Source organism: Erinaceus europaeus, chromosome 2 (assembly GCF_950295315.1).
Source record: "Erinaceus europaeus chromosome 2, mEriEur2.1, whole genome shotgun sequence".
Classification (NCBI taxonomy): domain Eukaryota; kingdom Metazoa; phylum Chordata; class Mammalia; order Eulipotyphla; family Erinaceidae; genus Erinaceus; species Erinaceus europaeus.
In genome coordinates, this window is record NC_080163.1 from 99,031,088 (window position 1) to 99,319,445 (window position 288,358).

Here is a 288,358-nt window from a genome sequence, read left to right on the forward strand (position 1 = left end):
TATGGCCATAGCCTTCTAATGACACATAAGAGTTTAAATCATACGATCTCTCTGTAGGATCTGTGACTGAGTTTTTTTGTTGTTGTTGTTATTTTTTTTCTTCCAGGGTTATCTCTCCTTAGGACTATGTGTGCTTAACCAGGTGCACAGTGGCCCAGCCCCTGTTCCCATTTTTTTTATCTGGACTTTTACAGAGTTCATTTCATCAGTAACAAAAAGAAAATTAGCAAAGGATGTGAGGAAAAGCTATAGCTAACATCTATGGAAAAATTACTACCTGGAAAGCTCTCCTCTAATTGCTTTTGTATAATATAAAAGTGCTTTTTCTCTTCAAGAGACTGTATAAAGTAATGCAGGAGGCATGGTATCTTGAATTAGATCACTAGACCACATATGCCAGCCAGAATGATGCTTCATTTTGCTCACCCAATAGTGGAAGTACCTTAGCATGTGGGAGGCATTAGCTTCAAAGCCCAAGCATGGAGGGCCAGGCAGTGATGCACTTCGTTAAGTATGCACATTACAGTAGACAAGGACCCAGGTTCAAGCCCTTAGCCCCAGCTGAAGGAGGAAAGCTTCACAAGTGGTGAGGCAGGACTGCAGGTGTCTGTCTCTGTCCAATAATAAATAAAAATATTTTTTAAAAACTCTTAAAAGCACAAGCATCATTGCATAAGGAGAAATTCCATGAATGGTCTAGTGGTGCTGTGCTATCCTTCTGCCTTTCTGTGTCTCTTCCTCTGCTTGTTATTTTTCTCTATTATCTATTTGTCTATCATTTTAAAATGTAATTAATAAGTTGACCTAGGGAGTCTGGCGGTAGCTCAGTGGGTTAAGCGCATGTGGCACAAAATGCAAGGACCTGCCTAAGGATCCAGATTTGAGCCCCTCCCCTCCCCACTTGCAGGGGAGTCTCTTCACAGGGGATGTAGCAGGTCTGCGGATGTCTGTATTTCCCCCTTTCCCCTCTCTGTCTTCCCGTCCTCTCTCCATTTCTCTCTGTCCTATCCAACAGCGACGACATCAATAACTACAATGATAAAACAACAAGGGCAACAAAAGGGAATAAATAAATAAATAAATATTTAAAAAATACTCTTAAAATGTTGACCTAGAAGCAGTGATATGCACACAAGAAGCCCTGGGTCAATATATATATATATTCAGTTACCAAGGGTTCAGAGTTTCTAAGTGGCTGTGCAAGGGCTTAAATCTATACCTCTTTCTTTCTTTCTTTCTTTCTTTCTTTCTTTCTTTCTTTCTTTCTTCTTTTCTCTCTTTCTTTTTTTTTTCTTTCTTCTTTTTTTTGCCACCAGGGTTATTTCTGGGATTCATTGCCGGAACAATGAATTCTCGACCACTCTTGCTGGTCATTTTTCCCTTTCTTTTTTCCTTTTTATTTGATAGAACAAAGAGAAATTGAAAGGGAAGGGTGGGGAGAGAAAGAGAGGGAGAGAGAATGAGATACCTACAACAGTACTTCACTGGTTGTGAAGCTCTTTTCTGGGGGGGGGGGGGACTGGTACTTCAGCATGGGAACAGATAGGTGTGCCACCATCTGACCCCTTCTAGTAAATTTCTAAAGACTGTGACAGGTCTGAATGCCACTGATTTCCCAACCTGAAGACAGCTTAGAGAGATCAGTTGTGGCTCAAAGAGAATACATCATACAAGCCTCCCAGCACCTGTAGCTTCTCTATAACTTCAAAGCATTTTAGTAATATGGATTATTCTCAAATATAAGAAGTATGCAATAAGCTCATCTCATCCTGCATTTCTAAGAAAACCTCTACTCAATCACTAATAAAATATATGGTAAAGGAAAGCATAATAAAATTGCATCAACACAAATGTTTATTTGAAACTCATATAGCCCCTATGTTCTTAAGAACAATACTGTTTGATATACTTTATTTCCCCCACATGAAATCATTTAACAAATAAGCTACTGACAGGGGCCGGGTGGTGGCACACCTGGTTAAGCGTATGTATTACAACGTGCAAGGATCCGGGTTCGAGCCCCTGGTCCCCACCTGCAGTGGGAAAGCTTTATGGGTGTTTCTCTGTCTCTCTCCCTCTCTGTCACCCCCTTCCCTCTTGATTTCTGGCTGTCTCTATCCAATAAATAAATATAATAAAATTAAAAAAAAAAGCTACTGGGAGTCGGGCTGTAGCGCAGCGGGTTAAGCGCAGGTGGCGCAAAGCACAAGGACAGGCATAAGGAACCCGGTTCGAACCCCGGCTCCCCACCTGCAGGGGAGTCGCTTCACAGGCGGTGAAGCAGGTCTGCAGGTGTCTATCTTTCTCTCCTCCTCTCTGTCTTCCCCTCCTCTCTCCATTTCTCTCTGTCGTATCCAACAACAATAACAACTACAACAATAAAACAACAAGGGCAACAAAAGGGAATAAATAAATAAAATAAATATTTTTTAAAAAAGCTACTGACAATGATCCAGCAGAAAAGCATACATGAAGGGTTGTGTTTCATTTTTTCATTCCAGAGTGCCTTTTACTACTTCAATGCAGGCCATTAACTACTCAAAGTATTTCCTAAGAAAAATCCATTGTCACCACTTGGGTTGTTAAAATAAATATAACCTGGCTAAATTCTCAAGGAGTCATGAATGCCTGAAATTAATGTATTTACTCTGTGGACCGTTAAGGATTTAGAATTACCTGGCAATTTGAATTTTAGGTGGGGAGATGAGATGTTTGGAAGAATATTAAAGCAAAAATATTTAAGTAAGAGGTCTAAAATGTTTTACAAAAAAAAATTGATCATAAGAACGTAAGATTTAGTACCCTAATTAATGATGTTAAAAGGTTTAGGGAATAACTTGGAATGGGTAAACTGGAATTTTTTCACAGAAAAGTGAATAATTCTCATTCCATTTTCCTTCAAGGTAGAAAAGTTATAGGATTGGGTTGATGTAGATAGCATAATGGTTATGCAGACTCTCATGCCTAGGGCTCCAAAGTCCCAGGTTCAATCCCCCACACCACTGTCAACCAGAGCTAAGCAGTGTTCTAGTCAAACTCTCTATATCTCTCTCATTAAAATAAATGAAAATTTTTTTAAAAGAAAGAAAATAAAAGTTATAGAAATTCATTTTTATCGTTTTTCTTCCACCCCCCACGGCCAAAGCCTTTAGACAAAAGGGCTGAAAGACACCATCTTCCATAACTAGGCCAGGATCAAGTTGCAATAAAAATAAATAATGGAGCTGGGGATACTGCATAATGGTTATGCAAAGAGGCTTTCGTGCCTGAGGCTGCAAGGTCCCAGATTCCATCCCAGCACCTAGATAAATCAGAGCAGAGCAGTGCTGATGTGTCACCTCCTGCCCTTTCTCTGTATCTTTCATTAAAGTAAATAAAATATTTAAAAAATTATTAATGCTTAAAAGGGAAAACATTATAAAAATTATTAATGCTTGAAGCACTCAAGTGCTGCCTGGTGAACTGGCTAGTAACTACCAATTCAAATGGGTAAACTGCCTAAGAGGGGACAGATGAATATTAAAGGCTATTAAGAAACTATATTGTGAAGTCAGTCAAGTTTTTTCTTCTAAGGTCATCATTCTCTACTACTCTTTCTTGTGTCAAAGTCCTTGGTTTTCACCCATACCATTTGCCCATCTACATGTTACCCTAAACCCTTTTTTTCCCCTATGGAAAAAAAATGTTTCCATTACTACATTCCTTCTGGAGAATCAAAAGAACTTATTTCTTTGACTTCTCTAGCTTCTAGATGTAACCAGAATTCCCTTGCCTTCTGACTACTGTCTTACATCTTTGAAATCATATTTGAAAGACTAAATACTTACATTGCACCATTCTGACTTTTCTTTTTTTTAAAATAATTATTTATTCCCTTTTGATGCCCTTGTTGTTTCATTGTGTAGCTATTATTGTTGTTGTTGTTGTTGGATAAGACAGAGAGAAATGGAGAGAGGAAGGGAGACAGAGAGGAGGGTAGAAAGATAGACACCTGCAGACCTGCTTCACTGCGTGTGAAGCAACTCTTCTGTAGGTGGGGAGCCGGGGCCTTAAACGGGGGATCCTTACACTGGTCCTTGCGTTTTGCGCCACCTGTGCTTAACCCACTGAGCTACCGCCAGACTTCCCCATTCTGATTTTTCAAAGGATGCTTGCTATTTCAATAAAATACAGTGTTCTTCCTTTATATCCTACTAGAAAATATATCTAACTCATCAATTAGCAGAGTAGAAATGCCAGGTGACCTGGAGTAAGGCAGTTGCAAGATTAATATGTTATTCAAGGCTAAAAAATGTAAAGATTGTGTTGGACAGAATAATTCCCTCCCAACTGAAGATGTCCATATTCTAGCCCCTAGAAACTGTATATATGTTAGTTGGAAGGTAAAACAGAATTAAATTTGCAAATAAAATTAAGGTTGCTTATAAAATCAAGAGATTAGCCAAGGGTAGGTACCGTACCCATGAGATCAGTTAAATTATAAGAGACTGTTAAGTGGAAACAGGAAGCAAAAGAAGTATTTTAAAAGGAAATTTAAGTCTGGGTGGAAAATAGACTAATCTGATGTGAAAAAGACTTCACTCATTATTGCTGAGTTATAAGATATAGAAAGGAAGCCAGGAGCCAGACGATGGTGTATCCAGTTAAGTATACATTACCACATCTGAAGATCTGGATTTAAACCCTACTTCCCACCCACTGCAGGGTCACTGAAGCAGGTCTGCATATGCCTATCTTTCTCTCTCCCTCTGTCTTACCCTCCCCTCTCAATTTCTTTCTGTTTTATCAAAACAGGGGAGAGAGAGAGAGTGAGAGACTCATAAGCTAAGGAAATTGGGTGATCTCTAAAAGCTGAAAAAGGTAAGATGTATTCCCTTCTGTCATGTCCATCCATTTATCCTGCAGGGAACACTATTCATTCTTTCCAAGCAGGAATGCATGAGTAACAGAAGCTGAAAAGAGACACTGGCAGCAAGGCAGGTAGAGGCATACCTTACTTCTGACTAGGAGTCCACTCAATCTACCTCTTCTTTGCTCATACCTGATCAGCTGTTCTACATCTTAGCCCCTGCTCTACAGGTCAACACCCCTACTCAGCTCCCAGGGCAACAGCAGCAACAACTCTTTGGGTTATGAAGTAGGATGGCAGGTACAATCCCAGGAGTCAAGAAGTGGGATAACAAATACTACCCCCATGAGCCCTGGCCAGTGTGAGTCAAGGAAGGACAAACTGACAGTTTCTTCAGTCCTTGGCCATTTTGAGGACTGGCAGGACTTGAGAGTTGGTCCTGGAGAATCCAGCCCTCTCCTAATGGCAGCAGGGTTCTAGGAAGTTTCAGTAAGTGACAGTGAAAAAAACATTGCTCCCTCCAGCCTAAAGCAGATATATTTATACCAAGTCACATGAAAGGGCTAAACAGGCAACCCAGAGGTCTGGAAAGTCAAGCTGTTGCTATACAGTGATCATGTACAGGAGCAGTAAGAAAAAAACTGCTCAGTCATTTCCCAGCAGAGGTCTAAGACATCCATGTTAAATGATAGAGTCACATTATCTTTGGTTCCCCTATATCTCCAATCACCCTTCAACTTCTAGAGGGAACATGGTTCTGATAATATCTTGAATTTAGCTCACTGACCTATGTTGGACTTCTAACGTGAAGAATTGTGTGGCAGTTGATTTGTGTAGCACTAAAGTAATTAAAACTGTTATATTAACAATAATAAGAAGCATTGTATGCTGTGTCATAAAATTATAATATGGCTTCTGGACTGATAAAAAAGAAAACAAAACAACAAAGTTTGGCCAGAAAACCACTATCCTTAGAGAGAGCTTAATGCAAGAGCAAAGATTAGTTGCTAGCTGCTAGCCATTCTGGTCAAGAATATCAGTAGACAAGGTTCCATACTTGGTAAGTGAATAAGATACCCTTGAAGTCAGATTCCTTTCTGCCTCTCTTTACCAAATATAACCCAGTATCAACTGGAAGGTATAGACCAGTGAATTCTTGCCTATCAGTGGCAGTTAATTTCCCTCTTTGCCAACACCTCTCCCTTTCTCACTTTTTGAGGCAAATTTTTCTTTTCTTTTACTTTTTTGTTTTAGGGATTTTTTGTTGTTTGTTTTTACTGTCCACCTATCCCTCCTTTTGGTGAGTGTGTGTGTGTGTGTGTGTGTGTGTGTGTGTGTGTGTGTGCTAAAATTTTGCTTTGACAAAAATGGAAAATAACACTGTGCAAAGAAAGGCAGGGATCTCTTATACCAAATCTATACCTCCCCCAAAGTCCTTTATCTTCCCATTGTAAAGGCTCTTATTAAGTCTCCACTAAATGTTCTCAGGCAGGCCCATGTATGCAAATCATTTCAGTATTTTCAGCTGTAAAGGCTTCCACCAGGACTGGGAGCTCCATTTCCTTCAGCCTGAGGTCGTTTTAGTTCTTTTTGTGTTAATGTCCACTTTCAACCCTGCAGGTCCTATATTTTTTTTCTTGCAAGTGTCCATTTCTTAAGGCTATTGCGGGGCCAGTGATGGTGCACTTGAGTGAGCACACATGTTTTAATGTGCAAGGACCAGGGTTCTAGCCCCTGGTCCCTACCTGCAGGGGGAAAGCTTTGTGAGTGGTGAAGCAGTGTTGCAGTTGTCTCTCTGTCTCTCTCCCTCTCTCTCTTCCCCTTCCTTCTCAATTTCTGGCTGTTTTTATTGAATAAATAAATAAATATAATAAAAAAATATCTTAGGGCAATTGCTAGACAGGTTATTCTCAAGTGAATCACCTATTGTTTTACCTGTGTCTCAGTGGGATGGAAGGACCTTTTACTCCTGTAGGCTAGTAAATTATCTTCCATTGTTTTTACGTATGCAGGGAGGTAATGCCAGTTTCCAGACCTGAAGCCTAAGAAGAGGTGAAGGTCTTTTTAATTCTTGCTTGTATTGATTTTTACAAAATCAGCTTCTCACTAGACAGGGCAGTCTATCTCTGACCCCATTCAATACTTCCATTTTAGATCCCACTGAAAACCTGGTCTCATTAAAGGCTCCCTAGGTCTTTAGGCAGGACCAAGAAGGGCTAGTTTCCTATCACAACTGTAGCAAATCATTACAAAGGACTATTACTCCACATCTTTTTTTTTCAGTTGTTTATCCTAGTAAAGTTTTTATAATCTTTGCTGCATGCCACCTTATTCTCTTGGGTCCCCTGTACATCACTGGCCAGGAAATGTCATATACATCATCATCATATGTATCAACTGAGAGTTTTTGATATAATAAACTGAATCTTAGAAAAAGGGAGAATCAACATATTTACCCAAGTCTTAATTGGCTATTTGTGTCTGATTAGAATTCACAGATAAAATACCAGTAAGCTAGTTAAATATCACTTCAGACAGTCAATAATATTTTTATTATACTTAAGTGTACTATTTAGGGTTTAATAATTCTAAAAACATCCACTTTTTTTCATCTTCAACACTGTTTCTGTATGGCAATCGTAATCTAATCAACTGCATAATGTTTTAGGAATTACCTCTACCTAACAAAACTGTTCTCTATTAACCATTTTGGAGCTCAGTTTCTAAGCATTTTCTCCCTCCATTTGGGACTTAGCATGCAATGCCTGTCTCTCTGTGTGTTAATAGGGTTGCATAATTTTTATCTCTAGCAAATTGCAAATAAGGGTCAGTGGAGTTTTACAAAATGTGACGGTCCTATAATTTTCTGGAGCCTTCAATGCATTGTTCTCTTTGAATTTCACCCAATTTTCATGTCTCCTCTGCCAAAATACCATGTTGACTATCCCAGCACTATTTAGAGAGCAACACTCAGGCTTTGACCCTGTATTAATGTACTCCCTCTGCTTGTTTTAAATAATCTCATTTCCACAGCAGCTGTTGATTCTGTTTTGCTGAACTGTTGAGTAGATTATGCACTAATGGCATTAAATTTGAACAAATTGGCATGCCTTCTCCCACAGCTCTTTCATCTGGCTGTGAACTTAGATTTATGAAAATAGGTACATGCAGAACCATACATTTAAAAGTCTAATATTTTGCAAAAGAATTACATAATTCCTTTCAATGAGTTCTTAGAGTGCCAACCAATAGGAAAGAATCAAACACCTGGTCTCTGAGTCACAAAGCTTATCACAGTACATGCCCACTTACTTGAAATTGACAAGTTTCTATTCTCCTAGGATAGTAGCTCTTGGATAGAATAATTTGTTTCTCATTCAACAACCTATAATGAAAGACTGGGGGAGTCGGGCTGTAGCGCAGCGGGTTAAGCGCAGGTGGTGCAAAGCACAAGGACCGGCATAAGGATCCCGGTTCGAACCCCGGCTCCCCACCTACAGGGGAGTCGCTTCACAGGTGGTGAAGCAGGTCTGCAGGTGTCTATCTTTCTCTCCTCCTCTCTGTCTTCCCCTCCTCTCTCCATTTCTCTCTGTCCTGTCCAACAACGACAACAACAATAATAACTACAACAATAAAACAAGGGCAACAAAAGGGAATAAATAAATAAAATAAATACTAAAAAAAAAAAAAATGAAAGACAGGATATCAACTCCACAAATGTAGGGTGTAGTTATACATTTTAGTTAAAGTCATATCTTTCTTCTAATATATTTGGGGAGTATTGGTATCAATGTAAGGATTTGCTTTTTTCTTTTAATGTTTATATATTTATTTATTTTAATGAAAAAGATACAGAGAGAAAGACACAGAAAGTTCAGAGTACTGCTCAGCTCTGGTTTGTGGTGATGCTGGGGACTGAAACTAGGACCTCAGAGCCTTAGGCAAGATAGTCTTTTGCATAACTGTTATGCTGCCATTCCTGCCCAAAGACTTTTTTTTTTTAATGATATAAGATCTTATTATAGATTTCTGTCAGTTTTGGCATTTGTAATGAACTTTAAAAAGGTGCATGTCTCAAACCATGAATAATGTCCATGTTTGTTATTGAATTTTTGAATGAAAAGAGCTTTGTTTCCTTTCTTAGAGCTTTGAGTTATATTCAAAACAAATACAAATAGAATTTTTCACTATATTGATGATATAAGAAGTACAATAACTCAGTATAATTGTAATTCTCATCATTTCCTTCTAAACAATACTAGGTTAATGTCAGCAGTTTTTATTTCACTATAAAAGGCAAACCTCTTGGAAACATAAAACTTTCTAAGCATCTCAACTTAATGAAAGAACCTAATACCTTAAGAAGATAAAGATCATTCCTAAGAAATTATGGTGAACAATAAAGATTTAAAGTGGATGATAAAGTGAAAACAGGAGCAATTCGGTTTGTACAGTAAAAGTAGAACCATAAAAGGTTAAAAAATGAAGTTAAAAGCTTCAGTGCCATAAAAACAAGTATTTTGCCTGAAGCAGCTAACCACTTTGACTTAAATGCTTACTAAAAGCCAAATAATAAAATTAAAATTTGCCACCTAGGCATTTTAAAGAACTGAACTAGGAATAGCAGATACACAGATGGTACTGATACTAAACATGAATTTATTCTTGGATTCTTCACAAAAAATTATACAATATATAAATCTCACAAACTCCAGACAAGAGCAGGTTCAAAATCAAGATATGATTATTTTCTACTTTACTCTACAGAAATAACTGGTTTGTGATTATTCTCAGTAAGATTGTAGACTGCCGTATGCACCTCATTTCTCCTACCTTTCAATGAGAATTATAACTAAGATTTTTCCCTATGAAAATGTACAGACTCTCAGTATAACTTAGAAACTTTTTATCTTAGTTTTTACTATATGTATATTTTTAGTGTCTATCTAGGCTGAAAATTCCAAGAGAAAAAGTTCTAAATCTGTACTATAATATAGAAGACAATGATTTTTGATGAATGAAAAAAGTATGTGCTGACTTTAATATAGATGAAAGAAATCTATGCTAATGATTTGCTACAGTTTAAGAGATGCTAATCTTCGGTTTTGATCAGATAAATAGAAAAAGTTATTGTAATTAGTAAATTTACATATTAAAATTTGGTAGACATAACACTTTTAAAGCTAAGTGAGGCTCAATTGCTTAAGTAACATGCAAATTTCTGTGAACCAGCTTTCATTAACTTGCACAGACCTGCTTCAAAAGTGTCTTGTACACTGCATCAGCAACCTGATTATCAGTGTGCCCTGTCTGGAAGTTTGAGATCAATATGTAGAAAGACAAAACCAGTGAAATACCTCACTTGGATAGTATGCTGCTTTGCCATATGCATGACTCAGATTCAAGCCTGGACCCCTACTGCATGGTAGGAAAATTTGGTGCTGTCATCTCCCTCTCTCTCCTTTCTCTTTCTCTCTCTCTCTCTCTCCTTGCTTTCTCTGTCTATATCTTAAAATATATAGAAAAGCCAACCACTCAAAAATATAGCAAAAACAGTTACATATTTATAATACCTAGACAGTTTAAATGAAAAATACTTAAAAAAATTCATTTTCAGAGGGAGCAGAGACAACTTTGGATATCTGGTGCACAATGGTGGAAAAGAATCTAAGTTAATCATAATGGATGTGTTGCCAACACATCTATTATGGGGAGATGAGAAACTGTACCCATTATCGACAATTGTATTATAAAACATTATTTCCTCAATATAAATATTTGGGAGAAAATGTATTAAATTTTTATTTCATTACTGATAGTTTTCTTTGTAACTTATTATTGTTTTTTAATTGTCAATGTTTTAGGAATATAGGAACTTCAAATATATCTTTTTATTATTGATTTAATAATGATCAACAAGACCATAGGATAAGAGATTACAATTCCACACACTTCCCATCACCAAAGTTCCACATCCCATCCTTTCCACTGAAAGCTTTCCTATCCTTTATCCCTCTGGGAGTATGGAGCGAGGATATTTATGGGGTGCAGAAAGTGGAAGGTCTGGCTTCTGTAATTGCTTTTCTGCTGAACATGGGCATTGAGAGGTTGATCCATACCCCCGACCTATTTCTATGTTTCCATAGTGGCACAGGGCTCTGGAGAGGTGGGGCTCCAGGGTACACTGGTGAGGTCGTCTGCCCAGGAATGTCAGGTTGGCGTCATGGTAGCATAGCCATTACTGAGAACAACCAACAGCAACTCTTAGTCATTCATCTAAAAAATACCTCCATTTACTCTTATTTCTCCTGCACAATTATTGTGAAACAAACATTAGAAATTACGACATTCCATTGATAACTAGTTCATTGAATCTTTCTGAAAAGGAGGAACTTTTATTAAATACCTCCACAGTTTTGTTATCACTCTAAAGCATTTCACAATAATTCCTCCACCCTAGCAGACCCTAGTTCTCATACCATGATATGATCAATATGTGATTTTCACAGGTGCTTAGCTGTAAGGCTTTGTACATATATTTACTACAAGCTAGTTTGGTTCCCGGTGATAAGCTGCACATTCTGACATAAGTTATAAATTCATTACCTATGATTATTTATTGAGTGTCTAGTGCATGTCAAGCAGAACTGAGGACACTTGGAATACATTAGTAAATAATTAAGACAAATATATGCCTACTTGAAGCTCATATTGCAGGAGGATTATAAAAGAAAAAATAAAATTAACAAACACTCAACCGTGCTCATTTATTACAAAATGATAAGTAATTTTGGGAAAAGGAAGACTTTTGTGGCAGGCTAGATATTAATTGGAAATCTTGCATGGAAAAGAGAATATAGGAATTAATAGTGATTTTTGAAAGATAATCAAGGCGACCCTGGTGATCACTGGGGTGACAGATGTTGCAGCCAGATTGCCCTCACCTCTGCATACTTTGTATTCTTTAAAGCAAAGTGTTACATTTTATAGGAAGTTAAAGCTTTGAACATTTTAAGAATACACTGTTTCGGATGTGAGGGCGATCTGGCTGCGACATCTGTCACCCCATTGATCGCCAGGGTTGATTCGGCTGATCTGGCTGGCTAGGCGGGTGTCCCCTTCCTCCCTCACCGCTCCATGTGCGTCCCTCCCAAAGCTGCGCGCTCGGTTGAAGAGGACGGCCTTCCCCGAATAGAGACGGACCGGTCTTCGGTCCAGGGTATATGAGTAGCTGCGCTCCCCTGCTAGAACCTCCAAACAAGCTCAAGAATACACTGTTTGACCTACTCAATGTATCAAATCTCTAGGAATGCCCAGAATTACTTTAATAAAAATGAATGAACTCAGTTATATACTTATGTTTCCATATATATATAATATACATATATTATATATATATAACTGTAATGTATACTATCATGTTTATTCCTTCCTATATAACATTATTCTGGACAATTTTACTTACTCAAATAATTTAACCTCTTTTATTTTTATTTTCATCATCACTGAATGTCACATTTCAAGAGTGGCATTTTTAAAATTTTTTTAAATTTTTTTTATTAAGAAAGGATTAATGAACAAAAACATAAGGTAGGAGAGGTACAACTCCACACAATTCCCACCACCCAATCCCCATAACCCACCCCCTCCCATGATAGCTTTCCCATTCTCTAGCCCTCTGGGAGCATGGACCCAGGGTCGTTGAGGGTTGCAGAAGGTAGAAGGTCTGGCTTCTGTAATTGCTTCCCCGCTGAACATGGGCGTTGACTGGTTGGTCCATACTCCCGGTCTGACTCTCTCTTTCCCTAGTAAGGTGTGCCTCTGGGGAAGCTGAGCTCCAGGACACATTGGTGGGGTCTTCAATCCAGGGAAGCCTGGCCAGCATCCTGGTGGCATCTGGAACTGCAAACTCTAGTGTACTTCTGCTTTCAGGTATATATTTTGCAGTAGTTTATGGATACGTGTGCACATAAGCTCTCTCTCACAGAAACTGACTTTAATTTTTTTTTATAAAAAGGAAATACTGACAAAACTATAGCATAAGAAGTGTAGAATTCCACATGAATCCCTTCACCAGAGCTCCATATCCCATCCCCTTCCCTGATAGCTTCCCTATTCTTTATCCCTTTAGGAGTATGGACTCAGGGTCATTATGGGGTGCAGAAGATGGACGGTCTGGCTTCTGTAATTGCTTCCCTGCTGAACATGGGCATTGACAGGTTGATCCATACTACTAGCCTGTCTCTCTCTTTCTGTAGTGGGGCGGGGTTCTGGGGAAGCTGGGTTCTAGAACACATTGGCGGGGTCGTCTGTCCAGGGAAGTCCAGTTGGCATCATTTTGACGTCTGGAAACTGGTGGCTGAAAAAAGAGTTAACATATAAAGCCGAACAAATGAACCTAAAGGCTGGAATAGTGCAGATGAAGATTTGAGATCTCCATTTTGTAGATAGCTAGTAGGCCTATTTTAGTTATATTCCAAAGGGTCCGTGACTATATTAGTTTTATCCTGAGCTTGACCTCTGATATGCAGGTGGACCCAAGTTATTGTCTGGGGAGATGATGTCATGGCTGGAAAAAGGACCAGAAAGCTGGATCAGGGAAGAGAGCAGAGATAAAGAAACATCACAACACCAAAGTTTCACTAACTGTTATGGGAGCCAGGGCTTGAAACTGGGTAATTGCATGGCAAAATGAGTAAACGTCTAGGTGAACTACCTCATGGGCCCTAATCTATCTTTAATATATAATAATTAACATGTATCTATTTTGAGAACCTCAGACATCACTGTTGTGCCCTTAGTTAATGCACATAGCTGTTATCTTGAATATCCACTTCAGACATCCAAAAGACAAACCAAATTTTATACAGCCTAAACTAAGCTAATGTCCTCCTACCAAACCTCCCTTTCTTCTATGTATTTTCTTGTTTGTTTGTTTGCTGCCAATTTGTTTTTTATCTCTTTATTGATGGATTAATGGTTTAGTTGACAGTAAAATACAATAGTTTATATATTCATAGCATTTCCCAGTTTTCCACATAACAATTCAACCCACACTAGGTCCTCCTCTGCCTGTGTCCCAGGACCTGAACGCACACCCCCCCACTCCAGTGTTTTTCACTTTTGTGTAATACACCAACACTAGCTTGTTTTTTAAAATGCACAGTTAACATAGACAACTAGAGATAAAAGACTATTTTTCTTTCATGGTGACATCTCGAGGAGTGACAATATTTCCTATTTAGATACTTAATTACTGTCAGAACTAATACACTGCAATTGGTGTGAAGATATATATTAATATGTAATAGTGGACACACTCCTCCAAAACATCAGATAAACAAGTGTATTCTTCGGTAAATAGTTTCTTTATCAAAACTGTCAGGCATAAACAGTGTACATCAGTTGAAACATTTGGAAGATCTCTCCATTTCACTTATGAAATATTACCACTTATGAAATAAATTAAGGCTTCTTTCTGTTGAATTAATGCTCAAACTGCACATGATTCTATTTAGAAACACAAAGTTGATGTGAAAATGGTGGAACTCCTTAATAAGACTTCTAGTTTTGATATTTATAGTTAATGCTCTTGTATCTGGTTTATACAATTTTAAGGGGGGGAAATACTGTGTTGATGAGGAGCTTAAATTAGAACACATATGAGTAGAGAGTTAAAGATACTGAATAAAAATACTTGACTATAAGGATGTACAGGGAAAATATACCATGGTCATTTACAGTGTTACAATAAAGTACCATACATTGCCATGAGCAAGGACCCAAATTCAAACCCTTGGTCCTCACCTACAGGGGAGAAACTTCGTAAGTAGTGAAGTTGTGCATTTAGTTTCTCTGTTTCTTTCTCCCTCTCTCTCTCCCCATCATCTCTTAATTTCCTTCTGTACCATCAAGTAAAAGGGGGGAAATAGAAAAATAAATAAATAATAAATAAAATGTATAGTTCAGGAGATTCACAGAAGTGGACAACCATTGTTATACTATTAAGGGTATTTATAACATTCTAAAACAACCCTGTTTTCATTACCAGTCACTTTTCATTTATATTCCTTCTCTAAACTCTACCTCACCAACTATAGTTTCTGTATGCCTTTTCCAGACATTTCACATTAAGTTTGCTGTTGTTGTTTAAGTAATTAGAACTATTTTGTTCTTCAGAAAGTTCAAGTAATGGAATTTTAGCCAGAAGTCTCTAAAAACAAATTTGCATACTGATACAACTAAAGTTTTTAATTCAAGAAAAATATGAAATCGCATCCATATTTAGAATTTTTACATTAGTAGCTGCAATAACAAGTCAAAATTTTAATTACCTTAAGTGCAAAAGCCTAGAATAAGGCGGAGGGTAGATAGCATAATGGTTATGCAAAGAGACTCTCATGCCTGAGGCTCCAAAGTCCCAGGTTCAATCCCCTGTACCACCATAAGCCAGAGCTGAGCAGTGATCTGGTAAAAAAAAATATATATATATATATATAAAAAAATAAAAAGTCTAGAATAAAAGCAGTATTTTCTGACTCAAATTAAAACATTGAGTATATTTTTTATGGTTTGAGAAAAAATTATTATGATGATTTTTAGATAGTTCACATTATTTTTAACTGAAATATTTTATATTCATGTGGGCTTATATTACAAATATTTTGGTCAGTTTTTTTTAAATCTGGAAGAATATTAGACTTGATCTCCTTTCTTTTAACCAAGTATCCTTAATCATAAAGCAAAAATAAAATCAAAATTCTTGCATTAAAGTGAATTATATAGACATATTAATTTTAGATAGGAGATTTAAAGACTACAGAAACAAAATCTTCACAGATAAAACTAAAATATAAATACCAACTTTAATAGCTACTATATTAATATAACTGATTTTAAATATATTTTATTTACTTATTAAGTAAGACAGAGAGAACTTGAGAGAAGGGAGATAGATAGGGAGAGAGACAGAGAGACATCAGAAACTCTGCTTTACCACTCATGAAGCATTCCTACTGCATGTGGGGACCAGGGGCTTGAACCTGGGTCCTTGTGCACTGTAATATGTGCATTTAGTCAGGTGCACCACCATCTGACTCCCTATATTAATATAATTGTAGGCAAATGAATGCAAAGAATGGTGATGGTAAGACAAAATTGATTAACATGCACATATATATCATCACTCAATGGAATATTTTATTATTATTGAATGAAACTAAGCAAATAATTTATTCTGAAGCAAACAATCTGCCTAAGCACAACAATTTCATTCCAAAAATTCATTGGTAAATTTAATGTTGCCCTGAGAAAATGAGGTCTTAGCTTTTAAACAATGCTGTTAATGTAATTAACTCCTGCACAAAACTAAAAAATAATATTTTTTTAATTTATTTTTTATTTAAGAAAGGATTAGTGAACAAAAGCATAAGGTAGGAGGGGTACAACTCCACACAATTCCCAACACCCAATCCCCATAACCCACCCCCTCCCATGGTAGCTATCCCATTCTCTAGCCCTCTGGGAGCATGGACCCAGGGTCATTGAGGGTTGCAGAAGGTAGAAGGTCTGGCTTCTGTAATTGCTTCCCCGCTGAACATGGGCGTTGACTGGTCGGTCCATACTCCCAGTCTGCCTCTCTCTTTCCCTAGTAAGGTGTGTCTCTGGGGAAGCTGAGCTCCAGGACACATTGGTGGGGTCTTCAATCCAGGGAAGCCTGGCCAGCATCCTGGTGGCATCTGGAACCTGGTGATTGAAAAGAGAGTTAACGTACGAAGCCAAACAATTTGTTGAGCAATCATGGATCCCAAGCTTGGAATAGTGGAGAGGAAGTGTTAGGGAGGTAACACTGCAAACTCTAGTGTACTACTGCTTTCAGGTATATATTTTGCAGTAGTTTATGGATACGTGTGCACATAAGCTCTCTCTCACAGAAACTGGTGTATAGCTAGGTTATGGGACTTTGTTAGAAAGTGAACTACCTGAGATGAAATTAGAGTGTACTATAAAAGGAAAGGTCTCACCCGACTAATGTAGCTGAAACTGCTCTAGGTCACTGATTGTTAGAGAAATGCAAATTAAGACAACACTAAGATACCACCTCACTCCTGTAAGAATGGCATACATCAAAAAGGACAGCAGCAACAAATGCTGGAGAGGATGTGGGGACAGAGGAACCCTTTTACATTGCTGGTGGGAATGTAAATTGGTACAGCCTCTGTGGAGAGCAGTCTGGAAAACTCTCAGAAGGCTAGACATGGACCTTCCATATGATCCAGTAATTCCTCTCCTGGGGTTATACCCCAAGGACTCCATAACACCCAACCAAAAAGAGGTGTGTACTCCTATGTTCATAGCAGCACAATTCATTATAGCTAAAACCTGGAAGCAACCCAGGTGCCCAACAACAGATGAGTGGCTGAGAAAGGTGTGGTATATATACACAATGGAATACTATGCAGCTATCAAGAACAATGAACCCACCTTCTCTGACCCATCTTGGACAGAGCTAGAAGGAATTATGTTAAGTGAACTAAGTCAGAAAGATAAAGATGAGTATGGGATGATCCCACTCATCAACAGAATTTGACTAAGAAGATCTGAAAGGGAAACTAAAATCAGGACCTGATCAAATTGTAAGTAGGGCACCAAAGTAAAAATCCAGTGGTGAGGGGTAGACATGCAGCTTCCTGGGCCAGTGGGGGGTGGGAGTGGGCTGGAAGGATGGTCTTTTGGTGGTGGGAATGGTGTTTATGTACACTCCTAGCAAAATGTAGACATATAAATCAGTAATTAATTTATATGATAGGGGGAAAATCAATTGTATGTCTCAAAGTTTCTCAAAACACAAACTGAGTCTTTTTAATATATAGGCTGTCTATTTGATATGCGGACTCTCTCAAAAGCCTAGACCAAGTAGATTAGAAGCATCCAATAGCACAGCTATATACAAGATACTGGATACTGTACAGCAAACCCTAACAAAAGGACTTTTCAAAGTTAACCCAATTAACAAATAATGTGATGTTAACATTAACTATCAATTGTCTTTTTGAACCCTAAGACAGCAGGAACCTCACATCTCCACTATAGAGCCCCTACTTCGCCCAGTCCTGGAACCCTTGGATAGGGCCCACTTTCCCGTATGCATCTCCCAATCCAAACCAAATAATATTGCATCCGCCGATCACAACCTAACCAACGCAACGATTGCCACCTCAACATGCTTCACCTCAGACTGTGTCCAGAGACCTCATGTGTGGAATGACAACCCTTCAGCAAGCTATCAATTTTTTAAAAATCCAGTCTGGGGGCCCAGGTAGTGGTGCACCTGGTTAAGTGCACATATTACAGTGTACAAGGACCCGAGTTCAAGCCCCCAACCCCCATATTCAGGGAGAAAACTTCACAAGTTTTGAAGTAGTGCTGCAGCTGTCTCTCTTTCTCTCTCTCTCTCCCTTCCTCTCAATTTCTGCCTGTCTCTATCCAATAAAGAAAGATAATGAAACCTTTTTTAAAAATCCAGTCTGGAAAATCTACTTTTATTTATTTTATGCTCTGCACATCCAGTTTAATTATTGTGACTATATTTAATTTTTCTGTCTACTTTTATCTCTAGGTCATCCAAAGTTTGTTCTTTCATTTTCTTTTGTTATGTTCTTTGGATTAATATTTTCTATATTAATCTATAATCTGTATATCATTAACTTTTTATTACAGGCTTTATAATATTATTATATTACTATTATATTTATGCCTGTCTTAATGACATTTGAGTTTATATTAAATTAAAATTTGAAATTTGACTACTTTTCTTAAAAATAAAAAACTTTTCCCTTTCCCCAATTTAATTATATTTACCACTATGCCTTTTTAGTGTTGATAGATATTTGGTTATATATTTAGTTTTTTTAACGTATTATATTACACATATAGTTCTTAATATGGTAATTGTTCTTTTTTCAAGTCTTTTCCAATTATCCTTTCCAGTGTTATTCCTGCCTCTGGTTCTGTACTAACACTTGAAATAATTTTATTCCTATGTAAAATTTAATATTTCATAAGGTGCAGTTCTAAAGGAAAAAATATTTGTATATCTTGTATTTGTCCAGAAGAAAAATCATTTTCCACTTATTTTTGAAATATATTGATCACTTTTTCAAGACTAACTTGTTGACTTTTGTTGTTTTTATTCAAAGGAAATTTTATTCATACTTCAACGATATTATTATACTTCCAATTTAAATCTAGCTGAAGTTTTGAAGTTTTTATTTTCTTTATTTTTAATTTTTCTAGCTGGTTTTGAGGTTTGTCTTTTCTTGTTTATTTTTCTTATTTCTAGTAGTTTGACTAAAATGTGTCTAGAGGTATTTTCTTATTTTTAACTACATTATAAAATCTTTTTCTTCCTTGTGTTGAGTCTCTTTTCATTTTTAGGGAGAAAATTCATACCACTAATTTCTTCAGTGTTGTTTCTGTCTCATTTTTTCCCTCCTTTACTCTAATTCCAATTACAAAACAAATTTTAGACAGTAGAAACAGGACTTTACACATATTGTTTCACCATTTTAGGCCACTTTTTTTTTATTCAGATAGAAAGAGAAAGAGATAGAGAGATGCTATTGCACTAGAACTTTTCCAGTGCGCCATGCAATCTCCCATGTGGATTGTGGCAGAACTCAAACCAAAGCTGCACACATGACAAGGCACATGGCCTGCTTGATAAGTTATTTCTCTTGGTCCCACAACATTTTAAAACAAGAGAAATAGCTGCTGATGATTTTGAATCACTGTAAAAAAAGTGGCTCCTTGTCTATATTGTAATATCCTGCAATATAACACAAATTAGAAAACATTTCTATAAATTAAGAAATGTCATTTAAAAGTGTCACGTATTTCCAAACTTTCAATCTAACACTCTTTAAAGCCATAGGGAAGACTATTGCTATAAATACATTTAGCAGTATAAACTTGACACATAATTTCCTTATATACATAAACAAAATATATATTATCATTGTCTAATTTTATTATACTTAATGTAACATGCACGTAATGAAATAGTCGTTCTTAGTGTTCTGTGATATTTTCCCCCCATTCTATCCTAGAATCCCTTCCTCCTCTAAAAAATAATAATTTTACTTTCATGTTTTAATCTCACTATATGAAGCCACCAACACCTGCAGTAATTTATTGAGTGCAGTTACCTACAGTTCCAGAATCCCCATTTTTTACCCACTCCCTTCCCCAGCTGGTTAGTACCAAGTTATAGTGCCCAAAGCCTCTATTCCTCCCTTTCTCTGTGAAGGAAAGTGTTGAGAATTATAAACTCTACTCCACTATAGCAGAGATCAGTAGTTCTCAAACACTATGGTATCAGAATCTCATTGTACACTTATAAAAATTTTTGAGGACACCAAAGAGATTTTACTTGTGTGCTTTCAATATACGTATATGTTTTTTTCATAGAAAAAATAGATAGAGAGGAAATGGATAGAGAGGGAAGTGAGAGACAGAGAAAAAGAAACATCTGCAGTTCTATTTCACCATCTGTGAAGCTTCCCTTCCACAGGTGGGTACCAGGAGGCTTGGACCCTCATTCTTGTACATTGTAACATGTGTGCTCTACTCAGTGCACCACCTCCTGGCCAACTCATCTTATAAATTAAAGTTGAATTTTGGTTTAAATATTTACTAGTTGATTTAAAATAAAAATATAAACTCTACGGCATGTTAACATAAGAAACACTTTGATGAGAAGTAACATTTTTCCAAGATTAGAAAAGTGACAGAAGCAGCATTATTGCACATTTTAACAACCCTCTTTAATTAACGTTTGACTTAGTAAAAGGAAGTCCAGCTCTTAGATTTGCTTCGACTTTCAATCTCTTGTGAATTGTCATGTCTTATTAACTCTGGAAAATTCTCTTGAGAGTGGGAATGTTTTAAGACAAACAATGTCTTGCTGTTATTATAAAAATTTCTTTGTTCTTACAAAGCCCTGCTAGGATCTCATCTACATTTTGAAGGTTCCCCGAAAGACAATGGCTTAAAAACTGCTCATGTAACTATTAATATTTGCATGGCTGGGAGGTATTTAGTTAAATCCACAGTCCAATACCTTCAGTGAAATGAAGGACCTGGGGAATAAGGGTTGAGAATTTTTCTTGATTTTCTCAGCTACTTGGACACAGAAGTCAAATGAGGAAAATCCTCTGTACTTCATTACAGGAAGTAAACTGAATATTCTGGCTAATGACTATAAATATAAATTAGAGACATAAAACCCCCAGGCATCTATTGGTAGGTTAGGGGATGTTTTTAGAACAGGAACCTCCTCAGCATTTCCAAAACACAGATTGCCTATTTGACACTTTGAATTAATTAACTTCCAAAAACATTCTGCTTTAACCTTTGCAGGTGGTGATGGTGGGGGGAGAGAATGAAATTCATTCTAAAACTTTATAGGCAGTTATTGTCTGCAGGAGCCTTTTCTACAGAAATTTCCAGGTTTAAACTTTAATTTACAACATCTAATAGAAATTATATCAATTTAATAATTAGCCTCTCAATAATTTAGTTTCTACTTCTTTCATAAATATGGCCTCCCCTAGTAACATGTATAGTGAACACTTTATAAATCCCAAGTTATTGGGAGAAGTTATTTCATAAATGGGTCAAGAAGAGCAATAACCTTGGAAGATGTTGAATCACAGGTCTTTCTTTGATCATTTCCCCTTTATTTTAATGTTCAAGAAAGATAAATGTGATAGGCAGAGTTATATTTTAGTCACTGACCAAACCAATGTATGACAAACTAAAATGAAGTATATGTGTGGATGATGGTGTCAGATGATTTTTTTTTCAGACAGCTTTCCAGGAATGTTGAAAGAGCGCTTGTAAGGGATTGTCTCTGAGTTCCAGTATTGCTAAAGCAGAGTGTCGGCAGCACCAGATCTCTGGGTTCTAAAATTGAGTGAATAATAGAGAAGACTAGTAACATATAACCGATAGCAGTCCAGAATCATACAGAGACTGAGCACAGCCCTGCCATACAGTTTGTTTTTATTATTATGCACAGTAGAGCGTCTCTGGAAAAGGGCCAATACATTTAAGATACTTGTACAGAGAAATCCTTACTGGGTAAAGTGACAGAAACATGGCTAATTGTGGGGTGCTCAACTCTGGTGGCTTACCACAGGTCTCTTTATTATTATTATTAATGTGTAAAAAAAAAAAGAACAATGATTTATTCTTTAGGAAAGCTGGAATCAAACTTTGGGAATGAAATCTGAACAACATACAGACAGAGAATACTAATTTTGACTTAGAATCAATTTTATAGAAATCCTACAGAAGTTGAAACAATTGCACGGACAAAATGTACACATATTAGAAACAATTTTCTTAAAGATATAAACAAATATAATAAAAATATTTTGGTAGTGATACAATGGTAAAAAATTAGTTGAAACAGCTTCAATTTTTTTTTCCAGAAGTATGTTGTCTTTATGGAGTGCTAACACACTTAAAAACAGTGACCTAAAACTGTTAATTTATCTCCAAGATTCAGTTCAAAAATCACAATCTCTTGGTCATAACCCCAAATCAACTTCCAGTGTATGTGACTAAGTGTGGAAATTAGGGTGGGTGAGTAGACTGAATGAATTTGTAAAGGGGTTGGAGCAAGAGAGAATAGTAGATGTGAACAAGTGAGAACATAGCACTTGGAGTAGTTCTAGACTCCCTTCTCTAGTTCTCTGACAGATCCTTATGTTCATTTCTGATCTTCATGTGGACCTTTAAATCAGTCATTACAGAAGTCAAACTCTTAGTTGTCCAAAGGGGCTACATTCTGTTTTTGTATTATTGTTCCCCTTCTGTCATTTGCATGAGTTTCTGACAGTTTAATTTGACAGAAATCGTAAATAAGAATACCAGGCCAACTATTTGCATTTTTTTCTGTCAGAGAAATGTTGTTTTTGCAGTCTCTTGAAAAAAAAATAATCATAACTCTTACAAAAGAGGAAGCCTCTGCTTAAGAAGTTCTTTGTAAAAAGTTTCAAGAAAAGAATCTGTGGCTGGGGGAAAAAATCAGAAAAGTCTTCAATATAGTCCACTTTTCAGAATAATGTTTTTACTGTGTATATTGTTAAGTAGAAGGAAACGGACTTTCTTGGAGAAGTAAATTAGCCATAGGTATTGAACTAAAAGTACAAGGGTACAAAAAAGAGAGGTAAAGAGAAAAGAAGCAATGATGTGAGTGAGAAAGGAGAATGAAAGAAAATAAATGTATTTGATAGAAAACTTATATACGTTTATATACATATATCTCTCAATATTCAAGCCATACATTGATAATAGACTGTGAAATGTTAAATAGACAAAGTAAACAGTAAAGGGAACTATATATAAATTGGCCATACTATTGTATGCATAATTTTAATTAATGTGATAAAGTGGGGAAACAATGGGGGAAAATTAAGGGAAATATTTTAAAATGTCAATAGAATTTAACACATAAGGAATTTATTTCAGATTACAAAGGGTTTAAAGTCCAGAAATCACATAACTAGGTGCTTTTCCTACACCATAAGTAACATAATAAAGGAAAAAGGAGATATTTCTTCAGTGTCATGCAGTATGTATTGTATAACTGATAGCAACATGTTTGTTACCCTAGAGTTTTTTCACTCCATGTAAATATCATCAAAACACTTACATATAAAGTATCATGTGGATATGACTAAAATATATCTGTTTAAAAAGATATATCCATGTGTGGACAATTGTCTTTATAGTTGGAAGCACATCATATGTACACATAAAACTTGGATTGTTAAACATGCTCCGATACAATAGACTTTAAAAGCCACTAGATGTCAGCATCTGATAATACTCTAAAAAGGGCTTGTGTTGATTCTTCGTTTCTTCCTGCGACAGACTTTCTGTTCAGCCATTTTCTCTACTTGTAGAAAGAACAAGTGAGAAATGGTGTATCATTTAAAATAACTGTCATACATGTAAGATTATCAATTAATTTGCTGTAATTACATTTCAAATGAGAATTTTATATGTTAATCTGATGTGTTAATAATATCAGTATAGATAGATAAATATATATATATATATATAAATCTACATCATAAAACATATTACCATGTTATCAAAAGGGAGTGCCCACAACGTATCTCTTGCTTCTTCAATCACAAATAAGTGCTTTCATTCATTTTTCATGTGTCTGTATCCTCTACATCATCATGGGAGGAAAAGGAAAACATTAGATGATTTAGTTCATTTTTACTTAATTATAAATTCAATCTTTTTACCTCTTTAATTTAATTTATTTATTTATTTTGTCTCCAGGGTTATTGCTGAGGCTCGGTGCCTGCACTATGAATCCACTTCTCCTGGAAGCTATTTTATTCCCCTTTGTTGCCCTTGTTGTTTATCATTGTTATTGTTATTGCTGTCATTGTTGTTGGATAGGACAAAAAGAAATTGAGAGAGGACAGGAAGACAGAGAGAGAGAAAGAAAGATAGACACCTGCAGCATTGCTTCGCCACTTGTGAGGCGACCCCCCCTGCCTGGTGCTTGAACTAGTATCCTTGCACTGGTCCTTGTGCTACCGCCCAACCCCCTCTTTTTACCTTTTGTGTGAATGTCTTTGGATGCCTTTACATTTCTAGAGAACTGGTAATTTCTTGAGGATTTGACAGGTATAATTAGTGAGTTTGGGAATAAATCAGTGCATGTCTAATTTATCACTAGTATAAAAACTTTAAAGTCATGTCTCAAGAAAGAGTGTAAGTATTTTTTACATTTTATTTATTTATTTAGTGTAGAAGCAAAGAAACTGAGAGGAAAAGACTGATAAGAGAGCTATCTCCAGCATAGTTTCCCTGCTCATGAAGCTTTCCACCCCCAGGAGTTTGAAAGTATGTTTTTGTGCATCATAATGCATGCCTTCAACTATACGTGGTGTGTGTGTGTGTGTGTGTGTGTGTGTGTGTGTGTATGCATGTGTGTGATATTTTAATAGTGGTTTATGAAAGTAAAAGGTTTCAAATGTGTGTGTGTGTATGTGAGTGTATTTGTGTATCCACACCAACACCAAAGCTCTGAACTCCCAGGCACCTAGTAATCACCATAGTTCCAGGATATGAATTCAGAAGACATGAAGGAAGACACTTATCATCAACTTTCCCTGGGCTGTAGATATCCTTTAACTGTTATTTGTATCTTCACATAATAATCAAGAAATTGCTGTTTGTCTTTTCTCTCATTTTCTCCCAACACTTAATTTTGGAGAGATTCTGACTTTATTGCAGCTATGAAAGATCACACAAGACCCTCCAAAGTTCTCTGCCTACATCTTTCAATAGAATATTTTTTTAAACGAAGTTTATGCATGTGACAATTATAAGGAAGATGAGAACAGAAACGGAACTGGGGGATTTTTTAATTTATGAAGATCCTGAGAAAATCATTATGCAATGGTTTCCTATATGAACTGGCTACAGTTTAGGTTTATTTGTCCTTCAGTTCACTGGGAAAATTATTTAAATCCCATTTCTAAAACAAGGTCTACCCTTTCCTGTGAGATACTGTAACTACACACTGAAATTATAAAAAATTTGTTCACTTAGGAAATACCTGTTGAGGCACTATCCTAGCTTCAGTGGATATGAAGATATATTCAAAGAAGTCACTGTTGCAGACGCTTAAAATGAAACATCAGACTTAACTACAATACAGTACAGCCTTAATTTTCCATAATTTATTAGTATTTAAATTTATATAGCACAGTTAAGGAATATTGAATTATCGTAGGAAAATTCTCATTAGCCCATTTAATATAAAAGTCTAGCCAACTGACATATTTAGATAAGGAAATGGAATTGTTTTGAAGAAATTATTTGCTCCAGTCTATGGAGTAAGCTTACATAAGCGTTTTCATTACCATGCTGCTGGTAATACCTTCAAAATTCTCTCAAATCTAGATTCACACAATTTGTCAAGCAATAGATATAACAGTAAATGTGAATTCTTGAGTATGTCTACACTCAGTGTTAATATAACAACGATGTCAGATGGCTTCTGAGTATCAAATCTTTAGTGGAAGAGAATTTATTCCAGCTTATCTTGGAAGGATGTATATGATTTATTCCTCTTTTCAGGTCAAAATTAATAAAACCAAAACATTTCCCTGCCTTTAGTTATTTTTTCTTTCTTCCTAATGTGTTCACCTCTTGGTAAAGGCAGGGAAGAAATTGTGAAGAAATAGATTAGGTGTGTCCACAGGCACCTGGAAGCAGTTTATCTTGTTTGCTGCTGAATGGAGTACTGGCAGCAGTGGATCTGTCACTCAGAGTGAACAGATGGAGGGAAATCATTTCTGCATGCAGACCACCCCAAGAACTGTTCGCAGTGCATATTCAACAGCCATTTAGTTCTCAATCTGCCTTCACGTTGTATTTATGATTTTGTGAAAAATGTCATTTCTTTAACTGAAAGCTTCAAACTTTCAAGCTAATCAAACAATAGCTCTTAGTGTACTATAAGAAAAAAAATTAACAGATTCCCAGGGTTTACGCATGAAAAGCTAACATAGACTCTGTAGCTTGAACCTTAGTCTTTATTTGCACATTTTCTTAAATATGTTGAGAAAAGGTTGGATATATTTATATATTTTATTTTATTTATTTTCCCTTTTGTTGCCCTTGTTGTTTTAGTTATTATTATTGTTGTTATTGATATCTTCGTTGTTGGATAGGACAGAGAGAAATGGAGGAGGGGAAGACAGAGAGGGTGAGAGAAAGACACCTGCAGACCTGCTTCACCGCCTGTGAAGAGTCTCCCCTGCAGGTGAGGAGTGGGAGGCTCGAACCTGAATTCTTACGCAGGTCCTTGTGCTTTGTGCCACCTGGGCTTAACCTGCAGCGCTATTGGCCCAACTCCTTGTTGGACATATTTTAGTAGTACTATAATATAAAGTCTATGTGTGTATGTTCTCTACTATCTAAGAAAAGAGAGATGATAGATGGGTTAAGTTTAACTCAAAGAAAATATTTAGGGAAATAGTCAGATATTAATTTGAAAATAAATGAATAACCAATTAATTACTGAAAAGGATTAATTAATTATTGATCAAGAGAATACACTTGAAGATGATGGGTTTTGCGACACTATTAATTATACTCACGTGTTTTAAATACCCTTGGACAGTTGGTAAAAGGTATTTATAGAAAGAATGGATATTTTTATTTGTAGAGAAACGTTTTGATATATGTAATTTCTTATAGTTATTCAATGAAATAAAAACTTTTTTAAAAATCATAATACTGCTGTGCTCGGGCTTATAATGGTGCTGAAAAGTGAATTTGGGACTTAGTAACTTCAAGCATGAAAGTCTTTTGCATTACCACTAGGCTACATTCCCAGCTAAAGTAAAAATATATTATTATATATTATATATTATATAATATATATTATATAATATATATTATATAATATATATTATATAATATATATTATATATTATATATTATATATCATATATCATATATCATATATCATATATCATATATCATATATCATATATCATATATCATATATCATATATCATATATCATATATCATATATCATATATTATATACACACACACATATTCACTGATTTAACCTGCTAACTACCATCCAGTAACACAGGTCCTAGAGAGCCCTCACAGAACCATGGCATGGCGATTTCAAGAAATTATTCAGACAATCTACCAATTGTAGTGAACTGCTTTCCAAAATGTATTTCCACAGAGAGTAAAATAAACAGGCCCACCAAAAGTCACTTTTAAAGCCTCTATATTACATCTTTAAACATTGTATGTAGTGGTTAAGGTGTTATGGCTAGAGAAAATTGCAGGGATGAGAGATAGAAGGGAAAGAAGTGTGAGAAAATAAATTTATATTAATCAAAAACCTGGTCCTGTAAGGTATTTTGTTGTGGTTGCCTGAGCAGACTAACAGCCCCAAAATATATGTCTATTCAAATATCTATGAATGCAAAATTATTTGTAAATAAGAGTCACGGGAAATGCAATTAAAGATCTTCATAGAAGATTACATGGATTTAAATGCTAAATTCAATGCAGTTATCCTTAGAAAGGAAGGGTAGAACACACACATTAGGAATGGCAGAGGAAATAGTGTTGTACCTGTCAAAATAAAAAACAAGTGAACATCAAATTCTGGTGAGTTTGTTAAAACAATAAATAAATAAAACTAGAAATTCAAACTTGGAAGGAACTGGAAACTTCAGTAGACCCCAGATTACTCTATGAGAAATTCTCCAAAGATCAGATCATAGTATAGATATTTTACACATGTATATACATCAGGGAAAGTTAAAACATACATAGTAGGAATTCTCCATCCCAGCAACAGGTGGACAGTCTGTCCTCCTGCTCAGTGCTACATATACATTGACAGGAACAAACAGGGTCTTTTCCTTAATTTCTACTCTTCAGCATATCTCTGTTGGGCTAGAAATATGATATCTAAGATCATTATGTACTTGCTCTTTCACAGAGAGGAAATTTAGGGCGTGATCTTCCCAAAACCAGAATAGTTAAAAATCTCAATTCACAAATTTACAGTAAATATTATGGGGTTGTGGGACTGGATGGTGGCACACTTGGTTGAGCACACATGTTACAATGTGCAAGGACACAGGTTCGAGTCCTCTAGGCCCCACTTGAAGGCTTTGTAAGTGGTAAAGCACTTTTGAAGGTGTGTCTCTTATTTTCTCCATATTACCCCTTCCATCTCATTTTCTGGCTGTCTCTATCCAATAAATAAATATTTTTTAAAAAGTTTAAAAAAAAGATTATGAAGTTGCTTTAAGTACTTTTTCAACTTGTGATCTGGGAGGTGGCGCAGTGGACTCTTGAGCAGAAGGTCCTGATTTCAGTCTCTGGAAGCACATATACCAGAGTAATGTCTGGTTTCTTCTCTCTCTCCTCCTATCTTTCTCATAAATAAATAAATAAACAATCAAATAAATAACATCTTTAAAAACATATTTTTAACTTCACCCTCTTTCTACTGAAGGAATGTTGATTACAGAATTGTCATGGGGTTACATTTTCACATTTTCCCAAGATAGATGTCAATACATTTCCTATACCAACAAACTTTCATTCTGCTCAACCAAAGGACGTTGGTCCCCAGTGTCTCCTTATCACTTTTACCAAGATGATGAACATTAATTATTTCATTGATGCACATACATGTAAGTGTTCTTTATCACATTTATATGCTAATGAATGCCAAAGACTACCACAGTCACCGAAATGAGTGAACGTGTTTACTCCATCAGTGTCTGGAATTAATCAATTTTGTAGACATGAGTGAAATTTTGCTTAAACCTATGGTTCCCAGATAACTTAAATCAGCATACAAAAGGAACTTTTTAACTTACAAAAATGATAACAGAATGCTTTAAAGTCAGTCATTCTTAGCCCTTAACAATTTTTCCTCACTATGTATCAATAGTCTCAGGATTGTAGTCCAGAAGGTAGTTAAATGATAAAGTGCAGGCAGGCCTAGCCTGAGCACACAGGTCCTGGTTCAATTCCTGACACAGCATATTCCAGAGTGATGTTCTGCTTCATCCTCTCTTTCCATCTTTAATAAGCAAATAAATCTTTTTTAAAATCTCAAGTTTTGTTGGAACTGAAAATTTCTCATTATGAAAATTTTCCCTTGTTTATGTTATATAACTTCCCTGTTTATGTTACATAACTGACAGTGCCATCAACTGTTTTGTCCCACCATTGATGAACATTAACTAATTTTGATCTGCTTCCTTAGTTTTTCTTTTCAAAATACATTCATTCTCCAATTAGTTGATGTTTAAAACAGAGAAAAATATTTTAGATGAAACAGTTAGGTAAGCGTCTCAAATATGCATTAGTGTTCTCTGTTAAATTAAAGGAGACAACCATTTCAAAAGCTAGACTATATAGTAGTTGTGACATTATCTTAATTAAGGTAATAAAATGAACAAATATGCTTGCATAAAAGACAATGCTTGCTGCTAAATGTAATCCAGGGACAAAACTTTAATATTCACATTTAAGAGAGCTTCGAATATTAACTCTGTTGTTAAAATGCTTCATGCTTTGTCTTATTACATGTATAATCCTTGCAAAATCCAATTTCTTGAGCTAAGTTGCTGATTTATAATGTTTTAGAGCCATTTAAACTTGATACCACTGAATGTAATTCTAAAAGGAAGGCATCATCATTCATAAATGTATACTTTTAGTGAGTACACATATACTTTTCATATATTATTGTAATATTTGGTCCAGTAGTATGGACCAACAACATCTCAAACTACTCTCCATAAAACTGAAGTCATCTATATAGGACATTGCCCTCAATGTTGAACAACAATAGTAGAAACTGCCCCGTTCTTTGAAGGGAGGTTGTGTCAATACACTCTGCTACTTGAGGAAGACTGGTCCTGCAAATGAGTGCAGCCTAGAATGTTCCTTGCTATGACTATGGAAAGCAACCTCAGACTGATAGGGATGAAGAGATTACACAGGCTCCTGTGCTACATATGAATAGACATGGGCCCTAGTTCAGATCAGTGGGGTTTATAATTAACAACATTTATAAAGTTTTCCCATATTTGGGAACTACTCTCTACCCTAATTGAGCTTTCTAGTCCTATCATCAACTCTGACATCATCTTCCCAGACAAAACTTTTAGCTCACCTGCATGTTAGTTGTTGGGCTCAGGCAAAAATTACCAAAGTCTTGAGACCTTTAGAATATTTCTAAAATAAATTTCCTAGCTTCTTCCAAAATGAAGACCCTGAATCTCATCTGCTCTATTCTTACCTTTAGGTTCTGGATTACTAAAATTTTTTCTGCTTTATTTTTTAATGCTTTTCAGCTAGCAAGTTGCCTGATGCCAACCTGACTTTCCTGGGCAGAAGTCCTCACCAATGTGTACTGGAACCCCACCTTACCAGAGCTCTACCCCAGTTGGGAAAGATAGAAACAGGCTGGGAGTATGGATTGACCTGTCAACACCGATGTCCAGCAAAGAAGCAATTACAGAAGCCAGCCCTCCCACCTTCTGAACCTCATAAAGATCTTTGGGATGAATGGAGGGGAGGGTATATGCAACTCTGGTGGTGGGAATTGTATGGAATGGTACACCCACCCATAACCCACAACCTTGTTGATCATTACTGAATTACTAATAAAATTTTTAAAAAAACATTAAAAAATAAAATGGGGACAGTCTGAGACTAAGTATATCCTTGGTTGGTGTTTGGGATATATTACATGCTCTTTATGGTTATACTACATATAATTAACTTAGGGATGATCTGAGTTCTAAAAACAACTTTATGGGATTGCTTCCCTCAGATATTCCCTCTTATTTTCTGTGAAAAACTTACTACTCCCTTAGGCCTCTCTTTAATTTTTTCAGTTATTTATTTTGCATAAAAAACACACAGTAATCGAAAGAGAATAAGGAGATAGAAAGACACACACACAGAGAGAGAGAAAGAGAGAGACTTTCAGCACTGTTCCATGGCTTGTGAAGTTTCCTGCTGCACCTGAGGAATGGGAGCTAGAACCTGGGTCCTTGTGCACTGTAATGTGTGCAATCAACCACATGTGCCACTGTCCACCTTCCTATTTTATTTATTTTTATACATTTTTATTTTAATGAAGGAGAGATGCAGGAGAGAGAGAACACTGCACTGCTCAGCTTTTGGTAATACTGGCATCAACCTGAGACCTTAGAACTTCAGGCATGAGAGACATTTGCATAACAATTATGCTGTCTTCTCAACCCTATTTTTTTTTAAGATTTTATTTATTAATGAGAAAGATAGGAGGAGAGAGAGAAAAAAACAGACATCACTCTTGTACATGTGCTGCTGGGGATTGAACTCAGGACCTCATGCTTGAGAGTCTAGTGCTTCAGCCACTGTGCCACCTCCTGGACCACTCAACCCTATTTTTATATGTTTAATTAGTGATTTAATAGTGGTTTGCAATATTATTAGATTACAGGATACAGTTCCACACAATATTAACCACCACAATTCTGTGTCTCTACTCTCTCACTGATAACCACCATCATGTCACAAAGTTCTAGGCAGTTTATCCCATGACACTCCTTTTTGTTTCACCTATTAAAGAGCTTGGGAATTCGCCTCCCCTCCCACTACCCCAGATATTTCTGCTATCATAACTGTTTTTAAACTAAGAAATAGGAGAGCAGAAAATTCTGAAAATGCAATTGTGTCCACACCACCCTTTTGAGACAGTAGTTTTTACCATTTTTAAGAAGCCAGTAGCTGTTTTAATACTTTCACTGCCACCCCCCCTTATCACAGAATTGCTAGAGAGGTGGGGCATAGGAAAATATACAGGTTACTTCCTCCACTCTCTCTGAATGTTAGGTCCCTTTTGTTCTCCTCAAACCAGAACCTGAAGGTTGCTTCCGGAATTTTAACGCTATTAATGCTGAAGCTTGCTTCCAAGTGTGGGGTTGCTTTGATTCAAGGTCAAGTATATGAAATGGAAAGAAACAAAAAAGTAAAAATGATACCACTAACGAGTTCATAAGAAATTCAATTTTAGGGAGTCGGGCCGTAGCGCAGCGGGTTAAGCGCAGGTGGCGCAAAGCACAAGGACCGGAGGAAGGATCCTGGTTTGAGCCCCTGGCTCCCCACCTGCAGGGGAGTTGCTTCACAGGCAGGCGGTGAAGCAGGTCTGCAGGTGTCTGTCTTTCACTCCCCCTCTCTGTCTTCCCCTCCTCTCTCCATTTCTCTCTGTCCTATCCAACAACAATGACATCAATAATAACTACAACAATAAAACAACAAGGACAACAAAAGGGAATAAATAAATAAATATAAAAAAAAGAAATTCAATTTTGGTTAATATATTCCTAATCAGTTTAATACTACTTACTTTTTGCTTTTACATATAGTGATTTTTTTTTTCAAAATTCACACAAGCATGATACAGTCTTCCTATTCATTTTTTTTCAGTTCTAGATTTCTAGAGAGAAAGAGATTCTAAAGTACTGTCTACTATCCATGCAAGTCCACCAACTTTTGTCCTTGCTGGCTGCACTAATATGGTGTCAGGATTGAATTTGATGGTTATCATGCATGAAAAATGTGTACTCTAACCACTGGACACATTTCTTTTTAAATAGATTTTTAATAGTTTTAAAACTACAGAAATGTTTAACAAAAAGGTAAATAATTCCCCCAATATCAACATTTCTTCACTGAGTGGTACATTTATTGTTAGTAATAAATGTGGTTATTTATCAAAGGTAATAGTTTACCTTAGGGTTCACTTTTTCTGTTGTATGGTTGACAGACTTACGTTGACATGTGTCTACTATATAGTAAAAATGTGTCTACTATATAGTAAAAATTTATAATGACATGTATCCAGCACTACAGATGATGGTTATGCAAACAGACTCTCATGCCTGAGGCTCCGTAGTCCCAGGTTCAATCCCCTGCACCACTATAAGCCAGAGCTGAGCAGTGCTCTGGTGTTTCTTTCTGTGTCTTTCTCTGCATCTCTCTCAAAAAAAATAAATATTTAAAAAATATTTAATTTATTAATTTAATGAGAAAGATACAGGAAAGATCAGAGAACTGCTTAGCTTTGGTTTATGGTGGTGCTGGGGTTAGACCTGAGACCTCAGCCTCAGACATGATAGTCATTTGCATAACCATTATGCTGTCTCCTCAACCTGCACCATTGTGTTTTGCCTCTACAACTTTATTTTTATTAGAATGTCATATGGTTGACATAAAGGCCATACAGGATATGGCCTTTCCAGATTACCTTCTTTCCCTTAGCATTATGCATTTAAAACCTTACATATATATGTACAATACACGCACACAGATGTATATATTTGTTGTATTCCAGGATAGCTTATTTCTTTCAAGTGGTGACTAACGTTATATTATCTGCATAAACCACAATAAACTGCTAGAGAACATCTTCATTGCTTCTAAATTTTGGCTATAGGTAAACCTGGTATAACATACATGTACAGTCTTGTGTATGCATGTGGGTGTTTGTGTGTGTGTTTGTGTATGTATCCATAAAAAATTTTAGCTTCTTTGAGTAGATACCAAGGAATATAGCTTCTGGAGAAAGTATATTAAATTATAGAATAATGTCAAGATTCATTCCAACATCGTTGTGCCATTTTTCATCTCCAGCAGTGAAAGTTCCACTTTTTATTGTTGTAGTTATTATTATTGTTGTTACTGATTTTGTCGTTGTTAGATAGGACAGAGAGAGGAGGGGAAGACAAAGAGAAGGAGAGAAAAACACCTGAGACCTGCTTCACTACCTGTGAAACGACTCCTCTACAGGTAGGGAGCCCCAGGTTGAATCAGGGTCCTTAAGCTGGTCCTTGCGCTTTGTGCCACGTGTGCTTAACAGGCTGCACTACTGCCCTACTCTCCAAACCCTTCCCAGTTTTTAGGATAGCTTCCTTGTTCTACTTTAGAAGTACATGCTGGCTAGGCTTCCCTGGATTGAAGACCCCACCAATGTGTCCTGGAGCTCAGCTTCCCCAGAGACACACCTTACTAGGGAAAGAAAGAGGCAGACTGGGAGTATGGACCGACCAGTCAACGCCCATGTTCAGTGGGGAAGCAATTACAGAAGCCAGACCCTCTACCTTCTGCAACCCTCAACGACCCTGGGTCCATGCTCCCAGAGGGCTAGAGAATGGGAAGGCTATCATGGGAGAGGGTGGGTTATGGGGATTGGGTGGTGGGAATTGTGTGGAGTTGTACCCCTCCTACCTTATGCTTTTGTTCACTAATCCTTTCTTAAATTAAAAATTTAAATAAAAAAAAAAGTTACATATATGTTACATGTGCAAACTATCAAATAAAATGTTTTCACTTAAAAAAAAAAAAAAAAAAAGAAGTACATTAAAAATCTGGTCACTTCACATTACCTTTACTGTTATTATAATGACCAGAACCATCATCAATTTTTGTCTATGTTGATCGTGTATAATCAATGCTGGAATTTAATCAAAAAGTGCTAGTAAGTTAGTCTTTCTTTAGTGGTATTTATAAGACTTTTACAAGATGCCTGAAAAATCTTTGCCTTGGGAGTCTGCAGTAGCGCAGCAATTAAGTGCATGTGGCGCCAAGGGCAAGGACTGGAGTAAAGCTCCTAATTGGAGCCTCAGGCTCCCCACTTGCAGGGGAGAAAGCAAATCTGCAGATGTATATCTTTCTCACGCCCTCTCTGTCTTCCCCTCATCTCCATTTCTCTCTGTCCTAACAACGACGACATCAATAGCAACAACAATAATAACTACAACAATAAAACAAGGGCAACGAAAGAGAAAATAAATATTTTTTAAAAATCTTTGCCTATTCAAATGTCATAAATTATGTACTTTCTTTTGGAAACTTGCTAATTTTAGTATGTAATACTAAGTCTAAAATCCATCTCAGATGAACTTTTGTGCATGATTGTTTTTTTCATTAGGATACTTCAGATAGTTTGTCAACCATCCCTTAAACATACATGTGTGAGTTCATTGTCAGATTGCAAATTCTATCCTATGGTGATGTTTCCCAATTGTTTTATTTCAAAATAGTTTTGCTTTTATTAATATAGTGCCACAAGTCTTGAAATCAAGAAAAATAAATGACCCAATTTATACAAGTGCATTGGCAATTACAGATCCATTACATTTTCCTTATTAATTTTAGAACTAGTACTAAAATTAGGTATTTTTAACACAAAATAAAATGGGGGAAATGTGGAAATAGCATACTGTAATGCCTGAGGTAACAAAGTTCCCAGGTTCAATGCAAAGCAGTGAGCCAGAGCTAAGAAGTGTTTTGATAGAAAAAAAATAAATGAAATGTTTGAAATTTTAAATCAGTTTTGTAAATGTCAGTCTATTAAAATATTGATATGTCTCATCTCTAATAATATATTATTTATACCTTCTGCAAATTCTCCTTATATTTGTAGTTATTATTATTTTATAAGTATCACTTATATTATCAAATGTGCTTTTAAATATTTTACATTTTATAGTTAGATGTCATTTCCAATGTTTATAGTAAGTATACAAAAATATACTTGGTTACTAAAGTTTATCCCTGTATCCTGTGACCATAGTAATCTCATATATTTGTATCATTACATCCTGGAGTGAATTTGGAAAAGATAAAATGAGATGCCTTAAGAGAAGATGGCATAGAAAGGATTGGTGCTTTAAATACATAGTGTGGATTTTGCTCTTATTTCTCACTAGAGCAGACTTGGATATAAGATTAAGACATGGCTCGTCATTTAAAAAGGACTCTTTGGACTGCTGAGTGAAGAGACTGGATTTCCATTTACTAGAATAAAAGAGAATGGTATCTTGATTTGGAGAATCAATGAAAGTATTATTCTGAATACATTTTGAAAGTATACTAAAATGGTGTGTGTGTGTGTGTGTGTGTGTGTGTGTGTGTGTGTGTGTGTGTGTGTGTGTAAAAGAGAGAGAGGAAGAGAGAGAATATATACTAGAACCTGAGGAATTTGATGTTTGGATATTTTTATTCTTCAAGTGAAGAAAGCAGAAGAACATTCAGCTTACTGATATAAGATCAAATTCATGTTTGGTATGCTAAATTTCAAATATCTGTTTGATAGATAGCTAGGGAATGAGTTCATAATCTTAGAATAATAATGGCAGATTTCAGGGGAAGATGCTGGACTGAGGATTTAAAATTCCAAGTTATCAATTAATAGGAGATATTTTGAGGGATGGAATAGAATTATATCTTCCCATTTTGGTCAACAATGAGACATATATGGGCACTCCAATAAGTCATACCATATAACCTTGGCATGTAACAAGTCATATTATCTAGATTGTACAACTAAACTATATGACATTTATACAATGATAAAATCACCTGATAAACCACTTCTCATAACATATGGTCAATGTGAAACAAATTCTTTTTTTTTATTTACTTTCCCTTTTGTTCCCCTTGTTGTTTTTTATTGTTGTTGTAGTTAATATTGCTGTTGTTATTGATGTCATTGTTGTTAGATAGGACAGAGAGAAATGGAGAGGTGAGAGGAAGACAGAGAGAGGGAGAGAAAGATAGACACCTGCAGACCTGCTTCACCACCTGTGAAGTGACTCTCCTGCAGTTAGGGAGCCGGGGGTTTGAACCGGGATCCTTATGCCAGTCCTTGTGCTTTGCACCACATGCACTTAACCCGGTGCACTTAACCCGCTGCGCTACCACCCGACTCCCGTGAAACAAAATTTAGCTACATAATAAAGTGAATGGAATTTGGGCATGGAGTATACAAAATGCATATGTTTTCTAGTTATTGGAAATTATGAATTTTAAAGATTGAGTGGATAGTAGAGTATGGGAAACATTATTGGAGGAGATAAACAAGTACTGACCTTTAACATTATATGTCCTGATATTTACATTAATATCTTGTGTATTCTTGATATAGTAGAAACACTGTTATTGTCATTTCAAGTTTCAAGTGTACATTTATTATATAAACCAATAGGTATTTCATCTATAGAAATGTAGACAGTACCTTGAGAACAATGAAGTGACTCTTAGGTTATGAATTAATGGAAACAAAGAAATCAAGGGGACAATTAAAAATCATGCTGCCTTGTAAAAATCATCTAGGTGTATATTGAAATAGGATTTTATGTCATTTTTATTGATTTACTGGTATCTCCAATTTACTATGTGCACTGCATACTAAATTTAATCAAACAGCTAGAAAAACACAATTATAGGGGCCAGGTGGTGGTGCACCCAGTTGAACGCACATGTTACAATGAGTAAGGACCCAGGTTCAAGCCCTCAGTCCCCACCTGCAAGGGGAAAACCTTTTGAGTGGTGTAGCAGTGCTGCAGGTGCCTCTCTGTCTCTCTCCCTCTTTATCTCTTCTTACCCTCTTGTTTCTGGCTGTCTCTATGCAATAAATAAAGATTATAAAAATGAAAAAGAAAAGTATAATTATTATTTAACTATGAAGGTGTCAAGCAGGAATTTTATGTCTTATAAGTTTCATTCATATACCAAAAATAATTCTAATTTAAGATCTTACTTGTAGGGAGTTGGGCGGTAGCACAGCGGGTTAAGGGCACGTGGAGCACAGCTCAAGGACCTTGTAAGGATCCCGGTTCCAGCCTCAGGCTCCCCACCTTCAGGGGAGTCACTTCACAGGCAGTGAAGCAGGTCTGCAAGTGTCTTGTCTTTCTCTCCACCTCTCTGTCTTCCCCTCCTCTCTCCACTTCTCTCTGTCCTATCTAACAATGACATCAACAACAACAACAGTAACTACAACAACAATTAAAAAAAAAAAACAAGGGCAACAAAAGGGAAAAAATTTAAAAAAAGATCTCACTTGTGAGCATGTAGTTTTTTTTTAATTTTTAAAAAATATTTATTCCCTTTCGTTGCCCTTGTTTTATTGTTATAGTTATTACTATTGTTATTGATGTCGTTGTTAGGTAGGACAGAGAGAAATTGAGAGAGACAGGGAAGACAGGGGGAGAGAAGATAGACAGCTTCAGACCTGCTTCACTGCTTGTGAAATGGCTCCCCTTCAGGCAAGGAGCCGGGGATCCTTACGCCAATTCCTTGTGCTTTGTGCCACCTGCGCTTAACCCGCTGCTCTACCGTCCGACTCCCGTGAGCATGTAATCCTATCTTACTACAAAATAAACTACTAAGAAGACTGTATAGCAATCAGATACTAAATCCCATTCCATTGAAATATTTGTTAATTATTATTCCAAAATCACATTGATTTTATTAATGTAACTTTCACATTAGTCTTGAAATTAAGTGATATGGATATTCAGGGGTTTTTGTTGTTGTTTCAGAGGTGTATTGGGTAATTATAGATCATTTCATTTTATGCCACCTAGAGTGTAGTATCCCTGAAATCAGAGTGATCTCCAAGATGTAAAAAGCAAGGTTTAAATAATTTGAAGAATAGATTGCAGAAATTCCTAAAAAATGAAAAAAAAAATCCAATCTTTTAATCATAATAGCGAAGCTATGTAGGAAAGTGAAATGAGTTCCTCTACTGTCCTTCCTCTCTTTGAACAATAGCATTATTACTTGTCTTAATATAAACTTCTCTGTGTATATTTTGTGATTATAAAGAAATGGAAATAAAATCTATAACCTCAATGGTTAGGAGATACTGTGTTGCACTGTGGGTTACTCAGAGTACCTGAATGGGAAGATAAAAATAATGTACTGTCTAAATCATGGTCAAGTTCTCTCTATATTAGTCAGTGTTACCCTTAAAAGATGTTAGTGTTTCTGGAAATACATTTCGTTTTTTTTCCCATTCCCACCACCAAAGGAAATACATTTCTTGTTTCTGGGAATCTTCTCTATTTATTAAAAGGCTAGGCTGGCATTATGTCATAATTTTAGAATATTTGATTAGATAATACTATATGTATACTATATAAGATTTCAACTATATATATAGATAGATTTTGTATAAGGAGTAATATATGTCAACACTAAAAATAAGATATATGTATATATATATGAAATTTGCAAATTCCAAATGATAATTAAAAGGCATAAAAGTGTGCCATGTGCATTTTATAAGATCATAGGGGAGAACATTCACTAATGTGTTAAATAATGCACAAATCAGCTAGCTTATTTATGAAGACTTCTGTAAACTCTTTTGAGAGAAAAGTGTCAGTACCTCAAGACATATCAAACAGCCACAAAAGTTAATAAAGCAAATATGGTGCTTACAAACACAGAGTTCATAACCTAAGTGACATACACACACAGAAACACCTCTACTCCACCTTTTAGTGCATTTCTTTAAGTATTGCTCTTTTCAATCTATGCAAACCAGTTCAGAGCAGTCGACCCAGAGTTGAGGTTTTCCTTGGATACTATATTCTCATCAAAATGTTCTCCAAGAAGGATTCAGAGGACCTAGTGGGGGTTGTATTGTTATATGGGAAACTGGGAAATGTTATGCATGTACAAACTATTGTACTTACTGTCAAATGTAAAACACTAATTCCCCAATAAAAAAATAAATTAAATGTTCTCCAAAAGATAAAAGCAATGGTTTAAATAATTTGAAGTGTAAACAGATTGCAATGATTTCTAAAAGAAAAAAAACATTGATTTTCTAGTGACAAATTGACACTAGGTAGCAAGTGAGACGAGGCCAACTGCCCCTCTCTTCAGTCCCATTATTACTTGGATCACTTCTTCCTGATTTCTATTTTTAACTCCTTTGTTATTTTCATCTATATAGATTTCATAAATTATGCTAGAAGTATCATGTTCAAGATAAGATTTACTTTATTTCTAATGTCGAATTCATTTATCACTATATCTTAATCATTTAATAATGAATTATTATTCAAACTATTTAATCTTATAATTTATTTTTAATTTTTAATTCTATATAATTTAATTTTAATTGATAGCATGCTGAAAATTTATGGAAAAGTCTAAATTTTTTTTTTTAGATCTTCATACTATACTTTTTTTTTGAATTTATTTTTTATTTAAGAAAGGATAAATTAACAAAACCATAGGATAGGAGGGGTACCACTCCACACAATTCTCACCACCCGATCTCCATATCCCACCCCCTCCCTGATACCTTTCCCATTCTCTATCCCTCTGGAAGCATGGACCCAGGGTGGTTGTGGGTTGCAGAAGGTAGAAGGTCTGGCTTCTATAATTGCTTCCACGCTGAACATGGACATTGACTGGTCAATCCATACTCCCAGTCTGCCTCTCTCTTTCCCTAGTAGGGTGGGTCTCTGGGGAAGCAGAGCTCCAGGACACATTGGTGGGGTCTTCAGTCCAGGGAAGCCTGGCCGGCATCCTGATGGCATCTGAAACCTGGTAGCTGAAAAGAGAGTTAACATACAAAGCCAAACAAACTGTTGAGCAATCATGGACCCAAAGGTTGGAATAGTGGAGAGGAAGTGTTGTGGGATACTCACTGCAAACTCCAGTGTACTTCTGCTTTCAGGTATATATTTTGCATTAGTTTATGGATATGTGTGAACATAGGCTATCTCTCGTAGAACCTGGTCTATATCTAGGTTTTGGGACTTTGTTAGAAAGTGAACCACCTGGGATGGAATTAGAGAATACTATGAAAGGAAAGGTCTCACCCGAGTAATGAAGCTGAAGGGTTGTCATTCCACACCTGAAGTCTCTGGACACAGTTTGAGCTGAAGCATGTTGAGGTGGCAATCGTTGCATTGATTAGGTTGCAATCAGCAGATGCAATATTATTTGATATGGATTGGGAGAGGCATGTGGGAAAGTGGCCCTATCCTAAGGTTCCAGGACTGGGGAAAATATAGGCTCTATAGTGGAGATGTGAGGTTCCTGCTATCTTAGGGTTCAAACAGACAATCGATAGTTATTGTTATCATCACATTATTTGGTAACTTTGAAATGTCCTTTTGTTAGGGTTTGCTATATAGTACCCGGTATCTTGTATATAGCTGTGCCACCGGTTGTTTCTGATTTACTTGGTCTAGGTTTTTGAGAGAGTCTGCATATCAAATACACAGCCTATATATTAAAAAGACTCTGTGTTTTAAAAACTTCGAGACATACAATTAATTTCCCCCTCTTATATTAATTAACTAGTGATTTATATGACTACACTTTACTAGGAGTGTACATAAACACCATTCCCACCACCAAAAGACTGTTTCCCATCCCACCGACCCCCTCACCCCCCCCACCGGCCCAGGAAGCTGCATGTCTACCCATCACCACAGGGTTTTTACTTTGGTGACCTACTTTCAATTTAGTCAGATCCTGCTTTTAGTTTCCCTTTCAGATCTTCTGTCTCAACATCTGTTAATGAGTGGGATCATCCCATACTCATCTTTATCTTTCTGACTTAGCTCACTTAACATAATTCCTTCTAGCTCTGTCCAAGATGAGTCAGAGAAGGTGGGTTCATTGTTCTTGATAGCTGCATAGTATTCCATTGTGTATATATACCACAGCTTTCTCAGCCACTCATCTGTTTTTGGGCACCTGGGTTTCTTCCAGGTTTTAGCTATAATGAATTGTGCTGCTATGAGCATAGGAGTACACACCTCTTTTTGGTTGGGTGTTATGGAGTCCTTGGGGTATATCCCCAGGAGAGGAATTACTGGATCATATGGAAGGTCCATGTCTAGCCTTGTGAGAGTTCTGCAGACTGCTCTCCACAGAGGCTGTACCAATTTACATTCCCACCAGCAATGCAAAAGGGTTCCTCTGTCCCCACAGCCTCTCCAGCATTTGTTGCTGCTGTCCTTTTTGATGTATGCCATTCTTACAGAAGTGAGGTAGTATCTCAATGTTGTCTTAATTTGCATTTCTCTGACAATCAGTGACCTGGAGCAGTTTTTCATGTTTTTCAGCCTTTTGGATCTCCTCTGAGGGGAATGTTTTGTTCATATCCTCTGCCCATTAATAGATGGGGTCATTTGCTTTTTTTGGTGCTATGTTTGCTGAGCTCTTTGTATATTTTGGTGATTAGTTTCTTGTCTGATGTATGGCATGTGAAGATCTTCTCCCATTCTGTGAGGGGTCTCTTTGTTTGTTTAATAGTTTCTTTGGATGTGCAGAAGCTTTTCAATTTGATGTAGTCCCATTGGTTTGTTTCTGCTTTAGTCTTCCTTGCAATTGGGTTTATTGCATCAAAGATGTCCTTGAGGTGTAGGTGGGAAAGTGTTTTACCAATGTTTTCCTCTAAGTATTTGATAGTTTCTGGTCTAACATCCAGGTCATTGATCCATTTGGAGTTGATATTTGTTTCTGGCGAGATAAAGTGTTTCAATTTCATTCTTCTGCATGTTTCAACCCAGTTTTCCCAGCACCATTTATTGAAGAGAGCCTCCTTCTTCCATTTAATACCCTGGGCCCCCTTATCAAAAATTAGATGTCCATAGGTGTGCGGATTTATTTCTGGGCTTTCAGTTGTGTTCCATTGGTCTGTGTGCCTATTTTTATTCCAGTACCATGCTGTTTTGGTGATGATGGCTTTATAATATAGTTTGAGATCTGGGAGTGTGATGCCTCCATTTTTGTTTCTTTTCCTCAAGATGTTTTTGGCAATTCTAGGTGTTTTCAGGTTCCAGATAAATGAATGTAGTGTTTGTTCTATTCTCTTAAAGAAGCTTGGTGGAACTTTGATGGGTATTGCATTAAATTTGTATATGGCTCTGGGGAGAATATTCATTTTGATGATATTTATTCTTCCAATCAATGAGCATGGGGTATCTTTCCATTTCTTGGTATCAGTTTCTATTTCCTTGAGTAGCAACTCATAGTTTTCAGTATACAAGTCTTTCACTTCTTTGGTCAACTTTATTCCTAGGTATTTGATTGATTTTTGCTGAAGCAGTAAATGGGAGTGATTTCTGGATGTCTTCTTCTTCAGATTTAGTGTTTGCATAAAGAAATGCCACTGATTTTTGTACATTGATTTTGTAGCCTGACACCATGCTATATTGTCTAATAACTTCCAGTAGTTTTCTGCTGGATTCTTTAGGTTTTTTATGTATACTATCATATCATATGCAAATAGTGAGAGCTTGACTTCTTCCCTTCCAATCTGTATTCCTTTGACTTCTTTCTCTTGCCTGATTGCTATGGCAAGAACTTCCAATACTATGTTGAAGAGTAATGGTGACAGTGGACAGCCTTGTCTAGTCCCTGATCTGAGGGGGAATGCTTTCCACTCCTTTCCATTGAGTATGATGTTGGCTGTAGGTTTTTATATAGACTCCACTATCTTGAGGAATTTCCCATCTATCCCCATTTTTTGTAGAGTTTTGAGCATGAATGGGTGTTGGATTTTGTCAAAGGCTTTCTCTTCTTCTATTGAGATAATCATGTGGTTTTTGGCTTTGCTTTTATTGATGTGGTGAGTGACATTGATTGACTTATGGATGTTGAAACAGCCTTGCATTCCTGGGATGAATCCCACTTGGTCGTGATGAACAATCTTTTTGATGTGCTGCTGTATCCGGTTGGCCAAGATCTTGTTTAATATTTTGGCATCTGTTCATCAGAGATATTGGTCTGTAGTTTTACTTTTTTGTGGTGTCTCTTTTTTTGGTATCATGGTGATGTTGGCTTCATAGAAGGTGGAAGGGAGTATTCCTGTTTCTTCAATCTTATGGAAAAGCTTAAGAAGTATGGGTACTAACTGTTTCCTGAAAGCTTTGTAGAATTCATTTGTGAAGCCATCTGGTCCAGGACTTTTGTTGTTGGGGAGATTCTTAATAACGGTTTCAATTTCTTTTTCTGTGATTGGTACATTTAGGTTCTGTAGTTCTTCTTGGTTCAGTTTTGGAAGGGCTTATGTTTCTAGGAATTGTTCCATTTCTTCCAGATTCTGTGATTTTTAATAATTTTGTTTGTTGTTAAATGTTAGTTTTACTCCACTGTGGTCTGAAAAGATACTTGGGATGATTTCAATGGTTTTGAATTTATTGATGCTGTCTTTGTGGCCTAACATGTGTTCTATTCTTGAGTATGTGTTATGTGGATTTGAAAAGAATGTGTATTCCAGTTTTTTGGGTGAAGGACTCTGAAAATGTCCAAGAGGTCTAGTCTGTCAATCTCTTCATTAAATTCTCTTGTATTTTTGTTGATTCTCTGCGTTGTTGATCTGTCTAAGTGTGTCAGTGGGGTGTTAAAGTCTCCCACTATTATTGTATTACTATTGATGTATTTTTGAAGTTCTTTCAGTGGGTGCTTGATGTATTTAGATGGTCCCTCATTGCGTGCATAGATGTTAATAATAAATGTTTTAAAAATAAAAAATGTTTTAAAACCCAACACATAAGTTTTACTTTCGTAGAGGAAACACAAGATAGGTTGTGGGGTCAGGGGCGGTAGCACTGTGGGTGAGGCGCACATGGAGCAGAGCGCAGGGACTAGTGTAAGGATTCTGGTTCCAGCCCCCAGCTCCCCAACTGCAGGGGGGTCACTTCACAGGCTGTGAGGCAGGTCTGCAGGTGGCTATCTGTCTTCCCCTCCTCTCTCGATTTCTCTGTTCTACCCAACAGCGACATGACAACAATGATAATAATTACAACAAGGATGGATCCAGGGCAACAAAAGTTGGGGAAATGACCTACAGGAGCAGTGGATTTGTAGTACAGGTACCTAGCCCCATCAATAACCCTGGAGGCAAAAACAATACAACAACAACAACAAATTGGTTGTAGAAGTTACTAGAAAAGGGAGTCGGGCTGTAGTGCAGCGGGTTAAGCACAGGTGGCGCAAAGCACAAGGACGGGCATAAGGATCCCGGTTCGAACCCCGGCTCCCCACCTGCAGGGGAGTCGTTTCACAGGCGGTGAAGCAGGTCTTCAGGTGTCTATCTTTCTCTCCTCCTCTCTGTCTTCCCCTCCTCTCTCCATTTCTCTCTGTCCTATCCAACAACGACAACAACAATAATAACTACAACAATAAAACAACAAGGGCAACAAAAGGGAATAAATAAATAAAATAAATATTTAAAAAAATGTTTAATCTTATGATTTAAAAAAAAAAGAAGTTACTAGAATGATGTCTATATCTGAGCTAACAACATTTTATACAAACTTGCCTCCACTGACTTAACGTTATCTGCTGTTGAAAACCTATATATTATTTAATAGAACAAGTGTACCAGGTTTAATTCAGATTTTATCATGTTTTTGCATATTTCAGCTATAAGGTAATTTAAATCAGATATGCCTATTTTTTGTCATCACTGGACTTTATCACTCCACAGTGACTTTTCCAGATTAAAAAAAAAGAAGTAGAAAGAAAACATAGCACTGGAGCTTCCCTCAGTGTGGTGGGGACTGGGTTCAAGCCTGTGTTATGTGCATGGCAAAAGAGCACCCTGTCATCAGGATGCCGGATAGGCTTCCCTGGACTGAAGACCCCACCAATGTGTCCTGGAGCTCTGCTTCCCCAGAGACCCACCCTACTAGGGAAAGAGAGAGGCAGACTGGGAGTATGGACTGACCCAGTCAACGCCCATGTTCAGCGGGGAAGCAATTACAGAAGCCAGACCTTCTACCTTCTGCAACCCTCAATGACCCTGGGTCCATGCTCCCAGAGGGATAGAGAATGAGAAAGCTATCAGGGGAGGGGGTGGGTTATGGAGATTGGGTAGTGGGAATTGTGTGGAGTTGTACCCGTCCTACCCTATGGTTTTGTTAATTTATCCTTCCTTAAATAAAAAATAAATAAATAAATAAATAAATAAGATTTAAAAAATAAAAAAGCCCCCTGTCCAAGTGTGTGATGTTACCCGCCTAGTCAAATATACTTTTAAATGATATCCTTCTGTATTGTCTGCAAGATAAAAATGAAAATCTAGGGGCCAGATGGTGGTGCACCTGGTTGAGCACACATGTCGCAATGCACAAGGACCCGGGTTCAAGCCCCTGGTCCCCACATGCAAGGGGAAAGGTTTTCGATCGGTGAAGCAGAGCTGCAGGTGTCTTTCTGTCTCTCTCCTTCTCTATCACCCCTTTCCCTCTCTGTTTCTGGCTGTCTCTATCCAATAAGTAAAAAAAGATAAAGAAATTTACAAAAAAAAAAAATTAAAAATTCAGCTTGTGGCTCTTTGATTAAATAATCAAAAGCTGCTGTTTCTATTTTTTAACATGAGGAAGTAAACTTAGGATACTTCAGGTCAGAACTGGTCAACATACATTTTATCTCAATAATAGTAATAGTCAACTTTAGCTTCACAACTCTCAAAAATGTTATATTTGACTTATCTCAGATTAACTTCTTTAAATATGAATGGGTATTTATATGAAGAGCAAATAACTTTCAAGTTAAAAAGAACTATCTTATATTAAGTTCTGAAATATACTTTGTGAAATTATCATGGTTTATCACCTGAAATAGAGTTCTTTATTATCATGTTGCTGTGCCAAGAATGTCACAAACACTAGAAAAGTAAGAATTGTAACTTAGGCTGGGGAGACAGGATAGTCACTGTGCACAGATCTCGCACTGTAGTGGGCCAGGGTTCTATCCTTATTTATCCAATAGGCATTGCTTAGCAGTGCTCTATTAAAAATAATCATAATTCAATAAGATTTAGACAGGGAATAATTTTCTTGTCTAAAAAAGTGTCTTTTTAAACATGACACTGTCCAAATTTTTTTATAATTACCTATTTGTACCCTGCATACACTAGATTTCCAAATAGCCATTTATGATAACATAATTGAAGACTATTACGATTCCTTTATTAAAAATTTTTATTATCTTCTGAAAAAAATTATTTATTGGAAAGAGACAGCCAGAAATTGAGAGGGGAAAGAAGGGGCTAATAGAGAGGGAGAGACACAGACACCTGCAGCACTGCTTGACCACTCACAAAATTTTCTCCTGCAGGTGGGGACCAGGGGCTTGAACCTGGGTCCTTGCACATTGCCACAAGTGCGCTCAACCAGGTGTGCCAACACCTTGGCCCCTAAATTTTCATTTTTATCTTGCAGACAATACAGAAGGATATAATTTAAAAGTATATTTGACTAGAAGGGCAACACCACACACTTAGTTGTGTGTTTGCCATGCACATAACCAAGGTTTGAAGCCAGTCCCCACCACACTGAAGCAAGTTCCAGTGTTATGTCTCCAATCTCTCTCTATATATATACCCCTCCCTCCCTCCTTCCCTCTCTCTCTCTCTGCCTCTTTGTTTCTATTTGGAAAAGTCACTGTGGAGTGCTGACAAAAATAGGTATATCTGATTTAAATTACCTGATAGCTGAAATAATGCAAAAACATGATAAAATCTGAATTAAACCTGGTACACTTATTCTTTTAAATACTATTTAACTTGAAGTTATCTGCTATTTAAGTCAGTGGAGGCACGTTTGTGTAAAATGTTGCTAGCTCAGATGTAAACATCATTCTAGTAACTTTTACAACCAACCTTGTGTTTCCTCTCACAAAAGTCAAACTTATGTGCTAGGTTTTAAGACATTTTGCACTTTTCCATAAATTTTTATTATGCTCAACCAGGCGTGCCAGCACCTGGTCCCTAAGGCTATTATGGTTTCTTAGGCCTAACGAAGACTTAGCATTTGAATGATAATATTATTTTACAGTTTTCAGAGGCTAGGGAGTGGTGTGCCTGGATGAGTGAACATGCTACCATGTGCAAGGACCCAGGTTTTAGTCCTATCTTCCCCTGCAGGGGTAAAGCTTCATGAATGGTGAAGTAGTGCTGCTCTTTATCTCAGCCTCTCTCTGTCCCCTTTCCCTCTTGATTTTTCACTATCTCTATCCAACAAATAGATAAGTAAGTAAATAAATAATTAAAAAGTCCAGGAAAAAAATTTTTTTGCCACAAAGGATTTTTCACTGAGACTGCATGTGTCAAGTTCCATCAGCACAGGTAGACTTATTTTCCTTTTTTTTTCTTAGAAAATGAGAGACAGAGTGAAACAGAGAGAGGAGAGATGCCACAGCACCTCTCTACCACTAGTGAAGATTTTCCTTCACATAGTGCTTCCATGTGGTGACCAACGGCTTGATTCAAGATCCTCATAAATGATAAGGTCTGCAATCCCCCAATCTCTGGGGTGGCGGGGAACTTTCACCTTGATACTTTGAAGAAAATCAACATATTTATTGCTAGATTTAATTATTGTTTAATTCTTCAGTTTATAAAGCACTAAAGAAAATATGAAGTCACAAAAGTTAAAGAAATTCCATACCTTGGTAATAATTCTCATGTCGTCTCCACATGAAAATTATTCACCTCCAAAGTTGCTTACTCCTCTGCCTCTTTCCTAGTGCCCTAGATTTCCGTATTTTATATTCATGCACAAAATTTTCATTGAATTTTGAAATTTCACGTGAGCTCGACTGTGGCAAACTTCTAAAGAGGATAGTTATCTACTGCAGTTGGATGCACACACAGCAAAGAGAAACATTACAAAACAAACAAACCAACAAGCAAACAAAAGAAAAAAAACCCCAAAAGAAGGAAAAAATAAAACACTGCAGAAACTAAGAATAAGTACACAAAGTACACAAGTGTATTTATTACATTTTGCAAGCACTTTGTTCTACAGTTCAAAAACGCCACCATCAAGCTGTTGGCACATTTATGTACAAAACAGATTAATAGTAATGCCTGCTACAAAGCACTCTGTGAAAATACAAACTCTAATACCAGAAAAAAAATAGCCAAAAGCATCAACATTATTACATAAGTTTAAAGGACAGTTTTAAAAATCATCACAAACTGTTAGACACAGAACTGAAACACTATAATAGAGTATTTAAAGAAGCCCATTAATACTTTTGCTGAATATCTGTAATACTGCATATATCAGAAAAATGAACCATTAAGATAGCCTAAGTATAAAAAAAAAGCAAAACCCAGCCCCAAATTAAATAATACTACAGTATGCATAGTCATGCCACAGAAAACCCCAATAATAGCTTCCAAATGACTACAAGAACTTTTAAAGTTTACTGATGATGCATGATTAGTCATTGTACAAAGATTGTTTCACTTAATAAATTTTATTAGAAATGCACTTACACTGAGAAAGGATTTCACAATGGTCAAATCAGTGCACAATGCTACCTAAATTTTAAACACTGACAAAAATGTCTTGTCAGGCTATATCATTTTAAGAGACACTTTAACAGCATTCCTGTAGCATTAGAAATAATAAAAAAAGATTCAAGGTTAAAATAAACACCAGATTTGGTCCAATAATACTGATTGTGTTTTTTTTTATTTCCTTGATACAGGTACTTCTTATAAATGAATATGAATGAACATTTGGTTAAAATGACTTACTTGAAATAAAGACACAAAGATATCACTATATTTGGAAAGGATACATTCTACTGTGGCTTCTGACCACACTTTAAAAAACACTACAGGTAAACCAACATAGATTGGAAGGCTGCAAGCAAAGCTATTATATTAATGGAAGCCTTTTCAAATATATCATACACATTTTGGGGGATACTTTACAGAGGTGCAATCCAATCAAACTTTTAAGTAGGTAAAACAACTTCCCAGGGTTTAGTGTGCTTAATATACCACCTTCATAAAGGTAATTAATGTCCCACATTAGCATAGTCAAAGTTCCAATCCAGCCACTGCTTAATCACAAAGAAATCATTCTCCAAGAGTCCATCATAATTAAATTCTGTTAAAACGGCCTCTAGACTATAATGTAAAAGGTAAGCCTGGTATCACAACCTTAAAAAGGTAGTTAGCCATGCATTAGCATCACTGTTTCTACATGCTCACAATATAAACATGAGTCATCAGAGAGAAATACCTTTGAAGTACATCAACAACAAAAAAAAACTGTTAACAAAGATAAGAAGCACTTTTTTTTAACCTACTCTTACAAATTTAGAAATTGCACCTTAGATTGATGAAAACATTAACCAGGGCTGACAGTGATCTGGCCAATGATTTCCGGACAAGATCTCCATATTTTCAGAAGTCAGAATGATAGTATCTTGGTTGTTCATAATGTACACTGGTCCCTTTGAAGGTTACCTGTAGTTCAACTAGTTACTGAAATCAAAACTAAAAAGTATTAAAAAAAAAACCCTACTTTTCTTTCTGTTCAAAACAAACAAAAAAGGAAATAACGAAATAGATATTATGTGTGACATGTAGGAAGTCATTACAAGTCAACCAAATCTTGACTGTTACAGTGTTAGTAGTTTTGATCTTATGAACTACTAAATGGGTTTTAGAAATTAAAAGAAACAAAAAAGGCTGGATAGGAGCTTGTAGAAGAGATCTGACTATACTGATTTAACAAATTAGGAAATATGAGTGCTTAACAACAAAGAATTGTATTCAGGTGATTCTTAAGTCACCCTTTCTATCATTGATGAGAAGCACTTTCATTTGTTTTCAAAATGGTTGGATGGTTGGATGGCCCTTAATTAAACACCAATGCATTCGGATGGTAGGAAGGACTTGAAAAATGGATTTATGTGTATGCATTGAGTCGCTCTTTGGAGCGAGTAGAGTGGATGTCATGAAGTTCTTGCTCCTCCTTCGATTTGATGTCCTCATACTTCTGCATTCGGCAAGCATCTTTCACATATGCCCAGTTGGCAGACAGCACCATAAGGTAGTGAACCTAATCAAAGACAAAGATAATTTATGCTAGAAGTCTGTTTAACCATTCATCAAATTACACCTTGCATCAGGAAAGAAATATTCATATTATTCAATATATTCCCTTAAAGACTATGCTCACTAATAAAAATAAAATAGTGTATTGTGATAATAGGAACAGTGTAAATAAAATATACTTCTTCCCTGACTAGATGCATACGCTATATTTTCTGCTTCTTTTCCCTTTCTTTTCTTCCTTTTTCTCTTTCCTGCCTCCTTGCAACCCTCCCTTACTTATTTATTATTTTACCCCAGAAGTTCCCCAAAGCCAGGGCAAAAATTCACACCATATATATGTATGGCAAGGCATGTGACTTACTAGGTAAGCTATACTCCAACCCCACCCTTTCTTTCAATCTCTATTGTTCTTCTTTGTTAACTGTGAAATATTGAAGATTTATTTTTTATTTTTATTATATTTATTTGTTTATTTATTGGCTAGAGACAGCCAGAAATCAAGAGGGAAGGGGCATGATAGAGGAGAGAGACACCTGCAGCCCTGCTTCACCACTTGCAAAGATTTCCTCCTGTAAGTGAGGACCAGGGGCTTGAACTTGGGTCCTTCTGCATTGTAACATATGTGCTCAACTAGGTGTGCCATCATCCAGCCCCTCTAAGATTGATTCTTCATCTTTTCTGCCTTCATTATCCAGGATATAAGACTATATATTTTATGTTCATCACCTGTTTTGTAACCTGTAATAAGAAATAATGACATTGGCAGTTTGAGTCTAGTCAATTTGTGTTGGGGTTCATTGGGGGTGGGGGGATGAGGCAGGAGCAAGTTCACTACAAGGGGTCTTCTAGCATATCATGGCAGCAGACGATACATAAATCTCTTTTAGGGCACCTTTGTGGGGAACGGAACAACTTTATTGACGCAGTTACAAATTTATAAAGGGGTAGCTGTGCAGGGGAAGTAGCCAGCTGGCCAATGAGGTCAGTATCTCCTTATAAGGGAAAAGAGAGCAAGGCAATGAGAGGGTATGGATGGTGATGCAGGAACAGGGAAATAGAAATATAAGGAGGCGAAGCCCACCAGAAAGGGGCAAGGGGTGGGTGATGTGGCAAGACTGATAGGAAGGTTGGAATTCTCCCGTGTACTCTTGCCACATCTTGCTTGATCACAAGGCTGGCATGCCAAGGGGAGACTGACAGACGAACTTCGGGGTGGTGGGGGAGGGGGGTCAGCCATTCATGCTCAAGCACATATCAGACCCACAAATTTGAATTAGTGAATGTCCTTGTCACTGTGTAATATAAGAGATCATAGTTACTGCAATATAGAAAACCTGTGGATTTTAATTTTGGGGGAAGGTTCTTGATGGTTATTTCTTCTTCATGTTTTCTTTCTTTCTTTCTTTCTTTTTTTTTTTTTTTTTTTGCTATAACTGGCCTGTTCATGTTTTCTACAGTAAAGTAGAACTGAGAGCCCAGAAATAAGTCACACACCTATGGGCATCTAATTTTTGACAATGAATTTATGAAGCAGGGTAAGGAAATGGGAAAATTGGGTTAACATGTGCAGAAGAATGAAATTGAACCACTGCATTTCACCACACACAAAAGTAAACTCCAGGTGCATCAGGGACTTGGATCTTTGACCAGAAATATCAAATACTTAGAAGAAACTGCTGGCAGAACTCTTTTCCATCTAGGTTTTATAGGCATCTTCAATCACACAAATCCAACTGTCAGAAAGACAAAAACAAAAATAAACCAATAGGACTGTATTAAATTGAAAAGCTTTAAAAAAAAAAAAAAAAGAAAGAGACTCCAAACAAAGAGACTCCTTACAGAATGGGAGAAGGTCTTTACATGCCATATATCATACAAAAGGCTAGTAACCAAAATATATAGAGTTCACCAAATCAGTAAAAAAAAAAAAATTACCTATCCAAAAGAGGGGAAATGATATGAACAGAATATTCACCAAGGAAGAGATCCAAACGGCCAAAGGACACATGTAAAAATGCTCCAAATCATTGACTGTCAGAGAAATGCAAATAAAGACAACAATGAGATACCACATCACCCTTGTGAGAATATGATATCTCAGAAAAGACAGTAACAACAAATGCTGCAAAGGTTATGTGGACAAAAGAACCCTCCTATAGAGCTGGTGGGAATGTCAATAGGTCCAACCCCTGTGGAAAGCAATCTAGAGAATTCTCAGAAGTCTAGAAAGGAACCTACCCTATGACTTGGCAATTACTCTTTTGGGGATATATCCTAAGGAAACAAACATGCTCATCTGAAAAAAGATGTGTGTATACCTATACTTAAAGCAGTATAATTTGTAATAGCCCTAAACTGGAAGCAACCTAGGTGTCCAACAACAGATAAATGACTGAGAAAGTTGTAATATATATGCACAACGAACAACTACTCAGCTATGAAAAATGGCGAATTTGCCTTCTTCACCTCATCTTGGATGGGCTTTGAAGGAATCATGTTAAACAAGATAAACTAGAAAGAGAAGGATGAATATGGGATGATCTCACTCACAGACAGAAATTGAGAAATAAGAACAGCAATGAGAAACACAAACTAGAAGTTGGACTGAGTTTGCTGTTATTACACCAAAGTAAAGGACTCTGGGCAGGTGGTGGGCGAAGATTGGGAGGAAGATGTTTTCAGGTCCTGGTACATGAAGTTGGAGGAGGACTTCAGCTGGGGGTGAGAGTGTTTTGCAGAAAACCTAGAAATTTTACACATGTACCAACAACTGTATCTACTGTAAACCATTAATGCCCCCCAATAAAATAAAAAAAGGAAAACTGGTGGATTTGATTACTGAATAACTTTTTTATATAATTAATTTTTCAGTTTCAGTTAAATTACAAACTGGTCCATGATTCTGTGTCATATAGATTTTGTGTATGTATGTATGTATATATATATATATATATTTACAACAGATAAAATGCTATATTCAAAAAAGGAAACACCTGATTTGTGTTGAGTAAAAGGTGCATAGCAATAAGAATCTGTCATTTCAGGGGTAGATAGCATAGTGGTTATGCAAAGAGACTGTTATGCCTGAGGCTCTGAAGTCCCAGGTTCAATCCCCTGCACCACCATAAGCCAGAGCTGAGCAGTGCTTTGGTGTTTCTCTCTCTGCATCTCTCTCAAAAATAAATAAAATACTTTTTTAAAAAAGAATCTGTCATTTAAGAATATTATATTTCCTTTGAAAGTTTTCATTTTGTTAAGTGGAAACACTAAGGTGCATGCAAGCAAGATTTGTAAGTTATATTCTTGTACTCCAGGAAATTTTCATAGTGAAAGCTTAATTATTATATATAAGTGAGTTGAATAAGGCTTATTGACATTCAAATTTATGTACACTATTTTGTGGTTGATGCTGCTAAAATGTCAAGTGGTTTGGGAAGTACTTAGCAAAGACTAGGTCAACAAAATATTTGTCTAGGAGTCCGGTGGTAGCACAGCGTGTTAAGCGCACGTGGCAGAAAGCACAAGAACCGGCATAAAGATACCAGTTCGAGCCCCCGGCTCCCCACCTGTAGGGGAGTCACTTCACAAGCGGTGAAGCAGGTCTGCAGGTGTCTGTATTTCTCTCCCCCTCTGTGTCTTCCCCTCCTCTCTCCATTTCTCTCTGTCCTCTCTAACAACGACAACATCAATAACAACAACAATAATAAATACAACAACAATAAAAAAATAGCCAACTAGGGCAACAGAAGGGAAAATAGATAAATAAAATAAAATAACTAAATATTTGTCCAAAGAGTATACTACAGGTGTTTAAAGCTTTCCCTTTTACAGTCTGAGAAAACATGAATCCTACATTATTAAATATGTATGATGAAGCAGTTCAAAGCAGTTTCACTTCTTCCACTCTTAGTTCCCAACAAGTTCAGTCACTGTAGTTCAGAGACTGGACTTTCTCAGTGAGTATGCAGATACCTATCTGGTCTCAGGAGGGAACAAAGACTGCCAAGTCTGTCACTGTCCCTTACTTAGTAGATACTTAGCACTCCCTGGAACCTGATACAAAGCCAAGTTGAGAATTTGTCAGCAGACAGAAGAACTTCCTAATATCTCTAAAAATTATTTGAATAGAGCGTACACACACACACACACACACACACACGGCACACTCTTGTCTTTGCCTTAAGGCACAGATGATATGCTACAAGTTTTTAGCAGAATTAAGCTTGATATTCTCATCTGTAATATAGGGAACATGATGAACATTATATTGTGGGAGGTTCGAATAGCTCACGATGAAGTGAATGATACTGCTGTGAACATTCAATATGTTCAGGTCTATGAAACATCTGAGTGACTATGGCAATAGCCCAGCTGGTAGAGTGCAGAACTTGCATAACTGAAGTTCTTAGTAGGGTCCCAAGCACTGCATATGCCAGCGTGAGTCTATGATCTTTCACATAAAATAAATAAATATTTGAGAAAAAATGACAGTGTTTCCTACAAAGTTTTAAAGAAATACTAACTACTACTAGTACTATTGGTAGTAGTATCTTCAGGAAAAGCTATAGTAGAAATATTATTCCTGTCTCCTAAGGTCTAACTTATCATTTGAGCTAAAAAAAATTAGCAATATTGTTGTTTATCAGTATTAAGATGATATTTCTTTTAAAATGGATATTCCTATTTCTTGAGGAAATATTGTTTGACAAAAATCTTGTCTCAGAGCCACAATTGAATTACTCTCCTAAATATAAGCTAGTCCACTTTGCACAACATAATATGTCAGATGCCTCTAGAGCAGGGCATTGAGAGATCTCTACCGTATAACCCTCCTCTATCCCCTTAGTAGTCTAAGATCAGCAGACTTAGGCCAGGGACTCACATATATTTCACCATAGTTGTTCCTCTGCTGTATTTCTGTTTTTTTAAAAAAACTTTAAAAAAATTTTATTCGATAGAACAGAAAGAAATTGAAAGGGGAGAGGGAGACAGAGATAGACACCTGTAGACCTGCTTCGCCACTTATTAAGTGTCCCTGCTGCAGGTGAGGAGTGGGGGCTCTACCCAGAGTCCTTGCACATAGTACTATGTACCCTTTACCGAGTGTGCAACTGCCCAACATCTAGAGACTTACATTTTTCTAAAGAATAATCTAGACTCTATGTTTGAAATACAATTATTCATAACATATAAATTAATACATAACTTAAGAAGTGTATATAAATTTCTATCATCTTAAAAATCTTTTGAAAGTAGAATCACTTTATAGTAACAGTTTAGATACACTGAAATGACAGTTTTTAGAAAAACACTTTTCACTAGTGGATACTTGGAGGCATGCAATTTTAATACAGAATATTGTATGCACGTAATGTTGCGAATACAGCTATGTTTCTTATTATACATTTTCTTTTAAGAAGTACTTCGAGAGACTTCTTAACATGGATGTATACTTCTGGGCTATATAGATTTTCATCTCACTGGAATGTATGTGTGAACTTGTATGTGCAGATGTTCCTTTGATCTCACAGTTAGAGTGGGTGCTATTTGGTACCATAAGGATTTGAAACATCACTGCCCCAAAGATGTTTATGCTGCCCTAGGGTATGCTTTTGCTTTATTTTTAGATTAAAAGTACAAATCCTTTGCTTATTGTTCTATCAAAATCCTCCAATTAACTAAGCAACATGATCCTATTAAGCATGTCATATTCTGAAATTAAATCCCATCTGAAGTTTTATAGTCACTAAATCTGAAATGTTGAACAATGCCTAAATCAACAAAGTATTTGAAAACACATTCTACCTTTGACATAATTGTTTTTTGTTGGATAGTTTTAAAGTGAATTTTTAATAAAACAATCAGGATGTTTTAAAAAACTCCAACAAGTAATCAGATCTTAACACAGAAGTGTTTACAAAGTCACTAAAAATAACTGATCTGAAATGGTTCATTAGCATTATTTCATCATTTCTATTTTAGTCTTTGACAGGAGATTATTATTATTTTTAAGAATTTCTCTTACCAACACATTAGACAACACTTTGGCACCATAAGGAAAGGAACTAATACATCTGAATGAATTCTATATTCTTACATACTGAATTGGTTAGAAATATTATGGGGGGGGGCAGGCAGTGGTGCACCAGGTTCAGTGCACATATCACTATGTGCATGGACACAGGTTTGAAACCCCACTCCCCAACTGAAAGAGTATGCTTCCTGAGTGGTGAAGCAGATCTTCAGGTGTCTATGTTTCTCCCCTTTCCTCTCAATTTTTCTCTGTCCTGTCAAGTGAAAATAGAAAAGGGAAAAAAATGGAAAATTGGGAGTGGTGGGTTCTTAGTGTCAGCACAAAGCCCCAGCAATAACCCTGGTGGCAATTAAAAAAGAAAAAAAGAAGAAAGAATGAAAAAAACAAGAAATATTGTTAAGTTACCGGGAAACTTCTAGAATTTTATGCTACTAACTTTCTAGGATACAAAAATAAGAACTGGAGATCTTGTTTACAAAAGTTAATGCTACATCAAATACTTGTGTGGTATTGACAGTTGACTTTCCAGTAAAAAAAAAAAATGGAATTCAATGTGAGTTATAAGAAATGGACAAGAAATGGTTTGGCACATCATAGGTTCTCAAAACTTAGTAAGAACCTGATTGAATGGAACAGAACTTTAATGATATTGCAAAACGCTGTAATTGTGACTTTTATTGTTTTAGTCAAATAGCAACTACATGACAGACAAAGGGAAGTATTAAATGAAAAAAGGGGAAAGACTCTAAATAAGAACATTAAATAACAGAATGAAATTGATACCTGCCACTGTCATAAAATCTGTGACTGTATTTTGAGCTTTAGGGCTAAGTATTGAGAATAGTGCTTGAACTCATGATGGGACTTGAGCTCATGAGGAAACTGATTTGAGTGGCAATGGACACTTTCCTTGGAAAAAAAAACATTTGTAATATGTAGCAAAAAATTATTTGTAGATAAGATTAAAAATATATCACAAAAATAAAATTTAAATTCTAATCATTGTCATTGTGGCACCATTTTTTTTACCATTAGTTAATTTTGAAAGCTTTAGCTAAAGCTTTCTAAATCAGTTTACAAAAGAAAGTAATCTGGAATTACTTATGCATAATTTAATAGTATTCCAACCATGTACTTAATGTTAATATTAACTAATTTCAATATTTAAGACAGTCTTTCCTCTATATATTAAGAGAAGAGTAATCCTCTTGGAAGAATAAACATTATTAAAAATAGCCGTTCTACCAAAAGCAATTTACAATTTCAATGCAGTCCTTACCAAAATTCCAAATGCATATTTTAAGCTAATTGTCCAAAAATTTTAAGCAACTTGTCCAAAAATTTGTGTAGAACCACAAAAGGCCACAAATTGCCAAAGCACTTATGAGAAGAAGGAAAAATATGCAAGTATAATGCTCCTCAACTTCAGTTTATGCTACAAAGCAGTAGTAATCAGAATAAAATCGTACTGGAATAGTTGGATCAATGGAGCAGAATCAAAAGCTCAGAAATGAGACCATGCATCTACAACCACCTAATATATGACAAAAGAGTCCAAAACCATTCAATAGAGTAAGGAGGTCTTTTCAACAGATGGGGTTGGCAAAACTGGACAGCCATATGTAGAAAAGCGAAACAAGACTACCACCTAATACCATACCAATGTCAAATCAAAATGGATTATATATCTAAATATTAGACCAGAACCTCCAAAGTTGATAGAGAAAGTATCAGTAAAACCTTGCAAAAACTTCACATTAAAGATGTATTTGGGCAGTCGGGCGGTAGCACAGTGGCTTATGCGCAGGTGGCGCAAAGAGCAAGGACGGGCATAAGGATACTGGTTCAAGCCCCCGGCTCCCCACCTGGTTCTTGCTCTGGGCTCTCCAACTGCAGGGAAGTCACTTCACAGGCGGTGAAGTAGGTCTGCAGGTGTCTATCTTTCTCTCCCCCTCTCTGTCTTCCCCTCCTCACTCCATTTCTCTCTGTCCTATCCAACAACGATGACATCAATAACAATAATAATAACTACAACAATAAAACAACAAGGGCAACAAAATGGAATAAATAAATAACTATTAAAAAAATAAAGATTATTTGGAGACCCAATCTGCTAGGCATGGGAAATGAAAAGAAGAGGAAATAAATAGGATTGCATGAAACTAAAAACACTTCTATACAGCAAGAAAAAGCAAGGATAACTAGGCAACCCAGTAAATGGGAGAAGATACTTGCACATAACATATCAGACAAAGGACTGATACCAAACATTTACACAGTTGGTACAGATCCACAAAAGAAGGAAGAATAACCCAATAAAAAACTGGCCCAAAATACCACAGACAGTTTTCTAAACAAGAGATACATATGCCCCACATGAAGAAATACTCCATTTCACTTATTATTAGAGAAATGCAAATTAAAACGACACTGAGATACCACCTCACATCTGAGAGAATGGCTTAACTAATAAATCAGGAAATGAGATGTTGAAGTTGTAGAGAAAAGGGAACTCTACTTCATCGCTGGTGGAAATGCAAATTGGTACAGCCCCTTTGGAAGTCTGTATGGAGAGTCCTAAAACAAATATAAATGGAAGTACCTTATGATCCAGCATTACCACTTTCAGTCATTTATCCAGTGGACACTCAAACACTGATTAGAAGAGACATATGCACCCTGTGTTCACAGCTGCATTGATCACAATAACGCAAGAGTGTAAGCAGCCTAAATGCCTATCAACAGATGACTGGCTAAAGAAGTTATGGGATATAAATTCCATGGGATATTACTCTGCAATCAGAAGAGATGATATTGTCTTCTTTGGGACAAAACAGATGGAACTGGAGGTGATTGTACTTAGCAAAATCAGTAAAGAGATGAAAGACAACTACCAGATGGTTTCACTCATATGTGGAATCTATAGATGTGACTTACATGAACTTGCCAAAAAAAAAAAAAATCCAAACATCACAGCCTAACTAACGCAACGATTGCCACCTCAGCATGCTTCACTTCAGACTGTGTCCAGAGACTTCATGTGTGGAGTGACAACCCTTCAGCTTCATTGCTTGGGTGAGACCTTTCCTTTCATAGTATACTCTAATTTCATCTCAGGTGGTTCACTTTCTAACAAAGTCCCAAAACCTAGATATATACCAGTGTCTGTGAGAGAGAGCATATGTTCACACGTATCCATAAACTACTGCAAAATATATACCTGAAAGCAGAAGTACACTAGAGTTTGTAGTGAGTACCCCCCTAACAGTTCCTCTCCATTATTCCAAGCTTTGGGTCCATGATTGCTCAACAATTTGTTTGGCTTCGTATGTTAACTCTCTTTTCAGTCACCAGGTTCCAGATGCCATCAGGATGCTGGCCAGGCTTCCCTGGATTGAGGACCCCACCAATGTGTCCTGGAGCTCAGCTTCCCCAGAGACACACCCTACTGGGGAGAGAGAGAGGCAGACTGGGAGTGTGGACCGACCAGTCGATGCCCATGTTCAGCGGGGAAGCAATTGCAGAAACCAGACCTTCTACCTTCTGCAGCCCACAATGACCCTGGGTCCATGCTCCCAGAGGGATGGAGAGTGGGAAAGCTATTGGGGGAGGGGGTGGGATGTGGAGATTGGGTGGTGGGAACTGTGTGGAGTTGTACGCCTCCTGCCCTGTGGTTTTGTTGATTAATCCTTTCTTAAATAAAAATAAATAAATAAATAAATAAATAATCCAAACAAAGCAGAAGCAAGCACACTGTTTATAAGACTTGTGCGAACTATGGTGGTTATCTTTGGGAGGTTAAAAGGTGAAAATAAAGAATTTTGGTGGTGGGTGTATGTGGAACTATACATTGCAATCTTATAATCTTGTGATAAATTATTAATAACAAATAAAAATTATTAAAATAAATAGAAAATAGTGATTCTCTACATTTTAAACATTCTTTGAATAACTTTACATTAGTAGCTAATATCAAAATTAAGATAAATTTACTTATTTTTGTTAATGTCAACATTATAAATTTTAGTAATTAATTAAAACATTAATTTTATTGCAATACTTTTCTGTAGATAAGCATTTAAAATTTTTTTAAAATTTATTTTCCCTTTTGTTGCCTTTGTTGTCTTTTTTATTGTTGTAGTTATTATTACTGTTATTGATGTCATCATTGTTGGATAGGACAGAGAGAAATGGAGAGAGGAGAGGAAGACAGAGAGGGTGAGAGAAAGATAGACACCTGCAGACCTGCTTCACTGCCTGTGAAGGGTCTCCCCTGCAGGTGAGGAGCCAAGAGCTCGAACCCGGATCCTTATGCCAGTCCTTGAGCTTTGTGCCATGTGCGCTTAACTCACTGTGCTACCATCCAACTCCCAGATAAGCATTTTTTTTATGTTTACATATCACTTATCACTTTTTCTTTTTAGGATGATATTAAAATACATGTAATCTTATGAACTCTTTGCACTACCAGCTATTACCTTTACAAGCAATTTTTAATTTCTATGGAAAGAAAAAACCTTGGGGTTGGGTAGTGTTGAACCTGGTTGAGTGCACATGTTACCCGGGTTCAAATCCCAGTCCCCACCTGGAGAAAGAAAGCTTTGCTAGTGGTGAAGCAGTGCTGCAGGTGTCTCTCTGTCTCTCTCCCTCTTTATCACCCCCATCCCTCTTGATTTCTGTCTGTTTCTATCTAATAAATAAATAAAGATAATTTTAAAAATAAAGAAAGAAACCAAGCATTAGGGCTTGAGAGCTTACCATAGCAATAACTGCTGCCCCAGATCCAGCAAGTGCCACAATGAACAAATGGAAGGTCATGTTCAGCTGCAAAGTAAACCACAGAGAATCAAAGCATGTTAGGATTGTAAATAGAAAAGATTGGAAATTTGGCTCTGTTTTAAGAACTCTGTAATCTATGACAAATCACTGTCTCCACTAAAAAAAAAAATGTTATAATAACATTTTCCCTGTAAATTGTTTAAATCTTTGCAACTGATCATTTTAAGATGGCCTCATTATGAAGAGGAAATCATGATTGCCAAGGATGGCTTTACAAGCATTGTAACACTATAAGGCTATGTTACCTTTTTCTAAGTATAATTTATAGTGATGAAAAGCTGGCTCAGAGGATAGAGCACAGAACCTGTATGCATGAGTTAGTCCCCACATATTCAGTCCCAATCACTGCATCCCCTAGAAGAGTTGCCTTGGTCCCAATCTCTTTCTCTCGTATATGAAAGAAAGCAAGCAAGAAAGAACAAAAGAAAGAAGGAAGAAGAAAGGAAGGAAGGAAGAAAAGAAAGAAAGCAGAAAGGAAGAAAGAGATTGCAACAAGAGAGAGAAAGAAGCAATCCTTAAAAATTACTGAAAATATATGGCTTTACAATTTTCTTCAATTTTGATTAACCTGATCATTTCTAGAAAAATATTTACTATAATTTTATAAAAGTATATTAAGTATGTGCCACACTGATATTTATATTCTATCATTCATGAATAACATTACTACACATAAAATTGACTGAATGGAACATGATAAAAATTAACATAGATTTTATTATATACTCCTCATATTACAAAATGAATGCTAAAATTCTGCCTAAATTAAAGGCTGTTAAAACACTCACCTCAGTGGACTCACACATCCTCAGGAAATTCTCAGAGACAGTGCAAATTTTCTTTTCCTCTCCAATTGTCACAATCCCTACAACATGTAGAAAATTAGAGTTTAGCAGTCAACATGTTTTCAAAAGCACACAGAGAAAAAAAAGAGACACTTCTGCTGATGAAATCTAAGCAAGCTTTATTTAATGGTATATTATAATGAAAAAAATTCTCCTTTAGCTCTCATTGCTTGATAGTGACTATAATAGTATTGTTGAGTTGAAGATCAAAGCTATTTAGACTTCAAGCATAAAACACTGTTGATGTGATTTTAGCTGAGCTTAAGATACCAGAATCTTCAGAATCATCTGCAGCTACTTCATTGATTTGCATCATTAATGTAATAGCATTGTACCAAACTGTTTGGTAACTATATCCCAGACTGCACTGAAGTCTAGCTCTGAATTATTCTGGTGGCACAAAGCTTCTGTTGGTCTATAGAAGTGAATTGCCCAAAGGAGTAAATTTGCTCTGTTAATATTGAAAACAGTGCTATTAGGAAGACAAACTAAAAAACTGTAATTTCACTCATATTTAGGCTGCTCCAGTTCAAATTTTTCTGGGGAACAGTAGAAAATATGCATTTCTGAATTCCAACACAAAACTGTTAAATCAAAATCTATGAATATTTGCCTGGAGCATTGCGGACCTTTTAGTCTCATTTTGAGAAATTCTGAAATGTTAAAAGCTCATAATTGTACAAGAATAAAATAAGTTGTGTGTAATATCAAATCAAATTGATGGGGTTTACAGTAAAAAATATTTATACCCCTTCCCCATATTAGGGAGCTACTCTCTTCCCTGATGCAGCTTTCTGGTCCTTTTCCAGCCATGACATCATCTCCCCAGACAATAACTTGGATCCACATGCATATCAGCTTTCAGGCTCAGGGCAAAACAAACAAACAAACAAACAAAAAACTAGTACAGCCACAGACTCTTTGGAATACAACCAAATTTGCCTACTAGCTATCTACAAAATGGAGTATACCCCAACTCTTCATTTGCACTATTCCAGGCTTTATGTTCATGATTGTTCAACAATTTGTTTGGCTTTGTATGTTAACTCTCTTTTCAGCCACCAGGTTTCAGATGCTAGCATTATGCCAACCAGAATTCCCTGGACAGACAACCCCACCAATATGTCTTGGGGCTCCCATCCCCAGAGCCCCACCCAGAGAGAGACAGGCTGGGAGTATGGATCGGCCTGTCAACACCCATGTTCAGTGGGGAAGCAATTACAGAAGCCAGACCTTCCACCTTCTGCAACCCACAATGACTCTGATTCCATACTCCCAGAGGGTTAATAAAATAGGAAAGCTATTAGGGGAGGGGATGGGATATGGAGTTCTGGTGGTGGGAATTGTGTGGAGTTGTACCCCTCTTATCCTATGGTTTTGTTCTTTTTATAAATAAAAAATTAAATATAAACAAATGTTGAAACTTGCGGATTTGTATTTAGTGTTTTGTTGTTGTCATTATTTTATTTTGGTTTTTGCCATCAGGGTTATCACTGCATGATATTACTGCTACCAGGATCTAGTTTTTCCTTTTTTAATTTTATTGTTAGGACAAAGAGAAGTTAAGAGAAGAAGAAGAGATAGAGAGAGGTAGAGAAACACCCTTGCAGCACTGCTTCACTACTATAAGTGTGGACTCGGGAGTCTGAAATGCAGGTACCTGTGCATGGTAATTTGTGCACTCAGTCAGGTACATCACCTCCAGGCCCCTATTTAGTTTAAATAAATATAAATATTCACACATTTAAAAAATATTCATACATTATTAACTGAAATACCAATTCTCCTTCCTTGGAACTCTGCCCTTTGATGGGAGTTTTTAAAACATGATGTGCTTGCAGCACAACAAATGCCAAGATACTTCACAGTGATCTTTCCTTTCTGCTATGGTGATTCTAAGAGAGAGAGCAAATAATCCCTGGAGATTTGCCTCTGATTCATCATTATGAAAAAGGATTCCTTGTAAAGGATCTCATTCTTAATGCTGATCAAACACAAACTTCCTTTATGTGAAATGCCAGGACAAAGGAGCTATCTTCTTACCCACCTCCTCATTCACATTTGCAGAAACTGGAAAATGTGGTTATGTTCATTGTTTATAATTCCTCTCTGTTTTCTTCCCATTCTATCCCTTTCCAGTCAGATTTACCTCAATTATCCATAGAAACTTTTTTTTTACCTCCAGGGTTATCAATGGCACTTGGTGCCTGCACTAAGAATCCACTGATACTAGAGGCCACTTTCCCCATTTTGTTGCCCTTGTTGTAGTTGTTATTGTTATAGCTGCTGTTGTTGGATATGACAGAGAGAAATTGAGAGAGAAGGGGAAAATAGAGAGGGGAAGACAGAGATAGACACCTGCAGACCTGCTTCACCACTGTGAAGCAATCCCCCCTTTCAGGTAGGGGGATTAAGGGCTCAATCCAGAGTCTTTAAGCAGGTCCTTGCCATGTGTGCTTAACCCTCTGCACCACCGCCCGCCCCCCTGATAGAAAATTTTCTTAAAATGGTTCACTTGTGTAAAAACCAAAGATGAATTCTCAGTTTTCATTTGGTAGTTGATCACTCTTTTGTTATACTCTCTTTACTTGGTCTAGGTTTGAAGAACTAAAGTCTAGTTTTGCTTTTTTCTCACTGACTTTTCTTTCTCAGTATCTTTAATTTCTCCTGGTTTGTGTTACCTCTTTTCTTGAATTATTTGAGCATTTAGTGTAGTTTTCTTTATGTTTTGTTAATCTCATCAAGTCCCAAAGTTTTGCATTTAAGACATTATCTATATCAGTGACTTTTAAATCTAATGCTGTTCTAAAATCAAGGTTCAGGTATCCAATGTCCTGACAATCCCATTTATACTTTTTGTGATGTGGTTAATCACACTGATTGATTTACATATATTAAACCAAGCTTTCATCCCTGGGATAAATTCCACTTGGTCATGATGAACAATTTATTTTTTAATTTTATTTATAAAAAGGAAACACTGAATAAAAAAATATGATAAGAAGGGTAGAACTCCACACAATTCTCACAACCAGATATTTTTAATATACTGCTATATCCATTTGGATAGAATTCTGCTCAATATTTTAGCATCTATATTCATCAGAGATATTGGTCTGTAATTTTCTTTTTGTTGTTGTTGTTTTACCCATGTCTACTTTTGGTATCAGGGTGATGTTGACTTCATAGAATCTGGAAGGTAATATTCCTATGTCTTCAATCTTTTGGAAGAGTTTTAAAAGTAGAGGTATTAACTCTTCCTTGAAGGTTTTTTAGAATTCATTTGTAAAAGCGGCTTGTCCAGGACTTTTATTCTTGGGAACAGTTTAAATTTTTTTATTATATTTATTTTATTTATCAGATAGAGACAACTAGAAATCTTGAGGGGAAGGGTGATAGAGAGGGAGAGACAGAGAGACACCTGCAAACACTGCTTCATCACTTGCAAAGCTTTCCCCCTGCAGGTGGGGACTGGGGATGGGAAGGTTTTTGATAACTGTTCCAATTTCTTTGGCTTTGACTGGCCTGTTCATATTTTCTAGTTCCACTTTGGAAGTTCATAGGTATCTATGAACTTGTCTGTTTCTTTCAGGTTTTCTAGCTTGGTGGCATATAGTTGTTAATAGAAGACTCACATGATACGTTACTTTTCTGTGGTGTCTGTTGTGATATCTCCTCTTTCATTTACAATCCTATTTATTTCAGTTTTCTCCATTTGTATTGTGCATCTGGCTAAGAGTTTATCAATTTTGCTTACCCTTTCAAAGAACCAACATTTAGCTTTGTTGATCTTTTGTATGGCTCTCTTTTCTTTCTTTAAAAAAATTATTTTTATTATTGTATGGAGACAAAAAGAAATTGAGAGGGGAGGGAGAAATAGAGAGGGAGAGAGACAGAAAGACACCCAAAGCCCTGCTTCAACACTCGTGAAGCCCTCCCCAGGTGTTGGTACACTTAACCAGGTGCACCACCACCTGGTCCTAGTTTTCTTTCTTTCAGTGTTATTTATCTCTGCCCTAACTTTAGTTATTTCAGTCCTTCTGGTTGCTTTAGGGTTCCTTTTTTCCTCTTCTTCTAAGTCATTAAGGTGTACAGTCAGGTTGTTTATTTGAGCTTTTTCTTGTTTCCTAATATATGCTTGTATGGCTACGAATTTCCCTCTCCATACTACCTTAGCTGTGTTCCAAATATTGTGATAGCTCATGTCTTCATTTTCTCAAAACATTTTGATTTCTTCCTTAATTTTCTCTTTGACCCAGTAATTGTTAAGTAGTGCACTGTTGAGTTTCCATATTTTGGGAGTTTTACTAATTTTTTCTTTGTCGTTAAGTGTTAATTTAATTCTACTGTGGTATGAGAAGATTCTTGGGATGATTTCAATGCTTTTGAATTTGTTGACACTGTCTTTGTGGCCTAACATATGGTCTATCCTTGAGAATAGCCAATGTGGACTTGAATAAAATGTGTATTCCAGTTTCTTGGAGTGGATGACTCTGAAAATATCCAATAGTTCTATTTTATTTACCTCTTCATTTAGCTCCCTCATTTCTTTATTGATTTTATGCCTGGGTGATCTGTCAAGTTGAGAGAGTAGGGTGTTGAGAGACACATGAAGTCCCCTACTACTACTGTGTTGCTGTTAATACATTGCTGTAGCTCTTTTCAGTAGATGTTTGATGTATTTAGATGGCCTCTCATTTGGGTACACAGATGTTAATAACTGTTAGGTCCTCTTGATTTACTGATCTTCTGAGCATTAAGTAATGTCTATCCCTATCTTTTTAAATTTTATTTACTTTAAGGTATATTTTGTAAGATATGAGAATAGTTGTTCCTGCCCTTTTTTTGGGGGGGGGGAGGGTCCATTAGCTTATATGATAGTTTTCCATCCTTTCACTTTGAGTCTGTGTTTGTTTTGTTGAGTTAGGTTCCTGTAAACAACATATTGTTGGATTGTGTTTTCTGATCCATCTTCCTACTCTGTGCTTTTAATAGACTTTTAGGCCCAGTAATCTCTCCTTGAGCTCTTCTCTATGAGCCACAAGTATTTGCACTCACCCCTGCTTGGAGGGTTCCTGAAATAATCCTAGTCCTATCTTGTTGCTTTCTCAGGTAATTTTCTTTTTGTTATTCCTAGTTGACAAGGGAGAGAAAAATATAGCTGCTGCTACTCCATAGTCTTTTTTAATATCCTATTTATATTTTTAATAAGAATCTAAAAATTAACATTTTCAAAATGATATCTATTCTTTCCCTTGCCTGTGTGCGGCAACCCCAAATACTCTATTATCATACCCCTTACCATCTCAATAGTAAAAACAAAATAAAAAACTTATCTTCTCCATTGCTCTTTCAATAAACAACAGTGTTCATGAATTTCATCTTTCAACTTCACATACAATCCATCCAAAAATTCTCTCAACTTAGCTTTAAAATACATGCAGAATGAGGTAATTTCTTTATGTCTTTCTTGCTTCTACTTAGGCCTAAGTCTCCAATATTCCACAGTGAAATTACTGCGGGAAACTGCTAGCTCTATCCTTCTAGCTACAGTTTATTTTCCATACGACAGCCAGAATGAGCTTTCTGAATTATATTGTTATCCTTCTTCCCTTCTGTTCCCCTCTGCAAATATTTTCTATTTTCTTCAAAAAAAATCCATAATTATATTAATACTCTTGTGCATGCATCATGACTATATGTTCCTTGAGCTTTTCAACTTCATCTCTGTCTAATCCCTTTATTTTCTCATGCCACTTGTGTTACATTGATTTCACCATTATTTGTTGAAGATATCAATATCAGGCTTAGTAATTTTGTACAAAATCTTCCCTCTGATAAGAATATTTTCATGGCTACTCTCTTTTCTTCTCTTTCAGATAGCAATCATGCAATAAAAGATCAGAGGTCAGGCTTAGGAAAAACTAGTATAGTCATGGGCCCTTTGGAATATAACTAAAATAGTCCTACTAGCTATCTTCAAAATGGAGACTACAAATCTTCATCTATAATATTCCAGCCTTTAGGTTCATGATTAGTCAACAAATTTTTTTATAAATATTAGATTCTTGATATATTTTGTCTAATAGATATGATAAAAACTTTTAGCTGAAATAGACTCATATGTTCAGTTTCTTTAAAGCAGTTAGGATAAAAAACCTAGCAATGAGTCATGATGTAAATGAGACTCAGCAATAACACATGACAAGGAGAGAAAAAAGACATAACAGTAAAGATGTGGTACATTAGTGTTGTGGTCACAAGCTTTATACAATTTTCTTTATACAGTTTGGGCTAGTAAACCGAAGCAATACATTTATGCTTGTGCCTAAAATTCCAAAAACTTCAGAGAAAATTATGCATGTGTATGCACAATTTCTTCACTGAGCAATAAAAGAGAGCTCTGGTTTTAACTTTGGAATCATGTTCCACGTAAACACAGGAAAAGGAAACTTCCCCAGTGCAAGAGCTGTTCATACTTACTCTACCCTCTTCTTGCCAGGAACTTCCTCCTCAAAGCAGGTCAGCCTGCTTTTCATTAGGATCAGACCACAGGGGCCTGAGGAGTTTGACAATGTGGTGGGAGGACCACTGTTTTGGACATAGCTAGTTGATATCAGAATAGGTATATTATTCTCCATAATCTACCTATAGTACACCCATAGAGGCACAAAGTCTTCAGACAACATTATTGAAGTGTTTTCCACTGGCTTGAAATATCAAGAAACCTCATTAGAACACAATATTTAGAATGTTCCCAGATGTTAATAGATTCAATTTCAATAGTTCAAGTAAAAATGGAAGATGTAAGTATGCATAACATTATTCTATAATTTCATGTTTTTACAAATAGTTAAACAGAATTCCATGTAGCTGGAATCAGCCTACAATTTTCCATATTCTCAGTTCAGAACGTGTTTCAGTAGGAGAAGTAGCTGATTTAAGATTAAAAGCAGAAGCTAATGCTAGACAGCCTATGGATAACTGTCAATTTTATCTACGATCTTATACTTATGATGACATCATCTCACTGACTTTGGAAAAGTACAAAAGAATTAGGACAGGAAAATCACAATTATATTGTGTCAATATCAGGAAGTAAACCTGAAAGTCTGTCCTAATATATAGATTGACATGTGTATATTGTAAGATCAACTTCTAATTATCCTGACATTCCTACTTAATTAAATTAAAAAACAAGTGTTTAAACGTGAATGTGCTTCATTTGTCACTTTGGTAGTAGAAGCAATGGTGATTTTTAAAGCAGTTTAAAGTAATTTAGAGGCAGCTCTTTAGGTAAAACAAAATGAAGCATTGTTTCACAGTTAGAGATCCACCTACCAAACTGACGAAGATCCAAGCAGAGATTGGCTCCCTCCACTAAGGTGGTGTTTCGGCAGATGGTCCACAGATTGAAGTACATGTAAACTGGCAATGAAGTGAAAGCAGTGACTCCCAGCCAGGCCAACATGAAGAGGTATGTCAGCATAATAAACTGCAACAGAAAAAGCCGAAGAGACAACATATAACCTACTGGAAAAGAAGAATGCTGTGTTTAAATATTATGAAAAATTTTCCAAAATGTTAAAAATAGACCTGTCATATAATCCATCAACTCTTCTCCTAGGTTATTATCCATAAACCACAAAGCTTATTTGAAGAATAATGCACACTCATGTTCATTGCAGTACAACTGCAAAGACTGGGATCCAGCCCAAGTCCCACTGCAGAGGAGTGAATAAGAAAAGTATGGTATAGGCGCACAACACCTATTGTAAGAAAAGATGAGATTGGGCTTAATGAAATAAGCCAGAAGAAAGACAAATATTGGATGTTCTCACTCATATGTGCAAAGTAAACAAAACAAGAGAAATGACAGAATAAAATATTAATAAGCCCTTGGCCAATACCAGAAGATATGAGGACAATGAGAATGTTTAAAAAAATGGGGTGAGGAGGGTGGGGGTAGATAGCATAATGGTTATGCCTGAGGGTCCAAAGTACCAGGTTCAATTGACCACACCACTATAAGCCAGAGCTGAGCAGTGCTCTGGCTTAAAAAAAAAATGGCTTAAAAAATGGGGTGAAGAATAGTTGAAAGGAATTTGTGGCACTATGTCATCTAATGTAGGGAGACGGCATTATGGTGATGGATGAGGTGTGTTCACACAGATTTTAAAAAGACAACAGTCATGTAGAATAGAAGTTTTCCAATAAAAATAAAACTTAACCAAATAAAAATAATTCTGTGAACTGTAAAATAGAATATTAAACATACTAATTTTATTTTTGCTGTAGAAAATTAGTGAAATAGAACTTTAATTTTCAAAGTGTTTCTGTATTTCAGAAATATCTTAATATTTGTAAAGGACAGAAGGAGATTATATATCGTAGATATATTTTCAGTACAGGTCAAATGAATTTTTAGCTCATCATGGTATGGGTACTAGAAAAAGAAAAGGCATATATTGGTAGATGAATGAAAAGCTGATAAAATATAGGTAGCTTTTAATGACATTTGAAATTACCTATTTATCACTTAACCAGTGTTATCTACATAGAAATGATCTATATATAGATAGACCTTAATTGTCTAAGGTAACATTTGTATTAATACTTGTATTTAGGCAAACTGAAAAACAAGTTAAAGACATAGTGACCTAAGACTTATATGCAGACTCAAATCCATACATTGATACAAACTGACTATTTTTTTAGAGCAACTTATATGTAATTGCATGTATTATCAATTTCCCTATGCTTACAGGAATAATTCATTGTAAGAAGGCATTAGATGTAGGAAAAAAACAATGGAAATAGATTCATAAAAGTATCATATTATCTTGTCATATGGAATCAATTAATCAGACTTAGCTATCAGATATCAAAATCTACATTGACCTAGTCATCACTACAGTGTTCTGCCACAAAATCTACACCTCGCCTATCGACATTTCAATTCTTTGTGACTGAATTAAATATAGTCCTCTCTGTCATCACTCATGTATGTGACATTACTAGGCTGGGGTAAGGATCCCGGTTTGAGAACCCTGCTCCCCACCTGCAGAGGGTCGCTTCGAAAACAGTGAAGCAGGTCTGCAGGTATCTATCTTTCTCTCCTCCTCTCTGTCTTCCCTTCCTCTCTCGATTTCTCTCTGTCCTATCTAACAACAACAGCTATGACAATAATAACAACTACAACAAGGGCAACAAAATGGGGAAAATAGCCTCCAGGTGCAGTGGATTCATAGTGTAGGCACCGAGTCCCAGCGATATCCCTGGAGGCAAAAAAAAAAAAAAAAAAAGAGTAGCACATTAACTAATAGGAACATAGAACATGGAAAAAAAATTACACACACAATTTAAAAACTACATTTCTGGGGATTGGGTGGTAACGCAGAGGATTAAGTGCACGTGCCCAAAGCACAAGGACCAGCGTGAGGATCCTGGTTGGAGCGTCTGGCTCCCCAACTGCAAGGGGGGGGAGATGCTTCACAAGCAGGTGAGCAGGTCTGCAGGTGTCTCTCTTTCTCTCACACTCTCTGTCTTGCCCTCCTCTCTCCATTTCTCTCTGTCCTATCAACAACAATGATATCAATAACAAAAATAATGACAACAACAATAAAACAACAAGAGCAATAAAAGGGGGGAAATAGTCTACAGGAGCAGTGGACTTGTGGTGCAGGCACCTAACCCAGCAATACCCTGAAGGAAAAAGAAAACTACATTTCTGCTTATTTTCAGAGGATAAGTCACCCATGCAATTCATTCTTCAATCTGCAAACATCATGCTTGTAATAATTGTGTAGAAGTTACTATTTGATTTTGCACTTTTGTCTGTCAACAAAAGAGAAAGAATTTCTTGGATGATCCTTCTCCTTTCTCCAGTCTGAAAAATAGTGAATCAAACCAACAGTAGGAAAAGTTCACTGGTTATCTACTTAGAATTCCTTTTTCTCTCTTTAAGCTAACACATCACTAATTCCTTATACACCCAATGAAGATAAAACAAAGATCCATAAGCCCAAAACTATTGCCAAAAATCCTGTAAAGATCAGTTGCTATTCACTTGTCATGTCAGTAATCTGTATTGTTGTGACACAATATACTGGATAGTGGAGTATATATATAGCAAACCTTCAGCCAACATTATATTTAATGTGGAGAAGCTGAAAGCACTCCCCCTCAGATCAGGCACTAGACAGGGATGCCCACTATCGCTATTACTCTTCAACATAGTATTGGAAGTTCTCTCACCATAGCAATAAGGCAAAAGAAAGGAATCAAAGGAATACATACTGAAAGGGAAGAAGTCAAACTCTCCCTATTTGCAGATGACATGATAATATACATAGAAAAAACTAAAAAAAATCCAGCAGAAAACTTATGGAAATCATTAGGCAATATAGCAAAGTGTCAGGCTACAAAATCAGTGTACAAAAATCAGTGGCATTTCTTTACACAAACACTATTTCCAAAGAGGATATCCATAAATCACTCTCATTCACTGTTGCAGCAAAATCAATAAAATATCTAGGGATAAACCTAACCAAAGAAGTGAAAGACTTGCATACTGAAAATTATGAGTCACTATTCAAGGAAATAAAAAATGAATAGATAAATGGGAAATACCCGATGTTCATAGATTGGAAGAATTAATGTCATCAAAATGAATATTATATCCAGAGCCATATATAAATTTAATTTTATACCCATCAAGGTCCCACCAACATTATTTAAGAGAATAGAACAAAATTTACAATCATTTATATGGAACCAGAAAACACCTAGAATCACTAAAACATTCTTAAGAAAAAGAAACAGAAATGGAGGCATCATATTCCCAGATTTCAAACTATATTATAAGGCCATTATATTCAAGACTGCCTGATACTTGAACAAAAATAGATACACAGACCAGTGGAACACAATTGAAAGACCAGAAGTAAATCCCCCACCTATGGACATCTAATCTTTGATTAGGGGATCCATACTATTAAGTGGAGGGAAAAGGGTCGATTCAAAAAATGGTACTGTGAAAATTGGGTTGAAATATACAGAAGAATGAAACTAAACTACTTTATCTCACCAGAAGCAAAAGCCAATTCCAAATGAATCAAGGGCCTGTATGTTAGACCAGAAACTATCTATAAGTACTTAGAGGGAAACATTGGTGAAACAAATTCCCATCTAAATCTCAAGGGCATCTTTTATGATACAAACCCAATTTCAAGGAAGACTAAAACAAAAACAAATCAATGGGACTACATCACATTGAAAAGCTTCTGCATAGCAACAGAAACCACCACCCAAACAAAGAGACCCCTCACAGAATAGGAGAAGATCTTTACAAGCCATACAAGAGACTAATAACCAAAACATAAAGAACTCACCAAATTTAGCAACAAAAGAAGAAAATGGCCCAATTCAGATGTGGGGAGAGGATATAAACAAAACATTCACACAGAAGAGATCCAAAAGGTCAACAGACATATGAAAAATTACTCCAAGTCATTGTCAGAGAAATGTGAATAAAGACAAGGAGACACTACCTCACCCCTGTGAGAATGTCATACATCAAAAATGACAGCAACAAATGCTGGGGAGTCAGAGAGGACAAAGGATCCCTCCTTCACTGTTGGTGGGAATGTAAACTGGTCCAACCCCTAAGTAAAGCAGTCTGGAGAACACCTGCAAGGCTAGAAATAGACTTTACTTATGACCTAGTAATTCCTCTCCTAGGTATACACCCTGAGGAGTCGAGCACAGCCATCCAAAAAGATTTATGTGCATCTATGTTCATAGCAGCAAAATTCATAATAACCAAAACCTGGAAATGGCCCAGGTTCCCAACAACAAATGAATGGTTGAGAAAGTTGTGGTATTATCTGACTCATCTTAGATGGAGCTAGAAGAAATTATGTTAAGTGAGATAAGTCAGAAATAAAAAGATGAGTATGGGATTATCCTACTTATAAACAGAAGTTGAGAAAGAAAGGGAAACACAAATCAGAATTTGAGTGAGTTTGGAGTACTGCACCAAGTAAATATCTCTGGGTGGAGGGTGAGAGTAGATTTTCTAATATAAGGGGTGGGGGTATGGTCAGAGAATTTTGGTGGTGGGGATGGTATTAATATACACACGCCTCTCAACATATAGTCTTACAAATCACTATTTAGTCAATATGAGAATGAGAAAATAGATTGAATGTCTCAAACTTCCTGATGCACAGAACTCAATTCTGAGTATATATTTCTTCAATCTAAGCACTTAAGGTTTCAAATTGGTAACCTGACTGAATTTTAAATGTTAATGCATTTCTTTTTTTTTTTTCTCCAGGGTTATTGCTGGGCTCTGTGCCTGCACCATGAATCTACCGCTCCTGGAGGCCATTTTTCCCCCTTTTGTTGCCCTTGTTGTTGTAGCCTCGTTGTGGATATTATTATTTCCATTGCTGATGTTGTTCGTTGTTGTATAGGACAGAGAGAGATGGAGAGAGGAGAGGAAGACAGAGAGGGGGAGAGAGATGGAGAGAGGAGGGGAAGACAGAGAGGGGGAGAGAAAGATAGACACCTGCAGATCTGCTTCACCGCCTGTGAAGCGACTCCCCTGCAGGTGGGGAGCCGGGGGCTGGAACCGGGATCCTTACGCCGGTCCTTGCGCTTTGCGCCACATGCGCTTAACCCACTGCACCACCTCCCGACCCCCATGTTAATGCATTTCTAATAACTACTTTCTCTTTTCTTTTTTAATAATGACTTTTTCTTTGAAATATTAAATTACCTATAATCTTATACCAGGGAGAGTAGAAGCAACACTCTTATCAGTATATAATATACAACTATTTGTAAATAGCATTAAATGATACAAATCATGGTGAGGTATTGTATGATACAAGAAAATCCTAACCATGGGATTTTCAAAGTAAATCAAGTTCCCAAGTAACTTATTTATAACAATAACTAAATATCTTAAACTCTAAGACAAGAGGAACCTTCCCCACTTTCTATAAAACCCATATTTCTCCCAGTCCTTGAACCTCTAGGGTTGGGCTTATTTTCTTTCATGATTCTCTAGATCCATATCATTTGATACTGCATGTGCTGATTTCAACCAAATCAATGCAACCAGTACCACCTAGGCATGTTTCATTTCAAATTGTGTCCAGAAACTTCAGGTGTGGAATATCAACGCTTCAGCTCCATTACCTGCATGAGACCTTTTATTTATTTATTTTTTCTTTTTATTTATTTATTATGAAAAGGAAACACTGACAAAACCATAGGATAAGAGGGGTACAACTCCATACAATTCTCACCACCAGAACTCCATATCCCATGCCCTCCCTTGATAGCTGTCCTATTCTTTAACCCTCTGGGAGTATGGACCCAAGGTTATTGTGGGATGCAGAAGGTGGAAGGTCTGGCTTCTGTAATTACTTCCTGCTGAACATGGGCATTGACAGGTCGATCCATACTCTCATCCTGTCTCTCTATTTCCCTAGTGGGGCGAGGTTCTGAGGAATTGGAGCTCCAGGACACATTGGTGAGGTTGTCTGTCCAGTTAAGTCTGGTTGGCATCATGCTCACATCTGGAACCTCGTGGCTGAAAAGAGAGTTAACATATAAAGCCAAACAAATTGTTGACTAATCATGAATCTAAAGGCTGAAATAGTGCAGATGAAGAGTTGGGATATCTCTGTTTTGTAGATAGCTAGTAGGCATATTTTAGTTATATTCCAAAGGGCCTGTGGCTATACTAGTTTGTTTTTTTTCCCCTGAGCCTGAATATGTATGTAGATCCCAATTATTGTCTGGGGAGATGATGTCATGGCTGAAAAAGGACCAGAAAGCTGGATCAGGGAAGAGAGTAGCTCCTTAATATGGGAAAGGGTTATAAATATTGTTGATTGTAAACCCCGTCGATTTGATGTGATCTGGGGCCCATAATCAGCTTAGGAGCCTGTGTGACCTCTACATCCCTCTAAATCTGAGGTCGTGAGTAGGAACATTCCAAGCTGCCCCAATTTCAGGACCCATCTTCCTCAGGTGTAGCATAGAGTGTGTTGTCCAGTCTCACTTCGGAGGATGGAACTTTCTCTACCGTTGCTGATCCAAGTTGAGGGCAAGGTCCTATGGGGGCCCACAAAGGTGTCAATTGTATTGTTCCTGATAGAGATGGCTGGTAACAATGGAGAGAGCGATTAATTTGAGGCCTAAGCCCATGATGTCTGTTTGGGAATCTCAGGACTCCCCAACTAGGGCCCCAGCTGATGGGATGGCCTGATAGTGACTAAAGTGTCATCATTAAAGTATCCAGTCTTTTGCTCTTATTTAAGTTTTGCAGTCCTTGCTTTGATAAGGTTAGCTTTGGACTGAGCGACAGAACTGTAATAGAAAGTAGGTGAGGAGGGTATCTAAGTCTAAGTAGACACTATTTCATTATGAACTCTATACTGACTCACTGCAGACTATTGTGTACTTTTGCTTTCAGGTATATATTTTGCCCTAATTTATGGATACATGTGAACATATGCCCTATCTCATGAGACCTGGTCTATATCTAGGTTTTGGGACTTTGTTAGGAAGTGAACCACCTGAAATGGAATTAGAGCATACTATGAAAGGAAAGGTCAGGTGAGACCTTTTCTAGCTCATTAGGATTCCTTAATTCCATTTTAGGTGGTGCACTCCCTAACAAAGCCACAGAACCTAGATATAGACCAGGGCCCATGAGATAAAGCTTATGTGCACATTTATCCATAAGTTGGGGGAAAATAAATACGTTAAAGTAAAAGTTCACAGTAGTTTACAGTGACTAATTGCAAATAGAAAGACCTAAAAAAAAAGAAACTATCAAATAATAATCAAATAGTTTCTACTTAGATCTAGACATCCTGCTCACCTATATCCTATTTTAATTCCCTCAAGCACTCCAAAGCTAACCTTGTCAGACAAAGTAATAACTACAAATACTGGATAAGAGCAAGAGACCAGCATACTTTAATAATGACTGTTTTGGTCACAACCAGGCCACCCCATAACCAGGGGCCCTAGTCAGGGAATCCTGGGATTCTCACATAAGACATGATGAGTCTAGACCTCTAATAGATTCCTCTCTTAACTGTCACTGTTTACCTCCATCAGGAACAACATAGTGGATCCTCCTTTGGGTCACCACAGAACCTTGCCCTCAACATGGAACAACAATGGTAGGGACTGCCCCACTCTTCGAAGGGATTCTGGGTCAACATACCCTGCCACTTGAGGAAGACAAGTCCTGACATGAGTGCAGCCTAGAATGTTTCTTTCTATGATCATGGAATGCAAGCTCAGACCTTCAGGGGTGCAGAGGTTACACAGGCTCTTCTGCTGAATATGGGCCTAGGTCTGATTGATAGGGTTTACAGTTAACAGTAGTTATATACTTTTCCTATATTCTGGAACTACTCTCTTCCCTGATCCAGCTTTGTAGTTCTATTCCCAACTCTGACACCATCTCCCCAGACAATACCTTTACTCTACCTACATGTTAGCTAGCTGTCAGACTCAGACAGAAATTAGTAAAAGTCATGGGCTGCTTGGAATATACCTAAAATAGACCTTCTAGCTTTTTTTCCAAACAGGAGACCCCAAATCTCACCTGCTTTATTTCTGCCTTTAGGTTCCAGATTATTAAACAATTTCTTCTGCTTTATATCTTAATGCTTTTTTAGCCACCAAGTTGCAGATGCTACCATGATGCCAACCTGACTTCCCTGGGCAGAGGACCTTACCAATGTGTCCTGGAACCCCATCTCCACAGAACCCAAGCCCACTAGGGGTAGATAGAAATACAGTGGGAGTATGGATCAACCTGTCGACACCCGTGTCCTGTCCAGTGCAGAAGCAATTACAGAAGCCAGACCTTCCACCTTCTGCACCCCATAATGATTATGGACCCATAGTACCAAAGGCATTAAAGAATAGGAAAGCTTCCAGTGGAGGTAATGAGATACAGAACTCTGGCAGTGGGACTTGTGTAAAATTGTACCCCTATTATCTTATGGTCTTGTCAATCATTATTAAATCAATTAAATAAAATCAAAAGAAAAAATACTGGTTTATCACTTAATATTTATCTTACCTAAATGTCAGTTATTTAGCAGGAAAGGGAGTCTTAAAGCATACTGACTAAAAGCATAGGATTTTAAGCCATATTGAAAGAGGCTGATCTCCATACTTGGTAAAATAATAACAACTATTAAACTCATCTCACAAATTAATAGTGGGGGTAAAAAGAAATAATACATGAAAATATTTCATGTGAAAGCTGGCACATGAGAAGCACAGATAAAGTATTAGCTATTTCTATTCTAGAAAATATAGTTTTGATTATTTCTATTATTACCAAATTATATGTTTTGCTTGAATGATAGAACCATACGGGCTAAGTAAATCAGAGTTCATCTCACGTTTAGAGAAACTGAAAGAATAAGAAGTTCTTGAGTCTGGGAAAGTTATTCAAAGAAAGATCTCATTCCAGGAAAAAAAGAGTCCAGAAAATTTGGAAGCCATCCTAAAACTGCAGAAATCTCATTAATGTAAGTTCTTTGAAGAAAATAAAAAAGCCTTCCTTATTAACATTTTTGTTATTTGCAACTGTAGATTTAAAGACAAATTTATAGCTTCAACAACAATGAGCATGATATAGCAGCTTAAAACACATGGCCTTGGAGGGCTAAAAGCAACTTAAAAGTCCATGGAGAGTAATCACTCTGCTTTTGACTGCATCCTATCTTGAAGGCATTTTTTTTCTGTCCCACGAGGTTTTTTCAAAAGCTTCTTTTGAATTTCCTGTTCATTTTAGAATCAGGCATATAATTCAGTAGGATTTGACTCAAGTGTATAGGCACACTTTGAACTGTGTTGCTATTTCTATAATGAAAAGAATGACTTTTGAAATAATAATGGTTACACTGTTTTACTCTGGAAGGTACAATATTATTGAAAATTAATTAAATTGAATGTTATAGAATAAATCTTTGTTGTGATAAAATTTCTCCATTACTACATTTTATTCTCAGTAATAAAAATAAAAGGTAGTTTTACTACTTAGTATAAATCAGCAAGGTTTCAAATAGTCATAGTTTCTATTTCCTAAAGCTTTCAAATGAAACAAAGAAAAACATTAATGTTAGTCTATATCCCTATTTTGTATTTTATCATAGAATTGTATAATTTCTAAAATTGAAGAATTAATGTTTATTTTCAGCAATCCATTGCTAGAGATAAGGTACAGAGGGAGAAAGAGAAATCTGGGTACTAAGAAAATAGATAAGCTACTTTAAAAATATTTATTCATTTGTTTATGAGAAAAAGAAAAAGAGGAAGAGAACCAGAGTGGGGCTGAATGGTGGCACACCTGGGTGAGCACATATGTTACACTGTGCTTGACCTGGGCTCAAGCCCCTAGTCCCCTCCTGCAGAGGGAAAGCTTCACAAGTGGTGAAGCAGGTCTACAGGTGTCTCTCTGTCTCTCCCACTCTACCTCCCTCTTCATCTCAATTTCTGGATGTCTCTATTCAATAAATATGTAAGGAATATATATATATATATATATATATATATATGAAAAAGAAAGAGAATCAGAGCATACAACAATAAAAATCAGGAATCTGTTCCTGAAGGTACAATGTTCCATCCACTGTGCTACCTCCTGCATCAAAGATAAGCTACTTTTATTCTTAGTGGAATGATTTCTGAGAATTTAAATTTTCTTCTGATCATGAAAAAATATTTGAATTTTTTGGTGGGAGCTATTTTTAAAAGATGGAGACAGAGAGGCAGAGATAGAGAGCAAAAGAGACCATAAACTGGAAGCTTCATTCAGTGCCGAGAGGGCTGGGCTCAAGTCTGTGTCATACATGTGGCAAAATTATAGCACACTACCCAAATGAGCTGTTTCACCATTCATTGATAGATACTTAAAATTTTTTATTTTATTTATTTGTTTATTTTCCATTTTGTTGCCCTAGTTTTTTTATTGTTGTTGTAGCTATTGTTGTTGCTATTGATGTCGTTGTTATTGGATAGGCCAGAAAGAAATGGAGAGAGGAGGGGAAGACAGAGAGGGGGAGAGAAAGATAGACACCTGCAGACCTGCTTCACCGCTTGTGAAGCGACTCCCCTGCAGGTGGGGAGCCGAGGGCTCGAACCGGGATCTTTCTTGCTTCACGCCACATGCGCTTAACCCACTGTGCTACTGCCTGACTCCCAATAGCTACTTTTAAAGGAAATCCTTTTTGAATCCAATGTCATGATGCTTAAGGAATACAGTGAAAAACACCAAACAAATGAAAACTGAAAGAAATAAAAATTACTACTACACTTGAATCAGAGGACTTGGTCACGAGTTTTATGAACATGTGAGCTCCCAAAGTCACTTTCTCATTTGTGAGTTGAAAATAAGCATGTGTTTCTCGACTGTCATGAAGAAAATAAAAAGAAGCTCCTATGTGATATCATTTAACCAGAAACATGATCCATAATAAACCTTACTTTCAAAATATATAGCTGGTACAACCAACAGCCAAAGTCAGTAAAAATTATATATATTTGTAAAATTGATGATTTGTTATTTCTTAAGGCTTGATATAATCAAAAGAAATCTATGGATGCAACGGGTTAAGCACAGGTGGCACGAAGCCCAAGGACCGGTGTAAGAATCACGGTTCGAGCCTGGCTCCCCACCTGCAGGGGAGTCGCTTCACAGGCAGTGAAGCAGGTCTGGAGGTGTCTATCTTTCTCTCCTTTCTGTCTTCCCCTTCCTCTCTCCATTTCTCTCTGTCCTATCTAACAAGGATGACATCAATAACAGCAACAATAATAACTACAACAACAAGGGCAACAGAATGGGAAATAAATAAATATAAAAAAATATAAAAAAAATCTATGGTTGATGTACTTGGTGTTTCTCACATTGAACAATCATTATATTTGATTGCTAAAAAGTTTGTCCCTGCTTATATTTAAGAAGAAAAATTTGCTGTTGTGGGAAGTTAGATAAATAATATGGCCACATTGTTGTTGTTGTTTAGCCATAGTTTATTACATCATTAACATATATAAAATCTCACTTCTTCCTAATTTACAAAGAAAAAAATCAATAAAATTTCCTAGTTAGGTTTCAGTTAATTAATTTGTTGACCATGGATGGTAAAAACTGCCATAAGATGATAGGAATCAACTGCAAGCTTCATAATTAATATTTAAAACATCAAATTATCACATCATCATTTAGTACCAGTTCATGCGAACATGCAAATCACTGTTACGATAATCATCTTCTTGTTATCATCTTTTGTTTTCACTTTTATTCAAAATACATTTTTGAACTCTTAGAGGATTATTAGTAAAAAAAAGTATTAAACATAGCCATAATTATTTTTTTAAGACTTGAAATTTTAAAAATTAAATGTGATGTCAGCAAGATAGCTCAATTGGATAATGTGCCTGCATTTACATACAAACTACCCAGGTGGTTTGCGTGGTCTGTGTCTCCATTCAAGGAAGCTTTGGAGGAGCAGGTGCTCATAGTATGAAGTGCAAAGACCCTGGTTTGAGGCCCTGGCTCTCCACCTGCAAGGAGTTGCTTCACAGCAGTGAAACAGGTGGGATGCATTGGACCAACCTTCTCATGGTACATCCCGTGAGTACCCATTCATTGGGGAAACTGATGATCCTTCCTAGCCGACTGAATCCACATGGATCCCAGTCACTTTCAAAGCCAGCAACAAGCAGCTCCTGAAAGCTTTCAACCTGACCTGTTGACTGGCTATGGAAGAAGGGCAAACGCTAGAAGAAGAAAGTGAAACAGGACTGTAGCTCTTTCTCTCTCTTCCTCTCTATCTTCCCCTCTAAATTTCTCTCTGTCCTGTCAAATAAAAAGGAAAAACTGGATTCCAGGAGCAGTGGAATTGTAGTGCTGTCATGGAGCCCAAGTGATAACCCTGGAGGCAAAACGAACAAACAGAAAAAGAGATAGCTTTGGTGATATGGTACCTTACCCCACCACACTCCTCCCCTCCTCCCCCAGGGTCTCTGTCTGTCTCTATCTGAAACAGTTTTCCAGAATGAGTGAAAATCCAGCAATAACAAAAAAAACCATAATTTTCTTTTGACCTCAACCTGTATATTTAATCACTGTTACAATTCTAATGTGGGGGTTACAACATAGACATATTATTATAACTTAAGACTGAAATATATTATTGCTTTTGGATTATGTAGCTATTGAGATTACAGGGTATTTAGTCTGAAAATGACTTACAAAGGAAACTAATTTTCATTTTAACACATATTAATTTACACTGGCTATCTGAGAAAATCACATTTTATTGAGCTGCAGACTTTCTGTGGCAATGTCAGTAGATGTGTACTCAAGATAACTAACACCTCAAGAACAGCACTGATGAGAAGGAGCTGACTGATCTGATTTGACTGAGTCTGTGAACATGATAATCACTGCAGAAATGCTCCATTCAGGAGCATTTTTTCAAGGCAAAGCAGAAATGGAAAAATTGCATCTACTGATAAATACAAACTTCCCTGACAACCAAAGTTATACAATCAATTTCTTCAAAAGTTATTGTTAATGAGGTTGATTTCTTGTTAACTGTTTAGGAGCACAGGATATAAAAATATTCCAGAACCTTGCCTTTACTATAAAGTAATAGCCCCAGTCTCTGAGGGGAAGCTGGGGACATCCTGCCCTGCCACTCAAAAAAGACTGGTCCTGAGTTGAGTGCAACCTGCATTGTTCTTCAGATGTGACCATGAGCTATAAGCTCAGACCAATAGGGACTTAGAGGTTACACAGGCTCTGGTGCTAAATATATATGCCCTGGAGCAGTAGATGGAGATAGTTAATTTTAGCCACAGAATTTTTTTTTTCACTAGAATAGGAGCTATTCCCTGCCGTAATTCAACTTTCTAGCCCTTTACTCTGACACCATTCTCTCAGATAATATTCTGGTTTTTAGTTTGTTTTTTTTTACATACTTTTAAGTTTTTAATTATAAAATGAAAATAATGACAAGACCATAGGATAAGAGGGGTACAATTCCCACCACCAGAACTCTGTATCCCATCATCAGACAATATTTGTATCCAACCTCAGGCTAGCTACCAAACTAAAGCAAAACTACCATAGTTTTGTGTCCCCGGGAACATGTCTAAAATGGTTTTCCCAGTTTCCATCTACCCTAACATCCCTAATCTCACCTGCTCTAATCCTACTTTTTGGTTCCTATTCATTAACCATTTTGTCTCAATTTAGGTTGTATCACCTTCCAGACACTAAGTTACAGATGCTACCACAACTCCATCCCAGCTTCTTTGAGCAGACGACCTCACCAATGTGTCCTGGACCCTCACATCTCCAGATATGCTATGTATGTTTCCAACCAACTACATGGCATGCTGCAAAAGGAGAATCTATAGTGACAATAAAAGTTTCAGTAGTTTCCATGTCTAGGTATAGGGAAAGATGTATAGTACAGAGGATTGTTAGAGCAAGAGCAAAGTGTACAGTACTATAATAATGAGCACATATCATGATACTTTTGTCCAGATCCATAAAATAAACAACAGCAAGAGTTAGTCCTAATGTAAACTACAAACTCTGTGTGACAATTACAAATCTACTACCCTGATGAAGAATCTGGATAGTGAGAGAGGCTGTACAGAAATGGGGGCAATAGGTATACATGTATCTCTGTACATGCTGTGAACCTAAAACCTCCCTTAAAAATTCATTAAAGGGCAAAGGAGAAAGCTCACCAGTAAAGTACATACTTTACTTTGCATAGGAACCCAGACTAGAGTCACTAATACCACATAGGAGCAGGGGAAACTACACAAATGGTGGAACAGTGCTGTGGTCTCTCCTTTGGTTCTCTACTATTCTCCACCTCCCTCTACTTGAAATTAAAAGGCAAAACGTCCTCTGGAGGCATGTTAACCCCCCCTCCCCACTTACCTTTCAGCATATACAAAAACCATGAAAATATATACTACAATGCTTCCTTTTTTTAGTACTTCATGCTGGTCTCATCCATTCAACAAATTCAATCATTTCTCTATATAATTCATGTCCTATGAATTTTACATCTGTTTCATCGAAGACCTAGGTAATTATAGTAGCCTTTTAAATTAGCAAGATAATTAAAACCTCTCAGTCCAATTTCCATTTTCCAAATTACTTAAAGAATTCTTTGTATCCTCCAAACCATTTCAAAAACCAGTATTTGGAGATTTTTTCCTAGCACAAAAGGCATAAAGCTCCTGATTAAAAACAGAGGTATCCATTGGCAAATCATATAAAAACATAATTATTATTACTTAATCAAAATTTAGTGGCTTATTAAATTATACCTTTCCATGTATATATGATTTTAGCAGTTGAACCAATTTTAATATTTGTAAAATGTCATCTGATCATGTAAAACAAAAGCTACTCATGTTACCAGCAGTTATGATAAATGAATGTATTCAGGATGGTACATTAGGATCCTCAAAATTTATGAACTGAAGACATTTATTATCCTTAAGATGAACTCCTAGCTGTAATAAAATTTTATTTAAATGGGTTTGAGGTCCCACTTTACACCTGCAGGAAGGACACTTCGTGAGCAGTGAAGTAGGTCTGTAGGTGTCTTTCTCTCCTCTCCCTCTCAATTTCTCTCTATGCTATTAAACAAAATAGAAAAGCAAAGAAAAGAAAAGAAAAGAAAAGAAAAGAAAAGAAAAGAAAAGAAAAAACTGGCCGCCAGCAGAGCGGCGGCAATAACCTTGGTGGTAATTAAAAACAATTGATATTAGTCAGCATTAAAACAGACATAGTGTTCATAACAGCACAATTCATAATAGCTAAAACCTGGAAGCAACCCAGGTGCCCAACAACAGATGAGTGGCTGAGAAAGCTGTGGTATATATACACAATGGAATAGTATGCAGCTATCAAGAACAATGAACCCACCTTCTCTGACCCATCTTGGACAGAGCTAGAAGGAATTATGTTAAGTGAGCTAAGTCAGAAAGATAAAGATGAGTATGGGATGATCCCACTCATCAACAGAAGTTGAGGAAGAAGATCTGAAAGGGAAACTAAAAGCAGGACCTGACCAAATTGTAAGTAGGGCATCAAAGTAAAAACCCTGTGGTGAGGGGTAGACATGCAGCTTCCTGGGCCAGTGGGGGGTGGGAGTGGGTGGGAGGGATGGGTCACAGTCTTTTGGTGATGGGAATGGTGTTTATGTATACTCCTAGTAAAATGTAGTCATATAAATCACTAGTTAATTAATACAAGAGGGGGGAAATTAATTGTATGTCTCGAGGTTTTTCAAAACACAAACTGAATCTTTTCAATATATAGGCTGTGTAATTGATACGCAGACTCTCTCAAAAGCCTAGACCAAGTAGATCAGAAACAACCAATAGCACAGCTATATACAAGATACTGGGTACTGTACAGCAAACCCTAACAAAAGGACTTTTCAAAGTTAACCCAATTACCAAATAATGTGATGATAACATTAATTATCGATTGTCTTTTTGAACCCTAAGACAGCAGGAACCTCACATCTCCACTATAGAGCCTCTACTTCCCCCAGTCCTGGAACCCTTGGATAGGGCCCACTTTCCCGTATGTCTCTCCCAATCCATATCAAATAATATTGCATCTGCCGATCACAACCTAACCGACACAACGACTGCCACCTCAACATGCTTCACTTCAGACTGTGTCCAGAGACTTCACGTGTGGAATGACAACCCTTCAGCTTCATTACTCGGGTGAGACCTTTCCTTTCATAGTATACTCTAATTCCGTCTCAGGTGGTTCACTTTCTGACAAAGTCCCCAAACCTAGATATACATCAGTTTCTGTGAGAGAAAGCATATGTTCACACGTATTCGTAAACTACTGCAAAATATATACCTGAAAGCAGAAGTACACTAGAGTTTGCAGTGAGTACCCCCCTAACACTTCCTCTCCACTATTCCAAGCTTTGGGTCCATGATTGCTTAACAATTTGCTTGGCTTCGTATGTTAACTCTCTTTTCAGTCACCAGGTTCCAGATGTCATCAGGATGCCGGCCAGGCTTCCCTAGACTGAAGAACCCACCAATGTGTCCTGGAGCTCTGCTTCCCCAGAGACCCATCCTACTAGGGAAAGAGAGAGGCAGACTGGGAGTATGGACCGACCAGTCAACACCCATGTTCAGCGGGGAAGCAATTACAGAAGCCAGACCTTCTACCTTCTGCAACCCACAATGACCCTGGGTCCATGCTCCCAGAGGGATAGAGAATGGGAAAGCTATCAGGGGAGGGGGTGGGATATGGAGATTGGGTGGTGGGAATTGTACCCCTCCTACCCTATGGCTTTGTTAATTAATCCTTTCTTTAAAAAACAAAACAAAAACAGACATAGAGCTCATTTGGATAGTGTGATTACTTTGTCATGGGCATCACCAAGGTTTGAGTTCAGCCCCCACAAGGCACTTCCCCCAAGGGAAGCTTCAATACTGTGGTGCCTATCTCTATCTATCTCTGTCTATATCTAAAAGAAGTTTTCCTGGACAACTTAAATAAATAAACAATTAATTAAATAAATACTGGAAAAATAAAGGTAGTTACTATTTACCTTCAAAATAAAAAAACAAAGCAGAATGGAAATAGGAAAGAAGATAGTTGATACCCCTGTCTTTTCTTGTTATTACTGATTTGAAAAAGTTGTCTTACAATAAGCTTTGCCCCCCTCCCCACAAAATAAGTAAATTATTCAAGAAATTATTCTAGAGATAGTCATAAGATAGGCACACTATTTTATGAAATTATTAACAAATAATAATCACTACAAATTGATACTGGTCAACATAAAAACTGGATTTTTTTTTTTGTTTTTTTAATGAAAAAGATGCATGAAGAGAGAGAGATCAGAGCACTGCTCAGCTCTAGCTTATGGTGGTGTGGGGGATTGAACCTGGGACCTCTGAGCCTCAGTCACGAAAGCCTTCTGCATAACCATGGCTATCTCCTTGGCCAAGAACTTTTTAGAAGTTAATAATGATGTTTGGTAATTAACAGATCTTTCAAACATTTCTGTAAGATTGTAATTATTTCTATTATTCTTTACTTGAGTTATCTTAATTTGAAATATAAACTTTATATAATTAAATGCATGCTTTTTTTTTTTGACTCCAGGTTTTTGCTGTGGCTTGGTGTTAGCACTAGGAATCCACTGCTCCTGGAGGCTATTTTTCCCATTTTGTTGCCCTTGTTATGGTTGTTACTGTTGGATAGGACAGAGAAAAATCGAGAGAGGAGGGGAAGACAGAGAGGGGAGAGAAAGATAGACACCTGCAGATCTGCTTCATCGCTTTTGAAGCGATCCCCCACCTGTAGGTGTCCCCACCTGGGGGCTCAAACCGGGGTCCTTACCGCCAGTCCTTGAGCTTCGCACCATGTGCGCTTAACCCGGTGCACTACCAATCAGCCCCCTTTAATTCTTTTTTTTTTTTTTAATTTTTTTCTTTTTTCTTTATTTCCTTTTGTTGCCCTTGTTTTATTGTTGTAGTCCTTTAATTCTTTTTAGCCAGATCATCGCTCTGTTTTATTTCACTGAGGTGATGGGGACTGAATCTGAAACTCCCAAGTCACAGGCATGAAAATCTTTTGTACAACCATTAATACTATCTACTTAGTGCCAAATGAATATTCCTTTGAATTTTATGAAAGAGAGAGAAATCATGTCGATCAAGGGTGAAAGGTCCAATATTTCATTACAGGAAAACTGCTCTGTATAAAATTGCAAAAGTAATCTCAAACACATTAAATTTTCTGTATTCTTATGTACTGATAAATATACATTCACTGTTACATTGCATTATCGCTAGAATTACTATCATTTTAATTTGCGACTAACTATAACTATATCCTTACATCAATAAGGGCATAAATCTTAATGTACTATAATCCTTATGTTAGTTTAAAGTACAAATTACATTATTTAGTTTTCCCCAAATTTATAGTAAAATAGAGATATACATAAGAGGGAGTAACACTTTCATATCTATAAATTTCAAGTCTTTTTTTTTTTAGTTATTCTAAGTATTTTGAAGGAACCCCAAAAATTGTTGGGGAAAAATCATAATTCAAGCAATAATATTAATACCCCAGGAACAAAACTAATATTGCTTATGATTTGCGAATTTGAAACTGAATTTTTACATGGAGTAATCTTAATTTAGAAAATGGTGTTAAGATTTAAGAGAGCCTTCACAGAAGAAAATGTTACTGTGTTAAAGAAAAATACTTGGATTTCTGGCAGATAAATACAGGCACATGTGTGCTGTTGAAATAAATCTGTACTGAACACTGAACACAGACACATCACATACCCAGGCGCTCACACATCTTCCGCAAGTGGTGATTTTGAAGTCCCCATAAAGATCTTTGATGGCCCCAGTTGTGAAGAAACCTTCCACCATCAGCAAAATGCCATATACAAAGAATGCAGCTGCAATGCCATAGATCACATACTTAAAGATGTCAATCCTGGGGGAGAAAAGACAGTGATTTATTTTAACCTTTTCAGAGCTGATCTTCAGCAATGGACTTATCTTGCTCATGGGTCCTTCAAGTAAAAGCTATAGAAAATTCATATTCACAATGGAGGCTGAATTTTTGCCTTTTATGCTTTTTGTTTACATAGACAACTTTCTTCCGTTACTTCTAGTATCTGTTGATAAGTACTTATTGCATTTGTAAATATATTCCTTGTCCCTTCCAGCCGTCTTCCATGCCTGGTTTACACCTAATATATCTTTGGATAAAGCAGAACATTACATTTCTGATGTAGTTTATTTAATTCTACTTAATAAGTTGGAAAATTAACATGCAACTTTTGAGTTGTGGTAATATATAATGATTTATGTATATAACATTGAATTTCTAAAATTCATGTTAAAAGGGATAAAGAATAAGGAAGCTTCCAATGGATAGGGAGGGATATGGATCTCTGGTGATGGGAATTGTATGGAAATGTATCCCTCTTACCATAAAAACTTGTTAATCATTATTAAATCACTAATAAAAAGAAGAAGCTTTATGGCTAATAGTACATTTGGTTTAAAATAATAAATATTTGAAATTACAGTCCATTGTAATGTTTAAAAAATAGTTTTATTTATCTATTTTGAAAGAGAAAGAGCATACAGAGACCAGAGCACCATTCTAAAATATGTAGTACCAGATATCAAACTCAGAAGCTCAGGGGCCGAGTCATGGTGCACTCAGTTGAGCACACATGTTAACCATGTACAAAGACTGGAGTTCAAGCTCTCAACCCCACCTGCAGGGGGCTGAGGGAGGGGGCAGTTTCACAAGTGGTAAAGAGCTGTCTATCTACCTATCTATCTATCTATCTATCTATCAATCTACTCTTCCCTTCATTGTCCTATCAAAATAAAAAATAAAAAGAAGGAAAAATGGTCACCAGGAGTCCTGCAACCTTGGCACCATGCCCCAGCAATAAATCTGATGGCAATAAGAAAAATAAATAAATAATCAAAGTCAGGAATTCATATATGAGTCCTATAATCTACTTCTGAGCAATCTTCCAGACTGTTCTATTTTAATTTTGTATTTATTTCATACTTAATATAAAGTATCACTGAGAAGCCATTGAGGGATGGCACACCTCCTGATCACACTCCTCATCGAGAACATGGACCCAGCTTTAAGTCTCTGGTCTCCATCTGCAAGGGAGAAGCTACATGAATGGCAGAGTAGTGCTGCAGGTGTCTTTCTATCCTCCCTCCTCTCCTTCCTCCCCTTTGAAATTCTCTCTGAATTATCAAATAAAATAAATAATGAATAAATTTTAAAAACAAAGCATACCTGATATTTTTGCTGATCATCATGTTGGTAATAAAACACTGTGGTTGTGCAGATATACTTCAAGCAGTTAAGTATCACTTATGGATATTTTATGGTATCGGATTACAGTCTACTTACAGTAGAATCCCACAGAGGAATAATAAGTACTCTTTCTTTACAAAAAACATTTATCAATATTTTAAAAATTTGATAGGACAGAGAGAAATTGAGTGGTGTAGGGGAGATAGGAATGTGAGTGACACCTGCAGACCTGCTTCATCACTTGTGAAGCTTCCTCCCTGCAATGGGGACCTGCACAGGGGCTTGAACCTGTGTGTGAGTACACACACAACCATATGCACCACCACCTTCAAGCCCTGTAAAAACTCTTTCTTTCTCCCTTTCTTCCTTCCTTCCTTTCCTTTCTTTCTTTCTTCCTCTCTCTCTCTCTCTCTCTCTCTCTCTCTCTCTCTCTCTCTCTTTCTTTCTTTCTTTCTTTCTTTCCCTCCAGGGTTATCACTGGGGCTCAGTGCCAGCACTATGAATCCACTGTTCCTGGAAGCTGTTTTTCCCATTTTGTTGCCTTTGTTGTGGTTGTTGTTATAGCTGTTGTTGTTGGATAGGACAGAGAGAAATCAAGAGAGGAGGGAAAGACAGAGAGGAGGAGAGAAAGATATAGACACCTGCAGACCTGCTTCACCGCTTGTGAAGTGACCCCCTGCAGATGGGGAGCTGGGGGCTCGAACCAGGATCCTTATGCCTGGTCCTTGAGCTTTGAGCCATGTGTGCTTAACTTGCTGCACTACTGCCCAGCCCCCTAACTTTTTCTTTTCTCACAGTTAAATTTTCACATACTGATTTCACATTTGCCAAGCTTGGATATCACTCTCTCCTTTTATTAATTAGAAAGTGATTAGGACAGGAAGGGTGGCTGGAAATGATGAAAGTTTCTGTTGGTTTCAAAGGATGCTGAGGAGGATGGGGCTAGACAAATGGCTGAGCTGGTGGAGAAGGTGGAGTGTAGGATACAAATGTGTGGGGTCCTGGATTTGATCCTGGGCTACTTGGTTGGAGCACTATTCCTATCTAAGTAAGTAATTAAATAAATATTTTTCTAAGTAAGCTGAGAAATGAGGGACTATTAATAAACAAAGCCCCTCCCTGCTGCTGATGATCTAGAGACTATGTATGTTCTGGCAATACGTGTAAAAAAAAATACTTGTAATAAAGTAAGTGTATGTGTTGCATAATAAAGGAGGAAAAAGTTGTACTGACGTTTAATGTACCAAAGTTACTGTTCAGTGACTTGATTTTTACTGTCAGAACATCTAAATATCTCACAATTCTGTCAAGGCCAGTGATGAGAAATTTTGTAAGTCTGCCAAGCACATGAAAGAATCTGAGGAGCTTATAAATATACTACACTTAGATATTTAGCTATGTATCATTACTTTTTACTACTATTAATTCTGAAATGAATAAGTTTATGCATATGAACTTCAAAATACCCCAGAATGTATCTTTACAGTAGGGAGATTAGTTGGAAATTAGGCCTGTAGTTTTATTATAAATTACTAAGTCCCTCTTTTGTAAGGTTTGTTAATATATTTTATTCCAACCATCACTATATTAGAATATTTTCATCCACATCATGATCAATGTAATTATTGCAAATCTGATGGGTGCTAAGTAATATTTTGGCATCATTGCCTTACTTCTCTAAGTAAAGTTGAATTTTGTTTATATTATTATGAAAAATAGTTACTTTTTTGTGAATTGTCTAGTCATATTCTTTGCCCAGATGTCTCTGAGAATTGTGGTCTTGTTGTTCCTTTAGTTTTTGAAAGCTCTTGTATGTTAGAGATATTAAATTATAAGCTGTGACAAGTGATGTAAATATTTTCTCTTGGTTTGTCATATTTTTTGTCTTTTGACTTTATTTATGACATTTTCTGTACAACTTAGAGAACAAAAACTTATGTGGTCAAGTTTATCAGTCTTCTGTTGATTCTAAGACTCCATTCTTATATGTCTTTTCATATACCCATATTTCAGAGGAATTAACTCATGTTTTCTTCTAGTATGCAACATCTTATTTTATTGCATTTAGACTTCTGATAAATTTGGTGCTTCACCTTGGGTAGGTCAAGAATTTAATATATTTTACTTTCAAAATGAATATCTGGCTACCTACTGACTGATGTTGAGCTTCTTTTCATATACTTGTTTGTCACCTGTCTTCCTTGGAGAAGTTGTGCAATTTCTACTAATAATTCTGAGCTATACTTGGTACACAAGTGGTTCCCAATTTTTCATAGTTTTTTGTGACCCTCAGAAATACACACCACCATAAACCAGAGCTGAGTAGTGCTCTGGTGAAAGATGGAAAAGAGAAAGAAAGAAAGAAAGAAAGAAAGAAAGGAAGAAAGAAAGAAAGAAAGAAAGAAAGAAAGAAAGAAAGAAAGAAAGAAAGAAAGAAAGAAAGGGAGAGAGAGAGAGAGAGAGAGAAAGAGAGAGAAAGAGAGGAAGGAAGGGAGAGAAAGAAAGAGAAAGAGGGGGGTCGGGCGGTGGCGCAGTGGGTTAAGCGCATGTGGCGCAAAGCGCAGGGACCGGCGTAAGGATCCCGGTTCGAGCCCCGGCTCCCCACCTGCAGGGGAGTCGCTTCACAGGTGGTGAAGCAGGTCTACAGGTGTCTATCTTTCTCCCCTTCTCTGTCTTCCCCTCCTCTCTCCATTTCTCTCTGTCCTATCCAACAACGAATTGCGTCAACAAGGGCAATAATAATAACCACAACGAAGCTACAACAAGGGCAACAAAAGGGAAAAAAAAAAAAAATGGCCTCCAGGAGCGGTGGATTCATGGTGCAGGCACCGAGCCCAGCAATAACCCTGGAGGGGGGAAAAAAAAATAAAAACAAGAAAGAGAAAGAGAACAAGCAAAAATATTAACCATCTCTAAGTTTTTCTTATGCATGTGAGTCATAATTACAAAAATTATATATCTTATATCCTGTGAAATTTCATTTTGGTCATATTAAAAAGTATTACATGATTTTACAAAGGTAATTTTAAAGGTTACAGCTCTTTACATTATTTAAAAGTTTCTCAAGACATTTTACTAATTCCCCATTTTGTGTAGTGGAAGAAAGAATGAGTCCCTAGATGGGACTACATCCTAATCTCTACAACTTGTAAATATATTGCCTTGGTAAAATAAATGTGGCAGATGAGATTAATTTAATGATGTTGAGTTTGAGAGATTATCTCCAGTTATCTGCCATGAATGTGACAGAATCACAAGAAATTCAGGATCAGGTTAGAGAGATATGAAACTGCTACACTGCTGTCTTTGAAAATGGAAAGAGGCCATCGGCCAAGGAATGCAGGTGGTCTCTGCAAGTTAGAACCAGCCTAAATGAATTATCCCCTAGAATCTCCAGATGGATTGCAACCCTGCCAATACCTTGATTTTAGCCCAATCCTTTCAGGCTGATGACTTCCAGAAAAAAAAACTTAATAGATCTGTATTGTTTTAATTCACTCTCAATTTTGCGATCTGTTATAGTGTCAATAGTAAAATAATACATCACTACTATTAACATCATGCTGGCAATGATTATTTTAGATAAATCTGTGTGCATATGTTGTATCTCTGGGATAAATTTATAGAAAATGTTAAGGTCTGAATTAGTGAGATGGTGTCTAGAAATTCTATGTCAAAATAAAAATGCACTGATAAAACTGAGAGTGCCTATGGTCCAGGAGAGGTGGCATAAGGCTTTGGACTCTCAAGCATGAGGTCCTGAGTTCGAGTTCGATCCCCGGTTGCACATGTGCCAGAGATATGTCTGCTTCTTTCTCTCTCCTCCTATCTTTCTTATTAATAAATAAATAAAATCTTTTAAAAAAATGGAGAGTACCTACTACCTCTTTGTTTTGCAATGCCAAGTATTATGATTTCTTGTGAATTCACAGTTAAAACAGCAATGACATAATTTTAAATTAATTTTATTAGTTTACTAGCATGGATGAAATGCATTTATAAACTAAGAATGATTCCATGTCTTTATACATGTTTACATTTTGCTATTTTTTTGTGCAATTTTCTTGCAGAACTAGTTTTTCATTTGTTGAAATTAGACTTAGAAAATCTTACAGTATAAAATGTAAACATTTTTCTCAAGCACTTTGTATCTCCTAAATCTTTTGACAGTTTAATGGTCAAATTCAATTTATATTATGTCAAATCTATAAGTCTTTTCATTTTTTAAGTTTCTTTATTGGGGGAGTAATGGTTTATAGCTGACAGTAAAATACAATAGTTTGTAAGACATAACATTTTCTAGCTTTCCACATAACAATTCAGCCCCCACTAGGTCCTCCTCTGCCATCATGTTCTGTAAGTCTTTTTCATTGTGATTTCTTTTCCTTTTTATTTATTTATTTTTTATTTATTTAAAAAAGGAGACATTAACAAAACCATAGAATAAGAGGGGTACAACTCCACACAATTCCCACCACCAAATCTCTGTATCCCCTCCCCTCCCGATAGCTTTCCTATTCTTTATCCCTCTGGGAGAATGGACCCAAGGTCATTGTGAGATGCAGAAGGTGGTAGGTCTGGCTTCTGTAATTGCTGCCCCGCTGAACATGGGCATTGACTGGTGGATCCATACTCCCAGCCTGCCTCTCTCTTTCCCTTGTAGGGTGGGGCTCTGGGGAAGTGGAGCTCCAGGACACATTGGTGGGGTTGTCTGTCCAGGGAAGTCTGGTCTGCAGCATGCTAGCATCTAAAACCTGGTGGCTGAAAAGAGAGTTAACATACAAAGCCAAAAAAATTGCTGAACAATCCGTGGACCTAAAGGCTGGAATAGTGCAGATGAAGTGTTGTGGGGTCCTCCATTTTGTAGATAGCTACTAGGCATATTTTGGTTGTATTCCAAAGGGCCTGCAGCTATACCAGTTTTTTTTTTCTCATTGTGATTTCTTACATTGCATATATACTTCTTGTTCCACAACACATGTAATTCTTATATTTCTTCTAATTCTTATCTTATTCTTAAATTTTGTCTGTCAACATACCTTAGTGTTACTTGGTAAAAATGTAAAGGATGTAATTTCATATGTCCTTATAAATACTTATATGTACTTAATTCTCTGTTTGCTTTTTCTATTCAAGTCTGATATTTTGTGATTGTCCATACCATATAAGATTAGTCATTAAAGTTTCTCTATCCCTAAAAATCAATTCAAGCACTACTACTACCATTCTTTGATTCATGTCTTTAGTTTGATATGGATGGCACTTCAGCAACTAATATTTACTGTATCAGTGATTAACAAGATGTTATCCTATTCTATTTTATGTCCCTAAATATTAGCACAATATTTCACATATAACTCATTAATTCTTTTTTTTTCATTAATTCTTAATTGATTCAGCAAAAGATGAACAAGGTAAAGGATTTATCTGAAAAAAAGTTGCATTTTGAAAATAACACTGGAAACTTAGAAGAAATGCAGGTGTTTTAAATAAAATTCCATAGTTGATGTCCACAGTAACTCAATTAGTTAAATAGACACTAATACTCATACTAAATAAAGATGCTCAATGCTTAGTGAATTTTAGATTGTAAACATCTAGGAACCCTTAAGATTGATCTGATGGATAAATCAATTCCCTCTCCCTCTTTCTCCATCTCTCTCTCTCTCTCTCTCTCTCTCTCTCTCTTTCTCTCTCTCACACACACACACACAGAGACACACACACACACACACTTTTTCTTCTTAGCAGAGCATTGCTCAGCTTTAGTTTATGGTGATAGAGCTGCAGACATAAGAGTCTTTGTTTAAATAATTATTATGCTATCTTTTCCCCAAATCATTGCATTTAAAGGAAGTCCACTTAATCTGTAGAAAACTCTGACTTTCACCAAATTCTTCAGCAACAACAAAAAACTATTTTCCTACAACATGGAATCTATTGAAACTGTTGATTCAAGTTTCTGTCTTTGATTTACAAAGTACAAGGGAAATGTGTGTCTACCTGATTACTTTAAATATAATTTGAATAAAATTACAGGTACATTATTTGTATGCTTTTTAAGTTGCTGTATTCCAGGGTACTAGAAAAGAGAAAACAAGTCTCTGAAATCTAGTTCAATTTAAAACTTACTCAGGTGCTTACTTTGACTGAAATCACTATAACAGTCAAGTGTATTGTGACAGAGCTGAGGACAATATCATCATTATCATCACAGCCATTGATCACCTTCATATTCATAAACAGTGGTGTAGCAATTCTTATGCACCGTCTTATAATTGCTTTAAAATGCCAACTCATTTTATACCTATAATTACCTGAGGAAGTAGGCAGCATTATTAGTATGCTCCTCTTACTGATTAGTGCCTCAGGCAGACCTATGAGGCAACTTATCCAAAGTAAAATAGGTAGAATGGGGCAGAATGCACATAAAACTAACATGTAGTGTTACACTCATCTCTCTCTTAATTCTTTACTGTTTATTGGCTTTATCTTTATACAAGTTCATGCACATTTAATACATATTTGTGCATGTTGTTTTATATTCATGGATAGAAGTTGATAAATAAGTACAAAAAAGGGAAACACCATGTAGAAGTTGGATTGGATTTGGTGTGTTGCACCAAAGTAAAGGACTGTGGGTGCTGGTGGGGGTTCAGGTCTTGGTGTATGATGGTGAAGGGGGATTTAGGTTGTGGTTGTGCATTTTCAGAAAATATAGAAATTTTACACATGTATCATAAACTATATTTACTGTAAACTACTAGGCCCCCCGCCAAGTGCTATTGAGGATATGGAGGAAAAGAAACGGAGTTGTATTGTTGATAGTAATGCTAACTGGTGCTACCCCTTTGGAAAACAGCATGGAGAGTGCTTAGGCAAGTTAAAATGGACATATCTTATAATTCTGAATATATAATACATAAAAACACCAATTCAAAACCACTCATTCAAGGGGACATACACAATTTACAATTGTCAAGCTGTGGAAATAATCTAAATATTTACTAACGGATGACTGGATTAAGAAGTTATGAGGCATATAGTCATTGGAATGCTACTCTCAATTTTTAAAAGACAATAGTGTGTTTTTCAGGACAAAATGGATGAAATTGTATGTGACTGTGTGTAGTCAAGTAATAAGGAATTGAAATACAACTACCAGATAGTTTTGTTCATATGTGGCATATAAGGAATTGAAATGCTTGATTAAAAACAATGATCAAATTGTTTCTAAGACTTTCTGAAAGCTATGGTGGTCAGTGTTATCACTGCAGGAGGATGGAAGCACATCATTACAGAAGTTTGGTGGAGGGTCCAGTATGGAACTATATACTACTCTAGGCTTATACTCTTGCAAACAATTATTAAATCATTAATAAAAGTAGAAAAAATAAAATGCTAATTTGAGCACGACTTGCCTAAAATATTACCTAAGAAAATGTTTGCTGCTTGCTATATCAGATGAGGAATTTAATATAATCTTCTAATACAAGTTCTAGCTGGGGAACAAAATTCTTTTGATTTTCCAAGACTGACTAATAGCCTAATATCAATATTAATTTAACTGGATTTCATAATTCTTATAAGTGGAAGATTTCAGCTACCAGGGTTGATTCATTTTTATTATTTTATTTTATTTATTATTGTATAGAGACAGTCAGAAATTAAGAGGGAAGGAAGGGGGTGGTAGGGATACACCTTCAGCCCTGTTTCATCACTCGTGAAGCTTTTCCCCTGTGGGTAGGGACTTGGGACTTGAACCTGTGTTCTTGCACACTGTAATGTGAGCGCTTAACCAGGTGCACCACCGTCTGGCCCTGATATCAAGCTTGATTGTCAACACACTGGATCAGAACAGAATTTTACACTGCTGTGGTTTCTGTCAACCTGCGAAATTATGTTTGGCTCACTATCAATTCATCTTTTTTTCTCCCTACTCACTAAAACTCATTATTGAGAGATACCCATCCCTAATTAATGAACTAGGAATAAACATGAATTACAAGCTAACTTGAAGATTTACATATTTGAAGTTAGTTGAAAACAGGAGCAATCTATTTTAGTCAAGATTATTGCCTGCATTTTTAGGTAAATAAAATGAATTTATATGTGGATTAAATATTATAGGCTTTATTATCTAGTAAACACAGTTTTGATGTATTGTGGCCTGAAGACTCAGTAATAGACTGAAAATAAAATACATTCAATTTATAAATCAAGGGTATGTAATCACAGATGTTTGATATAATTTGCCAAACACAAATATAACCCCCTCATCTAAAAAATTATTAGAATGGGGCAGAGTTTGTGGTTAAGTCTTCCTTTTTCCTTACTTCAGGAGATCTATTAAGAAGGTCAAAACACTTTTTGCAAAATTAGTGATTTTAGTCTTAAAATGTTATCTAATTTGTAAATAGTTTCCAGATCATTGGCTTTCACAAATTTGCTTTGCAAAAATAAAATACAGACTCTACTTTGGATCACTCAGTCAAATGAAATTTATGTAGCATAATAATAACACGTTGCTAAAGGACTCTTAGATAAGAAAATCTGAATCATAAACTAGAAAACATATTTCCTTATCACATGGCAGAGAGTGACAGAACAGTAAGTTGTGTTCAGTGTTGAAGAAACCTAGTATTTATGCCAAACTGACAGATGCTGTGCTCGAAATCTTGGAATACCCCCTAGTAACAACAGTGGTGTATATTCTACACTTACGGTTACTATTGTTGAAATTAACAAATGACCATGGACTTGAAGGACTAAGCTGACTAATTCAGAGATATAAATACTTTTAGGGAATGAAATACATGAGGAGACACAGTGTGGTAATTAAAAATGTATTAATGGGTCATAAAATCTCAGAGAATTTGGTCTTTTTCTCTCCAAGATGGTCTCTCCATCTTGAATGGAATATGACACATTCACTGGTGGTGTCAGAGCTATTCTTCAGATTATCTTCTACTGGTGAGAGCAGGTGATATTTAGAGCTTTGTGTATAAAATATAAATTACAAAGAGACTAGTGATTAGTTTATAAACTTGTTTATAAGAAGAAAATTTGACATGCTAGACAGATGAGTCCTGTAATGGGATAATCGCATCTCAGCATGATTGTCCTGCAAATATCTCCCCACAGAGTTAGGATATTAGGCCTGGTGGTGAACCTGGTTGAGCGCACATGTTACAATGTGGAGTGATTCAAGTTTGAGCCCTTGGGTCCCCACCTGAAGAGGGAAAGCTTTGCAAGTGGTAAAGCAGGGTTGCAGGTGTCTCTCTTTCTCTATTCCTATCTCTCCTTTTCCTATGGATTTCTGGCTGTCTCTATCCAATAAATAAATATAATTTAAAATATTTTAAAAAGGGTTAGGATATTGACAGTGCTGGGATATGTGTAAATAGTTAAAAGTATGTGACAATGGTTAAGGGAGAAAGAATCTGTATGAAGTACTATGTGAAGTGAGAATTTTGCATCATGAGGACCACAGGTGGAAGATGGGGGTGAAAGGAGTAAGACGTTCCTTATTTGGCTGAATCACACATGAGAACTATGGAGAAAATAAATGGACTCTGTAAATTACTAAAGTCAGCCAACAACTCTCTTCTTCATAATCACTTCCAAATTGTTTCCCAAAGTTACCTTAGCTTATTTCCAAGCAATATGGATGACAAATATGTATATCTTTTGGCGCAGGTGCCGCCATGCAAACTGCTTGACATGGTACCAGCTTCTCAGGAAGTTCAGCACAGCTGGACTCTCCAGGCCAAACTGAAACCATCTTGCCTTTTGCCATGTATAGGGTTTGGGATTAAGCTCTGTGTGGTTTAATAATCTTTACCTATGGCCAGGCTCAGAGTCTGACCAATAACAAAAATAATGACAAAACCTGCACTGCACTCTGTAAGACTGATCATAATGCAGAATTTTTCAGGAGGCCCCAAGAGGAAAAATTGTTTTTCCCTTTGTCTCCACCAATTCCTTTAGCATTCCCCCTAAAATATAGAGAAAGATTGGTGGTTCCCACAGTGGAGGGGCTACCTTACATAGCATAATTAATTCATGGAAAGTTATGGTACCCACCTAGATACAATGGGCCTTTTAATCTACTACCCACCACTATACTCCCAATTCCTTATGCAGAAATAGTACACGAGAACCTAGGTCACACAGTGAGCAGACACAGAACATGGATTCCAGTTAGAAAGCTTAAGTTTATGGAGAAGCTGGCCAGGTCAGCACCACATTGGTGCCTTCTCAGTAAGGAACAAAACAAAACTCCCTGATCAAACAATGGATCAGATTTTATGAAAAAATGGCCTGCTCAATTTGTTTAAGGCCCCTAGAAATATAACAAGCTTGAACTTTCTATGAACCATTGGCTTCTGATGCATAGGATCAAGCGAATGGCATAAACATACAGGTAGAATATTCCTCTTAATCAACAGCCTAGCACGCAGATACAGGAATAACAAAAGTCACAGAAGTTGTGATGTGATCTCTAGGGAGAAAAGTGCTCCTGGAATGTGAATATTTCACAAAGAAGGAGGTGTTCCCTACCTGTGCTGTTCTTACTTGGTGACTTTTTTTTTAAATAATCTATACCTTGGTGATTTTTGTTTCCAGTATAGCACCTCAGAGATAAAAGTACCAAAAAAACCATATGACCACTTCAGAAATCTCACACATAGTACTTCTTACTTTTAGTAAAGTTCTATATCATAATTCAACTGTCAAATATCTTTAGAGTTGAATTGTATTACTTTATCATTTTAAAATCTTTTATTTATTTATTTATTTATTTATTATTGGATAGAGACAAAGAGAAATAAAAAGGAGAGGGGGAGTTAAAGAGATGGCAACAGACAGAAAGACACCTGCAGCACTGCTTCACCACTTGTGAAGCTTTCTCCCTGCAGGTGGGGATTAGGGGCTTGGACCTGACTCCTTGCATACTGTAATATGTGCACTTAACCAGGTGCACAACCACCTGGTCCCTGACATTTGGTTTCTAATGCATATATATAATTATCTAATATCTATTAGGTCTATGATTTCTTACAAACTTCTATAAATCTAGCAATATGTATGGGGCTTAAATAAAGAGAATCTTTAGATTTTTAAAAACATCTGTGGTAGCTTAAAATAATGCACAGTGAAAACATATTTTGTCCAGTGTAGGCTGAGCTATATCCAAAAAGAAAATGTCAGTTTTATCACATTAAAATATGCCTATGAAATCATTTTCTTAAGGCTCTTTGAAAACTTAACCTTAAATAATTCATGGATGTTCAGATGGCTTAATTATATTCATAAAGATGAATTTCATTTATAAAATTTCAAGAATTGATTCATGCAATAGAACTAATTTAGTGAAATTTATATATTTAGTCTAGAAAAAAACGTGAAAATTAAGGAGTTTTGAATTTGTTTGTAATCTAAATAAACATAGTCACACATCACCAAGAAGGCCAGAAAAAAAAAAAAAGCAAGAAGTTGTTGGTATAATAAATGCCCCAGTAGTTAATACAACAGTTTGCTATTAGCTAAAAAAAATAACATATAATAAATAAGTTATGTCCTTTTGGTGGGCATGAAGCTACTGAATGCATTATGTAAATCAATAATTTACTTAGAAATAATTTGTCCTCTAATTCAATTTTAAACTTTTGGTCTTTTTTTTTTTTAAGGATATGAAGGGACTGAAATGTGTACTGAAAACTATAATTACATCTAGCCCAGACTTGAGTTACTTTTCTGAAACATATAAACATCACCATCATTTAGAGTTTATAAGTGTATACATTTTATGGGTAAAGTATATATTTAAAACATCATTGGTGCTTGTGAAAGGGTGTTATTTCCTTTTTATCCTTTTCCAAATCACTCTGTGGAGGTGGGGGGGGGTGGTAAGTAATGATTCAGAATACTGTTCTTATCTTCCCATGATAGGGGTTCACATACCACTCCCAAAGCAAACGAAAGTCTTCCTCTACCAGTGTTCTCAGGATCTCCCATGTCTTTTCAGCCCCCTACTTCCTTCCACTTTTAGAGTCCTTGAATTTCTTGCAATAGACCACAGTTACTCTAACTTTCACCCTGCATTTTCATTTTTTTTCATTATTAAGTTGCACCTATGAGTGAGGTCATCATATTTATGTTTCTCCTTCTGGATGATCTCATATAACATGATTCCTTCAAGTTCCAACCAAGATGTAGCTAAAAGACTTCATCATTTCTTAAAACTGAGTAGTATTCCATTTTATATATACACACCACAATTTTCTTAAGCATTTATTTGCTGGACATTTGGATTGTTTCCAAAATTGGGCTATTGTAGGTATATACAGGTTTCTTTGGATAGATGTTTTTGTGTTCTTTGAATAAATTTCTAGGGAACACATTGTTAGATCGTGTGGTAGGTCTATTTCTAATCTTCTGAGGAATCTCCATATTCTTAGAAGGGCTGAAATTACTTCTTGGCCTTTTGCCTAAGATCAAGTGTAGTACCTGGTGTTATCAGTGCACACTATTTGTTTATCGTTTTACTAGGGGGTTAATGGTTTACAGTACAGTTGTTGACACATGGGTACAATTTCTCATCTCCCCGTGACAGGTGTCTACAAACCACTCTTGTACATTTTATGGGTAAAGTATGTATTTAAAATATCATTGGTGTTTGTGAAGGGTATTATTTCCTTTTTATTCTTTACTCATATGCTGAGTTTAAATCTATTGTCTAGATTGACTTACCACACCATATACTTAATCATCACCCAACTGTTTGTTCTGATTCCCACCTGAACCTACCACTTTGTATCTGGAACTCCTCATGTCTTGTAACCCTTGTTGATAATAGGGCCCTGGAACTGAAAAACGCTTTTGCTTTTTCAGGGAAAGCTTTTGCTGGGCCTTGCTAACTCCTATAGTAGTGTATGCTCAGGAAAAGACAATTTTAGGCTCTCAATTAGAGTAAGAACTCATCTTTTTTGAGTAATCTCTCAGGTGTTCTGTTTCTAGCCTTGGCAATGTGACATGACTTCATACCTGGGTTTGAGATTATGGTTTTTATTATTTTTTTGAAACCTAATTATTTTTAATTTTCTTTTATTACTTTTATTTATTGGATAGAAACAGCCAGAAATTGAGAAGGGGGTGTTAGAAAATGAAACAGAGAGACTCCTACAACACTACTCCTCTACTTGCATAGCTTTTCCCCTGTAGGTGGGGACCGGGGACTTGTACCCAGGTCCTTGTGCATTGTAACATGTGTGCTCAACCAGGTGCATCACCACCTGGCCCCCAATTTTGATTTTTTTAAAAAGGTAAGTGCTCACATAGACTTTAGGTGCCTTCCTAGCATTAACAGTGGCATCTACATTTATACTTCATTCTTTTCTCTGTTCTGCTCTATTAACAAACCTCTATTCAGACAACAAGAGTATGCTAGATGAAAATGTTCACTTCATGATAACTAGATTTATAACACAAAATACAGTAAAATTAATTTCAAACTAACTCCTTCCATATCCACAGTCAAAATCAATGTTCTTCTGATACTTGTATATGCCCTAAAAGTCTTTTTTCTTTTTTTTCCCCTTATAACATTGTCTTACTGAACTCTAGGATCCCTATATACTTGCAACACAGCCATGTGAACAGATTCTCAAAATAATAGACAATATTGTAATGACTTACATGGTAAAGACATCCAGGGTATCTCCAGCAGTTCTTGCCATTTCAAAGTAGGTTTGTAGGATGTTGACAGTTCCGGACAGTGCTTCATGGCCACAGCCACAGAACAGGGCAACTCCAGCATAGAGCAGGATGGTGGCAATCAGAGAAGCATAGGGAATGCCTCCCAGGCATTTAATGCAGCACTCAAAACACCCTGCAGAAGAACAAGAGGAAAGAAGTTAGGAATTAATATTTCTTATTCATCTAGTAATTTTTCCCAGACTTCTGTATTATGGAAATGTACTTTTGCATTTATAGACAAATGTTGGGTAACTTATGAATATCAGGCCCCAGGGTACTCTTGAGTGGATAAAAATCACATTCCTTCATTATAGACTCATCCTGCACACACAGAGAACCTTTACTTCTACTGAGGGTTTCCCCTTCTACCCAAGGTGATTAGAAGACATTCTTTATCAACAGAGATGTCCTAGAATAAACACTCTTCACTAAACATGTTTGTATATAATTCTTTCTGGATCTCACATGATTAATTATAGTGACATCTATCCTTTTGAACTTCATGCAGGTATACCTTGGAAATAGGAAATAAAAACTTAACAGTGGTTGGCTAGACAATGTATTTATGAACTGCATGTAGACTGGAATCTTCTGACCTCATATATTTATGCATGTTATGTTTGTGCAGTTCTAGTTGCAGTACAAAAAGAACTAGTGAGTATAATAATGGCATAGTAGAAAATAAAGATCATTAAAGATTAGATTTCTAACACCACCACTGTGTGTTTGGGGGCAAAATGTTCTTTCAATTACATTATTTATAAAATAATAATGGAAGGAATTTATTTCTAATGGTTCTTAGGAGCATAATTACTAACACATAAAATAACGTATGGCAGAGTATCTACTTAACAATGTTGCCTATAACATTTTTAGATGTCATATTAACTATTATTAGTAAGAACTGTTATTGCATTATAATATGATCTTCAAAATTATTTGACCTCAGTAATCACTTCTATTTTGAAGTTTCATTACTACAGTCTTTAATTTTCTTTTTTTTTTCTTTTCTCCACTTTATTAGGGGGTTGATGACTCACTGTTTACACATGGATACAACATCTCATTTCCCTGAGAGAGGCATCTACAAAAGACTCTCTCCCACAACCTAACTCCTTTTCCATCAACAATATTAGAACTTCCTAATGATGTCTGTAACACAGTCTAAGATATCAGAAAATCATGATTTATTTTCTAATATTCAAAGTAACTTGTAGAATTTTAGGTGACTTCTAGATATCCTCTCTCAAGAGAGTAACTACAAAGTCTTCAATATGTATGTTTAAGGTAAAAATATTGGTGGAATGCCATGTGTCTCAATGGTGAGAGACAAAAATGTATGGAAGACTAAGAGATATCCCAGGATGCCAAGATAATTCACCTGGGGTTGTGCATACTTTGCACTAAGTGCAGCCCAATTAAAATCTAGTTTCCATAACACTGGGGAGTAGTTTTGGTGTTGTGGCATCTTTTCCTCATCCCTTTTGTGTCTCTATTTTTGCTTCTCTCTTTCTACATGAAAACCTAAGGCTAGAGCAGTGAATCCCTGGTGGCAACAAAAGGTAAATAAGTAAAAACAAATGAACAACAACAACAAAAAACTCTAATCTAAGTTTCATCTCTCTTCATTTTTATACCTTACCCCAAGTTCATATATATTCTATTCCAAGGGTTTCCTTATACATTTCTTTGAAAAAATATTTCTAAAAATATTTATTTTGTATATTTCATGAAAGGAGAGAGAAAACCAGGAATTACTCTGATGAATGAGAATCCTGAAGTCAAATTCAGAACCTTACACTTTTAAAACAAAATAAAAAGAACCTCATGCTTGTACATCTAGAATTTTACCATTGCACCACCTCCTGGACTGTGTTTCAGAGTTTTAGACTTTATTTACTTATTTAGTTAAATATTTGTTTATTTATTCCCTTTTGTTGCCCTTGTTGTTTTATTGTTGTTGTTATTGATGTCATCACTATTGGATAGGACAGAGAAAAATGGAGAAAGGAGGGGAAGACAGAGAGAGGGAAAGAAAGACAGACACCTGCAGACCTGCTTCACCACTTGTGAAGTGACCCCCCTGCAGGTGGGGAGCAAGGGGCTCGAACTATTTATTTATTTTTAATTTAATATTATTTTAATTTATTGGGTGTTTAATGGATTACAGTACAGTTATTGGCACAGGAATTTCCCATCTGAGCATGGCAGTTTTCTGAAAAGCACATAATCGCCTTCAGGTTAGCTCTTTTTTCACTCATCATGTATGACCACCTGAAATCCCCGACTCCTCTCCTTGTTCGCTTTCTTCAGTCATTTATCTTGGTGTAATGCACTAATTCCACCCAGTTTTACTTTGTTTCCCCTTTCTGTTCATGCTTCTTTAGTTCTCTCCATGACTGAGATCATCCTGTATTCAGCCTTGTCTTTGTGGTTTATCTCACTTAACATGATTCCTTATTGCTCCATCTACTATGAGGTGAAAAGGGTGACTTCATCTTTTTTAATAGCTGAATAGTATTCCATTTCGGGCTATTAAAAATTGTGCTGCTCAGGTGTCCAACAACAGAAGAGTGGCTGAGAAAGTTGTGGTCTATATACACAATGGAATACTACTTAGCTATTAAAAATGGTTATTTTTTTTTTACCACATCTTGGATGAAGCTTGAAGAAATCATGTTAAGTGAGATAAATTATAAACAGAAGGATGGATATGAGATGATCTCATTCACAGGCAGAATTTGAAAAACAAGATCAGAAGGGAAATCACTAAGCAGAAAATGGACTGTAGTTGGTGTATTACACCAAAGTAAAAGACTCTGGGGTTGGGGGGAGGGTTGGTTTCGGGTCCTGATACATGATGGCAAAGGAGGATCTAGTGGGGAGTTAATTGTTATGTAGAAAAATGGGAAATGTCACGCATATACAAACTATTGTATTTTACTGTTAATTGTAAACCATTAATCCCCCAATAAAGAATTTTTTAAAAATTATGCTGCTATGAACACACATATAAACAAACATAAACTCCAAGTGGATCAAGGATTTGAATGTTAAACTAGAAACTATAAAATATTTAGAGGAGGGGAGTCGGGCTGTAGCACAGCGGGTTAAGCGCAGGTGGCGCAAAGCACAAGGACCGGCATAAGGATCCCGGTTCGAGCCCCGGCTCCCCACCTGCAGGGGAGTCGCTTCACAGGCTGTGAAGCAGGTCTGCAGGTGTCTATCTTTCTCTCCTCCTCTCTGTCTTCCCCTCCTCTCTCCATTTCTCTCTGTCCTATCCAACAATGACAACAACAATAATAACTACAACAATAAAACAACAAGGGCAACAAAAGGGAATAAATAAAATAAATATTAAAAAAAAAAAATATTTAGAGGAAAAAGTTAGCAGAATTCTTTTTAATCTAAGCTTTAAAGGAAAACACAAGTAAAAATAAACCAACAACATAAAATTGAAAAGCTTTTTCAAGGCAAAAGAAACCACCACTCAAATACAGAGAAGGGGGGGGGATATTTACATGAAAAACATTAGACAAAAGATTAATCACAAAAACATACAAAGAGCTCACCAAACTCAGCAGCAACAATAATAGCAACAACAAAACCAGTAACTCCATCCAAAAGCAGGGAGAGAATATGAACAGAATATTCACCAAAGAAGAGATTCGAAGGGCCAAGAGGCATATGAAAAAAATTATCACTAATTATCACAGAAATGCAAATAAAGATAACACTGAGATACCACCCTCACTCCTTGTGAGAATGAGATACTTCAGAAAGGACAGTAACAACAAAGGGCAGGAAGGACTGTGGGGACAAAGGATCCCTCCTGCATGGCTGGTGGGACTGTAAATTGGTTTGGAGAATTCTCAGAATGCTAGAAATGGATCTACCCTACCTATAACCCAGCAATTCCTCTCCTGGGGCTATACCCTAAGGAAGCAGAAACCTATCCAAAGAGGTCTCTGTATACCTATACTCAGGTTTACTTTTTAAATACGTCTATGTGGAAGTTGATTACTTATTACACAACGGTAACATACAAAAGTTCTTCTGCCTTTCTCTTCATTTATAAATTACAAAACTGTTTTGGAAAACACTGCTGATTTACATTTGCCTTCTTTTTCACTGCTCAGATCTGGCTTATGATGGTGCCTTATAATCAAGCCTGGAACTTCAAAGCCTCAAGAATGAAAGTCTTTTAGTAACCATTAAGCTACCTCCCCAGATTTCAGAAATTATCTAGCCAAAATTCTTTACTAAAAATGATACCCATCTAATACCCTCCATGTCATCAATTTTTCCAAAAAGAGAAAGGAGATGTGGATGTATTTATGTATTTACATAATTACAGAAATACCTAGGCATACATTATCTGGAATGTATGTGTGTCTAGACATTCAAGACAAGCAATTATTGCAAAGTGTGTAAAATAACTTCATTTTCTCAGGTAGGACGTGTCTGCTATTTTAATGTTTCTCACGGCGCTGAATCCTATTAGTATGATGTCTTGTTTCATCTGCCAAGGAGGCTAAAAGAATAAAATAAACAAAGTTGAATTCTTAACAACACTTCCCTTTCAGAGTTCTTGCTCATCATTTCCTCAATGTTCCTTCACAGACACAACATGCACACATACACACAAAAATGTGAGGAAGTTAAAAAGAAAAGAAAACCGTTTAGAACAGCTTGACACTTCACATGATAAGGAAAAAAAAAACAAAAAAACAAAACTCACTGGCAGATGGAGGAGACCAGGGTGTGTAGTATCTGAATGTCATTGAGCACAATTCTTGGTGGAAACTGACAGGGTAGCAGATAAATCCATCTTTGGACTCTTCCGTGTGACGACCCCATCTTACTGATTATTTAAGTTTTAGAAAATAAAATCAGTACCAGTCCAAAGGAAAGTTACCCTGATTTTAACAAGTGACCCTAGAAAACCTGATGATTAAAAGTGCCTTCCTTCCATTTGTGATTTTTGCCCCTACTAGTATCAAAGGCTTTGAAATGGGTAGATGGAGCAGTGCATGCAGGCGGGTTCTACAACAGACATTCTAAGGTGTCAACATCAGATGAACATATTCAATATATTTTTTTCAGAATTAGGTGTTCACATCTAAAGATGAGATCAGGATGCTGGGTGGTGGCGCACTGGCTAAGAGAACTAGGACCCGGTTCGAGTCCCGGGTTCCTCACCTGCAGGGGTGTCACTTCACAAGTGGTGAAGCAGGTCTGCAGGTTTTATCTTGCTCACTCCCTCTCTATCTTCCACTCCCCTCTCAATTTCGCTCTGTCCCATCCAAAAAAAAAATCAGAAAAAATATGGCCACAGGAGTACCCCAGCAATAACTCCGGAAGCAAGAGAGAGGCAGAGAGAGAGAGAGAGCGCAAACACCTTATTCATGGTGAGATACTACCTTATTTGGGTCCTAGACCTAAAGTTTATAACTGAGAAGGGAAAAAATCAGAATGACAATAGTTTAGGAAATAAAGGATAAACATGCCTATGGGTGACCAAGATGAGAGCATCTAATTAATTTTATTACTAATTGCTAGTCTGTTTCTACTTAATTCACATTTTATCAATTGTGCTTTAGATGAATTAAGAATAACTGTCAAACAAACAAGCCAGGCTATCTAGACATTGCAGATGCAAAGTGCGAGGTTAGGAGGGTCATGAGAACCTTAGTCTACAGAATTCATTCTGCTTTAATTAAGTAACACCACTTAAGTTTACAGAGATTGGCAGATAGATATTTAATTATGGGTATACGTCCAATTTAATATACCAGCGCTAGTCAGCATGTATGAATAGATATAAAATATTCAAATTAAATAGAAATATTTCTTTAATTTCTTATAACCATGCAGCTGTTTTCAACACTCAGAACTTCATTGTTGCTACTAACAAAGACAATTCCCTCTAAATTCCATTGCTGCCAGGTCAGGCTAGAAATTGAAATTCCATTGAAATTCTGAACCTTTGGCTAGTGAAATAACTCATTTGAATAATGTGTTTTGTCATGTGAATGACCAGGTTCAAGTTCAGCCCCCACCACGTGGAAGGAAGTTTCTATGCTGTGGTGTCATCTTCTCCCTTTCCCCACTCTCTCCTCTCCCTGTGTCAACAAATAAATAAATAAACAAAATAATGAATGACTGAAAAAATACATCCTCAGCCTCTGCAGCTGGAATAATAGTTCAGCTGGTAAAGCATCAATCCTGTATGCCTAAGGCTCCAGTTTTAATTCTCAAACTGCAGGTTATCAAAGTGGTGCTGCTCCAGTTTCTCTCTTTCTCTCTGTCTGCCATGAATCTCTCATAAGTAATAAATATATCTTTAAAAACAAATCCTGTGCTTCTGCAAAAGAAACTTTCTGTATCTCCTCATGCACATTTGTACTTGCAATGGGCCAAATCCTGTAAAATCATCCCCACTCTTCCTCAGGACCTGAGTTGTCAGTTGGATTGAAAAGAAAATTCTCAGAACTTCCATCTGGGAATCAGTGCATCATTTCAGTATTCTCAGCAGCTGCCAGAATCCCACGTAGTTGCTGGCAGGGGAGCTTCTTTCCACCCACAGTGAGAAACAGCCTTGGCAGAGCAGTTGAATCACCATGGCAACCATGCTCTGGGACTCAGAATCTGCTCCCAACAATCATCTTTTAAGGCTGAGGATTCTGCTGCTGCCCCTCACCTTGATCTTATTATACCTTACATGAGAAACCACTCCTTTAAATGAATATCAGTAAAAACAGAACAAGGAGCTCTGGAACCAAAGAAAAATATACATTTCTTGAGAAAATACATTCTTAAGAAAATACATTTCTTGAGAAAAATCTCTATAAAAACAGCAAAGCCTACTTTGCACAAAAAACATTTTCAACATTAGATGCTATGAAGAATAGTCATTCACCTATAAATAGAGAGGATGGTTCAATGTTGAAAACAATATTTACATGTCATAGATATTGCCTATATACACAATGAAGCATTTCTCATATCAAGCTCCTACTGTATTTTATAAAGTAAATGAACATAGACTATGCCTTCTGTTTTTATAGAATAAGAAATGTAACAAGCATCTTTTCACCATACTCTGAAACAATAGCTTTCATTCAATGTTTAGTGAGATTATGGATTGCCTTGTCTTATGTTCAAAGAAAATGGACACTCCCAAGACATTGTCTTCATTAAAAAAAAATTTTTTTTTGATAATTTTACTTCCATTCAGAATTTTACAGTAAAGGCAAGCTTCTATCTTTGGTCATTCCACAAAACACAGCTACATAAACAAAGGAAATAAATGCTAATTTTTTTGTAATTTTATTTATTTATCTTCCCTTTTGTTGCCCTTGTTGTCTTTTTTTTTTTTTATTGTTGTTGTAGTTGATGTCGTTGTTGTTGGATAGGACAGAGAGAAATGAAGAGAGGAGGGGAAGACAGAGAGGAGGAGAGAAAGACAGACACCTGCAGATCTGCTTCACCACCTGTGAAGCGACTCCCCTGCAGGTGGGGAGCCAGGGTTCGAACTGGGATTGTCATGCCGGTCCTTGCGCTTAGCGCCACCTGCGCTTAACCCGCTGTGCTACCGCCTGGCTCCCATAAATGCTAAATTTATTGAGAAAGACATGGCAGATACACAAGTGAAATGAAAGGCCTACATAATGAAGGGTCTTAGACAAGAGATTGACATGAGCATGTGACATGAAATTTGGCAATTTATTTCCTGATAAATTTTTCCTACTACCATTTATCAGTAATTTGACTTCCTCTCAACTAATCTATAGTATCACCTTTGCCATTGCCAAGACTCCCAAGTAGGTCTGTTTGTGGGTCATTCACTGTTTGATCAGTCTAGCTGTCTATTAGTGAGCCTTGCAGTGTGTTTTGATTTGTAATAGAAGAAATTCTCCCAATTTTTTCCTCTTCTTCATGTGTATCATGCTAATCAATGTCCCATTACATAACCCTAAATAACAGGAACAGTTTGACCCCACATTGTGATTTTGATTGGTAATTTTTATAACAGATCTAGTAAAATTGCAAAAAATTTTGGTGCTCCTCTGAAATTATTTTCAGCTCATTAATTATTTTGAGTTGATTAGGAGGATAATAACATGAAAATGTTGAGATTTTTTTCTTTATATTGTTTGAAATTTTCAATTTATCTTATTCTGTTAGGTAAAGTACAGCAAGAAGATTAGAGCATTGCTAAAACACATCTTTTTTATTACTTCACTGGAAGTTTAATGGTATACAGTTAAAATGTATGAATGTCCTTAAATTAAAAAAAAAGCAGATGTCATATTTTACCTCTAAGCATGATTAATAATAAGTTATAAACTGTTGATTTATTGGTTGGAGAACGTCTCTTTAATTTTGAATTCCATAATAGGTTTTTCCTAACTGTTGGAGTATTTTTCCTTTAATTGCCATTTCAATAGTTTTTTTGTAATTTAAACTAAACTTGTATTTTTCCCCAAGACCCAACTGTGTCATACTGTGTTTTTTAATATCGCTGAATTTGTTGTGCTAATAATAATAATATTTCAATACTTCTGCATTGGTGAATTCATTACAAGTATAGTTACTGAGCTTTCACAAGGTGACAGGCACTATGGTATTTTCTGGTGTTGTGTAAGTAAAAAAAAAAACAAAAATCAAAGAAAATATCAAGACCTGTGTTTTCATTCTAGAGGTGGGAGACAGATAATAAAATACCTAAGTAATCCCTATGAGTCTGTGGAAAGTGCAAATAAGAGAGACCAAAACAGGAACAAGAGAGGAAAGAAATAATGGTATAGGAATGGCAATACAGTTTACCTGGGAGGGTACTTGCTTCGGCAGCATATAACCCAAGTTCCAACCCAGTCTTTAATCTCAATGGGAAAAGTTTCAGTGCTGTGGCGTCTTTCATTTTATCCTTCTGTCTCAGTCTATCTGAAAACATTAGCCAAGATCAGTGAAGCTCCAGTAACAGGAAGGAAGTTAAGAAGGAAGGGAGGGAGAGGGGGAGGAAGGGAGGAAGGGAGGAAGGGAGGAAGGGAGGAAGGGAGGAAGGAAGAAAGGAAGGAAGGAAGGAAGGAAGGAAGGGAGGAAGGAAGAAAGGAAGGAAGGAAGGAAGGAAGGAAGGAAGGAAGGAAGGAAGGAAGGAAGGATAGTTTTGGCCAGTAGTAAAGAAATGAGGGAAGGAATAAATTAGATGATGTCAGAAAGAAAGAAAGGGAGAAAGAGAAAGAAAAGGAAAGAAAAGAAAAGAAAAGAAAAAAAAAAGCCCGAGTGGTGGCACACCTGGTTGATCACACATGTTACAATGCACAAGAACCCAGGATCAACCCCCGACCCCCCAACCTGCCAGGAGAAAGCTTCGAGAATGTTGAAGAAGGACTGCAAGTGTCTCTCTTGCTCTCTCCCTATCTCCCCTTTATCTCTTGATTTCTGACTATCTCTATCCAATAAATAAACAAGGATAGTAACAAAATTAAATACATTTTAAATCTGTATATTTTACATACACACATATTGTTTTGATAATTTCAATAGCTTTACAAAAGCTGTTTTTTATCAAAATTCATATTATTTAGTCTACCGTAATACTAAGAGTCTGTGTTTAATTACATAAGGCAACAAGTTTGAGAAAAGTCTCTAATTTGAAAGAAGGAAACCAAACTAAATAAACACAAAGATTGGAGAGAAATGAGAGACAGAGCTGGTAGATGATAGAATTTAAAAAGGAGACTAACAAATAATCTTCCCAGGGCCCGGAGGTGGCATACTTGCTTAAGTGTACACATGTTACAGTTCTCAAGAACCCAGGTTCTAGCCCTGATCCCCCACCTGCAGGGGGAAAGCTTCACGAGTGGTGAAACAGGTCTGCAGATGTACGTCTTTCTGTTTCTCTCCCTATCTTTCCTCCCCTCTTAATTTCTCTGTCTCTATCCAATAATAAATACCTGAACAAACAAATACTTAAAAAAAATTCCCGTGGACTGGGAGGTGGCACAGTGGATAAAACACTAGACTCTCAGGCATGAGGTCCTGAGTTGAACCCCTGGCAGCACATATACCAGCGTGATGTCTGGTTCTTTCTATCTATCCTCCTATCTTTCGCATTAATGAATTTAAAAAAATTATCTTCGCCTACAATATAATTAGGCACATTGCATGCTTAAGATAATAAAAGGTGATAAAACTAGGTGACTTGTGAAAATGGTTAAAAAGCTCTCATTAAGGGGTGTGTTTGTGTGTGTGTGTGTGTGTGTGTGTGTGTGTGTGTGTGTGTGTGTTTAAAGCTTACATTTGAATGAAGAGGCCAGAGGACAAAGAATAATTAATTTATGACAAAGTAAAACAAAAAGATAAAAATGAAAATTGGAGAGAAAAGAAAAGCAATTTAGGAGATCTGATGCGCACTTTGAGTGCCAAGGACTCAGTGGTAGGTTATATGACTTTTATATGTGAGGCTTTGGGTTTGATCCCCAGAACCACATACTATAGAGGGGCCCTCTCTCTTATAAATAAATAAATAAATAAACAAATGGAATGAGAGCAGATAGCATAATAATTATGCAAACTATTATGTTATGCAGACTCTCCTGCCTGAGGCTCCAAAGTACCAGGTTCAAGCCCCTGCACCACCATAAGCCAGAGCTGAACAGTGCTCTGGTAAAAAAAAAAAAAAAAAAAGTCAGAGAAAATGAGAATCATTAAAAAAATCAAGTAACACAAAATGGTTTTCTAAAATGAAGAACATTGACCTCTTAATTAATAGGATATCCTTACGGCAATGATTCCTTTCCTGCCATCCTGCTTTCCACCATTATCCCTCAATTCCTCATAGTTTCTCAGCAGCACCAATATCACAAGAAAGGAAGAGTCTTGCCTGGTATTGGAATATGTGGTCACCAGGTCTTTTCACATTACAGCGCTTGTTATCATGGATAGTAAGTGTCTTTACTATCAAATACATTGTCAGACAATGTATATACTGAATTACTAGCTAACACTTAAAACAAATTATTTCTTTCTAAGCACCACCCTATAAAACTTTTAACACTTCAATTTAGTCTCAGAATCTGTAAGTGTCCATGAGAATGTAAGTGTCTTAGAGTAAATGGTGACTTTCTCTTTACCTACTGTACAAGGAAAACAGGTCCCTTTGGTAGAAGTAGTACAGTCACAGTTAATTCAACACTTGAGTATGCTACAATGATTTCACGTGTTTTCAATACTTGTGATAGCCACAATGGATAACAAAAGTACAACCAAAATTTAATATTCAGTGAATGTATTTTTAACAACTACTAGTTCTATATTTCCTGCAGAGGAGTGGAAAGTATGTCACCTCCACACTAGTAAGTAAAAAAAAAAAAAAAAATAAATAAATAAAATAAAATATTTGCATCTTTTCCAATTTTTTTGAAAAATATTCTAAATATCAGTTTTGTTGTAATATTTTGAATATACAGTTAGATTTAAAAAGACAAAGTATTTTAAACAAATATGAGTGGCAATGGTCTTGAAGTTTAAAATTATTCAAATTAGAGTAGATAAAGTTGACTGGCATGTGAGGAATTACGTAATAGAAAACTATGTAATAGGTCAAATGTGTGCCTTTAAATAATAAGTTAAAGTCTACAAAATAACACACCTGGATAGTACACCTTCTTTATCCTGTGTGCAACATATGTTAGAGGCCAGCAACCATTGTATCAGATGTAGTTTTGATGCTACAGTGTCATTCTCTCTTTCAGTATTCCTCTCTATCTTATAAAGTCATTCCGGGGATATGAAGTCCCAGCTATGCCAAAATACTAGAGAAACAAAAACTTTACACTGCATGGTTTACAGCAAAACATACATCAAAAAGGACAGTAACAACAAAGGCTAGAGAGGTTGTGGGGACAAAGGAACCATTCTGTACTGCTGGTGGGAATGTAAATTGGTCCAACCTCTGTGAAGAGCAGTCTGGAGAACTCTCACAAGGCTAGACATGGACCTCCCATATGACCCAGTAATTCCTCGACTAGGGATATTCCCCAAGAACTCCATAACACTCAACCAAAAAGATATGTGTACATCTACGTTCATAGCAGCACAATTCGTAATAACTAAAACCTGGAAGCAACCCAGGTGCCTAACAATAGATGAATGGCTGGGAAAGTTGTGGTTTATATACACAATGGAATACTATACAGCTATTTATAACAATGAACCCACCTTCTCTGACGCATCTTGGATGGAATTGGAAGGAATTATGTTAAGTGAGATAAGTCGGAAAGACAAAGACAAGTATGGGATGATCCCACTCATAAACAGAAGTTGAGAAAGAATAACAGAAAGGGAAACTCAAAGCATGATCTAACTGAGTTTGGAGTAGGGCATCAAAATAAAAATCTCTGGGTGGAGGGTGAAGGTGAGGGTAGATGTTTGGATTCACTGGGGTGAAGGTGGGGGGATGATGGGACACAGTCTTCTGGTGGTGGGAACTGTATTTATCTACACTCCTATTAACTTGTAGTCATATAAATAACTAATTTATATGGGGGGGAGAAATTGATTGAATGTCTCAGACATTTTAATGCACAGACCATAGGTTTAGTCTTTAAAATGTTGGCTCTCCTAAAAGCTTAGACCAAGGACAACAGAAGCAAATGGCAGCATTACTCTATAAGACACAGCTATGTACAAATAATATCAAAGGATATAAATTATGGTAGTGGATATAAATTATGGCAGCAAATCATAACAAAGGGATTTTCAAAGTTAACCCAATTACCAAATAATTTGGTTACAGCAATAACTATCCATTGCCTTCTAAATGTTAAGACAGAAGGAGCTTCCCACTTTCTCTATAGAGCCTGTATTTCCCCCAGTCCTCCTGGAACCTCTAGGGTGGGGCTCATTTTCCTGCATGCTTCTCTCAATTCATACCAAATAACAGTGTATCTGCTGATCCCAACCTAATCAACGCAATGAGTACCACCACAGCATGCTTCATTTCAGACTGTGTTCAGAGACATTAGACGTGGAAGGTCAACACTTCAGTCTCACTACTCGGGTGAGCCATATCCTTTCATAGGATTCTCTAATTCCATTTCAGTTGGTTCACTTCCTAACAAAGTCCTGAAACATAGATATAGACTAGGTTCCTTGAGATAGGACATATGTTCACATGTATCCATAAATTAGGGCAAAATATATACCTGAAAGCAAAAGTACAAAATAGTCTGCAGTTTCTCAGTATATGCAGCAAGCAAGCAGAAAGACCTAAAAAGACATCATAAAGTTCCTAATGCAATAGTGTCTACTTAGACATAGATACCTTCCTCACCTACTTCCTATTATACTTCACTCACTCACTCCAAAGCTAACCTTATCAAAGCAAGGACTGCAAAAGCTGAATAAGGGCAAAAGACTGGCATACTTTAACAATGACTGTTTAGTCACTATCAGGCCACCCCATCAGCTGGGGCCCTATTCGAGGAGTCCTGAGAATCCCAAACAGACATGATGGGCCTAGGCCTTGAATAAATCCCTCTCTCCATTGTTACCAGTCTTCTCTATCAGTAACAACAAAACAGATCCCTTTGTGGGCCTTCACAGGACCTTGCACTCAACTTGGATCAACAACAGTAGAGAATGTTCCATCTTTCAAAGGGAGGATGGACAACATACTCTATGCTAAACTTGAGGAAGATAGGTCTTGAAATTGGGGCAGTTTGGAATGTTCCTACTCATGATCAAAGAATGTGAGTTCAGATCTCTAGGGATGCGGAGGTCACATAGGCTCCTAAGCTGAATATGGGCCCCAAATCAGATCAAATCGATGGGGTTTACAGTCAACAATATTTATACACTTTTCCCATATTTGGGAGCTACTCTCTTCCCTGATCCAGCTTTCTGGTCCCTTTTCCAGCCATGACATCATCTCCCCAGACAATAACTTGGATCCACCTGGATATCAGATGTCAGCCTCAGAAAAAAAAAAACCCAAAAAAACTAGTACAGTCATGGGCCCTTTGGAATATAACTAAAATAAGACTATCTACAAAACGGAGACCCCCAAATCTTCATCTGAAATTTTCTAACCTCTAGTTTCATGATTAGTCACCAGTTTGTTCTGCATTATATCTTAACACCTTTTCAGCCACCAGGTTCTAGATGCTACCATGATACTAACTGGACTTCCCTGGGCAGATACCCCACCAATGTGTCCTGGAGTTCTTGTTTTCCCAGAGCTCCACTTCACTAGGGAAAGAGAGAGACAGGCTGGGAGTATGGATCGGCCTATCAACACCCTTGTTCAGCAGGGAAGCAATTTCAGAAACCAGACCTTCCACCTTCTGCACCCCATAATGATCTTGGGTCCATACTCACAGAGGGATAAAGAATAGGAAAGCTATCAGGGGAGGGGATGGGATATGGAGTTCTGGTGGTGGGAATTGTGTGGAGTTGTACCCCTCTTATCCTACAGTTTTTGTCAGTGTTTCCTTTTTTAAATAAAATTTTTTTTAAAAACCTTCCTCATAGTTAACCCTTTAATAACATGCTAACATTCCGAATATAAGTTTAAACAACCCCAAAATTTTTTTCCACTTTACTAGCACCTTATTTAAGTATAATATTAAACTAAACAAAGTATGAAGGACAAGTATCTCAGCAGTCTCAAACCAGCAAACTCAAACGGTAAGTTTTAATGTTAAGTATGGGTTGTCTGAAAAGTTGTGCAACATCTTTGCATAGAAAAACAGAAAAATACATCATGACTTTTCCAACAACCCAATATTTGAGTTGCTGTTACAATGTTGTCGTTAAACCCATTAGTTCTTAATTTTAAAAAGAAGTGCCGAAAGAAAGAAAAGAATACTCTGCAAATTAGAACTATGAAATTTGGAGGTTGTCTATACACCCTCCTAAGTTTATGGTTGGTTATCAAAATTGCCAGGTATTTTTTGTCAAAAGTACAAATCCTATTGAAGTCATGTGTTTTAATCAAGTGCTTCAGTTTACTCTGTTGTGTAGATGTACAAGTATAGCACTCTCTAGAAACCAGGCAGCATTACATAAAATCATATTAAATTCCTAGCATTTTAAAGCTAGTTGATAAACTAGTTACACATAAAATACAAAGATTAAGAATTATTTATCTTGGGAGTCGGGCAGTAGTGCAGCAGGTTAAGCGCACATGGCGCAAAGCGCAAGGACCTGCATAAGGTATCCTGGTTCGTGCCCTGGGCACCCCACCTGTAAGGGAGTCGCTTCACAGGTGGTGAAGCAGGTCTGCAGGTGTCTGACTCTCCCCCTCTCGGTCTTCCCCTCCATTTCTCTCTGTCCTATCAATGACAACATCAATAACAATAACAATAATAACTACAAAACAATAAAAAACAAGGACAACAAAAGGGAAAAATAAATAAATATAAAAAAGAATGATTTATCTTAACAGCTTTGAACATTATGCAGAATAAATGATTTATGGCTAATGACAGCAATGAGTGTTTCAGACAGTTTCAAGACATGAGAGGCCATACCAACATTGTTAATGTATTGATTGGTGTGATCACCACATAAAGGGAGTATGATCAGATACAGGAGACTTTTCAAATGAATACTGGGAGTTTATATTAAAAAGCATGATATGGAAAAATTCATATTATGTGAGTTTCTCAGAATAAGAATTATATGTTTCATTTTGAAATGCCTTACTATGGAAACTTTTAATACTAAAATAAATTATACAGATGGTTTAAAAAAATGCATCACTAATTTTAGAACATTCTGGTCTGGTCAACATGACTTAGCAAGAATGTTTTGATTAATTAAACTTTCTTTCCTATGGCAGAGGAGTTAATTGCTTTAATAATGATGAGAGCCATACTCTTCTGACTGGGATAAATAAGCCCTTAGGGTGAGGAAACAATCAAGTGGAGACAAGTTTCTGATATCTAATCAGAGCAATTCTTGGAAGGAAAAACCATGGAGAAACATCTTGATGTTTGGAGAACACCTTAAAACCCTTATCTCTCCATGTAATGCATGAGTTAATTAACATAGAATATAAATGTTCTCCTTACTACCTCACTACATTGAAATCTTTGCTCAAATACTGCTTCTGTGTTTGTTTTTCTGGTGTTTTTTCCACCTATGCCTTACAAGAGGTGCCAAAAATGGATTAAACCAAAAATTTATAGTTTTTCACTTTCACGAGCAAATGATTTAAATGGAATCATTTTTACTTGAGGTCAGTTAAGCAGATGCAGAAAAGATGAATGGGACTAGAGTCATCTCAATGCTTGATTAAACTGGAGGTCTGTGATGGTTTCTTTTACTAAATGCCTAGTGCTGTGGATTTTCCAGGAATATCTCATCTGTCCTTTTAAATTTTTTGTTTTATTCATTCATTTATTTATTTTGTATAAAGACAGGGAGTACTTGAGAGGAAAAGGGGAAATAGAGAAACAGAGAGATATCTGCAGCACTGTTTCACTATTGTTCTTCCCCTGAACCTGGAGGTTGAACTCACTTCTTTGAGCATTGTAACCTGTATACTCTACTGAGTGTATTACCACCCAGCCCCAATCAAGTGGCCTTTTCAAATGTCTTAAGCTGTCTAACAGTAGAGTGAGATCTAATGAATAGTTTGTATAAAAGCAAGAGCTCCAAGATTGAAAAAAAAAAGTCTGAGTTTTCAATCACAAAGTCACTCCTCAATCCAGAAGTCACTCCTCCCTACCTCCCTTTTGTTGAAATTATTGGGTCCCTCAACAAAATGTAAAAGTTGTGAAATCAAAAATTGTTATTTTATTCTTCATTTTGACATGTTCACTTCCTAAAATAATATTCAACATATCATAGATGTTTAAATAACATCACTGGATAAGTGAGGTCATGGAAAAATTAATAATAACCAATTTGGATTATGACATGAAGAGATCATATTCTCAAACCTCTCACCAGATCTATACTGGATATGAATATCAGAATCATGGTAGTTTTCTACTTTCTGGATAAGAAGAAACTTGGAGAGTTGTTACTATAATACATTTTCTTCTTTTTTTAAAGTCCCATAAAATCACACAAAAATTTCCTTAATTTGTCTTTAAAAATAACTAGTAGAGAGTGTCTGGGAAGAGATTTCAAATACCTTCATACAGTGTATTATTACCTTAAGTCTGTACTCGAATAAACTAGGGTTAGGCTATCTATCATGCAATATCATGCAGTTAAACTAGTTTTTTTGGCCATCCCAGGATTGTAATAAATATATTTACCTTTTTAATTCTACTTGACTAATACATCATACAAAGAGTTACCAATAGAGATATTTACCAAATAATACATCATACAAAGAGTTACCAATATAGATATTTACCAATTTGAAATAAAAGCACATATTTTTATACCAGAGCAAAAAGGAACCTATAGAAAATTCAGTGAGCCTCAACACGAATGAATTATAAGTTAGAAAACAAGCCACAAACTGATGACATTAGCAATAAAAGTAAAAATCAGTATCCAGAAAGTAAACTAATTTAGGAAAAGAAAATATAACTTCTTTCTTTTTTAAAAAATATTTATTTATTTCCTTTTGTTGCCCTTGTTTTATTGTTGTAGTTACTGTTGTTACTGATGTCGTTGTTGTTGGATATGACAGAGAGAAATGGAGAGTGGAGGGGAAGACAGAAAGGAGAGAAAGATAGACACCTGTAGACCTGCTTCACAGGTTGTGAAGTGACTCCCCTGCAGGTGGGGAGCCGGGGGCTCGAACCAGGATCCTTACTCCGGTCCTTGCGCTTTGTGCCATGTGCACTTAACCCGCTGCACTGCTGCACTACCACCCAACTCCCATCTTTTTTTAAAGATCTTTTTTAAAAAAATATTTATTTATTTATTTATTTATTTATTTATTTATTTATTTATTTATTAACAAGGCACTGCTTAGAGCTCTAGTTTATCAATGGTGCTGACATCTGAACCTAGAACCTGGGAAATCCTTTGCATAACCATTATGCTACCTCTCCAACCAGATAATATAATTCTTCTTAAAGTAATTCATCACAAATTATTTAATAGTTTCAATATTATCTCACATGATTTTGAAGAAATTAATTTTCAAAGTATTGTTTTAAAATAATGTGCTATTTGAGATACAAAACAACTTTGACTTCCTGACATACCTATTTTTTATCTTACCTCACATATTACTAGTCCAAAAGTTGGAAGAGTTATCTTAAATATTAATGGACTATGTCACTTTCCTCTTTTAAGTCTTTCATTAACTTTCCATTATTTTTATTTACTATTATACTTTATAGGCATTCCCTACAAATCAGAATGCTGTTAGTGTCATTTCTCAACATACATGACTTGACTCACAACACATCACCACCATCAGATATCTTTCAATTCCTTGAAGACAAGCCTTCACACTCATGCAGTTTAGTTCCCTCTGTCTTGCTTGCTCATTTTATGCTCTTCCTGAGTTACTCTTGTTTGCAGTATTTCTCTTTCATGAAAATAAAAACAGTTAATTAAGTGGATTAAATTGGAGACTTTGAAGCCTCAGTCTTGAAAGTCCTTTTGTATAACCATCATGCTCTCTCACACCCTAAACCAAAATTTTAACTTAAAACAATTTTTTAATTATCTTTATTGAATAGTGACAACCAGAAATTGAAAGGGAAGGAGGAGATAGGGAGAGAGACCGAAACACCTGCAACACTGCTTCACCATTCACAAAGTTTTCCCCTTGCATGTGGGATCTGGGGGCTCAAACCCAGGTCCTTGCACATTATAACATGTACGTTCAACCAGATGCACCAGCACTCGACCCCCAATATTTTTTAAAGAATGTATTGATCATGGTTTCTTCAAAGCTTCACTCTACAAAGGTGAAAAGATGGTGTCATCTGCCGATACACAGAATTATCACATGTATATCACTTTTAATAAAACTAGAAAATATTTTAAACATAACTGAAAAATATAAAAATATCCTTAAAATTAAACAACTTTAATAACTACAAGCTATTTCTAATTATGAATAGTTGTAAAAGAAATGCCAGAAAATAAAAATGTTTTTTTATTTCATAATTAATATACAAAGTTTGGCATGAAACAAAATTTAGAATCATGTCCTGAAACATTAAGTTAAAGTGAATACATTAAAATACATTTCTTGAGGGTCGGGTGGTAGTGCAGTAGCGCATTAAGTGCACATAGCTTGAAGCACAAGGATCCTCATGGGGATCCCAGTTCCAGCCCCTGGCTCCCCACCTGGAGGGGACTCCTTTCACAAGCAGTGAAGGAGGTCTACAGGTGTCTTTCTCCCCGCCCCCCCCCCCACAATTTCTTCCTCTCCTCTCTCAATTTCTCTCTGTCCTATCCAACAACAATGACAGCAATAACAACAATGGTAAACAACAAGGACAACAAAAGGGAAAAAAATGGCTTCCAGGAGCAGTGGATTCGTAGTGCAGGAATAGGAGCCCCAGTGATAACCTTTGAGGCAAAAACAAAGCAAAACAAATACATTTCTTACATCACAGCTTCTCACTATATATGTTAGATAATGAACCAAATCTTTTCTTGATGATTATATTCTGTTTTACCACATAAAACAGGAAAATGTTCAGAATAGATTGCTAGCAGTTTATTCACAATTTGTTAGCAGGAAAATTCTTCTGTGGTCTCAAAGTACTGTTAGAAGCACCTGAATTTCATACATTTGGAGATAGGCAAAATGTTATTACTTCAAAATAACAATGTCATTTCTGTAAGGACTATCTTTTTTCAAGAAACAGGGACTTTAAAAGACTAAACTGCATATTTAAATCAACAGAATTATTTTCTCTTTACTCCCTCTCTCCACCTCTAATTCCTCTCCTCTCATCAGAAGACCTATTTTCATATGTTCGGCTCCCTAAAGCTCAGATGAGTATTTGCTCAGAACCTCTAGTAAATCCTTTTAAATAACAAGAAAATGTTGATTTTTATATGAGTAAAAAAAAAATAAGTCTGTCATTTTGTCTCTTTTATTGCAATTAGTATGAGCACCAAGATCACAAAATATAGAGCACCATTATTTTTAATTAGTGATTTTTCACTACTGACTAAATTATATCATACCCCCCAAAGCTAAATATGTTCTGGCTTCTTTTGATCATACCCGACATGAGTCCTTGGTAGTAGGGGTGAAAAATATAGGCTTGGTCCATTAAAAAGACTACAAAGAAGCCATGTTCTAACAAAATATGCCTTTTAGCTATTTTTGTATTCTGCTCACCACAGGGCACATCTTCAAGCAAGCTGAGTGTTTGTAGGAAAATCTGCACTTCATATACATCTTTTTATTTCTATTTGCTAGCCCCCAGAATTTTATGAATACACACAAAGCTCATTTAAAGTTCCTGCCTGTCATGTCTAGCGGCTGGGAAATGACAGTTAAAATGGCTCCAAAAGTAATAGAATGCCCACAGGAAACTGAAAAATAAAAATGTTCAGTAAATCGGTGGATTTTTTTATAATCAAAATATACTCTACTGATAATACTCCTGTATTACAATTTGAATGTTTTTCCAATCTGTTTATGAAATTAGTGTCTAAAGACTTGTACACCTTTGTATATCCACCATTTCACAAATTTTAGCTCATAAACACAGTATGCATGAATTACTGCCTAGGACTTATCTCCTCTCTTCTTTGATGCAGATTTGTGTTGCTTAAGTTACTGAAGAACAAAAACACTTTAAAATGTCTATCCTTCATTTTTAACATGTTGTTTAACCAGATTGTAATGGAATCATAAAGCTTAACCTGAGGAGATACTAGAAGTAAATTCTGTGATGCAAAGAAAAACAGTAATTTCTGTCTTTGGTAATGAGCAGTCATTAATGAGTTGTAATGGAAAATATCTGTCCTAAATTAGTAGAACTGTGTTATTTTATTTATTTATTTATTTATTTTTGATAGCTAGAACTTACTTGAACTTTTGTGGTATTTTCAAATCTAGTTTGGAAAAGCAAGATCTAATTTAAAAAAAGAAAAAAACACACATTTGTAGTTTCTTTAGGATACAGGCAGATTTTATTACATTTACAGCTAGCTATTTTAATAAACTCACCAGCTAATGTTTTTCTCAAATTATCAGAAAGTCCTAGGTTAGATAATCTCTAAAGATACTGCTTACTAAATAAATTCAATATTTATAATTAAAACATAGTAGAAGACTGTTTCCTATTTAGGATGAAAAACTGACGACACCTCGCACAGATTCAACAAGTATATATAATTAAATTTAAATAATTGAAAGGATTATTTTAATCTAGCACATCTGAAAATGTTCCTGTTGAAACTGAACTTGGAAGTGAGAGAAAGCAAAAAGAGTGGAGGGTGTTTTAAATTGTTTTAATTAATGACTGAAAAAAGGTATAGTAACTGATTTTCTTTCAGTACTCAAATGTGAGCAAGATACATAAATAACTTATATAACTATGTAACTCATAATGCAGAATATCTTCACTCTTAAAATATCTTCACTCTTAAAAATAACAAAATGGTTAATAAGCCTGTTACATTATGTAGTTAATATTCTGGGAGAAGAGGTTTGCTTATGAGATTCTAAATAATACCTGTAGTTGCTGCTATTTTCTTATACACAGATGATACACATGTCAAAGATTGTTTTCCAGTAACTTAAGAACCATAGTCAAACTTTTTTTTTTTTTAACAACTAAAACTAAATGAGGAAAATACAGGGGAAATATGCTTGCAAAACTGACCATGGAACTCTCATGACTGGAAAGACTCTTCCAGAAGAATTTGGACTCTATGCTCTATCCTACACAAATACATGGAAGCAAGAGTCAGTGTCAGGTTTTCTCACTTTCTCAGCATTATCTTGGTTGACTGGATCCAGATTTTCTATATTAAAAAAAAAAATTAACAAATTCCAAGAAAAAAAATCTATAACATTACTTAGAGGTTCTAACAAATTCAGCAGTACAGTCCATACATAAATACTTGTTTCTAGTTACTTCAACTAAATTAAAGTCAGAATGGTTGAGATTTCAGAGGCCAGAGCAATGATTAACAAGCACTGGAGAAATAGTTCAATTGGCACTGAACTTGTACACCCAAGGAGATTCTCCTTTGACCGCTAGTACTGTAGGTGTCAGAGTAATGATCTGACTTTTCTATTCTTCAGTCTCTTGTGGGTCATCCTTCTGCTGCCCTCCTCTTTCTCCTCTTTCTTGTACTTAATAAATAAAACATTTTTAAAAGGAAAAACAGGAAAGTGAGCAAAATATCTGAAACAAGATGGAAAAATAATACAGACACATAATCTATCCGAACCTAATAAGCCTTTCTTTCAAGGAATTTAACCTGAATATGGTAGGTGAAATTTGAGTAAAAGGAAATGGCTAAAAGGATTAATCTGGACAAAGGTCACATGATGAGTAAATACTAGCAGGAGACAGAGGTTAAAGAGTGGTAATTAGTGAGAAAATAGACTGAATTGAGAAGCATGTATGCACTTGCTGAGATGAATAACGGAGAAAAATTCAGCTGAAACTGGAAAACACATCTGTGGATAAGGAAATTTCCTAATTACCTAATAGGCACTTGGGAGTTCTAGCAAGTTGTTAGAGTGAAACAGAAAATGAAGCTAGTCGCTGTTTGTTGGTGCAAAAGTATGGGAAGGAAAAAATTGTATTAAAAAGAAGTACAAATATAAAAATGCTAAAATGTATATTGCCAGTCATAGAGAATTTTTATAAAGTGATAACAAGAGGAGAATAAATGATGCCATATGTTGAAGATGAGTTATGAACAATAAAGCTTCAGACTATAATGTCAGTTTGAAAGGTGAAGTAATTCAATTGACTCCAAGATTTCAGCTGCGGTAAAATTAACAGGACTATATTTAAAACGGGGGGGGGGGGGTTTGTATGAAAAGATAATGAGCTCTAGTTATTGTTGTCAGCCTTACTAGTTTATTTTATTAATTTTTTATCTTAAAAAATGAGTCCAGGGAATAAGAGATTACTCACTCAATAGAGCTCAAATATTAGCATGCCCAAGGACCTGGATTTGAGTCCCTCTGCCACACTTGAGGAGGGTGGGGGTGAGCAGGAGGCCTTAGAAGTAGTGGGCCAGTGCTGCAAGTGTCCTTCTGTCTCTCTTTACTTCCATGCATCCCTATTTCTCTCTGCCTATCACTATCTATTGAAAGAAATAAGGACCTATTACATTTGGAAATGGCATAAGCATGCAGGCTCTGAGCTATAGCAATAACCTTGGTAGTAAAATAAAATCAAAGTTAGGAAAAAAAGATAGTATCTGAAACCAAACTTATTGTTTTGTTCTTCTATGAATTTAATCTATTGCTTTTTTTATTTTGCCTATTTACTTTACATGCTATCAGTTTCTAATCTTTCAAATACAAACATGAAAACCACCATCATCACATTCCAATCACTATCCAAATATACCTAGTCCTGAAAACTTTTAAGATCCACAAAAAAGATCACTTTTTAAAAAAAGTTTTAATCTTTATTTATTGATTGGATAGAGACAGTCAGAAATCGAGAGGAAGGGAGAGAAACAGAGAGACATCTGCAGCCCTGCTTCACCACTTGTGAAGTGACCCCCCAGTTTACCAAAACAATCCCAGTTTCATCATTAAAAGTACCTGCTTTCATTCTTCAGCGTGACCTAGTATGGATGACAAACTTTTTTAATGAGAATGCTCATTTCTCTCTAATGGCAATCAGACAGTCCTAATGCTTACTTCATTCTGAAGTAATCTGTCAAAAGTGTTCACTAATGACAAGGGAAGTTCACATGCATACTTAAAGTCAATTTCTTTTTCTTTTTTTAACTTTGAATTTCTTTTCTAAAAATATTTAATTAATTTATTTTAATATAGGCATACAAGGGTGGTGAGAGAAAGAGAAAAAGAAAGACTGGAGCACTCAGGCTTATGGTGGTGGTATGGATTGAACCTAGGACCTTATAGACTCAGGGACGAAAGCATTTTTGCTTGATCATTATGTTATATCCCCAGCCCTAAAAATTTATTTCTTTTCTTTTCATATCTATGGATTCTTTCTTGCACATGAATATTCAATTTATCCACTGGATTTTCCCATTAGGTTCCATCTATTCTTAAATATTCCTTCTTTTAAAAGTTAATTGCTAAAAAATTCTTCCTTAGATCCTCACATTTCAGCATTTAAATGAGCTCCCCTTCACAGTCAAATCGCTTCTAGATGCTGCTCAGATATTTGTCTTGCTCTGTCATCTCCATCTCATCTCTAAGCCATCCTTCCAGTTTGACTTCACAATTCACCACTTCAATACTGTTCCCCACATTTCTCATGTTCACTGATATCCATTAGTCTTTCTTTCCCAAATTATTCAGCTGATTATCTTTCCCTTCTTCTTAATAATACTTTTATTTAGATTACAAGATGCCATTGTTGTCCATTTTCTTGAAATTCTCACTGCATCTCTTTCTCTAATTCTTTGCCTCTTTTTTTCACTAAAGAGACATTTGGACAATGTTTCTTACTATTTGCTTTCTTCATAAACACCCTCTGCTCCCCTTATCACAGTACTGTTATTTTTCCTGTTAACTTCTACATTGATTGTGATGTCTCCATGAGACAACATTTCCTGTTCTTCTTGGCAATATGATCTTCAGCATGTTTGACTTTCTAAGTATTGTTGCTCTCCATGAGGGTCACATGCAGCAGGGTTTACTCAATGTTGGATATTTAGTGTCCCTGACAAGTCCTGACACAAACCAGATGTTCAGTAAATATTTGTTGAACCGGCAGTAAAAGAATCTGAAATTTAGTCTATAAAGGGTAACAGTTAAAACTTATTTCTGTTCTCAAGAGATAAAAGTTAAAGAGTTCAGGGCGGGAGTAGGTAGCATAATAGTTATACAAAGAGACCCTCATGCCTGATGCACCAAAGTCCCAGGTTCAATCCTTGGCACCACCATAAGCCAGAGCTAAGCAGTGCTCTAGCTAAAAAAACAAACAAACAAACAAACAAACAAAAAAAAAATACTTCACATGACTCCTCTTAAAACTCATCAGTGGCTCATCAGTATACCTGAGGTACCAGCCTACATTCTAATGAAGGTCAAATGTTCTCTTTCTCATAGTTTCTACATTACTAATATTTTTGTGCCCTGAGATAATGTTCACTCTCTCACTTCCAGTTTCACAGACCTTGCTGTTCCTCACACATTGGTTTTTCTCTTGTCTGATGTTTTTTGCACTATATTTTTCTTTTGTCTATATTTTCTTCCTTCAAGTAGCAACATAGTTATTCCTTCAGCTCCTTAACTTTCTTCTCAAGGATTACTTTTACAAACATGCTGATTTTATTCATCTTGTCTATAACTCATCTACTGCCATTTTTTTCATACTTTTTTTCCTCTTGGTTATTGGTTTGTAGTATACATTTAACATACTATTTTTTTTTATTTATACCCTTCTGGAACACAAGATCCACAAGTACTTCTGATCTTCTTTATTCACTTCTCTATTTCCATTACCTAGGATAAGTGCCTGAAAATATAGTATGTATCCAATATATGCTAATCAGTCAAATAAAAATTAACATCATCAGATTAACTTCTATTCTCTAGAATCCTAAGGTGAGGATATAAATCTTAACCAAGAAATACCAAGTAAATTCAATACATACTCTCAGAAAAAATACCATTTTACACTATTATTATTCTATAATAAATAAAATCAAATGTTTATCTACCCACCATAGAAGTGATAAACAAAATAAAACAAAAATTTATATAACCAGATTAAAAACAATAAGACTTTATTTACATATGAATGGATTGTCATATGCACATAAGAGAATACAGACTGGGAAACAGACACATTTGTAGGACCATCAAAATACACTGAGAGGCAAAATGAGTGAAGTATGAAAGCTTGCCGGGATAGTCTGAGGGTACTTCTTCCTGAGCAAGTGCTCTCTGGGTTGGAGAGAACTCAACTGGAGCCAACCTAGGCTGCTGTGTGGGAGAGGCATCAGGAACTCGTGCAGAGCTAGCGTCGCAGGAGATAGACTCTGGAACTCTCGGAGCCAGAAGGCAATCACAAGTGTGTTAAAACAGAAGAGCAGCTATATATATACTCACCAAGTAGGGTGGAAACAGGATGTGACATAGAGATGGTGGAGTGAAAAGAGACCGGTGGAAATCAGGGTGACTAAAAGAGGAGGCGGAACAAAAAGACATCGTGAACCAATGGAGATTAAACCTATGCCCTGGAGGCAGGGTAGTGCTTAGTTAACAGTAATTTATGTAAATAGACTGCAGCTTTAAGTGGGATTAAACCAATGCCCTGCAGGCATGGCGGTGCTTAGTTAAACAGGATTAGAGACAGAGGCTTTAAACTGGGGGGGGGGGGGGGGGTGCTGGCATACTACCCAACAAAAGCTAAAATTTGGAGATGTTTCCACAACTTTAAATCTTAGAGCATGTATTTCAAGTTGCCTTAGTTTGTATTTCAAATATAGTAAAACTTCATATCAAAGAGTGTATGAGAGCCAACTAGGCATAAGACTTTCTAAAGAATGATTGAAGCAGAATTATAGCAGACCTGGCCTTGGGCTAACTTCTAAATAATTAAATGGATTTAAACCAACCTCTTGCCCTTTCAGAAATTTGGTTATCTTTTTTCCTTGCATGTAGCATTTGCAAATGTAAATGACAATGATGTTTGTCTTCCAAGTCAAATATTTTTGAGAATAAAAGGGGTGAGATGGTGGTCTTAATAAATAAGCCTGAACATATTAATAACTGCAGATGTTATGGAAAAACTAAAACTATTCCAGAGAAAATAGACATATGGTCACCTTATTAAGGGACAGCACAGGGGCAAAGGGAGATCTTGGAGAGCACAGATACTTTGTTGTACTGAGTTTGCACACATGGAATTGGGTACAAGGACATTGCACAAGCACATGGAAAATGGGAAGCAGAGGACACAAGAAAGGTACTTTGCACTGCACATAGTGGGGAAAGTTTTGAGCTAGGTAACCTTACCTACTGGCCAATGGGAAGCTGGCCCAGGTGTGGGTTATAATGCAGTATACAAGAAGGGGACCTGGGGCCAGGTGGTGGCACGCCTGGTTAAGCATACACATCGCAGTGCGCAAGGACCCAGGTTCAAGCCCCTGGTCCCCACCTGCAGGGGAAAAGCTTCATGAGTGGTGAAGCAGTGCTGTAGGTGTCTGTCTGTTTGCCTCTCTATCTCTCCCTTGCCTCTCAATTTCTCTCTGTCTCTATCCAATAATAAATAAATAAATAAATAAAATTTTTTTAAAAAGAGAGAGAGAAGGGGACCTTTTCACAGAAAAGCTTTTTGAAACCTTCCAGGGCCCTTGGGAAACTCTGTTCCCAAGCTTTATCTTCTCATTTCACTTTTGCACAAAACCTACCTCAGAACCTTGTGTGATTTGGAAATCACACACATCTATCATGTGCATTCTTTTGTAATTCTTTCAAGTAAAATTCACGTCTGATCCATGGAAGGGAATTTAGCTTTCCCTCCATTTCTTTCAACCTCAAATAAATGAGACAATGCAATTGGGAAATTCTACTATCAATCAAATATTCAACAAATATATGTTCATAATTACATGCTACAAAGGCTAACCCTCTATTTCTTTGTGTCTGCCAAGAAAAGTTGCTTTTTAAGCAAAATTGAGTAGCTATGTTCTTAGGTTAGACTACGAAGGATGGTGATGGATGTGAACCTAAGCTCCTGTTAGCAGTGGTGTGCAGACACCTATTATGAAAAGATGAGAAATGGTATTCTTACTCAGTTATTTAAAATGTTGTAATCATCTCCTTTTCTTCACCTTGGATGGAACTTGAAGAAATAATGTTGTGAGACCAACCAGAAGGAAAAGTATGAACACCAGAGGGACTCCGTTATAAGTGAAACTTAAGAAATAAGGAAAGAAAGGCTAAACTAAGGGTGAAACTTAAACTAGACCTGGTCTGTTGTAACCAAGGAGGATGTTTGTGTATGGACTTGTGTGTATGTGTGTGTTAGGGGTGGGGGGGTTATTGAATGATCACTAGGAACCCAATGAAAAATGGTTGAAAAAAATCTAAGTTGGCAATGGCAGTGGTATACAGAAAGATAAATTGTACCTATGTCACCACAACTATATTGTAAGTCATTATTTCCCTAATAAAACAAAAACAAACCTTAAATTATCTCAAGAATGGTATTCTAATTTCATTTTGAAATCAACTTAGAAAATTAGTCTTGTCCCTAATGATGATAGATATTTTTGATATTGTATTTATTTATTTTAAAGAGAAAATGAGAGACAGGAGCACACTGCTCAGCTGTGACTTATGGGGATTGAACCTGGGACCTCAGATCCTCTGGCATGACAGTCTTTTACGGGGCTGGGTGGTGCTGCACTCAACTGAGCGTACATGTTATCATGCACAAGGACCCAGGTGCTAGCCCCTATCCCTCATTAGTAATAGGAAGCTTCATTAGCAGTGAAGCAATACTGCAGGTACCTTTCTTTCTCTTTATCTCTCTATCTTCCACTTTCCATCTCAGTTTCTCTCTGTCTCTATTCAATAAGTGAATTAATAATAAAAGAAAACATTTTTAAAAATCTACCTTAAAAAAGAACTTCTTGGGAGTCGGGCTGTAGCGCAGCGGGTTAAGCGCAGGTGGCGCAAAGCACAAGGACCGGCATAAGGATCCCGGTTCGAACCCCGGCTCCCCACCTGCAGGGGAGTCGCTTCACAGGCGGTGAAGCAGGTCTGCAGGTGTCTATCTTTCTCTCCTCCTCTCTGTCTTCCCCTCTTCTCTCCATTTCTCTCTGTCCTATCCAACAATGACAACAATAATAACTACAACAATAAAACAACAAGGTCAACAAAAGGGAATAAATAAATAAAATAAATATTTAAAAAAAAGAACTTCTTTTTCATAACCATTATGTTATGGGCCTAGCTCCATTCATGAAGATATTATAGGCATTGCAATCTAATCTTCATTCCAAATATATTAATTTCTAGTTTGATGTGCTGTCATACACATAATTCCTAAACCTGGACTTTAATATTTCCCTAAAATCAACTTCCAATTTCCTGTGATAGAAAATTTGATGTCAGTTTTTATTAGATTAGTCCTCTTTGCTGTCTATGTAGGGGTAGATTGTTTTATCATTTTCTGTCAAATTTTCTTAACATTTCTTTGGCATTTTCAGTACTGTCATTTTAATGTATGGTTCTTTGTACTTATGACTATTCTATTTCCTTGTTTTCAGTTGTTAGCTTTTCTAATACAGATCCAAAATCTTCATGAATTAATATGGTTTACTATATATTATTGATAATATCCCTATGCAAAAAAGTACAATAGTCCTGTTTCTATAGATTATTCAATCTTCCTTCTTCAATTAATGTTACTAGTCTCAACTAATGTTAAAATTTATGTTTCAGTTATTACTATACCATTGATTACATATTCTATATGACATATGTAATACATAAATATACTTAATATATTACACATAAAAAAATAAAATGAGGGGGCCAGGTGGTGGCACACTGGGTTATGCACACATAGTAAGAAGCCAAGGACCTGGCAGTGGAAGGGGGAGCTTGGATCTGAATCTATGGTGTTCTTCATCCTTCTCTGTCAATTTCTCTCTCCCTACCTAGAAAATTTAAACTGCAACAGTGAAGACCCAGCTAGAATAACAACTCAGTAAACTATTAATAAAACTATATTTTAAAATACTGCAAAATAGCTAAAGATATTAAGTGAAAACTTTCAGTAAAACATTGTAGATTCATTTCAAACTTTCTAAAAGACAACTAGTTACTGAGGGTCAGCAAGATAACTTAGCTAGAGAGAACACTAATCATGTTAGCCTGAGGCCCCATAAGTTGCCAGTTCAACCCCCAGAACTGCCCTATGTCAGAGCTGAGCAATGCTCCGGTAATCTTTCTCTTTATTTTTTCTTTCATAATAAGTAAACAAATCTTTAAAAAATAGAAGAGAGCTATTTACTAGTGACAAAGGATTTAAAACAAATATGCAAATTATACTAACTACAATATATATTTGCTTGTCCTTTAGAAGAGATTTCTGACATAGTTTCTAGAGATTTAAAATGTTATATGTAGACACTTTATACAGAGAAAATGCCTGGGCTGACAAAATAGCTCACTTGGATAGTGTACTGTTTTTTCATGTGTATAACTTACGTTGAAGTCAGTCAGCCTCCACTACAGTGGAAAAAACTTCCACTCTATAGTCTCTCCCCACCTCAATCTCTTCCTCTCCCCTTCGCTACCTCATATCTCTCTCTCTCTCTCTCTCTTTCTCTCTTGCTCTCTAATTATCTTTATTTACTGGGCAGAGACAAAAATTGGACAAAAATCCTGAGGGAAGGGGGTGACAGAGAGGAAGAAAGACAGAGAGACACCTACAACACTGCTTCACCACTTGCAAAATGTTCCCCCTGCAGGGGGGGACTTGGGGGGCTCAAGCCTAGGTCCTCGTACATTGTAACATGTGTGCTTAATCAGGTGCACTACCACATGGCCCCAGCCCCACCCTCTATTTGAAAAATTCAAGCCCAAGTGACAACAAAAATAATAACAAAATGCCTTTACCTTAAAATAAAACTATTATCAAATGCTTTACTTTATGGCTTAACAAAAAATATTTTGATAACTGATGAACTATATTGTGTATTAAATGTTTATTATTGTAAATGCTGCTCTAAAGATTATGTAATCTTCAGACAAATAAAGAAAAACATGGGAGAGATTTTACTGCTAAATATTTAACAGTATTTACAAAGTAATGTGTACATACTGAATCCTCATCTTTGTATATGTAAAATTTTATACTATGCTTAGGTTCATTATGAACTAGTATAAACATGCATAAAACAAACCATAGTAACTTCTGGTACTGTTACACTATAACTACTGTTATCCTGTGTCTTTACTCACAAACTCACTTACCTCAAGGCAACTTGTCAACCAACGCACCAGACTCCATCCTACCTCATACCTTGTCATAGGTATTCCTCTGCCTCAAATCTAATATCCCAAATTTGACGTGACCCAAACACTCACACTCTTCAAGTCCTTTTCCAGATGTAAGCTTCTCAGTCCCTGAAAATTCTTCCCAATCACATTCCCTTTGATACTTAGAAACAATCTTTTTTCTTAATTTTTACTTTCAGCTTTACAACGATTGTGTTTTATTAAAATATTTTTTATTATCTTTATTTATTTATTGGGTAGAGACAGTCAGAAATTGAAAGGGAAGGCAGGGATAGAGAGGATGAGAGATAGAGAGACACCTGCAGCACTGCTTCACCACTTGTGAAACTTTCCCTCTGCAGGTGGGGACTGGGGTCTCGAACCTGGGTCCTTGTGCATTGTAACATGTGCGCTCAACCAGGTGCACCACCACCTGGCCCCACGACTGTGTTTTTTATTTGCCTATTTCTTTCTCACTTGTCCATCTCCAACTATAATGTAAATTCAGAAAGTAATTTTTTTTCTCTTTTACTAGTGCTTGGTATGCAAAAAAGAAACAGTAACCTCTAACAGATGATGGGGGGGGGGCAAAGAGGTTGCTGTTTTCCTGTTTGCCTGTTTGTTTTTCAAAGAAGTTGATGTTAACTGAGTCAGTGAGGCAGCTCATGTTAGGAGGTAGCCTGAGATCATGTTTTCTAGGAAAGAAATAGTAAAGAAACATTATTAAATCAAATCTACTATATTATCGCTGAGACTGCAAAGAGCAACCTAGTTAGCCCTTCTGCTAACTACCTACTATTTTTAACTTCATCAAATAAAGTAAAAAGCTATCACTAGTATTGATTCATGGAATGTTTGAATATGATATTTTGCTATAAAAGCACCCCCATCTGTGACATAATTCTAATATTTTAATACACATTATTCTGCAATTTTAATAGTTACTGATATTAGTAAATCTTCAGTAGGCATCATTGTCCTACCCATTGGAAAAAACATCAGTGGATGCATCATAAAGAGTGGAAAATAGACAATAAAAAAAAAAGAAGACATAATTTTTAAAAGTTGTAATATATTAAAATAAAAGAAATGAGGTGAATGAGAGTCAACTAAAAATGATGAAAAAATGTAGATAGGATAAAAATAGCATCTATAAGAGAGGCAAAGAGAGAGATGATCAGAGTGGAGAGTTTAACTGCAGGAGGTGTTTCTAGACTCGGTCAGGTGAGTAAGCTCCACAGTGAAGATGAGTCAGTCAGACAAAAATTTAAAGGAGGTGAAAAGTTATTCATGTGTTAAACTTGGAGGAAGAACTCCCAGGCAGAGGAGGCAGTTTCAGTAATGTCTCAAATAACTGATTCCTAGAAAACTTGTCAGGAAGAGGCCAAAGGAATAGTGAAGGGAGATTAAATGGATTTTGATGACAATGTAGGAATGGTGATATTACATTACTTAAATGGGGAGAGTGACAGGTGATTTATTCTGACTGACTGTTTCAAAGCAATGCTCTAGAATCTAGTGTCATTGCTGAAATGAAGATGTAGCAGATCAGGTTGGTTGAAATTGTGGTGGAGGGGCCAGGCATTAGTGCATTGGGTTAAGCACACATTATACAAAGTACACACTGTGCAAATGTCCTGGTTCAAGCCTCCAGTTCTCTACCTCCAAAGAGGTTGCTTCACAAGTGGTGAAGCAGGTCTGCAGGTGTATTTCTCTCTTCCTTTCTATTTCCCCTTCCTCTGTCAATTTCTCTCTGTCCTATCCAATAAAATGGAAAAATGACCGCGAGGAGCATTGGATCTACAGTTCAGGCACTGAGACCCAGTGATAACCCAGAAAGAAGGAGGGAAGGAAGGAAGGAAGGAAGGAAGGAAGGAAGGAAGGAAGGAAGGAAGGAAGGAAGGAAGGGAGGAAGGAAAGAAGGAAGGAAGGAAGGAAGGAAGGAAGGAAGGAAGGAAGGAAAGAAGGAAGGAAGGAAGGAAAGAAGGAAGGAAGGAAGGAGGAAAGGAAGGAAGGATGGAAGAAAGGAAGGAAGGAAGGAAGGAAGGAAGGAAGGAAGGAGGAAAGGAAGGAAGGACGGAAGGGAGGAAGGAAGGAAGGAAGGAAGGAAGGGAGAAAACGTGGAACTGGGTGGTGGTGTACCTGGTTGAATGCACATGTTACAACACACAAAGATCCAGGTTCAAGCCCCAGTTGCTACCTGCATGGGGAAAGATTTGCAAGTGGTGAAGTAGGTCTGCAGGTGTCACTCTGTCTCTCTCCCTCCTCCTACCCTCTCAATTTCTGGCTGTCTCTATCCAATAAATAAAGATAATACAAGTGGTCCGGGAGGTGGTGCAGTGGTAAAGCTTTGGATTCTTAAGCATGGAGTCACGAGTTCCATCCCCGGCAGCACATGTACCAGAGTGATGTCTGGTTCTTTCTCTCTCATTTCTCATGAATAAATAAATAAAAATCTTTACAAAAATAATACAAATTTAAAAAAGAAATTGTGATGGTAGGAGAGGTTCAGATGTGGATATATTTCAAAGGCAGAGTTTAAAATTTTCATGTGTTCCCAAATCTTAATACAGCTTCCTAGCCACTCAATCTTGTAATAAAGCTCTTTGTTCACCGTTCATCACTGGAAATCACAGACAATATTTTGAAAAAGTATCCATATGTAATTTTGCCAGTACTTCTACTATCTTCCTCTTATTGGCAGTATTAATTTATTAAAATTTCTATCTTTTCTTAAAATTACCTAACACAAAATACAGACAGAGCCAGCCAGCAGAGGCCTCGGTTCTATGATTCTGCACTATATTTCTTTTTGAATGTGGTAAGGTTAAGTAGATAGTAAAAAGGGAAAATGGGTGGTGGAGCTGGGAGTCTGCAGACAGTGGATGCTTCCTGAATGGTGAAGCAGCGCTATAGTGTCTCTTACCCTCTATCTAAAAAAGACAAAATAATGGTAATCAGGAATAGTAGAGTCACGGGAGCACCAAGCCCAGCACAACCACTGCTGCAAACAAACTAGCAAACATGCACACAGGTAAAAAGAAATGGGAACATAGAGAGGGCTCAGAGAGGGATGGCCAGAAGTCAGAGAATTTGTTTGACTTTTCTTTTCTACAGCAAACCAACAGCCACTATAAATAAATAAATGAAATCTAAAGATCATTTTATAAAATGCACCTTTCAAATCTATAATGTGTCCACTGAGCAGTGTGTTTATGCTGTACGTAATTTCATGTGCAGGTAATCTGACTAAGCCTAAAAATTCTATAAATTTTCATTGCAGAAGTATTCTACACTTCTACCCTCCCCACACACCATTTGCTATTTTGTTTTAGGTATACAAAGTTATAGGTAGAGTGGATATCAAACTGATTTTTAAAGATCTTAATTTAAAAAACCCACCGCTTATTTTTGAATTCTAGCAGCTTTTATTTTTATGAAGAAGGAAAAAAAAAGTCACTTAACTATAAAACTGACATAATTTGTGGAGGTGGTCATATTTTGTTCTAAGAAACCAAAGAGCATTTGGAGTGAGTCTCAAGCAAGCATTAAAGAAGACGTCAGCAGTGGCTGACAAGGTGTTGAACAGGACATATTTTATTTTACTTTTCATTTGAAGTATTAATTCCTAATTATTTTCACTAGGTTTTTTTTTCTGGCCTGGATTTAAAAATAGGTATACACATTTTCTATTTGACTTTTTTTATTTTTGCAAAATTTAATTGCATGTCATTTGATCATTTGGAATATAGAATCAATTTTGATGAATTTATTAGATGCATTTTCCAAATGCCTTTAGACCTCGTACTTAAGTCTGAGAAATAAAAATCTGCCATGTCTTCAACACACACACACACACACACACACACACACACACACACACACACACACACACACACCTCACCATCTACTCTAAAAGCAAGTATCCTATTTAAGCTTCCATAAAACAGAACAAATATATATATATATATATATACATATATATGTATAGATAGATAGTTAGTTTAATTCATGCAATTCCATGTTTGAGAACTAATGATCAAGTGCTATTGAAGGGCACTAGCTACGTACAATGAAAAAATTATCTCTGTGAAATACAAAAAACTCAGTGGGATAGCTAAGGTATTATGAAAACAAAGACTTTTTCCCTGTTTTTCTACTGCAAATTTTCATTTTATTTTTTGATCATTTTTATTGGAAGGGCTTAATGGTTTATAGTGCAGTCATTGACACATGCGCACAATTCCCCATCTCCTGTGAAAGTTCTCTGCAGAACACTCTCACCCACAACTTTCAGCCTTTTACATCATTATGTACTAGGAGCCCAGGGTTCTCCCCTCCTGTCTCCCCAAGTGTCTTTTATTTTAATGCAACACACCATATCCAGTCCATGTTTCTTATTGTGTTCTCTCTTTCTCTCCCTATTTATTCTCACCTGTAAGTGCGATCATTCAGAATCTGTCCCCTTTTTGTAGAACGGTGAATGTATATCTATTCAATAAATAATACTATAAAATCTAATTTTAAAGCAATTTCATTTATTATTCATATTTGTTACATGATTATAAGACTACAATGTGTAGTTCCACACCACACGCATCATCAAATCTCCTTATCTTCACTTCCAAGCTTGCAAAGATAACCACCATAGTTCTCATAAGTCTTAGAAACATTTTTCTAACTTCTGCTTTATTTGGAGATATATGTATTTTTTTGGCAAGTTCATGTATATCAGACCTCTGGATTCCACATATGAATGAAACTATCTGACAGTTGTTTTTCATCTCTACTTATTTCACTAAGCATAATTGTTGGGCATTAAACCAGCTCCCCCCTGCTCCATGCTGCATTGCTGATTGTGTGGTCTATTTACATAATAACTATTTTGCCTGGGACCCACCCTGCCTGCAGGGTATTGGTTAATCCCATTGGTTAGGACCTTCACAACAGCTGCTATGGAAGCTTTCTACCTTCACGCTCTTTTCTTTTCTCGACCCCCTCTCCTAGCCATTTCCTTTTCCCACTTGTCACTTCCGGTTTCTAAGATTATAAAAAAGAGTTGTCTCTGATCAATAAAGGCACTGCATTGTGTTCCCACTCTGCCATGAGTTCCTGGTCTCTCTTCCACGTCACTGAGTAAGCAACAGCCCAGCTTGGCTCCGTTTGAGTTCTCTCCAACCCAGAGAGCACGTGCCCAGGAAGAAACACATGCGAAGCTAGCCCAGCACATAATCACCTCCAGTTTCATCTATTTTGTCTCAAATAGCACAATATCATCTTTTTGACTGCAGAGTAATATTTCATGGAAAATATATCTGTTGATGGGCATTTAGGCTGCTTCTACTCTTTGGCTATTATAATAATGTAGCTATAAGTCTATTGGATAAATGCCTAAGAGTGATATTGCTGAATCATAAAGTACTTTCATTTTTTTATTTGTTACAGGATTATCCATACAGTCTTCCAATGGGACTGTACCGGTATGAATTCCCACCAGCAATGTAGAAGAGTACCCTTTTCTCCATAATCTTTCCAACACCTATTATTTCCTGGTTTGTTGATGTAAGTCTAAAATTTAATGCATTGGAAAATAGTGGTGATTAAAATGTTTTGGTGAACCATTACAAGATGATAAAATACTTTCATTGTCTGTTTTATTGAAAAATTCAGAACACTCTAAATATAAATAAAACTTAAGTGAATATGTCTCTTTACATAGTGGCATAGTTTGTGCTCCTTAAACACTTTAGAGTTAGATGTACATATCTGTGCAGGAAGGTAAGCAGCCTTTAGGGCAATGACATGTTTAACTGAATTTTACTAGAGCTGATCATATTTTTGGAAGTGTATATTCCATGTTCATTTTAAAACTGTCAAAAGGAAAAGGGCTTCCAAAATTAATAGTAAGATAGCATTTTAAGGAGTACTAAAAAAACCAGTGGAAGGCATTTTTGAAGCAGGCCTCTAAATGTCAACAGAAAATATATTCTAAGAAACTTTGAGTAGATGAAGACCTCAGTTCTAAGGTTATCATTATTTTAATACTCAGAAGCAGAATTACAAAATTATTAATTACAGAATTAAAAAAATATTACATATTGGGAGTCAGGCAGTAGCGCAGCAGTTAAGCGCAGGTGGCTCAAAGTGCAAGGACCTGAGTAAGGATCCCAGTTGGAGCACCAAGTTCCCCACCTGCAGGAGAGTCGATTCACAGGCAGTGAAGCAGGTCTGCAGGTGTCTTTCTCTCCCCCTCTCTGTCTTCCCCATCTCTCTCCATTTCTCTCTATCCTATCCAACAACAACGACATCAATAACAACAATAAAAAAACAAGGGCAACAAAAAGGGGAATAAATTAAAAAATATATATGTATTATATAATATCCATTTTCTCTACTACCTGGCATCCCCCAAATGTTCAATATATTTTTATTGAGGATGTATTTTATCAGATTGTTGTTTAAAATGATACAATTTCACACTGACTGAAAATATATGCTAGCATACCTCACCTAACACCAAAGTACCATCTCACCTCCACAACAGAGCACTGAGTCCACAATTAGCTTTCAAGGTTCCCCCACCCCCATCCCTTCTCCATCAGTGTTCTCAGACTGCTAATAAAAACCAAGTGTAGAAGACGTAGTTTAGTTTCATTCATGTTGTAGCATAGGACAACATCAAATCTTATCTCATAACTGAACACAATACAATTTGAGGTTAATTTATCATATTTATTAAAAGGGCTCTTGATGAGGCTACTTAGTTACTATTCACATTTCAGATCTATAGAAAGATTTTCAGTTCTCTTATTTGAAGTTGTCATGGTAGCTGATATCATTTCACTTTGCTTTCTTGAAAATAATCTACTTTCAATCCATTTTATTGGGGGAAATAATGATTTGTTGGACAGTTGGTGATACATGAGTACAGTTTTTTATCTCCTCAAGATAGGTGACTGAATACCATTCCCACTACCCACTCAAGTCTCTCTTCATCATCGTACTCAACTGACACCCTTATCTCCCCCTCCCACTCTCCATTTCCCCATAATTCAGTCTTTTGCATTGTTATAATATATCTCACCCAGTCCAAGTTTCTCCCTGTGCTTCGGTTTTTTCTGCCTTGTACTATTATTTCTAAATATAAAGCAAAAGGCTCTCTTATTCTTCTGTATTCAAGTTAAAAAATTCTTTATTTGTGATTTGACAGTATTAACATAAGATCACAGTAGTGCAGTTATATATCCATGTTTGATGGCTTGATGTGTGTAAATCACTACATCCCCCACCAAAATCCTGTGGGGTTTATTCTCTTCTAATCCATTTTCTACAGTGACACCAATTTTATTTATTAGTTTATTTATTTATGATTATAGGGAGTTACAAGATTATAGGATTATAGGACATAGTCCTACATCCCTTCCACCACTGAAATTCTGTATTGTACCTTTGAAATCATAAACCAAGAGGTCTGATTGCTAAATGAATATCCTTCTAACTTCAACTTCCACCAGGCTGCCATGGAACCTACAGATATATCAAGTGTAAATGTATCCTCTTATTATAAAGATTATTTTATACTACTAATATGTAGCACAGATGCTTACCTTCAATATAGAACTTACATCTCACTTATCCATTTACCTTCACTGCTTAGCATGTAAGGGTTGTTTCACATTTTAATGCTTTGGGATTTGTCTTATATTTATTGCATAATTCAAAGAAAAAAAACATGTCACTCTATTTTCCTGAAAAGTTGTTCATATATTAATGGTGGGTCCGGGAAATTAATGATAACTTAGAATTAAGGCAACACTATCCACAAAAGAACGGATAAGAGAGAAGTATAATAAGACGTTAGGGAGTCGGGCAGCGGGTTAAGCGCACGTGGCACAAAGCGCAAAGACCCCAGAACAATCCCGGTTCCAGTCCCCAGCCAGTCGCAAGCGGTGAAACAGGTCTGCAGGTGTCTATCTTTCTCTCCCCCTCTCTGTCTTCCCCTCCTCTCTCCACTTCTCTCTGTTCTATCCAATAACAACAACAACAACAATAATAACTACAACAATAAAACAACAAGGGCAACAAAAAGGGGATAAATAAATACTTAAAAAAATAAGACATTAGTTATTCCAAATTAAGTCACTGTGTGTTCATGAAAGCTATTTATGGCATATTTTATAGTTAATATTTTATTTTAGAATATCCAGGAATTTTTTTTTTGGAAATACAATGTGTGTGAACAGCACCAGGCAGTGCCACACCTGGTTAAGAGCACTTGTTAAACTGCGCAAGGATGCAGGTTCAAGCCTCTGGTCCCCACCTGCAGGGGAAAAACTTCACAAATGGCAAAGCAGTGCTGCAGGTGTCTCTCTGTCTCTTTCCCTCTATATATTCCTCCCCTCTCAATCTCTCTCTGTGTCTATCCAATAATAAGTAAATAAAAGTATTTTTTTTAAAGGAAAGACAATGTGTGGGAGAAAGTATATATAAAGCTATTTCTTCTGACTGGACTAAATTTGAAGAGTACTCAAATGGGAGTTTAAATGCTCTTAACATTCTTATATAGTACTTTATTTATTCTGTAAAATGATAAAGGCAATCAGTTCTGATCCACAATACAAAATAATTTTTCTTCTTTATTCTGACTTGTGCATATTCAGTGAATAACTGATTGGATACATTAGCACATCTTCCTTGCTTTAAATGTAAATTAGATGCCAAGAAGTATTTATAAAACTGAGTTGCAGATGTAGTGAATGCCTCAACAGTACATTTACTTATCAGTGATTTTTGAAATACTTATTTTCAAAAAGTGGATTACAATATTTTTCTCTTATTTTATTCTCTTTCTACTAAACATCAGTGTTCACAAAAAATCTATTATTCAGGAATTAATATAGACATTAAAATATAGACATTGAAAAAACATTTAAATGCATGCACATTCAAAACAGATATTGTACGTTCACTTCCAGTAACGAAAACTGTTTCTTAGAATAATATTCCTACACAAAGCAATCTGAGCTAACTAAATATGAAAACTAACATAAAAGCAGATGTTTGACAGCTCCTAATAATCATCAAAGTAGCTAGCTAGTGAGGGGGTCAAGACACTGGAGAACAAGGAATCAAGAGAAGCCATAAATTTGTTGATTTCACTACAAAACTGATGGAAGATCAAAACATGACTAATTTGTGGCAAGTGAGGTAACACAGTGGTATAGTACAGGGTTCCCAGGTTCTGATTGTGATGCTAGATATTGCATATGTCACAGTGAAGCTCTGGAGCTCTGTCCCATAAATGAATGAATAAATCAATATTCACTTTATTTGTCTTTTGTAGAGAGAGAGAAGCAGTGAGGAGAGAGAGAGGAGAGAGAGAGAGAGAGAGAGAGAGAGAGAGAAAGAGAGAGAGAGACTATAGCACTGAAGCAGTGGCTGCTTGGCTTAAACCTAGGTGACCAGAGTGGAAAAGCAACACAATATCCAAGTGAATTGCTTTGCCAGCTCAATAAATAGTTATTTAAAAAAACATAATCTGTTTAATGAATTGAAGTTCAGGGTTAGGGAGATAGCATAATGGTTATCCAAGACTTTTAAGCCTGAGGCTCTGAGGTTCCAAGCTTAATTCCCAACACCACCATAAACCAGAGCTGAGCAGTGTTCTGATCTTTCTCTCTCTGTATCTCTCTCATTAAAAAAAAGCAGCACACTTGGGAGTTGGGCGGTAGCACAGAGACTTAAGCGCAAGTGGCAAAAAGTGAAGGACTAGTGTAAGGATCTCGGTTCAAGCTCCGGCTCCCCACCTGCAGGGGAGTCGCTTCACAGGCAGTGAAGCAGGTCTACAGGTGTCTATCTTTCTCTCCCCCTCTCTGTCTTCCCCTCCTCTCTCTATTTCTCTCTGCCCTATTCAACAATGACAATAACAATAGTAACTACAACAATAAAAACAACAAGAGCAACAAAAAGGGGATAAATAAATACCTTTAAAAAGTTTTAAAAAAAAAACTTGATCATAAATCAGCTTTTGTTTTGTCTTCCTTTGGAAGATGTACAAGGTAATTTATCCTGCTGAAATTTGGGAACAAAAAGAAAAAAAAATATGCTGAAGACTTCTAATTCCAGGCTCATACTATATACTCAAAAGATGTTAGTTTTTCTCCCTTTCACTTTTGACTAGGAAATCTTAAATGGAATCTGTTTATAAACACAAATCATCCCAGAAGCATTTCTTTTCCTTGAAATTATAACATGCACCCTTCTTCTGGGCTTAGTGCTCAAGTCATGTGTTTTTCTGTTGTGTAAGGCAATGGAGAGGGAGCTAAGGAAATTGTGTGTTTGCAATGTAGATAATAACAAATTGGTCAACTTAATGAAAGGGAAAAGACAGAGAAATAAGCAATTTTTCTAGGACCTCAATTTCTCTTTCCACAGTCCTTTTCCCTGCATATAAAACTCAAACAGCTTTTCCTTTCTGTTGATCTTCTGCCCACGCTACAAAGATGCAGCTAAGAAAGATATTACCCTGAGTGTCTTTTGATGGAAAATGAAAAATGGCATGAAATGCCAGCTTTTTTAAATGCATACAGGCAGTGTTCAAGTGCTAAAGCTGTTATCTTGGCAGACAGTAAGTGTTTGCCTTTTTGACACCATGGCTTGAGACTGCAGGCAGTAAGTGCATATCAGAGAAGCGTGGTGATATTTCATCAGTGGGTTAACAGACTTCAGTGAAAAATTACACAAGTGAAGAGTACTTTTCTTGGATCACTTTCCCCATATGTAAGTCAGCTGCAGATGCCAATGTACAAAGCATGCTTAATTTACAAATTAGCCTATGAAAAAGAGCAAACTCTCGAGCTTTATTTGATTCAACACAACAAACAGGTACTGCCCACTCAATACCGAGCACTGATTTCTGTGTTTTTAGTCCCCAAATGAATAAAAACACAACCTGACTAAACAGACTTGCTGTACTTTGCAGAGGCCACAAAATCCTCCTTCTAAAATAATAAGATTATATTGTTTATGGTTATCCTCTTAAGAAGGGTATGCCGTCATTACCCTTTTTCCTATGATCCATAGTGACTAAGTAAAAGAGATGAGTTTGGAAGTGAGAACTGAATGAACAAGCTTATAATTACTCAAGAAATATCTGGGGAGAATACCCAGACTGTGAAACAAACATATTCCCAGAGTTCACAATATAAGCTTATAGGAAAGGTGAAAAATAAATATATCAGAATCAGAAGTACTTACGGCATTTTATGTTCTTAAAGACAAGTCTTTAAAATATGAAGTCTATCATAAGTAGAATCAAGCTTCTAGTGTCCTAAGTGGGCAGATCAGAAATATGGTATCTTACAGGAAATGGACACTTGATATACTTATTCACGCCCACCTCCACCCCAGAAACTCCATTTTTCAAATTCTTAAATCTATGCTAGATCAAATTTGGTCTGAAAAGAAAAGCGTTTTCTATATTAATTAGATGACACATAAGTCTAGCCTCTAAAAATCTAAACTATTAGACAAAGGGAGAATTTACACGTAACAAATTGATGAAAAACTAAAATGGATTATTACTCTAACAAACAAAAATTAAAACTTTATGCTTATTCTTATTTTGACTGATGCCATACAACTTTTTTTTTTCAAATTATAGCTCATTGAAATAGTCTAAGTAGTTTCTTATCATGGAGACACTGGAATATTCAAGTGACTTTAAAAAATGTTTTATATGCTTATTCATTTATTAGAGGCAGAGAGAAAATAATAGAGAAGGGGGAGACAGAGACAGAGAGAGACCTAAAGCATTGATTCACAACTCATGAAGCTTCCCCCCAGCCCCTGCTGGTGGGGACTACAGACTTGAACCAGATAAAATGTGCACTTAATGGGGGAGTCAGGCTGTAGTGCAGCAGGTTAAGTGCAGGTGGCACAAAGCACAAGGACCTGTGTAAGGATCCCAGTTCAAGCCCTGGCTCCCCACCTGCAGGGGAGTCGCTTCACAAGCGGTGAAGCAGGTCTGCAGGTGTCTATCTTTCTCTCCTTCTCTCTTTCTTCCCCCTCCTCTCTCCATTTCTCTGTCCTATCCAACAACAACGACAACAATAATAACTAAAACAATAAAACAACAAGGGCAACAAAGGGGAATAAATAAAAAAAAAAGAAAAAAGAAAAAAAATGTGCTCTTAATGGAGTGTTCTACCATTTGATCCCATATTCAATTACTTTTACACACCTATCATGTGCATTACACTAAAGTCAATATTAAATCACTAAATGGGGAGTCTGATGCAAAAAAATAAAGATAATTACTATAATGAAATAGCTTTAAACATAATAACATTTGCCTTAGTAGCTTTTATATAGTAACTTCAATTGACCTAAGATCTCTCTCAAAATAAATAATGTGGATAGAACTTACATCTTGGGAGATATATATATATCATAGTTATGATGCAAGGTATGAAGAATTTATTCGCAAAAAAAAGTGAGAGAGAAGAGGGGTTGGTATTTCCTAATCACTCATACCTTTTTCTTCATATATATATATATATATATACTTTTTAAAATATCTATTTCCTTTTGTTGCCCTTGGTTTGTTTTTTGTCATTGTTGCTATTTATTTTTTTATAAACAGGAAACATTGACAAAACCATAGGATAAGAGGGGTACAACGTCACACAATTCCCACTACCAGAACTCCGTATCCCATTCCCTCCCCTAATAACTTTCCTATTCTTTAACACCTGGGAGTATGGACCCAAGGTCATTGTGGGATGCAGAAGGTGGAAGGTCTGGCTTCTGTAATTGCTTCCCAGCTGAATATGAGTGTTGACAGGTCAATCCATACTCCCAGCCTGCATCTCTCTTTCCCTAGTGGGGTGGGGTTCTGGGGAACTGGAGTTCCAGGACACATAGGTGGGGTTGTCTGTCCAGGGAAGTCTGGTTGGCATCATGCTAGCCTTGAATAAATCCCTCTCTCCATTGTTACCAGTCATCTCTATCAGGAATAATGAAACAGCCCCCTTTGTGTGCCCCTATAGTACCTTGCCCTCAACTTGGGTCAACAACGGCAGAGAATGTTCCATCCTCTGAAGGGAGGATGGACAACATACTCTATGCTACACCTGAAGAAGATGGGTCCGAAAACTGGGGCAACTTGGAATGTTCCTACTCATAACCACAGAATGTGACCTCAGATCTACAGGGATGCAGAGGTCACACAGTCCCCTAAGCTAAATATGGGCCCCAGATCACATCAGCTCCATGGGGTTTACAGTCAACAATATTTATACACCTTTCTCATATTAGGGAGCTACTTTCTTCTCTGATCCAGCTTTCTGGTCCTTTTTCCAGCCATGACATCATCTCCCCAGACAATAACTTGGATCCACCTGCATATCAGATTTCAGGCCCAGGGAAACAAAACAAAACAAAACAAACAAACAAACAAAAAAACCAACTAGTATAGCCATAGGCCCTTTGGAATATAACTAAAACATATCTACTAGCTACCTATAAAAGGGAGAACCCCCAACCCCAACTCTTCATCTGCACTATTCCAGCCTTTAGGTTTATGATTAGTCAACAATTTGTTTGGCTTCGTATGTTAACTCTCTTTTCAGCCACCAGGTTGCAGTGTGAGCATGATGCCAACCAGAGAGGGGGGTTGTAATGGTTTACAGCATACTTGTTACACAAAGGTACATCCTCTCATCTCTCCATGATAGGTGTCTAGGTATATGCAAAGAGGGAAATATGAGGAGCTGTGACTTTTAGAAGTACCAGTTTTTAGTACAAAGAAACACTCTTAGATTGAAATGAAGTTCTTGAGAAATGCTAAAGATAAAATTAGCACCTAACAGACAGATTAAAAATGCCTAAGTCAAGCTTTCTTTATTTTTAAATATATATGTATGTATTATTTTAATGAGAGAGAGAGATTAAAGCACTGCTCAGCTCTCGTTTATGGTGGTGCTGGTGATGGAACCTGAGACCTCAAAAGCCTCAGTCATGAGAGTCTTCTGCATAACCATTATGCTATATCCCTCAGGCCCAGCTTTCTTTATTTAAACTTAACTCAAGCTTTAAAACATTTCCAGATAACATCTAGAAAGATACAGTTGTGAGGCTACTAGTTTTATACCAGCATGTGTATAGGCTGTAGCAGTGATCTAGTCTCTCAGTTGGTGTCTTATTTTCACTCTCAAAAAATAAATAGGACTGGAGAAATATCATAATGGTTATTCAGAAAGACTGGGTAGTTGAACCCAGATATTTCCTCATGATAATGTGTATGCTTCACCTTTCTTGGGTCTTAACAGATAAAAACTTAGAAAAATAGAGAGTTCGACGGTAGTGCAGTGGGTTAAGCGCAAGTGGCATAAAGTGCAAGGACCAGCTTAAGGATCCTGGTTAGGGCCTCAGGCTCGCCCCCCTACAGGGGAGTTGCTTCACAGGTGGTAAAGCAGGTTTAGAGGTGTCTTTCACTCCCCCTCTCTGTCTTCCCCCTCCTCTCTCTGTCCTATAGAACAATGATCACATCAATAATAACTACAACAGTAAAACAAGAAAAATATATTTTGTTGTAGCTATAGGGAAAAATAATTATATTGTACAAAAACAATGTGCTGGGAGTCCAGCGGTAGCGCAGCGGGTTAAGCACACATGGCACAAAAACGCAAGGTCTGGTGTAAAGATCCTGGTTCGAGCCCCAGCTCCCCACCTGCAGGGGAGTTGCTTCACAGGCAGTGAAGCAGGTCTGCAGGTGTCTATCTTTCTCTCCCCCTCTTTGTCTTACCCTCCTCTCTCCATTTCTCTCTGTCCTATTCAATAACAACAACAATAATAAATAATAACTACAATACAAGGGTAACCAAAGGGAATACATAAATAAACAACAAATATAAAAAAAAGAAAAACAATGTGCTATTTCTGGTTGACCCCATGATAAGCATACTAAAAGATATTTTAGTGAAAACACATATGGCACTCATAGCTTTGGCTAAATACTCATTTTCTTCTCTGTGACCACATGAATGCCATGATGAAAATTTAAGGCTACAAATTTAAGAAAGGAAGGCCAAATATAAAATTTATCTTATCGCTTAAAAAAATGAGATTTTTAAAAGTTTTTATTCTATCGTTTTCTTCTCTGGGTTGAAACTGAAACAGAGAGACAAGGAGAGAGAGATAAGGTACCAAAAAAGCGAGATACCAAAAAAATAAAAGAGGCATACCAAAGCACTAAAGCTTCTTCCAATTCAGTGGGGGTCAGGCTGTAATCTGGGTCATATCCATAATAAAACAGGCACACAATAGGGGTAAGCTTTCTTGCTATCCCATAGTGCACCAAAGTAAAAGACTGGGGGGGGGGGGGCGGGGCAGGGTTTGGGTCCTTGATCATGATGGCAGAGAAGGACCTACTGGGGGCTGAACTGTTATGTGTAAAACTGGGAAATGTTATGCATGTACAAATGATTATATTTGACTGCCAACTATAAACAATTGCCAAATAAAAAGATAAATAATAATAATACTTTCAATTACTGTGGTTCAGTGTAATTGAGGGTTTACTTATTTTCTAAACTACTGCATAGCATTCCAGAACTAAATTAAGTTTTCTTAGCTTCAATTTAGCAGTAACAGAATCATTAACCATAGCCCAGAAAGCAGTGCAGAAGGTAGCACACTTGACTTATTTTATGTGAGATCACTGTGTTCTTTTTCAACACTGTGTATGTTCGAATAATGCTGATTCTCATTGATAAATAACTTGTCTTTTCTTTTTAAAGATTTTATTTATTAATTAATGAGAAAGGCAAGAGAGAAAAGAACTAGACATCACTCTTTTACATGTGCTGCCGGGGATTGAACTTGGGACCTCATGCTTGAGAGTCCAGTGCTTTATCTACTGTGCCACCTCCTGGACCACTTAAATAATTTATTTTCAAACTTAGTAATTGCCTCTATTCCAGAGTATTCAAATTGGAGTGTCTTAATCTGATATTATGTTTTTATTTTTCTGTAAGTCTAGTGAAAATTATTTTGGAAATATTACTGACATACCCACCAAGTGTTTTGTAGGTAATTATGTCCTTTTTAGAATCAATTAGAGCCCAATAATCCATGTACTAGATCAAATGAGTGACTTTCTGCTTCCATTCATCAGTATTCTACTTGATGGTTTCTGTGAAATGAGTTCAGGAAATGTGGGAAGAGTAAGTCATAATCCTGGACAACAATAATTTTGTAGGCAACCAAGAGAGAAATCTAGAGAAAAGGAATTTAAGGAATGCTTTTTTTTTTAATTGGTGACCTTTGCACTAAGCCTTGAAAGATGAGTTGGTGTACTACAGTTGAGAGAGGAAAAGGGGAGGATCCAAGACTGATCAATCACCACAGAAACTGAGGTGCGTTTTTACGAGAACTTACTGATTCTAATGGAATATATAGAGACTACTTAATATTATAAGCAGCTACAAGCGAAATACAGTTATGGGACCAGGTGGTGATGCACCTGGTTAAGTACCCACACTACAACACATAAGGACCCAGGTGCAAGCCCCTGGTCCACACCTGACAGGGGAAAGCTTCATGAGTGGTGAAGCAGGGCTGCAGGCGTCTCTCTGTCTCTATCTCACTCCCCCCGCCACCACTCTCAATTTCTCTGTCTCTAATAATAAATAAAAATATTTAAAAGTGAGTAATACAGTAATAAGCATTTACAAGTATAATTAATATGTTTATATTTTCATCATTTGCCATATTTGATGGACTCATTCATTCACCTTCCTTTAATTCATTTAAGAACACTATGTGTCAAATCTAAAAGCCATAGGAATAAGCTCACTAAATGTAATGCCAATTTTCTAGTCTCTAGTCAATCAATATTTCTACATTTATTATGGAATGTATTTAAATTCTGATTAAAATTAATAGAGGCCTGCTAAATGACTAATGTTATAAGAAACAAATGTCCATAACAAAGCATACTGTTCTAGGCAAATAAAATGTCATTCTTGTATATTAACATACAAGACAACACAGAGCCGGGGGCTGGCATACCCAGTTAAGTGCATGAACCTGGGTTTGAGTCAACACTCCCCATCTACAGGGGGAACGCTTCATGAGTGGTGAGGAGGGTCTGCAGGTATCTTTATCTCCCTCTCTCTGTCTCCCCATTCTCTCTGAAATTCTCTCTGCCCCATTAATTTAAAAAAAAAAGGAAAAAAATGGTGCCAGATGCAGTGGATTGGGAATGCCAGCTCTGAGCCTGAGACAGGAAGCAAAGAGAAATAAATAAATAAATAAACAAACAAATAGAAAAACAATCCTGTTAACATTGTAGGAAAGAATTCCTGCTGGGGGAAAGAAGAGAACAATGATCATTGCTTCTTGGCCAGAAATAAATGTAACTATCTCAAGGACAAATGCAAATAATTGCTTTTTCCTCTTCTCCCACAGCATTCAGGGTAAGATCTTACTTCAAATACTAAGACCACAAAAAAGAAAATTAATTACCATCTTAAAGAAAAAGGAGCTGGCCATCTACAATGAGAGAATATAGATTTGATTAGTGGTTGTCTGGGCCTGGGAGAGGAGGAGGTGGAATGGGTAATAACCACTAATGGATAAGAGGTTCCTCTCTGCAGCAATGAAAAGCTTCTAAAATTAGATTGTGTATTAGATTAGGTATTAAAAGATTTGGGCTAGTAGTGACACACCTGGCTGAGCACACATGTTACAGTGCACAAGGACCCAGGTTCAAGCCCCGAGTCCCCACCTGCAGGGGGAATGCTTTGCAAACGGTGAAGCAGTATTACAGGTGTATCTCTATCTCTCCCTCTCTATCATCTCTTTCCCTTTCGATTTCTGGCTATCTCTATTCAGTAAATAAAATAAAGATAATGAAAAAAATAAAAAATAAAATAAAATTGATTGTGGTAGTGCTTTCACAACTCTACCTGTGCTGCTAAAAACCACCAAAATGCATACCTTAAAAATTGACTGTTATGTGAATTATATCTCAGTACATATTTTTTAAAGATGCTAGCTGAAAATTTAAATACACAAACCATTGCTTTCTAGTGCATTTTGTAATATTGTTTAGTTTCATTTCAAAGTTGTGTTTACTTAAAAAAAAAGACTATAAAATTTTAAAGTAATCTTTCCTTCTACTTGTCAATTGACACATATGAAATGGATTTGCTTTCCCTCGCTGCCATGATTTTTTTTTTTAAGTATGTGCTCTTTTTGTAGTCGTGAAGATAGCTCTAGCAGGTAGAATATATGCCTTCCATACTGGAGATTCTGGGTGTGATCCCCAACACCACATTTAAACACCCAAAACAGAGACAAGTTGAATTGTATGGATATTAGAATAATACTTTGGTGTCTTTTTTCCCCTGTCTTTTCCCCTCCCTCTCTTATTAAAATAAGTAATAAAATAAATGTGCCCAAAAACTTGACTTAGCAGTGAGTGGGAGGTGCGTGCAAGACTCTGAATTCTTTACTTGTTGCCACATTAAGAATTCATTACTTTTAATAATTACACTATTTTGACTACATTTCAAAAATGCAAAGGTTTTAAATATAGCATTAACTTAATTAATGACCAATGCAAACTAATTTCACTTCCTTCTTAATGATGTGTCAGATCTTTAACATTTGCAGTGCAATCCTTTAAATATATTTTATCTATGGAATAGGACGTAATGATTTACAATAACCCCGGAATATCTAATTATAAATCCTTTCAATAACAATTAAAAATGAAATATTATACATGCCTTAATAATAAACTTCAAGTAATAACACTGATTTTAGAAAATAAAGCGGTTATTATTGACAAAAGGCAAGCAATATATCCAAATAAATACATATCAAAATAATTGTCTCTGAATCTGTTTTTGTCTAATATAAAGTTATCTATTTTAGCATGATAAATTACTGCTGATTTTAATGAAATATAATCAACATCTGTGTGAAGTTCTACAGTTAGTATTACTAGGAATTTTTCCCACAAATACTTTCCATGAATAAGATTTGGGGAATGTTTTTTAGCAATTAAGTAAAGGATCAAATAATATTTGTTTTTATTATGGCATTAAAAACACAAATGTGAAACTCACCATTTCAAACATCTTAAAGTGTATAATTTTAGTACTTAGTACATTTACAAACATTATCCCTAATTTGAGAATATGTTAATTTACTTACAAACAATTCAACTGCCGAAGAACAGATGAGTTTATATCCACACTATGGAACACTACTCAGTTGTAAAATGAAATCTTGCTTTTCACGACAGCATGGATGGAAATGGAGGCAATCATGTAAAGTGAAGTAAGTCAGGAAGAGAATGGAAAATATATGATGATTTCACTCAAATTTTAGATATGAAAAAACAAATAAGGGAAGTTACAAAGTGAAATATGAAAAAACTCTCAGCCTGCTTGAAAACCTGAAATTAGTGAGGAAAGAGGGGTCAGCCTGGGGAGGGGGGAAATAATCTTTGGTTGGGCAAGACTAGTACTTTCACGGGGGAAGAGAGCTGAAATTGTACTCTTACAACATCAACTGCTTTGTAAAATATTTCCTTTTTTAATTTTATTTATTAATGAGAAAGGAGGAGAGACAAAACCAGGCATCACTCTGGTATACATGTGCTGCCGGGGATTGAATTCAGGACCTCATGTGTGAGAGTCCAATAATTTTTTTTTTTTTCCTTTTCATGAATATGTTTTCTTTTTTTTTTTTCTTTTTTTTTTTTTAATTTTTTATTTAAGAAAGGATTAGTGAACAAAAGCATAAGGTAGGAGGGGTACAACTCCACACAATTCCCAACACCCAATCCCCATAACCCACCCCCTCCCCTGATAGCTTTCCCATTCTCTATCCCTCTGGGAGCATGGACCCAGGGTCGTTGAGGGATGCAGAAGGTAGAAGGTCTGGCTTCTGTAATTGCTTCCCCGCTGAACATGGGCGTTGACTGGTCAGTCCATACCACCAGTCTGCCTCTCTCTTTCCCTAGTAGGGTGTGAGAGTCCAATAATTTACCACTGCGCCACCTCCCAGACCACTAAAATATTTCTTCAATAATGTAAGGAAAGAAAAAAAACATTTATATGCATTGTATCACTCCCAGTTCTTCAGCAAAGAATCCCTCAGGGCCTGGTGGTGGCGTACCAGGTTAATTTCACATAGTACGAAGTTTAAGGACCCACACAATGATACAGCAGTGAAGCAGGTCCACAGGTGTTTCTCTGTTACTCTCTTTCTCTATCTTTCCCACCCCTCTCAATTTCACTCTGTCCTATACAAAAAGAAACCAAAAAAAAATGACCACAGGAACAATGGTTTCATAGTGCAGGCATTTTGCCCCAGTAATGACCCTGGAGGACAAAAATAAGTAAATAAATAAATAATTAATTATTCCTCATCTAGATAACTTCCTACTAAAATTTTAGATCTTTATCTATTTGTCATATTCTACAAATCATATTCCAATTCTTTCAGTAAAAATTAGGGTGCCCTTCACTTTAACGATGACTCTTTAATCACTATCAGACTACCCCATCAGCTGCAGCACTAGTCAGGGAGTCCTGAGATTCCCAGACATGATGGGCTTAGACCTCAAATAAATCCCTCTCTTCATTGTTACCGGTCATCTCTATCAGGAACAACAAAACAGACCCCTTTGTGGGCCCCATAGTACCTTGCCCTCAACTTGGACCAACAATGGCAGAGAATGTTCCATCCTCCCTTCAGAGGATGGGACATTATGCTACACTTGAGGAACATGGGTCCTGAAACTGGGGCAACTTGGAATATTCCTACTCATAACCACAGAATGTGACCTCAGATCTACAGGGATGCAGAGGTCACACAGTCTCCTAAACTGAATATGGGCCCCAGATCACATCAACTCCATGGGGTTTACAGTCAACAATACTTATACACCTTTCTCATATTAGGGAGCTACTCTCTTCTCTGATCCAGCTTTCTGGTCCTTTTTCCAGCCATGACATCATCTCCCCAGACAATAACTTGGATCCACCTGCATATCAGATTTCAGACTAAGTGGAAAACAACAACAACAACAAAACTAGTATAGACATGGGCCCTTTGGAATATAACTAAAATAGGCCTACTAACTATCAACAAAACGGAGACCCACCCAACTCATCATCTGCACTATTCCAGCCTTTAGGTTCATGATTAGTCAACAAATTTTTTGGCTTATGGTAACTCTCTTTTTCAGCCACCAGGTTCCAGATGCTAAGGTGATACAAACCAGACTTCCCTGGGCAGACAACCGCACCAATGAGTCCTGAAGCCCCATTTCCCCAGAGCCCTGTCCCAGTAGGGAAAGAGAGAGACAGGCTGGGAATATGAATCGACCTGTCAATGCCTATGTTCAGCGGGGAAGCAATTACAGAAGCCAGACCTCCCACCTTCTGCACCCCATAAAGTCCTGGGTCTATACTCCCAGAGTGATAAAGAACAGGAAAGCTATCAAGAATGCTGGTGGTAGGAATTGTGTGGAGTTGTAACCCTCTTATCCTATGGATATTGTCAGTGTTTCCTTTTTATAAATAAAAATTTTAAAAATTAAAAAATTAGAGTGATCTTGTTATTTCACTTTTAAGTGAGTTTAATTAATTTTCTCTAGCACTTAATGTAGTTTATTATTATATATTTATTTTTTTGTTTGTCTAATCCCATATCCACAGTGAATTGTATGGTCACTGAATTTTAATAAGAAGCAAAGATACTTACAAGAGAAAATATGTATATATAACCTATATTTCCCCAGTGTCTAAAGTAGTTCATTAATAAGTATCTATTAAATGCTATAAATTATGGTGATGTTTTCATTCACTTTTATTTACTCAGAATTTTATAGTTGAATAAAAATAAAGATTGGAAAAGTAACTGATTCCAAAGAACAGCAAGTAAACTTTTGTCAGAAAAGCAATTCTAAATAACAGAAATTTATAACTTGGGAAAAGAGATCTGAAAGAATGTCAGCTAAGTTATAAATGTGATTTTAGTTAAAGCAATTTGAATTTATTTTGGTCAGCTGAGTTCTGATTAGTATCTTCATTTTGCTTTTTATTATTTTTTTTCAAATTCAGTCTTACTTGATTGCTTTTAAATAGAAATGTGAATTACATAGATTTCAAAACTGTCTAATACACCCATCATTGACACAATTCATACAGCATATGATGTTTTCTAGCTTTGTTTTAGAATATGTGTGTTTCTTCCCCTGAACCCTGAGTTCCGCCTTTTTTCTTGCAGAGAATGAATCAATCTAGTTAAATTCCAGCCATTGCTTTTCAGCACATGAAGAGAATATGCAATAAGAGGAAAAGACTGCTATTCTTTTTTTCTTCTTTTTATAGTATAATTAATGAGTCTAGCACAGTTTCTCAAATTAAAATCTATCAGAATTGTTTAAATATTCAGCAATCTTATCAGTTCTCCTGAAAACACATACAATTCTTTTTTTAAAAGGTTAGAGAAATTTTAGAGAAGATCCAGAGCTACAGATGGAGCCACTTTTAGAAAGCCGAGACTCAAAACTCTGCCCCATTTTTGGCAGGAAAAAAGCTACATATGTTATGGGGAGGTGGCACTCCTTGTGGGGGACAGGAAAATGACTTTTCTATATATGAAAACTGCTTATCACCTGGCCAAAGAAAAGGTGTTTGCACTATATACTGTCAAGCTTTGCCAAAATCAGAACCCCCTGACAACACTGATTTCACTGTCAAAGCCTCAAAGATTTCTTTATACATTTGCCACTCCGTCTTGGAAGCCAGAGAACAAGTATTATAAAATGATTATTTTCTTAGAAGAAATATTTTTAATTTTTAATTATCATTTTTATTGTTTTGTTATTTGTTTGTTTGTTTTAACCAGAACACTACTCAGTGTTGGCTCTTGTTGGTGCTAGGGCATTTAACCTAGGATGTCAGAGCCTCAGGCATGGAAGTCTTTTTGCATTACCATGATACTGCCTCACTAGTCCTATTATTTTCCTTTCTTATAGGAAATTTTATAAACTCAACTGGGTATTTAACATTCATCAACATGTAAGATATGTGGTTGTAGTTGTAGCTTTAGTGATTGAACAGTGATGAATCTTGGGAGTTCTGTAACTGTTTTTCTAGTTTGAATATTACATGGATGAGTAAGAAATTTGAACTGAGTAAGTATGTTCATCAGGCAAAGGCTTGACTTCTGTGATTTTAGACTTGTGATGCTACATAGAGTAGACAGTACATTCTAGAACAATCAAATTCTTAAATTTATACAACTAGGAGAATATATCAAGTATTTTTTTGTCGATGATGTCTAAACTGCCATGTATTACAGAAACTGGAAAAGCAGGTATTCTGCTTGGCAGATTCAAGTAGCTATCACATTTTTCAGGGATTTAAGCCTGGTAGCATTTTACAAATGGACAGGTTTTATATATTTAATTCTGCTGCTGAGGGAAAATAAAAACTATGTCAGTGTCTATTTTAAAAGCTAAACATCACTGAGTTTATCTAAAAAGTAGAAGAAATTCTATTTTAGCCATGATCTGTTTTGAATTCCTGTTTGATTGCAACATAATGGTTCTCAGTTTGGTGAATATAATTCTAAGGAAAAGCGTTCACCTGATTAAGATACGGCATTATATGAATTGCTCAAAAGTGACTTTAGAAAGACTATTATTATAATGGGAAAGCTATAAATATAGAGAGGAAGATAAAGAATTCTATAAAGGAAGTATATTGTGTCTTTCAGACATTAGAATGAACCTTCCTGGTTTCTTCCACTGGCAGAGTACATAAACTCTTTCTGTATAAGTTGTTACAGATGCCATATACTGCAAGTACAGGAAAAAGACGCAGCTTGGAGAAATTCAGGTGATTGTTAGATTTTTGAGAGGATACCAAGTTATCTTTATTCAGGATTTTACATGTGACGTATTTGTATTGAGACAATCTTCTCCTTCAGTTTCCCCTGTAGGAACACACATGTGAAGTATATGACATTACAAGTGTCCTTCCTCCAACTTTAGTTTCTCTTTCCACTAGTGCCTTAGTCATAATGTCCAAAACATAATCAGTTAATACTTGTATAGACTGTTTAATCTCTTTACATAGCTTTCCCCAAGTTCTCCCAGAGTATCAGGCATATTCCTTACAAACCAATATTGAGAGTCGTTTCCTTTAATTTCTGAAGAATGAAATTTGTAGTAAGGAATAAAATTTTTTTAATTTAAAACTTACTAGAAATATATGTATTTTCATTTAAATTTCTATCTCAAAGTTCATTGTCATATACATGTTACATCTCTTTGGTTATGTGTGATGTAAACTGTTTATCCTTCTTATGTGCTATAGATTACAGCTATAAGTCTCTTAATTTATTTTTCTTTTATTATTTTATTGGAGGTTTAATGGTTTACAGAGCAGTTGTTAACACACTGATATAATCTCCCTGTGATAGGTGTCTACAAAATTCCTCTCATCCCCAATTTAGATCTTTTCTGTCATCAAGCAGCCGGATCCCAAAGACCCCTCTTCAAAAGGCTCTTTCCCTGCCCCCTTTGCCCAGAGTCTTTTGTTATGGTGTAATACACCCTTGTTTTACTTCATCTTTTCCCTTTCTGTTCTTATTTTAAAGTTCCACATATAAGTAAAATCATCCCATATTCATCCTTCTTTTTGGCTTATCTTACTTAAGAAGTGAGATGATAACAAGCTCCACTTAAGAAACTCCATTCAAGATGAGGTGAATATACCTCTTCATTCCTAATTCTGAAACTAATGCATATAGTATTTTACAAAGTCAGACTGGACTTTCTCACTCTCACTTTTAAAAGTCTTACTTTTCTGAGTTTTAAGATTGTTCCTAAACACCATAGTCAATAAGGCAAAACAAACTAAAACATGGAAAAGGCAAATAAAATAGAAAGACTAATTCAACTAAACAGATAATTATTTGGCAATTATATGGTAACTGTACATACAAACAAATAATTTGCTTATTCTTATTTCAAAGATGCTTATTGTTGCTATTATGCTCTAGCTATAGAGCTAGAAACTGAAAGTATGATATTAAACAAGATAGCCAATCATTCTGCCTTTACTCTTTTGACTAACCATACCATAAAAAAAAAAAAATCAATCAATTTTAATGACTCAAATTGTCCTGGACAACTTTACATTCATTGCTTTAAAATTTTAAGATAGTGTGTTTATCATCATTAATCATTATTAATTTTATTGCTGTCAGAGACCAACAGATTGACTTTAGATTCTCATTTCTTTTCTCTTGTATATTAACAAAAATTGCTCCTTTTATTTTTCTTCTATCTACCACACATTTGTTAATCCTTCCAGGTCACTTACAAGATGAAGGAAAACCTTATCTGAGTCATGCAAATGTTCCACTCACTGATGCAGTAATCATGTACCCTTCATAGGGGGTCAGTCTATCTGTCAATCATGACTTATTATTAGCTACTATAAATAGAACTGTTCTGAACTTACCCTCAGTAAGTGGCAGCATTTAATTGTGAAGAAAGGTATGAATTTTGAGGAAAACCCACTTGATTTTTTTTATTTCTTTATTGGGGAATTAATGTTTTACATTGGACAGTAAATACAATAGTTTGTACATGTATAACATTTCTCAGGGAAAACCCACTTTAAAACAGACTTTTGTTGGAATAAAAGTATCAGGAGGGAGTCGGGCGGCAACACAGTGGATTAAGCAAGCACATGTGGCACTAGCACCTGCAGGGAAGTCGCTTCACAGGCGGTGAAGCAGGTCTGCAGGTGTCTATCTTTCTCTTCCCCTCTCTGTCTTCCCCTCCTCTCTCCATTTCTATCTGTCCTATCCAAAAACAACATCAATAATAACTACAACAATAAAACAACAAGGACAACAAAAGGGAATAAATAAATATTTTTAAGAAAAATTTTTTTTAAAGTATCAGGAATGACTATAATATATAGAGTTAAAGGTCAAAGACAATATAAGACAAGATTGTTGTGTACTGACCAATTTACATCAATGAGAAAGAATTCTGTTCTTTACCATGTCACTAGTATTTCATCCAAAAATGTTACAAGTTGACAGCAGAGAGAAAAATTCAAACCTATATAAATTCATATTTCCCCTGTTTAGATTGGTCAAGATTTCTTTCTGAGATTATATTAAGCTGTAAGCCTCAGGCCCTCCTTACTGAAACCTCATTGGATCGACCTTCTCGTGGTGCATCCCGTGAGTACCCATTCATTGGGGAAACTGACGATCCTTCCTAGCTGACTGAATCCACATGGATCCCAGTCACTTTCAAAGCCAGCAACAAGCAGCTCCTGACAGCTTTCAACCTGATGCTGTTGACTGGCTACGGAAGAAGGGCAAACGCTAGAAGAAGAAGGAGGGAAGAAAATAAGAAACAAGAATACAGATAAAAGGAAGGAAAAATACAAAACCTACTTTCACTTTTCATATTCCCCTGGGGTTAGAATCCACTCTCAGTTTCTTACAACTAAACATATTTCCCATACTTTCTCTCCTTTTGTTATATACTAATAATGAGAGTTAAAGATACACATCATATGGTAGAAAACATGATTATCTAGTATTTAGGGAAAAAAATGGAAGCAAGATAAAGTTTAATCAATACAAAGTAACATTTACAAATAAAGACAGTTGAATAACCTCTGAACCCTCTTGATCAATAATTCATTCTAGGTCTTGATCAGGGCACTGGAATATATTAGCATACTAAAAGCATTTTAGGATTACTTAACTATGGATTACCCTTCCATTAGTACAATCTTCATTTAAAAGGTCTTTAATTTGATGACCCTTTGGTAGAGATGGCATGCATCTTTATAGACACTATCCATCAGTTAATAAAGCCAAATGTTTATCAGCTGTCTTAAAATGTTCTCAGGAGTTCAATTTTCTACATTCAAGCTTTATTGATCATTATCATTCTTATGCAGTCTTAAGAAATAAATCAGCAAAAGCCATTCAGGATTCAGTAGAAAAAAAAAAAAAACCTTACATCCACAAAAATCCATAACAATTCTCACATGAACAAAACCCTAACAACAACAAAAGCTATACACTCAAATTATCATCAGATGTAAGATTACATCTTTTTCTTAAGTAATGAAATCAGGAATGTCTATTTGGCATAGATTAGTTTCATATTTTGAACAGAAATAAAAATCTCTTCCCAGGTTGATCCCAGCTCCCTAACTGCAGGGGAGTCGCTTCACAGGCGGTGAAGCAGGTCTGCAAGTGTCTATCTTTCTCTCCCCCTCTCTGTCTTCCCCTCCTCTCTCCATTTCTCTCTGTCCTATCCAATAAAGATGACATTAATAACAACAACAATAATAACTACAACAACAATAAAAAGGAGGGGGCAACTAAAGGGAAAATAAATATAAAAAATTATAAAAAGAAATAAAAATCTCAATGTTAATCTTTAAGGAATTATTTTATCTGATGTAAAAAAAGAACAACTCTCAACATAAACGATTATTTTTATTTAAAATATTTAAATAATGGTAATACTAAAGCTAAACAATACCAGTTCATTACAAAGGAAAATCTACATATTATTGGAATGTACACTTACTTCTGAAAGAATAAATAAAACCATAATTACATGTTAACAAATTGAACGGGGAATGAAACTGATTGGCTACCACTGCACATTGTTGGCCTAAAACCTCTAATACCTCAGAGTCCTGCAGTTTCCATAGAAACAGAGTAATAGGTAATGTAAGAGCTATAGTTATATCTAGACAAAAGACTTGCCTGAGCTTTCATTTCAACATTCCGAAATCTGAAGAAAACAGACTTTATTTTAAAAATAGAAAAAAATGAGTTCAATATGTAAATGTCAAACTCAAAGTGTCCTACCATTTATAAACACTAAAAAAGGATTAAATCTTTGTACTGGGTTTAAAAATAATTTTTGATACAAACTGATCAAAATGGAGCAAATAAAAATTTTTAAAGAAATTTCTAACCTACATAAAAAATAAACAAACACCAATTTGTCAAGTTTGTTGTCCAACCCAGCTTGAGGCTCATCAAGAAATTGAGAATTTTAATTATCTAAAGTCCATTAAGGACAGTTTAGTCTGTACACCAGAGTTCTGTTAATGCTACTGTTTTCAATTTAGACTTTCCCTTAGTAAAGGTATAAAATCTCATTAGTAAGATGAAGTCAAGAGAAAATTTGCATTTATCTTTTTTTTTCTCACTCCTCTACTATACCAGGAGTAACTAAAAATGTGAGTAATTAACAATTGAGTTAATAATAGAGTATCTCGGTGTCCGGGCAGTAGCACAATGGATTAAGCGCACATGGCATGAAGCTCAGACAGGCATAAGGATCCAGGCTTGAGCCCCCGGCTCCCCACCTGCGGGGGTGATGAAGCAGGTCTGCAAGTGTCTTTCTCTCCCCTTTTCTGTCTTCCTCATTTCTCTCTGTCCTATTCAACAACAACAACAGCAGCAAAATAATAATAAGAATAAAGGCAACAAGGGCAACAAACAAAAAAAAGGGAAAAAATGGCCTCTAGGAGCAGTGGATTTGTAGTGTAGGCACACTTAATAATTATTAATAAACTCATTTTAAGCTCATTAATTTAATGTATAATATCTTAATTCTTCACTGAGATGTCACTGGCTTTCCCCTCCACATCCAGTCTATAAAGTAATACTTAAGTACTTTAAACATATGCTAGAAAAATATAGACATTTCCATGATCTGATAATAAAGAGTACCTAATAACTAAAAAAATAATAAATATTTTGATAAAATGCTTTGGCAGTACATACAATAATTCCAAAGAAAAAGTGAAATAGTCAGATATTGAGTTTTTAGATAAAATATTTTAATTTAGGTCAGCAAGATAGTTCACCTAAGAGGATACCTTCCTTGCCTTGCTGATGACCCAGGTTTAAGTCTAACTCCCCACCACCTGGGAGGAGCTTTGGTGATATGATCTTCTTTCTGTCAACCCTTGAGATGACAAAGCAAACATTAACTCAGGAATGAATTTCACAAAGATTTAATTTAATGAAGTTTTGTTTAAAATGGTAAGATCCTTTTAGCAACCGAACAACTGAGCAAAGAGTTCATGTCAGTGTCAAAATGTATCACAAACTACAATTAAATATTTAAAACCGGGTTGTACCATCATGACTATCTAACAAAGGACATTTTAAGAGGAAATAGCTTACAACTCACTTTTTTTCATTGTTGTTGTTGGATATGACAGAGAGATATTGAGAGAGGAGGGAAGACAGAGAAGGGCAGAGAAAAATAAACACCTGCAGACTTGCTTCACAGCTTGAGAAGCGCTTCTCCCCCCCCCCCCAAAAAAAAAAAGGCAGGGAGCCAGGGGCTCAAACCTGAATCCTTATATGAGTCCTTGCTCTTGGCACTAATGCGCTTAACCCAGTGTGCTAATGCCCTGCCCTCACAAATCACTTTTAAAATACTGTGAAATGGGGCTACTCATTGGTGCACCTGATTGCACTAGTGTTAACAATAAATATGTACCTAGGTTCAAACTCCCACCTGCAGGGGAAAAGTTTCACAAGTGGTGAAGCAGTATTGCAGATTTTTGCTCTTACTCTCTGCTTTTCTACTTCCTCTTCCCTCTCAATCTCCTCTGTCCTATCAAATTTTTTAAAAATAATAAAAATGACTAAATATTGAAAAATAAAATGATGTAAAACAATTATTTTAATCTCTGAATTCATACAACTAATGATGTATTAAAAGTATATATTCTCAAACATAAGAATACGTTGAATTCTGCTCATTTATTGACTGCTTTCCTTGAGAATGTGTATAAACTAGGACTGGTGTAAGGATCCTGGTTCGAGCCCCCAGCTCCCCACCTGCAGGGGAGTTGCTTCACTGATGCAGGTGTCTATCTTTCTCTTCCCCTCTCTGTCTTCCCCTCCTCTCTCCTTTTCTCTCTGTCCTATCCAACAACGATGACATCAACAACAATAATAACTACCACAATGGAAACAACAAGGGCAACAAAAAGGAAATAAAGAAATATAAGAAATCTTAGTGAATAAAAAAAAAAAAGAATATCTATAAACTGCTTTCTGTTTTAGGTTAACTTACTGACCCCAAGTGATGACCAATATGTATTTCAAGATATAAATCTATAAAATCTTAAAATCAAGATAGAAGATAAGCATACTTATTTAGAGTGAAGGCAATTCATGTTTGAAATACACTTCAAAGAGTAATCTATTATCTTCAGAAAAGCTAATTAAATGCATATAAAAGCAAATCAACCATTATTCTACTACCTTGAAATTAAATACTGAAAGAAAGTAGTTATAAATCAGCCCAGTGGGATGAAAGCAGACAAAGAGACGGTACATTTGCTCCTGTATAAATAGACATTGAACTCAAATACTAAGAGAATCTCAGAAAAAAGGGGAGAGGGAATGAAAAGACACAAATCAATTCACACTAAGTTTTAGGAAATCTTCAGATTATAAATCCCATGCATACAATATACCTGACACCACCATTAATTAATAGTCTGGGTGTTACCATAAAAATTGAACAAATGCTTTCTTGGTTTCTTAAAAGGAAAATACAGGAGAGAATACTCTTGTGGGAAAGGGTTTTTTCAAGAAGACTTCTATGGCACACACACACACACACACACACACACACACACACACACAAGTAATGAAACTTTCTTAGATAAAAAATTTCCATTCAATATTGTGCTAAGCCAGATACTGTGTCTATCCTAAAAGTACTTTATTTAAACTGACTACCCCCTGTGTTAAGTCAATTTATATGTAAATTCTATGGAGAATTAAGTTAATGAGCTTTTTAATGTAACTAACACTAAGACCAAATGTATCTTCCCCACTTGGCTTTCAAACAAAGTCCTAGCCAACCTTGATGTGAGGAATGGGATCTGGAAAGAGTAACAATCTCAAACTCTGAAAGAGGAAACTGTTCTGATTCATGTCAAAACTGGAGCTGCTGCCAAAAAAGTCAGGTGTGCAAGGGATCTCTGAGCATCTTTTACTTATTCATTCTCTAAGATACTCATACTCAAACACTGATCTTGGAAGAATGACAAGGATTAGCAACAACTAAGATGCTTCCCTGGGAAATCAATTTTATGAATAGGTGGAGTAGAAATCTTTACCTAAAAAGAAAATTTCATCATATATTTAATTCACTAACAGTTGTATTTTCCATATGAAAATTACCATTCAATACACATTTATATATTATTCATCCTTATAATACTTTTTTAAATTTTATTTTTTATATTTATTTATTTTCCCTTTTGTTGCCTTTATTTTTTATTGTTGTTGTAGTTATTATTGTTGTTGTTAGATAAGACAGAGAGAAATGGAGAGAAGAGGGGAAGACAGAGAAGGGGAAAGAAAGATAGACACCTGCAGACCTGCTTCACTGCCTATGAAAAGACTCCCCTGCAGGTGGGGAGCCGGGGGGCTCGAACCAGGATCCTTACGCCAGTCCTTGCATTTCACAACACTTGCGCTTAACCCGCTGCGCTACCACCCGACTCCCATAATACTTTTTTAATAGTCAATATATTTAAATATATGCAGAAAATAATAACATAAAGTATATGGAGGTCAAGGAACCAATTATTTATTATTTATTATTGGGTAGAGATAGAGAGAAACTGAGAGGGGGGAGGGAGAGAAAGAGAGATAGTCACCTGTGGTCCTGCTTCACTACTCATGAAGTTTTCTTTCTACAGGTGGGGATTAGGGGCTTGAACACAGGGCCTTGTGCACTGTAATGTGTGCGCTCAACCAAGTGTGTCACTGTCTGGCCCCTCTCCAACTAAATAAGATAATGACGAAGAAAACTTGACAGAGCAGTTATAGATGGTACTTGAGAAGAAAGACAAGAAGCGGTAAACATAGAGTGAAGCCTGGACTGGGTGTGGCAGTGGGAGAGGGAGCAAGGGAAGCACACTGGGTATCCAGTACAGGATGGTGAAGAAAGACTTGGTTTGAAATATCTCTGAACCTCAAGGCTTTCAACTATAATATGTGAAATTAATAATGAAGTCTATCTCATTACATTGTCACAAGTCCTGAACCATATAGAGGCTCAGTAAGTCTTTTATTAACAGATAATTAGAATAATTATATTCACTACCAAAAAATTGTTCTTTAAAAGTCTAAAAGTTTAGGTCAAAATATTCTGGACATATGAACCAATCTTATCTCACATAATTCTTCCATATCCTGAGATAATATAAGATACTTGAAACTTGGAATTTATCAAAAACATTTACCTAAAGCACCTGGGATTTTGCTATGACTATATTTTCGTTCATATCATTTCAGTCATTTATGGAGAAAAATAATTATTAAAAATGTAAATGGAAATTCAAATCTAAGGAGAAAAAAATTAATCTAGAGATATTCAAATTAATTTCTCCAGTACTATCATTTACATAGCCAGTGAACATCTCCATATAGGTAGGGTGAATATTGGGCGGGGGAGATAGCACAGTGGTTATGCAAACACACTCTCATGCCTGAGGTTCCTAAGTCCCAGACTCAATCCCCCGCACCACCATAAACCAGAGCTGAGCAGTGCTCTGGTGTTTCTCTTTGTGTCTTTCTCTGCATCTCTCAAAAATAAAATAAATATATAGAATATATATATATATATATGGTAGGGTGAATATAATGACTCACTTTCAATAAATACAGTAAGAAGATGGAAATATTAACTTCATAACAGACAAATCTTATAGATAGTATCTTAACCAAATGATTCATGCTGATTTCATTATGACTTCTCTGGTATTCTTTCTTTTTTATTATTATTTTATCTTTTTAATTTTCCTTTTGTTGCCCTTGTGTTTCGTCTTTGTTGCTGTTATTGTTATTGCTATAGTTGTTGGATATGACAGAGAGAAATCGAGAGAGGAGGGGAAGAGAGAGGGGGGCGAGAAAGACATATGAAGACATGCTTTCATGGCCTGTGAAGCGAACCCCTTGGAGGTGGGGACCCAGGGGCATGAAACATCAAACATAAAAATGAGAAAAATTCTGCAAAATATTTGATCAAGGCTCCTGAAAGTGTCATAGTTGCTCAAGACAAGGAATAATGGAAAGAACTGTCACTCATTTGAAGAAATAAATGGGATAGGATATATATAACTAAGAATCCTAAACTGGATCCTAGAACATTAAAGGAAATTTGTTCATAATACTGGAAAATTCAAGCAAAGTCTGTAATTAACATTGTGTCAACGTTAACCTGCAAGCTTTGATAAAACTGTCTGGTTATACTGGCATTAAAGAAAGCTACGTTAAGTTACACTGGCATTTTCTGTAATATATTTGCAATGCTCTTGTACATTATTTCAAAATTAAATTACTAAATAAACTCATTCCACAAGTAAATACAATAATGAATATGAAGATGAATAAACTGCAAAGCAATTTATTATTATGATTATATCCACTAGCAAAATGATCATCATGATCATTAATGTAATAATATATAAATAAAACAACATATATGTAATAATATATAAGAATGAATCATTTTGCTACTGGTTGTACTATGTTGTTAGGGTTCAGGGCTCCAGCAGGCTGGGCTAGCTTCGCGTGGTGAACAGAGACTCGAGGACACACGGCTGGGCCAGGAAGCCGTATTTCTTTTCTTTTTTTTTTTTTTTTAATTTTTTTTCTTTATTGGGGAATTAATGTTTTACATTCAACCGTAAATACAATAGTTTGTACATGCATAACATTCCCCAGTTTCCCATTTAACAATACAACCCCCACTATGTCATTTATCATCCTTCATGGACCTGTATTCTCCCCACCCACCCATCCCAGAGTCTTTTAATTTGGTGCAATACGCCAATTCCATTTCAGGTTCTACTTGTGTTTTCTTTTCTGATCTTGTTTTTCAACTTCTTCCTGAGAGTGAGATCATCCCATATTCATCCTTCTGTTTCTGCTGTATTTCTTTATTCACGAACAATGATTCATAAACTAACCCAAACTAATCACCACACAGATCTCTCCTGCATCCTTCTCCTCCAGTGGTTCCACCAGAACTCTCGAACTACGTAGCGCGAAACTAGCAAGGGCCAAACCAATTCTCCCAGAGGTGGGGGGAAGGAGGCCAAAGCAATATGAAACATACCAATAATTCCCCCTTTTCTTTTTAACTAAATGACCACAGTATCAGGGGTGTGGGGTGAACAAAAACCTATATCATACAGGCATTTTCAAAAAAGAAACTGGCACAAACATGGAGGAACATGTAAGACAAGAACCAGTGTGCTGCCAAGGGAAGGCCTGAGGGGGACCTTTTGTTGCCTCTGGGGGGCGTTACTTGCCTCGACGGGCATTTTTTTTTCTCTGTGGGCATTACCTAGCATGGGGGCGGGAATATGGCCTAGAGTCCCAAGGCAGCTGGCTCCAGTCAGTCTTTGAGAAACCCAGCAGCATAAAGGGAAGCTGCTAGTTTTGTGCAAAGTGTCCAAGAGTTGTACCAGTGAGTCTGATAGAAATGCCAGTCCAAAGCAGAAGAATGCCAGGGGGTGGAACGTTGTATGAGGAAGGTCAGCTGCTGGAATTCTGCTTTTCTGTAGAGAACCTGACAGCTGTAATTTACTTACTATGAAACAAAACTTGTAGCAGGTTAGAAGTTTATCACAATTGATAACTCTATTACAATCATTAGCATAACCATAGCGCAATCTAACGTTTTTAATTGAGAAGGAATTTGAGAGTTTTACATATCAACAGCGTCTTTTTAACCTTTTGTTACATCCATTCAAGATGGAGACACACCCTAGGTGTGCACAGGTTTTTTTTTTTTTAACTAACTTAGTTAAAATATATTGATTTTTAACTCAGACTTTGAATGTAAGTTAATTTTACCTTTATGAGAACTATGTTGAAAACCTTTTTCATTTAACTCTGTCTGGTAAGAATATAGCCTTAAAGTTATATTTTTAACCTTAAAGTTAATGTTTACCAAACTTGAAACACACACGTAAACATGGTCTTTAATACACAAGGAGAGGAACCTTTGTTACGAAGAAGACATGTCATTTTAAACACGAATTTAGATCTATACTGTCTTAGTTGTTGGGGGGGGTCACCATCCGGAGGTGGCCTCCGCACAGCTCCACTTCTAGGAATTGTAGGTTGCAATCTCTGGACAAATCTCTGCATGTTCTAGCTCGTCTGCCTTCAGACCCAAGCTGGAGATCTTGGCCAGGGGGCCCAGTTTCGGCAGGGAGCTCACAGTCTCCGGGTGGTCTGGGATCTGCTGAGACTTCATAGCAGGAGGGCAGGCAGGCCAGCTGTGCAGAAGGTGTGGGCCAAGGTGCCCCGGGGCGGCGGCCATGATAGGCCATAGGCCTGTCCGCCATGTCTGCTGCCCTGCTCCCAGCGGCTGAGCAGCATGGAGGGAGCCCGCGCCGAATGCCCTGCTCCATGTGGCGGCGAGCTGGCTCTTGCAGGCGGGCGTTGGGTGGAAACCACAGTGTGGCACAGAACGAAATGTTCCAGAAACAGAGAAACAGTCTCGTGAAGAAAGGGCAGAGGCCTTTAGAAACCTCTTCACAAGCAGAAAAGAAGGCCATTGTAGATAGGTAGGTAAAGTCTTCACTTATCAGTGGAGATGCGCAGGTCAGGTCCACGTGGGTGCCATTTGTTGTTAGGGTTTGGAGCTCCAGCAGTCCGGGCTAGCTTCGCCGCGGTGAACAGAGACTTGGGGACACACGGCTGGGCCGGGAAGCTGTATTTCTTTATTCACGAACAACGATTCATAAACTAACCCAAACTAATCACCACACAGATCTCTCCTGCATCCTTCTCCTCCATTGGTTCTGCCAGAACTCTCGAACTACGTAGCATAGGGGGCGGGGAGAAAGAGAGGTGCGAAACTAGCAAGGGCCAAACCAATTCTCCCAGAGGTGGTGGGAAGGAGACCAAACCAATATGAAACATACCAACAGTACTAGACATTGATTAAAAGTATGAATACTGGGAACAAATTTCCTTAGTTTGTGTCAGTTATTAAACTAAGCTACCAAACTTCTCATCTCTAAAATTAAAAAAAGAAGAAGAAATAAAAGTACTTACTAAGTAGTGGACAAAAACAGTGTAACAGAGTAAGAAGAGATTTTTACCTTACCATGACACCTACCAGTATTCCCTGAAAACAACCAGATTAACATGGCCTGGCCACACACCTGGGCAAATATTAAATCACCTAGGTACTTAATCTTCACATTCTTTTTGTACATTCTGAATAATCCTGGCTCCAAAGAAATACCAGACAATACCTTATTTTATAAGATAGGCTTTCAGAATACAACTGAAAACATGAGTGAGGCAGAGGTCAGATAAGAAGAAAAAGAGAACTGAACATGAATAGACACAGTGACCAGTGGAATAGAATTGAGAGCCCAGCACTAAGCCCCCACACCCAGGACATCTAATCTTTGACAAAGGTGCCAAGACTATTCAATGGAAAAGCAGAGTCTCTTCAACAAATAGTGTTGCAAAAAATGGGTTGAAACATGCAGAAGAATGAAACTGAACTACTATATTTCACCAAATACAAAAGCAAATTCCAAGTGGATAAAGGACTTGGATGTTAGACCACAAACTATCAGATACTTAGAGGAAAATATTGGCAGAACTCTTTTCTGCATAAACTTTAAAGACATCTTCAATGAAATGAATCCAATTACAAAGAAGACTATGGTAAGCATAAACCTATGGGACTACATCAAATTAAAAAGCTTCTGCACAGCAAAAAGAAACCACTACCCAAACCAAGAGACCCTTCACAGAATGGGAGAAGATCTTTACATGACATACATCAGAGAAGAGTTTAATAACCAAAATATACAAAGAGCTTGCCAATCTCAACAACAAGAAAACAAATGACACCATCCAAAAATAGGGTGGAGGACACGGACAGAATATTCACAACAGAAGAGATCCAAAAGGCAGAGAAACACATGAAAAAATGCTCTAAGTCTTTGATTGTCAAAGAAATACAAATAAAGACAACCATGAGATACTACTTCACTACTGTGAGAATGTCATATACCAGAAAGGGTAACAGCAACAAATACTAGAGAGGTGTGGGGTCAAAGAAACCCTTCTGCACTGCTGGTGGGAATGTAAATTGGTCCAGCCTCTGTGGAGAACAGTCTGGAGAACTTTCAGAAGGCTAGAAATGGACCTACCCTATGACCCTGCAATTTCTCTCCTGGGGATATATTCTAAGGAACCCAACACACCCATCCATAAAGATCTGTGTTCTTAGCAGCACAATTTGTAATAGCCAAAACCTGGAAGCAACCCAGGTGCCCAACAACAGATGAGTGACTGAGCAAGTTGTGGTATACATACACAATGGAATACTACTCAGCTATAAAAATGGTGACTTCACCGTTTTCAGCCAGTTTTGGATTGACTTTGAAAAAAAATTCATGTTAAGTGAAATAAGTCAGATACAGAAGGATGAATATGGGATGATCTCACTCTCAGGCAGAAGTTGAAAAACAAGATCAGAAGAGAAAACACAAGTAGAACCTGAACTGGAATTGGCATATTGCACCAATGTAAAAGACTCTAGGATGGGGGTGGGGGAGAATACAGATCCAAGAAGGATGACAGAGGACCTAGTGGGGGTTGTCTTGCTACATGGAAAACTGGAAAATGTTATGCATGTACAGACTATTGTATTTACTGCTGAATGTAAAACAGTAATTCCCCAATAAAGAAATTTAAAAAAAAAGAAAAAGAAAGTAGAGAATAAAGGGGATGGGGAGGTTTGCCTCCTTCCCCTCAGTTGGCCACTGGAAATTAAAAAAAAAAAATGCTTGAAAATGGGGCCTCAGATCAAATTGATGGGGTTTACAGTCAACAATATTTATACACTTTTCCCATATTTGGGAGCTACTCTCTTCCTTGATCCCTCTTTCTGTCCCTTTTTCCAATCATGACATCATCTCCCCAGACAATAACTAGGCTCTACCTACATATCAGATGTCAGGTTCAGGTAAAAACTAATAAAGTAATGGGCCCTTTGAAATATACCTAAAATAGGCCTACTAGCTATTTCCAAAATGGAGACCTCAAATCTTCATCTGCAATATTCCAGCCTTTAGGTTCATGATTAATCAACAATATGTATGGCTTTATATGTTAACTCTTTTTCAGCAATAAGGTTCTAGATGCTAACATGATGCCAACCAGATTTCCCTGGGCAGACAACCCCACCTGGGGTTGTGTCCTGGGGCCCAACTTCCCAAGACGCCTGCCCCACTAGGGAAAGAGAGAGACAGGCTGGGAATATGGATCTACCTGTCAATGCCCATGTTCAGTGGGAAAGCAATTACAGAAGCGAGACCTCCTACCTTCTGAACCCCATAATGCCCCCTGGGTCCATACTCCCAGAGGATTAAAGAATAGGAAAGCTATGAGGGGAGGGGATGGGATACCAAGCTCTGGTGGTGAGAACTGTATCCTTCTTTATCCTATAGTCTTGTCAGTGTTTCCATTTTATAAATAAATTTTAAAAAAATAACATGCATTATTTATTTTAGGAAAATACCTTTTAAGCTCTTTCTACATAGTCATTCTTGGTGAATTCTTCCTCTATATATAGAGAATGGTATCTAAAACCCCTTTTCAGTGCTAGCTTTAATGACTGCTTTTACACATACAATGCAACAGAGATGAAGTTCACATTTCGAGGCTAGATCATGGAGCCCTTGAGAACATTTTCTGTGTCTCTAAGAACACTTGGTCTAGAGATGCTGCTTCTTGTAATCTCAAGCACCACACTGTGAGATATCAAAGTCATGTACAGATTTCACATTGTTGTACTGGTGCAAAGCACAATTGCGTTCACAGACAACAGGCAACATCAACTCAGCCCTTTTGAATGTCCCAACCCAATCAAGGCCCACATGACTTCAGATATTCCACTGTACTGAAACAAATAGCATGTGGAGTAAATGAATGAGTCAGAAACCTCACATAGCTATGAGAGAGAAAAAAAATGTCATAAACCACTAACTCTGCCTCATACTTCCTCAGTTGTTTAGAGAACAAATGACTTACATGCTCTATATGAAATTTAACTTTTGTTATAGTTATTATTCTCATGTTTATTGTAACTACTTTGAAAAAAATATCCAAACTCATTATTCATTTAATTTGCCTTCTCTTATTCAACAAAAAGTGATTCTTCATTTTACTTATACAGTATCAACAGACTTCATATAGACTTGTTAGGATGAACCAGGAACTAGGCTATAAATTAATTTTGTGTTCAAAAACTAATACACAGACAAATTATTGTCTATAAAAACTAATATGATCAACCCTCTTATCATTAGGTTTAATTTGACAACTAGTTTTTGAATATTTGCCATAAGCCTATCACCATACTGGGTAGAGATCATAAAACAAAAGACAAGATAGATATTGTGATGTTTGCAAACTCAGTTCATCATGAAGGGCAGGAAGTGATACAAGTCATTAAGATAGTGTGAAATATACTTGTTCTGATGTAAATAGGATTATGAAAATAAAATTTGCTGCATTAACCTATGGTCATGTTGCAGAAGTCTCACCCTGGTTCTGAGATGAGGCCTAAGCCATAATCCCTGAAGTCTGTTCACCAACTAATATCGCCTTGGAAGAATCGGAGAGGCTGTGTTGATTGGGCATGCAAACTTTATTGAAATAAAGGAAAAAGACTGTGCATAGACACAGGTTTTCTTTAGCAAAAAACAGATAAATTATGGATAGACACATGAGAGTCACAGTGTGATCCTCTGCCAAATCCATTCCCTAGTCCTAGCCCCACAAGGAATGAATTTTTCATTGATCTGTTTAAATTACCTGACTTCTATTTTCTGTTCTCTTTGTTTCCCAGATGTGGCTACTTTTCTAAAGCTCCACCTTTATCTATCCCATAATTACTTCCTCCTCACCTCTCTTTTTCTTTCCCCCTCTATGCCAAAACCAAAAACAAAAGGCCTGAATCTCAGATCACCCTGGTGTATTAAGCTGACATCATGGGATGCTCATCTGACTGAAATGAGGATCCAGTGTTTGCCTGGAGCTAACATTTGCCTAACAGTCTGCAATCCATAACCCACAATTTCTTATTGTGCTGCAGCAAACTCGCAGGATACCGCTGGTTATTTAAATGTTTCAACTGAGAAAACAATGATTTTTGCAGATGTCATTAGATGATGATGGTGATGATATTATTTTAAACTAGCTGTTTAACAGATTAAAATACTAGGTATTTGGGGCCTCAGAAGGCACAATATTCTTCACACTAAGTCCTTGAAACTAAGAACACCGTGACTATACAATGAGAAGTTAAAACAGAGACACTTAGTGTCCTGTAGTTTGAAGATCAGAAAAAAATTATTTCAAAAAAGTAAAAAATTAACCTTATAAAGAATAGCAGTTTAGCAGTAGCATTTGATCCAATTCATTATTTTTTTTTTATAAATTTTTTTCTTCCAACTGAAAGGTGAGAATGTAAAAAATGCCAATGTGAAACTTTTCCTCTCTTCTATAGAAATAAAACCTTATAGAAATAAAACCTTTTAGAGGCTGGGCGGTAGCACAGTGGGTTAAGCGCATATGACACTAAGCACAGGGGCCTGCTTAGGGATCCTGGTTGGAGCCCCCAGCTTCCCACCTGCAGAGGGTCTTTTCGCAAGAAATGAAGCAGGTCTGTAGGTGTCTACCTTTCCTCCTCTCTATCTTCCCCTCCTCTCTCCATCTCTCTCTGTCCTATCCAACAACAACAGCAGCTATGACAACAATAATAATAACAACTACAACAAGGGCAGGAACATGGGGAAAATAGCCTCCGGGAGCAGTGGATTTGTAGTGCAGGCACCGAGCCCCAGAAGTAACCCTGGAAGCAAATAAATAAATAAATGAATAAAAGAAATAAAACTTTTCAGTTATTATCAACCTCTTATCCTTCTTTGTAATTTCAGTCTCTCACTTCTGGGTACTTATTGTCATTACCATATAATTTTGGAATCGGTTCAAACACAAATATTGAAAGTCAGGCCTTTCTCCTGCCCCCAGCCATCATCTATTTTTGACATCCCATCTCAAGGCTCCTTATCACTCAAGTAAATGAAAACATCTCCTGTCCAAGCCTTCCTTTTTCCTTCAAATTAAGTCTGGGATGTGTCTCATTGATTCTTCCCATGTTCTCTTAAGTCAAATGAATCTTTTCAATTGTTCAGCCTTTATCTTGGTCTGTTGTATCACCATCTACCTACTGTGGTCTCTTATTGTGAAATATCCTGCACAAAATGTCCAGAATAATTCTAATACAACTATATTTCCACAAATTGATATTGTTGAGCCTAGTGCACATGGAAAAAGAAAAGTCTTAGCTACACCTGCCTTCTCTATGCTTAATAAACAGATCTAAATTTAACTCTTGAAACAGAGAAGGTGGGGTGAGGAGTCCTGTGCTTATATTTAAGAGGGTTTGTGAAATTTTCCAGTCACTTTACTACAACTGACCTCCTCACATTAGTTTCTCCTTGTAACAGAGCAGGAAAACAAGTAATTGTTGGGGAGAAAATTGTTTGTGCCTCTACATTTAAGGAACAAAAAATTGTCAGGGAAAAGATTATAAACCAGTCACCAGCAGTACAGTATATCAGATATTCACAAAACTAACTTAAACCAATCTCTGCACCTGGGCTACCTAGCCTGACCTAATAATATAGGAGCATCTGACTTATCACTGTGGGACCTGATGGTCTGAATCTAGGGAGACATACACTGGGGAAAAGAATAGATAGCAGCCAGTAAGTTTGGATCTGAGTATGGTTCCCACCTTCACATGTGGCACCATGGTCATATCTAATTACATTTTTTTGAATAAACAAAATTTTTTTCTTAGCACTTATATTGTGTTAGTCTGTAACTAATGGCAGCTAAACTGAGACACGTGTACGGGTTTTAATATTTTATGGATGCTATTTGAATTTGAGTTTTTCCTCTTGTTTCTTGTCTCTTGTTAATTTTGATTCTGTGTTCTTGACAGAAATACATATTCAAATCCTAGCCATATGACAGATTAAATACCTACAAGAAATCATTCCTTTTATAGAATATGAGATACTAAGTTGTAAATTATATCAGAAAGCTTTAGCAGTAGACATCATGTGCTATGGGCTACAGAAAAAAAATATATTGTAGCAGGAAAGATTTATCCTAGGTTTATCAGCAATGGCTTTTACCAAAGTAAACCTTGACTCTGTATTACTGATCTTACACCAAAATATGAGATTGGATCTCTTTCTTATTGTATAGTTTCTCTATGATTTTTAGGCCTGTTTACGATTCCTATAAACAGGCTGATTTAATCAAATGCCTAGTCACCAATGATCACATACTTTGCTGACAACATGAAAACAGAGGTTCCAATACAGAACTTTTCTCAAAATTCTGAATCTATGCATTGAACTATTTACTGTACATCATTCATCAGTTAAAAAAAAAAGTTGAATCTATGCAAGATATAATTTTCTTCGAAAATAATCATTTCCATTTGTCTTAATTTCTGGGGGGGGAAAAGACAGTCTTAACAAGCAGTCTAGGGAGTTGGGGTAGCGCAGCGGGTTAAGCGCAGATGGCGCAAAGCGCAAGGACCAGTGGAAGGACCCCAGTTCGAGCCCCGGCTCCCCGCCTGCAGGGGAGTCGCTTCACAGGTAGGTGGTGAAGTAGGTCTGCAGGTGTCTTTCTCTCCTCTTCTCTGTTTTTCCCTCCTGTCTCCATTTCTCTCTGTCCTATCCAACGACGACATCAATAATAACAACAACGATAAGACAAGGGCAACAAAAGAAAATAAATAAATATTTTAAAAAAGATAAAAAATAAGCAGTCTAAAGTATGTTTATTTTTTGTATACAGAGACAGAGACGAAAACAGAGATGATGAAAGAGAGCATGGCACCAAGGCTTCCTTCAGTGTGGTGGAGGCTGGACTTCAACCTCAGTCGTACACCTGGTAAGGCAGCACACTCTCCAACTAAGCTGTTTTGCTATTCCTAAAACACCAGTTTATGGTGGTATAGGAGACTGAGCAGGGGACCTGGGAGCCTTTTGCATAAGCTTTGTGCTATCTCCTTCAACCACTAAAGCACATTTTTTTAGATTGAAAATGAATATAATGGAAACTAGATCCCTTAGGCTAGGGCTTTGTTTCTTTGTTTGCATCCAACTACTTTATCCTGAACAATTCAATTAGAGCTGGCACAAAGTGCTTATTATATACAGTATTTGTGAAGCAATGAATGAATTAATCAACCTCAGAAAGAATGGGAAACTTTATATGGACATATAACACGAATTTTTAAGTTACTACAAGAGCAATTTCTAGTCATTATATTATATTTTCCCCTCACTTTTTATCCATAATTCTCAGCTTTCATTTTAGCCTTTACTTCCCTAGAACATCTCTGTATCACACCCTCCTCCTCCACCCACTCTTTTTGTTCTTTTGTAGATATTCATTAACATGTGCTAATCTAGTCAAAGCAACTGAAAGGAGAGAAAGGATATATCTGAATAAAAAACAAGATAGATGGGGCTTTAAAGAAGAAGAGAACAAGGAAGCCTGAGGACATTATGAAAAGAAACAAAGGAGGCTGAAAACAAACATTTTTAAGTGATAGATCAGAACAAAAGACATATTTCTTAAGCCTGAAATTAAAGAAAACAGGTTTTTTCCCCACAGAAAAATAGTTAATTTTATAAATTAACAAATATAAAATAGGGATATATAGATCAGTGCTTTTGAGAATATGGAATATTTTGAGTCTTGTTACTTAAAAGCTTTAATTAAAATAACATAAGGATAGTAAAAAAATAATCCTTTGCCTTCAAAACTAAAAAATGTAATGCAAGAGTTGTAAAACAAACTTAAACTAGGTGTTATTATTGTTGACATTTGCATACTAAAAATGAAAACTGTACTAGAACAGGTATCTCTAAATTACAGGGTACTTTTATTTTTGTTTCTCAGATTTAATTTTGGAGGCTAGTTAACAGTAGATAATATTTAGTTCCTGATAACCCTTTAATATTCTTGACCAGCCTATCAGACATCTGAATACAGTGAAAATATTAATGTGGCTAGCTCATACTTTAAAACTAACACACAAATCCAGACACAGCAAAGAATATATGTATACATGAAAAACTAATCATATAATGTTATTTCATTTTCATCTAATATGTATCTGATAGAAGTAGGAAGTTACATTTGAGCATGAAAGTATAAATGAGTGTAGTCAGAAGGTATAATGGCATTAAGAGGTCTGTATTTGAATGAGGTCAGCAAGATTTTAGGCTTAGTTCTACACTAATTAGTTCATTAAGCTTACACAGTTAATTTCCACTTGCCAGAATGAAAATAATCTCCACTATTGCTTCCTTTCAAAAAGTTATAATGGATAATGATCTTTTACATTCATTTCAATATTAAATTTTATGTGGCCTTAGTTTATTTAAATTTATATTATGTTTTTTGAAGTTGATATTTATTTTCTGCCCATTGGTTAATATAAACCACCACTATTAAAATCTTTACACACACTAGTAAAGGAGAATTTAATTAAAATATGCCTTATGTCATTATCTTACTCAACATATTGATGGTCTTGGCACCTAAACTGAGTTACAGAAATAGTGACTTTGTGAAGTCCACTTTATCTTGTCTTTATTATTTTATTAACCAAGGAAAAACAAGCGAATTGGAAGTTTTAAAACTTTTAGTTAGTTCCTTCTGTATCATAAATGTCACCTGAGAAATTAGAAATAAAACAAATGACAAAATATATAACTTGGGTCCTATCGTTTTAACAACCGACTTTCATTTACTACTTTACAAATGTTATCTTACATTAATAGCTATATGTAAGCCACAGGAATAGAGCTGGAATGCAGATGAAAAAATTTATCTGTGACCCTCTCATCAGTCTTTCTCTAATGCTATGCCTCTAGTCAGTGAATTAATCCTTTCATCATCTTTCTGGTCCCTACATTGGCAATACTGGCCAGCAAGGTAGTACCACGGTGCCAACATACCAGTCTCTGCCATCTGCATCCATCATCTGTCATATTCTTCATAAAATGGCTTAAAAAAGAAAGAGCTAAATAGAAATTACCATTTATAGCAATTATATTTGCTTCAAGTAATATTAGCAGTTTTCCTAAAAGATTCTTTAATATTTTATGACTAGTTCAATAATTTATTATTTAAATCCACAGAAAATAAAAAAATCATTTTAGGCAACCATCTAAGTGAATTTGTAAACATCTGGCTTCTGTATAAAATTGATCTTGTTTATATTGCATAAATAAATAAAGATCAATTGAGACCATTCTTACAAATTTCTATCCATTTCATTACTATATAGACTGTTTTCTGTTCCCCATCTAGCTTCTGAGAAGCACAATTTCTCAATTTCTGAGCATGTTTAATTGACCACTATGGTTACCATGACAACCAACACAAAGAATTCTGAGCTTACATGGGGCATTTCAATACAGTGACCCAATTACTGTCAACAAATTCACCAGCAAAATAAGGGGAATAGCACATTAATGAGATTTATTTCCTGAGAATGAACAATAAAGATATTTGCAATAAGAGCACCTTCAATTTTTAAAATAATCAGAATGTGATAGCATTACAAGTATGCTTTATAATCCTTTGCCTTTATGATGTTGGTTTCTATCAAAAAATGCTTGATATGTCAATAGTTATCTAGCATCTCTTTCACTATAAAAGCAAATAGCATAGAAGCATTCACTTCTACCTTGTATACATACACACCATGTTACTGAAAAATTATTAAGTAACATAATTAAACCAATTCTGGGGTTATAAATAAAAACTGATGAGTATGTAAGTTAGGCTGTTTAACCTTGTTGACTTGTTTAAATGAGCCTTTGGGTTAAAGACAAGAAAAACACATGCTTTAGACTGGAAAAGGTGGCAACATGATGAATTCACCTACTGAAGGCAACATAGCAGAATTGCTCCTTCTTATAGAGGCTATAAAGGCTTGCACAGATTCTAGTACAGGGTTGAAAGAAATATTTTAACTAACCCTATAATTATATAATATAAAAATTGCAAGAAGATAAATAGTGGCCTTAAGGATTAAGTGTTAGACCGTCAAGCGTAAGGATTTATTTCTATTATAAAAGCATGCATATAGGCGTCAGGAGGAAGCCCACCTGGTTAAGCCCATGGTCCAGTGCACAAAGACTCTGGTTCAACCCCAAGCCCCCACCTGGAAGGAGAAAGCTTCCTGAGTGGTGAAGCCATGCTGCTGGTGTCTCCCTCCCTCCCTTCATTTCTTTTTTCCTTCCTTCCTTCTCTTTGTTCCTAGCTCCCCTTCTCTCTTGATTTATTCTCTATTGAATAAATAAAAATAAATAAATAAATAAACAAAACCATGCATATATATGTGTGTCTGGAAGATTATGGATACTTCAGTAGTATGTTAATATTCCTATTTTAATTTTTTGTTGTTGCTCAGGTACTTCACCATTTGGGTAGACTTCTTCAGATTGAAAGAGAGACTGAAGGAGAGAGGGAAGGTTAGCACAACACCAAAACATCCTTCACTGCCCACTTCGACTTTTACATCATATTTTTATATATTCTTAAGAGCACACCTAGTGGGGGTTGTCAATTGTTATGTGGAAAATTGAGTAATGTTATACAAGTACAAACTATTGTATTTATTGTCGAGTGTAAAACATTAATCCCCCAATAAAGGAAAAATAGGGTTGATGAGATAATTCATTTGGAGAGTACATCTGCTTTGTCATACTCTAAAACACAGACATGGCAATCTTGGCCTTCAGTGCACTGATGGAAGCTTCCATGCTGTGATACCTTTCTGCTTTTTCTATTTTCTTTCCTTTCCTTTTCTTTTCTTTTCTCTTCTTTTCCTTTCCTCTTCTGTCTCTCTATGAAAAAAAGTTGACTTGGAGCACCATGGTGATGCCAACCCTATTTTGATTCCTCTCCTCCTTTCTACTCCATTTCCCTATTACAATTCTCAGCTAGGTAGGAGCCAGGGATTTGAATACAGGTCCTTGTGCATTGTAACATGGGCACTCAACCAGATGTGCCACCAGCCAGCTTTTATACCACAACTTCTTTATCCATTCTTGTACCATCAGGTCAGGCATCTGGTTTGCTTTAATACCATGATTATAGCATATAGTGGTGCTTTGAGTATACATTATAGGAAGAATTATCTGATCCTTTGGTAGGTCTATTTATTTATACCACCCAATGCTTTTTCACCTTGAGAATATATCCCCCATGGTTTTTCCTCCTTAAATTTTCTTAAAATTATAGCACTGATTCAATGTTCTACTAACTCAGATTTAATGGTCTGAAGACACTTTTATGATAATAAAAACTCTGGACACGCATACTCACAATGTTCACTGATTTATCATAATTAGTCCTTCATATTTTATATTTAGTTTTTCTATTTTATTTTCTTTCTGTTTTTCTTTATTGGATCATGACTTACAGTATTTTTTTTTTCTTTCCTCCAGGGTTATTGCTGGGCTCGGTGCCTGCACCATGAATCCACCGCTCCTGGAGGCCATTTCCCCTCCCCCTTTTGTTGCCCTTGTTGTTGTAGCCTCACTGTGGCTATCATTATTGCCATTTTTGATGTTGTTTGTTGTTGGATAGGACAGAGAGAAATGGAGAGAGGAGGGGAAGACAGAGAGGTGGAGAGAAAGACAGACACCTACAGATCTGCTTCACCGCCTGTGAAGCGACCCCCCTGCAGGTGGGGAGCCGGGGGCTCAAACCGGGATCCTTAACGCCGGTCCTTGCGCTTTGTGCCACACGCGCTTAACCCACTGGGCAGTCCTTGCGCTTTGTGCCACATGCGCTTAACCCACTGCGCCACTGCCCGACCCCCGCTTACAGTATTTTTTTCTTTCACCACTCCTGTCACCAAAGTTCTGTCTCCCCATCCCCACCCACATAGATAACCACTATAATTCTCCCAGCCTTAGGTATAGGTTGCCTTTTTTTTCTTTTCACATGGATTCACTCATATGCAGAATATAGGAAATTGAACACACAAATGTGAAAAAATAGATTTGGAGATGGGGGCGGGAGGTAGCACAGCAGGTAAAGTGCACATGGCGCATAGCACAAGGACCAGTGTAAGGATCTTGGTTTGAGCCCCTGGCTCCTTGCCTGCAGAGAGGTTGCTTCACAAGAGGTGAAGCAGGTCTGCAGGTGTCTATCTTTCTCTCCCCTTCTCTGTCCTTCCCTCCTATCTCAATTTCTCTCTGTCCTATCCAACAACAACATAACAACAATAGCAATAATAATATCAACAACAAGGGCAACAAAAGTGGGAAAAAATGGCCTCCAGGAGCAGTCAATTCATAGTGCAAGCACAGAGTCCCAGTGATAACTATGGAGGCAAAAAAAAAAATAGTTTTCAATTTTCAATTTATATTATCCTGAGTTTGAAAATAATTTGGAAACTACTTTCTTTCTGGAATAATAGTAACTATAACTAGATTACTATGAGTTAAGATTCATTTTCACCAATTATTTACTGGTTGACACTAGAAAAATTACTAAAAATCTGTGCCCTAGTTTCCTCATCTGTGAGATGCATAAAGGTGCCTAATTAACAAAGCTGTTGTCAGGATGGAGTAAACTAATTAATGTAAAGCACTTGAGATGTCTAGCAAGTAAAGAGGTCTTACCAAATTTCTTTACAAATTCATTATAATGTTTAAATTTACGTAGAAGTCCCTCACTAAGAATTAAAATCAGACATCTATGTTTATCATAGCTCTTCTTTGGAATGTCTATAGTTCATAAAATATTTCCATTTTAAAAATAACGTGGGAGGTAGCTCATTAGAGAGGGCACATGTCTTGCTGCTGCCATGGTGGCAGTTTAAGCCCTACACCACACAGGAGGTTCTCTAGTGCTATGATATTTTTCTCTGTCTCTGTTTCTCTCTTCCATTAAATCTGAAAAACAAAAAACAAAAACAGCCCAGATGAGTAAAATTGCCTATATGCAAAAACTTTAGCCAAGGCTTCCTTAGAATGAATGAAATAAATAAATGAATGAAACAAAAGAAAATAACTGTGTGGGGTTCGGTGGTAGCGCACAGGATTAAGTGCAAGCGATGCAAAATGCAAGGACCAGTGTAAGGATCCTGGTTAGAGCCCCTGGCTCCTGACCTGCAGAGGGTTCACTTCATAAGCAGTGAAGCAGGTCTGCAGATGTCTATGTTTCTCTCCCCCCTCTCTGCCTTCCCCTCCTCTGTCCATTTCTCTGTTCTATTCAACAACAATGACAGCAATACAACAATACTAATAACAACAAGGCTAAACAACAAGGGCAACAAAAGATTTAAAAAAAAATGGCCTCTAGGAGTACTGGATTTGTAAGGAAGGCACCAAGCCCCAGCAATACCCCTGGAGGCAAAAAAAAAAAAAAAACAAAGAAAGAAAAAAGAAAAGAACTGTGTAATTATAAATGACTAAAATAAGCCTCAATTATTCTTTCAATAATTACTAGTTTTTAACCCATTATACTCCAAATTTTGAATTCCAAATTGATAATGCTTGGATTTTATTCAAACTTTATGTGTAAGGTGAAAGAAAAATTAAATGTAATTGATATCTCTTTTATATTTTATTTATTTTAATGAAATAGAGAGGAGGGGGGGTGCAGGGCACTGCTTAGCTGTAGCTCATATGTGATGCTAAGGGTTGAACCTGGGAGCTTAGATACTCAGACATGAACATCTTCTGCATAACCATTATGCTACTGCCCCTCTCTATAACTGATATTTCATTGAGGTGAGTGACATTATAGAAATTTCATGACTTAATGAATGTGTGAAAGCTTCCCTGATGAGGCAATTTATGCTATGGTTTAAAAGATAAATGTGATTAGTTGGTAAGAAAAAAGATAAAGAGATTCAGTCCCTCGCACCATCATAAGCTAGAGTTGAGCAGTGTTATGGCAAAAAAAAAAAAAAAGGAAGAAAGAAAGAAAGAAAGAAGAGTAAAGAAAGAAAGAAAGAATGAAAGAGAAAGAGAGAAGAGGAAAAAGAAAAGAAAAGAAAAAGATAAAGAAGGCAATCTGTTAAGTAAGTACACATCATGAGAGGGCAATCAATGCTGAGGGAGAAAGCATTTCCATGCTGTTTGAATGTCAAAGAGAGTTAGAGAATATGCTTTGCGTAACACTGTAAGTTCTGATATTCCCAAATAAAGATAATAGGTTTAATTTATAGGAAGTCAAAATGATGGAAGATTTAAGCTATAGCATAGATGGAATAGTGGGGCTAGGCAGTCGCACCTCTTTAGATAGAGCACACATATTATAATATGCAAGGACCCAGGTTCAAGCACCCAGTCCCCACCTGCAGGGGTTAGCCTCACAAGTGGTGAAGCAGTGCCGCAAGTGTTTGTTCCTCTTTCTCTCTATCTCCTCCACCCCTCTCAATTTTTCTCTATTCAATCAAATAAAATAATTAAAATAAAAAGGAAAAGTGGCTACCAGCAGTGGTGGATTTGTACTACTGGCACTGAACCCCAGTGGTAACTTTGGTGGCAGTAAAAAAAAGAAAAAGAAGAAAGAACAGATGATTATTTTCAGTGTGAGAAAACTAACCTCTAGGAGTAGAAAGTGGATGAAAAGAAGCACGATGTAGATGACTGCAGTAGATAAGGGGAAAATTAAGAGTCTGAAAGTTACAATAATAATGGTAAGAGCCAGAATTAGAAAATATTTCTGAGGCAAAAGAACACATATAATATTCAATTACATGTAGGTGAAAATGTGGCTAGAGAGTGTTTCTGATGACAGCTGAGCTTTTGTGTTTGGATACAACATGTGTAAGTGGTGACAGAAAGTAATAGAAGTAAAAAAAAATAGAGTTGATGCAGCAGTATATACTAGACTGTTTTGGACATGTTGCACTTTAGGTTCCTGTTGATCACTGTGGTCAACAGCCATTTAAGTAGCATTATATAATCCCTGCCTCATAACTTTCATGCTATTCTGAAATATCCACCTGAGAGAGGACTATATTTATCACTATAGACATTACAGAAGTAATGAAGGCTGTTTCTCAGACTGCACTATAAAAGCTTTGCGGCTATCACCTAGCATGCTTTTTACAGTCTCTTTTAAATCCTTCACTAAGAAGAAATCAGTTATCCTTATCATATCATAAGGTAAATGTAGGTTTGAATGATATGATTCATATATATCAACTCCCCTCTGGCAGCTTAGACTTTTTCATTATAAAAGTGTCAAAGCGGGGTCGGGTGGTAGCGCAGGGGGTTAAGCACAAGTGGCAAGACCAGTATAAGGATCGGGTTTGATACCCCCCCCCAGACCTCCCCCCACTCCCAGCTGCAGAGGAGTTGCTTCATAAGCGGTGAAGCAGGTCTGCAGATGTCTTTCTCTCCCCCTCTGTCTTCCCCTCCTCTCTCCATTTCTCTCTGTCCTATCCAACAACTAAGGATATCAACAACAGTAATAACCACAAGGCTACAACAACAAGGGCAACAGAAGGGGGAAAAAGTGGCCTGCAGGCAGTGGATTCATGGTGCAGGCACTGAGCCCCAGCAATAACCCTGGAGGCAAAAAAAAAAAAAAGTGTCAAAGCTAGAATATATGTCACTGATTCTATTCTATTGCAGTAACAAATATTCTATTTTGTGCTTACCAAGGTAAAATGGTAATTCAGCAGTGATATTTACATTTGGGGATTCTGGAATGACTGAAGTATAATTCCTAGGGGTGGATTGAATGAAAGGCATGGTCTTCTAGTTTGCTCCTTTGTGCAAGATGTTTGCTTATTTGTTTTTAAGCTAATGATGTATAATGAGTCCCTGTGGGCAATTCTTCGCCCTGAGCATACTGAACTCACTTTGAAAGTTACACTGGTTCAAAACAACAATATCTTGAATTTTTGTAAAATCCTGACATATTATTTGTATGTCAAGCTGCTATGTCTTATTAAGACAACTACTTCAAATTACATAGAGTATTTTATTCTAGAAAAATTAGACAATATCATATTCCTTACCAAAACGTGAAGAACAACAGTTACTTTATTTCTTCTAGATATCCTACCAGGAAACTATAAAAACCAAATAATTATAACATTTACTAATAGATGGGATCTCAGTTACAATTTTGTCTTCCCTTTGTCTATTTTATTTCAGAATAAAAGATTCCTTATTTTCTTTTTTAAATTTATTTCCTTTTTGTTGCTCTTGTTGTTTCCACTGTTGTCGTAGCTATTATTGTTGTTGATGTCGTCGTTGTTGGATAGGACAGAGAGAAACGGAGAGAGGAGGGGAAGACAGAGAGGGGGAAAGACACCTGTAGACCTGCTTAACCGCCTGTGAAGTGACTCCCCAGCAGGTGGAAAGCTGGGGGCACCAACTGGGATCCTTACTCAGGCTCTTGTGCTTTGCGCCACATGCACTTAACCAGCTGCGCTATTGCCCGACTCCCCCTTATTTTCTTAATCGCAACGTTAATAACCATTTCAAATATGTTTAGAGCTAGTCCTTATTGAAACCTTTACATGCCATACATCAGATAAGAGTTTAATAGCCAACATATATAAAGACCTTGCCAAACTCAACAACAAGACAACAAATAACCCCATCCAAAAATGGGGGGAGGACTTGGACAGAATATTCACTACAGAAGAGATCCTAAAGGCCAAGAAACACATGAAAAAATGCTCCAAGTCTCTGATTGTCAGAGAAATGCACATAAAGACAACAATGAGATACCATTTCACTCCTGTAAGAATGTCATACATCAGAAAAGGTAACAGCAGCAAATGCTGGAGAGGGTGTGGAGTCAAAGGAACCCTCCTACACTGCTGGTGGGAATGTAAATTGGTCCAACCTCTGTGGAGAACAGTCTGGAGAACTCTCAGAAGGCTAGAAATGGACCTACCCTATGACCCTGCAATTCCTCTCCTGGGGATATATCCTAAGGAACCCAACACATCCATCCAAAAAGATCTGTGTACATATATGTTCTTGGCAGCACAATTTGTAATAGCCAAAACCTGGAAGCAACCCAGGTGTCCAACAACAGATGAGTGGCTGAGCAAGTTGTGGTATATATACACAATGGAATACTACTCAGTTATAAAAAATGGTGACTTCACCGTTTTCAGCCGATCTTGGATGGACCTTGAAAAATTCATGTTAAGTGAAATAAGTCAGAAACAGAAGGATGAATATGGGATGATCTCAGTCTCAGGCAGAAGTTGAAAAACAAGATCAGAAAAGAAAACACAAGTAGAACTTGAATTGGATTTGGCATATTGCACCAAAGTAAAAGACTCTGGGGTGGGTGGGTGGGGAGAATACAGTTCCATGAAGGATGATAGAGGACCTAGTGGGGGTTGTATTGTTATATGGGAAACTGGGGAATGTTATGCATGTGCAAACTATTGTATTTACTGTTGAATGTAAAACATTAATTCCCCAATAAAGAAATAAAAAAGAAAGAAAGAAACCTTTAGGTTCTCTGGCATAAAAGGTCTTTATTAATGATATTTAGTAATTACCTAATGATTTTGACAATCGTATTTATACCTGTAACAGTTCAAGACAGTCTAGAAGGATCTGGAATCATTGTTTATACCTTCCTCTCAAATGACTGAATACCCTTATAAACTAAAGTCATAACTGTTTTACTGTCATATACATTAGGATTCTCAAGATCAGTTGAGTTCTTCAAATTCTTTCCCACTAACCAATGATTATACTTTCCTTCTATATGTCGAACAATTCTGATGAAAGTTGTATAATTGCACATGTCACTATTGCTTTTGAAATTATCAAATGCACAAAAATGTATTTTAAAAAAAACCCTTCTGATTCTTAAAATAAAAGAAAAAAATTGAAAGTACTAGCCAAAAAGTTGTTACTCTGTTTCCTCCTCAGGCTTCAGAATTTAAAATTGGCATTATATTTATTTTTGCTTACAAACTATGAGGCATAGTTGACAATTTAACAGAATTTTAACCAGCAAAAAATAATCACTAACAATCCAGCGATTCAATATTCATGTTCTAGGATTATAAACAATAATATAACTTGGGAAAGTGTTTGAAATGTAGATTCTTGTTAGAGGGCAGTAGTCTATTTTAATGTATCCCCAAAACAGGTGGCAATCAAGAAAACCAAAGTTTGAGAGCTACCCCATAAATCAACAGTGATGCTACACCTGCACAGTTTACAAAGAAATATAAATCTAAAAGACGCAATAACAGCACATCCATTACAATGTACAGTCAGTAATTATTAGTCTCAGAAAAAGTATTCATTGGGGTGGAGGGGTGAGGGTAGGGGGGAGAGACCTTCATGCTTGAGGTACTAGAGGTTCCAGATTAAAGCAACAGTAACATAAGTACCATAAGCCAGAGCTGAGCAGCTCCTTAAAATGATATAAAATGATATACGCACAAGTACATACATACATATATGCATAATTATATATATTTCATTCCATCTCTGACTATTTAAGGCAAAATCATCAATTTACATCTTGGAACAAATACTATCTTGCCATCTTACCTTTTAAAGAAGCTCAATTGTTTAAACTTGACATTAAGATTATTTTTAAATCAAATGTCCTTAGGGTGCTCAATTCACCTATTTCAAGGCTAATGAAATGCTGTCTATACCTTTTGTAATCTAATGATACAATGTGGGTAAATATTTCCTTTGAATTGCTGCCATGTCTATTAACCAGTCTTGGTTATTAAACAGAAAAAAATCTTGTCGAGCATAACTTTGATACAACAAATGTTAACTTCCAAGAAATAGTACCTTACCAAAAATTTAAAACAAATGCCTTTTAATCATCCTTGTTGATGGAGAGGAGGCGATTAAACTCTCCCATAACAGTCGTAGATAGGCAAGTTTGGATTTTGATTCTCTGTTCAATGATGCTATTCTATGAATGTCTTCAAACGGAGTCAATCTTTTTTCAAATTAAATGAGGAACCCTCCTAAAATATGCAGATTTGTTTTTTTTCTCCCTCTATGGCCTACATTTTCTCCTAGAAAACAGAAGGTTTTCTCAGGAAAGCAGTTTTATCTAAGAAAATATATATTTTTACACTACTTCATAAGAGGCATTCAATGTTGGTAAGTTCTCAGCTGCATTTCACATAAAAGAAAATTGGAAATCCTTGCCAGAGGCTAGTTATGAGTACAGAGTTAAAAGATTTCAGTGGCCTGATATGTACTAAAATATAAGAGAGAGTAATATCTCCAGGACCTTTCCTTCTTTCTTTCTTTCTTCCTTTTTGTTGTATATTTAGTAAATGGGATACATTCTTCTTTCCCAAGCAGTGTCTATAAATCTATAAATAGATCTGTCAATCTTATGTCCATTGCCTCCAGAGATCTTAAACCAAGTTCCTGGTTCTCTTTTCTAAGTAATTCCAGAGAGATTGAGCAATTTATTCTTTATTGAGTTCTTACAACCATCAATCATCCTCTGAAATAAAAATTTTGGTGCAAAAATATATTGACTTCTTGGGCCAGAGGTAGGACACCTGGCAGAGGGAATGGTTTATATGAAATTTCATATTTGAACCTTGGTACTGTATATGAATATCATGGGGGCCAGGAGGTAGCACATCTGGTTGAGCACATATGTTAGAATGTGAAAGGACCCAGGTTCAAGCCCCCAGTCCCCACCTATAGGAGGAAAGCTTTGCAAGTGGTGAAGCAGTGCTGCAGGTGTCTCTCTGCCTCTCTCCCTCTCTATCACGCCATTCCCTCTCGATTTCTGACTGACCCTATCCAATAAATAAATAAACAGATAAAGATAACAAAAACATAAAAAACAGACAAACTTATATTAAAAAAAGAATATAATGGAAAATAATTGGGGGGGCCATGAATGGTAGGGTGGTGCTGTGATATTTCTTCTCTGTCTCACTCATTCCTCTCTTTCATGCTCACTTTCTCTTTCATACACTCACTGCCACTCTGTCTCTTTCTCTTTCAAGAATTCTTCTCTTCTACTTCAAAAACTATAGAATGAGCCAACAGATATGGAAAAAAAAAAGTTCAAATTCATCGACTGTGAGAGAAATGCAAATACAGACAATGAGATACCAATTTATTGCTGTGAGAATGTCACGAGGGTTAGAAGAATTTACATTACCCCCACCATTGTAGAAGGGTTCTTTATACTCACAACCTCTCCAATAGTTGTTACAGCTCTTTCTGATGTATGACTTTCTCACCAGGTGGTGGTCCACTAAGTTAACTGTACACATTTCCATGCACACACACATGTGTTCAGGTCCCTAGTCTCCAAATACTGCGGGGAAGTTTTAGGAGTGGTGAGGAAGTGTACAGATGTCTTTCTTTCTCTCTTCCTGTCTATATCCCCGTTCCATCTCAATTTCTCTCTGTCCTATCAAACAAAAACCAGTAAATATTTTTAATTATTTTCAAATAATATGATCCTGAAGTATGATATCTTAACAACCTGAATTTCTTAATGGTCAGAAAGTTGTTAAATAATTCCAATAACTGAAGAAAAATTCCAATAACTGTGGAGCTTTTGGTTGAAGATAAACGTTGACCCAGTAGTTGAACTGCAAGCATATTTAAAATTTTATAAAATGGAAACAAAACTTTAGAAAACATACAAAACATAACAGAAAAAAGTTAAATAATTGACCAAAATATGGAATACAAGTACATTAGAAAAGTACATTATCAGGGTCAGGCCGTGGTGCACCTGATAAATGTACACATTACAATATGCAAAGATGTGGCTTCAAGCTTCTGTTCGCCACCTGCAGAAGGAAATCTTCACGAGTGGTGAAGCAGGGCTGCAGGTATCTCTTTGTCTCTATTTATCTATCTATCTATCTATCTCCTCCTTCCTTCTCAATTTCTCTATTTCAATCCAATAATAAATAAAATTAAATAAATTTTAAAAAGAAAAGTACATAATCTTGCTGAGTCAGTGAAGGGAAGTCCATTTTTATATAATGTAAAAGTTCTATTAGTTGTTCTAAGTAAAATTTATCTACGTGAGGGATGAGCTCCACCACTCTCTTGGTCAAAGCTTCTCTAAAACAATTTAATCCAGTCTATCAGAATATCAGACACATCTAGTTCACAGCCACCCCCCATTTTTTTCATACCCACACTTAAAATTTCACAAATAAAATTATATGCCTCCCTAAAATAAGGGGCAATTCACTGTCCTCCAATGTAATTCTGCAAGATTATTAGCTATAAATCCCACAGTATTGCTTCATCACATTTCTAAAACTCTTTCCTTAAAGGATTCTGTTTCTTATTAAAAAAAAAAAAACTTCAAAAATACCCGAGAGATAATAATAATTCAAAAATCAGTGTCAGGGCTTCATTCAGTACTGAAATGGTATGCCTTTCATTGTCCTTCAAGGAGTACTAACAGCTTTTGAAAACTTATCTTAGATACTATAAAAGGAATCATTCATGAGAATTACAATCTCATTTTGTGAGAGATGAGATTTCATTGAGTCATGCAACATATATGAAAATGATTTGGGACTGTTATTTTATCCAAGGGAAAAAAAAACAGTAGATTTTTCCAAGGTTTAAATGAAAGAACATGCTAAATATCCTAAAAAGGCTGAATAGACTCTTAATTTACTATGTTAAGCAGCCCATAAAGTACCAACGTCATTCAACCTCAAAATGTTCAGCGAGGAAGCAATTACAGAAGCCAGACCTTCTACCTTCTGCAACCCTCAATGTCCCTGGGTCCATGCTCCCAGAGAGATAGAGAATGGGAAAGCTATCAGGGGAGGGGGTGGGTTATGGAGATTGGGTGGCGGGAATTCTGTGGAGTTGTACCCCTCCTACCCTATGGTTTTGTTAATTAATCCTTTCTTTAATAAAAAAAAAATGTTTGTTGTGCCATGATATGAGTATAATAATAATGTTTCCAAATATGTTGCAATCTTTGCTCAAGGAGAAAATAAAGCATTGGAGGGAAAGACTAACAAGCTTATTAACACGCTTATTACATTCATGTAAGTAAATATGCACATTTGACTGGCCCATATTATTTTTCCATTTTCTACACAGGAATAATTTAGCTCTTAAGAATTTTCATAGATGTAACAAACTGAAAACATAGTTATATTAAATCACTGTTATTTTTTGTTTGCTATAACCTAATACATCTTAACATAGTAAAAAATTATAGCAGACATTTAGAAAAGGATACCTAAAGAATCAAGATAAATGGAAATATGTCAGGGGGTTTCCCGGAAGATGGCGGACTGAGAAGCTGCTAGTGGCTAAGCTCTGACGACATCTCCTGGAAACGGTAGGATTTTCTGCCTTTAGTAGGCCAGCCAATAAGGGGTCCTAGCGGCACACCAAGGAGGTGACTATAACTTAATTTGGGTTAAGAATTAGAGCAGGGAAAAAAGGGGGAAAAATTTTTTTTTCCTCCTTTTAATTTTCAAGCATACCTCCTTCCCTCTCCCCCCCATAACCAGTCCCTGGGGACCAGCTCCTAGCAGGGGAGGGGAGCTCCTTTTCTTTACCACATTCCTGCCCCACCAGGGAGTATCATTAATTCTAAGTCTATACCCTTCTGAAACCTCTGGCCTTTTTTCTTTCTAAGTAGCCAACCCCCCCACCTCACCCTGCATAGCTAATGAAATAATTAAAAATAAATACAAAAAAAAAAAACCTTTCCTTTCACTGCCCTTTTATGACTGTTCTTTTTCTTTTTCTTTTTTTTTTAATAATTTTCTTTTTATTTTATTTTATTTATTTATTCCCTTTTGTTGCCCTTGTTGTTTTATTGTTGTAGTTATTGTTGTCGTTGTTGGATAGGACAGAGAGAAATGGAGAGAGGAGGGGAAGACAGAGAGGAGGAGAGAAAGATAGACACCTGCAGACCTGCTTCACCGCCTGTGAAGCGACTCCCCTGCAGGTGGGGAGCCGGGTTCGAACCGGGATCCTTATGCCGGTCCCTGTGCTTTACGCCAGCTGGGACTGTTCTTTTTCTTATCTTTTTCTTTTTTCTCTTTCTTTCTTTCTTTCTTTTTTTTTCTTTTTCTCATTCTTGTCATCCCTTCTTCCTTAATCCTACAGCTTCCAAAGTCACAGACCCAGCCCCCACACCACAGTGTGCTTTTTTGAATTCACTGATACACATTTGGGAATTTCCTTTCACTGCTCTTTAATTACAGCTCTTTTTCTTATCTTTTCCCTTTTCTCTCTCTCATCTCTCTCTCTCTCTCTCTCTTTTTTTTTTTAATCTTTTCATACACTTCTTCCTTCTTCTTTGCCTTTCTGAATTTGTGAATTATTTTGGGGAAGAAATCTGACTCAGAGTGGACTCTCTATGTGTGTATCTCTCCTCTAGTTCCCTTTCCCCTCTTGTTACCCCTAGAATATACAGTGGATAGTAGATTTGCATAACTGTCTATTCTTGCTATCCTTTCTTTCTTTCCTCTTTCTTTGGGATTTTGTTACTATTTTTTCACGGATTGGAGAAATTTTTTGGCTAACTGGTAACGATTAAACTACTTCAATACTTGATTCAGTTGCTACTGTAATTCCTGAGGGTGGTGAGTGCAATTGTCATAAAGGTATTTAGTACAGTGTTACTTGTACTCAAGACACAACAACTGAACAACAGAGCATAAAAAAAAAAGGAAACACATAAATCAAAAAAATGGGTAGATCAAAAACAAATAAAACTGCTACTCCAATGAATGAAGACAAGAGCCCAGAAGAAACTACAAATCAGCCAGAAGTAACCATAGGTAAGAAAAGTATGAAAGCAATAATAAACTTATTAATCACAGAAATGAAAACAACATTGGAGGAGAGGAAGGGCAGTATTAGGGAAACAACAGTTGAGACCCCCAAGGAAAATACTGATTATCTTGAGGCAATTAGAGAACTGAAAACTGAAATAGCTGTAATGAAGAAAGAAGCTGAGGCAAGGGAAAGCAGACTAACAGAAGCACAAAACAGAATTAATCAGACAGAGGATGAGTTAGAGAAAATGAAGAAAGAGGTGAAAGAGCTTAAAAAGAGATTGAAAGACACTGAAAACAACAACAGAGACATATGGGATGATCTCAAAATAAGTAACACTCATATAATTGGCCTGCCAGAGGAAGAAAGAGAGGAAGGGGAAGCAAACATTCTAGAGGAAATAATAGAAGAAAACTTCCCAGACCTGAATAACAGAAAGGACATCAAGATTCAAGAGGCCCAGAGAGTACCAAACAGAATCAACCCAGACCTGAAGACACCAAGACACATCATAGTCACAATGAGAAGAAGTAAGGATAAAGAAAGAATCCTAAAGGCTGCAAGAGAGAAACAAAAAGTCACATACAAGGGAAAACCCATAAGATTATCTGCAGACTTCTCCACTCAAACTCTAAAAGCCAGAAGGGAGTGGCAAGATATCTATCGAGCCCTGAATGAAAAAGGGTTTCAACCAAGGATAATATATCCTGCTAGACTTTCATTCAAATTAGATGGAGGGATCAAAACCTTCTTAGATAAACAACAGTTAAAGGAGGCAACCATCACCAAGCCGGCCCTGAAAGAGGTACTAAAAGACCTCTTATAAACAAAACATCACTATAATACTTGCAATATATCAGAGCAAACAAATTCTTTTTTAGAACAATGGCACTACAATACATTAAATCCATAATATCAATAAATGTCAATGGCTTAAACTCACCCATCAAAAGGCACAGGGTGGGGGGGATGGATCAGAAAACATAACCAACCATATGCTGCTTACAAGAATCCCATCTGTCACAACAAGATAAACACAGACTTAAAGTGAAAGGATAGAAAACTATCATACAGGCTAACGGACCACAAAAAAGGGCAGGAACAGCCATTCTCATCTCAGACACGATAGATTTTAAATTAAATAAAGTAATAAAAGATAGAGAAGGACATAACATAATGAATAGAGGATCAATCAGCCAAGAAGACTTAACAATTATTAACATCTATGCACCCAATAAGGGACCATCTAAATACATTAAGCACCTACTGAAAGAATTTCAAAAATACATCAATAGTAATACAATAATAGTGGGAGACTTCAATACCCCACTCTCACACTTAGACAGATCAACAAAGCAGAGAACCAATAAAGATACAAGAGAATTGAATGAAGAGATCGACAGACCAGACCTCTTGGACATTTTCAGACTCCTCCACCCCCAAAAACTGGAATACACCTTCTTTTCAAATCCACATAACACATACTCAAGGATAGACCACATGTTAGGCCACAAAGACAGCATCAATAAATTCAAGAGCATTGAAATCATCCCAAGTATCTTCTTAGACCACAGTGGAGTAAAACTAACATTTAACAACAAACAGAAAATTACTAAAAGACACAGAATTTGGAAACTAAACAACATGCTCCTTAAGAACCACTGGGTCAGAGACTCACTCAAGCATGAAATTCAAATGTTCCTGGAAATTAATGAAAATGAAGACACAACCTATCAAAATATTTGGGACACAACTAAAGCAGTAATGAGAGGGAAACTTATAGCTATACAATCACATATTAAACACCAAGAAGAAGCTCAAATGAATGACCTTACTGCACACCTCAAGGACTTAGAGGAAGAGGAACAAAGTAACCCTAAAGCAACCAGAAGGACAGAAATCACTAAAGTTAGAGCAGAAATAAACAACATCGAAAATAAAATAACCATACAAAAGATCAATGAAGCCAAATGTTGGTTCTTTGAAAGATTAAACAAAATTGACAAACCCCTAGCCAGACTCACCAAATAAAAAAGAGAGAAGACTCAAATTAATAGAATTGTAAATGATGGAGGAGATATCACAACTGACACCACAGAAATCCAGAGAAACCTGCGAAACTTCTATAAAGAACTATATACCACCAAGCTAGAGAATTTGGAAGAAATGGAACAATTCCTAGAAGCATATGCCCTTCCAAAACTGAACCAAGAAAAAATACAAAATCTAAATGCACCAATCACAGACAAAGAAATTGAAACCATTATTAAGAACCTCCTCAACAACAAAAGTCCTGGACCAGATGGCTTCACAAATGAATTCTACAAAACTTTGAGGAAACAGTTAGTACCCATACTTCTTAAGCTTTTTCATAAGACTGAAGAAACAGGAATACTCCCTTCCACCTTCTATGAAGCCAACATCACCCTGATACCAAAAGCTGATAGGGACAGAACAAAAAAGGAAAACTACAGACCAATATCTCTGATGAACATAGATGCCAAAATATTAATCTTCTTGGACAACCGGATACAGCAACATATCAAAAAGATTGTTCATCATGACCAAGTGGGATTCATCCCAGGAATGCAAGGTTGATTCAACATCCATAAGTCAATCAATGTCATTCACCACATCAATAAAAGCAAACCCAAAAACCACATGATTATATCAATAGATGCAGAGAAAGCCTTTGACAAAATCCAACACCCATTCATGCTCAAAACTCTACAAAAAATGGGAATAGATGGGAAATTCCTCAAGATAGTGGAGTCTATATATAGCAAACCTACAGCCAACATCATACTCATTGGACAGAAGCTGAAAGCATTCCCCCTCAGATCAGGGACTAGACAGGGCTGTCCACTGTCACCGTTACTCTTCAATAGAGTATTGGAAGTTCTTTCCATAGCAATCAGGCAAGAGAAAGAAATCAAAGGAATACAGATTGGAAGGGAGGAAGTCAAGCTCTCACTATTTGCAGATGATATGATAGTATACGTAGAAAGACCTAAAGAATCCAGCAGAAAGTTACTGGAAGTTATTAGGCAATATAGCAAGGTAGTAGGCTACAAAATCAATGTACAAAAATCAGTGGCATTTCTTTATGCAAACACTAAATCTGAAGAAGAAGACATCCAGAAATCACTCCCATTTACTGTTTCAGCAAAGGAAAAGAAAAAGAAATGGAGGCATCACACTCCCAGACCTAAAACTATATTATAAAGCCATCAGCATGGTACTGGAACAAAAATAGGCACACAGATCAGTGGAACAGAATTGAAAGCCCAGAAATAAATCCCAACACCTATGGGCATCTAATCTTTGATAAGGGGGCCCAAAGGATTAAATGGAAAAAGGAGGCTCTCTTCAATAAATGGTGCTGGGAAAACTGGGTTGTAACATGCAGAAGAATGAAATTGAACCACTTTATCTCACCAGAAACAAAAATCAACTCCAAATGGATCAAAGACCTAGATGTCAGACCAGAAACAATCAAATACTTAGAGGAAAACATTGGTAAAACAGTTTCCAACCTACACCTCAAGGACATCTTTGATGAATCAAACCAAATTGCAACGAAGACTAAAGCAGAAACAAACCAATGGGACTACATCAAATTGAAAGCTTCTGCACATCCAAAGAAACTATTAAACAAACAGAGAGACCCCTTACAGAATGGGAGAAGATCTTCACATGCCATACATCAGCCAAGAAACTAATCACCTAAATATATAAAGAGCTCAGCAAACTTAGCACCAAAAAAGCAAATGACCCCATCCAAAAATGGGCAGAGGATATGAACAAAACATTCACTACAGAGGAGATCCAAAAGGCTAACAAACATATGAAAAACTGCTCTAGGTCACTGATTGTCAGAGAAATGCACATGAAGACAACACTAAGATACCACCTCACTCCTGTAAGAATGGCATACATCAAAAAGGACAGCAGCAACAAATGCTGGAGAGGATGTGGGGACAGAGGAACCCTTTTACATTGCTGGTGGGAATGTAAATTGGTACAGCCTCTGTGGAGAGCAGTCTGGAAAACTCTCAGAAGGCTAGACATGGACCTTCCATATGATCCAGTAATTCGTCTCCTGGGGTTATACCCCAAGGACTCCATAACACCCAACCAAAAAGAGGTGTGTACTCCTATGTTCATAGCAGCACAATTCATAATAGCTAAAACTTGGAGCAACCCAGGTGCCCAACAACAGATGAGTGGCTGAGAAAGCTGTGGCATATATACACAATGGAATACTATGCAGCTATCAAGAACAATGAACCCACCTTCTCTGACCCATCTTGGACAGAGCTAGAAGAAATTATGTTAAGTGAACTAAGTCAGAAAGATAAAGATGAGTATGGGATGATCCCACTCATCAACAGAAGTTGAGGAAGAAGATCTGAAAGGGAAACTAAAAGCAGGACCTGACCAAATTGTAAGTAGGGCACCAAAGTAAAAACCCTGTGGTGAGGGGTAGACATGCAGCTTCCTGGGACAGTGGGGACTGGGAGTGGGTGGGAGGGATGGGTCACAGTCTTTTGGTGGTGGGAATGGTGTTTATGTACACTCCTCTCAAAATGTAGACATATAAATCAGTAGTTGATTAATATGAGAGGGGGAAAAACAATTGTATGTCTCAAAGTTTTTCAAAACACAAACTGAATCTTTTTAATATATAGGCTGTGTATTTGATATGCAGACTCTCTCAAAAGCCTAGACCAAGTAGATTAGAAGCATCCAATAGCACAGCTATATACAAGATACTGGATACTGTACAGCAAACCATAACAAAAGGACTTTTCAAAGTTAACCCAATTAACAAATAATGTGATGATAACATTAACTATCGATTGTCTTTTTGAACCCTAAGATAGCAGGAACCTCACATCTCCACTATAGAGTCCCTACATCCCCCAGTCCTGGAACCCTTGGATAGGGCCCACTTTCCCGTATGTGTCTCCCAATCCATACCAAATAATATTGCATCCTCCGATCACAATCTAACCAACGCAACGATTTCCACCTCAACATGCTTCACCTCAGACTGTGTCCAGAGACTTCACGAGTGGAATGACAACCCTTCAGCTTCATTACTCGGGTGAGACCTTTCCTTTTATAGTACACTCTAATTTCATCTCAGGTGGTTCACTTTCTAACAAAGTCCTATAACCTAGATATACACCAGTTTCTGTGAGAGAGAGCTTATGTTCACACGTATCCATAAACTACTGCAAAATATATACCTGAAAGCAGAAGTACACTAGAGTTTGCAGTGAGTACCCCCCTAACACTTCCTCTCCACTATTCCAAGCTTTGGGTCCATGATTGCTCAACAATTTGTTTGGCTTTGTATGTTAACTCTCTTTTCAATCACCAGGTTCCAGATGCCACCAGGATGCTGGCCAGGCTTCCCTGGATTGAAGACCCCACCAATGTGTCCTGGAGCTCAGCTTCCCCAGAGACACACCCTACTAGGGAAAGAGAGAGGCAGACTGGGAGTATGGACCGACCAGTCAACGCCCTGTTCAGCGGGGAAGCAATTACAGAAGCCAGACCTTCTACCTTTCGCAACCTTCAATGACCCTGGGTCCATGCTCCCAGAGTTATAGAGAATGGGAAAGCTATCAGGGGACGGTGTGGGTTATGGAGATTGGGTGGTGGGAATTGTGTGGAGTTGTACCCCTCCTATCTTATGGTTTTGTTAATTAATCCTTTCTTAAAAAAAAAAAGAACAAAGATAAAAAAAATTGAAATATGTCAATAAATAAGTGGAGATGTGTCAATAATTTGAGAAGGATACAGACAAAATGAAGTGTCCAGTGAATCTGATTTTTAAAAATAGAGTATATTAGATTTAAAAATAAAATACTAGATGGGAAGATAACATAATAGTTATGCAAAAAGACTGTTAAACTTGAGGTTCTGAAGTCCCAGCTTCAGTCCCCCTCAGCACCAGAAACCAGAGCTGTGCAGTGCTCTGGTAAAAGAAAAATAAATAAATATGAAGTGATTGATTATCATTACTAGTCTTTAAATAATGCACTGCTTAATGGAAAAGAGGTACAAAGAATTCAGATGCCTGAAAAGAACTTAGCACCATTAGGTTATGATAATGTTGCTTGTATCATTGCAATAAAATACTAGAGAATGTAGTAGAGGTAAGAAATCATAATGATAATGAAATATGATATGTAATTTTCATCCAATTCATAAGAAACAATGGATAAGAATATTTTAAATCCATATAAAAGTGGTAACTACACATAAGAGATGACATTGGACTCTTTCCCAAGAGTCTACCTTGGATTAGTCATATGACTGATATAAAACATAACACTTATATAAGTTGGTAAAAATTTATTTCCAATTTCATCAAATAATGGCATCATATGTTTCTCCAAAGTTTAAATTAGTTGACCAAATGTTTGTAACCCAAAACTGCATGGAGAAAAAGATAAACATTCAAATGCTCTGTGCAAATGTTCCCACACCTCTGACTTGATCTTAGATGCTCTAATTTCTGAGACATTTTTCTCAGAAATGGAAAGAATCTATCATTATGTTAAAATCCCTTTTTAAAATAGTAATGGGGGGCTGGTTATTAGCACACCTGGTTAAGCACGCATAGGATCTGAGCAAGGACCTGGGTCTCCACCTAGTAGGAGGATGCTTCATAAGCGATGAAGCAGGGCTGTAGATGTCTGCCTTTCCCTGTTTTCCCTTCCCCTCTCAATTTCTCTCTATCCTATCTCAGAATTGAGGGAAGGGGTTAGGGAAAAATGGGTCCTAGAAGCAGTGGATTCGCAATGCCAGCACCAAGCCACAGTGACTAGAGGAAAAATAAAAAAGAAAGAAGGCGGGGGGGGGGGAGGGAGGGAAAAGGGGAGGGAGGGAAAGAAAATAGTAATAATAATAATCAAACTGATCTTTAGACTCTGTGGAGACTACACTGATTGCCAGAGGGAATAGGGAAGGGAAGTGGGAGAACTGTTTAAGAGGTTCTCCTTGAAGTAATGACACTGGGACTTTGGTGGTGGGTGTGCTGACATAAGCATACACACAGGTATGAAATTATGATCCTAAATCTTTGTAAACCCATGTTAAATCAACAAAGAAGAAGTAACAATCCTCTCTCTTCTTCTGATATCTGTATAGGCTTTGACAGTTAATACTGAACTAGTCAATGACTAGTCAATGTAAGTCAAAGAATAATTAACACTAGCAAGAAATCTATAACAATACTTATTCATGTTAAAACACACACACATATATATCACTTGATGAACTACTTATGACATTGCCTGGATTATTAGATATTAGCTATTGTACTTATTGGTTTTATTCAGAAAATCGATGCAATGCAGACTAATTAAAGTGAAAAAGGAATGACCTCACACTCATATACAGGATATTTAAAAAAATTGAGTAAATAAAATGACAAACTCAAATAAAAACAAATGAAGACTCTAAAGCTGAACTAAATGTACCAAAATGAGAGGAGGGAGATGAAAGAATGAAGGAAGACACTCAGAGAACTTCCAGGGAGGCAGTTTAAAGAGATGAAATGGTACACTTAAAGAACATTCTTGGGCGGGAGTCGGGCTATAGTGCAGCGGGTTAAGTGCAGGTGGCGCAAAGCACAAGGACCGGCATAAGGATCCCGGTTCGAACCCCGGCTCCCCACCTGCAGGGGAGTTGCTTCACAAGCGGTGAAGCAGGTCTGCAGGTGTCTAGCTTTCTCTCCTCCTCTCTGTCTTCCCCTCCTCTCTCCATTTCTCTCTGTCCTATCCAACAACAACAACAATAATAACTACAACAATAAAACAACAAGGGCAACAAAAGGGAATAAATAAATAAAATAAAAAAAAAAAAAAGAACATTCTTGGGAGTCAGGCAGTAGCACTGCAGAGTTAAGTGCACATGGTGCAAAGTGAAAGGACTGGCATAAGGATCCTGGTTCCAGTCCCTGGCTCCCCACCTGCAGGGGAGTCGCTTCATGAGTGGTGAAGCAGGTCTGCAGGTGTCTATCTTTCTCTCCCCTTCTCTGTCTTTCCCTCCTCTCTCCATTTCTCTCTGTCCTATCTAACAACGACATCAATAACAACTACAATAACTACAACAACAATAAAAAAACAAGGGTAACAAAAGGGTAAATAAATAAAATATTTAAAAAATTTAAAAAAGAACATTCTTATAAGTCCACATAATTTCACTAAAAATAAGTAAAAGATTTATAAAAAATAAAAGTAGATATCTACAGCCACAGGAGACATAGAAATGTGTCTCAAATACACAAACAAATAGCTATAAGGAGTTGGGGAGATATTTGAGCATTTACTGTTGCTATATTTTAATTATTCATGGGAAGTTCTCTCATAAAGTAAATAAGCAAGAAACAACTGAAAAGTTTTCCTCACATTTTATTTACAAATAAGTTACTTTATTATTCAAAGATGTTTATTAAACAGAGGTTAAGAACAGATCTACTAAAACAATGTAATTTGTTTTGAAAAAGAATCAAGTACAAAACTAAGAATCAAGTATAAAACACACACACACACACAAAATCAAAGATAATTTTGTGGATCAGACAGGACATACCTAGTAGAGTACACTCATTTGTATGTGTTATGACCCAGATTTAAGTCCCTGGTCACCAGATGCAGAAGGAAAGCTTCATGAATGGTGGAATAGTGTTGCATGTGTCTCTACCTCTCTCTACCTGTCTTGCACTATCTAAATAAAAAAAATCATAATAAAGAATTATTGCTGGAAATGATGGACTATTTCAAGCTGGCACCAAGTTCCAGTGATAGCCCTCATGGAAAAAAAAAGTGTGCATATGTCTTTTCTTTACTTTTCCTTTCTTTTTTTTTTTTTTCTTTCTTTCTTTCTTTCTTTCATCCAAACATCGTTAAACTCTAGTTCATGGTGGTTCTGTGATTGAACTCAGAACTTCAGAAATCCACGCCTGAAAACCTTCTTATACTATTCTGTCTGTTGAGGATATATATGCTTTTTTCTAACAGAGGAAATAAATTGCAAAAAGAGAAAATAATTATAGCAACACTAAGATTTCTGTCATTATTAGTGAAAGAATAATAATTAAGGGAAAGCTAATTTGTATTTGTTTTACTTGAGATTCATCAAAAATGGTGTATAGTTCATTAAATATAAATTCAATAGAATTCAACATTACCAATGTTTTGGGTGTCTTTCTCAGGCATAGATTACATCAAAATGTTCTTTTTTTGTGGAGGTAGGACAGATGATTATTTCTCATATGATTAAATTTGAACTCTCAGGACATCAAACAACAGTATGCCAAAATGTCTGACTTTTTTTTGAAAAAACTTTTGTTACATACTGCAATAACATCCCAACAAGTACTTCATATTTTGGAAATAAAAATAATTTAAAGCCATTCAGCACCTTTCCTTTCACTTCTTATCTCATGTTTGCTTTTTTTAATATTATTTTTATTTTACTTTAATGAGGGATATGCAGGGAGAAAGACGGGGGAGTGGAAGGAAGGGAGGAAAGGAGAGGAAAGAGAGAGAGAGAGTGAGAGACTAGGATGCTACTCAGCTCTGGCTTATGCTAGTGTTGGGGATTGAACCTGGTATCTCAGAGTCTTCGGTAAGAAAGTATTTTGCATAACCATTATATGGTCTCCCCAGTCCCTCCAATTTGCTCTTATACTGTGCTTAATTACTTAGTGAACTCCATAGACTCTAACAAAAGAACTGAGTTTCATTTATGATAAAAATTTCCCACTCACAATTCAAGAAAAGCAAAACAGCTTCTTGTGTTTTTTCCCCTTTTGTTTTCACTAGACAGAGAAAGAATTTACTTTCAGATTAAGACTGAAAGCAATAGTCATAACTTGAATAGAAAGCACATGAAAAACCATGAATTACCTTTGTAATGTCAAGCTAATCCACGACTACGCCACCTGTTAATATGGATATTATCCAAAAATGATTTTGAAAATAAGTCAAGCAGTCTGCCTTCTATGGATGAAAAAGAATAATGTAGAGCATCTGCATGGTGAAGGAAAGATATATGTGGAGAGAGAAATGGAAGCTAGAATCGAAAAACAAGAAATTATCTCTTATATTCTAGGAATAGCAGATAGATTTATTGTCTTATGAACTCAATATGGAATGATTAATTCTAAGTAAGTTTTAAAGTACTATTGTAACTCTATTCTGATTTAGCATCTCAGACTAATATAGCATACCACTCTTAAATATTTAAGACTATGTTTCAATTTAATTAATTAACTCTTCACTTTCAATAAGCATTTCTACTTTAAAGGTAGATACATTTATTTTAACAATATATAGTCTTTAGCCTAACAAGATGGTAGAATATGTGTTGTTGAGTACTGTAGGTCTCAGGGAAAATAGTATGACACATATAAAAAGAAGACCCCATAATTAGCTAAAAATTCTGTAAAAATTTAAAATGATATAATTCCAAACCACAGGAGTCAGACTACTCAGCAAAATGAGAAGTTCTGGGAAAATCTATTTAATTTCATATATAATGCACCCAATTTCTCCCACTGATAGGTGACTTAAAACTACACTGAATAGTAACATAAAATTAATTCTTAGACTCCAGGAGGAAAATCTGGATTAAGCTAATTAAATGTGAGTTACAGAACATCTGTCAAATCGTAAGACAGATTTTTTTCTATATGCTTCATAAATTCAATTTCTTCTAGCCTTGTTATCCAAATGTGAAGGCAGCCAGTGACAATATTTGTTGAATTGAAACTTGTCTACTTGGAGGTAGACAAATAAGCTTCCTTTTTCTTAAATCTGTAAATAGTCAAAACCCAAGAAAGAAAGGTATGCTGATTGATTCTTCCACAGCAATGATTATGCAATGATTTTTAATGTTGATATTTCCATAATCATCGTTCTATAGCTTTCAGTGGCATTCTATCAAAGATTATGATTATATTAGTAAAGTAGGCTTTTGACTCATTTTAGTTATATGATTTACATGAAATGGTTTACAAAATATTATACTACCAATATTCACCTACTGGCAAATAGGAAACTGTAAGGTAAACTAATTACCACAATTATAAAATAAAAGATAAATGAGGGGAAATTTTATAATCACCTAAGATGTGTTAGAATTGTGTTATCAGAGGGCAGGGTGGTAGCACAGAAGGTTAAACCCACATGGTGCAAAGCACTAGGATCAGCATAAGGATCCCAGTTCGAGCCCCAGCAGGGGGGATCGCTTTACAAGCAGTAAAGCAGGTCTGCAGGTGTCTGTCTTTCCCTCCTCTTCTCTGTCTTCCCCTCCTCTCTCGATTTCTCTCTGTCCTATCCCAACAACAACAACAGCTATAACAACAATAACAATAACAACCATAACAAAATGGGAAAAATAGCCTCCAGGAGCAGTGGATTTGTAATGCTGGCACTGAACCCCAGTGATAACCCTGGAGGCAAAAAAAAAAAAAAAAGAATTGTGTTATCATTTAAGACTACAATAAGCAGTATTTGTTCCAACTGTCACTAGAGTTTAAACTTGGGGAAACACTCTTAAAATTAAGTCTCTTTATATAAAACCTCTAAAATAAACTGAAAATCTGCTTTAGTTAAAGATCATTTGATAACAAACAACAAAGATTCACTCATATTAACTGGAGTGAGAGGGGCTGCATAAGTTACTATAAAGAGGTGTAGAACGATTCTCAAGGTATACCAAGAATTGTATTCCCCCATTCTCAAGATGGAGTTCTGTTGACCCAGATACTGTTTGGAGATCAAAATACATGGGTCAAAGATTGTTGACACAGTTACCATAGGTAAAACATCCATATCTAGCCAGGAATGTCACATTGGTTATCATGATGAGTCCTTACGAAGAGTGCAACCCTAAATTATAGAACAAGACTGGTAAGTACAGTACAAACCTATGGTTCTGAATTGAATCACATCAAAGGAGTGTGGCAGGCAGATCATCATTGACATTTCTTACTCTGTAGCATGGAGTGTCACATGATTACGGTCAAGTAATTAAAATATTATTATTATTATTATTATTATTTAGTTTCCTCAATGTTAGCACCATGTAGGTCATCAGAATGCATGAGTTAATTTATATAAAGTCCATAGGCCTGAGTGCCTGGCACTGAGTTCACTGGTGATTTAGGTATACCAAGATTACCTAGTTATCATAAAACCAATGTTATCCCCACTTTTCTATTATAATAGTGGTATCTCTATTTCTGTGATGATAGGTATCTAAAAGAAGGTTAGAGTTTTTATTTGTTTGTCTTTGTTTTTGAAAGGTTGGGTTTTAAAGCAATCTTTCAAGACTAAAATATTATTACTTACAAAATTTTCAAAATGGCTCTCAATCCATATTTGTTTTTGTGCATATATGCTATATATACCATTGACACATGTGTATATAAGTTTAAAGTATAAAAACAAGAAGACATGTCAAATATAATTATGAGACAAACACTAAGACTGAAAGGAATATAGAAGAACTCTATCCTGGTTCAATGTAATCTAGAAATTATTGCAGACTTTACTAAGTTAAGGGTATTTTGAAATGGTATAGGACACCGGACTGAGGATGAATAATGACCCTTAAACACTTGCGATAAGATTACTACTGAAATGATGAGACTAGGCCCCTTTCTCACTACATTTAATCTTCAACTCTCTCTCTGGTGACTCTTGTCTTTAATGGTCTTTAAGGATTGAGTCTACTAATATGATAGACAGGGCTTCAGGATTTGTAAGAAACTCAGTATTTCACTCAGTTAAGCTGATGAAGTTGACAGCAAAGATTCATACAATGCTGGCTAATTATACAAGAAAAATATGGTGAATAACATAGTGGTTATTATCTTTTGAGTTTATCACATTATTTCTGGCACATATATGTAATTTTCAGATTGTTTCATAGAATATCTTTGCTTAGAAATTCAAACAATCAGGTTTAAGATTATTAGAAGCAGCTCAGTCAATTATGATGATTTCAACCTGTTGGCTTTACCTGTTTATTGCTATTTCTTTTCATCCCTATGTAATTTTAGCACTTCTTTTAATCATGTTCCATCAGTCTTTCTTGGTGAGGTCCTAATTCAATACAAAGTCATGGCCAGCTGCTTGGTTGACCATTTGAATGGGCACTCACTGATTCACTAATGATGAAACTCCTTTAAATCATTTTCATCTTTTTCCATAGGGCTGAGTAAAATGTTTCAGATATAGCCTCAAGCCTGAAAGTTATAAATGTAACAATGCATTTCAAATTTTCCATTGTGTTGACATCTCTTTTATGTATTCTGTTGATCTTTGTATGGTAATGACCACTTATTGCCATGTTTTGGTGACCATGTATCTTGAGTTTCGATGACGTAATGCTTATCATGGTTATACCTAAGCTTAGGCCAAATTCAAAACAACCTCTTTTGTTTCCCAATGTAAGAATACACTGTTGCTTCAACTGAAGATAAGATTAAAAAATAATTTTAAGTTTTTCTTTCATTTAAAGGATGTATATATGTATATGTATGTATTTAGAGGATATATATATATACATATATACATATTCAATTTCTTAAAACACTAGTCTCCCACTAAGCACAAAGAGCTTAGTGGATGTAATGACAGATCAATGACTGTCTGCCCACTCTATATCAGTGAGTTTCATGCCTGGGCAATAACTGGTAAAATCACCACAACTGTAAATTATTTCTCTCAAATAAATGTATATGGTTAAATTAGGGCAATTACTGATCTTAACTGTCTTTTACAGATTAAGTGGGGAAGGAAGATTCCATTATTAAGAAATATCCTTTCTTTTTGTTTCAAAATTTGTTTCTTATGGGAAATCTTTTCTTTTGAGTCTGTACATAACAACTACATTATTTTTCAAATATGAGCATCTTCATGAACATGGCTTCCATTTTAAGTTCAAGCTGAATTTAGAAGATGATATCAAAAGTTCTTGGGATTAAGACATTCTAATCCATAAAAGGGGTTAATAGGTTAAAATAACAAGAGAGAACCCTTTTAAGTGAAAGAGAATCCTGTAATGCCAGAATTGTTATTTCAGGAAAAATCAGGATGAAAGCTGATTGCAAAATAATGTGTTTCTTTAAAATAGATATCTCGTTAAATCTCTTCACCTGAATGTTCAGTGACATAACCTGTTTGTCGAGTAACTCCTCTGAGTTAGAGATCAAATCTCACACAACTACTATCCCTGAATATATAGAGCATTTACATAAAAATATAACTTCCTACTAACAAACTTCAGTAGAAAGGTATCATAGGCATAGATGACAGGAGTGAAGATGAGGAATTAAGAGAGTTTAATCATCTCTTTCTTAGTTCAACATTCTTAGTCTTAGACATTTTCGTTTATATAACTCCATATAATTACAGACCATTGTGTGCGCGCGCGCGCGCACACACACACACACACACACACACACACACACACACACACATTTTGCTCCTGTTCTTGATTTAAGTATGTACATCATAATGATAAAAAGAACCTTCTGTGGCAGGTCTTTTTCTATCACCTCACTCTGCCTCCACCCCAATAAAAGAAAGATTTTTCAGTGTTACCTGGGGGGGGGGGGGGATCACATCACAAGTAATTACGTCATTGTTCTCTAAATCTTGCCTCTTCCCATTTTTGTTCAGAATCAACCTGTTACCCCAATCCATGATTCACCCCAAAGTCTTATTTAATTTAATGAAAATAATTTTCTCTAGTTTAAATGAGTAGTTAAGCTTTCCTTAAATAAGTTGACTAGCAAAATGCAACCCTATTATGTGTTATAAAATATATTGGAAAGATACTTTATGCCAAAATCTAATACTCCATCAAGATGTTTTTAAAGATGGAAATGAACATGAAAATTTGCTATCAAAAATCACTGGTGAAAACTTAAGCTATTTACTCATATAATAAAGGTGGTTAGGATTGCTTTCTAATTAAGAAAGCTTAATAATATCTATGCAGATTATTATTTCTATAATACAGTATCATTCACAAGTGTACTAATGATTAAAATTTACATGTTGAGTTATCTATTACCTTCCTTTATTGCTCATATTAAACCCTTATAGATTCTCTTCTAATATTCTGTGTGTGCATGCGTGTGTGTGTGTGTGTGTGTGTGTGTGTGTGTGTGTGTGTAAAAGATATCTAGTAAAGCTAAATGGTTCAAATAATGAAAAGCTACATGACATTTCCAAAGTACATATTCTATAGTGTAAAATTCTGTTTTCTGAAATGATGCCTTTGCAAATGCTCAAAATCAAACTTGATAGCTAGATCATTTCAATACCATTCTTAAAAATTACCTAGATGTGGTGTTACCTATGTTATTGTTTCTATCCTAGATAAGTGTTTGTCTACGACATTACATAAGCCTAAAAACAGACATGAGAAAAAACATTGCGGAGCCTATGGTGAAAACTACTGTTCCCTCCAAAGCTGCTACTCGAAATAAAAACAAATAAAATTTAGCCATTTTAACCCACAGTGGCAATTGTGCTTTAACATATACAACCAGATCTATGTAGACAAAGCTCAAGAATGCAGCAGAAAATATCCTTGACATTAATTCTTAGGAAGTTGATTGTAGCCCACTATATAGAAAGGAAAACCTTGATGTTACTACAGGCATGACAATTGCAAAACATAAAGCAAATTGCTTTTTCATGGAGAAAAATGCATTTAAAAGGTACACCAAACAAAATACAATAAATATATTCTGGTCTTTGTTCTAGCAGATGTGCATTCAAAGGTATTGGTAATGGTTACATCATCTGATGTTTAACTAGAATCAGCTCAAAATATTGCAATAGGGGCTCACACTAGGAATCGCTTGACCCAGCTCAACAAGCGTGAATACATGAGATAAATAGAGGTTAACAACAACTTCTCCAAGGAATAATTGACAATAATACCACAATGGTCTTATCACTATGTATTTGGAGAATTAAATATAAATGATTTGTTAATAATGACAACGTTCACACCATGCTAGTGAGGAAAAGACAATAGGAGAGGTAAAAAAAAAAATGGATAAATAAGAGAAAGTAAGAAAGAAAATGCCTTCCAGGGAAGAAACATTCATTAGTCTTACTGGCAAGTGTCTAAAGCAAACAAGGAAACTGCAGAATAATGACTTCATTACAAATAAACCCCATTTAACATAGTACCTTTTTGTGTCTGTCCCTCTTCCATATTCTCTTCCATGGCTACCTTTCTTCAGTCAAATCTGGTACACTGAATTAATTAAAAGCTCAATTAGATGTTGGAAAAACTGGTGATTTTTTTCCCTGGGAAGCTCCAACAGCAGTGGCTCAAGTAAGTCCTCGGAGCTTAGCTAAGGCTCCCTCGCGCCTCTTGTTTGCTTGGCGACAGGCTGTCAAGTGTAATTTCATTCAAATTACTCTTCCGTGAAGATTATCAATTTTTCTTCTCAAAGCTGCCCATTGTGCCCCTCACTGTAAGCAGGTATTCAGGCAAAGAGCCTGAAAAATTTGGGGGGAAATTTGGTCTGAATCCCAGCAGCAGAAACACACTGTGATTCACAAGCTTGGTTTTGCATTTAAAATGTGGAAAAGAAATTGCAGTTTGTATGGAAATCCGGGCTTTAAATTGGAAACAGGCTGGACTGTGAACAGATGGAGGGGTGTCCTCCTAACATGAAGCAGACCACCAACCCTTAATTCCCCCTCTTTGCTACCAGAGTGGGAAAGCCCAGATTCCCATTCGTTCTTTATGCTGCAGCCGTTGTTTCTCACCCCTTCAGATACACTGCCAAACTGCATTTTCCTCTCCTCTCCTAATATGATATAACAGAGCCAAGAAAGGATGCAGCTGAAGCATCTTAGGGCTTATCTAAAAATATTATTTAGAGAAGATTTGAAAGTACATGTATATGTATATGTATGTGTATATGTTTATGTAGAAAGAGAGAGAAAAGTATAGCTTGTAAAGGAACGAGTCCAAACACTTAAGCCCCAGAGATACATGTTTTGAGTAACTAGTTACATCACTATTATAAGATTTATATAGAAGGGAGGAAAATATTGAAGCAGGCAAACAAGAAAAATCAGTCGTTGCCTTTTTGTTATTTATTGTTGTGATTTTTTTTATCCCATTCAAATTGCTGTTTTTAACTAGGAATCTCTTGAATGTGAATTTTTTAAGGGTCATTATTGGGGAATGAGTAGGGTGATAAAAGGGACAAAATGCAGATAAGGAACAACTGGATAAGCCGTTTATAATGTGAATCTGCAGTCTGATTTGGAATGCAAATCACTATGCTGCAGTCTAGCAAGTAATTAGCATTTGTACATCAGCCTACTGAGTGACAGGCACAGTCCAAGAGCTTCAATACTTAACAAAAAGTATAGTCAGAAAACAGTATGCGTTTCAAGGAGAATAAATCTATACTGGAGCATAAAAAGGGAAGAAGACTGTCTCTTTCTCAATCTCCAAATAAACAAACAAGGAGAAACACACAAACACACACACACACACACACACACACACAGAGAGAGAGAGAGAGAGAGAGAAAGAGAGAGAGAGAGAGAGAGAGAGAGAGAAAATATACAACATACTGAGAGAGGATTCACATTCCAATTATTCAAGGTATTTGTTTCTTTCATTATTACATATATGTCACAGATCTTTTTTAAGTGGGTCAGTAGCATGTTACATATACATCTTCCCTCAAAATACTTAACAAGCAAACTATTTAGAAGAAAGACAACATTCCACTTTATTTCTTGTCAAAGAATATTTAGCCTTCTCCCTCCAACAATCACTCGATATTTATTTACTCTTTTAGAGGAATTTCATTTCATTTAGAGGTAAATGTAATTCCAAGAAAATGAAAACCTCATCTCTTTTGAATATACTTCAATATGTTTTCTAGGGTTGGCTTGCTCAGGGCATGAATAGAAAGCAAGAAACCATAAGGGAAATCAAAGAGCCAAGTGATAGCAGCATCTCCGCTTCAGCTTATCCCTAGGCTGACATAACCTGGCATACAGTCAAAATAGAGCAGAGCTTAACTCCTCATTTATACTCTCCATTCATTCTATATCATAGAAATTATCAGCAAAAAAAAAGCTTATTTAATAGCAGTAGACAGAATAATGCCCCTTAAATTGTTAAAATACTTTACAATCTGTAGGATAAATTCACAGGCATTAAACCTTTTGTATAGCAAGTTAGGTATGTTTAAGAAAAATAACAGAGGTAGGAGGGATGGAGTTAGTCAACAATCAAGTAAATCTCATAGATAACAACAGGGATTTCTTGTCTAGAAAGTTGTGAACCTAGAATGTGTTTTCCATATGTCTTCTATTCCATCAAACATGTTTTCAGTGTCCTCCAAAATCAGCCTCAGTTCATAGCTTTCTTTCCCACACAGTTATAAAGGCATAGAAATGACAGGGAAAGAGAAAGGAAATAAATATTCAGTGAGCAAGATGAATGAAGAAGTAATTAAGCCCTATTTTCTTTCTGAAAACTCTGCAGCAGAGCAACAAATTCACCTAATGATCAACTTTTTTTTTTCTAGAATAGACTATTTCACATGAAGACTAGTACCAAAAAAAGACAACAGCCATTTCTACTAATTTTTTTTAAAAATATACAAAGAACCATTTCATATCCAGGCCAAATGGACTATAGTGAGAAGAAACTCACACAAACAGGCTTCCTTATGGCAATCACCAATCATACTCACCTGTTAGTGAACTGGCATTAACTTGTTTATTGCAGTAAGATATACATAAAATAAAATACGTCATATTAATCATTTTAAATCTACAGTTCTATGACATGAAATATATTCATAGTGTTCTACAACCATCACCCTGATCTATCTACATGACTCCCATCTTCCCAAACTAACAGTGTACCTGTTAAACACGAATTCCATCTAGTGGCCAGTGACTCACTGATTGAGCGCACAAGTTATAATGCACAAGGACTTGGGCTCAAGGCCCCATTCCCCACCTATCTCCCATTTCCTTCTCAATTTCCCACTGTCTTTATCCAATTAATTAATTATTTTAAATAAATTCCCCTACCCCTTTATCCTCATCTTTAAAGGTAGTGGAGTTATTGTGACTGGCTGCTATTATTCAAAGATTTCTTTTAAATTTTCATCTATTTTAAAGTACAAAAAAAGTTTTCAACAACATTCCAAAAACTAGGTAGAAAAGTTGCTGACATTATTGAAGATTAACTTCATGAATTCTGAAGAACATTTTATGAATTTCACAAATTCATAAATGAATGATTGGCAAACTTTATTCTTCTAGAACTTACAAGTTGAGACTTCTAGAGCCCTTTCTTTATAAAATTTATTTTTATTTACTTACTTATTGTATTTGATAGGTAGAGAAAAATTGATAGGGTAAGGGAGAGAGAATGACAAGAAACCAACAGCACTTTTTCAACACTAGTGAAGCTTCCCCCCTGCAGTTGGGGACCCAGGTCCATGGACACTCTACCAAGTATTTCACTGCCTGACCAACTAGAGCCCCTTCTAGAATCTACAAATCACTCAGCATTAAAGAACAGGAATGGCAAGCTTGAGAGACCAGGTTTGACTCTGCACACTGCCCTATGCTAATAGTCTTTCTGTTATACTATGTTGTAGTCATTAACTCAATTTTCAGCTATTTGAAATATCTGCTATGAGTTCCCTGGATAGCTATAGATATAGTAATAAATGTGGAATATGATTTCCCCTTCAAATATTTTATATTAAATTTGTATAGCATATTTCTAGGTAGATATAAATTTTCTACATAACATAGATGTTACTCGAAAATAAAACTACTACAATTTCAACTGAATTCTCTCATTTTGCCTTAATATTGACTAGGGATTATGCTGACATTCATACTCTTACATTTAGTTTGCTAATTATTAAAAACTTTGTTCTGTTTTATGTCTTAGTGCTTTTCAGCCACCAAGTTGCAGATGTTACCATGATGCCAACCTGACTTCCCTGGGCAGATGACCTCACCAATGTGTCCTAGAACCCCACCTCCCCAGAGACCTACCCCACTGGGGAAAGTTAGAAACAGGCTGGAGGTATGGATCAACATGTCGACAACCAAGTCTAGTGGAGAAGCAATTACAAATGCCAGACCTTCTGCCTTCTGCTCTCCATAAAGATCTTTGGTCCATACTACCAGAGAGATAAAGAATAAGGAAACTTCTAATGGAGGGGAGGGGATATGGAACTCTGGGGGACAGAAGTGAATTGTATGGAATTGAACCCCTCTTATCCTACAATCTTGTCAATTATTGTTAAATCAATAAAAAATGTGCTGCTATGAACATAGCTATACATAGATTTCTGTCTCTATGTAATAAATAAATAAATAAAATATTTAAAAAATAATTCCACAGATGCCTATCATGTCACTTTAATCTATAACAAATGCCATGCTTGAAAACTAATGACATAGTGATAAAGAGACATTTCAAAAATCAAACAGTGAAACAAAAAAGACAATTTGGACATCACTAAGTATGTGACAGATTTTCTTGATTAAAGGAAAGTTGGATTGTGTCAAGCACTGGTTACTAAAAAAAAATAAGAGAAAAAGTTCAAGAGATATACACTTTTTATTTATTATTTGGTAGAGACAGAAAGAAACTGAGAGAGGAGGGAGTTAGAAATGGAAAGAGAGAGAGAAAGAGAGAGAGAGAGAGAGAGAGAGAGAGACCTCAACACTGCTTCTCCACTCATGAAGCTTCCCCCCTATAGGTGGGGATGAGGGGCTTAAACCTTGATCCTTGTGCACTGTAATGTGTGTGCTTAACCAGGGTTGCCATTGCCTGGCCCCAAGAAATATACTCTGTAGGCAGTATTTTTCCTTAAAAATAGGAAGAAGAAATTTTCATACCATAAAGTTGATAAAACTTTAAAGATATTCTAAACAGGTTTTTGATTCTCTCCAAAATGCCAGGAAACCAGTGAAAAACCACATTGCCTCTGGTAATTATGGTCTCCATTAAAAAAATGACAGAAAGCATGATTTCTAGAAGCTGTGAGGTAACCACAGAGAATTGTATGCTTGCTAGCTCAAAATCCGAACACTTCTAAGTCAGAAGGATCAATAAGAGTGGCAAGCTGGTTGTCCATTCTCTAAAAATGACACTTACATCGAGCTCATCAGAGAGTCAAGTCTTCAGCTCAGTCACTCAAATTGCATTTATCAAATGACTTCTAGGTAGCAGAAGCTGGGCTACATGAGCATAAGTAGAAATCATTAAACAAACCAATGAACAAAATATGATAGGTGCAATAATACTAATAGTAATAATTAGACATAAACTCAGCACTTTGCATGTGTTTCAAGGCCCTTAACTTATTTTTTCTAATTAAGTCTTCACAACTATCCTATCTAGTCATTACTACTACCTGAAATTATACATAAGGATGCTGGCACAGAAAGATAAATCATTTAGACATAGCAAGAGAGTGATAGAACTGGGATTCTAATCCAGAAATTCAAAAAACTAAGCTCCCTTTATTCCATATTGCTGACATTCTTTGTAAAAAAGTGTTAAAATTTTACAAATCATTTTGCCTATATATACTATCAACCTCAATAATATATTTAAAGAGTGTACTTGTTGATGGCTTATTATATTAATCAGAAAGTTAAAAGAATAATTTCATAAATCTGACAACAGTAAGCAGATAACCACCAACTATACACCTATTATATTGAGTTAGACATTTATCAGAATCTCTTCTATAACAATGCAAGCTAGTTTTTATTTTCATGTGAGAAAGCTGAGATTATCAAAGAGTAATCATTTTTGTCAAGATTACTTTAGCTGAAGGAAGAAATTGAAATTAGGATTAGGTTCTTTCTAAGTTGGATTCACTTGAGAAAAAAAAAATAAATGCATAAAAAAGCCATCCAGGGCTTAACACAGTTATAATACACTTTGTGTTAAATTCCTTCATTTTTTTAGTGAATTCTTGTTCTATTAATGAAAATACAGTGAAGTTAAGATGTAGCTGAGAAATGCATGTATATGGGGAGCTCCAGTTTTGTTCTGAGGTGCTACATATGGCTAAGCAAGGCATTTCTTTCTATCTCTTTCAAAAAATAAATATTATATTTTAATATTTCTCTCATGAAATTTTTATTGGATATAGCCTATTATCTATTTGGATGGCAAGCTATGGCTCCAGGAATAAGGACACACCATAGTCTTCAAAGAACACAAACAATCTGCATCCTAAGAATTTCTATGATCTATACGTACACTATTAAGTTTAAAGATACCCTGGAGAACATCATTTGGCTCAAGTTGCAGTAGTTATGCAAAAGTCACTCAATTCATCAACTTGGAACAGCTTTACATAGTTTCCTGCAACATTCTCTAGGCACCAATAAACACTCACTGCAGTTGTCCTACATACAATGCAAAGCTGTTTTTAGAATTTAATATTGCAAATAAAGAAGAGAAGTGATTTATTTTTTCCCTCCTTCCCACTACCTGAATTTCAGTATCATTTATCCACAACTCACATTTTCCAAGTATCATACATTTGTTCTTCATTTTAAGTCTTTCAATATATATGATGTTTCCATATGTATTTCCTCTGCCCATCATTGAGATCAGAAACCACAAGTTATACTGTTTCTCCCTTGGCCCTGATGAGTTAAGAAGAGGATAGATGGATTCTTAAGTGCCAATTTTTTCAGAAACCAGATTTAGTTCTTCTTATTCAATAACTAGGTGAACATTTGTATAGTACCCACTGTATGTTAGGGACATTTTTTCACCTTACTGATTATTTAAATTCTGACAGCAAGAGCTGCTATTTTGTAGGTGGTAGGACTGAGTCTTATAGAAGCAAATACTTAGCATAACTTCTGGAGCTCTTCAAAGAAGTAGCAATCATCTGAATACAAAATCTCTCCAAACTTTCATCACTTCCATTACCTTGTAACTTTAAAAAAGTAAACAGAAGTTTACCAATCAACTTCTTCAAATTAGTGATATAAAATATATATTTAATATATGTACTTATGTAATATTGGTAGCTAAATGAATAGTGTTATAGAAAATTTTTAGTATTTTTCAAAGCACTTTTAAAACATTTCCTGTGAAAATTACATAGAATCAACAATATAAGTGACCTTTAAAGTAAATTTAAATTTAAAAAATGCATTTTAATGTGTAAGATATCCAAAGGGATCTTACTCAAGGATAAGATTTTCACTCATTAATTCATCAATTATATATTGACTGTTTACCTTCTTCCAGATACTAGTCTATTTGAGGGGGAAAAAATACATAGTAGGTCCCTACTTTCATGGCATTTCTACCCTAACATAAAAAGGTAAGGGATGGGAGTCAGGTGGTAATGCAGTGGGTTAAGTGCACGTGGCACAAAGCTCAAGGACCGGCTGTAAGGATCCCAGTCCGAGCCCCCTGCTCCCCACCTACAGGGAGTTGAAGCTCCCCATCTCACAGGCGTTAAAGCAGGTCTGCAGGTGTCTGTCTTTCTCTCCCCCTGTGTCTTCCCCTCCTCTCTCCATTTCTCTCTGTCCTATCCAACAACGATGACATCAATAACAACAATAACTACAACAATAATAAAAATATAGGGGCAACAAAAGGAAAAATAAATAAATATTTAAAAAACATATATATATATAGTAAGGGATGGAATGTTACTGCTGAATAGTGTGCCTGCTTTTTTATGTGCACAACTCAATGTCCACCACACTGGAGAAAACTTCAGTGCTATCATTCCCCACCACCCTTCTTTCTCTTTCTGTCTCTGTCTCTTCCTGCCTGAAAATATCCACTCAGAACAGTGAAGCCTTGAGGATGAAAAAGAAAAAAGGAAGGAAGAAAGGAAGGAAGGAAGGAAGGAAGGAAGGAAGGAAGGAAGGAAGGAAGGAAGGGAAGAGGAGGAGAGGACAAGGAGCAGGAAGTGGATGAGGATGTTGGTAAAAAGTAAATACATAATATCTTATGGAACCTAAAATATCTTTTAGAAGACAAACAAAAACATTCTTTTGCCTTAGAAATTAAAAGTTTACTGAGGTACTTGTCAATGAAATCATATTTATCTAAGTCAAAACTGGAAGTATATGAAATGAAGACACAACTAGGAGGGAAAAGAAAGTTCTGATGGTGTTGTATTTTTTTATTAGCAACCATCTGCTGTGCAACTCAGGCATCCAAGTTCGACATCCTCGAGGAAACACTCACGAAAGACATGTCTCTGATATCTGATTACTGTAAAAAATGGCGACTAATCCCTAGCACTGCAAAAACGGTATCATCTGTTTTCCATCTACACCATGCCTCGGCCTCACATGAGCTTAATGTGCAGCTTGGCGGTACGAGAATCCGGCATGAAGCCCAGCCAGTCTATCTTGGCGTTACTCTCGATCGCACTCTGTCATTTCACAAACATCTCATAAAAACTGCAGCAAAGGTGGGCGCGAGGAATAATATCATTGCAAGACTGGCAAGCTCCTCATGGGGCGCGAGCACTTCCACACTACGATCATCATCTCTGGCATTATGCTATTCCACTGCAGAATACTGTGCCCCAGTATGGTTCCGTAGCCCCCATGTCCACTTGGTCGATTGCAAATTATATTCCTCCATGAGGATAATTTCTGGAACCATCCCTTCCACCCTGGTTCCATGGCTGCCAGTTCTTAGCAACATCGCCCCGCCAGATATTCGTCGGGATGCGGCATCATCTAAGTTCATTTCCCACGTCTACGCTCGACCAGACCTGCCAATATACGCGGATATCTTCGCCCACCCTGTCCAACACTTGACGTCCCGTCACCCAATCTGGTCCCCTATGCCTACACTGAACTTCTCTGTTGCAGTCTCTTGGAAACAGAGTTGGCAGTCAGCTGAGGTAAAGAACAAACACCTCATCACAGACCCCTGCAAGCGTCAACCCGGCTTTGACCTAGCACGTTATGATTAGGCCCTCCTCAATCGCTATCGAACAGGCCATGGCCAGTGCGCCGCTATGTTCCATCACTGGGGAGCCAGAGACGACCCGAATTGCCCCTGCGGCTACAGACAGACTATGACCCACATAGTCAATGACTGCCACCTCTCCAGATTCAAAGGAGGTCTCGAAACTTTACATCAGGCTCAACCTGATGCTGTTGACTGGCTACGGAAGAAGGGCAAATGCTAGAAGAAGAAGAAGAATTAGCAACCATTCTGTCAGTTACTCTGCTATGCATTCAGCTCTACCACTAACTTATTATGGGCTTTTAGGTAAAGACATTCTTTCTTCATTTGCTCAAGTATAAAAAAGAACTTATCCTTGCCCTTACTGACTTTGCAAGGATTTTACACCAAGTGCCAGGTACTGTGCTAAGTGTCTGACATGTCACTTCCAACATTGTTGTATTCCAACATTCTCAGGAAAGAAATATCATTCATTAAAGCCCTTTTGTTGATGTGGGCTAGATAAAGGTTGATGAAAAATACTTTAAAAATATAAAATACTACACAAGAAGGCCCGGAAGTGGCACTGTGGGTTAAGTGCACATTGGCGAGCAAACACCAGCGAAAGGATCTGGTTCAAGCCCCCAGTTCCCCACCTGCAGGGGGTTGCTTCACAAGCAGTGAAGCAGGTCTGCAGGTCTCTTTCTCTCCCCCTCTTTATCTTCCCCTCCTCACTTGATTTCTCTCTGTCCTGTCCTACAACAGCAACAGCTATAACAAGAACCGGTGTAAGGATCCTGGTTTGAGACCCGGGCTCCCCACCTGCAGTGGGGGTGGCTTCACAGATGGTGAAGCAGGTCTGCAGCTATCTCTCTTTCTCTCTCCCTCTCTGTCTTCCCCTCCTCTCTTGATTTATCTCTGCTCTATCCAACTACAATAATAATAACAATAACAATGATAAATAAGAAGGGCAACAAAAGGGGAAAAATGAAATAAAAAGAAAAAAGGAAGTTATAGTATATATACACAATGCAATACTATGCAGCTATTAAAGATGATTAAATCATCTCCTTTGCCACATACTGATGGACTTCAAAGGCAATATGTTGAATGAGATAAGCCAAAAGAAAACCTAAAAAACAAAGAATAGTACAAGCACAGAATGATCTCGTACATATATTGAAATTAAGAATCAAGACACTAAGGGAAAACAAAAGGTGGATCTTGGACTGGGTATGGTATATTATACCTCAGTAAATTACTCTGGAGAAGGAGAGGGGTTGGGAGAGAGGGGTGTTGGAGTCCTTGGGTGTGATGATGGAAAAGGATCTAGGTTGGGGAGGAGAATGTCTTGCAGATTTCTATCATAGAAAGATGGAAGTTTGTGCCTATGTGTCTATAACTATATTGTAAACAATTAACCGTTCAATAAAATGGAAAAAATACAATACTATATAAATTTTGATAGTAAAGCTTCACATGTCTTTCCTTGTACAAGTCATACTTCACCCCCTCTAAAAGTATTATTACTACCATCCCCATAGCCAGACTGACCTCCTCTATCCTGTGAGCCTTTAGCTCTTAGTTTTTAAAACTCCTTCTGAGAGATAGGATAAAAGGCTACCAACCAATTAGCTGTAGTATTTATTTAGTAGTTGCATGGAAAGATCAACAGATTACTCACATGGAAGCCTTTAGACTATTTTCTAAACTAAGATGGGGCAGAATGGTGTACTGAAGAATGCTCAGGGTTGGCCCTGCTTCCAGTGGCATCTCTAAGAACCCTGTCCATTCTCTATGACCAACCTCTTTATGTTCTGGTTTAACATTTTCAAATAAAGATTAAGAAAGTCTATTTACTAGAGAGCCCAAAAGAGCCTGTGTGTTCAGTATCACTCTTGGCTTAGCTAGGGGTGACACTCAGCACAGGATGCTCTCATGTCTCCATCTTCTAGTGTGATAGCTGCTCAAATAATTTTCTCTCCCACTAACTAACTGTTTAGGAAAAGATAAGAGAAAAGGCCCTCAGGCAATAAACTAATTGGTTTTTAAATTAACCATGTAACGAGTGGTATCATAAGGTGATCTGTTTTGTGAAAATGTTATCGTATCCAGAAACCATAGAAATAGGAATCAGAATCACTTTCTTCCCAACAAATAAGTAAACAAATGAATACAATCTGTCTATGGATTTTCTCAGGGGTCAATAAATTTCATTTGATAGACTGGTAGACTAATCTGGTTCACCAATTCCTGCACCAATTTTAGACTTGTTCATGCCATAGTTCTTCCTAAAAAAAATCTGATCACAAAGCAAAATTGCTCTATAGCAATTAGGTAAGGAAGGAAAGAAGCAAGGAATGTTAAGAGAAATTCTCTTTTTTACTATGAATCTTTATAGTCCCACATGATAGATAAGTGATGTCAATGAGTAGAAATAAGATGGTACTAACTATAATAAATTAATATAATAAGATGGTATTAACAATAATAAATTACATATTTAAGCCTAGAGAAAGCAACAAAGAACAGAAAATTATTAAGCAAAACTGAAGCTTCCTTTGAAAGGTTGCTATGCTTATTGCAACATTACCATCTTTGGCATACTTTTTAAATGAAATTTCAAGGCACTAGGTTGCATTCCAGACTCTAATTTACTTTTTTAAAAATATTTTTTTTATTTATTAATGGGAAAGATAGAAGAGAGTGAAAGAACCAGATATCACTCTGGCACATGTGCTGCCAAGGACTGAACTCAGGACTTCATGCTTGAGAGTGTAATCGTTTATCCACTGTAGGACTACATCTAAAATTACTTTGTAACTGACTGTGGAGAGTAATTTATTTTGCATTTATCAATGCCCCAATGAATAAAGTACAAATTCCTGAACATTAGATTGAGAAAATTCCATTGATGGGTTCTACAGAAAAAATATAACATTTACCTTCTCTTGTTTGTATAGCAATTCCTCATCTGAGATTAATGGATAGGTTTCTCTCTACCCAACTGATGGTCCCTAGCAATTTGTCAATGTTTTCTGGATAATTAGTAGCAGAACTGAGATTCAAAACACTCATTAATTATTTTAATATTGCTCTAAAAATAATATCACAAATATTCCCAAATAATATTTTTAGCCCACCTACATGTTAGCTATCAGGCTAACTCAAAAATTACTAAAGTCATGGGCAAGGAGTGACCCTTGAAACATACCTAAAATACACTTCCTACTCTTCCCACAGGAAGATCCCTAATTTCATGTGCTCTATTCCTACCTTTGGTTTCCTGTTTATTAAACAGTTAGTCCTGTTTTATATATTACAGCCTTTCAGCCACCAAGTTGCAGATGCTACTATGATGCGACCCTGACTTCCCTGGGCAGAAGACCTCACCAATGTATCCCTAAGTCTCACATCTCCAGAGCCCTACACCACTAGGAAAAGATAGAACAGGCTGGGGTATAGTTGGATCTGTTAACACCCATGTCCCACAAAGAAGCAATTACAAAAACCAGACTTTCCATGTTCTGTACACCATAAAGAATATTGGTCCATACTCCCAGAAGGATAAGGGATAGGGAACTTCCAATAAAGGGAATGAGACACAGAACTCTGGTGGTGGGAACTGTATGGAATTGTACCCCTGTTATTTTACAGTCTTGTTAATGATTATTAAATCACTAATAAAAAGTTAAAAAAAAAGAATAGGGGTCAGGTGGTGGTGTACTTGATTGAGTGTACATGTTACATTGAATGCACAAGGACCCAGGTTTGAGCCCCTGGTTCCCACCTGCAGGGGGAAATGTTTGCAAGTGGTGAAGCAGTGCTTCAGGTGTCTGTCTCTCTTCCTTTCTATTTCCCTTTTCCCTCTCAATTTATGTCTGTCTCTATCCAATAAATAAATAAAGATAAGAAATTTTAAAAAATATATCACAAATACTATTTTTGAGTTAGCACCAAATCTGAGATGACTTCTCAACACTGATAGCACCTCGTGAATGCACCAGTGCCTAGAGCACCTAGCCCTTCTACTGACTTCCAACTGCGAATCTTCTTTATTTTCCTTTCTTTTTTAGTTCTTAATTCTGCCTCTCTAATATCTTTCACAAAGAACTAGCCAAACCATTTAAAGTGAATAAACAAATACACAAATTATTGACTGTGACCTCACAAATACAGAAAACTTAGATTTCAAACAAATGAGAAAGTAGTATTCTTTTTTCCTTTTAAAGTCTGTTAGTTCAAGAGGTGGCACACCACTGAGTAATGCTGGACTTAAAAGCTTGAAGGGGACTCTGCCCATGATAGTGGAGAAGGAGTTAAGTTGGTGGTGGGAATAGTGTGAAGACAGTGTGAAGCGGGGAGATAAAAAATCATATTCCTACTGCTTCTATGTACACATAAATCTCTTTGGATGGCTGGGTTTTGTTCTATAGTTCAAAAATAGAAGCAACCCAGATGTCCAATGACAGATAAACAGTTAAGAAAGTTGTGGTTTTATACATAATAGAATATTACTATTAAAAAATGAAATCAAAAGCATCTTCTTTGCCTCTTCTTGGGAGGATCTTGAAAGAATCATGTTGAGGAAATTCAGAAGAATGATAATAGCAGTTGATCTCACTTACAGGTAGAACCTAATAAGCAGAGAGGGAAAAGTAAAACACATGATGAAATTTCAACAGAGATGTGCTCTGTTGAAACAAGGCCAAGGATGTGAAAGGATGGGGAGTGAAATGTGTACTGGGGACCCAAAGCACAAGGTGTATAAGAACCTAAATTGGAGGCCATGTTGTGGTGAGCACACAGGTTACCGTGCCCAAGGGCCTGTGTTCAAACACCCAGTTCACACCTGTGATGGGTATGGGTGGGGCTAGGGGAAATCTTCACAAATAGTGCTGCAGGTGTCTCTCTCATACTTTCTCCTCTCAATTTCTCTCTCTTCTATCAAAATAAAACAAAAGAAGAAAGAACTCATAAAAAGATAGAAAGTTGGTGATGGTATCAGTGTGCAGACACCTGTCATGGAAGTGTGAGTGATTGTACCCATGTGACAACTGCCTTATAAATCATTATTTCCCTAATAAAATGATTCAACAATAAAATGAGAAATTAGTTCTATTCCTGGTGTTACATATGTCAGAGTGATGCTCTGGTTCATTCTATATATGTTAAGAGGTAATATATAAACTCTTTATCTGCACTATTCCAGTTTTTAGGTCCATGATTGGTCAACAATTTGTTTGGCTTTGTATGTTAACTCACTTGTCAACCACCAGGTTACAGATGCTAGCATGATGCCAACCAGACTTCCTGGACAGACAACCCCACCAATATGTCCTGGAGCTCCGAGCTCCGCTTTCTCAGAGCCCTTCCCCAATAGGGAGAGAGACAGGCTGGGAGTATGAATCGACCTGTTAATGCCCATGTTCATCAGGGAAGCAATTACAGAAGCCAGACCTTCCACCTTCTGCATCCCACAATGACCTTGGGTCCATACTCCCAGAGGGTTAAAGAATAGGAAAGCTATCAGGGGAGGGGATGGGATGCATTGGATCGACCTTCCCGTGGTGCATCCCGTGAGTACCCATTCATTGGGGAAACTGACGATCCTTCCTAGCCGACTGAATCCACATGGATCCCAGTCACTTTCAAAGCCATTAACTGGCTACGGAAGAAGGGCAAACGCTAGAAGAAGAAGAAGGGGAGGGGATGAGATACGGAGTCCTGGTGGTGGGAATTGTATGAAGTTGTACCCCTCTTATCCTATGGTTTTGTCAATGTTTCCTTTCTATAAATAAAAATTTAAAAAGAGGTAATATATACATACACTGTGATATATACATATATATAATAAAATGTAATGAACTTTAAAGATAATTCAGGCTCAAATCTGACTATTCAAAGGAAGATAATCTTCACACATGCGACAACTGTCTCACAATTAGATTACACAATAAAGTGATGAAAAAAGAAAATGTAAATAATTTTAAGTTGACTAAAAAACAGATTCAACCTTCAAAAGATGCCAGTTCAGTAGGACAGTACCATATGCGTTGTTGCCTCATATTGTCATTAAGCAACAGGGTATCAAAAAGAAACCGAGAGAGAAGAGAGGTCAGAAGAGATGATTCCGCTGTGATAAAAGTATGGAGTTGAACGAAAAGTCAACATTTACTCCAGACTTCAAAATAGTAAAATAAAAAATTAGAATGTCTAGCAATGCAGTAAATGAGAGTACCAACCCACATTATCCATCATGAAGGTCAAGACTCATATTAAATATATGCTTGATTTCAATCCTGAGAGCAAACTGTTCTTGTTTCTTTGATTTACTTTCTTTTTTAAATAACGTTTTTAATAATTTAAAATTATATTTATTTATCTGATAGCGATAGCCAGAAATTTAAAGGGTAGGGGGAGATAGGGAGAGAAAAAGAGACACCTATAGCACTGCTTCACCACTTGAAAAGCTTACCCCCTGCAGGTGGAGACAAGGGGCTGGAACCCAGTTCCTTGAACACTGCAACATGTGCACTCAACCAGCTGTGCCCCTACCCAGCCCTTCAGTTTACTTTCTGTGGCTCATTTTTGCTATCCTAGTATTTTGGTTTCATTTTGGTTTCTGAAACTGTGCAAGATGAAAGCAAGGGATCAACACAAAGCTCATTTGTTTTATTTTATTTTATTTTATTTTATTTTAAAGTCTCTTTACCAAATCCTTAATTCATTTCATAAAGCTATCTTCCATCCTTCAGGTATTCAGACCTTCTGAGCAGTTATTTTCATTGGGATAAGGTAAGGCCTGCATAGAGAAACATTTCTGGTCAAGTCAAATTCAGCTTCATATTGCTCCCCAAAGGGAAATTATGATACTTGATTTTCCCATTCAACTACTAAGAGACAAAAGAAATTAAGAAACAAGTATGAGAACAGTATATACCGTGCTAAGCCATAGCAGAAACTGGTTCACTGTAACCACACCAACTTTGCTTCCTAATTACAAGCTTCAAATTATTTTGGATTCCTAATGGGCACTTCAGATCCACAATACCCACTACATAAAAAACATCAAATAGTTCCCAGATCTAGGAAAGAAGAGAACAAAAAGTAAAATCAGCCTTACTGAGGCCCTTCAGATTCAGGCCACCACTTCCTCAAGGTTAAGTGAAGAAACTGGAAGTGTAGCACAAGTCCTTCCACAGAAATGTTGTCATGCCAAGTCTCTTGAGTTCCTGTGTTTTGGTGAAGCTGGTAAAGGAGTAACAGACACTCAGCTCAACTTCAGAGAAAAGGGGATACTTTCCTTAGCTTCCAAAGTTATTGTTGACTACTCAACCAAGCAAGATCTGCTAAAATTTACTCAAAAATTTATTTGTCAGGCCTTTAATCTGAAAATGACTGCCTGGCTTTCAGAGAGTAAAGGGAAATCAGCTATAGAATGTCACCATGGGCTCCATTCTGGCTTCCTGCCCAGTGTGGGGGAAGGGACAGTGAATGCTTCAGCAAAAGGACAAAAGACTCCAGCCACCCCCTTCGAATCGTTCTGTTGCTTTTTTTAGTGCACTATATTCTTAGCTTGTTTGTTTGCTTGGGTGGTTGCAAAATCTTTTTTAAAGTGGGAGAAATGGTACAGAATCCTTCGTACTCCCACTCAGGGCCACAACCTGCAGAGCTTTTTCACAACTAAGGTTTGCATTTCTGACCTTCGAAGACTGTTTTCCTCTTCTTTCCTCATTCTGCATTTAATGTGTGCCCGTAAATTCACAATGCCTGAGTATGTGCACAATGTCTCCATTATATCTCTAATCCTAAGTGGAATGGGTTAAGCTATCAGTATCCTCTCACCTGTACACTTTTTCCTTAGCATAAGGGGTTTTTTTGTTTGGTTGGTTTTTTGAGGAAAAAAATGTTTATAGGTATACGCTGATAAGAACTGAAAGAAAATTATAAAAAAGAAACAATTATTATAAATATTAGAATGATGGTTGACATCACTACTTCTAGAAGACAAAATAACAGTGCTTTCTCATTATACTGAAGGTTGCTTCAATCTTGTCATGTGTTGTCTCCCACTAAGATAGGGAATAAAGAAGCATAAAGGTTATTTGGTTGGTTATTTATCAAATTGTTTCTGACTAAGTCAGGAGACTCCAGTATAAACAATAGGGCACCCAACACACACTTTTTCCTCTGACTACACAGCTTTATTTTTCCCTTCCATCAACACTTTTCTCCAGATCCACCTGTCTTCACCATAGGATCCTGTTCTGTGTTGGCACTGCAGAGAAGGATCTGTAGAATTATTTTATCTTCTTGTGTACTTGTCAAAACTTGCCCATTCTTAAGAACTTGTTTCCCTGGGAGTTTTCTCCTATCCCCCAAAATCAGCAAAATAAAAGAGCATAAAATTGCAGGGCCTGAGAAGCTTTAATAGTTCTGGCCTGGAAAAGATTCCACAGTTGTCAGTGGCTAAAATTCAATTGCATGCTCTACTTGTGAGAAGTTGAAGGAAACAAAGGCCCCAGCTGGACAGCCACTTCTTAGAAATAGCTCTCCAGGTTTTAAAGAGTGAGCATGAATTCTTGGTGTGTAAGTTATTTTTTTTTTTCCTGGCTACTACATGAAGTTTGAAAGACACCGGTTTTGTAGCTATTCCCTGAGCTTCCCGTGTCCTCCTATGCATTTATTCAATCCTGGCCCTCCACACCTGGAATTCATTTCTCTACAAGCAGCAAGACTACTAATGCTTGCAGCTCAGTCCCATCTCCCCCTACCCCATAGCACCCATTATTTTAATTCATTCAGCTAACATCTTTTGAGGTCTACTACATATGGGAATTATTTTTAATATGTGAAAAGTGAAGAGTAAGCAGATGAGAGAGAGAAGAGAGAGAACTGCCAGACTCCTGACCACCATACTGTTAAGATTTGTGCTGCTTTAAGCTACCCAGTTAGTGATATTTATTGCTGAACCACAGAAAACTTATTCACCAAGCTGCTGTGTTGTGATTAGGTACTAGGGAGGACTAGAGAGAGAACAGACACAGAGATGAGTTACTAGAAAAATTCAAGACAGAAGGGAGGATGCATTGTATTGACTAATGAGAAATGGTAAAATTCTAAAGTATTTTGAAGGTAACACTGATAGAACTTTCTTCTATTTTTTTTTTTTTACTGTCTTTATTTATTGCATAGAGACAGCCAGAAATCAAGAGGGAGAAAAAAAAGAGAGACCTGCAGCACTGCTTCACTACTTGCAAAGCACCCCCCTCCTGGAGGTGGGGACCAGGGACACAAACTTGCACATTCTAGTATGTGCAATCATCCAGCTGTGCTACCATCCAGCCCTCAAAAGAACTTTCTAAGAGCATACTTGTGAGGTAAGTACTAAAAGGTTGTCCCAGACACATAATTTCATAAACATGGAAATCTCAACTGTACATGTCAATTTAAAGAATATGCTAGATTACACATTATACAAGAATAGAAAAGTGGATATACAGCCTATGACCAACAAACATATTGTACCATGCAACTTTTAGAAGTAAAAATGTTCTTTAACAGGGGATTACTGATACTCTGAGGTTAAAAGCAAGATTTTTATAAGGTTTGAGACATTCAATAAGTTTTTCCACCTCTCATACTAATTAAATAGTGATTTATGAGACTACAAGTTAATAGGAGTATACTCAACAATTTGTTTAGCTTTATATGTTAACTCTTTTTTCAAGCACTAGGTTCCAGATGCTAACATGATGCCAACCAGGCAGAGGACCCCACCAAGGTGTTCTGGAGCCCCACTTCTGCAGAGCCTTGGCCCACTAGGGAAAGAGAGAGACAGGCTGGGAGTATGGATCAACCTGCCAAAGTCCACGTTCAGTGGGGAAGCAATTACAGAAGCCAGACCATCCACCTTCTATACCCCATAATGCCCCTGGGTCCATACTCCCAGAGGGTTAAAGAATAGGAAAGCTATCGGGGGAGGGTTCGGGATACGGAATTCTGGTGGTGGTAACCGTGTGCAGTTGTACCCCTCTTATCCTATGGCTTTGTCAGTGTTTCCTTTTTATAAAGAAAAAATTTTAAAAGCAAGATTTTTATATTCTTTAGTTTGACAGAGCAGCTAGCACAAACACTTGTAAAGACTTCTTATTGTTACTTAAACCATGAACATACTCTTTTAATAAGGACTTAAAATTAAGTTTGCTTATTTTTCTAAGAAAAGAATTTGTGTGGGTGGTGAGTAAAAAGCAATTCTTATATGTATGAGAAATTAACATTCAATTTGAAATTATTCAATTTTTCTAAAGTAAAAATAATCCTATCACCCAAAGTTTAGAGAATAAGATTGTTTGGCCTTCAAAAACATGCATAAATGCAAATAAACATTAATTAGTTATCCCTACAAAGGCCCCCCCATGATTCGTGAAACATGTCTCTTTTACCATTTTGAGGAACTTGAATTTCCTTGATCTTGAACTTGACTCATAGATTCTACCAGGGAACTACCACTTACCCTTTATATAGGTATCATACTGAACTTTTTCAAAGCTGAACAGTTCCTGTTCTCTTTTCAACAAAATTCCCTTCACCAGATAAAATCTATTCTTCTCACAGTGATGTTTATCTCTAGAAATGAAAATTCATATTGAGTGGGGCAGACAGCATAACAGTTATGCAAACAAACTTTCATGCTCAGGTTGTGAGGTTCCACATGCAATCCCCAGTATCACTATATGCCAGAGCTGAGCAGTGGCCCTTCAGGGATAAAACTAAAGATACAACTCTTTTGAGATGCTGTCTCCCATGATTCTTTTATCTTTATATTGCTGGCATATTTCACTCAAATTCATGTGAGATAAAGTAAAGTTAATACAAACTTAGAAAAACTAGACTCTTAAATAGGTTGTAGGGGGTAGTGCAGGTGGTATCACACCCAGTTAAACAAACATAGTACAAAGTGCAAGGACACACACAAGCATCCAGGTTTGGGCCCCCAATCCCCACCTGCAAGAGGGACACTTTAAGAGATGAAGTAAGTCTGCAGGTGTCTTTCTCTATCCCTCCCTCTCCTCTCTCAATTTTTCTCTGTTTTATCCTCTAAAATTAAAAAAAAAATGGCCACCAGGAGTAGAAGGAAGTAAATATATAAAACCAATCTAGGGCTAGATGAAAACAAAAATTATTATAGTTTAAGTAAGGAAAAGCAAATTCCTACGAATAGAAAAAAATTCCAGATGCAAATAAAAAGAAAAAAATACCCTACATTTCCATATTATGTTTTAACATTTTGCATAAAAATGAATAAGATAATATCCAGGTGACAAACTGCAGGAAAATTACTTTTAACTCTTCAATATTTGAAATTTTGAAAGACACACTTAAGAAAAAGTAAAGTCAAAGACTAAGAGCGATGATTTGATAATGAGCTTGTATTCAGAGTATAGAAAGAATGCATTAAACTCAAAGTTGTATAAACAAACTATGATTTTTTTAGGGAGTAGGGTGGTAGCGCAGTGCATTAAGCACACGTGGCAGTGCAAAGCACAAGAACCAGCATAAGGATTCCGGTTGGAGCCCCCGGCTCCCCACCTGCAGAGGAGTCGCTTCACAGGCGGTGAAGCAGGTCTGCAGGTGTCTGTCTTTCTCTTCCCCTCTCTGTCTTCCCCTCCTCTCTCCATTCCTCTCTGTCCTATCCAACAACAATGACAGCAACAAAAAACAATAGCAATAACTACAACAAAGGTAAGACAACCAGGGGAAAAAAAAAACTATGATTTTTTTAGAAAGAAAATAAACAGCCAAAGGATCTAAATAGAAACAAACCATAAAAATTGTAGGTACATTTTCATTGGAGGAGCAGAGTCAGCTCACAAACTGCTGTTCTAGTTAAATACTTAAAATAAGCTGAAGCTATTTCTTACTGTAGCTCTCTGTTAAAATTGCTCCTTTATCATAACTCCAGAGTTTCTTCAAGTCCCCATGACCATCTAAGGGTATTGACCATTACCTGAAAACATCAGAGACTAGCCTAATAATACTCTATCATATTATCCTTTAAGAATACAATTTAAAATTATAATTCTTAAAGAGAAAGCAATGTAAATGATGTTTTAGAGTCAATAAAAAAGATTTCTAATATAGATAATATAATATTCTTTGACATGACTCACCAAGAAGACATAAATCATTACCTCCAGTTATGGGTGAAATTTACTGATACCTATCTTGCGGGGGCCTAGCAGTAGCACACAGGGTAAAGTGCACATAGTATGAAAAGCAAGGACCTGCTCAAGAATCCCTGTTCGAGCTCCCTGCTCCCTACTTGTGGAGGGGTGGGAGGGATTGCTTCATAAGCCAGGAAGCAGGTCTGCAGGTATCTATCTTTCTCTTTCTCTCTCTCTCTCTCTTTATCTCTCCTTCCTCTCTCAATTTCTCTGTCCTATCAAATAAATAAATAAAAATGGCCACAGGAGCAGTGGATTCACAGTGCAGGGACCTAGCCTCAATGATAACCTTGGAGGAAATAAAATAAAATAAAATAAAATGAAAACATGCCCTTGTGAAAATAAAAATCCTGTAAATCAATATATCCTCAATAAAGTGATATCAGATTTGGAAAATAAATAATTAAGTAACTATGGAATGCTAAAAATAAAATAATCATATCTCATATGACAGGAAAAAATTTATTTTAGCTTTGCTGATAAGTACTGGAGAATGTTCACAGCTGTAACTCACCTTAGAGTGTAAGAGCTTTTTCTCATAATTAACAATAAGCCTAGGCCATGACAAATTTTCCAGAACATAAAAAAATTTCTCATTTGTATATTTACCAGTCATTTCTATCTTTAAAGTATCTATGTAGTGATTCAAAAAATGAGAAAGCATTCGGCCAGTTTAAATAAATTTTCTCTATTACTCATTGCTCAGCTAAAATATGTATTCGATAGTTTTACACGTGGAACAGAGAATAAAGTTGTGATAAAGTAAGTATGTAACACAAGTTGTTAAGTGAAGTAGAAAAATCTGGCACTGTGAGAGAAAACAGTGTGTCAATGATAATTATAAATACAAAAATAAGAAATCATAGCAAAAGGCTCCATGTGTTTGAAGAGTGAACAGAAAAGTAGTGAAGGATAATAAAAGCAGACACAATATTAATTGAGTAATTATTTTTATTTGAATTACTATCCTAAATTATGTGCCTATATATTTCAACATATTCAATTATTGTAATAATTGTTATTATTTCCATTTTACAGGGAAATTGAGAGAGATATAAAGTAATTTGCCTGTTTCATGTAGCTAGTCATAACCTATATTCATATCCAAAATAGCGCACTGGGGTGGGGGGGTTTGGGCGGTGGCGCAGCGGGTTAAGCGCAGGTGCAAGGACCAGCCTAAGGATCCTGGTTCCAGCCCTAGCTCCCCACCTGCAGGGCAGTCATTTCAAAGACATTGAAGCAGATCTGCATATCTCTCTCTCTCTCTCTCTCTCTCTCTCTCTCTCGGTCTTTCCCTCCTCTCTCCATTTCTCTCTGTCCTATCTAACAACAATGACATCAATAACAACAACAATAATAACTACAACAACAATAAAAAGACAACAAAGGCAACAACAGGGAAAATAAATAAATAAAATTTAAAAACAATAATAACCACAACAACAATAAAACAACAAGGGTTGAAGGGAAAATACATTTTTAAAAAAGCTTTTAAAAAAGTACCACTGTAATAAGAAATATTAGAGATAAGTGGCTACTGAAACATAAAAGAACATGTAGACCATGACTGAGAATTTGGGAAAACAACACACTCAACTACATAATTCTCTAATGTTTCAATTTTTAATAAATAAATAGTAATTATACAAAAACAATGTGAGTGTAATACATATTCTAAAAGTCTGAAACTGGAATTTAATCCTGGTTTTGTTTTCCTTTATAATTCTTCTTATTTTTAATCCTCATTGTCAGCGCTAAGAGTTAAACCTTTACCTGTAATGTTCTCTAGTGGAAAGCCTAACACTTCCCTGTTCCTAGGACTTTTGAGAAATCTTATCGGGAAAAACATTGAAAGATAGCAAAGTAAAAACTGGTGTTTTTATTTAAAGGATAAAAGATGCTTATCCAAAACCAACTTGAAAAGATAGGGAATCTATAAAAAGCAAAGCACAGCACATAAACCTACTTGAAAATCTTATTTCCATGACAACACAACCACAGTATTAAAGGGCCAGCACAACTCTGCAATGCGTCTTGTCTACATATTCAATCGTCTAACATGTTTTTGAGAAAAGGAAAAATCTTTTAAGCACACTCTATTTTATACCTACTGATAAACACATGCCAATCCTTTCTAGAACAATGATATTGATATCTTTATTGCGCATACAGATGAACAGATTTTTAATACCAATTCTGGAAAAATGTGAAAATAAAATGTCAGATATAAACTGGCATTGCATATAAAGTACAGTTTTGTTGTTTTTATAGTTGTCACTCAATTTATCATTTTAAAATACAGTTAAAGTATATTTTTCTTTAATTAGCATTGAGCGATTGCTCATAAATGTACTTGTGGCCAAAATAAGTTTTGTTTCAAAGAAGCCAATTATGTTTTACAATATAAAATACACGTACAAACATCTATGTACTACATTCACACATGTGTATATACATATATATATATGTGTGTGTATATATATATATATATATATATATATATATTCCTGCAAACTTAGTTCTTCTGGAAATTAGAATTTAGTTCTTTTTGGTTTCATATATATAAAACACTTGAGAAAAAAATTCTGGACAAATACTTTGTTCCTCTAAGGTAATGATAAGATTTTGTCTATCATTCTATTTGGGGACTGTGTTTTTAAGAATTCCTAAATTGCAAAGATTGTCCTAAAAAGGTAAATTTAGCATTAAATTATGCAAGACAATTTTGACTATTTTACTTAAAATTGAATATACATATCCATTATTTACATTGTAATTTACATTGCAGATTGTAACAGCACCGTATGATTGAGTTCAATCTTCAAAGAAACGCAGTATAAAATGTAAAGATTAGATTCTCTCAACTTTCCATCAATAGGTAAGATATCTGATACATATATTCCATACTAAGCAGTCATATTTCTATATTATGATGCTACCGTCCCTGCTTACATTAAATATTGTTATTATTGTTCAATTTAAATCTTAATAATAATATGAAGTTGTTTCTTTTTTAAATATTTGTATTTGGTTGTTCATTGTGGATAGAGACTGAGGAGAAACTGAGAGAGAAAGCACCTATAGCACTATAGCACCTATAGCACCTATAGCTTCACAATTCATGAAGCTTCCCCCTTTCAAGTGGGCTAGAACCCGGGCCCTTGTGCATTCTAATATAAGCACTTTACCAAGTGACCCACATGAAGTAGTTTCCTGTGTAAGAAATCATTCTTTTATGTCAGTTTTCTTGTTTTCCTTCCACTTATTAGTGATTTAATAGTGATTTATAAGATTATACAATAAGGACAGAGATCCACATCACACCTCCCACCAAAATTCTATGCCTCGATATCCCCCAACCCTCACCAATAACCAGTACAGTCCTCTCCCAATGTCTTAGAGATGGATTAGCTAATTTTTCCCCCTTTTGGCAAGTTCATTTGTTTCAATTCTCTAAATTCCAAATATGAGTGAAATCATTCAGTAGTTGTCTTTCACTTCTTGCTTACTTCACTAAGCAATTTTCTCAACATCATTTGTTGAAGACACTCCTTTCTCTAATATTTTGGGGCCCCCTTGTCAAACATTAGTTGCCTATATGTGTAGAAGTTTGTTTCTGGGGAGTCAGGCGGTAGCACAGAGGGTTAAGCACACGTGGCGCACAGAGCAAGGAACCAGTCAGTGTAAGGATCCCAGTTTGAGCCCCGGCTCCCAAGTGGAGGGGAGTCTCTTCACAGGCTGTGAAGCAGGTCTGCAGGCGTCTATCTTTCTCTCTCCCTCTCTGTCTTCCCCACCTCTCTCCATTTCTCTCTGTCCTATCCAACAATGATGACATCAACAATAGTAACTACAACAATATAAAAACAAGGGCAACAAAATGGAATAAATAAATTAAAATAAATAATAAATAAAAAGAAGTTTGTTTCTGGGCTTTCAATTCTGTTCTAGTCCTCTGTTCTATGTGTCTATTTTGGTTCCTTTATCAAGTGGTTTTGATTAGAGCAGCCCCCTAGTATATAATATGATGTTAGGAAGAGTGGTAACCTCCAGTCTTGTTAAATAAGGTATTACTTGTCTGTTTGTTTGTTTGCTTACTGCCAAAGTAACTCTCAGCTCTGATTTATGGTGATATTAGGTATCAAGCCTGGGGCATCAGAGGCTCAGAAACTAAAGTGTTTTGCATAATCACTGTGCTACTTTTCCATCCCAAAGAAGTTATTCTGAACCTCCAGTTCTTACTTATTTAATTATAGCAATAATGTTAGTCACTTGAAAATTGATAAAAAAATTTTTCATTTAAATTTTATCAAATTTATGAACTACAGGTATCATTTTTATATACTACGTCAAATTTTAATCAGGAGATTTTTTCAATTTCTTGCTTTTTAAAATAAACAGGTTGATTTCTATATATCCATGAGCATGAAAACAGCCTTCCAGAAATGACATGCATAATTTCCTAGATGAAAACCATGTAACAAAAAACAGAGTGTGAGACACTAGTTGGTGTAAGAAGTAGGTTAAGAATTAACAAACAATTTTGGTTTCTCCAATATAAATGTTTTCCCTGTCTGCACTCTCCCTGTTTTGGCACAGAAAGCAGTTAAATTCAATCTGGATCTGGATTCCTATGGAACAATGCCCTCTCTCTAGAGAACAGGATGAGGAATTGGAATATGCCCTGGAAGAGAAACTGAAATATCACTACAACATAGCACCTCAACTGTCATTCAAATCCTACCATAGAGTATTAAGCAATGCTTACAAACCTACTGAAATCTACTGAATCTCTATGTCAACAAAACTCTTCCGGACCTGGACACAGTTTTTAGTCTCAACAAGTTGGGACAAGTCTCAACAACTCTCACACAGGCCCCTGTGCTTAGGAAAACAGAGTACTCAGTTTATTGCTCCGATCTAGCTGTTTATAAATTCTTAATCTTTGAGCTAGCGATCTGATTATATTTTTAAATTTTTTATTTTCTTTATGTATTTATTGAATAGAGATAGCCAGAAATTGAGAAGGTGGTGACAGAAAGGGAGAGAGACACCTGCAGCACTGCTTCACCACTTGCAAAGCTTCCCCATGCAGGTGGGGACCAGGGGCTTGAACCCAGGTCCTTGCACATTGTAACATGTATGCTCAATCAGGTGTGCCACTGCCCGGCCCATGATCTGATACTTTTATTTTGCACTGAGTGTAAAAATTCTATAGCTAGTCTTTGTTGACATTGCTTTGAGGTCATTTCACCTCTAAAATATGATTACTGGATATATTCATATCTGAGAAAGACTGAGTTTGATCAAACTTTAGAAAGCTCTTCTAAGGTCTCTTATTTTACTTTTTGTTATAGTTAGGATTTCACTGCTACAGCCTTTTATTTTATTTATTTATTTATTTATTTAGTCTCCAGGGTTATTGCTGGGGCTCGGTGCCTACACTACAAATCCACTGCTCCAGTGGGCTATTTTTCCCCTTTTGTTGCCCTTGTTTATTCTTGCTGCTGTTATTATTATTGTTGTATTGCTGTCGTTGGATAGGACAGAGAGAAATTGAGAGAGGAGGGGAAGACAGAAAGAGAGAGAGAAAGATAGACATGGGTAGAACTACTTCACCTCTTGTGAACCAACCCCCCTGCAGGTGGGGAGCTGATGGCTTGAATAGGGATCCTTATGCCGGTCCTTGCACTTTGCAAGGTCATATGTGCTTAACCCACTGTGCTAATGTCTGACCCCCTCTGTTTATTTATTTATTTATTTAGATAGAGACAAAGAGTTTAGAATCTGACCACTCATGCTATCAGGTCAAGCTCTTCATACTCCATCTTCAGTGGCCTGGTTTATCAGGTCTGGGCCTAGACCTCTAATGAATCCCTCATTCTACCATCACTGGTCATTTCCATCAAGAAATGCATCATAAGCCATTTTGTGGGCCCTCCCAGGACCTTACCCTCACCATAAAGTAGTGACTGTAGGGACAACCCCAGTCTCTGAAGGGAGGTTAGGGTATCCTGCCCTGACACTCAGGGAAGACTGGTCCTGAAATGAGTACAGCCTACAATGTTCCCAGTTGTGACCATGAGCTGTGAGATCAGACCAATAGTAGCTCAGAGATTACATAGGCTCTACTGCTAAATGTACACACACACACACACACACACACACACACACACACACACACAGACACACACCCTGGGTCAGGTAGACGGAGATAAATGGTTAATTTTACCTACAGAATCTGTGTCAAGAATGGAAGCTACTCTTTGTCCTAATCCAACTTTGTAACCCTTTTCTCTACTCTGACATATTCCCAGACAACATTGTTATCCAACTTCAGGCTAGCTAGCAAACTCAAGCAAAACTATTATAGTTTTGTTCTCCTAGGAACATGACTAAAATGGACTTCCTAGCTTTCTTCTACACTAAAATCCCCAATCTCATAGTCTCATGGGCAGCCCCCCTGCTCTGATGCTGTCTGTGGTCTATTTATATAATCATTGTTTTGCCTGAGACCCACCCTACCTTTAGGGTATTGGTTAATCCCACTGGTTAGAACCTTTGCAACATCTGCTATGGAAGCTTTCTACCTTTGTGCTCTTTTCTTTTCTCCACCCCGTCTCCTAGCCATTTCCTTTTCCCATTTGCCATTTCCGGTTAAAGATATATATAAAGGCGTTGTCTCTGATCAATAAAGGCATTGCGTTCCTGCTCCGCCATGAGTTCCTGGTCTCTCTCCCATGTCTCTGAGTAAGCAGCAGCCCAGGTTGGCTTTGGTCGAGCTCTCTCCAAGCCAGAGTGCCCAAGAAGAAACACCCTAGCACTAGCCCGGCATATTCCTACTTTTTGGTTCCTGTTCATTAACCATTTTGTATCACTTTATGTCCTGCCACCTTCCAGACACCAAGTTGCAAATGCTACCATGATTCCATCCTTACTTTTCTGGGCAGACAACCTCACCATTATGTTCTGGCACCTTGCCTCTCCAGAGCTTTAGCACACTAGGGAAAGATAGAAACAGGCTAGGCAGTATGGATCCTTGCACAGGTCCTTTCACTTTGTAGTTATGTGCGCTTAACCTAGAGCACCACCACCTGGTCCCACTCTTCAGGGCTTTTTTAACAGAGTTTATAATTTCCAGATACACCCACAAATTCCTATTGCATTAGATGGTGAAATGCAAGTCATTTATAGGGATATCAGAACATTTCCAAAGATTACTTAAATGCTTTACTCTAAGCACAAAGTCTAAGATTAAATTTTTGGAGAAATGATACACTGGCTTACTAAAATATCATTCATATTCATTGTTCGTGCAACAAAACAAACAACTCAATACAGACTAGGGCCTAAAGTGCTGGATATAGATGTGTGCATGTATCCTTAAGTAAGGGGCAATTACATACCTCCAAATAAAAGTGCCCTCCATGATTAGACTCAGACTTAATAAATCTGGAAACCTAGTATAATAGCCTAAAGGCATCATTAATTCTCTCATCATATGTTTATTATTTGGACCTAAACACCATTCTCTTCTACCCCCCTACTTCACATCCTTCAACTACTCCATCTACTTAATTTAACTATGCAAAAAGAAGTATGATATATTCTTCTATCTTTTAATCTCTTCTAAATAGAGCATCAGTCAGCATTATTGTTACTCCTTGATAACTTTAGAACAAACACTATACAACTAGCCAAGAAATATACTGGCAAAAATTATTTATCAAGTAAATGACAATTATTGTCCCTACGACAACCTTTATGAAAAGTCATCAAACAAGTAAATGCAGAAAAAGTTGAGGCTAACTAATGAGACTCCACTGAAATCCTACATTTCTATTTCCTCTTTGACTTGCGGATGGGCCACAAAAACAACCTAAACAAATATGCGAATATTAAAATCATGAAGTGCATCTTCTCAGGCCATGATGGTATGATGCTAGACATCAACCACAAGGGGGCAGTGTGGCAGCGCACCTGGTTAAAAGCACAGGTAGTACAAAGCGCAAGGACCAGCACAAGGATCCTGGTTTGAACCCCCGATTCCCCACCTGCAGGGGGGATTGCTTCACAAGTGGTGAAGCCAGTCTGTAGGTGTCTATCTTTCTCTCCCTCTCTCTATCTTCCTTTCCTCTCTCGATTTCTCTCTGTTTTATCCAACAACAACAGCAGCAACAATGGAAAAAAGATGGCCTCCAGGAGCAGTGGATTAATAGTGTAGGCAGGGAGCCCCTGGAGGCAAAAGAGATAGACAGAGAGAAAGAGAGAGAGAGAGAGAGAGAGATGGAGAAAAATCCACAAAAAGAAAAGAAATTCTCCCAAAGTTTGGAGACTAAACAACATGCTTTTGAATAACACATGAGTTATTTAAGAAATCAAAAAAGAAATTAAGAATTTCCAGTGATCAGATCCTATGGGACAAAGAAAAAGCAATCTTGTGAGGGAACACCATAGCAATATAGGTTCACATTAACAAAATGGAGATATTACTAATAAACATTCTAACAACCAAGGGAATCAACTAGAAACAGAGCAGCAAAGAGATGCAAAGGTCAGCAAGAGACATGAAATAGTTATAATCAGAGCAGAAATCAATGAACTAGAAAACCGAAAGACCGTTAGGACAATTTATGAAAACAAGATTTGGTTCTTTGAAAGGATAAATAAAATAGATAAACTACAAGCTATACTCATTAATAGAAAAAGAGGGAAATAAATGATAAATATCACTCAGAAACAAAAAAGGAAATATTACAACAGACTAGACAGAGATACAAAAGATCATTCAGGACTACAATGGACATCTATATAGAAATAAATTCAACAACTCAGAAGAAATGGACACATTCTTAGAATCATACCAACTGCCAACCTTGACATTAGAAGAAATAAACTTAACAGGTCAGTCTCTAGAAAAGAAATCAAAACAGTAATAAAAAACCTCCCAAAAAACAAAAGCCCAGGTCCAGATGACTATCTAATGAATTTTATAAAACATTCAAAGAAGAATTAAATCCATCCTCCTCAAACTCCTCCATGTTATACAAGAGGGAATATTTCCCAAACACATATTATGAGGCTAAAATCACCCTGATACCCAAAGCAGGAAAGGACTCCACCAAAAAAGCAAACTATATAACTATACCCCTATGATCACTGATGCAAAGATCCTCAACAAAATCTTGGCTAATCAAATTCAACAATGTATTATAAGAATAATCCATAATGACCAAGTGAGATTTATCCCTGGGATATAGGAATGGTTCAACATCCAGTCAATCAATGTAATCCACCATACCAAAGAGAGAGAGAGAAGAAAGATAAAAATCACATGATCTTATAAATTAATGCAGAAAAAGCATTTGATAAGGCCCAACACCTATTTATGATAAAGGCCCTCAAGAAATTTGGAGTGGAAGGAAAATTCCTCAACATAATAAAGGCTACATATGACAAAACCATGGCTAACATTGTGCTCAATGGGGAAAAAAATGAAAGTTTTCTCCCTAAAATCAGGAACTAGACAAGGATGTCCACTTTCACCACTACTAGTCGACATGGTCCTAGAAGTCCTTGCCATCTCAATCAGAAGAAAAAGGTATCAGGTGAGACTCAACATCACTGGAATTTCCCCACTGTAACTCCCATATGTTACTGGAGCTTAAACATGGGTCACACCACTTACTTAGCAAGGCACACAAGCCCTACCTAGTAAGCTAACTCTCAACCCTGGAATATTTACTGAAATAACACAGAGGACCTTACATTTGCAATTACAGTATCTCAACTGTAAGACTCATATACTGAGACCTAAATCCCTAACCTCAGTGTGATCTGGAAGTAAGATATTTGGGAGACTGTTAAGATGACAGAGTATAACCCTCATAAAAGGAATCAGTGTCCTTATAAGAGACTGCTCAAGCCCTTAATCCAGTAGGTGAGAACACAGAGAGAAGATGAATTTGGACCAAAAAGGGGACTCACACCACACACCAAACCTTGATTCCAGAACTATGGGCTACCTTTTTTTATTTACATCATTTAGCCAGTGATACTTTGTCTTAGCAACCTGAATAGACAAGTAACCATTTCAATTCCTAGTATTTCAATAACACTGTGTCTATTCTCAAATGTATTTTAAGACATTTATTCCAATATATCTTATAATTAAAAGCAAAAAGACACGTTATTTCAATGACTCTCAAATTTGTATGCAACATGAGCTTTTAAATAATCTGAGAAAAGCCTTGACACAACCCCCTAAAAATGAATGTGTGAATAGCTATTTAGTTTTGTGAACATTTTATAAAGCTCAATATATGAAACTAAATTTCAAACTCATATAACTCTCACTTTAAATCTTCCAGGCCCACAATATTAAAAAAAGAAAAAAAGAAATTACCGTGCTCTGCAAATGAAGTATCAAAGTCTTCAATTTTTTCTTCAAGATTGTATCTGTACTTTTCTTCTACCACCCTGCAAGTCCCTAGTTCTTTTTCTGGTGCTCACTGGCAATAAGTCTATATAGTCTTGTGACCTGAAGCCACCTCATGCTGAAACAGTGCTTTCTTGAACATTTTCAGAAATGTCTTAATTTTTTTTATTTAAAAAAAAAGACATTAACAAAACCATAGAATAAGAGGGGTACAGTTCCACACAATTCCCATAACCCGATCTCCACATCCCACCCCTCCCCTGATAGCCTTCTCATTCTCTATCTCTCTGGGAGTATGGATCCAGGGTCGTTGTGGGTTGCAGAGGGTGGAAGGTCTGGCTTCTGTGATTGCTTCCCCGCTGAACGTGGGCGTTGACTGGTCTATCCATACTCCCAGTCTGTCTCTCTCTTTCCCTAGTAGGGTGGGGCTCTGAGGAAGTGGCGCTCCAGTACACACTGATGGGGTCGTCTGTCCAGGGAAGTCTGGTCAATAAAATACCTAGGAGTAAAGTTGACCAAAGAAGTGAAAGACTTGTATACTGAAAACTATGAGTCACTCTTCAAGGAAATAGAAACTGAACCAAGAAATGGAAAGACATCCCATGCTCATGGATTGGAAGAATAAATATCATCAAAATGAATATTCTACCCAGAGCCATATACAAATTTAATGCGATACCCATCAAAGTTCCACCAAGCTTCTTTAAGAAAATAGAACAAAAACTACATTCATCTATCTGGAACCAGAAAACACCTAGAATTGCCAAAACTATCTTGAGGAAAAGAAACAGAAACGGAGGCATCACACTCCCAGATCTCAAACTATATTATAATACCATCATCATCAAAACAGCATGGTACTGGAACAAAATAGGCACACAGACCAGTGGAACAGAATTGAAAGCCCATATCTAAACCCCCACACCTATGGACATCTAATCTTTGATAAGGGGGCCCAAAGGATTAAATGGAAGAAGGAGGCTCTCTTCAATAAATGGTGCTGGGAAAACTGGGTTGTAACATGCAGAAGAATGAAATTGAACCACCTTATCTCACCAGAAACAAAAATCAACTCCAAATGGATCAAAGACCTGGATGTCAGACCAGAAACTATCAAATACTTAGAGGAAAACATTGGTGAAACACTTTCCCACCTAAACCTCAAGGACATCTTTGATGAAACAAACCCAATTGCAAGGAAGACTAAAGCAGAAACAAACCAATGGGACTACATCAAATTGAAAAGCTTCTGCGCAGCCAAAGAAACTATCACACAAAGAGACCCCTCACAGAATGGGAGAAGATCTTCACATGCCAAACATCAGACAAGAAATGTCTAATTTTTTATTAGTGATTTAATAATGATCGACAAGATTCTGGGATAAGGGGAGTACAATTCCCACCATCAGAGTTCCATATCCCACTCACTCCAATGGAATTCCTTATTCTTTATCCTTCTGGAAGTACAGACCAAAAATCTTTATGGGGTGCAGAAGGTGGAAGGTCTGGCTTCTGTAATTGCTTCTCCACTGGACATGGGCATTGGTAGGTCGATCCATATCCCCAGCCTGTTTTTATCTTTTCCTAGTGGGGTAGGGCTCTGGGGAGGTAAGTTTCCTGGACACAGTGATGAGGTAATCTGCCCAGGGAAATCAGGTTGACATCATGGTAGTAGCATCAGCAACTTGGTGGCTGAAAAGTGTTAAGATAAAGAGCCGTACAAATTGTTTAAAAATCAGAAACCAGACCTGCAGGGGGGTCGCTTCACAGGCGGTGAAGCAGGTCTGCAGGTGTCTATCTTTCTTTTCCCCTCTCTGTCTTCCCCTCCTCTCTCCATTTCTCTCTGTCCTATCCAACAACAAACAACATCAGCGATGGTAATAATAATAACCACAACGAGGCTACAAGGGCAACAAAAAAGGGGGGAAAATGGCCTCCAGGAGCGGTAGATTCGTGGTGCAGGCACCGAGCCCAGCAATAACCCTGGAGGAAAAAAAAAAGTCTAATTTTTAATGGTGGTCTATTTGTCTGGCCTTTCTTGTAGCAAAGATAGCAGCCCCTAATGAAAAACCTTTTCTCACATGAATACATTTCCATTTTTACTTCTCAAAGTCCATGAATTAAATGATATGATGTCTTTGGGGACTCCTGGATGAATGAGTTTTTAATTGGAATACTCTAAACCTATTTTCTTACTTTACATTTAAGTTCTAAAACTATATCACAGTTTCAGAGTCCTTCCCAGCTGTGATCATAGGCTGCAAGCTCAGACTGAAAGGGACACAGACATTACACAGGCTCTTTTTTTATTTTTATTTTGTTTTGTTATGTTTATTTATTTTCTAGAGACAGCCAGAAATGAAGAGGGAAGGGGGAGAAAAGAGGAAGAGAGACAGAGAGACACCTCTAGCGCTGCTTCACCACTTATGAAAGTTGCCCACCCCATAAGTGGGGACTGGAGACTTAAACCCAGGTCCTTGCACATTCTAACATGTGCACTTAACCAGGTGTATCATCACCCAGCCCCTACGGTTCCTATGCTAAATATGATGATAAGTATTTATATACTTTCTTTAAGTTTAGAAGTTACTCTCTACCCTAATCTAGATTTTTAGCACTATTCTCACTCTGACACCATCTTCCCAGACAATATTTTTAGTCAACCTGCCTGTTAGCTATCAAGATAAGGTAAAATTACTAAAGTCACAGGCCCCTAGGAATATACCTAAAATAGACTTCCTAGCTTCTTTCAAACAATCCAAAGATCCCTACTATCATCTGCTCTATTCCTATTTTTTTGGTTCCTGTTTATTAAATATTGTGCCCTGCTTTACATCTTATTGCCTTTAACCAAATTGTAGATGCTACTATTATTCCTCCCTGAATTTCCTGGGTGGATGACCTCACAAATACATCATGGAACCTCACCTCTCCAGAGCCCTACCTCACTAGGGAAAGATAAAGACAGGCTAGGAGTATGGATCAACCTGCCAGTGTCCATATCCAGTGGAGAAGCAATTACAGAAGCCAGAACTCCAACCTTCTGCACCCCCAAAAGATTTTTGATCCAAATTTCCCGAGTGGGAGAAATACTGGGAAAAGATGACCAGAGAGCTCTGAAGGCAGGACTATAGAAAAACTTGGCAAATATATATGTGAATAATAGTCAACCCCTATCTGTGGCTTTGGAAGAACTACTACAGCTTCCAGTGGAAGGAATGGGGACACATAATTCTGATGGTGGGAAGAGTATGGAATTATACCCCTGTTATCTCATAATTTTTAAAATTAATATTAAATCACTTATATAAAAAAGATAGAATAAAAAAGGTGACATAAAATTCTGGAGGTAAAAGGTAAAGTGAATCATGATTAGACCTAAAAGACAGCAATAAATGTTAATATTCATTAAATAAGAAACATAAACACACCTACTAAATAATATTATTGATATGGCTATTAGACAGATAGCTACAATTTCAGAACTTACTGATCTTTCTGTGTGAATTAATGGAGTATCCAAATAAAGAAACTAACCAGAAAATACATATATACAATTCAGATTCTTATTGTAAAAAAGGGATTGCACACTCAATTTCAACATTTTTATGAGAAGCCAGAATAAATCCAGAATTTCATGTCTATGGGACACACCTGAGTGGAATCTAGATCCAATCTTCCTTTCTTTTTTTTTTAAATTTTGAAAAAGATTTTAAAAAAATGAGACAGAGAAAAGAGAAATTACATGGGATTTCTCATCCATAGATTTTCCCTCAAGTGCTGTCCATGATGCTCTCATGTAGTACCAGGGCTCAAACTAAGAGATTCACACGTGATAAAACACGAACTATACTGTGTAAACTATCTTCTGCCCCTCCCCGATTTTAATGTAATTTTTTTTCTGAACTGATTAACAAAGAAATAATATCAAACTGTAGTCCGGGAGATGGTGCAGTAATAAAACTTTGGGCTCTCAAGCATGAGGTCCAGAGTTTGAACCTCGACAGCACATGTGCCAGAGTGATGTCTGGTTCTTTCTCTCTCCTATCTTTCTCATAAATAAATAAAATCTTTAAAAGAAAGAAAGAGAAAGAAAGAAAGAAAGAAAGAAAGCCAAACTATCTGACACTCTTTGATAATTATTTCTCTGTATATCTTAAATATACAAACTGGTACTTTTTGTATATATTTAGTTTTATGGTATAAAGAACGTGTCTCATTCAAACGTAGAAAAACATCTTTTCCTATTCAGAATTAAGCAGCAACAAATCTTTTAGAGGAATGTAGTTAAATACAGTGTAGCAAATATAGACATACTATCCAAATCTGCCAGCATCTTTTCATTTGAGTGGAACCATTTAACTAATGCCGCTTAATTAACTATGAGCAAAGTAAATGTGTGTCATTTCTAATCAGAATGATAGATAGCAGATACAAGAAGTCAAAAGTGTAGACATCAGATATAAGAAATCATATCTACTGCTGCTGTTTGGTTAACGCAATCAGTGATATTCAGTCTCCATCAGCTCAACGTACTGAGAAACTATATACCTCCACACAAGACATTTGCTTGGGCATCAGCAAAATATAATACACTACTATAATAAATAAGTCACTGATGTTTATAGATCTGTCTGTTACATAAGCAAATGACATCCTGCTTTGATTATCTGAGAAATAATTCCTTTGACAAAGGTATGAAAACAAAAGTTGTACTAAATTAAGAAACAGACCTTGATACTCTTCATCCATAGTAGTTACCAATTTCACAACTTTTCTTTCATTTGTCATATAGATACTAAGCCTTGTGAGTCTGGCGGCTCTAGCAGGAGATCACAGCTATTTGCATACCCTTGACTGAAGACTGAAGACCAAAATATCTGTATTTAGGTTCTATTTGAGTGAGGTATTTCTCCTAGCAGCTTCAGGAAGGACACACATGGATTGGTAAGGGAGGAAAGGAACAACTCACCTTATCTAGTCAAATCAACCCTTGCCATCAGGGAGTGACTTGTCAGACACCCTCCCATCAATATAGATACTCAAATTTATGTAAAAATACTTCTGCTCAGTCAGTTACTTACTGATAAGAGAATACAAGCATTTATTTATATTGTTTAAATTATTTTTTAGAGTTTTTATTTATTTCCTCTTTTTTTATTATAGGATAGAGACAGAAAGAAATTGAATAGGGAAGACTAAGTAGAGGAGAGAGAGAGAAAAAAAAAACACCTGCAACCCTGTTTTACCACTTGTGAAGCTTTCCTCCTGCAGGTGGGGACAAGGAACTTGAACCTGGGCCTTTTCACACTGTCATGTGTGCACTTAACCCAGTGCACCACCACCTGGCCCCAAGAATACAAACATCTATCACAATAAAGCACAAGCCCAGTGATGCATAAGCATAGACAAACCATTAAATAAATTCTGAGAAGAGAAATATCTATCCTAATATAAAGCTCCTAGAAGAGTATACCATGTGAACAAGTGAGGAATTAATGAGTTTGGATGTCTGTGGACAAGCAGACATGACAATGGAGTAATAACGAAAAATGGAATCAAGGAATTCTCCAGAATGAGAGAAGTCTTGCCTAGAGGAGAGTTGACTCTAGATTGAACAAAAGAACGTAAATTAATAAAATGGTACTATATGCCTTTGTGTAAGTCTACAAAAACAAGAGATTAATTGGAAACAGTTTCTGAGGTAAATATCTGTAAAGAGAGTGAGAAAGAGGAGAAATTTAAAGAATTTTAATCAGGAGGGGCTAGGTGAAGTTGCACCCTACAGACTACATATGTTGCCATGTGCAAGGACCAGGTTCAAGCCCCTGGTCACCACCTGTAGGAAAAGTTTCAGCAGTAGTGAGGCAGTACTGTATCTCTATAGATACAGTATATCTCAATAGATAGATGTATCTCTATCTTCCCCTTCCCTCTTACTTTCTCTGTCTCTATCAGAAAAGGAAAATAACTAAAAATGAAAAATAGCCACCTGGAGCAATGGATTCTTCATGAAGACAAGTCTCAGCAATATCCCTGGTGGCAACTTTAAAAAGTGAATAAATAAAAGTAATTTTAATCAAGAGAGGAGTATAATGCTAACTCTAATTCAAAATTTTAAATACAGAAGTGAGGGGTTAATAGCAGATGTGGTTCAGCAAATAGATTACAGGACTGGCTTGCCTGAGGTCCTGGCTCAACCCCATATTGAGCAGTGTGGTCATCTAAACTCTTAACTTTCTTTTTCTTTTTCTTTTTAAATAACTTATATACTTATTCATGAGAAAGATAGGGGGGAGAAAAAGAAAGAACTAGGCATCACTCTGGTACATGTGCTGCCAGGGACTGACCTCATGACCTCATGCTTGCGACTCCAATTTTCCATCCACTGTACCACCTCCTGGACCATATAACTTGCTTTTTCTGTCCTTTATCTTCTTCCCATTCATAAAATAAGCAGGGATCAGGAGGTGGTACAGTGGTACAGTAGAGTGCATATGTTGCCATACACAAGGATCTTGGTTCAAGCTCTCCAGTCCCCACCTGTAAGGGGCAAGCTTCATGAATGGTAGAATTATACTGGCATCTCTCCCTTGCTGTGTTTGTATCTCCCTCTTTCTCACTATTTTTGTCTCGTCCTCTATTAAAGACATGGGGGGAGCCACGAGAAATGGTGGAGTTATATGGGCACCAAGCCCCAGCAATAACCCTGTTGGCAAAATAAATAAATAAACTAAATCAATCTTTAAAAAGACTTTAAATGCATTAAAAGGTAGGGAACAGATTTATGATGATTACTAAGAAGTCTATTACAAAAGCCCTACTGAAACACAAAAAAACTAAGCTAGAATACCGAAAGGCTAACAATCTGATTGCAGGATTTGATGAACTAGAATACTGTAGGAATGTAAATTCATAAAGTTCAAGAAAGCAAGATCCCTACCCCACTCAGGAAAGACAGGAACAGACTGAGGGTATGTCAACACCCATATCTAGCAAAGAAGCATCTATAGAAGCCAGAACTCTGAAATTCTGCACTGCAAAAAAAAAAAAAAAAAAAGAATTATGATCCATTCTCCCAGACGGGTAGATCATAAGGGAAAATAACCAGAAGACTCTGAATCCCAATACCACCAGGACCCAAAACATTTCTCACCAGGAATTGTTTTGAGACCATCAATGAAAAGGAAGCAAACATGGAAAACACCAGAGGAAGTCAGACACCATTACTCTTATCTGAAAGAAAAGGCAAAAAGGAAGAAACACTCAGAAAACAGTATTAGGTGTTGGTGTGGCTTACAAAAGAAGTGAAGGCAGTATCACAGGGAAAAAAATGGGCAAAAAATATAGGTAAACAGAGATATATATATAGTGATAGGGATAGATATAAAGTCAACCCACTGGAGTTGGGCTGTTGCTCAGTGGGTTATTAAGCACACATGGCGCAAAGCGCAAGGACCTGTGCAAGAATCTCGGTTCCAGCCCTGACTCCCCACCTGCAGGGGAGTAGCTTCACAAGCGGTGAAGCAGATATGCAGGTGTCCATCTTTCTCTCCCCCACTCTATCTTCCCCTCCTCTCTCCATTTCTCTCTGTCCTGTCCAACAACGATGAAATCAATAACAACAGTGTGTAACTATATTCCTATTACTTTATGTTTGTTATTCAATATTAAGTCACTAATAAAAAAAAAAGAAAGTTCAGCAAAGTATTAAAGTATATGGGAAGGGAGATCAGAATGTAAATGATTAAAGGATGTTATTAACATAGTCAAATCAAGAAATAGAAGAACAGATGCAAGTGTGGATGAAACAATTTAACTTTTAATATACTGGCTTTGATGTACTAACAGAGCATTCAGGAGGAAGGTGGGATGAGGGCCTGGATATCAGGAAAAAGATCCAGATATGACATGAATGCTTCACTGCAATACTATTCTGGACTATTTCACCTCAAATAATATGAGTGGAATTTTCTTGAGCATATAATATCTACCCTATAATACATTCCAATAAATATGCATGTATATGCATATATGCATGTGTAAAAATGATCAGTGTTCTTACACTATCATAATACTTTATTTTTTGCTTCCAGGGTCATTGCTGGGACTCAGTGCCTGCACTATGAATCCACAGCTGCTGGTGGCCATCTTTCTTCCACTGTTGTTGTTGCTGCTGGTGTTGATTTTAGATAGGACAGACAGAAACTGAGAAAGAAGGAGAAGACAGAGAGAGAGAGAGAAAGACACCTGCAGACCTGCTTCACCGCTTGCAAAGCAACCTCCCTACAGGTGGGGAGCCAGGGGCTTTACCCACAGGCTCAAACAGGGATCCTTGCACCAGGCCCTGCACTTAGCCCTATCATAATACTGCCCTGCTCTATCATAATACATTTTTTTAAGATTTTATTTATTTATTAATCAGAAAGATAGGAGAGAGAGAGAAAGAACCAGACATCACTCTGGTACTTCTGCTACTGGGGACTGAACTCAGGACCTCATGCTTGAGAGTATAGTGCCTTAGCCACTGCACCACCTCCCGAACCACCAGTAATACCTTTTGTAGGAGAATATATATATATATATATATATATATATATATATAAAATACATACATATATATGTATATACATACTATATACATACATATATATATATGTATATACATTTTATATATATATATATATATATATATCCTACAAGAAAAGTTTTCCTGGAGCCAGGTGGTAGTGCACTTGGTAGAGTGCATATGTTACAGTGCACAGGACCCGGGTTCGAGCCCCTGCTCCCACCTGCACGGGAAAGCTTCACGAGTGGTGAAGCAGCACTGCAGGTGTCTCTCTGTATCTCTGTCTCTCTCCCTGTCTCACCCCTTTCCCTCTCAATTTCTGGCTGTCTCTATCTTATAAATAAATAAAGATAATAAAAAAAATTTTTTTTTTAAAGTTATCCTAATATGCAATGCCATAGTCTATTTTTTCTAACCTTTGATGTTGCCTCCAAATATATAAACAAACACTCCTGTTATGCAATGAAAAGGCATGGTATTTTGATGACATTGAAGAGAGATGGGAATTCAGTGCACTACTTGACATAAAAGAGGTACTGTGGAGACAAGGACTTTGGGAGACAAGAAGGGAAGAACATATGATGCTATTTTTACTCCCACATAGTTAGCTGTTCCTACAGGTTGCAAAAGATACAGAAAGATCAGGATTTCTGAGTCCATTTTACATATTGGGTTAATTTCACTTACATTTTGTTCAAGGATTTACTTAAATTTCCATAATGATTTATTTTAATAATACATGATATGATTTTATGATTATATAACAATACAGCTTTATTATATAATAATAATATAATTAATAATGAGTCTCACTAAATTTCTGTTCTGTGTTGAGCTATAACAATTCCCATTAGCCTTTAGCATTTAGAAAAATTTGTTTTATATGATCACACATAGTATAGAGCAATAGGGAAAACAAAGACTTGCCTCAGCAAGTGTCTACTTAGTTTTAAAAAATTCAATTAAAGCAGTAATTTAGAAAAAGAGAGTAGCATATGGGGGTGGGGGCTGAATTTCCCATAAAATATGAAATGGAAGCTCTTATTTTACTGGAAATTAAGTAGAAAGATGAAAACAGATAGTAAAATCAGTACCCCCAGTATTTTGCATTATTTCTTATTTGTTCAGCAAAGATATTCAATCAGTTCGCATTGTACATAAAGAAGTAGAAGAAGTTGGGAATCCAAAGAAGAAATCATCAAAAGGAAAAAAATTGTGGAAAACAAAAGACATTTTTGAAAGACACATATTGTTAAAGGCTAAAATAAGAAAATGAGACCAAAGGAGAAACTACCTGGGACGTCAACAAGACAGGAATAGAATGACTTCAGGAACCCACCAAATCACCAGTGAGTACAAACACATGTGGCTTATGGACAGTGAGGAGCCTAGGGAGAGATTAAGTGACTGGTAACAGTCTGGCAGTTTACCAGTTGAGACACCACCTTCAGTCTGTTTTACCAACAAAGGAACGGCTGAACAGAAGAGAGGACTCCCCTGAAACTCACCAAATGCAATTGTTACTCTCCATTGCTACTGCCCTCAGAATATGAAGCAGTGGCAGGGAGGCCCTGTGCTGACACGAGGGAACAGAGAACTAAGGAGGAACCTCAGGAGAAGACCTAGCCATGGGGCTGTGAAAGTCTCTTTGCATAACCACTGGATTATCTCTGCCACACCCTGCTTTATCTCTTGGTCAGGAGTCAGTGATTAAACTAAGAAGCCTACTAATAGCTTAAAAACCCTCAGGCTCCTACAGGGAAGAGAAAGAACCAAAGAGGCTTTTAAGACACTGAGCTCCAACTCAGGGATTAAAATACTTGAAACAACTGTCAACTTCCACAACTGTGAACCCTCTAGTTACCTTACTTAGACACAAGTCAATCCAGGCAAGAGTGACCAGTAATTTGAAAAGTACTGAGAGAGGGACCTCATAGCATACTATATAGAAAGGATAAACCAACCAGAAGAAATATTGGAGAAATGAACCAGGACAAGAGTCTAGCTAAAAGCCCCCCAAAAGGGTGAAGCACAAAATAATGAGGTCAACTTACAAACACTAGTTAAGGAAATAATCACAGGAGTGAGTAGAAAGTTTGAAATTGTCATCAGAAATGCAGAATGAACAAATGAGAATCTGGAAGAAAACACTAATTATCTCAAGGTTATTAGAGAGCTGAAAGCTGAAATAGCTGACCTAGAACACAACTAGCTGAATAAGCTAACACAGTATCAGAACACAGTAACAAAATAGATGAACTCCATAAAATAGCAGAGGGCAGAGAGAATAGAATAAATGAGGCTGAAGAAAAAAATTAGCAAGACCAAGGACGAATTAGAGACAACTAAAAAAGAAGTAAGAGATCTCAAAAAGAGATGAAGAGATAATGAAAATAACTACAGAGACCTATGGGATGACTTGAAAAGAAGTAATATATGCATTATGGGCTTACCAGAGGAAGAAAGAGAGGGATAAAATAAAGAGTCACCTACAGAGGAAAACCCATAAGGTTAGCAGCAGACTTCTCCACACAAATACTACAGGCCAGAAGACAATGGCAAAATATCTATCAAGTGCTCGATGAGAAAGGCTTTCAACCAAGACTACTGTATCTGGCTAGACTCTCATTCTGACTAGATGGAGGCATAAAAACCTTCTGAGACAAGCAACAGTTGAAAGAATCAACTATTCTGCCCTGAAAGAAGTTCTAAAAGGTCTCCTATAAACAGTCAGACCACCATAAATATGCCATCTCTCAGAACACTCTAAAAATCTACAAGAATGGTGTTAAACTATCTTCAATCTTTGATATCAATAAATGTCAGTGACGTGAATTCACCTATTAAAAGACACAGAGTAGGAAGGTGGATCAGAAAATTCGCCCAACCTCTGTGGAGAACATTCTGGAGAACTCTCAGAAGGCTAGAAATGGACCTACCCTATGATCCTGCAATTCCTCTCCTGGGGATATATCCTAAGGAACCCAACACCCATCCAAAAAGATCTGTGCACACATATGTTCGTGGCAGCACAATTTGTAATAGCCAAAACCTGGAAGCAACACAGGTGTCCAACAACAGATGAGTGGATGAGCAAGTTGAGTTATGTAGGGAAATTGTGAGGATGTGGTAGAGCTTGGCAGGGCTTGACCTGAGGGTTAGGCATGCATCCATTCAGTCTCTCTCTGTACTGAGCAGTCGACTGAGGAGGGACACAAGACCCACCCCACAAGGTTTGCCTCATCTTAACAGAATCCCTGTCTCACAAGACACCCTGAATTTTTCTGCCTCCAGGAGCCCAGCATTCCTTAAAACATTAAGCCACCTCCCCCTGCTCCACCCTGCATTCCTTGATCCTATGGTCCGGCCTTTTATTATGTACATATCAGTCTTCTACTTTGTCTAACAAATGATTTAAGGCCTCCACCCTATTTCCCCCACCCATTCTGCTCATTTAATATACTCTTTTTCCACCCTCAAGACCACAGGGTATTATTAATCCAACCAGTTAAACCCCTAGCAACAGTTGCTAAGGAAGTCCCTACATTTCGCAGCCCCATTTCACCTTTCTCCACCCCTTTCCTAACCATGTATGGCATTGTCAAACCACTTCCATTTCTGACTTGCTTCTTCAGTTGTTCGGGCTGAGAGGAGCATGTGGGCAGATGAGGAGGCTGATATGGCCACTGCAGTTTGTACCATGTGGCTTAACCAGGTGTGCTATCACCTGCCTGAATTTGGGGCACTCGAATGAATAAAGATTTGAATGGCCTCACCGCCATGAGCCTGATCCCTGGGTCATCTCTCTTTCATATCACTAGCCTGACAGTGGTATATATTGCTCAGCTATAAAAAATGGGGACTTCACTGTTTTCAGCAAATCTTAAATCTTGGATGGACCTTGAAAAATTCATGTTAAGATAAATAAGTCAGAAACAGAAGGATGAATATGGGATGATCTCACTCTCAGGCAGTAGTTGAAAAACAAGATCAGAAGAAAAAACACACATAGAACCTGAACTGCAATTGTTGTATTGCATCAAAGTAAAAGACTCTGGGGTTGATTGGGCAGGAAGGGAATGCAGATCCAAGAAGGATGACAGAGGACTTAATGGGGGTTGTATTGTTATATGGAAAACTGGAAAATGTTATGCATGTACAAACTATTGTATTTACAGTCAAATTTAAAACATTAATTTCCCAATAAAGAAATTAAAATAAAATAAAAAAGAAAATGAACCAGTGAGAAGCAGGTGCATTTAAAGAATGAGGTGGATCACAAGGGAAGTACAATGGTAAAAAGAAAATGCAATGAGGCCAAATAAAGATTGGTTTTTAAAAATTTAAATGTCCTTGCCAGGAACAGATTCATCTTTCTCCTGCTCTAATTTAAGTTTTATAAGGCATGACAAAGAAAAAGTGAACTATCCACTCATTATGGCCTATTAGATCTTCATTCCAAACCCTATCTGCCTGAAAATCCTTGGAAATCATATTAATAATAAGTGTCTTTATGCCCAAATTTGAAAATACATTTAGACTCCATGGAGATTAGAATGTAGAGATTAGTAACTGTTACTTCTTGGAGACTGTTACACTGAAACCAACTGTTACTTGTTAGAGACTTTTACATTGAAACCAACAATTCCTTGTTATAGCCATTACAGAAGTTACAGCCGTTAAAGCCATTAAACTGAAACCAACCGCTCTTGTTCTGTGTACTATAAAAATCTGAGAGCAACAATGTTGCAGGGTCGTTGGCAGCAGACTCTCCCCTTGGGTGGAAGGGTGTCGGCGGCCCAAACTTAAGCTTGCTAATAAAGGCTCTTGCTATTGCATGTCATGCTGGTCTTCCTTGTGTGAGATCGGGACTCAAACTTCTGGACACAACAGTAAAACTTAAGTAATGTGATACATAAAATAATTTCAAGTTATTAATTAGGTCATATGTACATGTCCATTTATTTACCTCCTATTTGCTTAACATTCTGCTTTCAGCTACAAAAGGAAAGCGAGAGATCTTGGAACAGGAAGAAAAAATCTTGAACTAGATCATAGAGACAATAAGCATAAAAAATTTCAGAGTTTTACAATACCTCAGAAATCAGACAAAATGTCAAACAAAATAAAGCTTGTTTGAAGAAACTGATAGTACTTTGGTGGTGGGTATACTGGAGAACTATATTATCTAGTGATTTTATAATCTTATAAGCCATTATTAAATCACTAATAATTTTTGAAGATTATATAGAAACTGATAGATTATATAAGAGCTAACAAACTCTTTGGATCAACACTCAGTAGAAAGTTTTCCTCTCATTAACTTTGTACCTAGGGTCAGCAAAATATCTCACGTGGATAACATGCCTGCTTCTGCTATGTGTACAACCCTAATTTGAAGCCTGGCCCCAACCACACTGGAAGAAGCTTTCATGATGTTTAATGTCTGTCTACCTATCTATCTAAAAAAATCAGCTCAGAAACATGAAGTTCTGGTGACTATGAAAACAGGAACTAAAAGAAAAAAAACAAACATACCCAAACAGCCATCCACACATGCACTAACCTCCTTTGTTCCCTCTAACTTAGGGTAACGGTTCCTACAAAAACCTGGTTACATAGTGTTGGTATGCTTCTAATTCTGCTTCTAAAAACCCCTTCTGTTTCATGTGGTTTAATCCCCCCTGCTTAACACTATATTCTATTTACATAACCATTGTTAACTAAGCACCACCCTCCCTCCAGGGCATTGGTGGTACAGTGGTAGAATTCTCACCTGCTCCACCCCCTCTCCTTGTCACATCCTGATTTTCACTGGTCACTTTTGTCTCCACCCTCTCTACATCACATCCTGTTTACACCTTACTTGGCAAGTATATTAGTTTTAGTTTAGCTTAGCTTGGCTTAGTTTGTGCTGCGTTCTACATGAATAAAGAGATACTGCATACAACTCAACCATGAGTCCCGGGTCGTCTGTCTCTACCCACAAAGCCAGCCCGACATAATGGTGCTCTGAAACAGGGACTGGCACCGATGTGGGACCTAATCCGCCCATCCCCCATATAAGTAAACTTGGCTACCCATCTGCCATGGGTTGCCTTTCTACTTATGAAGAGGTTGTCCAAAGCCTCTACTTCTTCTTCTTCTAGCGTTTGCCCTTCTTCCGTAGCCAGTCAACAGCGTCAGGTTGAGCCTGATGTAAAGTTTTGAGACCTCCTTTGAATCTGGAGAGGTGGCAGTCGTTGACTATGTGGGTCATAGTCTGTCTGGAGCTGCAGGGGCAGTTCGGGTCGACTCTGGCTCCCCAGCAATGGAACATAGCGGCGCACCAGCCATGGCCTGTTCGATAGCGATTGAGGAGGGCCCAATCATAACGTGCTAGGTCAAAGCTGGGTTGACGCTTGCAGGGGTCTGTGATGAGGTGTTTGTTCTTTACCTCAGCTGAATGCCAACTCTGCCTCCAAGAGTCTGGAACAGAGAAGCTCAGGGGGACCAGATTGGGTGACGTAGGGGACCAGATTGGGTGACGAGACGTCAAGCGTTGGACAGGGTGGGCGAAGATATCCGCGTATAAGCCTCTACTGCTTCATCATGAGACAGTTTCTCTGTCTCTGGAACATTTTGCTCTGGGCCACACTTTGGTTCCCTGATTGGGAACTCTGGTTTCTTGTGACCATGTTCATAGAGCTTGGAAAATGCACAGAGATTTCCCCTGGGACTTTCTGGACTTCTTCTCGCATGTTTCCATTGGAGAAGGACTACTCTAATTTGAGGAGCATTCTGAAGTACCCTGGCAGTCCCCAAGAATGGAGACACGTGGTTAGTTCTACTCTCTTGATTGGATTCTTTCATCGATGGGAAGACACTTTTAAAAATAGGTGCCTGCACCATCAAAGTTCCACCAAGCTTCTTTAAGAGAATAGAACAAACACTACAATCATTTATCTGTAACCTGAAAACACCTAGAATTGCCAAAACCATCTTAAGGAAAAGAAACAGAAATGGAGGCATCACACTCCCAGACCTTAAACTATATTATAAAGCCATCATCATCAAAACAGCATGGTACTGGAACAAAAATAGGCACACAGATCAGTGGAACAGAATTGAAAGCCCAGAAGTAAATCCCAACACCTATGGGCATCTAATCTTTGATAAGGGGGCCCAAAGGATTAAATGGAAAAAGGAGGCTCTCTTCAATAAATGGTGCTGGGAAAACTGGGTTGAAACATGCAGAAGAATGAAATTGAACCACTTTATCTCACCAGAAACAAAAATCAACTCTAAATGGATCAAAGACCTAGATGTCAGACCAGAAACTATCAAATACTTAGAGGAAAACATTGGTAAAAGAGTTTCCCACCTACACCTCAAGGACATCTTTGATGAATCAAACCCAATTGCAAGGAAGACTAAAGCAGAAACAAACCAATGGGACTACATCAAATTGAAAAGCTTCTGCACATCCAAAGAAACTATTAAACAAACAGAGAGACCCCTCACAGAATGGGAGAAGATCTTCACATGCCAGACATCAGACAAGAAACTAATCACCAAAATATATAAAGAGCTCTGCAAACTTAGCACCAAAAAAGCAAATGACCCCATCCAAAAATGGGCAGAGGATATGAACAAAAAATTCACTACAGAGGAGATCCAAAAGGCTAACAAACATATGAAAAACTGCTCTAGGTCACTGATTGTCAGAGAAATGCACATGAAGACAACACTAAGATACCACCTCACTCCTGTAAGAATGGCATACATCAAAAAGGACAGCAGCAACAAATGCTGGAGAGGCTGTGGGGACAGAGGAACCCTTTTTCATTGCCAGTGGGAATGTAAATTGGTACAGCCTCTGTGGAGAGCAGTCTGGAAAACTCTTAGAAGGCTAGACATGGACCTTCCATATGATGCAGTAATTCCTCTCCTGGGGTTATACCCCAAGGACTCCATAACACCCAACCAAAAAGAGGTGTGTACTCCTATTTTCATAGAAGCACAATTCATAATAGCTAAAACCTGGAAGCAACCCAGGTGCCCAACAACAGATGAGTGGCTGAGAAAGCTGTGGTATATATACACAATGGAATACTATGCAGCTATCAAAAACAATGAACCCACCTTCTCTGACCCATCTTGGACAGAGCTAGAAGGAATTATGTTAAGTGAACTAAGTCAGAAAGATAAAGATGAGTATGGGATGATCCCACTCATCAACAGAAGTTGACTAAGAAGATCTGAAAGGGAAACTAAAAGCAGGACCTGATCAAATTGTAAGTAGGGCACCAAAGTAAAAACCCAGTGGTGAGGGGTAGACATGCAGCTTCCTTTGCCAGTGGGGGGTGGGAGTGGGCGGGAGGGATGGGTCACAGTCCTTTGGTGGTGGGAATGGTGTTTATGTACACTCCTAGCAAAATGTAGACATATAAATCAGTAGTTAATTAATATGAGAGGGGGAAAATCAATTGTATGTCTCAACGTTTCTCAAAACACAAACTGAATCTTTTTAATATATAGGCCGTGTATTTGATATGCTTGACTCTCTCAAAAGCCTAGACCAAGTAGATTAGAAGCATCCAATAGCACAGCTATATACAAGATACTGGATACTGTACAGCAAACCATAACAAAAGGACTTTTCAAAGTTAACCCAATTACCAAATAATGTGATGATAACATTAACTATCGATTGTCTTTTTGAACCCTAAGACAGCAGGAACCTCACATCTCCACTATAGAGCCCCTAGTTCCCCCAGTCCTGGAACCCTTGGATAGGGCCCACTTTCCCATATGCGTCTCCCAATCCATATCAAATAATATTGCATTCGCTGATCACAACCTAACCAACGCAACGATTGCCACCTCAACATGCTTCACCTCAGACTGTGTCCAGAGACTTCACGTGTGGAATGACAACCCTTCAGCTTCATTACTCGGGTGAGACCTTTCCTTTTATAGTACACTCTAATTTCATCTCATGTAGTTCACTTTCTAACAAAGTCCCATAACCTAGATATACACCAGTTTCTGTGAGAGAGAGCTTATGTGCACACGTATCCATAAACTACTGCAAAATATATACCTGAAAGCAGTAGTACACTAGAGTTTGCAGTGAGTACCTCCCTAACACTTCCTCTCCACTATTCCAAGCTTGGGATCCATCATTGCTCAACAAATTGTTTGGCTTCGTATGTTAACTCTCTTTTCAATCACCAGGTTCCAGATGCCACCGGGATGCTGGCCAGGCTTCCCTGGATTGAAGACCCCACCAATGTGTCCTGGAGCTCAGCTTCCCCAGAGACACACCTTACTAGGGAAAGAGAGAGGCAGACTGGGAGTATGGACCGACCAGTCAACGCCCATGTTCAGCGGGGAAGCAATTACAGAAGCCAGACCTTCTACTTTCTGCAACCCTCAACGACCCTGGGTCCATGCTCCCAGAGGGCTAGAGAATGGGAAAGCTATCATGGGAGGGGGTGGGTTATGGAGATTGGGTGGTGGGAATTGTGTGGAGTTGTACCCCTCCTACCTTATGTTTTTGTTCACTAATTCTTTCTTAAAAAATTTAAAAAAAAAATGGTTGCCTGCAATCCTGCAGGAACAGTCAAAAGCACCCTAAATGGAATTTCAAGGAGCTTTTTGGACTAGGACACCCTCCTGGGACTCATGATGTTACATGGTGAGATCTGGATAATCTGGTTCAAGTTGTGTTTCCTAAGAGAGTGATTTGAATTACTGAATTTTTGTATGACATTGACTTAAAAAAAAAAAAAGCTGGATGCAGCCATGATTTCTAGAGACATCCAGAAACAATCCAAAAAATTGTTTTTCCCTCCTTTGATTTCTTTTTATGTCTTGGCATAAATCTGAAATGTTTAATCCTGAAAACGGTATGAGTTATGGGCGGGGCAGATAGTGCAATGATTATGTTAATGATTCTCATGCCTGAGGCTTCTAACCATGGCTCTTCTGTTTACCTTTCCACATTTTATTGCGTTTAAACTGTTTAAACAACCTTAAAATCATACTAGAAAGGACTTCCAATTATAATGGAGTTATCAATTATAGTAAAATTTTAATCTGCTACAAGTTTTGTTTGACAAGTAAGTGAATTTCAGCTGTCAAGTCTTCACATTAAAAAGGATCTACTCAAATGGAATTCCTGGAAATCCATTTGGACTGCTGTTCTCTGACCCACAAGATGGAATGACTACAACGCACCCCTGGAAACCAATGATGTGACCTGGCACGACCTGAAGAAACTGATTCACAGACTCCAAAGCTCACTCTCTACAGAAAAGCCAAATTCCAGTGGCTGACATTTCCCATCAAGACAGACGTGCAGCATTTCATCCCCTGGCATTTCTTCTGTGGTCATCTGCTTTCAACTGACACTTCCATCAGACTTACTGGAACACCTCTTGGACAATTTACACAACTTAACAGCAGCTTCCCTTTATGCTACTGGGTTTCTCAAAGACTGACTGCAGCAGTGCATGGACTTTGCAGCCAGAGCCTTGGGACTTTATAGGCCATGTCCCCTCGCCCGCAGGCTCTTTCCTCAGAGGCAAGAAACTCCCCCTCCTTACTAAGTCATGCCCATAGAGGCAGGACACACCCTTTGAGGCAAGAGATGCCCACAGAGGCATGAAGTGCCCCCAGAGGCAATAGATGCCCCCAGAGGCAAAAAATGCTCTTTTGCCTGCTAGGCCTTGCTCTTTGAGGCAGGAAACGCCCCCCTTAGGCTTCCCCTTGGCATCACACTGGTTCTTGCTGCTCTCCTATTTTGTTCCTCCATGTCGTATTCCAGTTCTTTTGAAAACGCCTGTATGATATAGGTTTCTGTTCACCCCACACTCCTGATACTATGGCCATTAGTTAAAAAGAAAGGGGGAATTGTTGGTATGCTTCTAATTCTGCTTCTAAAACCCCTTCTGTTTCATTTGGTTTAATCCCCCCTGCTTAACACTGTATTCTATTTACATAACCATTAACTAAGCACCACCCTCCCTCCAGGGCATTGGTGGTTCAGTGGTAGAATTCTCACCTGCTCCGCCCCCTCTCCTTGTCACACCCTGATTTTCACCAGTCACTTTTCTCTTCCACCCACTCTACATCACATCCTGTTTACACCCTACTTGGCAAGTATATTAATTTTAGTTTAGCTTAGCTTGGCTTAGATTGTGCTGTGTTCTACATGAATAAAGAGATACTGCGTACAGCTCAGCCATGAGTCCCTGGTTGTCTGTCTCCCACTCACGAAGCCAGCCGGACAACACAGAACTGTAGAAGATAACTGAGGGTTACAATTAATTTGCTTTATTTTCCCCTAGTAATTACAATATAAGAGAAAATGTTCACATCACTTTGGTTCAAAGAGATGAAGGTACTTAAGGAATAATGTACCACTTCTCTCCTTAATAGTCAGTACATATTTATAGTGATTACTTCAAGTCTACTCTCAAACATTATTAAAATGAGGGTTTAGGAGGGCACAATGTCAAAAAAAAAGTTTATTTAATGAAGAACCCAGTAGCTCAGTTTGCAAGAACACATTAACAAAATAAACTTCCTTTTTATCCTTTGAACGGAAGCTTATCACAACAGCAAGGAAGTATTAAAATAATGGTATGGCACAAGTGAGACAATAATTGAAAAATAAATATCTTTTCTGTCCTTCATAGTTTTGCAAAGCCATGGAAACAATGAGATCAAGAAATAAGAAAATCAGGAAATCTTCATTTCTCTTTTCAAAGAATTAAGAATTCCAGTAGAGTCATTCTATGCTTTTATGTAAGGTGTTATATTCTAAGGAACTTTTAAAAAAGAGAATGGAGAATTCCCAGCAAATATGTGTGTGGTAACTTGAGAACTCACATGACTCTCTCAGCCTTTATTTCTAAGCAGTAGTTTTGTGTGAAGATATTATGATGTTAATATTACTCAATTACCAAAAATAAAAACTTTAAGCCTTCTTAGCAAGTTCAATTATTGTAATCCTAAACACTCTTAACTATTACACAACCAAAGAACATTTGTACATTATATTTTCTTACTTCTCCATACTAATTTCAACTGAGTAGCCACTTTAAATTTAAACTAAGTACAAGCTGCCAATTATTTATTAAACTAATAAGTTAAGAAAAAAGCAACTCTTATGGAAGGAACAATGTGAAGCATAGAGAGTATTTCTGACTTGATCAGGTTAACTGAACATTTGGTGAACAAAGTACTAAGGTCCCTATTTGATTGTAAAAATAAATCATATAAATTGGAATTAAAGTTTGTGTTTGCACATGTTAGTATAAGTTGTTCTAGGATAAAGATTTGGAGACAGCTGATTTCAAAGAAAGAGCAGAAATAAAAAGAAAACACTTTTTTTTAAAGAAAAAAATATGAAGGCATATGGAAGTGTGCTATTCAGCAGTTACCTAAAGCTTCTGAGCTTAAAGATGAGTAAAGTCAGGGTATAAGTATCTCAAGGAATTGTTTTTATTCGATATCAACAAGGGTACACAACGGTGAAATAAAACTCTAGGATTTAAGAGAGAAGAAAGTTTTAGTGAATGACTTAGGTGAACTGTTGATTCAGGTCAAGTATGAATGTCTAGGATCAGATTTACAATCAAACACAAAATAGTAAGATTAAAGGAACTAGGGGCCAGGCAGTGGCATACCTTGTTAAGCATACATAGTACAAAATGCAAGGACCCACTTAAGGATACTGGTTTAAGTAACTGGCTCCCCCCTGCAGAGGGGTCCCTTCACAAGCAGTGAAGCAAGTCTGCAGTATCTGTCTCTCTGTTTCTTTCCCTCTCTATCTCCCAATCCTCTCTCATTTTATCTCTGTCTTTTTAAAAAAAAATGGCCACATGAGCAGTGGATTTGTAGTGTAGGCACAAAGCTCCAACAATAACCCTGGGGGAAAAAAAAAGGTACTATATGAAACAATGACTGTCAAGATGAAGGGCATCAATAAGAGTCATGACAACACCAAAAACTTGATAACTCAGATGAAATAGGCTAAATCCATGTACAACACAACATATCAAAATTCAAACAAGGGTTATATTTGTTAAAGAAATTGAATACATGACTTAGACCTTCCCAAAATAAAGAGAAAAGAAAAATACAACACGGGATGATGCCATTTACAAGTCAAGTGTTAGAGGATCTTGTCACGTATTCTTTTATGTTAACTGTGTATATTTGTAAGCAATTCCATAAAACATTAAAAAAAAACACTAACCTGTGTTGAGTGAAATCTCTATATTGGTCTTATTATTTTAATGAACTAGCAGCAAGCCAGGCCTCATATTTTCTCCAAGTGTTTTCCTAAGGCATCTATTTCCAAAATGATTATGAAACACAAGTGATGTGTTGTATTTTACTTTCCATAACCTACTCTGGGGAAGTCCTGACATATTCTCCAGTTTCATTTTTCTAATATTCATGTTCTTAGATCTAATTCAGTATACTCCACTAAGTAACTGATTTTGTTACATGGAATTTATGTTCTAAATGTTTACAGAATATTAAACAAACACTAGAATTTTTCTGCTCTATATTCCTTAATTATACATATTTTTAAAAAATATTTATTTATTTCCTTTTGTTGCCCTTGTTTTATTGTCGTAGTTATTATTGATGTCATTGTTGGATAGGACAGAGAGAAATGGTGAAAGGAAGGGAAGAAAGAGAGAGGGAGAGAAAGACAGACACCTGCAGACCTGCATCACCACTTGTGAAACAACGCCCCTGCAGGTGGGGAGCCGGGGCTGGAACCGGGATCCTTACACCGGTCCTTGTGCTTTGCACCACTTGTGCTTAACCCACTGCGCTACCGCCCAACTCCCAATTATACATATTTTAAAGTGTTATGTAAATCATGTTATTTATATTTATAATGAATTTAAATACAGCCTACTTCTGATAACGATGATCTAACAAATTATATGAATGTGCCTTAATGTGTCCCCCAAAACTATTAATAGTAACTATGTGTTAATAAGATAAATGTATAAAGCTTGTGAAACAAAACAGATTCCTAAAGATAACTTATTCTCATACTGGTCTGCAAGGTCAAGTAGACCCTGACAAGATTGTGACTGAATAGTATCTCTTTTGAGAGTTGGAAGAGAAATCATAGTGTATATCCTAGTTTCACTAATATGACCATGAAAGTTTTCAAAGCACACAATCTTAAGTAAAAAAATTTTAAATTTTAAAAATCACTCCTATAGGGTCACAACTGTCAGTTACATCAGCCGCTCACAACTGTCAGTTACATTAGCCGCTCTTATTTTATCAACATTTTAATACAGCCACATTTAAACCCACACATACCAATGATTCACTGTATTCTTATTTTTCTAATCATTTTTGCAGATTTAATATTATTATAGAAATTAAATGAGGAGGTCGGGCAGTAGTTCAGCAGGTTAGGCGCATGTGGCACAAAGCAAAGCGCAAGGACCAGCGTAAGGATCCTGGTTCAAGCCCCCGGCTCCCCACCTGCAGGGGAGTCACTTCACAGGCGGTGAAGCAGGTCTGCAGGTGCCTATCTTTCTCTCCCCTCTCTGTCTTCCCCTGCTCTCTCCATTTCTCTCTGTCCTATCCAACAATGAACAACATCAACAACACTAATAACCATAACAAAGCTACAACAATAAGGGCAACAAAAAGGGGAAAATTGGCCTCTAGAAGCAGTGGATTCATGGTGCCCGCACTGAGCCCCAGCAATAACCCTGGAGGCAAAAAAAAAAAGAAATTAAATGAAATAAAATATTATGTTGCCTCTGCCTAATAATTTTGATCTGCTAGTTAACTATGACTCCAAGTCACTCTTTTATTATGTATAATTCTGTGTATAGCACAAACAGAAAAGAGGAACGTAGCACTAGAATCCAGAGAGATGTTATTATTTACAGAAAAATCATAAATATTTAAAAGTCACCACTACACATAGTATGGTTCTGACGTCCAGGTTCAACCCCAGCACCACCATAAATCAGGGCAACTGAATAATATTTTGGTTAAAGATAATACATGCATACATATCTATATGCATGTGTGTACATATATGTGTGACTTTTATTTATTCAAATAAAACTTAGTTTAAACTCTTATTTTTAACATTACAAATCTTGCATTTCTTCTTATAGACTGCTATAACACTGATTCTATCCAGAACTCTGAAGACTTCCTCTTCTAAATATATAAGCATCCTGTCTTCAGCACAGGATTGCTCTTCGGATTTTTTTCGCCCTTTCTTTTCAGCAGATTTTTCTCTCCTTTCTTCTGGCACAGTAATTAAGAAAATCCTATATTTAGATAGCTATGATGTTTCTTCCAGGTTGGATGTTGTACAAGTACCTTAGTCATTAAAAACCTTGGTTTATTCATGTACAAAGTTGAGACTGAAAGGAAAGCATTCTAAAAAGTTGTTGCCAGACAAAATACTACTCAGCCATTAAAAATTATGATGCCGGGGTTGAGGGGAAGTGCAACGGGTTCAGCTCAAGTGACACAAAGCAAAATACTGGCTTAAGGATCCTGGTTTGATCACCAGCTTGCTACTTGTAGGAGAGTTGCTTCACAGGTGGTGAAGCAAGTCTGAAGGTGTCTTTCTCTCCCCCTCCCTTCCCCTCCTCCCTCCATTTCTCTCTGTCCTATCCAACAACGACAACATCAACAACAACAATAATAACAACAACAAAAATTTTTAAAAATCAAGGGCAACAAAAGGGAAAATAAATAATGATAAAAAGTTTTTGTAAAAAAATATTATGATGCCTCCCCTATGCCTAATGCTGAATGGAACTTGAAGGAATCATCTTAAATAAAATAAGCCAAGAAGGATGAATACTTGATGATTTCACTTATGGGCGGAGCTTTAAAAAGAAAGAGAAGGAAAACACAAAGTAAAACTTGGACTGGGTATTGTGCACTGAACCGAAGCAAGAGTCTCAGGAAGAAGGAATGGAAACCGGTGTATAATGATGGCTTAAGTTGAGTTTAAGAGTGTTTTACAGACAACTGTCACAGGGAGATAAGAAATTGTGACCGGTTAAAGAGTTAAAACCAGAAGGGAGGAAAGTTAAAAAGTAGAAACCTTGCCATTTATAACAATATGGGTGAACCTAGAAACTATCATGCTAATTTAAAAGTCCAAGTAGAAAAAGACAAAAGCAGAATGGAGCATTCACATGTGGTAGATACAGAAAACAAATAAATCTTCACAAGTAGTGAAGCAGGTCTGCAGTTGTCTCTCTGTCTCTTCCCCTCTCTATTTCCCCTCCTCTTTCAATTTCTTTCTTTCTCTGTCCAATAATAAATAAGTAAATAAATAAAGTAAACTGAACTTTTAAACTATAAGATCAGTTATTGGCTGCCAGAGTGGAATGGAAGCTAGTCAAAGAGATGGGAGAAGAACATAAATCAGGGTAGATGGGACTTACATGTTGATTTTTATGCACACCTACAAACTATATAACATTATAATGCAATAATATTTCCAAAAGTAAAATTTAAAAATCCTCTCATGTATACATTTTATATATGCACACATTATCAGGTGTGGATCATGTGACCTTCAGTTTAGAGACCGACGCACTGAGCTCATTTTTGTACTAGGTGTCCCTATTTCTTTATTCTACCTCCATCTACTCTGTTTTTCTTAATTAAATCCTTTTCTCCTACATAGAGGCACTTCCCAAAATTGCTTCAAGTGCTTCCTTGACATCCTTTTTTCTAACTGATGCATAAACCATCTTCGGTTTTACCCAGGAAGCATTAAAATATTCCTGTAAAGCAGATGTGGGATATAACATATTTTATATACTAAGGTTACAAGACTGAGGCAAGGAAGGAGATTATAAGATTTCCTAAATTCATATAATAGAAGTCTCTATACTGGTCATTCTTTGAGAATTAGATGTATTACACATTTCTTCTAGTACATTATTACAATCATAATTAACATTCTTATTTTTGAACTTGCTTTATTATTTGACATATTTAAACAGATCTTCAATGCTATTTCAGAAATGTAAGGGTTAATAAGTAAACAATGCCAAAATTTATGTGACACAAGGTGTAAAATAGCTAATGCATTTTGAAGCAATAAACAGATGGTATAACCTTCCTGTGAAATCAAGATTCTAAAACTTACACTTCTCTGAAACTAAAATGTAAACAGCAGAGTTCTCTCTAACAAATCTTATTAAGATTGATAAGATTGTTTCCCTCCGGGTTTAGAAATAATACTAATTGTCATCTACTGAAGGCTAAAAAGATATGGCATCATGTACTGGACAGATAACAATTGATTTTACTTAATGTATTTGGTGAAGAATGAAATGTTCAGGAATGTTTTTTTAGAATTTTTCTAGGTCCCTGTGTGGCTAACTAAATTTAACTGAACATATATAAATATAAATATATATATATATATATCATCTACAGATGTAGAGATAATAGATATATTAGATGCTAATTTTCAGATGATTAATGAAGGAAACTGTGTGACTTTCTAAGCTTAATGAATTAACACCACCAGGTCATTTTAACAATCATTTACCTGTCATCTATATTCAAATGTTTCATTAACATGTTCAGTAAATAAACTGCTTCAATTTTATGTCTACTAAAAAAGTTATCCATGGGCTGGGTGGTGCTGCATCTAGTTGAGCACACATATTACAGTGTGCAAGGACCAGGAATCAAACCCCTTGCCCCTATCCCCACCTGCAGGGGAGTCTCTTCACAAGCAGTGATGCAGGTCTGAATGTGTCTTTCTCTCCACCTGTCTTCCCCTCCTCTCTCCATTTCTCTGTCCTATCCACTAACGACGACATCAATAACAACAATAAACAATGAGGGCAAAAAAAGGGAATAAATACTTTAAAGTGTATTTTATAAAAAAAAATTAAAAACAAATTCCACTCTAATAAACACTGCTTAGCAAACATAACCAACTAAATGATAAATCAATTCACTGTACCAAATCAAAATTTTAAAGGATTCAGTTTTTTTCTTTGTAATAGTTATTAATTATAAGAGAAATAATTATTAATGACTGTTTTCATTTCAGAAAAAGAACCTTTATTTTTTTTTAAAAATTTGTTCCCATTATTTCCAAGATAGAAAATTCTAAAGTGAACCTATAAAATGTAATAGAGATAATAGATGTCATTATTTCTTTGATCCCCTTTCTATGACAGAATCACAATAGGGGACAGATGCAAATATTTGCATTTCAGGGGCCAGGAGGGTGGCACACCTGGATAAGTGCACAAAGTACTAAGCGCAAGCACCTGCACAAGGATCCCAATTCGAGCCCCTGGACTCCCCACCTGCAAGGTGGTTGTTTCGCAAGCAGTGAAGCAGGTCTTCAGGTGTCTATCTTTCTCTCCCCCTCTCTATCTTCCCTTCCTCTCTCAATTTCTCTCTGTCCTATCCAAAAAATTAAAAATGTGGCCACAGGAGCAGTGGATTCATAGTACAGGCACTTCTTCTTCTTCTAGCGTTTGCCCTTCTTTCGTAGCCAGTCAACAGCGTCAGGTTGAAAGCTGTCAGGAGCTGCTTGTTGCTGGCTTTGAAAGTGACTGGGATCCATGTGGATTCAGTTGGCTAGGAAGGATCGTCAGTTTCCCCAATGAATGGGTACTCACGGGATGCACCATGAGAAGGTCGATCAATGCACTGAGCCCCAGGGATAACCCTGGAGGCAAAAGTAAGTAAGTAAATAATTATGCCTTTCAAAGAACTCAGTCAACAATTGTGCTAACCCACAAAAAGTATTAGTCTAGCAATGCTTAAGTATCTAACATGCTTATTCTACATTCCATTCTCATAAGCTTTTTGTTAGCGATTTAATAGTGATTTACAGGATTACTGAATTATCAGTTATGGGGAGGGGAGTGGAACTATGTCACAGTTATGGAAAGTTGAGCCCCCGCCCCCCACCCCCCACCCCCGCCAACCCAGAAAACATTTACCATAAAGTAACACATTTCATCAGAGAAAAGCTGGTATTTCTGCTAAAGAAATTAACATCACTATCTGAAGGTTGGTAGTTGTGCATGGATAGCAGCAGGTGAGGAGGGAGAGAAGATGACTCAGGCATCGCAGGTCATGTTCTTTGACTTCAAAGCAGAAGAAAAAAAGATTTAGGAAAAGTGTTGCAGCTTTTCAAGAGATTTAAGATACCGTTAGGAAAGCAAATATCAGAAGTATAGATATCATACAAGGAAAGAAGAGAAATAATGGAAGAGAAGCCAAAGAAATATTAGCAGAAATTTTTGCGAATCTGGAATATGGTCAGGATGTATATATTCAGGAAAAACAGAGAGCACCCAAATTTCTAAACCCAAATAAACCATGATACATGATACATCATTGTGAAACCATCAGAAATCAAAGACAAAGAAAAAATAATACAATCTGCCAGGGAATAGAAACAAGGCAGTATAATAATAATAATCAAACCTGAATCAGGTTTTCTCTTCAGACAAGGAGAGAGTACAGTGACATATTGGGGGTTTTAAAAGACAACTATCAGCCATGGATATCTTACTCTGAAAGGCTATAACTAGAATATGAAAGGGCAATCGAGACATTACCAGACAGACAAAACCTAATGGCTTTTGCCATTACCAACACTACCTTGCAAGAATTACAGAAAGAAGTAGCCACAGGGAAAGAAACAAGGAACACTGAACTCCGAACAAGATAATACACAGTAAAACAGGCCTAGAAATAAGTCATAGAAATGAGACTTCTTAAAAATTTATTTTATTTTTTATTTATTTCTCTTTTGTTGCCCTAGTTTTTTATTGTTGTTGTAGTTATTATTGTTTTTGTTATTGATGCCGTCGTTAGATAAGACAAAGAGAAATGGAGAGAGGAGGGGAAGACAGAGAGGGGGAGAGAAAGATAGACACCTGCAGACCTGCTTCATTGCCTGTGAAGCGACTCCCCTGCAGGTGGAGAGGGGGCTGGGATCCTACTCTGGTCCTTGTGCTTCGCGCCACCTGCGCTTAAGCAGCTGCACTACCTCCGGGATCCCAGGACAACTTTAAAGTATGAAAAGGAGGATGAAATGGATAAAGGATGTTAAATCAGAAAATGATGAGGCAAGAACATTTTAGAAAGGCTTTTTTAAAAAACATTTTCCCTTTATTGGGGGATTAATGTTTTACAGTCTCCAGTAAATACAATAGTTTGTACATGCATAACATTTCTCAGGTTTCCAGATAAAAATACAACCCCCACTAGGTCCTCTGTCATCCTTTTCCAGGACCTGTATTCTCCCTCCGACCTACCCCAGTCTTTTACTTTGGTGCAATACACCAACCCCAGTCTAGGTTCTGCTTACCATTTTCTCTTCTGATCTTGTTTGTCAACTTCTGCCTGTGAGTGAGATCATTCCATATTCATCCTTCAGTTTCTGACTTGTTCTATTTAACATGATTCCTTCAAGCTCCATCCAAGATGGGCTGAAAACTGTGAAATCACCGTTTTTAATATCTGAATAGTATTCCATTGTGTATATATACCACAACTTGCTCAGCCACTCATCTGTTGTTGGACACCTGGGTTGCTTCCAGGTTTTGGCTATTACAAATTGTGCTGTTATGAACTTGGGTACACACAAATCTTTTTGGATGAGTGATTTGGTTCCTTAGGATATATGCCCAGGAGAGGAACTGCAGGGTCATAGGGTAGGTCCATTTCTAGCCTTCTTAAAGAGGCTTTCTTATATGTATTTGTATATAATATACTTATATATAAATTATATATAGTTCATTTATGCATAATACATTTACACACATACAGTCCTGTATGTCTTTTTTAATATTCATTTTTTTTATTTGACAGAGCAGAAAGACATCAAGAGGTAAAAGAGAGATAGAAAGAGAGAAGCACTTTGAGTTGCAGCATTCCTCCACCAGTCGTGAAACTTCCACCCTGCAGGTGGTAAACAGGGACTGTAATCTGTGTGCTCAACAAGGTGTGCCACCACCTGGCCCCTTGTGTCTTTTAAAATGATGCTGTTTTCTCTCTAGGGTCTTTAAGTCTTTCCTATTACGTGTGTGTGTGTGTGTGTGTGTGTGTGTGTGTGTGTGTGTGTGTGTTTTGCCTCCAGGGTTATTACTGGGCCTCTGTGTGTACACCACGAATCCACTGCTCCTGGAGGCCATTTTTTCCCTTTTGTTACCCTGGTTGTTTTATCATTGTTGTGGTTATTATTATCGTTGTTAGTAATGTCATTGTTGCTGGATAGGACAGAGAGAAAAGGAGAGAGGAGGGGAAGACAGAGAGGGGGAAAGACAGACACCTGCAGACCTGCTTCACCACCTGTGAAGCGACTCCCCTGAAGGTGGGGAGCTAGGGGCTCGGACAGGAATTCTTACGCCAGTCCTTGTGCTTTGCACCACCTGCGCTTAACCCACCGCACTACTACCTGACCCCTCCTCTTACGTTTTGTGTTGTTGTTTTTTTCTCATCCTTGTCATCATATAAAATACTTTGAGGCTCTTCTGCTTAGTGTTCATGTTCAAGGACTCTTTTTGCTATAGTATATTTCTGTCACCAAATAACCTGCATTTTTCTGAGAGACAACTAACAGATGATTTGTGCTCATGTGTGCAATATAAAGAACTGAAATACATAAACATGGTAAAAAGACAAATGTTTATAGGGTATCATTTCACACCAAACCCACAACCAATATTCTGTTCTCCCCCATCCCATGATAACCACCATACTTCTGACAAAGTCTTAGAGATAGCTGGGCTACTTCTGTTTGTTTTTTGTTTGTTTGTTTGTTGTTTTACAAGTCCATGTGTTTCAATTCTCTATTCCATCTAGTAAAACCATCTAGTAGATGTCTTTCACCTATTTACTTCACTAAGTACAATCACCTCTAGTACCACTCATTTTGTCTCAAAGAACACAATTCATTACCCCGTAGATTTTAAAGATGTCTATTTTCCACTGTATTAATTTATTTCTCTAATTTAATAACTATTTGAGCCTACAAATTAGTAAAAAAAATGGCTGAAATCTCTACAAATTTCATACAACTACAATTTATAGAAAATTACAGAATCAAGAAAAAGTGATACGATAGCACACAGAACCTACATTCATGAAATCAGTTTCAGTCCTCCTTATCAAAGTTGAAAGGTGCTCTGAAGAGAAAAAGGAAGAGAGGAAAGAAGGAGGAAAGGAAGTAAAGAAAGAAAACTAATGTTAAACTCATGAGTAGTTAGTTTTAAAAGAGGAAAATTATGATATTTATGAGAGGTCAAATGAAGCACAAGGAGAAATGAATGTGAGCCTAGGTCAGTCAGCACCACTTCATCACATAGACATACCTCCTTTCTCATCCTCTACTCCTCCCTGCTGGAAGTTTATTGTTTATGGAAGTGAGAATCTAAACAATCCAGTTCTAGATTGTTACAGGCCAATATATATTATAATAAAAAAGAAATAAGGGGATAACAAGTCTAAGGATGTATCATTGTATCACTGATAAACACAACACTTGGATAGAATTTGCTAAGGAAACAACATCTCAGGAGAAAGCAAGAGGTTAGAGACATTTTAAAGTAGGATATAATCCTGTGAAGATGAAGGAAGAAAGATTTTAAAAAGAAATTAAAAGTCCAGTGTTCAGAAAGCTCAGTGTGGGTGAGAATGTATAAATTATCTCTGGCACTGGATCTGTTCTCTGGTGTTGAGAAAACAGTTTTAGTGATGTTTAGGGAAGAGAGAAGATCATATTGAAAAACCAACCTGGGATTCAGGCGGTAGCGCAGAGGGTTAAACGCACACATGGTGTCAAGCACAAGGACCAGCATAAGGATCCTGGTTCGAGCCCCCAGCTCCCCACCTGCAGGGGAGTCGCTTCACAGGCCATGAAGCAGATCTGCAGGTGTCTATCTTTCTCTGCCTGTCTCTGTCTTCCCCTCCTCTCTCCATTTCTCTCTGCCCTATCTAACAACGATGACATCAATAACAACAATAATAACTACAACAATGAAAAAAACAACAAGGGCAACAAAAAAGGGAAAATTAGTAAAAAGAAAAATATATATACATATATAAACCAACCTAATGGGGGGGTATCAAGTGGTGGCACACCAGGTTACAAAGTGCACAGACCCATGCAAGGATCCAGATTCTAGCCCCTGGCTACCCACCTGGCAAGGGTTGTCTCACTGGCAGTGAAGCAGGTCTGCAGGTGTTTATCTTTTTCTCCTCCCTCTCTCTCTTCCTCTACCCTCTCAATTTCTCTCTGTCCTATGCAATAAAAATGAAAAAAAAATCATCAGGAGCACTACATTCGTAGTGCAGGCACTGAGCCCCAGTGAGGCAAAAACAAACAACAACAAAAATCTAAAGGGTGTTATGTCTACTTTTGAAAATTTTTCTGAAAAAACTGATGGTGCTTTAAAACCAAGACAAATAGCAATGGTATACTTAAAAATAATTCATAAACTAGGAAATAAATGTCATGAAGAGAAAGAAGTACGAAATGAGATCAAATATGAAAAAGAAAATATAGGTGACCAAATAATGTAGAAAAAGTAGATGGGATAAAAAGTCAAGGAGACTTGTTCTGACGTTTGTGCTTGACACAAGTGGGAAAGAGAAGAGGAAAATGTCTGTAGCTCACTTCAGCCTGCATTAAACTTTTCAATTAATCCAGTCGCAGAGCCATCTGCAAAGAATTAGAAGGGAAATATTCAGGCTTCCTGCACAATGGTTGTTTTTCACACTGTATCCTTTTATGCTTCTTAATAGTGCTTCAAATCCCTTCAGTGGAATTACCTATGCCCCCGTATTTATAAGGTATGATTCAGTACGAAATCCAGGTGACTGCCTCCAATTACAAAAGCTGAATGAGACAGATCTTCTTTCTCCACACCATTCTGCAGCCAAGAAACATGAGGCCCCCTAAACTGAGCCAGATTTGCTCCTGGAACTTTGAACCAGAGTGTAAGAATAAATAAAGAATAGGTGCACGCACTGGCCAGCCACTGTTCCCAAATATGCCCCTGCTAAATAAGCCAAGGTTCTTGCTCTCTTGCTTCTTGGCATGGTTCTCTCCAAGATATTTCAGTCTGCTTGCAATTCCATGACATTTTGACACCAAATCATTATATTTCCTTTTATTTTTGTTAACATTTTATTAGTTATCTGATAAAGATCTGGAAGACTGTAGGATTACAGAGTTATTCTTCCACACTATACCACACTCACCACCAAATTTATATATCTGCCAACTCCAGTCATGATAACCACCATAGTTCTCACAAGGCCATAAAGAGAGACAGCCAAATTATGGTTGGGGAGATGGCACAGTGGATAAAGCATCGGACTCTCAAGCATAAGGTCCTGAGTTCAATCCCCAGCAGTACATATACCAGAGTGATGTCTTGTTCTTTCTCTCTCTCCTCCTATCTTTTTTAAAAAATATTCATTTATTTATTCCCTTCTGTTGCCCTTGTTGTTTTATTGTTGTAGTTATTATAGTTATTGTTGTTACTGATGTCATCGATGTTGGATAGGACAGAGAGAAATGGAGAGAGGAGGGCAAGACAGAGAGGGGGAGAGAAAGATAGACACCTGCAGACCTGCTTCACTGCCTATGAAGCAACTCCCCTGCAGGTGGGGATCCTGGGGCTTGAACCGGGATCCTTACACAGGTCCTTGTGCTTTGCGCCACCTGTGCTTAACCCGCTGTACTACCACCGACTTCCTCTCTCCTCCTATCTTTCTCATTAATAAATAAATAAAATCTTTAAAAAGAGAGAGACAGCCAAACTATTATATCTCACTGAAATTAAATTCTCCAAATGTAGTCTGATTTTTGTTTTTGCAACAACCAATTTCCCTCCCTCCTACAATATATACACATTGTAACTGATATAGGAACTGAAGGCTGAAAGAGTAGACAAGTCTTTTAACTGTGATCATGAATGACAGTAAAATAAACAGAGTTAACTAGAAGTGGGAAAAAAAATCACTAATGCTACTGAAAAAAATGTTATTAAAAGACATAAGGTTATAGTTATATAAAGACAAAGCGTAATGACTCTCATTACATTACATTACATTATCATTACACTCATGATCATTTCAAGGTCCTTAAAACTCTTTTAAGAATAAATCCTATGAGAAGAAGAAAAAAGAAGCTGAAATATTACTTTGGTTTGGAAGTATGGACTATTCAGAGGGCTTCCTGTCTTTCTTTGAAGGATAGAACTTTCCACTGGTAAAAGAGTCCTTAATGTAAATCTTGTCTTAGTAATGCAGAAGCAAGTCATAAAAGATGTAAAGTTGGGGCTGAATACAAATAAACTGAGTTGAGTAGACATATTACCATGCCAAAGGGCCAGGGCTCAAGCCCTGCCCGCTTCCTGCAGGAGGAACACTTGAGAAGCAATGAAGTGGTTCCACAGGTGTCTCTGTTTCTCTCTCCCTGTCTGCTCTTTCCATCTCAATTTCTATTTATCTCTCTCCAATAAATGAATGGAATAAGTAAAAACAAACAAACAAAAAAGAAATCTAGAGTCCACAGCAAGGAAAGCATCGAGAACAAATGGAATTAATGTGAATGTCAGTTTTACTTCTAATTATCTGCCTGACTAGTTAACTCAGATACCTCTTGGGTCTCTTTGTTTCTTTATCTGTAAACTGAGTTTAGAAAAAAAAATTTCATGCAGTTCAGACCTTCCAGAATCGTGCTGTGATTTTTCTATGTTGTTGGAGTCCCATATGGTGCATAGGTCTGAAAATAGTGTTGCTGTGGGAAGAAACCTAGGAGTGTGGTGACAGTCCCATGAGTTTCAGATGAGCAGTTTCATGAAATTGCTCCTATTAGACTAACAGACTCTGCCACAATGAGCTCCAGGAGTGCAATGGCCAAATCATAATTAAAATTCATTAAAAAAAATACTTAAAGTAATTAGGCCGGTTTGGTAAAATTATGCTTTGATTTGTGCTAATATATACTGTACTTTATGTCCTCAGCTTCTGCAGAGAAATATGTCACTGTTTTTTTCCCCCCCAGTTTTTACTTCATTTTTCTCTGAACACTGTCTTCAGAAAACCATGGTAACCACATCCTTCCAGTTTTAAGTCTGTCCCATCAGATGTGCAATTTAAGACATTTGAAAATGCCATCTAACATCACACAAAACAAACCTGAAAGGGTATGCTTTAACATAAAAGTTGGAAAATTGTTTCATGTTAGTCAAAATGAAAATGCCAAAATTGGGGAGAAGATTTAACCCATAGAATCACTGATGCTCCAAACATTCCAGGAGTCTTAACATTATTATTTTTTTCTCTTTATCCTTAACAATCAAGAAAAACAGTTGAATAGCTTCATATAGTACCATCAAACTGAGGGAAGTGATTGTTTTCCTGTGCTAATTATATATGAAGTATAGGAAATTCTCTTGGTTTAATAAGTATTATTTGCTGAAAACCAGTGCCATTTATTTTGAGTATTTTATAAATTAATCCAAATAATAAAGGGAAAGTCTTGTCTAAACAGTTCTATCAAGCAACAATCAACCTTTTATTTGTAGTCAAGATTTGTAAAAGGTACTTAGAAGTGGATTATAATATATACCTAATTTTATAGTTTGTTATAGATTTATTTATTTACAGTCTATTACCTTAATCAAATAAAATTGGAAGCCTTACACCTCACTTCATCCACTCCCAATTAATATAAAACAAGAGACACATGTATGCTTTGTATTTTACTGAATACTTCTCAAAAATAATTTATTATGTTATTATGTTATGTGGAAAACTGGGAAATGTTGTGTATGTACAAACTATTGTATTTACTGTTGAATGTAAAGCATTAATTCCCTAATAAAGAAATTTAAAAAAAAAAATCATCTCTCACTATGAAAGTGAGTTACAGAGCCAGGCCCAGAAAAAAATAATAATAACTGTTATTATTTAGTGGAATAATTTTTCTTTAGTATTTTCTAGGAATTCCACTATATATTTATTAAAATATTTAAAGGAAAGTGACACAGATAGTGCTTTAAGGCTTGAGAGAGAACTCACTAAAATTATTTTATGTCGGGAGTCGGGCAGTAGTGCAGAGGGTTAAGAGCACATGATGCAAAGAGTACCCACCAGTGTAAGGATCCCAGCTGGAGCCCTCAGCTCCCCACCTGCAGGGGAGTCACTTCACAGGTGGTGAAGCAGGTCTGCAGGAGTCTTTCTCTCCCCCTCTCTGTCTTCCCCTTCTCTCTCCATTTCTCTCTGTCCTACCCAGCAATGACTACAACAGTAAAACAAGGGCAGCAAAAAGGAACATACATAAATAAAAATTATTTTATGTCACTGGTTAAAAAACAGTAAAGAATGACACAGATTCAATTATATATTGAATTTACATAACATCTGATTTCAGATTGTCAAAATGAAACAAATATTTTGTAATCTTCTTCTATAAAATTAAGAAGATTGCCACAAAGGTTCAGGCTACCATTTTTATCAACTTTGACTTGATTTCCTTAAGCCATTTTTTGGTCATCTTCAAGACCTCACCCCTCAAGGTCAACTTCTTTAAATGGAAAGAGAGACAGAGACAGAGAGAGGGAGAGAGACAGAAAGAAACCCCAAAGCTTAGAAGCATCCAATAGCACAGCTATATACAAGATACTGGATACTGTACAGCAAACCATAACAAAAGGACTTTTCAAAGTTAACCCAATTACCAAATAATGTGATGATAACATTAACTATCGATTGTCTTTTTGAACCCTAAGACAGCAGGAACCTCACATCTCCACTATAGAGCCCCTAGTTCCCCCAGTCCTGGAACCCTTGGATAGGGCCCACTTTCCCATATGCATCTCCCAATCCAAACCAAATAATATTGCATCCGCTGATCACAACCTAACCAACCCAACGATTGCCACCTCAACATGCTTCACCTCAGACTGTGTCCAGGGACTTCACGTGTGGAATGACAACCCTTCAGCTTCATTACTCGGGTGAGACCTTTCCTTTTATAGTACACTCTAATTTCATTTCAGGTAGTTCACTTTCTAACAAAGTCCCATAACCTAGATATACACCAGTTTCTGTGAGAGAGAGCTTATGTGCACACGTATCCATAAACTACTGCAAAATATATACCTGAAAGCAGTAGTACACTAGAGTTTGCAGTGAGTACCTCCCTAACACTTCCTCTCCACTATTCCAAGCTTGGGATCCATCATTGATCAACAATTTGTTTGGCTTTGTATGTTAACTCTCTTTTCAATCACTGGGTTCCAGATGCCACCAGGATGCTGGCCAGGCCTCCCTGGATTGAAGACCCCACCAATGTGTCCTGGAGCTCAGCTTCCCCAGAGACACACCTTACTAGGGAAAGAGAGAGGCAGACTGGGAGTATGGACCGACCAGTCAACGCCCATGTTCAGCGGGGAAGCAGTTACAGAAGCCAGACCTTCTACTTTCTGCAACCCTCAACGACCCTGTGTCCATGCTCCCAGAGGGCTAGAGAATGGGAAAGCTATCATGGGAGGGGGTGGGTTATGGAGATTGGGTGGTGGGAATTGTGTGGAGTTGTACCCCTCCTACCTTATGTTTTTGTTCATTAATCCTTTCTTAAATAAAAAAAAAAATTAAAAAAAAAAAGAAAAGAAAAAAAAAAGAAGAAACCCCAAAGCTCACTTCAATGCATTGGGGACCAAGCTCAAACTTCTTTTAGTTATTTTTATCTTCACTTTAAAATTAAAAGTTTTACTATAACCTTTCCTCCCTTATACTTTGAAGCAATTAACAAACATACTATGGCAGAGATGTTGAAATAAACCCATAAAGGAGTATTAGGCATAAGACTGAAAATTAATCACAGTCCAGTGAAGAAACAGGTCTGTATGAAAAGAACATTCTAAGAGTAATAGCAGAATTGTGAATAAGGCACAGCAGTTATACGAATGAGGTCATGGTTCAACTTCCCCTGAAAACTGTCAAGGAATTTAACAAAGAGGAAATGACAAGAATAAGGTCTTGGAAAAATAGGAGGAGGCATGGAAAGACAGCATAATGGTTATGCAAAAGACTTTCATGCCTAAGGCTCTGAAGTTCCATGTTCAATCCTCCATACCACTATAAATCAGAATTGAGCAGGGCTCTAGTCTCTTTCTCTTATTCTTTCTCTCTCTCTGCCATATTTCTCTTACTAGCTCTCTCTAAAATAAAATATTTTTAAAAAAGAAAAATGAGTTAACTTATAAAGCCAAACAAATTGGTGACTAATCATAAATGTAAAGGCTGGAATAGTGCATATGAAAATTTGGAGTTTCCATTTTGTAGATAGCTAGTAGGCCTATTTTAGTTATATTCCCATTGTGGCCATTTAGAAAGGGTGAGAGTAAAAGAAAGCTTAAAATTAATTGTTGGTCACTTACCAAGAATTAGCATATGTTTGTTGGGTCCCTAATCAGCTTAAAGTCAAGTGATAAAGGGCATGGGGGTAAAAAGAAAAAATTTAACACATATGGTAAATAAAAGTTAAGGAAAAACTGCCTTAAGTAGAAAAACAAACAAATTAAAAAAAAAAAAGGTGTAATCATAGAAACACCTTGGAGCAGATTAAAGTCAGAGCCACATGGAGGTGGGGTTAAAACTTTGAAGCATGTTTGGGACCCTCAGCAGGGAAATCAAAGTGGACCATACATAGTAACTCAACATGTGGGAGATATATTTAAACTACATAGAGCAAAAAGTAAGTAGGGTGAAATTAAAGTCAAAACTAAAATAGGGGTGGGATAAATAAAATTGCAACACGTTGAGCTGACATTTGTTGTTATTTAACCTAAAAAGGGTTTTGGTGGAGCAGCTGCAGTGTGTGAAAGGATTCACATTGGGGAGCTGGGAACTAGTTTAAACAATACCAGGCTTATTAGGGTAGAACAGGTAAAAAGCAAAATTAGGAATTACCATCAAGGGCTAAGGTACAGTACGCTAGGTCCATAAAGTCTGAGTATAGTTATCAAAAGTTTAGTCCCATAAGATTAAAAATAATGACTCTAACAGCTTTTTTTTTCATTGCCTGGCATCTGATATGCTGGTGGACCCCAGTATTGTCTGGTGACATGATGTCATGGTTGGAAAAAGGGCTAGAAAGCTGGACCAGGGAAGACAGTAGCTCCCAAATATGGGGAAAGTGTATAAATATTGTTCACTGTAAACCCTATCTATTTGATCTGATCTGAGGCCCATTTTCAGCTTAGGAGCCTATGTAACTTCTGCATCCCTGTAGATCTGAGCTCCCCTTCTGTGGTCATGAGTAGGAACATTCCAAACAGCCCCAATTTCAGGATCCATCTTCCTCAGGTTGAACATAAAGTATGTTGTCCATCCTCCCTTCAGAGTGAGTGAGAGAACTGTAATAGGAAGTAGGTGAGAAGGGTATCTAAGTCTAAGTAGACACTATTTCATTATAAACTTTATACTCAAAGGACATAAATTATGGTGATGTTATGTATGTTACAGCAAATCCTAATAAAGGGATATTTCAAAGATAACACAATTGCCAAATAATGTGATTATAGCAATAACTATCGTCTTCTTAAACCCTAAGACAGCAGGAACCTCCCGCTTCCTCTATAGAGCCTGTATTTTCCCCCAGTCCTGGAACCTCTAGGGTGGGCCTCACTTTCCTGCAAGTTTCTTTCCATTCATACCAAAGGATGTTGCATCTGCCCATGCCAACCTAATCAACGCAAGGAGTACCACCTCAGAATGCTTCACTTCAGACTGTGTCCAGAGACGTCAGGCATGGAGTGTCAACCCTTCACCATCATTACTTGGGTGAGACCTTTCCTTTCATAGTATTCTCTAATTCCATTCCAAGAGGTTCACTTCCTAACAAAGTCCCAAAACCTAGATATAGACCAAGTCACATGAGATAGAGCCTATGTTCACATGTAGCACCTGACTCCTGCAGTAACAATGTGAACTACTCATCTCCTTTTGGATTTAATATACCTAACCCATACATGATATGAACTACTCATTGACCTCTCTGGTCTCAGATATACTCTTTTTTTTTAATTATCTTTATTTATTTATTTGGATAGAGACAGCCAGAAATCGAGAAGGAAGGGGGTGATAGAGAAGGAGAGAGACAGAGAGACCCCTGCAGCACTGCTTCACCACTTGTGAAACTTTCCCCCTGCAGGTGGGGGCCTGGGGCTTGAACCCAGGTCTTTGCGCACTATAACATGTGCTCTCAACCAGGTGCGCCACCACTTGGCCCCAGGTATATTCTTGAAACACAGTTTAGAAGCTGAATATTTTTGCTTAAATACCAAGTTTATATTTTAGATATATATCACTTTTTTCTCTTTAAAAATTTTTTTGTTTATAAAAAAAGAAACATTGACTAAACCATAGGATAAGAAGGGTAGAACTCCACACAATTCCCACTGCCCCTTCCCTGATAGCTTTCCTATTCTTTTCACATCTTATAAATAAATAATTAAATAAATAAATAAGCGATAGATCTCACTCGTGGACAGAAGTTGAGAAATTAAGAACAGAAAGGGGAAATACAATTTGGACTGGCTTCAGTGTATTGCACCAAAGTAAAGGACTCTGTGGGGAGGGATGGTAGTAAGTGGGGAGCTCTTTCAGGTCCTGACAAATGATGGTGGAGGAAAGCCTAGGCTGGTGGTGAGAGTGTTTTACAAACAGTTGAGAAAATTTACACATATATCAACAACTGTATAAACTGTATAGCCATTATGCTATGACTACTACCCTTCAACAGCTGTATTTACTATAAACCATCCTACCAATGAAAGAATTTAAATTTTTTTAATGAATAGATGAATAGAGCTGAGCACTACTCAGTGTTTCACTTGCTCAGTTAAAAAAAAAAAAGTCCATCCATCCAAGATAAATAAACTTGTGTGTCAACTCAGTATTGACATTAAATTTACAGAGATGTCAAGGAAACTGAAAAACAACTATAATTTTATCAACAGTGAGAAAGTTTTTCTCAAGTAGTTCTTGTCACTTTTTTAAAGTAATCATTTAAAAATATTTAGTTTTCATTGGATAGAGATAGAGAGAAATTGAGAGGGGAGAGAAAGACAGAGTATGAAAGAGACAGAGAGACATTTGTAGCCCTGCTTCATCACGCATGAAGCTTTCCTCCTTTAGGCAGGGACCAGAGACTTGAACTTGGGTCCTTGTGCACTGTAATGTGTGTGTTTAACCAGGTGCACCACCACCTGACCCCTCAAATATTCCTTGTGACTTTTATAGTCCCTTTACATGAAGCTTGTTAATTACCATTGGCACATTCTATGCATTGATTTGTATGAGAGGATGCATGAAATCTTCACTGATTTTTTAATATTTATTTTATTTATTTATTCCCTTTTGTTGCCCTAGTTTTATTGTTGTAGTTATTATTGTTGTCATCGTTGTTGGATAGGACAGAGAGAAATGGAGAGAGGTGGGGAAGACAGAGAGGGGGAGAGATAGACACCTGCAGACCTGCTTCACCGCTTGTGAAGCGACTCCCCTGCAGGTGCGGAACCAGGGCTTGAACCGGGATCCTTACGCCGGTCCTTGTGCTTAACCACCTGCGCTTAACCCTCTGCGCTACAGCCCAACTTCCACTTTACTGATTTTTTTTTTTACATGCAGTTTCAAATAAATTCTCATAGCCTCCTAGCTAAGTCAAAAACAAGTTTTTCCTTTCCTTGGAACTCCCAATTTAGTTTATTCATATGCAGTGTGATATTGATGACAAAACACAAATCACATTGCCATCTTTGAATATTTGGCAAGTGTTTCTTTATTTCAAGAATTCTTGAATGAAATGAACAGAGCTACAATTTTTTTTATATAATACTCATGACTCACCAACTAGCATTGCCAAAGAGCACAAGATCATTCAATTGTCTTCTGTTCCTTTCAACGTTTACACATACTAGTAACTATTCATATTAGGTATACATATATTGAGAACAGTTTGAACAACTATATCCATTGTTCTTTGTTAGATATTGATTTAGAAAACTGAGAAAAAAATATTTTCAAATTGTTTCACATAAGAGAACAGAATCTTAATGCAACCTGTCTTTTGTTTCAAAATTCCAATTAAACCAATATTGAATCTTACTTGAATAACTATTTAACAAATAATTCACTTTAAATGTCTATTTTTTTTTAATTTAATATGACAGAAGAAAAATAAATGAGGAAGGGGAGAGAGAGGAACACTTGAAGTACTGCTCACCATCCCATAAGCTTCTTCCTCCAAGTGGGTACTGAGGGCCTTGAAACCAGGTCCTTGCACATGGCACTGAGTGTACTTAACTGGCTGTGCTACCATCTAGCATTATAAAATATCTTTTTTTTTCTACCTCCAGGATTATTGCTGGAGCTCGGTGCCTGCACTACAAATCCACTACTCCTGGAGACTAATTTTTTTCCCTTTTTGTTCCCCTTGTAGTTTTATTGTTGTGGTGGTTATTATTACTATTGTTGTTACTGGTGTCATTCTTGTTGGATAGGACAGAGAGAAATGGAGAAAGGAGGGGAAGACAGAGAGGGGGAGAGAAAGATAGACACCTGCAGACTTGCTTCACCACTTGTGAATCAACTCCCCTGCAGGTGGAGAGCCAGGGGCTTGAACTGGAATCCTTAGGCTGGTCCTTGCACTTTGCACTTTTCGCTTTACGCCAGACCTTGTGCTTAACCCACTGTGTTACCTTCCCCTCCTCTTTGATTTCTCTCTGTTCTATCCAACAACAATGACAGCAATAACAACAATAATAATAGCAACAATGATAAACAGTGTTGTGACCCCCAACAGGAGTTTGGGACTTTCAGCATACAAATGACATCAACCTGAGGAGGTGCTTCAAAGAAGGGAATATATAAAAGCAAGGGACTTTGAGCAGGTCACTGCTGCCTCTACTGGTCAGAAGTATCTCAACGGAGGTGTATCAGGTACCTGCCATGGCAACTTCTCCTGGAAACTGAACACATGTGACTCTGCTAGCTGGTAAACTTTTAAGACTCCTCTACAGCCATGAGCAATCTATACCTCAGCTGATAATTTTTAATCTTATGGGACTAAAATTTTGATAACTATACTCAGACTTTATGGACCTAGCGTACTCTTAGCCCTTGATGATAATTCCTTATTTTGCCTTTTACCTGTTTTACCCTAATAAGGAAACATATGAACATTAGAAAAAATGACAGGCACCTTACTGTGCAATCAGCAGTCAGAATAAGTGACAAGTTACCTAGCACTCACGTAGAGTCTTTCAGCTCTGTTATTCAGGAAGCCACTGAACCCTACAGAGAAATTGTGGACAGGTTACAAGGAACTATCAGTAGACAAGGTAGACAATAAAGAAGCAGCCATAATTTTAATTAAACAACCAGCCTGTGAAAATGTAAGCCAAGATTATAAAGGAATTCTTGGGTCACTTAAGGATCAGGATCTAAGTATTTCTCAGATGATAAAAGCATGTGCTGAGGTACAGACTCAAACCCATAAAGCACATGTTATGGCTGCATTTAACCAGGCCTATGTGGCAGGCTTAGTACAGCCCATACAAAAAAAGGTTTGTTTTAAATGTAATAATGAGGACCATTTACAAAAGAATTGCAAAATGAATCTCAGACAGTTTAATTATAAGGTATCTGGAGATGACAGATATTTAAAACCTCCCTTAGCCAAATGCCCACTTTGTAAAAGAGGCTTTTACTGGGCAATCCACTGTCCATCCAGAGCTTATGCAGGAGACAATTATCTGCCAGACAACAATAAGCAGGGCCCTGGCTCTCCGGCCCGCATGGCAATGAGGACTATTGGCTGACTCTAGGATAGCCACTTATCACAGGCATGAATCTTAATAGATTGCTTAACTGTGTAAGCTATGTCGTTAATCTTCTAGTCTCTATAGGGAAGTGATTTATTTGAATATGAGGTATGTATGTATATATTGACTCAAGTTTATCCTAAAGCCATTGTTGATCGTGGTATACTGTTATACAAACTTGTGCATTTTAACCAAAAGTGAAAGAACAGAAACTCTATCCACCAGTGTTTGGTGTCCTCTCCCCATAGCTTTTACAGATGTTTTGCTACTGTGCTCTAGTTAACCTCTCTAGTGTTCAAGAACATTCTAGAAATATTGGTACTGATATTTCTCTAGCATAGCATGAAGCATTGTTTTTTTATGTCTAGACTGGTGTGACTCCTCCCTTTATGGGTGTTTTTCTCAGTATACTTTTTTATTATTGACTCTGAAAAATGGATGTTTCACACATCTCTCAGTTTGCTAAGTTGAAATTTATTCCTATCTCTGTGAATACTGTTACAGACCTTATATATACCACCTGCCACACAGAAAGCAAAAAAGAAAAAGAGAAAAAACAAAAGTTTGTGAACACTTTCTCTGCCTTTGCTGCTGAGGTATTCCTTATTAGACTGATCATGGCCCTAAATATGTTTTTAGATTAAGGCTTATTTATTCTAAACATGCATTTCACATGCCTTACTACCCTGCTAGATGAGTAACTGTGGAACGCCATATGTACCCTTAAAGGGCTATTTCTCAGTCATGAACAGAATACAAAGAGCTTTATATATTTTAAATTTTGTACTGCATAATTCTAATTAGATAGCTGCTAAGTGTTACTTTTCTCCACAGAGCTATTCCTTCTCTAGCATATGCCTTGTGATTTGTCTAGTCTTTGTGATTGAAATCAATAAAAATTACTAACTTAAGGCATAGGATATGTTTGTTCTAGTTTATCATTCAAGGTCTGTTTGGACCCATGCTAAGCAGTTAAACCCCTCTCATCTGTGAACTCTTCACAAAAACACGAGTTGAAGCATGGATTGCAGCAGTCCAACACTCTGCATATTCCATGATTGCCACCCAGGAGCCACTTGAACTTGGGGACACCTCTGTAAGTCTCTGTGCTGAGCTTCCCCGAGTGATGGATCGTCTCTGGGTTAGACACAGATACTAGACCACAGGTCTTCAGGCTAACAGGGCCTTATCTGATACTCAGTTATTGCACCCACACTCTAGGGGTTGAAGGCAGAGCTTGCAGGGGTAAGCCTAGAATCACTGAAGATTTGCTTATTTCTCCTATGCTCATACAGATTTGTATATCTTGCCCATGTCTATAATAAGAAGTGGGGAATTGTTGTGACCCCAATAGGAGTTTGGGACTATTAGCATACAAATGACATCACTCTGAGGAGGTGCTTCAGAGAAGGTAATGTTAAAA

General features: G+C 36.8%; 1 protein-coding gene across 1 annotated transcript; it reads right to left on the reverse strand.

Annotated features, from left to right (window-relative positions):
- Positions 1-49,028: 49,028 nt before the first annotated feature.
- GPM6A (glycoprotein M6A) lies at positions 49,029-212,522 on the reverse strand. The gene is made up of 7 exons (XM_007528261.3): positions 211,992-212,522; positions 104,524-104,716; positions 89,301-89,457; positions 70,200-70,353; positions 62,802-62,878; positions 61,933-61,998; positions 49,029-51,144 (listed from the first exon to the last, which is right to left on the reverse strand). The coding sequence occupies exons 1-7, from the start codon at positions 212,026-212,028 to the stop codon at positions 50,992-50,994; spliced, it is 837 nt and encodes a 278-aa protein (XP_007528323.1). The 5' UTR covers positions 212,029-212,522; the 3' UTR covers positions 49,029-50,991.
- Positions 212,523-288,358: the final 75,836 nt, after the last annotated feature.

Coding starts and splice junctions, on each gene's coding strand:
- GPM6A (XM_007528261.3), bottom strand. CDS start 212,028: ATGGAAGAGAATATGGAAGAGGGACAGACACAAAAAG. Junction 104,717..211,991: donor AGAGGGACAGACACAAAAAG/GTACTATGTTAA, acceptor GTTCTTCTGCAG/GGTGTTTTGAGTGCTGCATT. Junction 61,999..62,801: donor GGATGTGTGAGTCCACTGAG/GTGAGTGTTTTA, acceptor TTTACTTTGCAG/CTGAACATGACCTTCCATTT.